General features: G+C 48.8%; 8 protein-coding genes and 2 non-coding genes across 14 annotated transcripts; 7 read left to right on the forward strand and 3 right to left on the reverse strand.

Moving 5' to 3' along the window:
* Positions 1-474: 474 nt before the first annotated feature.
* Positions 475-19228, reverse strand: LOC144157946 (uncharacterized). The gene is made up of 5 exons (XM_077688656.1): positions 19120-19228; positions 15478-15493; positions 12567-12696; positions 2775-3186; positions 475-733 (listed from the first exon to the last, which is right to left on the reverse strand). The coding sequence occupies exons 1-5, from the start codon at positions 19171-19173 to the stop codon at positions 476-478; spliced, it is 870 nt and encodes a 289-aa protein (XP_077544782.1). The 5' UTR covers positions 19174-19228; the 3' UTR covers position 475.
* A 5185-nt stretch (positions 19229-24413) lies between these two features.
* Positions 24414-51137, forward strand: LOC144159250 (copine-8-like). Of its 4 annotated transcripts, XM_077690625.1 has the most exons (16): positions 24414-24521; positions 24615-24787; positions 28274-28370; positions 28575-28678; positions 28752-28791; positions 32067-32143; positions 32477-32511; positions 32583-32611; positions 33065-33315; positions 33396-33471; positions 34210-34263; positions 34328-34389; positions 37193-37549; positions 41251-41411; positions 44760-44813; positions 50425-51135. In XM_077690625.1, the coding sequence occupies exons 2-16, from the start codon at positions 24708-24710 to the stop codon at positions 50631-50633; spliced, it is 1686 nt and encodes a 561-aa protein (XP_077546751.1). In that variant the 5' UTR covers positions 24414-24521; positions 24615-24707; the 3' UTR covers positions 50634-51135. The 4 variants fall into 4 exon arrangements, with proteins under 4 accessions (XP_077546751.1, XP_077546753.1, XP_077546750.1 ...); XM_077690624.1 differs by having other exon boundaries at positions 24462-24787; XM_077690627.1 differs by lacking the exon at positions 37193-37549 and having other exon boundaries at positions 24459-24787; positions 50425-51137.
* Positions 51138-63631: 12494 nt separating this feature from the next.
* Trnaw-cca (transfer RNA tryptophan (anticodon CCA)) lies at positions 63632-63703 on the forward strand. Its single transcript has one exon. It is a non-coding gene; the product is annotated as a tRNA-Trp (tRNA).
* A 16154-nt stretch (positions 63704-79857) lies between these two features.
* On the forward strand, positions 79858-121229 carry LOC144159251 (copine-8-like). Its single transcript, XM_077690628.1, has 14 exons — positions 79858-80344; positions 89590-89686; positions 102616-102719; positions 102790-102829; positions 104487-104563; positions 105803-105834; positions 105906-105934; positions 108554-108786; positions 108856-108931; positions 109948-110001; positions 110068-110129; positions 112754-113110; positions 115323-115483; positions 120811-121229. Exons 1-14 carry the CDS (start codon positions 80274-80276, stop codon positions 121089-121091), a joined length of 1674 nt encoding a protein of 557 aa, XP_077546754.1. The 5' UTR covers positions 79858-80273; the 3' UTR covers positions 121092-121229.
* Positions 83191-83263, forward strand: Trnas-gcu (transfer RNA serine (anticodon GCU)). Its single transcript has one exon. It is a non-coding gene; the product is annotated as a tRNA-Ser (tRNA).
* Positions 121230-139617: 18388 nt separating the features above from the next.
* On the forward strand, positions 139618-156931 carry LOC144159254 (copine-8-like). Its single transcript, XM_077690631.1, has 14 exons — positions 139618-139697; positions 141958-142045; positions 142170-142273; positions 143145-143184; positions 146027-146103; positions 146268-146299; positions 146372-146400; positions 149915-150165; positions 150275-150350; positions 150865-150918; positions 150989-151050; positions 153167-153523; positions 156162-156322; positions 156658-156931. The coding sequence occupies exons 1-14, from the start codon at positions 139618-139620 to the stop codon at positions 156879-156881; spliced, it is 1635 nt and encodes a 544-aa protein (XP_077546757.1). The 3' UTR covers positions 156882-156931.
* Positions 156932-161942: 5011 nt separating this feature from the next.
* Positions 161943-184763, forward strand: LOC144159255 (copine-8-like). Of its 2 annotated transcripts, none has more exons than XM_077690632.1 (14): positions 161943-162204; positions 165505-165592; positions 165666-165769; positions 165848-165887; positions 165955-166031; positions 167815-167846; positions 167923-167951; positions 168500-168750; positions 168822-168909; positions 172023-172076; positions 172142-172203; positions 174848-175204; positions 180958-181118; positions 183225-184763. In XM_077690632.1, the coding sequence occupies exons 1-14, from the start codon at positions 162125-162127 to the stop codon at positions 183461-183463; spliced, it is 1662 nt and encodes a 553-aa protein (XP_077546758.1). In that variant the 5' UTR covers positions 161943-162124; the 3' UTR covers positions 183464-184763. The 2 variants fall into 2 exon arrangements, with proteins under 2 accessions (XP_077546758.1, XP_077546759.1); XM_077690633.1 differs by having other exon boundaries at positions 168834-168909.
* LOC144159257 (FMR1-interacting protein NUFIP1-like) lies at positions 184408-186092 on the reverse strand. The gene has a single exon (XM_077690635.1). The coding sequence runs from the start codon at positions 185920-185922 to the stop codon at positions 184789-184791; it is 1134 nt and encodes a 377-aa protein (XP_077546761.1). The 5' UTR covers positions 185923-186092; the 3' UTR covers positions 184408-184788.
* A 273-nt stretch (positions 186093-186365) lies between these two features.
* Positions 186366-199514, forward strand: LOC144159256 (adiponectin receptor protein-like). The gene is made up of 2 exons (XM_077690634.1): positions 186366-187835; positions 199344-199514. Exons 1-2 carry the CDS (start codon positions 186807-186809, stop codon positions 199458-199460), a joined length of 1146 nt encoding a protein of 381 aa, XP_077546760.1. The 5' UTR covers positions 186366-186806; the 3' UTR covers positions 199461-199514.
* Positions 199515-218421: 18907 nt separating this feature from the next.
* LOC144157947 (uncharacterized) lies at positions 218422-221530 on the reverse strand. The gene is made up of 2 exons (XM_077688657.1): positions 220926-221530; positions 218422-218693 (listed from the first exon to the last, which is right to left on the reverse strand). The coding sequence occupies exon 1, from the start codon at positions 221463-221465 to the stop codon at positions 221001-221003; it is 465 nt and encodes a 154-aa protein (XP_077544783.1). The 5' UTR covers positions 221466-221530; the 3' UTR covers positions 218422-218693; positions 220926-221000.
* Positions 221531-260702: the final 39172 nt, after the last annotated feature.

Consider the following 260702-nt stretch of genomic DNA (forward strand, 5'->3'; position numbering starts at 1 on the left):
CAACGGCATCAGGGAGAACACTAAGGCTCCGCTTTGACAAGCCATTCTTGAAGCACCATGTTTTACACAGAACAGCAAACAGGTTGCTTTCTCCTGTGATAGCTGTCTTGCGTTTAGTGAGCCACGCCTTCAAAGAAAGCTTAAAATTGACCTGAGATTAGCAAATAAAACTGATTTTTGTGCGTAAACGCCGGTGAGGTCTATGGAGCTCAGCCGTTGTTGAGGTGAGCTTGACCACGGCCAGTCTAGACAGGCTCGCTCGCTCGCTTGCTCGCTGCGCTCGCTCGAGCGAGCATTCCAGACTGGCCGTGGCTTGGCCAAGTGTGACGCAATGTTATGGGTAGGGCTGAGATTAAGAAAATCCCGCGAATTGATTTGATTTGACGTGAGGTATGAGCAAGCGAGGTCATTTGTTCACCTCTGGTGACATTTCACGAAATGTAGCAACACCTGTTTAGGCACTGAATACCATTTATTAATTTTCGCTGTACAGAGTTTTCACTATCTTCAATGGCTCGTTTTTTGTGGTGATTTGGCTGGCAAAGCCGCCTTCAACCTGGGTAATCCCTCGGACGTTCAGTGTGCACGTGTTGTTCGTCGTCTTCCGTAACTCGTTGTGTTTCGGATCGGCCAATTCGCAGACAGGCCTGAAGCGCTTGACCCACTGGCCATTCCTCCTGGACCATATCATAAGATTTCCTTCCAAGTAGAGCGTTGCATTCCATGAAATTAGCTACAGAGAAAAAAAAAACAAAAAAGTAGTAAACGAGAGTGGCAGAAGTTAGGTTTGCTGTGCGAACCAACCAACGTGAATGATACACATGAAACAAGTGCTGTTCACTTTTTTGAGCTACAAGTTGCATGTATCTGCGTGCAGTAATTTAAATCTGTAAAGATTAAGAACATTTTCGTGGGTGGACTTCGCTTGATGAAAATTATTTTAGCGTTTTGAAACACAATCCTCTATTTTGCAAGTTCACCAGTTGCTGGATTCACCTCTGGGTGCATGTTTCCTCTCCATTTATTGCATTCTAAAATGTTAAATCGGAGAACTTAAATTTTTTGCATGCGAACTTGTTTTTTCCCTTTTAGGATTTCAGTGTACACCGCACCACATCTTAGGAAGAATTTATTTGCGGGGTTTTTGTGCATTTACATTGTAAGAAATCTTAATATTGTTTATTAATATTTGTGTTATTATAATAATATCATATTACTATGATATAATAATATAATATATTACAATAATTGCTACTTTTTAATATCTATAATAATTTGTTTTTGATTTGGTGCAGTACTCCAGACGCCTTCAGTATGAATTTAGCTGTAGTTTTCACATTTCGCTTAGGTGACTTTTTGTCCCCTGTCTCTTCACTGGTTTAGCAGAGGAAACGATGGATTGGTTCATTGATAATGAGATTTTAAGGTGACTACTTATTGAGTGGTGCAAAAAAATCTCTGTGCAGCAAGCATTTCATTTGGAATCACATCCTTTTGGCATCGTGTCGATTGATTTGGCCTTGTTTCTTTGTATACTCGTTATTTGACTTAACAAGACTCTGGTGCGATTTAGTCGGTTCATGATCTAGAAAATTCCACAGCGCGAACTGACAGGACGAAAGACGAGAGACACAGCGCCCGTCTACGTCGTTTGTGTCTCTCGTCTTTCGTCCTGTCAGTTCGCGCTGTTGAAGTTTCGTTATTTGAATCTGCATCACTCAAGCTATCATCGGTAGCTAACTAGCCCATGCAATGACACTGAAGAGTGAATTATTCGGAACGTTACCTTGCAACGAAGAGCAGCATTGTTTGAATTATTGTTTTTCTGGATATTTTAGCGTACCAGCGCGTTTACAAGTCTATAGCCTTAGCCAGCTCCAAAACCACGCTGTTATTGGTGAGATAATGCAATGATTGAAAGATGTACAAAAATATTAAATATGTGATGCAGCAAAACAAGCAGGCAGGCTCAATTCGACAGGATCAATAATTTTAACATTTTCTCTGAACTTTGCTCCTAAATCAGACATTGAAAATTTGTTTTCTGTGAAGTTGATCTATGATATACTGCAAGGTGCATACGTCGAGACCCCATAGAGTTGGCTTCGCTACTATACAGAAATTCACTGCTGGAAAACATTTTTAGAGCAATATAAAAAGTCTGATATCAATTTTATGATCGCCCGAGGGACATTTATTGACTACGCCCATAAGACCCCATGTATACATATAAAGCGCTATACACCTACCGCACACAAAGTCAGCTTTACTACTAAAGACGAATGCATTGCTAAAAATACATTTTTGCAGGGCAGCATAAGGAGTCTGATATGAAAGTATGGAATAGCACTTTCGTAGTGGGACACACCCAACATTGCAGATTAACAGACGGATTTCCTTGTTATGTCCACACGGATATAAATGCTTAACAGTTAATTTTTAAGATTGAAGTTGAGGGGGTACCACACGATTGCGCTGGTAATTTAAGCATTGGGTGGAGTTATTCTCGACAAACTAATGGTGGATTGTACTAGAACGTAAATGTTTACTTGATTAATTGTTTGAGACAGCTTTGGTCAATCCCACTTCGTGGTACAGTGGGCCCTCTTATATACGTCGTTTTCCCGTGTGCATCGGGGACTGGGGCATATTCAAACATATCTGCTTTATGTGTGCGAATGAATGCATCATAAATGTAACAACCCGCTATAATAGAACTGACGCGTCGTAAATGCATAGCCTACGAAAAAACAAATTACTTCTATGGTCAGTACCATTCTTTCTTCGGCGATCACCCAGGTGACGTGTGTGGACGTTAGTGGTGGGACGATGACAACCTGGTTCAAATTAAACGTATCCGTTTTTTTAACTGTTTCGGTCACTCGCTCGTTGGTGTCTACCGTATAGCTGGTCCCCAAGGCTGCCTTCACGGCGACGCCGGGACCAGAGTCGCCCAGCTTTGGTAGCTGCACTGACACATCCAGTCGGCCGGTTGCACGGATACCTCGGAGAACCTGACTGGTCACTGTGGTGGTCCGCTGCGTTTTGCGAATCAGTTTAACTTCCAGCGAATTATTCTTCTGGCCGTTGTGGTACCACTGGTCCAGCGCTGTAACTGACGTCGTCTCGACGGACACACTCATTTCTCTGGTAGGAACTTTTTTCCAGCGGACCTTCACACCGGGGCTGTGGAAACGACAATAAATACAAGTTGGAAAATAATGTTTCGCTACAATCTAAGCTTTAAGTTCTTCAGGCATAATCCTTAAAAGGACAGCCAACCACTTTTTGTGGAGTGTATGTTGCCTAGCTCATACGAAAGCCAGAATTTGATATAGTGGGCTAACCACGAGGAATTTATAGCTAAATTGGTGGAAATAGTTTTGTCACTACGTTTTCTTAAATCTGGAAGGTGGCGCCATGCAGCGTCTAAATGTTACACTACAGTATAAAGAAATGCGAAAGACTGCATTGTAATATTGTTTTAGCCACTGGACAAGTTTTTAAGTACGTCTTTTCATCTCGCGTAGATTTAGAAGCATGCTGCGGCACGGCTCACTGCCCTGGTTGCCACCAGTCCCTTTGGCAGCTATGTAAGGCTGGTAGATGTAAAAATTACGCTATCAAACGTTCTAGGGCACTATCAGGAGAATCGTTTCGGTTCAAGGTGTTTTAAGTAATGGTTTTTCATGTCGGATAGAGAGCGTATACTCCACAAAAATCGGCTGCCTGTACCTTTAAAAAGCACTCAGCTGTTTCCGATTTAAAGTTCTTTCATTCAGAAAACAGGGCCGGATATTACCGAATACTGCAAAAATTAGGTAATTACTGAGTAATTGTGTCGAATATGGAAAGCGTTCACAACCCGACGCTCTTTGTATAACACCTTGCCTGAAATTTTTTCGCAACTAAATAAGAACAAGTCAGGCAAATTTTAGTTTCGACAGTCAGGAGTTGAGTGGATCAGTTTTGCCGCCTTTCAGCATTTCTCTCAGATGTCTTAACACGACTAACCGAAAATTTCTATAAATGCGCCGTGGGTTATTTTCTGCGAATGCTGTGCCGGTTCTTCCTACCTGCGTCCACGGCATTAATGAGTGTCTTTTTTTTACTTCGTATTTTTGCCGCACGGCATATGAGAGGACGTTTAAAGAGAGAAGACAGTAGAAAGGCAAGAGAAAGAGAAGAAAGTAGAGTCTCGCTTCCTTTTCTGAAGCATTTTCCCAACCACGGATATTCGCAACGCCAGTATAATTGAGTGGGCGGTGCATTTAGAAGGTGTTTCAGCAGGCTGACGCCGACCCTCCTCCCGCTAGGGGACATGGCTTGCAAGTTGCAACGCAATCGGGGTTGTCCTCCTCTCCCCACAAACAGCACTGAGAAAGAAGCAGTCATGGGCTCGTTACCAGTAAAAGGTACCAGTGTAACACTTACAGCGTTTCCAAGAGTAACTTGTTACGGTTACAGCTACTGCGAAAAAGTAACGTCCTTACCTTTTCGTTACTGTATAAAATGAATAAATCACAAACCCAAACGACGGAGTTAATTTAATGGAGCCGTACGACGGCATGCGGTTTGTCAAAACTGCACACAGTAAAACTCCAGAAGAAGGGAACCTTAAAGGGGGAACACTCAAGCCCAACACAAACAATCGTCCTAATCGACCGGATTTAGGGGAAATCCCCAAGGTGGAGTAAGTTTCTATGAAGGAAAGTTTGACATCCCCATCAATGCAGTCGTACGGCTACAAAGGAAAGCTGTACAGCTTCCTCAGAAACTTTGCAGTTGAAGAAAAATTCGTCTTAATCCAGGTTTACATCCCCCTCAGTGCAGCCGTAGGGCTGCACTGAGGTGGATGTCAAACTTTCCTTCGTAGAAACAATCGTCCTGTACGCCCGTGTTTTGTTGCACAAACTTTTTTAGTGCAGAACACTTTAGGGGCCCGTCTTGTCGCTGCAGCTCGTCCACGGTCACGTTCATTATCTATAGCGACTGCAGCCACGCGGCATCACGCACCCAAACAGAGGCTCCGAAAAGATACACGCTTGTCCCTCAACTCAGCCCTCCAGCCGAAAGGCAAGATGATACTGGAACAAGAGGTTTATACACGCAGAACCATTCGAAACTCTTGGAACTGCTGGCACTTGTCATACATGTCCCCATTATTTAGCGCAAAGAGAACTGCAGGTACAATTGAGGCAACATATATGTAACGAACAGGCAGTCCCCGCATCCATGTAGTTAGGAATGCTCATTGGGTTGGTTTTTATGATAGTAAGCGAAAAAAGTGACCGCCGAAGAAAAAAAGGCGCCTTCAAGATGTCGCACAAATGCTCCAGTACCCGCGAGATGAAAGCAAGCACAAAAAGAACAGAACTCCTGCTCGTGCTCTTCCGGGCAGAACAAAAACAAAAGATGAAGAAAAGTACGCGAGCTATCCCTGGAGAAGGCACGCGAGCACTCCGACGGCGGGAAATTTGAATTGCCCTGATCAAACCTCTTTTCGATTCATCAAGAGAACAGTGAGACAGAGAGTGGAAGAGCGCTAGGGGTAGTAGCAAAAGAGCGAGGAACAGACCGTATGTCGAATCACTGCTCTGAACTTCCGACAGTTGTCACGTTGAGTGTACTGCTTTAATTTTTTTCTTAAGGCACCCTTGGTGTCATTATGGGTTCCTTGTTCTCCGTGGGCCGCTGTGCTGTGGCCTTCCTTACAAGGGTAGGCCAGCTTCCTCCTCGGCGGAGGTCTAATTGCCAGTTACATTTTTACTGCGAAGCAGTATACCTCTATCATCCAACAAGTTTGCGTGGCGATGTCAGCAGAAAACTATCATCATTAAGAAGGCAGGCACATACCTACCCATGGGGACTGGTTTTTCTTCTTCTTCTTCTTCTTCTTCTTGCTTTTCTTCTGGTGCCTTTACTTTCCCTGGTCTACCCAAGGTAGCCTGGAATGAACTGAAGGAGGTGCTATACGGGTCTCCCTTTTTATATATGACAGCGTGGTGATGTCACTACGGGATTTCTATGCTGCTGGGTACTTTTGAACTCGGAGTAGCTTCCGCAACCGCAATCTTTACCGGTATGCCCAGTCCACCTGGGTAGGTATGGGCCTGCCAGCGATGATAGTTTTCTGCTGACATCGCCACAAAAATTTGCTTGGATGGTAAGGTATACATACTGCTTCGCAGTAAAAAGTTTTGCTAACTCACGAACAATCGGAAGCGCGCGTATAGTTTGTTGTCAGTCTCCTTTATGGCACTGAAGAATTGCGGGTATTGCTACCTATGCGGTTACTTTTAAAACATGTGATGCCGACGGCGTGACAGCGGAGCGGTGTGGCAGAGAAATCCCCAGCGAACGCGATCTAGGTGGTGTTGACGCATCCCTGCTTATGACAGCGCGCCGTGCCAGTCACCGGAGAAGCGCGAGCTCGCACGGGACAGGTTTCTCTTCTCTGTCATTGGCCATTCGGAACTTTATAAGCGACTCTCCGCGCCAGGTGCAAACGTCTAGTCGGAGATACTCTCAACGCTTGCAGCTATTGTGCTAAATGGCTATAGGGCTTAGTACTTCGCCATGATGATTTTTACACCATAAACAACTTATTAGGATCAAATTTGGGCAAATAATAATTTGAGTGGAGGCGGCCTTTAGGAACTTGTGGGTACGAGCTATAGTTGGTATTCGATGATAAGGCTTTGGAGTGCCAAAATATAAAGGACGTGAAGGACACGATACATGCGCATGTCTATGTCATTTACGTCTTTGTCTTAATATTTTGGAGCTTGAGAGTCTTATTTTAGTGTACTGAAAAACTGACCTGAAAAAGCTGAAGAACATTATACCAGCCACTGCAGCATTCGCCGCCTTCGCAAAGGAAACACGTCTGGTTATGCGAAAAGTTGGACAAAGGAAAGGATGTCTGGAGCAAAATCTATCTTTTGGTTTTGTCTTTTTTCGCTGACTGCAGGCAGCCACGAAGAGCGGAAATTATTCGTGCATGAACTCTTCGCGCAATAATTTAAACCCACATGATGGGCTTTCCTTTTGGTTCCCGTGGAAGCACACTTGCCAAAACGTAAAAAAAAAGTATTGGCGAGTTTATTGGAAGGCGGTAAAGTAATTCAGAGGGATCTTTAACGTGCGCCTAAAAGGGCCTGACTGCCCTTATACAGTCACAGCGAGGGGTAGAAGAACGTGGCTAAGCCGAGAGTTTAGCATTTTTTTTGCTCGACCTTGCACTCCGCAAGGATAGTTATCCGCTGTGCATACCTTTCCCCATCATACGACTACGAAAAGAGGTGCATAGATACGGCTGTGATTGATCTGGAGGGGGAAAGTGCAGAAAGATAAAAGCCCCGAATGACAGTGACCGCATATCATCAGCGGACGGCCGAACCACTGCGGCGTGAACCGGTAACCGCTATTTTTTTCTTTGGGTTCAGTGTGCGCAAAAAAGAACGGTTCGGGTTGAGGCTCAGTTCTGTCCAAAAAAAAAAAAACAGTTTGGTTCTGATTTTTAGTTCGGGTTCGGTCCCGGTTCGACACTGTTTTAAAAGCGAAGCTGAGATAAGCACGCACCCACGTGAACGCGCGCAAAAATTGTCTCTGCTACGAAATTCAAGTTCACGCACAAATCAACATTATCTTAAAAATAAATCGAAATTTGCATAAGAGTGAAATACTTCGAAGCCCACATCTGCTTTGGTTTTTGTCATCAATGACGAGGCCGCTGCCATTTGTGAAACTCTTCTGACCTCTGACGTTATGACACGAATTCGAATTGTTCTTTGGTTTCTTGCATCCTCTGGGATGCACGGCCGGAGGTTCGTGCGTTTTAAAACTATATTTTCATTTCCCATCTTCATATGGAACAATAGATGAATGTACTGACGTCAATTTAGCTGCCATTTTTGTGAAGCACAAGCACGGCAAAACGCTGCGCGGACAAATGCTCTCATTTTGGTGATTGCTGAGGAAGCTGGAAAGGGGTGTGGTGACGTCGGATGCAGGATGCAGGCCCTGTGTTTCTTAATCCTTGCTACGTACCGCATCGAGATAAATACTATCACGCGAGTTTAGCCGGTCTCTTTACATGCACTGCCTTACTTTGATTTCATCCCCTAATCATAAGGCAAATGAAACTTTGGGCCTAAGCATTTTCGCTCACAGTTTTAGGACCTGTAATGGCTATTGGTAATGCACCGTAGAGACTACGTTTCCACCTTTTTAAATAACAATAGGGAATTTTAGCTGACCGTTTTTCACGGTCCGCTCCGCTCCGATAGCAAGCGGGAGCGCCATTGCGCATGCCTGGCCCGCTTGGCCGCGAACGGCATTGGCTCCGGTTGCGCTGATCGTGCCGCCGATACCGGAGCGGACCGTCGAAAACGCGTGTTAGCTAAAACTCTCTAATAACTTATTAGCTTATTACCAACAAGGCTTTATGAAACGTTTTTCTGCGACCGCGCAACTTACTTTCATTGTTCACGACTTCTTTGCAAAGCAGGTCAAATTGACGATATATTTTTCAGGATTTCCAGAAAGTTGTCGACTTATTTTGTTATGTTCATTTGATTGATTATGAGGTTTGAAGCACCGACGTCACGCGATCGATAAAGTAGTGGAGGGCTCCAGATTAATTTTAACCCCCTGGGGATTTTTAACGTGCGCCGAAACCTCGAACACACGGGTGTTTTCACTTTTAGCCTCCATCAGAAAAGTGGCCGCCGCGGCCGGAAATCGAACCCGCGCCCCTGGGCTCAGCAGCACCACTTCCTATATTCATTTAAAACGCAAGTTATAATTTATGGGCCTTTCTGCATTTAGTGTATTTCTTCCTATTTATTGAACACATTAAGGTTGTGTTGATGGGCATTCCTCAAGCCGGCTTCCAGCTCTTTCAGGTGTTCGAGGCAGCGTGTTAGGCACTTCATTATTCTAATTGATTTAAAACATTCTTTTTACATGTTTAGAGATACTATAAAAATTATTTGTTCTGCTGATGACTGTAGCATATCCACTCAAGTAACATGTCCTGAAGATCAACTACTACTAAATGCTCAGGCGTGGTGTGAGAAATAGGGAATAAAGCTAAATGCAGAAAAATCTGTTTTCGTCAGAACAAGAAAGATGTGCCAGGTTTTATACTTGTCAACCTAGTTATCACGAGAGAAAACAAAGACTGCGCAGAGTGTTTCGTGAAAGTTTGCCTTTGCTTGAGATTCTGGGGCCTGCCGTCTATCTATATTTCTGGATGATTGGATTCATCCTTTCGCTTGCGCTGGAGAGGTCAACGGGAGAGGCCTTCGTCCTGCAGTGGACCTAAATAGGTTGTTGTTGTTGTTGATGATGATGATGATGGCGAGCACATAACGACAACCCAGGTGGCGCGCCATCGATGGTGAGACTGAGGAACCAAGCGGCGGCAAAGCAGCCGGAAAAGCAGCGGTTTCGTGTGCGTGCATCGTGTGTTTCTCTAATCTTCGTTCCTGTAAACTCAGTCAGCGCAGTTTTTCTGTATAAACCTTTTTATTCGTTAATCTTTCATGAGATCAGGACGTCTGCTGGGCTTTGTTGCGCATGCGTAGGTACATCTTGCTGTCGGATGCGCCAATTATAGGTCCGCAAGCACAGCCCACTATTAATGGCAACTCCTAGGACTAAAAAGTTAGAAAGGTCCATAGAACCGTCATTATCCCCTCGTATAGTCTTGCGGTTCGCTTTCCCTGAAGCTCACGTTGAGACGGCCCACCCGCCGCTGCGTATTAAGGCGCTCGCGGAGTAGCCATTTCACCCTAGCTACAGAGAACCGAATCGGCGAAGCTCTCAGAAAGCGAAGTGATAAGAAAGGCGCAGCTGGTGCGCTGGCGGCTGAAGGTCATTGCGACGCGATGAATGACCTTCATAGATATAGCGTAGTACAGCTTTCGCTCCAAAAAACTATCCGTTCCATACACCCTTTCATCACAACCTTTAGTTGAAGTTTAAGAATATAAGCACCTCGCCATCACTCGAACAAATTACTTGAGCTGGGACAAACACGTATTCAACCCATGTGTACCTCCTTTTCGCAAAAAAGACATTTTAGGCATAAAAGGTTACATCAAATGTTTAACTATTTATTGCCCCTTCATTGCTAAACCAAGACTAAAATAGGTCTGAACTACCTGGGATCTACATACTTAATTTACTATTGACACTATTGTAATGGTTCGGATCACCTCCATCCGATTTTGTTTTCCAAATATTGTCCCACTAACTCAGGGACGGAAACAATGGAGGGGCACGGCATTAAGACGCTCCAAGTGCGCTGTCAATTTCAGAGACTAAAGTTTTAACAGCGAAGCTTGTCAACTGTTAAAAATACCAATAAAATGCCCAGTGCTCGTGCACGTGTTCCTCGAGCGCACGTTCGTCAAGCCAGGCGCATACATACTTCGGGAAATTGCCAACAGAAAAAAAAAAAAACTCCAATGTTCGCCGTGTCGTGGCAACACTTGATCAGAACGAGAAAGACGCGTCATAGCGTACGCCCCTCATTCGTTCATCCTTGTGTCATCGTGCGCATGCGCTCTGTACAGTAGAAGAGCCGCGACTTGAATGTCGAAGCTGCTGAAGCTGATCATTGACTCCACGTGGCCCGGCCGCGGACAGTTCGCATGGCCGAGGAAGAGGCCGCGGTTCGAGAGGCTCGGCGTGCAAAGCTTCCACTAGAGACGACAAGTCGCGCTTCTGCGTAGGAAAACGTCGACCAAAACGATGAACTCACACTGGCCTTGCTTAACACAAGCTCATTGAAATGCCGTGCCGCCGACGTCAACCACGGCACCGCAACGATACTAAAACTCAACTTTGTGTCCGTCAATGATCACCTTCAATAGCTTTTCCATTCAAGTCTTGCGCGTGAGTGCGAGCTTCTCTGATTTTTTTTTTATTATGCACAAGAATAACAAACCATTATTGCGACTTGGTGAATACCTTCACCTACAAATTGCCCGACTAACGCGGCATAGATACCATAAATGTGTAATCCCGGCTCGAACTAACATATATTCGTTATTTTCCTGCACAATTGGTGACTGGAAAAAAACTAACGGAATCGGCTGCTACTAATTTTCACTCCCTCGTACAATTGCATATTCGGAATTTCTTTTGGACGCACATTTCTTACATATTTGTATGCGTATTCACTTTATGTCCATCTTTTTTACTGCTTGCATTGTGTACAGAAAATTACGTCTCTGACACCCCCACCGCTTGTCCCTTCAAAGGGCATGCAATAGATAAATAAATAAATAAATAAATAAATAAATAAATAAATAAATAAATAAATAAATAAATAAATAAATAAATAAATAAATAAATAAATAAAGTTGCAGCATTATTCGATATCCATGCTGACTCTCACGCACATGACAAGGTAGAAACAAGAAACCGAAGTGACGCGCTTACCCTTTAAGTGGTGTAGTAGCACATATGTTAGATAACAGCAGATATGTTAGACGAAGTGATTTAGAAAGCACGTATTTGCTCGATGTACTCAAGAAATAATACGACTCCTTATCTTAACAGTTCGACTGTATGAGTATGTGTATGTGTATGAGTATGTGAGTATGTGTAAAGTTTGTGGCTCAACAAAAAGAAGTAACAATTGATTGATTGATTGATTGTAGGGTTTAACGCGCCGACGCAACGCAGGCGATGAGGCGCGCCGTAGTGGAGGGCTCCGGATTAATTTTGACCCCCTGGGGATCTTTAACGTGCGCCGAAATCTCGCACACACGGGCGTTTTTGCTTTTCGCCTCCATCAGAAAAGCGGCCGCCGCGGCCGGGAATCGAACCCGCGACCTCGTGCTCAGCAGCGCAACGCCTTAGCCACTGAGCCACCGCGGCGGGTAAAAAAAAAAAAAAAAAAAAAAAATGAAAAGAAGTAACAAGGCGCTGCATCATTTTTTTTAGGTTTTATGTTGCAGTACTTTTTTCGTAGATGTTTGTTTCAATCACACTAAATGGCTTGGATCACGTTCAAGACACTATTTGTGAAATCTTTTAAAGGAGCCATGAAGACAAAATACAAGTTGGGTTTATTAGAAAGGCTGCTTAGTCCCGATAACAATGATACCAATATCATCGCAATCTTCGAACAAACAACGGAGATATTAAAGAAAACGTGTGAAGCAGTCGCGACCCCCTAGCCAATTTCCCGCAACTTTTCTTGTGCGATTGGCGGCCGCCTAACTGACCTGTCGCGACGACACATGACTGGACGTCTGTAATGGGGCCTCTCGTTCCATTTGAACGCATCACTTGAATGCTAACGTGTAGTTAACGCACTGAAAATTATGTTTTATTGTTGACCCGTATGACGTCATGCTTGCTCATAACACGTCACTGTGGCGCAAAATTTGAAATTTTTAAATACTTCTTGCTTTTTTTTGTTAAAAAAACATTTTTTCTGGCTGTAATGGAGCTGAGTGAGATACTGAATCCTAGTTCTTTCAAATTAAACGAAGTTGTATTTTCTCTTCATGGCTCCTTTAAAGGTTGGCTACTACACTTACATTTCATCAGGCCACGCATCATTAGGGTCATTATCGAAATAGACGCTTACGAGTTCTTCTTTCAAATCGCGGTACCTCTCACGCAACGTATGAATAATGCTCCCATGGAAATTGACGTCCTGGGCGATGGCTGAAAAAAGAACGAGTGCACCAACTTGTCATAGTGTTACTTATGTCTAAAAATCTTTCTAGAGGGAGATTTTCTCATGCTACTCCATTTAAATTGTTGCTGCTTTCGATATTTTGTTTCATTGTCGTCTTTTTAGCAAATGCTGTTAATTTACAAAGGAACTGTTGCCTGAGCAGCGATAAAATGAAATAATTGGCCATGTGCAAATATTCGAGTTTCGAATCAAATAACGACTGTGCCAAGAATAATTTTCAAATCTCGAACATTCAATTTTAAGAGCAATTCTAAAATTCGAATAGTAGAAGTCCATTTTCGAGAATTCGCAGCAGTTTTTAGTACTTTTTCCACAGTCTTGATGCATTGTGTCCTACTAGATCTAAGTTCAGCGAGTTTGCGTTACCTGCGTTAATAAGCAAACTGACCTCTGAACCGGATTAAAAGACAACAAACAAGCACTCAGCGTGAATTACGTTTTAGTGAAAAACCATACACTTCAATAACATTCTAAGAATAAAGTGACGGGAACTGCGATAACCTCAGAATAAAACGTCAACTGTCCTTAAGAAAGTACCAAAAGTATGTTAACAATGCGAAAAAAATTCTTGCAGCCTCGCCTGTCGTATGACTGTCGGCTGGGTGTAAGTAGGTACGCATGTGTATTGCGGCATCTTTTAAGGTGTTTGGCAGTGGTAGGTGGGGCCAGTTGACATTCGCAAGACATAGTTTTTCTTTCAGAAACATACGATGGGAAATTTGACACCCATATTTCGTTTATTCATGTATGAGGACATAACCCATTTGAACCCGTTCAAATAGAAAAGCTTTTGTTTTCCTATTTGAAAGGGTTCAGATGGGTTATGATAGGTTATAGGATGGGCTAGATGGGCTATATCAATGGGTTCAGATGGGTTATGGAACGGGTTCAGAAAAGGGGGAAAGTAACTGTCGTGTGTTTTTGTAGAAGTGTATATATGAATTGCAGGGTTTAATATAAACTGAACCACTTAACCTTTGGTAACTTTGGAATGATGATGATGATAAATATTTTTATCAGGAAGGGGAGGACCGGAGGTCACTGGAGGGGGCAGAGGGAGAATAGGGAGGGAGGTAGACGCCCACTAGATCACGCTCGCCAGGCCACTGGCAACGCCAAACTGGGCCAAGGTCACCAGGTGTTGAGGATGTTCGAGAATTTCCCCATGTAATGCTTCTATATCTGAATTTTGAAAAACAGTATGTTTCAGTGTATGAATATCAAAATCGGAGCAGTGGAAGACAAGATGGCCCATGTTTGCTTCACACACAGTGTGACAAAAGCTACATGTGCAGGGGGCAGCGGTGCCCATGCCCTTCTTCCGGTTAGCAAGTGTCTGCCAATTATGGATGATATGAGGTGCACTGGCCGAGTGAGCACATCGTCGCTGTATTTGAGCTTTTCATTCCAAAGTACTTAGCCGATCGCAAGATATATTTACCAAGAAAGTACTCACTTAAAATTTGGCATTTTTTATTTCTTTGAATTTGTAGTGAGATATTTTGCTATTAAATATATAAGTCATTGCTAGAATTTTGTTGTTTCTACTCGAAATTAGTTATTTAAACTCAATTTGAATGAATATTTTACTATTGCGCACTCCCGGGAATATTGTGTCCTCATGAGTGCTAATAGAAGTTGTTCCCCATTGAGCACAAACATTTTAATAAAGAGGTTTGATTCAGGAAACTGAAACGTTTTCAAGAGATTAATTTTTAGCATCATTTTGATGCTGTTTACTCAACAATTGCAACAAAGTTGGCAATGTCGCGAAACTTATGAATTTCATTTTTCTTGCGCAAACACTGCGTTCTGGTGCTCGTTATACTTCCCTCGTAGTCCCAATTCTTGATGCTGTGTTCACTGCTTTATCATTATCAGCACAAGTACCGTAATTACCCGTTTCTAACGCGCCCCCGATTCAACGCGCACCCGATTTTCCAGGCAAAAAACAAAAAAAAACTTGCACCTCCGTTTGTAATGCGCAAGGAACTTTGTAAGCAAGAAAAACGAATGCGAGAGAAACGGGTGATTTATTCCCCGAAGTAATCTCACTCGTCTCACTCCTCGTAGCTCTCCGAGAGCTCCTTGTCGCCTTCCGCTGACCGCAACATCTCGTCATTGGTGCCGTCAAGCGCGTTCGCGATACCACACTTCTGAACGAACGTTCAACCATGTTCGATGGGATCGTGGCCCACGCCTCGCATGCCCATCCCGCGAGCTTCTCCAGAGGCATACGCTTCAGCCAACCGCTCGTTGTGAACGCGTGGGAGCCGCTCGTAAGCCGCGGAAGCGGCGCACCTTCGTTTCCGCTGCTGCCATTGCTGTTATCAAGCACGCAAGTGGAATAATTTGAGGATTTGTGTGAACGCCGAAAGAAAAGCCTAGGCGCCTATCCGAAAAATTGTTGCTAAAAGCTTTGGCGCCATCTTGAGATGGCGATGGCGATGGGTGGAACAAAATTTCAGCTGTTTCGGCAGTTTCGGTTTCGTATCCGATTCTAACGCGCATGCGATTTTTCGGCCTATTTTTGTGACAAAAAGGTGCGCGTTAGAATCGGGTAATTACGGTACATTAGATTCTTTAAGTATTTTTTGCTGAATAGCACATAATTTTACAGATGTAACTTCCTTGCTGATGGCTCTAGATCTTGAGTGTTGAAAAGTGTGTCGCTTAATAATTAATTGCTTGAAGTCGAATAAAAGTTATCAAGCCAGCTTATTTCCGTAATGAAATTGCTTGCTTACCCCAGTTCAGACGTACCTGTAAAAATAGAAATGTGAAGCGGGCAGAAACATTAGACGAATTAGTTCAATCTAAATTAATTTGATTTATATACAAAGTTTGATTATATTTAAAGATCGGGCAAGAGTGTGAAACTATGTAGTTAAACTTCAATTGATTCAATTTTCCACCTATTTCGGCACAATTTTAATGATCTCGCCGAGGGCCTAACTAGCGAGGATGTAGTGCAATGTCAATCCTAAATTTAAGTGCTACAAATAACCGGAGGAATCGCCTTCCCTTTTCACCAATTTACCCAAAAGGTAATACTGAAAACTACAGACCAATGTATGTAATAGCTTTATGGTAGAGCTACAGCGCACGAGACAAGATACAAAAGAAATGAACTCAGGACGAATGGTGAAGCGATTCGAAATTATCGGAACCCGTACAAACTTTCCCAAATAGCCACTTTACTGAAATTTATTCCTTCTACAATGGGCCCGTTCTCGTGTTCGAACAGCTTTCTTCAAAATCCGGCCGTTTTGGCTCCTCTGATCTCTCTTTGTGTATGTAAGGCAAGAATCGCTTCAGCGCTTCTTCCGTGTTCCTTGCTTTTGTATGTTGTCTTTTGCAGTGTAGCTATACCATGAACCCGTACCAACTTGCCCAACTAGTTACTTTACTGTATGTAATGTCATTACTAGGCTGATCAACTTTGCATGAGTAGCTCATCTTGAGACAACAATAGTAACAGATTTATTTTGAAGCAAGCCGAAATAAAACGCAGGTGCTTAATTTACCACTATGAAACTACCCGACGGCCCAAACAGTTACTTTTTAGATGGCATTGGCAATTTTGCGAAAGGCAAGAAAACATTCTAACGAAAGCGAAGACTGAATCCTTTTACAGCAGTCGTGCCTCTGTGGGTGGTCATAGTTTACACCATTAGCTGTGTTTGAAGTATTCAACAATTCCTGTTCATTGAATACACCTGATTATAGCGAAGTTTAAACAAACGTAGCTGTCCCAGATAATCGTAACCTTGTGATTGCGGGCTAGAACGAATTTTAACAGTGGAAATGTTGTGACCGCCAGTACGTTCGGCGTTGCAGGAAAAGATACCAAGCGGCGATACCGGCGACCACCGAGCGTCCCCGGCCCGAGCAGTAGCTTTAGACAAAAAAGAAAAACTACACCGCTGTCGTCGAGCGCTGCCGCGCATCCAATGCTTGGCATAAGGAACACGACGATATCGATGCATATGACGATGACTACTACTAGAACGTGGAAGGCAACGATGGTACGTGTAAATAAGCAATTTCAAACTTGTACAAATTCGTGGTGATGTGTCCTTCAGTGATCCCGTGTACAGAAATCCTGCGGCTACGCTATTGTTTAAGCCTTGCGCAACTTAGTGTAAGCTTCGCAAGCTTTAGTGTCCTCACGGATGCCATTGTACACCAATACGCCCTGCAGAAAAGCCAACTTTCTCTGGCGATGATGATGAATGGTCGTGGGCGAAGTGAAAGAAAAAAAAAAACGCTTCCGGCGGCCGTAATCGAACCTGAAGCCGGCGTCTATCCAAATGCTTCATTTCGACATGGCCGAAGCAAACACCAAGGAGCAGGTACCGATTCGCGCCGTACACTTCAAACCCAAACGTTAGGCCTACGGAAGGCTCCACCGGAGTGTTGCTGTGGGTAGGAAGGTTGCGTACCCCCATAGTAGCACATACTCGCAGTGTAGGATTGGTCAACCAAATAATCCTTCACGAGAAAGCTTCGTGTTCCACCATCGTCGTCGTTAGACGGAGAGGTGCATTATTTATTTGTTATTCTGATAATTTTCAGAAAAAGGTGTTTTTCCGCGTATTCTTGCGGCTACTGTTAGGTGGATAATTTTAGTGCGAAAGCACAAATCGCTCACCTTTTCCGGTTTAGCGGAAAAAAATCGCTAAGGAGATTTTGTGAAACATCTTTCATGAACCTTTTATAAAGCCCATCGGTATTTTCTCCGTTCATAACTGTACTGGGTTGCTTGGCGCGTCGTAATGCTCAACTAAGCTTAACATAGGACGTTGGGCCTATCGTCGTGCTTTAAGGGTTAACGTCGTCACCCGGTACCGGTGGAAAAAGTACTCTTTGTACTTATTGTATCCATTGTACGCCAAACTGCAAGTACCGGTTAACGCTGTAACACAGTTTCTTAGTAAGTACGCGCTGTAAAACCCCAAAGCTAAACGTTAGGCCTAACAGGCGCGTACCCGACAGTTGCTGCTGCTGGTCTAGCTAACTGATACAAACCCACAGGAAAGCACGTATCCCCAGTAATGAATTAGCCAGTGCTTCATAAGGTTGGTACATGCTGGGGCAAGCAACCAGTAAAGCGATATATCAAAAATAACTTTGAACGCAAGCGCTATGATGATCGACCCCATGGAATCTGCGCCGTACTTTGAACTCTATGTGCGTACTTGAAGCCTACCAAAGTGGTAGAAATCCACGGAGTATCACATATAGTCTGTGGGGCATTGCACGACGCTTTATAAGCAAGAATGTATGCTTCTTTCGCACAATATTACGTGGCATACTCAGACAAACCGTTGGCAATATTGTTTTTTTTTTCTTTTCAGGTACCCAGGCCAACAACACTTTACAGCATTAGGTGAGCCAGTACTATCACTCTTAGTTACAGCGGGGCTGTTCTTGCTGGCCGTGATGTGTGCGGCGTTATCAGAAAACCCCGGGTCAGAATTACTCCCGCCATTTACCGCGCAAGTGAGCACGCGCTTCACCAGGAGCGCCCAGCGTCGTTCAGGCTTGCGCGTAGCGCTCGCAAAAAATACAAAAAAAGAACAGTTCACGCGCGACCGCGCCTCAAGGGGGAGCACAAGACAGGAAGCGCAACAGATGCCCAGTTCGCGAAGGTTCTAGCGCGTGCTGACGCGCTCCACTTTGGAAGAAATGTGAACGCCTTCGGACAAAACGATCCGGGCCCGCCAGTCATGAAGAACTTTCAGCGCCAAGTTCGGAAATCTGTGTGACCCGCGCCGCCACAGCTGGCGCAACACCTGCTCCGCGGGACCTCGACACGACTCCGGGAAAGGCGCGCGTGCGCCGTGCACCTCCGCGCCGTAGATGGGGCGCTTGCGAAAAGTTCGCAGGCCTGAGGAAGAAGCCGCGTACCGAGAAGCGCGACGTGAATCTATTCGACAATGTCAACGTCGACGGCGCTCCGACCCACCTCGATTAGCCGTGGATAATGCTGCGAAGAGGCGACAACGAGCCGAAGACTCCAAGTAGGGCCAGCGAGAGAGAGCCATGAATCGGGATAGAATACGACAACTGCGCGAAGATCTCCAAGAATTCGATTTGATGAGCTCGAACTGGTGGAAATGGCGAGGTTGAGATCGCTAAACACTTGCCTAGTCCATGTGATCGGCATGGGGAAGACGACGATGTAGATGGATATGAGGATGACGACGGAACATGTAAATAAACCATTTCAAACCTACTGCAATGCGTGAGGCTGTGTCCTTCAGCGCTTACTTAGAAAAAAACAATTGTACATTTTCGCTATGGTTCAAGCCTTGCCTGACTTCATGCAAGCTTCCCCAATTTTTTTTTGGCAGAACAAGTAACGGAATACAACGTATACCTACCAAAAGTGATGCGAGAGATAAGAAGGCAACTTTATCCGTGCAAGGCTCGAGCATTGCTGTCGAACAGTCTGACTGCGTAGGATGAAAGTTCTTGCCCTTAGGGCAAGGAAACCCAATTGAAGGCATTTTAGTTCAGAGAAAAATAAATAAAGACAGACGTTCAAGATGTATTGTGTTCTTACAGCATCAGATCAAAGCAGATATATTTAAGGAAAGCATCTGCGGGTGTTGCTACAATAGATCTGACGTGGACACTTGCGCTGCATTGTTTCTTTTTCCCTGTGAGTAAAGAACAAAGAGCAGACGTCGAGCTGTCAGAGTAGTGACAGATAAAACAATGACAGAATAGTTGCCATCTCCGTCATTTTGTTATTTAGCACTAGTGCCACCGGAGGTTAACGCTGCTGGGGCGAACGTTTTTTGCGGCAAGAAAATACGTACAGGGGTAAAGCGCACCTGCCGGCTGCCTCCTATCCATAGGGCACGCGATGATAAGACGCACAGGGCATTTTGGTAGGAACTGTTATGAATTGACTTTGTAGCACCAACATTTTTAGCTGCTCAAGTTTTGTTAAGCGAAAGTCTCGCTAAACGGATGATTTGGTGCATGGGCACTTCTCTGCAAACCTTGCAGTTGCATTTTTCTATTAGCGGTCGCGGTTCCCTGTTAAGGCTTAAAACAAAAGTGCGTAAAGTTCATCATCATCCTCATTGTCATCATCGTCGCCAGTATGTCCAGTTGCAAGCTATAGCAGCTTGGAGGAAAGGGCAACAGTTTCAGGTTTGTTGATGATTATTTGATTATTTCCAACCGCAATTGAAATTGCAGGAAAATTTCTCAGCTAATGAAGGCTTGAACTTGAACCACACAGTAACACCGCTCTATTAAAATCGCTTACGAACTACCGGTGCACAACGTTTGTCAGTGATAGCGATTCTGTATTGTGAAGTTCGCGGTGAGAAAAGGTTCCTCCCCTTACGATCGGCTCTTTTTTTTAACAACAAAAATATGGGCACTTTGAAAGCTTATGAATAGCATAACCGCGCCATGCTCGGAGGCGGAAGTGCAAAGGATGCCGCCTGTTACGTTCTTTTGCACATCTTGTTTTGGATTCCGCTTTACTTTTGACACGGCTGTTAAGTTAGATATAAAAAATTACAGGAAAATTCAAGCCCGCTTTACATTATAAATATGTTCGAAAACTAGCATGTCCGCGTTTAATTTATGAGTAGTCCGCATTATCATCATCAGAATCAGCATCATACCCCTTCAAGGCCTATCATCATCAGCGCTTGCGAGCCACTTTGATCATTAGCCACCGCGCTGGTCTCGTGAGAGGCCCGGCCACGCACACAGAATCAATCAGGCTTCCGTTGCGGCAAGCAGTCTGGTGCCGTCCGTCCCCTGGTGTGCAATCTGCAAGTCTATCTGTCATAAGAATGACCTGTGGAATATTTTAATTCTTCAAGGTCTCAATACTGGCAACGATCCATTTTTGTTGAGGCAATAAGAACTGGTATCAGCTAAAGCAAGTCTATACTTGTGCTCCCTTTGCAAGTCGGTTCCGTAAGCGTTGTATTGATTGAGTTCCTTACGCATGCTAGCGTTCTTGGTTACGTGTGGTGCAATATTCAGTGGGCGTGCGCAATACATATGATTTTATCTGTACTGGCAAATTCGATGTGCAATTAACCTCGAAAGCTTTTAGCAATTGTCATGTCGTTCCATGCCGACATATACTTGAGGGAAATCTGTCGCTGCAATCACGTGCCGTCATGGACGCCGCATAAGTAGCTGCAAGCGTTTCTCGCCCCTCATGCTGTCTTACTTTGTCTGACTTGCCACATGGCTTCTTTTCGCTGAGGACAGGAAAGTCAACACAAAATGGTAACATTTTTTGAGGCGACCCGAAGTTTGAGCTCCCGGGATTTCGCTGACGACGCTGCTGGCTCGAACCAGGGGGCTGTGGAGATGCTGGTTACCTACGGGGACATCACTCGACACTATCGCATGGAGCGCCAGAAATATCCCACGCTCAACAGACGTCAATCTGTAGCCTGGCGTCAGCTGCAGGCTAATGCCTTCCCCAATCCTGCAGTAATGAGCCACATTTATCCCGACATTTACAAGGATCAGCAGGAGTGGTGCACCCAGCGAGCCACACATCCTGTGAGACCATGTGGACGTTTACGTAACTTAACACTCCATATTACCTCATTTTTTACCTCTTCCTTTTTACCTCCTCTCTTTCGCCCTGCTTCCTTTAGAGCCTTTATTCCCTTCACCTTATCCCCGCAGGGTAGCATGTAGGCGAATACATGTCAGCAGACCTCTCTGCTTTATTCTAATACAGAGCTCTCTCTCTCTCTCTCTCTCTCTCTCTCTCTCTCTCTCTCTCTCTCTCTCTCTCTCTCTCTCTCTCTCTCTCTCTCTCTCTCTCTCTATCTCTCCCCCCCCCTCTCTCTCTCTCTCTCTCTCTCTCTCTCTCTCACGATTTAGGCTTGGTGTTCAGCCACTAACTCTACGAGAACACTTACGCATTACCACTGCGCAGCAGTGGGAGAACGTTTTGCTTAGCTTCGACCCAGGTCACGGTGGTCCAACTGGTCGAACATGCCGCTCGTGCCCAAGGGCTGCAGGCCGCCATCTTAAGGGGAGGAATCCAGGAAGACTCCCACTTCCCCTTCTTCATTTCACTCGGTTTTGGGGAAAATAAAGTTGTCATCACCATCATCATAGTAATCTTGTGTGAAAGTTAAAAAAAAAATCCTGACAAATAAATCTGCTGAAGAAACAATAGCATGAACGAGCTGCACTTTTGTGTTGATAAAACACCTTAAATAATCTTTTAACTATGATAAGGCGGTTTTTGGCAGCCACATACACTCCTGAGCTTGTTCATGCGCCACGTCAAGTGACCTTCACACAACACTCCGCGCTGCATGACGCCACGCTTGCTGAAGCCCAGCTAGCCAGACACTAACGCCGTGTTTCCCTCTTGCAATTGTCTCTTGGGCAAGGCTTTGTTTGTGCTACTCTATTTCACGACGCGAGCAGTATCAATATTGTTATCGTAAGCTTCCGGTGACGTCTGCGCGTGTGAATTCGCAGCAAAATACTGCAGCACGAAATGAGGTGGTTGATCGGATTGTCCTCTCAATCGACGAGGAGTAGGTCCCGTAGCGGTCTGGGTGCCCCCATTTGCAACTCCAATTTCGTGGGCAAAACGACCGATGTGGTTGCAGATGCCCATTCGCGACGTCATATTGTTTCTCACTACATACAATCATGCAACTCGCCGTTGCTGCCAGGCTGAGAGATTTTTAAAGGTAGGATTTTTATGACCCGCTTAGGCCGTAAATCGTACCACTAAAATGCACTGCAGGAAAGCCAACTTTACGCAATGTTTTTGCACAAAGGGCACAGGATTATGATGATGACGATGATCATAAAACGCGAACCCCCTCAAGAAAAAAAAAAGACTTTCCGTGGTCGGATTCGAACCTGGGTCCCTCGCGTTAAGAAGCCAACGTCTATCCGATTGCAGCATTGCGACTTTTTTCTTCTTTATTTCCAGACAAACACCGCTGTTACAAACATAATACACAAAAACAAAGCAAACCCGTTACACTAAGACATAAAATCACTGTTCCACTCTAGGATACAGTGCTGACTGCTAAAATATTTTTCATTTTTGTTAACTTCTCCACTCGTGACAACCAGTCTGGAACACATTGGCGTGCCTTTTGCACTTCAAGAAAAGAGAATATGGCCATTACGACACAGTCGAAGCAGCCTGGCTTTTGGACTTCGGCTTTGATTCAGATTGCATGGGGGAAAGCTTCGCGTTTTAACTGTCCTTATCTTAAAAAAAAGAGGCTTCGATACTTCGCGTGAACGTCTTATCGCGGTTTATTGTCGAGGTTGAGTACATTGTCTCTAGCGATAATGACTATCTTCCCTCGATGAAACAGCGAATCATTTGAAGTGGGTTCACGGACCGCATCAACCGCACCGTCGAAATCGTCGGTTGATGATAGCAGACGTCCGGGCAGCTGAAAGGTCATACGGTATTTTGATCCTCATGAAATGCTTGTCCAGTGAGCCTGAGGATGTGGAAGAGGCAGACAATCACGCCCGTGCAGCCCCCGCCCACTGAGGTGAAAACTGGGGGAGGGTTGGCGAGAGGACCGAGCCCGCAGCGAAACTTCCTAATCGGATGAGGTGGATGAACAAGGACAGATCGGATGAGGTGGATGAACAAGGACGTTAAAGATCCCCTGCAGGTGGTTAAAATTAATCCGGAGCCCTCCACTACGGCGCGGCTCATCGCCTGCGTTGCATCGGCGCGCGTCAATCAATCAATCAATCAATCAATCAATCAATCAATCAATCAATCAATCAATCAATCAATCAATCAATCAATCAATCAATCAATCACATTTGAGGTTAAAATTGCCATGTCAGCCTTCAGATACGAAGTGACAAGGGAAGGGGGGTTCAGACGTCGTGCCGGGGCCGCATAATACTTCCCCGCGTGCGGCCCACGGGCCGCACGTTGCCATTTTTGGTATACATGGTACGTAGAAATACAGAAGAAAAAAAAAACGCCGTCAAACAGCTATGAAACGCGTGAACAGGAGCTTAGCTATGGGCGCGAGTCAGAACGGCCATTTTTCGGTCCTGAGTAGTCCCTCAAGGTGGGCACACAATACCTACGCGTCCGACAATTCCTCATTCACAGCGACACTCCAAAATAAGAGCACTATTAGCCCATAAAGCCGCTCCGGCGATCGCCGATGCACCCCGGCCCATTGAAGGCCACAGCAACTAACGCATCCGCCTCCATGCTTCCTTCGTGTTTTATATTTGCTACTAGTTTTTTGTGGAGTGTGAAGCGTAGCCACAGCGCGAAGGGCGCAGATTGCGGCACCTTTGCGAGCAGCCAAAAGAAACGACGAGCGACCGCCACGCTGCCATCCTGCTTGCAAGATAATACGCCCCGTACAAACGAAGGCAAGGGCGACAAAAGTGACAAAAGCGCGGACGGTGCCCGGCGGTGAGTCACGGCGTCTATTGAGCAAGTGCAAAAGCGCTGCAGTACACTTGGCGCCATCAAGCGGCCGTTTATTGCACAACTAACAATATTTACGGTGAAAATTTTGAATGGACAGGAAACAATGTGCGAATAGCTGAGCATGGACACTTCTTGTATGTTCATTCTTATCTGCACAGATAAGGAAGAACATCTGGAGCACAGATAAGAGCTGACACTGTCGCGAACCGTGAAAAAAGAATAAAGGCAGCACAAAAAGCGGCGGGAATAACTGAAGTGGGCGAGGGACAGAAAGAAAACACTTGTGCACAGGCGTTTCCGGCTTTCACGCGTCCATGTAATACGGTATTGCATCGCTCCTCTCCAGAACTGTTGCGGGGTTTTTGCTTTCCCGTCCATACACTGTTTTCGATATCTTTTTCTCCGTTGTCTAAAAAGGATATGTGAAGCACGCCCAGTTGCGGACTGCCCTCGGTGCGGGCTTTTGCCGGACGCGAGCGAACAGCCGGCAGTTCGAGGGAGCGGCTGGAAATGGATAAACGGACGTCGTCGTGCCATTCGACGCGTGTCATCGCTCCTGCCACGCAGGTGGAAATCAGCGTGTCCTGTAGGTGAGTTAGCCGTGCTTTGTGTCGAGGCTGTTTTGCGCCAGTTGCTCCTAGCGCATGCGACGTGCTTGAGTGACGGTCGCAGACCGCGAACGCACCGGCATGCGAGTTTCTGCAAATGTTCCGATTATGAAATATCTCTCCACCTCACCCATCTATCGATTTTTTTGCACTGCTGTTCTGCACTGCGATTTTGCTGTTCTGCACTGCGATTTTTCTGCACTGCGATTTTTTTGTCCTTGCTGTCGCGTTGGAGGCAGGGGGCCGGCTCGCCTGAGTGATTTTTGGATGGGAGTCAGTTTGCCTGGAGGGGGGTGCGGAGTGTAGTGAACGTGCGTGACTATCACTCTTACGAGACCTTAGAACTTCACTGAAAAACATTACATAGGCTGTATCAGGCAGAGATTCCATTCTTTTGTGGCTATAAGACAGGCACCTTATTACCTGGCGCCACCTACTGCATAGTTCACTTTGAACGCGTACTCCCGCTATTCTCTTGAGCATCTGTTAAAACAATTAAGCTTGCCATTCCGTATCTGTGGCATCGATGTATAGAGTTCTGAGTTTTGACCCCACCAGCCTTGATACGAAACCAGCGTGTTTAACAGGGTTTTTTCAAGTTTTCATTGAAAAAAAAAACATAATTATAGGCTTAGTTCTTGTTAATAAGGGTGATTTCTTAACGTTTAGATCGGATTAGGTGTGGGGAGCAGCCCATGATTACTTTTAATTAACGTTCCGCATCGTGGCGGAAGTGCCGTGTACATTTATTGATCCTATTTACTTATTTATTTATTCAGGTATCTCTAGAGACTCTCAGTAACAGGGTGTTGCATAGGGAGGACCACGGTCGCTGGAAAACAATAAACGAAAAAGAATATCTGCTAACAAATTATAAATCACAAATGTAGGAAACACAAGCAATAGCAACAGTGCGACACATAAATACAAGGAAAATGAATTACACAATCAAAAGCAGCAAATATATATATATATATATATATATATATATATACAGTCAAACTCGGCTATAACGGAAGTTCACATCCGATATATCGAACTCTGCGCGCCTAGAATGGCCGCCGAAATGCATGGTCTCGGAGCGGCAATTGAGATGTGGATTGGCCGCGACCACGGAGCAAGAGTTGCGACTTAGACATTGCGCCTCGCACGGAGCGACATGACGCCCGACACTTTCCGTAACTGTTTCCGACGCGCGGGACTCACGACGGAACCCGCGCAGTCAGCGAGTCCGGACCAAGACAGCAGCATCGGTGAACTGTGTGAAGAGCTCCCCCACATTCCCGATGATGTCGCGAATGAAAGCCGTCCGACGCTTATAATGAAGCGCTTTCGGCAGTCAATGTGGTCCGCCAATGCTTCCTAGATTTCGGAGGACGCGGACCTGAACTGGTGCAAATAATGTTTCGTGTAGAGAATGCTATGCTAGTTGAAGCCGCCAAAACAAAAGTTAAAACAAAAATCACCGCTTTTTTTCTTTGCAAAGTAGGCAGTTCAGTCAGAAAGTAGCTTTAATACTTGCAATAAATGGATTATTTTGGGTATGGTAACGGCTACTTTACTGTGTTCGTTTTTGCATGCGGGGATGCTGGAGTTGAGGAGGGGGAGAGGGGCTCCCGTGGATTGCGAACTTGTAACGATGAGTTCGTTATAGGCGGGTTCGGCTATATCGAACTATTGTATATATCGAACTAATCGCGGTGCATATTGCAATTCGCTATAAACGGGTTTGACTGTATATATATAATATATGAGTTGGCAGTCAAGAAAACCTCGGAAAGCAAAGGGGAGAATGTGGTAGGTCATTTAAACAGATGAAGCATTTGGAAAGAAAGAAAGTGGAGAAATAATGCCCGCCAGACCGGTATTCTGGAGGTCGTGGGTTCGGATCCCACCTGGCGGGCATTTTTTCTCCACTTTCTTTCTTTCCAAAATCTTCATCTGTTTCAATGACCTACCACATCCTCCCCTTTGCTTTCCGAGGTTTTCTTGACTGCCAACTCTTATTTCTGTATTATTTCAACGAACCCCTCATTTTCTTATTCTGATTCGCTATATATATATATATATACACAAATACACTAACGACGTGCGATACGCTTTACACTGTAAAAATATTCGCGTCGTAGAAATGTAACAGTGGGTAAGTAAAAAGATGTTACCACGTAAGCGGTCATTATGATACAATTTATGCAAAAGTGTTAGTCGAGCATGTTGGCGGCGCAGTGATAATGAAATCAACTCTGCACGATTTTTCATTACTGTGACGCTTGAGTACGGTGGATAGCCAAAACAAAGAATAACGCGAAAAGCACAGTTTTGCTGGGATTCAATATCGCTTCCAACATGTAATGGGAACGGAATTTCGCTTCGATGGAGGGGTGAGGGGGCAGATATTTGTCCTTAATATGCTTATTGAGTGTAAGATTTCAAAATTGAAAGGAAACGTCACTTTAATGAAGCTTACACATAACATATAACATTCCCTTGCACCCTTCAATATGTCTTGCAGACCATCCCTTGATATTTTACAAAATGTTTTTAGCTACCTTGCAGATGACGTTTAATTTAAAACACATATCATACTGTCCATTACCTCACCTGTGTTCATGACGTGTTGTATAACAACGCCGGAACCTCAAGCTTTACCCCTTAGGTGCCTGTACTCATTATATTTTAATATGGCCCTACATACCGATTGTCTTTGTAGATTTTGTACTACTGTCTTTATTACAAATCCTTCTCATCTCATTCACCATTGTCACAGCGCCCTGTGCCTTTGTCGGCCTTGCGCCGTGAAGCCTGAAATCATGATCATCATCGTCGCTATCGGGGACTCAGCTGCAGTGGTATACGTGAAACGCGTCGCGCGGATCTTAAGGTGTGCACCGAAAAGTATACAATATATAGGCAAATGACTTGCCCAATTATACACCACTTCCATTTATTCGCGCTTTACAGAGCTCGCCGCTGCAACGGTCTAGTTAGTGTCGCATAATGGCGGCGATGGTAGCAGTCATAGTTGATTTCACCCACCCGGCCGAACCGCTTCCGCTCACTGACTAGCCAGAGTAACTGGTAATTATTAATAATCACTCTGGCTAGTCAGTGAGCGGAAGCGGTTTGGCCGGTTGGGTAAAAATCAAGACAGACTGCTCCCATCCAGTACAGCAATCATCCTTGGTGTCGTTTCGTGTGTGTGTGTGTGTGTGTGTGTGTGTGTGTGTGTGTGTGTGTGTGTGTGTGTGTGTGTGTGTGTGTGTGTGTGTGTGTGTGTGTGTGTGTGTGTGTGTGTGTGCGTGCGTGCGTGCGTGCGTGTATGTGTGTGTGTGTGTGTGTCTGTGCGTGTGTGCGTGTGCGGGCGTGAGTGTAGGTCCCTCGAAAAGACTGAGCAGACAGTACACATGTTTCTCTCACTTAGTGACAGTATCATTTTTGAACTGTAACCGCTTAACTGTTCTTCAACAGGCGCCTCAAAAATGCGGATCTCTTCTCCAAATCCGACCCCATGTGCGTTCTGTACACCCTCGACTTCGACACAAGCGACAGCAACGGATGGCAGGAGGTACGAAATGCATGAGCATAGGTTCTGAACAAACTTCTTTCTCTTTTATATACGATAGGTTCTATAGGCCGCGGCCGGATATGGCCCGGCCGACACTGCAGCTATCACCAGCTAGTGGAATGAAATGAAAGCGTGAAGAGTTTCGACAGAAATGCGCTCGCGCTCCTCCTGATCGCATGTGTTGCCAATTGACTCTCATTTCAGGTTGCGCGCACGGAGACGATTTGTGACTGCCTCAACCCGGACTTTGTGACCAAGTTCTCGTTGGAATACCGCTTCGAAGAGTGCAGGGAGCTGATGTTCAAAGTGTAAATACCCACCCTTTCGCAGATCTGCTCGGCAATTCGATGACTGAATATTTTCTGTCTCCTTCCTGTACAGGTACGACGTTGACAGTGAGAGCCCTGACCTTCGTGAGCACGTGAGTGCATTGAACGCTTCCAGATGGCAGTACAGTCATGGACAATGTAAATGCGAACAAGAAAATATGAACCGGAACACGCTGAATTAAAAAAAAAGATACTGTTTGTTGCGGTCCAATAACGGCACGCTATTGGTATATTTGTGAAGCCACATTTGCCAACTTTGTTTTTGCAACTAAGCCACGCGTCATTTGGACTTGCGTGGAAATAAATCGCGCTATCTGTGTGTTCTGAATCACATTTTTGTTTCCGCGTTTCCTTTGTCCATGACTGTACATTGTGCCCTACCAGTGGCACTTCATCCTATCTTGTTCAGCCGGGCCAACGAAGAAAAGAGAACCTGGGAGAGACCCCTATAGTATTTCAAACGCATTACAAAATTGTGGTGGACGTGACGTCAATTTAAGCAGGTTTATGAACAGTGTTAATTGTCAGATTTTTTATTGCCAAGGTGGCCAAATCTGGCTAAAAGACACGAACATTTTTTACGGAACTTGGTCAATGGGTGCATAGTTTCATACTAATATATCCTAGAGGCAAATCTGTCGCTGCAGTTACGTGTTATCGTGGGAGCCTCCATAGCACCTAGCAACGTCCCTCTCCTACTTATCTTGGCTAGTCACATGACGTGTTTGCACTCTTAAAGCCAAAATATACAAAAAAGGGTAACATTCTGGCTGGTTCGTCTCTCACGAAGCTTTCAGAAAATCCTGACAAATACGTCTTTCGAAGCTCGACTGTTATTCAAACAACTTTAAAGGGGCCCTGAAAGGCGTTTTGAACACACTAAATTGACTAGCGCAATCGTTAGATTGGGTCGTCAACATCATCTGTGCCAAGTATTACTCTTTTACGCGCAGCGGAAAGCTCACACTTTTGTTGCAAAGTTGGTCGCTTTTTTCTCACCCTTTCCTTCGTGCTTTTGGACGCCGCCATCTTCACATGTCTGCATCATCGATTCCCAGATGTTCGTCATGAGCTAGACATCCTGCTATTGGGCGGCTTTTTCACGCACTTCCGGCAAAGAGATGAGTCGTCTGCTCAGCGTCGGCTCGCCGGCTGATCTGCCAGCGGAGTGCCGGAGTGCTTGGACATTTTACGACAAACGAAACAAGTGTAAACAAACGCTTAACCGTTTGTATTAAATGCAACAGGGCCATAACACGACATGAATATTTTCTTACTTGAGTACGTTCCATAAAGAAAGCATTGAAGCCCCGTGGCACTTCTCTCTTGCAATCGCAGAGAACGCCCTGAGCCGAATGCCCGGGTTTGACGCATACATTTTATTCAACTTCCAAACAATCCAGAGATGCGTTTCGAACGAACACAACGTCACAACATGCGTTGCAAGTCCGAACGCGATTGACAGACGATGGGTTGCCTCCTCCTGCCCCTCGTAAATTCGGCACTCGCCTCGCGCGCGGTTTGCGGGGACGAACAGCAAGTCACTTAACTCCGGCGCACAAGCCGAGATGGCTTTTAGCCACGCGCACTGCACATACCCCATGCGAAGTTGAGTCGTACGCCGCTTGAGAAAGATAATCCAGACCATGGGAAGCACTATCCACCCGCAGAACAGAAGCACAACGCATTTCATCGCGAAACAAAGGCGTCCAGAACACACGCACCATCGCCTCCTGTAATGCCAAACGCATCTCGCACTTCCAAATGGGAGTGAGTAGTATGCCTGCAGTGCCCATATGCCGCGAGGTGGGGCCCCAAGCTGAACCGGGATCACGCAACCGTAACTGACTTCTAGAGCGGTTTGTGCCTTGTTGCCAGGACAACCGATGTTTGATATTGTCAAAGAAATGGTGCTCGCTCCAGCGAGAGGAAGCTCAGAGCCGTGGCGGAGCATGTTTTGCCAACGTTGCCGCTCTCCACCACGCGTCGCCCCAAGCTGAACTGGCGTTTTGTGCACGGGTTCTGTATCGGTTCAAAATGTCTTTTTCACATGCCGCCGGCAGGAATTACCACCGCCACAAAATAAGACCCGGCACCAGCGGGGCCACATCTGATACGGCGCTTTTTGGATAAACAGTGCGCTGTGCATCCAAGGGAGCGAGCGCAGGATCCTCCCCGTGCGGCTGCGAGTTCGCCGCCGATAAAAAGTCGCGTGCCGCCGGTAGCAAAGTTCTGCAACAACGTACACCGCGAAAGGGCAAGGCCAGGCCACCGCACACATGGGGCCAGATTTTTCGTTCGCTTTTCCAGCTTTGAGCGGAGTGCGGAATTCATGGTGTCAACAAAGCTTGCCCGTAGCCACCCGTAGCAGACGGCTGTGTGAGCAGCGCAATAGCGGAAGTACGTCACCGCCGAGGAGCGCAGCATCATGGGAGGGAAGGCTCTCTCGCCGACAACAGCGGAGAGTAAGTTGAAAGGAGGAGGAAACGCGGCGCGACGATAATGCGCGGTTTTTGATTTACGATTTCTCAGCTAATACTCATCGCTTCAACAAAATTCTTGCGGCAGGAGATTGCTAATACATTGCTTTATTTGGTTACATGTACATCCACACATCGGCGGAAGGTATTTCAGGACCCCTTTAAATAAACCTTTGCAATAATACTGTTGTGTTTTTGCAGCCGTAGGTAACTTCCCTGCCTGTTCATCAGCCATGCTGTGGACAAGTGGAACATTCATACCCGGTAAATGACGGCACGCTCGCTGTAGCGCAGCTCGCCCAGACACTATGGCCCTGCAGATTTTCTAGTATAGATTAGGATGAAGCTACGTACGGGTGTAGATTTCATATCATTTGCATGTTCCCGCTGCCTCCCCCGCTGCGACCGCACGGTAACGCCGTTCCTCCACAGCACAAGAGGTTTGTTGACGTCACTACTGCGAAGACGTTGTCGCCCAAGGTGCGCCTTTTATTGCTCAGGCGTCCTCTTCAGTCTTTACCTTGAGAAACACGCCGTGCATTTTAACCAGATGGTCACTTGCGGCGAACAGCTGCAACCGCTACGAGGAACGCACCATTCCGGACGACATCTGGTGGCGGGAAAGGAGGGAGCACGTGGCACCGTCGCAAAAGGGGTCACGTGACTTATAAACTGTTTTGAAGGTAGCGCGCACTGCTTTGGTGGCGCTCCTGTGAGCAGTTGAATAAGGGTTACACTCTCGCGCCTACTGGGAGGCACAGATGCGAAAACGGGCGCGTAAAGTTTTAGTCACACCATCGCAATCACAAATTTGGACTGCTTAACATCTGCGCTGTGGAAGATGATCCAATACTGCCAAAAAACATGGCCAAAATTTTGTGCTGCAGGATTTCCTTGGACAAGCGACCTGCACGCTGGGAGAGCTTGTTGCCAACCTGGGCAAACAGACCAAGTATCAACTCTGGTAAGTGTCGTCAAATCTGACACTTCAATTTTTTCTGGCTGTGGACTCGACTTGAAGCCGGCACCTTTATTTATGTGTCGGCTGATTTATGCGCCGGCGATTTGTTCCACATCGATCCTCGTATTAGTGAGTGTCTGAGGGAGAAAGTGTGTGTCAAGGCTTAACGATGATAAATTAATGATGATGAATTAACCTCTTTCATCTTTGCACACCAACTGACGTACCGAGTTACATCTCTCTTTTTCCTGCCATGCTCTAGAGAGCAGCAATACATTGCGTCCCGCCAGCGTCGCGGTCATTGGTGGTTATTGCTACTATTTTTTCTCTCAACAGGGGACTAGCCGGGGAGAAGCTTGGAGCAATACTGCGTGAGTCTACTTCGAAGCAGTTGTGCGCCGTTGTCATTCTCCGCTATACAGTTCCCGCTTTTTGCTTTCAGTGACTGTTGACGAGGTGGTTGACTCTATGGTAAGGCCTGACAGTGTTGCTGATGTTTAACGCCTCAAACAAAAGCAGTTATCAACACCGGACAAGGCAAACATTCTTAGGCTTTTGCAAGTTACCTTGGTGAGTTCTAGTTGAAGCTGCACCACGGCAATCTCAAATGTTGCACACTCTAAGCTCGGGCTTCGGGACCACCGGGAAGGATCGTCCACAAGCAAGACACTACCTTCTTCCCAATCGCTTTTCTTTCCAAAGGTTGCGTAAATTTTTATTTTCGGCGTGTCCAAAACATAGCACGTGGAAAACATTATTTTAAAAGCGATCTGCGACCTCGGATGCCTCTGATTATATTTCGAGTTAAGCCTAGTTTTAAGTGGTCCGTAATTGCAGGTGTATTCGTAATGGTTGGCTGGTAATTATAAGAAAAAAAACCTGCCACAAGATGTCCAACTAATCAACTGACTTGTTCATTTGCAGAAAGTTATAGACATGCAGTGGAAGGGCAGTAATCTGGACAAGAAGGATATGTTCGGAAAATCGGATCCCTTCCTAACCTTCTACCGCGCCACTGAAGACTACAGCTTCACAGTGGTGTTTCGGTCGGAAGTGATCAAAAATACGCTGAACCCAACATGGCAGCCATTCACAATCCGCTTGGACCAGCTTAGTGGTGGAGACGACGACCGAACCATCAAGGTAGAGTGCTACGACTGGGATTGGGATGGAAGGTGAGTGTCCGTGTGTATTCGATATCACGAGACTGAGGCTCCTTGTCGCACTTCGCGTTCCAAACAAGCGTCTGTTCCAGCCACGACCTGATTGGAGAGTTCTACACTGATGTCCGCACCCTTTCTAAAGGACCAGGCTTGGAAAACAAATACGAGGTAAGGGATCGTTATAAACTGCTCTTTTACTGGTCGTGTTGGCTAGGCGGTGAAAGCGTTGCAGCCCTAAGCTGAGAAGAGGATCGGGATGTCAGGACGGGAGGCAGCCAATGGGTGCCACGTAGCACACTCCTTTCCGTTGCGTTTTTTTCTGAAGCACACCCTGTGGAATGCGTTGATATCGGCGGAAATCCCGCGGGTTTCTGCCACAGTCTTGTTGCTTAACGAAGAAAGCAATTCCACATTTTAAACTTGTTTACGTACGGAAGAAGTAATGAAACTATGATGATAGCACTGCCTCAAAATAACACCGTGTGGTTCTTGCAAACCCTGCCAGCTTTTCCTTTGAGGCGAAATACCCACGTGCGAAGGAAACATTTGCATCCACTTGAAATGCAGCCGAAGGGTTAATAAGGACTAGGACGAATTTTTCATCAACTGCGAAGTTTCAAAAAAAAAAAAAAAACTGCACAGCTTTTCTTTGTAGCCGCACGGCCGCAGGTGGATGTCAAATTTTACTTTGAAGAAATTCACTCCACCTTGGAGATTTCCCCAAAATTTGGTCGAAAAAGCCACCTATGGTGAAGCCTCAACCACCGTGGCAAGAGTGCATTGTGTTGTTCAGTACACGCGCATTTACTCGTAAACGATTTTACCATGTCCCGTTGGTGAGAAGGTGGTATCCCACGTACTGGGACTAGCCGTATACCTGGCCTCACGCGAAGCCGTTCTCTGCAGCTCATCAACCCGAAGAAGAAGGCCGAAAAGAAGAACTACACGAACTCTGGGGTGGTGAGTATTTGGCGGCCGTGCACCAAGAGTCAAAGCACTGCTGATGGCTTCCGTGTCTCCGCAGGTAGAACTGGTGTCCTTTGCCATCCGCGAAGAGTTCACGTTTCTCGACTACATCAGTGGCGGGTGAGGAGTTTTGGAGTGGGCTTCATATTGTGACGAACGAAGCGAATGCAGCACCCCAAAAGCAACACTCACAAAAAAAAGTAGCCGCAGGTGGGCTTCACAGAAACTCTCCAGAACGACCATTACGCGTGACGAAATGGGATAATTTGCCGAATGACGAGGCTAAGCATGCAATCAGAGTAAAAAATATAATCTAAATATAATCTGCTGCATGGGGTAACAACGCAAGGCGTACATGTGCGCTGTTATTTCATTATTTCAGCGCAGATTATATTTTCCGCTGTAATCGCATGCTTAGCCACATAATTCGCCAAATTAGCCCATTTAGTCACGCCTAATGGTCGTTCTGGAGAGTTTCTGTGAAGCCCACCTGTGGCGATTTTTTTTAGTTTTGCTTCTGGACTGCTGCATTAAGACCTGAATAGAAATTATTTTTATTCAAAAAGAAATCACGAATTTGCGATATTCAAAAAGCAAAACTAACCGTTGTAAAATATACTGAAATACTGAAAATTCAATACAAGTAACCAATGCTCTAATGGAGGAGGAGGGCTGAATGTTTATTTCACGAGCCCTGGAGTTGCTGTTAGGGCACCCGCCCGCTGGGGGGCTTCCGTAGTCCGGGATGACCTGGCCTTGGCTGGTAGTCTCGGCCCTCTTCACCAATATGCGCTGGGTCCCAAGGTCCGGACTTCTAAGGCAGGCCACCCACTGCTCGTAAGAGGGAGAAGGGTTGGGGGCTAGGCCTTGGGTTTGTCCGCACTCCCATATTTGATGGTACAAAGTGCCGTGTAAGGGACAGCAATTACAGGTGTCCGGGTATAGGGGGCAGTAGATGACACGGAGAAATGGGCGGTGAGGATAGGAGTTCGTATACGTCGGAGGCTGCTGGCTTCTTGTCTGGATAATTCGGGATGTGGGGCCAGGAATATTCTGCTTCGACGGTAGTGGGCCAGAATGTTTCCATATTTTACCAGAGGTTCTGTCTTGGGAGCCGGAGGCGATGTTTGTCCCTCGTAGACAATGACCCGGTGCACATGCGCGCGGGCAGAGGCATGGGCCGCGTCATTACCTGCGACGGATGTGTGTCCGGGCACCCAGATGGTTTCTATCTCGGGCAGCTGACCCTTGGTTTCGAAGATGTGGGGGGCTGTTTTGGAGATGCGTCCCCGTAGACAACTGCGGCATGCTGCTTGCGAATCCGTAAGCACCGTGATGGCGCCCTTACTAGTCGCTGCGGCTAGGGCAAGCCACTTCCTCTGCGGTTTCCGTGTGTGTGTGGCATGGACGGCGAGGCAGGTCATGTCTTGACTTGTTGAACTGGGGTCGCATTCCGCGTGTGGTGGCCGCTGAAGATAAAGGGACGCGTCAGTGTGTGTACCTTGTAGTCGTGGTTTGGCCGTACTTTATGTTCATAACCCTGGCTCGTGCTATGCGGCGAGCTTGATTGTAAATTGGGTTCATGTGTCGTGGAAGGGGTGTTACCCTCGGATGTTCTTCCTAACAAGTAGGGGAATCCTTACCTTGTGGTCTTGTGTGGGCGGCGCTGCATAATTCAATCTTCTGAAGGTGACTCGTCCTGTGGGCGTTAGCTCAATGACGGCTCTGTTGATCTCATCATCATCACCAGCCTATCTACGCCCACTGCAGGGCAAAGGCCTCTCCCATTATTCTCCAATTACCCTGGTCATGTGCCAACTTGTTGTACTTGTTCTTTAATTTAAAGGAGAACGTCCTGAGCGCTGTTGAGCAGCCCAAGCCTTGGGGAACAGAAGAGCCTGGTCTCCAGGACGCGTCTGGCCGCGAGCGCAAGGATTCCTGTACTAAAGAGTCCTCCCACCGGCGAGCGGCCATAACAGCTTCCGCTGTGCACAATAAAAGTTTTAATCGTCATCACCATCTGTTTTTTACCGAGCTAGGTTATTTGTTTGTTTACTTCAGGAAAGAAGTAGAGAACGTATCCATTTAAAGCACCAGCCCAGTTTTAAAATATGCTCACTTTAGTCACCGAGCCTGCTTTCAACGCTTCCAAGACCATGCTTTAGCAGTTCACTGGAGCTTGCAAGACGACAAGCATTGAAGGAACGCTAATGCTATTTTCTTCTGACTGGTTGAGCTAACGGTTTTGAGGTGTTAACAATGTACTTCTGCAAATGAAGCACTAGTGATTGGAGCCAAAGAACAATGCAGATCTCGTTTGCTACAACACCTCTCAATAAGATAATTAAGAGAGGAGAGAGGGAGACTTTTTATTAAAGAGGAAAACGCAGAGAGGTTTGCCGGCATGCATTAACCGGCATGCTCTCTGCGGGTAAAGGAGGAGAGGGGAAAAGGCTGTAGGTGTAGTTAAAAAGAAGAGTAGCAAAGAAAAAAGAAAAATGAAATAAAAATGAAATACAGTCCTGCTGCAGGGGATTAGATTAACAGTTTCTCACAATGAAGGGAACGTTACAATGTCGTACGATACACCAATTTCATGGAGGAGCTCAAATAACGCTAGAGCTTTGCGCTGTGTAGAGACAGAGAAGGCCATGGCCAAAGTATCAGCCTCAATGTTAACTGTCCAGGGTGGAGGCACTCAATTTTATGCTGCAAACAGCACCTTGATTGTGCATAAGGAAAGCGCTCCAGTAATATATGTTCTAGAGTTTCAGTTAAGCCACAATTTCGGGGATATATCACGCATGCACTTTACCAGCAGCTTCTTCCGATGATAACCAAGTACTTCAAAAGGAATACCCGCTTTGTTGTTCTCATAGAAAATTGATGCAAGAATCTTATTTCGTGGTATGGGTGAGGGCAGCATGCAGATGCACTTCACCGTTGCCGTGGACTTCAGCTCCTCCAACGGAGAGCCCAAGGACCCGACATCGCTGCACTTCCTGGACCCTGAGCGGCCCAACGCCTACATGACGGCCATACAAGCGGTGGGCGAAGTGATTCAGGACTACGACTCGGACAAGAGGTTCCCGGCGCTCGGCTTTGGGGCGCGGCTTCCGCCCGACGGCCGGGTGTCGCACGAGTTCTTCCTCAACGGCAGCGAAACGGACCCTGACTGCGTTGGCGTCGAGGGTGTCCTGGAGTCCTCCCGGAAGACTTTGCAGCGTGTTCAGCTTAGTGAATCTTCCAACCTTTCACCGGTTATACGTCACGTGGCAAAGTGAGCTGGCTTTCCTAACCCCTGAATTATTGCAAGCAAATCATTAGTAAGCGTCTACAGATATTGGTGCTTGGGGACACGTAGTGTCTGGCAAGATTTCGTGGGCCAAGCCGGTAACGCGCAGGCTGCTAAAAATTCGATGTACAAGCTTACGTCCCAAGCGAGGCTGAAACTTTTTATGCAGTAAAGTTAGTGAAACACGTTGCTTTCTTACTGATGCATTAAAATAGTTTTGTCACATTTAAAGGTAATGCCGATTCTTTGAATCCTTTGTGGTCAAGAAGGCTTAGGATTGGTCCACAAGATATTGACAAAGGGTGCACCTGTGGCAAGGCAGAAAGAACGCAAAGATAAAGTTTATTTGCCCATTTATCACATGGGAAGGGTTGAGAAAAAAGCTTGACGCGCCCTCGGGTACATGGCAGCAGTGGGCAATTAAACAGAATCACGTAGTTCCAGGCAGATGGAGCGACCTTGGTGCACACATATACAAAAAAGAAAGTTCGCATGACAACGTCTACAAGTTAGAGCATGACAAACAAGTTCATCAACTGCATAGTACAAGCATCCGGAAAAAGCAGAAAAACAAAATATACACAAGATGCAAGCTGACTTGACAGGCGCAGATAGGTCACCTCTGCACAAGTGGTCAAGATAAGGTTGTAATGGGGGCTTTTAACTACCCCGAATAATTTCTATCGACGTCCGAAGTAGGAAATAACGCAGTATACAGAGCTTGCAAGCATACTCTGTACTATACCTCAATCAATTGTCGTACCAGTCACTTAAAGCTACAGCACTGTAATCATGATGTGTTGCAGACTGCGTGCATGGCGGGAAAGGGCTGGGGGTTTACTACTGCCGATTGATTACGGTCGACAAGCACTGATGATGACGATTTGCTAAGGTGGTATATTAATCGTAGATTAAAAGTAGTACAATAGGCATAGGCCACCCTGCATTTACCACTTCTTATGCACCCATTGATTGTTGATGTCTTGCTATCGATTGGTGACAGAATATGGGTGGTGATAATAAACAGGACATTAATGGCGAATTTCAGGAAAAGTTTATGTATTAGTTGTTGCTTAATTTTTACTGCACTTTACTAGCGATGATTGCCATCAGCATGTCCTGTGCGCTCGCGCTGTTCTCACGCTATCGCTTCCGTGGGCTTAGATGTTATGAAGTGCGTTCGAATAAAAAATTGGCCGCGTATCTGCTTCTTTCGTTGCAAATCTCGTCAAAAGACGATAGTCTTTATCGACTTTTGCCTAGTAAATGCCTCCCTTCGCTTTCCCGCTCACCTCTAATGTTGTTCCTCGTGCGTCGCGCTAGTCCCAAGGTAAAGACGCCAAAGGTTTGCTTAAGTCATTTGAAATTTCCCGCGTTCCACTGCTCCAAAGCGGGTGTCTCGATGCCAACGCTGCCGTACGGCGAAGACGCGCGTGAATCGCGGCGCCCTACTTCAACGTTTATAGAACCGCGTTTCCCTACTCCACATGCGTTTCAAGCAGAACGTGGAACCTATCTAGTGGAACCATTCGTAACTGTTGCCGGTTAATTCCTTAAAATGCCGCAAGAAGCTATAGTGGCGCGGGCGACAGCAGGCGACGGCACAGTGAATTTTTTTCTGGAGTTGATGCAGTATTTAATTTCGCCAAAGTCAAGCGTGTATGATTTTTTATAAAGGAACTCTGCAAACATCACTCCTGTATTAATTTCTCTTACATTTGCGTAACGTCTTGTTCTTCTTCAACAATGTTGACAGGTATGAACATTGCACCGGGCTTAGACGGCTAGATTTAGCTGTGGCTATATAAGACTATTGCGCCGGCATTGTTTTAGTTTGGCCGGGTGGCTGAATCGAGTCACAGACAGACAGACGGACAGACATACAGACAGACCAAGATTTCTGGGTTTGAGTAGCCCAGGAAAGACTATCGTCTTTAAAATCAGCGCTAACTCGATGATTGATTGATTGATCGTGGGGTTTAACGCGCCGACGCAACGCAGGCGATGAGGCGCGCCGTAGTGGAGGGCTCCGGATTAATTTTGACCACCTGGGGATCTTTATCGTGCGCCGAAATCTCGTCCACACGGGCGTTTTTGCTTTTCGCCTAGCGCTAACTCGAGCAGAGCACAGGCATGGTATGCATGACAAGCGTGACGAAAAGGCAAGCGACCGGCTACTTCCTTTTGCGTCGGCAGCTGATAGGCGGCAGATCTGGCAAAGCGGTACATGTCACACTATTTAACTGCAAAAAATTAATTATGAGTTTACATTAGTATTCTAAGCACTTAATAAGTTCTACCGCCCTTGTTTTACTCACTGGAGAAAGAGTTAGGCTTAAAGGTTTAGGGAACGTCGCTCCAAGCCAGGCGTACTTGGGAACAACTTTCAGCCTTCAGTCAAGCGTTCGGCGACGTGGTGGCATGTTAGGCTGCCACAGAGACAGCAAAGCCAACGTCGCTTCAAGCGGTCCATAAGTGATGCGCAGGCTTTCGCCACCCTCTTCTGATCACGCCGTGCCTTAGCGGCCGCACGGCATGGTGCGCGCAAGAGAAAATACTTTATTTTGCCCGAAAGATTTTGACCGTCAATGATCAGCGAATCGGGTTCGCTGATGGCGGCTTCTCCTTTGGTTCCGGGTTTAGTGCTGCGAAGCCACTGCTAATGCCGACAGGTGTATCAGTGGCAACGGTAGGGAACGAGCGCTTTGACAGCGTCTACCCCGACCCCGCACGCACGACCGATTGCTTTATTTTCTCTTCACTTATATATTCCTCACCCTCTTTACCCTACTCCAGGCGCGTTGATGCAGGCGGTACTCTCACGAACCCCGCCCTAATTGTCTCAGCAACCAAACGCTTGTACAGCGAGAGAGGCAACTTGAAGTTTCGTTTTCCAAGGAAAGCTTCCGCTTTTAAGAGGTCCTGCAAGACTTTTCCCAACGCTTCCCCAAATCTTAAAGGCTTTCAGAGTGTAGTCAACAAACACATCCAGCACATAGAATAGGGGATCACGAAGTACCTCAGACAACAACAAAAAAAATGCTCTATGCCCATCAGATCCGCCGCGGTGGCTCAGTGGCTGTGGCGTTGTGCTGCTGAGCACGTGGATGCGGGTTCCATTCCCTGCTGCGTCGGCTTTTCTTATGGAGGGGAAAAGCAAAAACGCCCGTGTGCTAAAGATTTCGGCGCACGTTAATGATCCCCAGGTGGTCAAAATTAATCCGGAGCCCTCCACTACAGCGCGCCGACAAATCAATCAATCAATCAATCAATCAATCAATCAATCAATCAATCAATCAATCAATCAATCAATCAATCAATCAATCAATCAATCAATCAATCAATCAATCAATCAATCAATCAATCAATGGCCATCACGTACCTTACAAACTTGCTTAAAAGATTGTTCTCTATTTCCCGGTAACGGCGTTCTCCTAGCGCTCCAATTATATCATTAATGCAATACGGCGCCTATAGGCCGGCTTTCTTTCAATTGCAAAAAAATCGCCGCGAAGGCTAAGTAGAAACGGAAGGTAGATTTGACGTGGCGAGCAGATTACGCTATGCCGCTTTGTGCTGACAATAACTAAAGTTTCACAGCGCTTCCAGACCCGAAGGGAAGAGTGTAAGCGTTTATCAGAAGTGTTTAACAGTCACTTTAATATCTTTTCGCATTTGCGTCTCAGGTTGGCAAGCTCGCACGCTGATGGCAAGAGCTACTTTGTACTGCTCATCATCACGGACGGTGGGATCAGTGACATGAAACAGACCCGAAAGGCCATCGTCGATGCCTGCGCTTTGCCCATGTCCATCGTTATCGTGGGTGTCGGCAACTGCGACTTTTCAGGTGAGCGCCGTGGTGCTGTCTGTCCTTTACAAGAACCCGCTTCCAAACATTATCAGGGCTGTTAATGAATTAAACTTAATGACTCATTGGGTTTCGAAAGGCCTACGACACAGGAAGTTTTAGGCATATTTCTCGATTTACACAAGGAGGAGGAAAACCTCATTCATTGCAGTATATGAATGGCGATTGTTTGCTTATTGGTGATGGCAACTTTGCCCAGAAGTACAAAAGCTCCGAAAAAAGAGTACTGCTTAGGCCAAGTAGTGACCCCGGATCTCAACTATGAGGCGGAGATAATTAGAAGGATATAAGTGGGGTGGAGTACATTCGGCAGGCATTCTCAAATAGTGAACGGCAGCCTACCATTGTCCCTAAAGAGGAAAGTGTATAACAGCTGCATCTTATCGGCACACACCAACGGGGCAGAAACTTGGAGGCTCACTGAAAGGGTTGAACTTAAATTGAGGACGACTCAGCGAGCAATGGAGCGGAAGATGATAGGTGTAACATTAAGGGACAAGAAGAGAGCGGATGGGTCAGGGAACAAACGCGTGTTAAGGACATATTAGTAGAAATTGAGAAGAAGAAATGGACGTGGGCAGGGCATGTAATGCGAAGGCAAGATAACCGTTGGTCATTAAGGGTAACAGAGTGGATCTCTATAGAAGGAAAGCGTGGCAGGGGGCGGCAGAAAGTTGGATGGGCACATGAGATCAAGAAGTTTTCGGGGATAAAGTGGTCGCAGTTCGCACAGGACTGGGATAATTGGAGATCAATGGGAGAGGCGTTTGCCCTGCAGTGGGCGTAGACAGGCTGATGATGATGATGATGACAAAGGCTAGCAGGCGAGCTATAGAAGTTTCGTGCGCATCAATGCTAGCTTATCCCCAAGCAAGGTCACGAGACCTCCTTCAGCGCCACCCTCCAAGTATAGTTACCACTTATCAGGTTCTGTTCGTTTTGTGCGTTCGAATAGTGGCAGATATGCAGAGGGTGGGGGCGATCTCAAGCGCCTTCGAAACTCGTGCCACCGAGGTATAGGTGCGTGTTATCACTACCCGACTGTCCAGGCTCTAGGGTATACCAACCCTTCCTCCATTTTCATCTGCCATGAGAAATTACCCTGACTCCACCCCCGACCATAAAACCGCACCCGGTCTACTTTTCTCGTTCGTATTCATCGCACTGAATTTCTGCGGAAATAATACGCCGCTGCGACAGTAATTGTTCTAGGTAAATGCTTCGGATGGCTTGACCGTGCTGTGTTGAGCTGAGCTCAGTGTTGAGCTCAAACTCAGTGTTCGTGCACTTGCATACTTAGTCTTGGGGTGTACATTCCTATCCTGTAGGTGTCATGACCAGGCCAGGAGGCCTCATAAGGTCTGGGGTTCATTTCTGCCTTCTTGGCCAACATCACATGCCATAGTAAGCATTAGAAGTTGTTTATTCGTTCTCTCGAATTCCCAGTTAGATCTCTGGTAGCATGCACTTGTTGCGCCACCGAGAAGGCGCAGGTTATAATCCTGTAAGGCTGATTTTTGTTTGGTAATTGTGATGAACTGTGCACGTCGGCCAAACGTGCTTAGTTTCATTGGCACTGTTGCATCTTCAGCCGTAGGCATTAGGGGCGGGAAAGCGTCGCCATCGACAGAAAAACCCGGTAAATTCCTCTTAGAAATCATAGAATGTGATGGCAGGTATTGGTTTTATTCCCACGTAGACCACTCCAATGTGGTCGTCACTTTGGGTACCAAAGGATCGCGCGTTTCTGCTCGCTCTTGGAGAGGAATCACAATTCTGACCTGAGTGATAATGAGAGAGAGAGAGAGAGAGAGAGAGAGAGAGAGAGAGAGAGAGAGAGAGAGAGAGAGAGAGAGAGAGAGAGAGAGAGAGAGAGAGAGAGAGAGAGAGAGAGAGAGAGAGAGAGAGAGAGAGAGAGAGAGAGAGAGAGAGATCCCACTTTATTCTGCAGCTCAAGTCCGAGCCGCTGAGTTATCAGTCCTCGGAGCAAGGGGATGTCCCACGGTCCTACGACTGTGGCGGGCTTGGCGGAGGAGCACAAAGAGTTTCAATGTGGGCAGCCAAGAGGGACCACAGGGCTACCCGCAGGTTTTCGGGGGGAGCGGCCCAGCTAGTCCACAAGTAGGGAATATCAGGGGGGAAGGGGGTGGTCGAAAGAAATGTGGGAGACGAGGTTGCCTGTACACAGCGCCAATATGTATGTTCATTGTCCAAATAGCCACCGCATACCTGACAGTGCGGACGGCCTGGTGACTTCTGCATTTAGTGGAGGAAAAGATCACAGGGGAGGGACAATGTCTGCGCCTGTGTAATATATGTAGCGTGTCTTCGTGACATGAATTTAGATGGGGGGGGAAGTACCATTCTTGCTGTGCGGAGGTTGCCGAGATGTTCCCGGCGCCTTGAGCCCTCCGGCTACGGCTGAGGGCTACCGGGGAAATGAGCGTCGTAGGCCAGAGCGTGAGCTCTTTCATTACCCTCTATGCCTTGGTGGCCAGGGATCCATTCGAGGAAAATGTGTAGGTGGGGATGAGCGTGCATGTATGTTGTCAGGCCAGTGTGGGCAGAAGATGGAATGTCATTCGAGGCGAAGCTTCGCAGTGCTCCCTGACTGTCCGTGCGGACTGTAATGTGGGCGCTCCGATGCTGGTGAAGTATAATGGCTTCTGCGATGGCTTGAGTCCCTGCAGTTGTGGGCGAGGGGACGTTGACGTGATGCCGTACGTGAGCTGTGCAGGGGCCAACCGATGCCGTAGTCGTTGAATTGTCCACAAAACGGGCGTCCGTGTAGTAGGTGTCATGGATTGGTTCGGGCAGGTGTTGAGCGCGAGAAGCTCTACGTTCTTGATCTGTGGCTCGACTCATGTGTTTTGGCGTCGGTAGCACAGTGATTCTTGGTATGCTCTTCCAGGGTGGTGGCGGGGGAGTGATGGGTGGGAGATGGTCGGTGGGGTACCCGAGGGCGCGAAGAATTTCCCGCCCTTGCATTGAAGTTGTTAGTCGATGGGGCTGAGCTTCATGATAAACTGGGGCTTTTTCTTCAAGAGTGTTGTGGAGGGCAGCGTCATTAATGCCGTGGGGGAGTAGAGAGGCACTCCCATTTCTATGCGGATGCATTTTCTGATGGCTGTTTCTATTTTTTGGCTTGTGTCTTGATAAGGCGCTGAAATGGGTATGCATATACGGCGCGTGAGAACACGAGGGCTTCGACTACTTTGCGTAATTCGTGTTCTTGGAGGCCTTGATGGTGTCGCGTCACGCGGCGGAGCATTTGGTGAATTTGGTTAATTTCAGCAATGATGGATTTGACCCACTCTGTACTTTTAGTGTCTTGGTGGAGGACGAAGCCCAGGACCTTGATGTGGCTACGGCGAGGGATGGGTAAGTTGTTTACTGTCAGAGTGATCAGGTTGCGATATTGGTCATTTTTCTTGGTTCTGTTTTTTAATACAACTACATATTCTGGTTTATCGTTTGAGCAGGTGAGTCCGACGTCGTGGGCATGCCCGCTGATAGTATCGAGGCCCTGTTGTAACGTGTACTCCTATTGGCCAGGGCTACCCTTTGTACACCAGAATGTGACGTCGGCAGCGTATATGGCGCGTTGAAGATTCAGGATAGCGTTCAGTTTGGCGGGGAGATTCTTCATCACCAGACTGAAGAGCGTTGGTGATAATACGGATCCTTGTGGTGTGCCTCTGTGAAGTGGGTAAGCCCGAGATGGTTTCCCATCGGGTCCCAAGATGCAGATGGTTCGGTCTGTTGGAAAATATTTAACTTAATTCAAAATACGGATACCCGGTCTAGTTTCTTTGAGGCTGAGAAGTATAGCGTCATGCAGCACATTGTCAAAAGCTTTTTTTATATCTACTCCTACGATGGTGCGTAATTGAGCTGCACTGGGCTGTGCGTATACGTCCTCATGAATGCTCTTGGCAATGTCCTGTGTGCTCACATGCTTTCGAAATCCCACCATTGTGGCTGACAGGTGGCCGTTGTTTTCGAGGTGCCATTCCAGTCTAGCGAGCACCATCTTCTCCATAAGTTTTTCAACACACGATGTAATCGAGATAGGGCGGAGGTTGGCGGGTGTGTTGGGTGGTTTTCCTGATTTGGGAATGAGGGTGACATGATCCTTTTTTCCAATCGGGAGGTAGGTTTTCTGATCTCCAAGCCCTATTGATATGGTCGAGGAGTTCTGCAAGTTTCTCGTCAGGCAGGTTGCGGATCATTCCATATGTAATTTTATCGGGTCCCGGGGCCATGTTGCGAGTGAGTTGATGCAGTGCCATGTTTAGTTATCCGGGTAAAAAGTCCGAGTTGATTCCTTCATCCTCTTCTTCTGGGGCTGATTCTGTGTAAATGATGTCGATGCGCGTGGTACTACAAGGGGGCTAGAGTGTGTTACGGATCTGTTCTGTGATATCATGTGGTGTGCTTCCCATCGCTAAGTGAAGCCGTTGGACTGTGTATTTTGGTTTTTGTTGTCCCAGTAGTGTGCGAAACAGTTGCCAGACCCTTGCCATATGAAGCTTGCCGTTGAGCCCTTCGCATACTTGAAGCCAATTCTGTGTGGCTAACTTGTCGGCATACTCTTGGGAGTCGTGATTGAGGCTATAAAGGCGTTCTTTGAGCACGCCGTTATGCTTGCAACGTTTCCAGCGTTTGACAATAGCACGGCGCTTTCTCCAGAGGGTAAGGAGGTGCTGGTCAATGTACGGATTGGATTCGGTGCGGGCTGTTCTTTTTGTGTGTTTACGTACCACTGTCAAGATGACGTAGCTCCATTCAGCAAGGGGAATGCCGCTTGTGTCAACTTCTTGCAGGTGTTTACGGTCATTCGGCCAATTCGTTATACTTGTTGCGGGCATGTTTTATCGGTTTCGTTTTGATGACCGAGTGAGACGGACACTTATTTGGATAATGTTGTGGTCGCTCCCGAGTATTTCTTCGGTGTTGTCCCATGGGACAACACCGAAGCGGAGGATTAGCGGACCTCGAATCCACGTAAGATCGGGATTTGTGTCCGCCTCGTGATTAGAGCCGAGCCTCGTGGGAGATGTGGTGTCATTCATAACAGTGAATTGATGGAGGCTGGTAAATTCGTCCCATGCCCTGTGGGGATCCTGACGCCCAAGCCATTGCGTGATCACTGGGTTTGTGGCGTTGCGTGGCGCTTTTCCCCTCTCTCACCGAAATGCCGGCTCGTCTCGGCAGCACTGTGCACAGCCGAGTCGTCTTAAACTCCTGCCTGAGGTGAAGGCTGCCGTTGCGGCTATAAAACACTGTCACGCAGCGGGCGCTTCGCCCTGGTAGTCGAGCTAACCTCACCTCATTGGTCCGTTTGAACGATTCCGGAACCCCGCTCTCGCCGGGACGCGAACGCGCGCCCTGCGCGGGGGTCCGTTCGGGGAGACGCTTCCAGGACGCCGAAGGCGTTGGCCGAAGGTATGTGACGCTTTCTTTACCAGCCGGCTGCAACTCTGTTGCGCCGGCGAAAGCCCACCAGCCCTTCCGGCTGCGGCCCGTGCCTAAGGCTGCTCCTGTTGCCCCTACGCTTGCATATAGTAAGGCCGTACCTACCACTCGACGATCACGCCGTGCGGTACGCGCCTGTGAGCGAATGGGCCCCGTCTCCCTCGCTGCTGCGAGCCGATCTGGCCAGCACGGCGATGCGCGCGCGCACAACGTGCGCGCACCCCGGAATTTGCCCTGACCGAAGAGCCCACTGGCTTTGCGCCGACGACGCGCACACTTGCGCGTGGCGCCCCATCGCCCCTTTCACCTAACGGGAAGTACGTACCTGTACTGTAAATTATATAATTGGGTCTGTAAAATATGTGACTAGAACGTTACTATAAAATAAACGCCTTCCCTCCGTACCCTGGGCATATTCCTTTGTCGCTCCCTTCTCCACCTGCCCAACAAAGGCGGTGTTAAGTTGGCGCGACGGCGTTCAGTATCGTTAGCGTGCTCAAATAGCTCGAATCCGCGGTGGTTCCTCGCAGTGTGCATGAGTGCATGCCTTGTGCAATGCTAGGGTTATGCATATTGTGAGGTGGAGAGACCACAGCCCTAAAAGAAACGTTCGAGTGTAGCCCCAGGTGGGGTGGGGAGAGCTGAAATCTCCAAGCAATAGGAGCGTGTCTGAGCTACGAGTTGCATTACACATCGTATGGAAGGTGGGCAGCGTGGCGATTGTTTGTTTGGGTGGCCAATAGCAGATTACAATAGTGATGCTATGACCGTCAATTATCGTAGTAGTAGCTACGTGCCCTTTTTTTAGAGGTATTAAGATGCGTCGTATCCAGCTGGATGGCGAGGAGCGTCTTGTCTACGTGGTAGGCGGCGTAGATAGCGGTTGCGCCCCTTTCCTATTTCGGGATAATGCTTGGCTGAGCATAGCGCTCATATTCCGCGAGGGAAAGGGAAAAGTCTCCGTTAGGTTCTTGTACAGTAATAATATCCGGTTTGTTGTTGGTGATGAGCATGTGTTGAAGTAAGCAATTGCGTTTTCGGCGGAGACCTCTACAGTTCCATTGCCATATTGTGAGTGATGGAGGAGTTGGAGTTGAGTGGGTGCGCATCCTAGACATGTTCTGCGTTCGTTGGCTCTAGGGTGGCAGGGGTATGGCGCTTGCGGGGAAGGAGCTCCTCTTCTACGACTTGGAGGCGCGCTGTTAACTCTTGTAGCATGTTCTCGAGAGGGGTGAGAGCCTGTTGAATAAGGGAGGCCAGTATTTGCTGTAACAGCCCTGGGAGTGCCTGTTGAATGATCTCGTGCACCTGCTGTGCTATTGCTGAGGGGGATGGTGGTTGCAAATTTTGTATTGCGTTTGTGTATATTGGGTTTAACGTGGGTGGCTTGAGAATTGGGGGTTTAATAATTAGGGGAAAAGGGGGGGGGGGTTGTTAGCTGGGCCGCTCACCTGTGGCGGATCTTGCTTGTCTTGTAGCGGATCGTGATAGGGCTGGGAGGGCGACGTCGCTTGGACAATGGAGCGAGCTGTTGGGAGGCCTCGATGTGAACCTTGTTCTGCCCGTGCCTCTTCGTTTGTGGATGAAGCTTGCTCAATGTGCCCGGATGGCGGTGAAGGCTACGGCTGCGGTGTTTTGAATGATCCCGGCTCTTTCTCCGCTCGTGTTACCGGTATAGAAGGCCAAAGCGGTTGCTGGTAGGGAGGGGTACGTGGCCACGCGCGTGCGTCGTCACGTAGCGGTGGAGGTCCTTGGCGACGTCGCTGTGTGGCATGGGTACGGTAGCGGAGAGCTTTCGTAGCGTCGATGCGTGCTTGACACTTTGTGGATGAGGACTGGTGCTCTCCATTGCAGTTTACGCAGTGAGCCTCGCATTCATGGGGGTCGTTGCGGGGTCTACGTTTGGGGGAAACTCCTTGCCGCATTTCGCACATCGTACGTACTCATTTTTGTTTGGGCAAACATCGGCGCGATGTCCTATTGCGTGGCAGTGGTGGCACTGTTTGCTCTGTGGTTGTTGCGGGAAGATGCGGTAAATGACGGAGAAAAATGTAGCATGTCGGCGCAAGTTACGGCCTTCAACTGTGATTAATATGGTATTTGTCTTCCCTAGTATCCGGGCTGCTAATATCTTGCGACCGGGAATGTGAAGCGCTGCACGCAGGGTTTCGTGTGGGACGTCCGTGAAGATACCATGAATTACCCCACGAGCATTGGAGGGGTCATTTGCTACGTAAGATCGAACTCCGTGGCACTTTACGTTGATGAGAACTTCTTGCATTGAAATGATCTTTTGTACAGCAGTGGAGCGGTATGTGTCGATGGCAACAAGGTTCTGTGAAGCTCGAAGCTTGATGAAGGCATCGTTCCTTTCTAGTTTAGTCAGACCAGCAGTTTGAAGTATGGCGTGGCATAGATGAGCGAAGTTGAGTGGAGATAGATTGGTGTTGTCCAGGAATTTCAGAACCACGGTGGTGAACCTAGCTTGGCGAGGAGCCGTAGTTGGGAACTGCCAAGGACGGGGGTTGGTGCCAGCCTCCATGTCATGCAAGTCGACGTTCTGGTTCGTAGAATTCATAGGGATGGTAGAGTCGATGGAGGCGGAGAGCGGGCGGCAACAGCCGCTCCGCTGGTGCTATGGCTGGAAGTTAGGCTTAGGCCGGAGCTTTCCCTGAGGGGGGCTGCAGTTGTCGGTTTGTCGAAAAATACGGACCGCTGGGCCGGGATTTCCAAATCCCGATGTGCAGCGCTCGATCACTTGCCTCTGTGACGAGTTCGGCAGGGCTCTGTTGTGAAGAAACGGGGCGTTCAGCACTTTGAAGCGGGAGCCCGATGAAAGTGCGATCGCTGGCATCGAGATCGTCTTCTTCGATTGATGATGAGGTTTAACGCGTTGACGCTACACAGTCTATGAGGCGCGCTGTAGTGGGAGGCTCCGGATTAATTCTGACCACCTGGGGATCCTTAGTGTGCGCCGGTATCTCGAACACACGGGCGTCTTCGCTTTCCGCCTGCATCAGGAAAGCGGCCGCGGCGGCCGGGAGTCAAACTCGCGTCCTTTGGCTCAGAAACACAACGCCTTAGCCACTGAGCCACCACGGCGGGCGGAGATAACAATTCTGCCCCTTATTCCCACGTGCGACAGATCAACCAATGCCCCTCATAAAGGGAGAGACCATTACATGCTCCCTCAATGGGGCCAACGGAATTTTATTTTACTGTTCTGTCTATATACTGATCCAAAACTGCAGTACTCGTGTCCTCTTAACGAAAAGAGCGAGTTACGACGGCAATTATGGTGCCGATGACGATGCATTGGGGAGTGAGAGCGTCCAGAGAGGTTTTTGTTTACAGCCAGGCACATTCGCCGTAGGATAAACCTATTCGCTGAGGCAATGTGTTTTCACACGTGAGTTTTATGCGTCCTGTTCCTATAGCCACGTAAAGCGTTTTTACTCAAGCGTGTGGCTTAATGAGCTCTTGCACCATTTGCACGTGTGCGGTCTTATTGCAGACATGAAAGTTCTGGACGGCGACGAGAGGCGTTTGAGCTCCGGAAGTCGCCAGGCCAAGCGGGACATTGTGCAGTTTGTTCCTTTCAACGAGTTCATCCCCGGGGGCAACTGCAAGAGCACCCGTGCTCGGCTTGCCAAGGAGGTGCTCGCCGAGATCCCGGGTCAGGTTACCAGCTACATGGCCAAGAACGGCATCAAACCCGGTTAAGTCGTTCGTTTGCTTTTTTGACATCCCCCAAAGACTACTGCGTCCGTGATGTTGTGTGTTCATTCTGATGTTTACTTCTGTAACACCTCACTTGTAATTTTTTCGGTTGTCTGAAATAAACATTCACTTCACAACACAACTTCTGTCGGGGCGTAGGCGAGCCAACTACGCTGACCAACTTGAAATCGGCCGGTGATTTCAACGACCCAAGTTTCTTGCAAGAAACAGTTGTTGACCTATTCTCTTTAAAAATTGTTAACCGCCGACGGCCCACCTCGATTTTTTACGAAGGCGCAACAAAATCCTTTGCATTTCGTGTCGGCTTTATCAACGTTTCTGGATATTTCAAGTCGATGCTGATATGAAGTTGTGCATCTAGATGGCTCCACTATAGGGCCCCATAATCCTCCTCATCATCATCATCGGGATGTTTGGTGGGAAGCGATGAGTAAGCATGTCGAATAAAGAGTCGGGTTCACGGCCGACGACTATGCACCGTGCACAGTCGCCAAACCCAATAAAGTTTATTCTCTCTCTCTCTCTCTCTCTCTCGGTGTTCACTGTTGCCTTCACTGCGCCTGTGGAATCAACAGGGCACAGCGGATACAAGCCTTCCACAACTGCACAACTACGAGCCTTTTTGGGATCATACTATGCTTTGCAGCAAACGCTAGGTCAGAGAACCGTGCCGACAGAACTAACATGTCAAATGAGGTGCAAATGGAAAGTAGAAATAAAATGCAAACCGCGCTAAAAAGAATGAAGAGAGGGAAAGCTGCGGTGAGAAAACGGAATAAGGACGGCGCTTCTAAAGCAGGTATCGGAACTTCCGGTCCGCAGGTCAGATCCGGCCCGACGCCCCTTATATGGCCCCCTAAGGGATCCTTACAGGCATCCACCAACAATGCATTCAAAGAACATAGTGCAGCATATTATTACAAGTGAGCATCCTGTGTAGAAAGGGTCAGCATTGCGTGTGCACTGCAGGTGCTCAGGGAGGTATGCTTCCCAAGACGTCAATGAAGCCCCTAATAGTTTTCGCAAAGATTAAAAAAGGTTTATTTTGGAGGAATTAGGATCGGACAACTATCAGCGACCCCCGTACAGGCAAAGGTGCGGCCAAAGTTTGCATTGGGTGCTATAGAAAGTTATTATTCTTATGTAATTATTTTCGAGGCCCGGGGGGGGGGGGGGGGGGGGGAGTCAAGCACTCGAGTCCTGCTGCGATCTCCTTCGCATTCGCGATCTCCTCTGAGCGCGGTAGCAGAAAAAGGAGGTGGGGAGAGAGATGCTGTAAATTTAGGTCATCAATATAAATCTTCCACACAACCGGTCTAATTCTAAGCGAATCATATCCGCAGTCACGTGGGCAACTCACTCACTCACTCACTCACTCACTCACTCACTCACTCACTCACTCACTCACTCACTCACTCACTCACTCACTCACTCACTCACTCACTCACTCACTCACTCACTCACTCACTCACTCACTCACTCACTCACTCACTCACTCACATCCCATCCCATTCTAATTACATTCCTTTCCAACGTCTCTGTTTTCCTCCACACAAAGGCCTCGGCGACCGGAGTGCTACCTGGCGGGTTCATGGAGCTTTGCTCAACTGAATACAACTTTTATAGCGTTCGCTCTGCTCGCACGACACCTGTTGGGACCTTTGGTTTCAGTTGTGTATAGAACAGCTCCAGCCGACATCTCTTACAGTTTTTCTATCGTAAAAACAAATCCAACGTGTATTCTACTCTCAGTTTATGTACAGTCGGTAAAACGCGTCTATAACAGCGATTTGTACTTCAACTAGATTTATCTCGAAAGCAGTGACGGAAACCCCTCAGAGAAGTGTTGGCGACTGAAGTGGTTGGTGTAGACTTCCGTGGGAGGCACTAATTTTCTGTAAATTATTTCGAGCATACACCGCAGAAGGCGGGAAGTTCAAAAGGCCGTGTTATAGACAAGCATTTTATTCACCGTACTTATGTCTTTGCTCAAACAGGCAGGAGGTTGCTTTAGCGCAGAAAATGAAGGCGTGTATAAGAGCTTAGGGAGCAGCTTTAGTGGTTCGGAATAGCCTTCCCTATGCATCATTTACCCCAAGTTGCCGGGAAAGGAGGAAAATACTAGCAAACCGGTTCTCTCTGCAATCCGCGCGCCTTCCGCTTCCGGTGAACCAGCGTTGCCTACGTGGAACGGGCTGTTAATACAGCACGCCGTAGTGTGTTCAGCTGCGTAGTTGTGCAGTGGTTTTCACCGTCTGCACAGTCTCTGCGGAACTTTCAACTGTTTTATCCTATGCTGCGATGGCCTTCAAGGTACAAACTTCGGTCAGCACTGTGCGGTCGTGGGTTGTAGGAACAACCAGAGAAAGCGAAAAAGTCACCGACCGCATATGAGTACGACTTAGTGGCGAAAATACATGCGGTTGCCACAAGTTTTTTGTTGCGCCGCTTATCCATGGACACCGAGTCGAGACATGGAACTACAAAAACTTCGTACCGACAACCTCTCATGTCAGATTGATGCATTTGGATGGCAGCGGACGGAGCAAAATCCCATTTTAAGTGCGAATGCACTTCTTAAGCGAGCCTGAATCGTCCGCCGCCGTCGTCCGCATAGCAACAGCTGCGGGTGCGCGCGCTCCTCGTCTTCCTCCTCGTCTTCCCTAGCAACGGGGGGAGATGGGCGCGCGCTACTCTCCTCCTCCTCTCTCCGCTCAGTGACTGCGGGTGTTGGGCGCCTCCTCTCCACTTCGGGCGGGAGAGCTCTCGCTCGCGTAGCGGGCGCTCCGCATTCCGACGCGTGAGGGCGCTCGTGTAGCCCTCGCCGTAACGGCGGGCGCTACTCTCCTCCTCCTCTCTCCGCTCAGTGACTGCGGGTGTTGGGCGCCTCCTCTCCACTCCAAGATCACGATATCCACCGTAATCGCGCAATCAACAACCGTGCATTCGCACTTACACACTCTCCCCCTCGGGGAAGTGCGAGGGAATTTTTTTTCACACACAAAGCTATCACGGGGGCGACAAAACGAGACCTACTTAAAAGTTAGAACTGACTTAGCCTTAATAATATAACATTATATTCACTTCTGTTTCCTTGTGAATAATTAAAAAAAAAACATACATTTTCTGGTCATCACAGCCCTCTTTGAAAGCCAATCAGGTAAGACTTTCGGCAAATTGCCGATAATTTGCCATGTTTGCCGGCAATTTACCGGAAGTATTTTCTGATTGGCTTTCAATTTTGGTCACGTGCTTCTGGTTTACAAAGCGGTTGTGTGTGCTGTCGTCATTTTGACGTCTTATGGCGTTTACGGGCACCAGTTCTAATGTTTGCCTTATTTCACTTTACTGAAAGCGCATAATTCGTGGCCGGCAATGAAAAACCAGTGTAAAAGCACGAGACATGACAACGTAGGCCTTTCTTTGCTATTCAACAACAATAATGCCTGTAATACACGCCCTCTCTGTGATTGGCTGAGGAGGCATGACGTAATTTAAACAGTTGGCGGGAAGATTACGTCATGCATTGGCAACTTCAGCCTGCGTAAAAGTGACGTAATGCTGCGTAACAGCTTGAAAATGGCGGCTGTTTTTGTCGCAAAATAGGGCTAAAAATTGTCCCGGCTTTCGGCGCCGCGAAATGTCCGCCAATTTGCAGCAGGTGCAGTTTCGCATGCACGCTGTTCAAAACATGTTTCCTACCGAAACAAATTATAGTTTCAACTGCTTCCAAATGGAGCATACAAATAACGTGCCGTGTCTTGCTTTTATGTTTGGCAATAAAATAAATTTTTTTTTGTTTGGCGTAACCGCAACTTAAGAGGGCAGTGCAAGCCTCCACATGACAAAGAGAACCCAATGCATGGCATTTTTCCACACTCGTCCTAGTAAGCTGTTGGGTTACATGATCGAACTCAAGAGAAAAATAACAAATAAAAGTGACTCTTAATTTGGTTCATTAAAGCGCTCATTGAAGTCGAGATTGACGAATGAGTGAATCGGCGACATTGGTGCGCTCCGCGGTTATCAGGCGTAGCGCTTCGCTGCTCTTATATGTCATAGAAGCGATGGTCGCGGCCGTCTTTTTCTGTGATCACGCCATAAACTTGTAACATAGCAGCAGACGATGGCGTGGCGGCGGTGGTGGCAGAGACGGTGATAACGCAACAAAGCTTGCATTGAAGCAGAGAGCCCAGCTATGTTACGAAAACCGATTGAAAGAAATAAATAGCTACGGTAGAAAAAAAATTGTGTAATGTTCTTTAGCTCGACATCCGCCTTTCGCTCGCCTTTGGATCAACGTTACTCGATCGCCTTGTGGTGTTGGCGCCAAATTTGACCTCCAGAAATGTGTTTTTCTTGTCAGCCTTAGCTACCGCCCTAATTTTTATAGTACATGCCAAGTGTTTGTATACCTTTCTTGCACAATATTTGATACCTTGGTTGTGATCTGTATGATATCGCGAGTGAATCGTCAAATTACACTGCATGTCGTCATAGCTGTAGGTGGAGCCCGTCACTGGTTGCTTACGTCGTGCTTACGCAAAAAAACATGGAGAATTGCCGGCAAATTGTGCAGTCGAGAATAGGGCCCCGAAAGGCGGATGTCGAGCTAAAGAACATTACACATTTTTTTTACCGTATCTATTTATTTCTTTCAATCACTTTTAGTAACATAGTTGGGCTCTCTGCTTCAATGAAAGCTTTGTTGCGTTATCACCTTTCCATGCCGCCACGCTATCGTCTGCTGCTATGTCACAAGTTTATGGCCTTATCACAGAAAAAGACGGCGGCGACCATCGCTTGTGTGACACATAAGAGCAGAAAAGCGCTATGCCTGATAACCGCGGAGCGCACCTGATGTCGCCGATTCACTCATTCGTCAAGCTTGACTTGAATCTACGCTGCAATGAACAAACGAGGCATTTTTCTTTGCTATTTTTCTCTTGAGTTCGATCACGTGACCCAGCAGCTTACTAGGAGGTGCGTGGACAAATACCATGCATTGGGTTCTCTTTGTCATGGGGAGACTTGTACCGCCCTATTATGTTGCGGTTACGCCAAACAAATAATTTTTATCTTATTGCCAAACATAAAAGCAAACTACGACACATGATTTGTATGCTCCCTGATCGCTGACTTGGAAACAGTCGAAACTACTAATTCTTTCGGTAGAAAACACGCTTCAAACCGCGCGTCATGCGAAACTGCGCCGGCTGCAAATTTACGGACATTTTGCGGCGTCGAAGTCCGGGGCAATTTTTTGCCCTATTTTGCTTGTATTTTGCGACAAAAACAGCCGCCATTTTCAAAATGTTACGTGGCATTACGTCACTTTGACGGAGGCTGAAGTTGCCAATGCATGACGTAATCGTTCCCGCCAACTGTTTAAATTACGTCATGCCTTCTCAGCCAATCACAGGGAGGGTGTGTATTACAAGCAGTATTGTTGTTGAATAGCAAAGACAGGCTTACGTTGTCATGTCCGGTGCATTTAGTCTAGTTTTTCATTGTCGGCCACGAATTATGCGCTTTGAGTAAAGTGAAATAAGGCAAACTTTAGAACTGGTGCCCGTAAACGTCATGAAACGCGGAATGACGACAGCACACACAACCGCTTTGTCAACCGGAAGCACGTGACCAAAATTGAGAGGCAATCAGAAAAGACTTTCGGCAAACTCCCAGATTTGCCGGCAATTTGTGCAGTCGAGAATAGGGCCCCTGGTAATGTAATGAACCAATATTAAATCACTCACTGTATATAACATTGTGTCCCGACGCCTGCATAATTGCTGCGTTGACGGCGCTCCAACGCACAGGTAAAGAGCCGTCGGACGGCCCCCTAGATACTGCGTTTTTTTTAATGGACCGCAAGCACACAAAGAATATCTTGGCGTTCTCTCGCGCAAACCGGATAAGCGCTCGGATGTGTAACTTGTAACGCCCTGCATTTTCAGAAAAATGCAGGTTTCGCGGAAGTTCTACCTCTAATCGTTATAATATCGTAAATGGAGATCATTGGTCAAACGAAATTTTGAGAAAATAAAAATTAAGAAATATATAAAGAAATGACGGGAAATGGCGAACCGTATAACGCCCTGCATTTCCACAATCATGCAGATTTCACGGAAATTCCACTTGTAATCGTTTTCATAGCGTATATGAAGATAATTGGTCGAACATAATTTTGAAAAACTAAAAAAAACAAAAATATATAAAAAAACGGAAAACGGCAAGCCGTGTAACACCCTTCATTTACAAAAAATGCAGATTTGGCGCAAGTAGCATCTGTGATCGTTATAATACGGTAAATGGAGATAATTGGACGGACAGGACTTAAAAAAACCAAGAAAATTGGCTCTAAAAGACTCACACTCAAGAGAAGCGGCGTAAGAATGCTGCACATTAGTAGAAAATTCGCTGAATTTCTGCAATATTTTTAAGTGGCCTCATTTATTCGCGCTTCCTTTATTAACGAGTCATGTTATTGTGCGCGGGAGCGCAGAGCCGCGGTTCAGCATTTTCAAGGCCGTTCACCAAAACCATAGCACTTGGGCATGAACGCACCCTTGTGCATCTGAAGTTTAGGCCTTTTCAAACAATGCCACCAATAAATGGGTTGCAATGACTGCAATTGCACCAACACATTTGTAATTTTTGCACTTCTGGAACATCTTCATGACCTCAGTTTTAATGCAACGAGGTTTTACCTTATAATCTCAGTGTTTTGCCACCTGATTTATCAGGCCTCAATGCTCGTACCACGAAATAAAAAAAAATTGGGCCCATCTCCCCGCGAGGGGGACTCGAGTAAATGCGTCGCATAGGGGGTGGGTGTATTGCGTTAACGTTTAGTGTTTGGGGAGTTGGTGGTAGTGAAAGCGTTGTATCAGCAGCTTCTTGACGTAGTTTGAATGAGTCAGGGATATAAGGCGCGTTCGTAGCCTCCCATTCTATGTCGGCTTTGTGGCGCAGTGGGTAGAGCACAATGTACATTGCGTTCCGCCCGCAGGGTCGAGGGATCGAAACCAGGCGCCGGATAGTATTTTTTTATATAGTGTAGGGGGAGGGGTATATAAGGCGCGTTCGTAGCCTCCCATTCTGTGTCGGCTTTGTGGCGCAGTGGGTAGAGCACCATGTACATTGCGTTCCGCAAGCAGGTTCGAGGGATCGAAACCAGGTGCCGGATAGTATTTTTTTTTTATATAGTGTAGGGGGAGGGGTGCGGACTACGACTACGGACGTCAACGCGTGTGACATCGTGAGTTACTGAAATGCTCCGCATTAAAAAAAAACTCCCTATATTCATAATGCCATGTTGCAAGCAAAGCTGTAAAGCAAGTGTCTGCATGCCTTAAACCTATCCGGATCTTGAAGTGATATTCTACTCATACAAGCTTGGGACACGAACAGAGAACTGAGTTTGGTATGTAAATGTTAAGTATTTTGTCATTCTCGAATTCATGAGCATGCACAAGTATGAGATGAAAATTACATAAATGACACCGTGTCGAAGCAACGATGTTTTCTTTTTATTTGATATCCAAAATACAAATATGAACATGAAAGAATTATACTGAAATAACAAATACAAATATTAGCAGATTGCCCTTACTGAACACACAAATGAAAATATTTTTGTGTGTGTGTGTGGAAGAGCAAATAAGGACCTTTCAAGGTAAAATTCTTGTTTGAGTGGGGAGCGCTTAAACTTTGACTAGTAAACAAGGACCATAAAGACTACAAAACAGGACGAAGCGAAGTCTTTCTCGTCCTTTTTTACTAGTCAAAGTTTAAGCGCTCCCCACTCAAGCTATGCAGCACCAACAAGCCTACAGCCCTGTTAACGTTAAAAGTCTTGTTTTCATTTATGGAATTTTTCAGCAGCTTGCTGCTTACAAAACAGGGAGGAAACTCGTCTTTTTTGTAGGCTACTGGCTGTATAACGCCCAGCGTTTGGCCTGAAGCTGACGGGTATCTCATGTCCTTAATGTAATATAATACCAAACAAAAAAAAGTACTTTCCCAGGGCTTCAATTATGGTCCAGGTGCACCAGTTCCGATGATGTAGATGGCCTTTGTTGAATCGCCCCAATCAATCTTTGGCCCGGGAGCTGCTGCGTCTGGAATTTCGTCGCACTGGAATGGAAACAGCGTTGTAAACATTTCAAAAACGTCGAGTAACGGGTAGCAATCTGTTGCGTTGGCACTGCGTGAAGAAAAAACACGGCAGGTGAAAAAGTGACCAGGTACAAAATGGTGGCGTTATTTATCGGCGGTATAACAGTATGGCCTGATGGGGCGCTGCAGAAATATCACCAACGGCTTAGCAGATATGTGAAAATATCATAAATCAGGCAAGTGCATCGCTGTAGTTTAGGCAATTACTTCTTTCTTACTGCCAGTAGATTCAAACGCTCTCCAAAAGGACGCTTTTTTCATATACATAGGAAGGCCGAGCGCTTTTTTCAGTGCAAAGGCGTGCGAGTAAACGTTGCCATAATTTTATTTGACGCTGACACGTCAAATGAACGTCGTAAATAAACTCTTTTCGCTGTTACATGCGGAGGGTAATGGGCCCTAGTTTCTTTTTATGAAACAATTTCCACCAATAGTATGGTGCAAAACATTCTATGAAAGATCGAGCAAGATTGCTAGCAATGTCTTTTGCTAAAGCATAGGTAAACTGCGCGCACCGAGCAACAACAGGCAGCACATCTGTAACAACATTAGAAGCCACCGCTTCAAGCGACCTCCACGCCGGCGACGCGCCGTGTTTGCGCTGCCAGTGCTATCGTGTTTCTGCAAACCGCGAGTTGACACTTCAGACGCACGACAGCCGTGCCGAACGCAACAAGATGGAGGCTGGTGTTACTCATGAATGTTGCTTCATGTGAAAACTTTACCACTTAAACGCACCGTAATGACGTTTACAAATCGAAACAGAATCCAGACTATTCAACGTGCCAGAAAAGTCGCTAGCCGAAACGACAACGCTAAAACCTAGTTACAAAAAAACATTACCTAACTTTTTGGTACGCCTACCGAAAATGACAAGCAGAGGTCATGGAATATTGAAAAATACAAAATTCAAACTGGGTTTTTTGTGCCTTGACCCGGACAATGAAACGCGTGTAAAAATGCAATTTCTTTATCGCACCACGGTACTCATTACGGCAACGGAAGTATATTTCACATGTGCAAGCGTTTTCATTTTTCGCCTGGATCCCAAAACGGCTGCCGTACTGGGAAACCGAATCCTCTGTATAACTGTATAAACACGTCATATTTACCGTACGACCCCGGGTATCGGAGAACGGTTTTGGTGCCGGCTTCTTACGACGACGAAAAAGGCATAATTTCGTGGCCCTTACTAGTTGTCTGTAAACACTAATTCTTACAATGTGCGCCCCCCCCCCCCCCCCCCCCAAAAAAAAAAAAAAAAAAAAAAAGAAATCCAGGGACTTACCTCTCCGTTCGTGTTCAACGTGGCTATGCCCGCCATAGACACACCAGCCAGCTTGAGATGGCGCCGCTGCTTGGCTTGCGTTCCCGGTGCCCCTAATAAAGCCATCGCATTCGCAGTTCTTTCCACTGTTACACCGACCTCGAAGCACACATTTGATGTCAGCGGAAGCGAACGTGGCCAAGAATGTGTGGACGCTCGGAACTGAGTATGAACTTCACAGAGCAAGAGTCAAAGCGCGGTACCCCAACTTCCTCCGCGTTGAAATTCCGCCATACTGCGCACGTGCGCGATAAAAAAATCACCGGACCACAACTCGTTGCGCGCGAACTTTTTTCCACTCGTACTGCGCATGTGCGCGCAAGATTTTTTAAAAGTGTTTTTCGGCTTTCACCCCGTCGTCGGGCGCGCATCGTCGGCCACCGCAAAGGAAGGTCGCGGGCCATTGTGTGAGGAGGAATACGCGCATGCGCCGCAAGCCCCCCATATTTCTCGGAGCTTCAGAGAGAGAGAGAGAGAGAGAGAGAGAGAGAGAGAGAGAGAGAGAGAGAGAGAGAGAGAGAGAGAGAGAGAGAGAGAGAGAGAGAGAGAGAGAGAGATAACTTTCGGATTGCACCCTTTTTTTTATTTATTTCATGGCGTCAGGTTGTCTGCTAGTTTAGAGCCGTGACACGGGCCGCTGGCGCAGCATATAAGCGTGTTGTAACCACCTTAGGTTTTGTCACGAAAAAGAAGTCTGTCAGAGCCTCTTATATGACGGTATTGAGACTTCCCACCGCATATAAATAGGACACAATCCGGGACGCGACTAAAAGTGTAGCAGGAGCAAGGTTTCGTACCTACCAACGCCTAGCAAGAGTGCAGGAAGGGATCATCACTAATTTTTGAAGATTATGCCCATTTAAAACATAATTGGAATACCCGTTTTTGTGAATCTCGTCAATGCGAGGTCACATTAACTACCTTCAGATGTCGAGTCCCCCAACTCAACTTTTATATGCACCGGGCTGGTCTAGCCTCCTCCTCCCGATGTGCTGTCTGCGGTGATCAGCAGACTTTAGTGCACTTCTTATTGCATTGCCGCGGTTTTTCAATGATGAGGCAACGTCATCTTGCCACGCCATTGCGACGAATTGGTCTGCCTATTTCGATGCCCGTACTACTATCTTTTGGGGCCACATCACTGGGATATTGTCACCAAGGGGTGGCTGCAGCCATTCATGCATACGTTTCCGAGACCAGGCGCCTGCCCTGTTAGCTTTGGTTCTTTCACGTACTTTTTCCGGTCCAAAAATCTCAGTTGTTCTATCCCAAACTCTACTTACAACTTTCAACCAATTACATTTTCTCTCTTTCTGCGTATACATCGCTAGGTTTGTCATTTTCCGGTATTTTAAGCGGGCGCATTAGCCCTTCTCACGCACGATTCAAGGCCAATCCCCCACGTGGGTATGTGCGAAGTCACCAGGAAGAACAACAATAACAACAATATTGCGGGGCGGACTCTTGTAGTCGCCGCTCCCACTTGAGGCCGGGCTTACACACCTTCAATAAACGTACGAGGCCACAGCTCACTGACTCCACGACTCCTTCGGACAAAGCTGAACAAACGTGATCTCTCCAAGCAAACCTCTCACGCCCTACTACCTTACTTGAGCAGGTTAAGCTCATATTCATAGGGTTGCCACCTGGTCGCTTTTTGACCGGCCCGACCGGTTTTTTAGTCAGCGGGCCGGTTGCCGGTCCGTACCTAAAACCGGCCGTCATTGGACGGTTTTTTGGCCATCGTGGCACGATTATGATCGTTTTGGCGTTTTGTAAGCGTCAATTCAGCGACTACGACAATAAATATGTGCCGAGAAGCTGCGCGAAGACACGTGAGCAAAGAAAATACGTCACGTGTTTCCAGAAAATCACGTTTAGGTTTCCTTTTTAGACACTCTTAAGCACTTTCTGCGCAAATTTTATGTTGATTTCTCACTAGGAAAACGCTGCAATAACCGGCATTGCATGGCAAAAAACACGTGGCTTCTGTTTTCCAACACAAATAAAACCTTCTATATACCCCCCATTCTAAACTCGTGAAGAGTTCTATCATAACAATGTGTTTTAAAAATGCCCTTAACAAACTTGTCTTGTTTTCACTCGATACAAGAAAGCTTTCGTAAACAGGTTGATCGGCTTCTAATAGCGGGGTACCCAAAGCAGCTGTTAGCATCGGTAGCAGAATCAATAATGCAGAGATTAAAAAGAGAGGGACGTGAAAGTGAAGCAGATGTAGGAGGCAACAAACGTGATAAACTTACTGTTATTCCTTACATACACCGGATCGCGCACAATTTAAAAAAGGTAGGAAAAAGAGCTAACGTAAAAGTTGTGTTTTCTGCTCCCAACAAACTTTCCTCCGTGTGTTCGAGAGTAAACAAAACCAAAAGAACAATGCAGTCTTGCTCCACAAAGCACGTAAACCTGTTTGTTGAATGTGTTAAAGGCGTCGTTTATTCTGTTCCGCTGTCTTGTGGGAAAACGTACGTAGGCCAAACTGGACGATGCCTCAACGAAAGATTAAAAGAACATAACTATAACGTACAGTCGGTAAAACGCTTGTCTATAACAGCGATTTCAACTTCAACCAGCTACTACCGAAAATTGCCGAAACATGCTCGTTCCAAACATGTCGGAGGCAAAAGCGAAGGGCTAAGACTTCAGAATTCCGCAGTTGTTTTATTCAAATCCCGCTCCGTCAGGGCAGGATAGGGCTGAGAGTACGAAAGCTGTGTTATAGACAAGCCTTTTACCGGCTGTACATACGGTGGCCACTTAGGTGTCCACTGTCGGGATTGCTGCGGCTGCGCCCCAATTTTTCAAAAAACGCAGGTCATTTCAAGACACAAAGATAAAATAACAAGAGAAATAATTGAAGCCGCAGAAATATTGCGCAGAAAAGATAAATGTGTTAGCGTTCCCTCCTTGCCCCTACCGCAGAAGGAGATTAATTATCTGTCCCTCAGTAGTACAGCAAGTGTTTGTGGCACACGGCGATGGTGAAGCGTGACGAGCGGTGTGGTATCTCCAGCTATCGTGAAATTTTCTGCTGTTCTTGTGTTTTTTTACTATTGGCATATATATACGAAAAGCCAAGGAATAGAAGTCAGTTGTAAGTCAGCGCTCGTGTATGTCACCTTCTTCTTGTGTTTTGTCTGAGTTTGGCTGTTACCCTTTTGTAACCATGCACCAACTCGCCCAAGCCTTAACCCTTGCCCCCCTCCCATCCCCCCTTTGGACGGCCGGTTTTCTAATGGGGGAAAGGTGGGAACCTAGCGATTAAATGCGTTAACACGGCCCAGCATGCATTTTTTGTAACTTTTGTGCAGATGGAGGGCGTTACATGGTTGTTGCTGTGGGGTATTTGGCAAAGAAGGGTTACGCGATAAAAGTGGTCGGTGGAAACTGGCGCGCTACACCGGCTCGAGCCTACCCGAGAGCAGCGACCGAACGGCCGTCTCCGGCCGTGGACTCGGTGGCGCAACGGTAGCGCGTCTGACTCCAGATCAGAAGGTTGCGTGTTCGAATCACGTCCGGGTCAAGGATTTTTTTTCTTTTTGCCAGCCTTCTTGTTAGTGTTATTATTTGTGGGGTTTCTTTCTTCATGACGGAGAGGATTACTAGCGGTGAACATATGATTCTCGCATGAAAACTAGTGCAGTTTTCACGATAGAAATAAAATTGCGCTTAAAAGGACAGGACGAACAGAAAGAAGGCGCTCTTCCTTCACGCACACACGAACACGCACGTCCGTTTCAATCTGCCCAAACGGCTGACATGGTTCATAGATGTTTCCATTGTTCTGCGCAAAGAGAACTTTTATTCGGAAGGAGACAGAAATACGTAACGGAAAGTTCACCAGCGTTCCTTGAATTAAGATATACGTTGGATTATGTTTTACGATAGCGAATGGAAAAAGAGGAGACTGGCTGCGAACGGCTTCGAAGACAGGCGAAATAAAAGCAAACACAAAAATGAAAGACGTCGGCTAGAGCTGTTCTAGCTCTTAACAACAAAAGATGGAGACATGCGAGCAGTGCCAACTTTATTACAAAATTAATGGCATATGGGAGTAAATAATGGGGGGTGGGGGTAATTGGGTGCACAGACGTGAAGGAAGAAAAAGGCGCGCAAAACAAAGGAGAATGATGATAGTGAAGGGCATGTTCGGGACTTCCACTTAAATTATATGCATTCATTGCATTTGTTTTCTGAGCCGTGGACATATGGACGATCTATTGGTGACGCCGAAGCCGGTTTGGGACCTACAGAGTTAAAGGAGCCATGAGGACAAAATACAAGTTAGGTTCATTACTAGGAATGCGTAGTCCCGATAACAATGATACCAATATCATCGCAATCTTCAAACAAATAACGGAGATATTGAAGAAAACCTGTGAAGCAGTCGCGACCCCCTAGCCAATTTCCCGCAACTTTTCCATGACGTCACGGAACCTTGTTTGTGCGATTGGCGGCCTTTCTTCGGGACCGCACCTTCACCCTTCGCTTGGCCGGGAAGGCTACAGGACACTTCACATCGCACCGTGGTGTTCCACACGGCTCTGTGTTAGCGCCGGTATTGTTCAATATCGCCTTGCTTCCCCTAGCTTGACGGTTGGCGGAGATACCTGACGCGAATTACATCATGTATGCTGACGACATTACCTGACGCGAATTACATCATGTATGCTGACGACATTACTGTGTGGTCCGTGCATCCTGACATCTCTGTCCAAGAAAACGCGCTACAAACGGCGTTAAACATTACTGATTCCTGGTGCGCCCAAGTAGGACTTGCACTATCGTAAGAAAAAATGTGATACATGTCAGTGACTAACAAACATGGGCGACGCCGACTTGAGAAACGGCCTGTCCGGTTGTTTATTCGTCAACAACCTCTACAGGAGGTCTCAACTATTCGTTTGCTGGGCCTTGATGTTGCTTCGTCTGGGTCCGCGGCTCCATGGGGGAAGAGTGCGAAGGATCGTGCAACACGAACAATACACTTGATACGTCGAATGGCGACGAAGGCTGGCGGGTCACGCACCGGCGTTGCTCGCCTCCTTGTGCGGTCAGTGTTGCAACCCAGACTCGTGTACCAGGCTCAATTCCACCATCTCACGATGAGTGACTGGGATCGCCTCGAAGCCATCAACCGGGATGCCATGGGGGCCATTACTGGACTACCCCGAATGACCCCGATACCAACTCTGCAGGGGGAGGCCCAACTCAATACGATTGATGAGCTGGTGCACCAACGCCGCTCTGCCCGGGCCTGTAAAACCTCGATGACCGGTGCCGCCGCTGCGCTAGCCCGGTACATGGGGTACGTTGTACCAAGTACCACTGTGAAAGGTTTAAACATTCCTACGTGGCAGCGAGTACAGTTAACAGACAACAAACCAATCGGTCGCCTCCGTCACCCGGTACCTAGCCAGGCCACGGCCCAAGTCTCTCGCCTACATAGCCCAGACGCCGAAACGGCAATTGCATATGTAGACGCCAGCGTCAAAAACGGCATGGTGCACACTGCACTCATCTGCCCCCAGCTACCAGAGGTGGACCACTGTTGCTCTTATGAGGCTAACCCGACTCCACCAGCGTATCTTGCTGAACTAACAGCGATACACGATGGGATGGCCGCAATACTGCCTATTGTCCAGGCAGGGCCATAATGTCGTCTAATAATACGCACAGACTCTACGCAAGCCATCCACGACATCCGCCGCATAACACAAGCTACAGCATTCGCAGATGCCATTTACCACTTAGAACGAAGCACTCTACTGCAGATCCGCATAGAATGGGTACCCCGTTCAGCTGTACCCGGCACTAGGGAGGCAGACACGGCTAGTCGCCCGCATACCCTGATGCGACTACTACCACTTTTACTCTAAGATCCAAGTGGGAAGCTGGCACAACAGAAGGAAATTCTCCGGCGCACCACGCGAGCCCTCATACCCCCGTGTGGTTCAAACCTCCCTGGTGACTTAACTCGCCGAGAGGAGGTTGCGCTGCGGAGAATACGCGTTGGGATGGTCCTTCCGCCGTCTGTGACTGCCTCTTGGCCATCGCAGTACCGCGGCCCATACGACTCTACCTGTCCATTCTGCGACTCCGCCGTACAGAATGTGAATGTGCAGCATCTGCTGTGGACCTGCCCCGGGCTGCACCAGATCCGATTACGGCACCTTCGTGCAACCGGCCTCCACCCTGGCCGCCCTCCAGACCTGCAGCGCTGGGTTCATGGACCATTTCATCGGCACCTTCTGTAGCTTATACCAGAAGCAAACTTGTTTGTGTACCTGTGAATCGTCCACCGTTATGCCGCAGGGCAAGCTTTCGTATATAAAAAAGTAAAGCGACGACCAATACGAGGAGAGATGCCCCGCAGGGCGCTATAATGACGACCGCCCTAAGTCTCACTCCGTCGGGTATTCGCTACAAGGCTGGAATCACCATTCTTGTCATTACAGTGCTGCAGCCTAGTTCTCAAGTTCAAAGGGCAAATGAATATCACCGGAAGTCACATCAACTCTTCAAGTCTTGGAACTTGTGCCGCCACTTGTACATCTCCCCTCACTGCCTGGCGACTCCTCTCAATACAGGACACGTATAAGACCCCAATCGGGACACCCCTGCACATGTGGTAGGATGTGTGTTCTAGTACCAGAGCGAAGTGATTGTGTCCCTCGTCCGCACTTTTGTTACCCTGATAAGGCACCTAATACCGTGTCGTACTGCGGGCGTTCCTGTGACATGCCGGCTTGCTGCCCGAGTCACAGCAAGGAGGGGCGCACATTTCGCTTCATCACCTGGCAGCGGCAAGAACCCTGCCAATGGTGCGCGGCCCCGAATTGCCAGTTGCTCCTCTTCAGGGAGGTACAAGCTACATAACGCGGCAATTCTAACCGCGCAGGCAAAATTCCAGTTTGAGGGGAGCTGGATACTTTGGTTCGGCAAACAAGTTTCTCAGAGAAATTGTTAGTGTGCGTAAACATTTGCACTTGAGGAAACGTTTTTGATTTCAGGGAACGTAACACAAGCCCCGGCTGCTGGTTTTCATTCATTTTCATTTATTTTACCCTCAGGGTACGGATACATTATAGAGGGGAGGGGTTAAAACAATAACAAATTGATGACAGATGCACTGTTCGTAATTAAACAGCAACAATAGAACAGTCTCGTAAAGGGCTAAAGAAAATACAATCCAGGCGCCCAGTGGGGACTTTATTCGGCAATATTTCAAGCATATGTAAAATAAATATGGTCTTAATCAGTAACATAACCATCATGCAAAGCACTCTAAGGTATAAAATTGGGACACTAAGTGGGAATTTATTCCGAGTTATTTAAAGCATCCTTAAATTGATCAGGGTTTTTAATAATTGTTAATGATCTCGGTAGATTGTTCCAATCCTTGCACGTTTTCGGAAATAATGATGCGGAATGTGTGACCGTATTCGAATGAGGTACATCGACTTTATGTGAGTGATCTCGGCGAGCTAACACGTAAGGCGCAGGACGAATCCGTGAATTGTGCAACGAGTGAGTGTTTTCGGCGAGTCGAGAGGTTCGGGAGGCCTACAGTTTTTTTCATTTGTGTGACACTGGCTGTTCTGTGATAATTAGATAGAATAAAACGGGCTGCGCGATTTTGTACTATCTCGACTAAATGCGTTAATGTCATGTGAGCCGGATCCCAAATAGAAGAAGCATACTCTAATTTAGGGCGAACATAGGTAGTGTATAAAAGTAACTTTAACGACAAAGGTGCGAGAGGAAAAAATTCTACGGAGGTAGCCTAGAGTTTGGTTAGCCTTGGATGTTATGTTCTCTGTATGTAGGGTCCAGGAAAGGTTGTTAGTAATAATAATGCCAAGATACTTGTAAGAGAGTGTGGTCTGTAAATGGGAATCGTTAAGAGTGTAAGCGGGTAGTGTCCGATGATTACGGGAAATTCGCATTGACCTGCATTTTGAGATGTTTAACTGCATCTGCCATGTTTGACACCAAGCGGACAGATTATCCAAGTCAGTTTGAAGCTGCATAACGTCAGTGTCGTTCGTTATTTTCCGATAAATTACGCAGTCGTCTGCAAATAAACATATTTCAGATGTTATGTTAGTTGGTAAATCATTTATATATATTAGGAATAAGAGATGTCCTAAAACTGACCCTTGCGGAAAACCAGAACTAACGTGAGATGTAGGAGAGTTTGAGTCATTAGTGGAGACAAATTGAACACGTGCGGTTAAAAAAACGTGTATCCAGTCCAGTATTAACGGATCTATGTTAAGAACACTCATTTTATGTAAAAGTAAGGAATGGTTAATACTGTCAAACGCTGTAGCAAAATCAAGGAATATGCAATCAGTTACAAAGCCAGTATCTAGGTTATTGTGCAGATTGCTAGTAATTAGAAAAGGTTGAGTTTCACGGGAGAAACGTTTTCTGAACCCGTGCTGAGCTGGAGGGAAAAAAACTATATTATCTAGCTCGCGACGTTACTTTTTTGTTGGGGCTCAGAACTTAACACAGCCATTCGAAATTTTCGAAAAAGCATTCTTAATGTCTATTTAGCAGTGCCGGCACGACTTGCCCATCAACCGCTTGGTATAGTATTCCTCCTAATCAGTTTTTAATGTACATTTCTTCACCAGGATCGCCATGAAATCAGCGGTATTTATTTTGATTCCTGAAGGCGCGAATGAGCACTTAAGGCGCGAAGTGAAATCACGTTTCGTTTATACGGCACTCGTAAAGCCGCTAAATTGCGCCTACTTTGGCCTTTTTTGTCTTCAGTACAACAACCAACTTAAGAAGCCGTATGTGGAGAAGCCGTCATTTTTCCTCTGCTTAGATGCTAGGCATACACAGCTTTGCTGTAAAAATGAGTTTGATGGGCGGGGGGAGTGGGCGCCTTGGCAGGAGTTCGCACAGGGCGCCCAGTGAAATAACCTATGGCGGCGCTGGTCTCGATGCACTGTTGAGTAGAGTTTTACCAGCAGGCGGTACACATGATTGGTTCTCGCCTGTATAAAAGCGGCCGCCGTGGCCAGTAATCGAGCGTAAGAGCTCGTGCTCACCAGAATGGCAATGTTCCAAAACAGAGTAATCATGGACATATAAATTCGATGCTAGCATTTAAAGGACCCTGCAACACTTTCGATAAGCGCTTTCAGTGCGAAAGCTATAGTTACGGCCAGCACGGAGCGGCACTGCGTGATTTGCTGGTCGCACCAGATACGCCTTCCATTTCTGCTTTGTTTTTGTGGCTTTTTTTAAAGTTGCTATCGAAAAGCTTTCATTGCTGCAACTGAAGGAAAACCGGCCAATAGCCGCTACATGGCCTTAGTGACGTAATTCGGGCCGTCGGAGAACGTCAACACCGGGAAAGATAGAAAAAATCTTTCGGGCGAGTTTACAAGTTATTTGATGGGCATAGAGGAGTAATTTTTGGCCGAGGTACTTTGCGATCTAAGTACTGGGTGTGTTGGGTGACTACGTTCTGCAAGCACTTAAGATTTCAAAAAAAAGTTGAAAAAAAGTAGCAGGGAATTCCTATAAGCTGGGGAGATCAAACGGATCCACAGGCACCACCATAATCGCACGTTCATTTTTATTGGAGTAATTTTTGTGGGCGGCCGCAAATCTGCCGAAGTAGTCCCAGTGACGTCACAGGTGCAGTGCGATAAATGGGCTGATGGTTGGCCACTCTTTGACATCCTTTCCTTTCTAAGGGGCTTAATTGTCTCAAGTCTGCGTTAAAATGCATGATCGTTTCTGTGACGTCGCAATTTCTTTTAATTACCCAAATTCTTATTTTGTCGGCCTAACTTCTTAAGAGATCAGCATGATGAACCATTACTTGGCTATATATTGAGTTAATGGTTAGCAGGGTGCGTGGTTTCATTCGTCTGAATGCACGCATCAGCTGTCGTCGCATATGCGCTACAACTCTTTCGAAAAATGAGTTTGCCCTGCATTTCTTACAGCGAAGCTTCAGTGTTTCCGCTGATGGCGTCTGGAACGCGAAAAGGCCTAATTGAAAGAAAAAATTCGGGGAAGCCTGCACTCACGCGCAACACTTGAATGGCGAAGTTGCTGTACAGGTCAGCACTGCGGTACCCATACTTAACTTTCAGTATCATTGTTTAGTCGCGTGGTTGCGCTTCTAGTAATAGTCGTCACATGCATCGCAGAGGTGGTCTTCTTCGCGGCGAGTGGTGGATGCAACGTCATCCTCAGATTTGTAGACTTCCATCAGCTCTTCGTCTTCGACTCGACACAGTGGTGGCAATATCTGCAAGTCGTCTGTGCACACCCGTAGTCAATTATCCATAATGGGTTCTAGACAATGCGGCAGCCGCTGTGACCTGTCCCAAACATGTGGTCTTCGTCTTTAGCGTTAGCGGTGGGGTTTTCTTTACATGCACGGTAGCGCTTGACGACAGCGCTAAAGTTCTAATTTTCTTCTTTTTCTTTTTTTTGCTAGAGCCAATCCGTGAGCCAGGCACTAGGCGGTCGGCGCGAGGCACGCGCTCACGAGTGGTCGCTGTTTTTTCGCTCCTGGGGGTTTTTGCCATTTTTTCTTCTAATGCCAGTGCGCGTGCCGGGGACTCTCGGCTGTCGCCACGAGGCACGCGCTCGAGAGCGCTTGGCAATTTCTTGGTATTTTTTTTCCTGAAACCGTGAACTTAAGGCTTGTAAAACAGCTCGGCTGTCAAGAAACGCTCCCGGCGGCCGGAATCGTGCCTGGGTACCTCGTTTTATGAAACCGGCGTCTGTCCGATTGTTTCATTTCGACATGGCCGAAACGGTTTGGAGAGAGAGAGAGAGAAACAACTTTCACTGAGCCCATTTCAGGTGACGCTCGCAGGCGTCAGACGGGGTGGAACCCTAGTCACGAGTCCCATATGAGTCCAATAGCTCCTGGCCCCTGGACGCGAGCTCTTGCTGCGTCGACAGGTCGGGGCTGGACATCAAGATCTCCCATCGCTCAGGTAGGGGGGGAAGGGGAAGGGGGAGGGAAGGTAGGGGATTCTTGAGCTGAGTACACTCCGCCGGTATGTGCGGCAGGGTGCCTTCAGTCTTTTTGCAGAACGGGCAGATGGGGTCGTGTTCTGCCGGGAACATCTTGTTCAATAAAGCTGGGTGCGCCAGTGACCCCGCTTGTGCGCGGCGCACTATTGTTTGTTGCTTGCGGTCGAGTTGCTGGTGCGGCACGGGAAGCCTGCACCTGGCGCTCCTGTACAACCCGGTAATCTCGCGGTAGCTCGTAACTGGGTGCGGGAACTCCGACTCATCGTCGGCCCGGTGTGCTAGTTCGCGAGCGTAGTGGTCGGCGAGGGCGTTGCCTTCCACTGTCGAGTGTGCCGGAACCCACACGAGCTCTACGTCTTGTCCCGGTGGGCTGCGCTTTGCGAGAATAGCTAGGGCCGCGTGGGAGACGATCCCCTTGCGGTAGTTGCTGTAAGCCGTCTTCGAACCTGTGGCTATCGTATGGACGTCTCCGTGCGTGAGGGCTTGGAAAGCTGACGACAACCAAAGAATCCATCACGAGAAAGTGCAGGATTTTTTTCGCTACCTTTTTACTCTCTCTCTCTTTCTCTCTCGCTCTCCCTCTCTCTCTCTCTGCTATTTCTAGGAATCTGACGTGCGTCGTGCTTCGCCATTCAAGTGTTGCGCGTGAGTGCAGGCTTCCCCGAATTTTTTTCTTTCAATTAGGCCTTTTCGCGTTACAGACATGGTTAAATATAAAGGAAACTGCCATGTTATTCGCGGAAATGATAAGGTGAGAACACCCTCAGTTCGTAGCGTTACTCAGAATGTCCGAGCTCGTTTTTTTTTTTTTTTCGTTGAAACAGATAGTCGCACCAAGCGTGTTAACTAGACTTTGTGCCTGTGCGATAAAAAAGAATTATGAAAGGATAAGGCATGGGTGCAGTTCTCCTTTGTTTTTCGTGACCTTATTTTCTATTAGATGGAAGTCTCACCACACTTACCAGAAAAAAAAAAAAGTTTTTCCTGGTATACATATCAAGAGATCGAGAAAGCGACGCCCTCTGCGTGCGTGAGAAAATGTCTCGTCATACTTTTTATTGCCCACAGTCTTATCGTAAAGGTGTTTCCGTTGGGGTCAAATATCTAAAGGTAAATTTTAAAGGACAAAAAAAAAACAATGTTCGGATTAGCGACTGGGAAGGGCTCTTCGAGTACAGATAAGACATTAATACCCCGGCTACACTGGAGTCCGAATGCCATTCAAACTAAATGTCATTTGACTTAAATGGGATGCTTCAATTGCCATTCAGAATCTACCGTGCTTCACTACAATTTCGATGGCATTTGAAAGCTGTAACAATCGCTCGCCCTGCTGCATGCCGCTGCTGCTGGCGAGGTCTGTTTTTACACAATGATGCAACAATCAAATTTAGCGGCAGTCTTTGACATTAAAATGATATCAAATGATCAATAACGTAAGCTTTGACACGGTTTTTGCTCAGTTCTGAATCGCAGTCGAGGTTTTGTGTGCTGTCTTGCCACAATGGTTTGTCGCTTGCTCGCACTGGTGCTGAGAGTACGGAATTATTGCATCTTGATATCACGGTTTAAGTGGGCGAGAAGTAAGCATAGTCCCACAATTAAGAATAACTTGTTTGTTTTAAGTATTCCAGTAATGTATTTGTTTACGCTGACTTTTGACGCTCTGAGCGAGAGTGCTATAAATAGAACTCCAGAGCCCCAAATGTCGCTGTGGGTGCTCATTTGGCTCGAATCTCATTTGAACAGAATGGCATTTCAAAACCAAGTGGAGCAGCACAACCTCGCATTTGAGTCAAATGACATTTGGTTCAAGTGAGATTCGGACGCTAGTGTAGCAGGGGTATAATACCATCAAAACCTCCAAGAAAAAAATAAGCAAAAAGCAGCTGGAGGAACTGGCGGTGGTCGACGCAAAATGAGGACACTTGTCCCCAGAGAATACTAGGTAGTATGTATACGTGCCCATGAACCACATGGCGCTCTTCCCTGAACACAGGACTGGGCAGAGATGCTTCAAAATGTATTCTGGAATACAGATATCGCGATACATGCGCTGGGCGCCTAAAATACAGATACTAAGATACATGTAAATTAGACGTAACGGGATATTTCTGAGATACTTGCACAATTTGCACAAAAAAGTATTCTGGAATACAGATGCAAGATGCAAGATACAGATACAGATACTGAAATACTTTTTTTTATTTCGGCGACGTCAGGTTCTAAAAGACATTTACAATACTAACACAGATACAAACTATGTATACATACATGACAGGGTATAACTGACGTGCAGGTTGTGAACAGTTGTGAACAAATCAAAGAAAAGAACAGCAAGTAAAAGGAAATGCAAAAACAAAAGAAAATGAAATAACGAAAAGACTAATAATACACAATCATCATAAGTTTACACAATCATGCGGCGGAGGTCTTTAAAATAAATTGATAATACATCTTCGTTTTTGTGTTTAACTAGGTGATTTACCATAATAAGTCGAGATTTCAGCGGTTGGTTCGTTAGTTAGTTACACTTAAACAAAAGCAGCTTCTCAAACAAGCTGTCTTCCAGACAACGTCGATTGGGTCTGAGCACGAGGCTCGCAAACGAGAAAAGTCTCTCAACCGGTGCAGAAGAACACAAGTTTGTGTTGTAATGAACGAACACAGACTTAATGGCTGGGAAGTCCTGCAGCATAGCGAAATCCTTCCTGGGGTCGTCAAGGTACCGAAAAACTTCCGCTCGAACATACGTCTGCTCTGACGGTCCTGTTGTCGGGAAGTCTTCATCTTCGAAGGCGTAGAAGCCGTGGTTCATCTCAGCTGATGACGTATCGTCGTAAGAGTTCTTATGGTCTGGTCCATGAGCTTCTGCTACTCGCAAGAGCAAGCTTTTGAAGTATGAAGCTCTCGGAACTTCGTTTTGGGCCCACCGCATTTCGAAGTATGGGTGTGAGCACGATGCAATCATTGCCTCTTCATTTTCCGTCCTTAAAAAGCCAGAGAACCGCTTCTGCAAGCCCGAGAGGCAACTGTCTAGTATCACTGATCCGTGTCGTACCTTTCCTTTCTGCGCAAGCAGCTTTTTTTCTACTGTGACGATGGTTGGCAGATGCTCTCCGTAGTATCCGCTGCGGCTTTTCTGCAATACATCAATTGCTGCAAAAAATAGAATACAAAATATTTTGTCAATTTGTAAGCTATTTCCTACGCTTGGTGAGCGCAAACAAATGTCCCTAGAAATATACGAGCAAAAGTACTTCGCCTGCGGCAATCGGGTAGAGTACACCCCGATACTCGTCCAGGAAGTCAAACTCTGTGTCTCTGAATTGTGGGAGGTCGAGCTTTTTCGAGAGTGTCTTCAGTTTCTCTTTATCGGTGAGCAGGACATCCAGGGCATGGTAGAGAGAACTCCAACGCGTGACGCATGGTGTCGGCAGCTGCCTTCCAAGAACTGATGCCACCACCTCTGCAGACTTTGGCCGATTCGATGAGCCCCAATACAGAGCGCATTTCGCCATTGCGGTGTCGTGGTGACGACTGCACACGGGGCTGATGGCGAGTGCCTTCTTGACATCTGCGGTTGCCACAAGGCTCAATGTATGGCACGCGCACCTCAGGTGATGAGGAAGCGATGGCCCGGGACTTAAGTTCACGGTGGAAGGCGACGTCCTCTTCGGAATCTGAACAATAAAAAAATAGGAAAATACATCCGAAATATCTGCGAAGAAAATAGCTTAGGGACAAGATACTATTCTTTCGATGACACGCAAGCATACCGTCAGTTGCGGCGCCAATTCCGAATTCTTCGAAAGCTTTCACAATATTGCTCCCGGTGTCGGTCACGGTGCCTACAGTTTTGCTCGTTTCAAGGTTGAAGTCTGCATAGACATCTAACAGCAAGTCGGCTACACGGTCGCATGAATGCGTTCCAATGAAGCGTTTGCACGCCAGAGCTGCAGATCTCCGTTCAAGTGTGTCGAAGTCAATCTGCAAGTGGTAGATGAAAATTGAACACAAACATCAAATTCTGCGATCAGGCATACGGTCAATTAACCGCTTACAACTTGACCGTCATACATTTTGTGTACTGTCGCAATACGCAAAAACGCCCGTGCGCCATTTCTTGCACCAAATAGCCTATAGAAGTTAGTATTTGACTTTACCCAGTGTTCTGTCACACCCATGAAGCTCTTCGTGGAAGTGGACCACACATCCGCCTTAGTGCACACGCTAGTCACTTGTAGCAATTTACGCTTAATGTCGCCTAGTTTTTGTTGAAATGCATCGTCTATTCTTCTTCCGAGCGTCCTACGAGACATCAGCGTGACTTAGGGGCATGTTCGTGAAAATAGGGAACATACGCCGTTAATCGCATCCATAAGAATAAAACGAAACCAGTTTGGGCAGCAAAAAAAATTGCCACTACCTTTCACAAACTGCTGAAACGCGTCCTCCTCAATAAATTGCAGCGGCAGCATGGATTTCACTATCAAGTTCTGCAGGAGGTCATCAAACTTCTTTTGTTCTACGTTGTTTTTAGTTGCACTGAAAAAATTGTCCAGCCTTGGGTGTTGCTGTAACAGGTTTGAACACTCGCTGTCGTTTGTTTTATTATGACTGGAAGTGTGCTTCCGGGGCCTCTTCAAATACTGTTCATCATCGGTTGCTCCGCCCGGATGTTTCCTCTGGTAAATAAATGAAAAACCCGAAAGTACTTTTCCGCAAAGCTTGCATTCTGCTTTGAGAATTGAACCAGTTGGCTCGTTTTCAAAGGGTTAAAAGAACGTGCCATCCAGGATAGACCGTGCTTCACGGCCTTCAGCGGCCGCCATCGTTCGCCACCGTCGAAAGCAACCGTCAAGACGCCAGTAATCCTCGTTTTCCACAGCCGGCCCTTAAATACACTATGTCGCCCGAGCCGCCCCAGTGCGTAAACACCAAATTAATGGCGTATTCGGTTGGTCGCTCCGCTCCTCTGGCTCGGAGTCGCCGGATGCCAAGGCGGCTAGCAATCAGAGCGCCAGAGGCAGCGTACCAACCGAATGCATCGGCGATCTCGGAGCAGCTAAGGTAGCGCCATCTTTAGATCTCGCCGCCTTTCGCCCTCGCCCGCGCTCCTCTCTTACTTCGTTTTTTGCCATTTTCTTTTTCGCCGGCGAACGCCGCGCGCCATTGGCCAAGGGAAAAGTCACGTGGTTTTGTTTTTTTTGCTCCGCCGCCGGGTCGCCTCGCCGATGCCTCGCCGGCTGGGACATTGCGCAACGCCGCCGCTGCGACGCCATTGCTGGCTTCCGAGCCACCGTCGCCACCGTGCTTCAGTACCGGAATTAGCTGCTCGCTTCGAAAAAATGTCGCACCGGTGTCGTTTTAGGTTGCTTCTCGGTGTCGATGTGTTGTGCCTTAGGCAGCGCGAATATCGTCAGGCAGGGCACAAGACTTCGTTATTCCGTCCGGGAAACGCGACGCAGAAAGGAGAAAAGTTTGGTTGCATAGATTTGAACGGGCATACTTCAGGCCGACGCTACCATCACTCTTTTGCGAGGTAAGTTTCTGAATGCTTGTTCTTGCTCTGTTACATTCTGCGCGAGCTTGAGCGGTCACTTACGAAGAAATGCGTATTCCCTTCGCGACCGTCGTCCACGCTTTGTTCTGAGTAGGCATTGCGCGCAGCGCCGAGTTCGTCCCGTCGTAAGCTTTGGTTTGGATAAGAGGCCGTGTATTTGCCATGTGCGCGCTTAACTTCCAGCATCAATATCAGCGGCGTAGCATGTTCAGTCAGTTGTCGTAAGGGTTTCGTGACGCGAGAATTGTTCACCTGAATTCATGCTTGTTTTGGCCGACGGCAGCTTGCGTCTGACCATGTATCGTGTGCGTTCCGAGTGCGTGTACGCTCTTTTTGGCGTGAAGTCATGTTTTGTGTGTTAGCTACCCGGGTGGTATTATAATCCGTTGTTATGACATCGGAGTGATTTGCTGCGTAATATGGGCTTGGTCGGTGCGGCGCAAATTGAGGCTGTTGCGAGAAAAAAAAAATTGCGGCTAGGTAAAACAATTTAAGGTCAGCTAATATAGTGACCGCGCCGTTGACGTACGTTTGTTGCGCAATTTCTGTTATCGCTTTATTAAATTCGCGCACGTTTGAATGAGCACTTCAAATGCATATTCGCACCGTAACGGCTGTACGCCCTTTCTTCCGTGTATGCACAGAGGAACGTTAATTACGACTTACGTTTGCATTACACGTGATGCCGTACATTTGCAGTGTGCGCGCTTACTTCATCTTAGTAGTCAATGGCGCAGCGTATCCAGTCATTGCGATTTGAACCAAAACACACTGGGCGACTATATTATTTTTAGCAGACGTATTTTTGTCCAGCAAAGCGCTTGCTAAACGGGTTTAGTGTAGCGAGTTGAGCGGACGCGGCACTGAGCAGATGCGCGAACACGAATTTGACCATGCTACGGTAGAACAGTCACTAACTCCCTTCTGCAATGCATTATTGCCTATATTTGCGGAGTGTTTGTGGCGCATCTCAAACTCGGTGGCGACATTTCTTTTCCCTTCTCAATAGGAATATTTCACGGATCAATTTGAGCAACGGATATTGGAGAAGCTTGGCGTTAAAAAAACTAAACCCAAATGCCACTCCCAACATTTTTTCTCACGGGAAGCCACGTCAGCAGCACAAGCCACCTGCACGACGTCATTACGGACGTTTGTTCCAATAAAATATCTATTTGCTGGCACCAATTCATTTTTGTGATTTATTGTTTTCTCTTGATAATCATCGTGACATTGGTCCTCTTTCGAATTTTTTTCGGGTGTATCCCTGTGTTAGTGCAATGTACAAATCTGCCAGAATATATCCCAGCACAAAACAATTCTGTCCAGGCGCCTCCATTAATAACGGCTGTAAACGACCGCGCCCGGTGAAAAAACGTATTGCATGATTAATTAACTGCAGTAACTAGTTACATAATTTGTACCTAGGGGGACTGTAATTTCAGTTTACCCGATCGATTGATCGCAGTCTTCTCTGGCGCGTATTCCCAGAATTACAAGTCTGCGTTTTTCACTAGGTTCGCACATGAACGTAGGGCCGCGAGTGTAGTTTAGTGTATCCGGCTGCGAAGTCGGGGAAGCAGGGGCTTTTCACGTCGCTGTACGTGCACACACGCACAACAGCATGTGTATGTTTTTAGTCTACTCACAGCAGCCTATAACGACATGAAGGTGAAGGAAACATTTCTACAAAAACGGCAAAGCACTCTAAACTGCGCGTAATTAAGGTAGGCTGTAGGTCGTTAGTAAAAGCGGGCGCAGAGTGAACGCCGCTGAGGATACACAATTATCGCAAGAAAGGCGAGTGCAAGGACGCCAGCGCAGCGCTCGAACTACGGCATTTGCGAATGAAGCGCACTGTATACTGCCGCGAACCGTGCGCAAGACCTCTGTGCAGTGATTGCACGACCACAGTCACGCGAATGCAAGAACGGAACTACCGTAACAGAGCAGTTGGAAATGTCCACGCTCGATCCTTTCGCATTCACGAGCTATCCTGAGGTGTTACAGAATGCCGCACACGTAAACAAAAACCGCGCTGTGCGTATGCGCCAGCGGCATCCGCCTCGCAAATATCCCCTTGTAGACAAAAATATAAAACAAAACACTATCACTCAGTGCCTGTTGGTAAAACGGGGCTCTAGAAATCCTATAAATGCTACCAAAGAGCGATTTCGGCGCGAAAACAAGAGCAAACTGCAGCGAGCGCCCTGAAGCGTAGCAAGGGCGTCTGCTCTCAAGTGGCCAACAAATATGGCGGCCCCGCCGCGGAGTTAAAGGGACGGCGGCGCCGCGGGTGAGGGGAGAGAAAAAAGTGGAGGGCAGCGGAGAAGGAGGGAGCAGTTGGCGCTACCTTAGTGTGGAGCAGCGCGCCTGTAGCGCCGCCGTGCAGCCAGCGCGGGAAGCCGCCGGGCAAACCCACGGCCGGGCTGGAGGAGCGGCAGGTGCGCATGCGCGCTCGCCGCTCCTCCAGTCCGGCCGTGGCAAACCGCTGCATTTTCTGTCACGTGACCCGTCCTCCCGGCCAGATCGCGCCAAGCTCTCACTTCGAAGTCAGAGCGGTCGGGAGCGCTCCGAGTCGGAGGCTGACGCTCCGAAATAACCAACCGAAGGCAGTTCGAGCGCTCGAATTCTACCAACCGAAGGCGCGGCCGCTTTTCAGAGCACTCCAGAGCGCTCGTAAACGCCCAACCGAATACGCCATAAGTGTCGACGAAATCTCTTGTACATCTAACACGCCCTTTTCTGCAAGTTCACGCCCATTCCGCAGTTCAACGGAACGAAGCATGCGCTTTCTTTAGAGGGATCGGGCGCGGGGCGACGTGTGGCTATCGCTATCGCGCGAAACGCCGCACTCACTGTCACCAAAATGAGCGGCGACGAAGCTCTTTGTAAGTACACCCTCCCAATTTTTAATATAAAGGGAGCGTCGACCATTTGGTTAATCAGAGCTACAACCAACACATGTGCCTTGGGGTGGAAATTATCTACCCGGCTGCCTAATCGCCGCCGCGTCCGGAATAGGCTAACACTGCCGCCCACAGAAGGAAGTCAGGTGGTGTGGCGCCAACCTAAAAACAAAGCCGACTTCTTATGAGACAAGAAAATGAATGTAACGAGATACTTTTCGGCGCCGGAGTATCGCGATATATTCGATACACCGTAAAAGTATTTCACTACCGAGATACGAATACATTTTTCAAATGTATTTCGATACTGAAATACAGATACTCAAAAGTATCTCTGAGATACTATCGCGATATCCTAGTATCGTGATACTGCCCAGCCCTGCCTGAACATAATGCGGCTTTGTTTGATCGCCCTTCCCACCCTTCTGTCCTCGACCTCTTCTTTTCTTATCTCCTAAACGATAACTTAGACGCGAGGACATACGCATTCGAGCAAGCACGATCCATATAAAGATGACCCTCGCTGGAGTCTTGAAGCCATACGTGGATGAACTGCCGTTACAATTGGCGGTTCTAGGCACGGCCTCGAAATGGAGAACTGGACGCATTCCGCACGGGTCCCCGCTGCTGCCATACCGGTGGAAATCAGCGTGTCTTGTAGGTAAGTTATCCGTGATTTATATATACAGTAAAATTTCGCTAATTCCACACTGGTGGGGTCGCGAAAAATTGTCGAATTAACAGATTGTGGAAAGATCGAATGGACAACAAAAATGTGATTTTTAATGCGTAGCATTCGTTGCGGAGTACCCCCCCAGCAAGGACAGTGTAACGCTCTGCATTTCCTCAAAAATGCAGATATCGCAGAAGTTCCACTATAACGGAGATAACTGGTCGTACAAAATTTTGAAAAACTAAAAACTAAAAACTATACATATAAAAATTACGGCCAATGGCGAAACGTGTAACGCCCTGCATTTCCAAAATACTGCAGATTTCGTGAAAGTTACACCTGTAATCGTTATAACAGTGTAGATGGAGATAATTGGTCGGACGGGATTTAGAAAAACCAAAAAATTTGGCTGGAAAAAAACTCACACACAAGAGAGGCGGTACAAGAATGCTACACATTAGTAGATAATTCTCTGAATTTCTACAGAATTTTTCCCCAGCATGACGCACCTTTATTTGCCAAAGAAATTTGTAATCTTCGTCCGACCCGCCGCGGTGGCTCAGTGGCTAAGGCGTTGCGCTACTGAGCACGAGGTCGCGGGTTCGTTTCCCGGCCGCGGCGGTCGCTTTTCTGATGGAGGCGAAAAGCAAAAATGCCCGTGTGTACGAGATTTCGGCGCACGTTAAAGATCCCCAGGTGGTCAAAATTAATCCGGAGCCCTCCACTACGGCGCGCCTCATCGCCTGCGTTGCGTCGGCGCGTTAAACCCTACAATCAATCAAATCAATCTTCGTCCGTCTTTTTTTTTTTTTTTTTTTTGTGGGTGGGGGGGGGGGGGGGTGGCGAGTCTGAGCGGCGAATAGCTGGCGGATGATCCCTAGTACAGGTACCATGCGGAATTTGCTCACAAAAGTCCTGCAGCACGAAAAAGGTGTCTGCGGCTTCTCTAACCTGCATCTTCACTGGTTGGGGCAGTTGGTCACAATCGTCATCTTCCGATGAATCATCCTTGTCGCGGCCTGTCACGTCCTGAATTATTTCTTCCTCGACCAGCTACCCGGCAATGGCGACACTATCATCGATGCATATGTATTCGGTGACTCGCACGACACGAGGCAAGACTTCATCGAACCTCTGTGGTTGCGGTTGCATCAGCTGTTTCGATTGGCAGTTCCCCTGCGCAACAGTTCGGTTGCACAAAGCCGCTATTCCGGAAGCAATTTGCGATTACAGAAGCAGCTGTTTTGGCCCATTTCGCCTCTGCGCATCCACTGGGCGAGCTCGCAGGCTGCGACGTGAGGTCGAATTAACGGATTCGCGCTAAAATTTTGCCAAATTAACGAGAGTTTCGCTCCATAGACTCCTGCATGTAGTTGTAGGGGCCACGCGCGCGGGTCGAATTAACCGATTTTGTGAACTAACGGGGGTCGAATTAATGAGCTTTGACTGTATTTAGAGCGAGCAACTGGCTTCGAGATCTAATAGAAAGGCGTGGGTTCGGTCCCCACTCTGGGTGCGTGTTTTTCTTTCTTTCTCACGTAATATTAAAAAAATAATGTAACGTCACTAACGGTAAAAAAATAGTCTATTCATTCCCCTATGCCTTCTTTGGCGTTGTAGACTGCCGGCATTTCTTTCTGTATTTCCCAACGAGCCCCTCATTTCCAAACATACATACATACATATATATATATATATATATATATATATATATATATATATATATATATATATATATATATATATATATATATATATATATATATATATATATATGTGTGTGTGTGTGTGTGTGTGTGTGTGTGTGTGTGTGTGTATACAGTAAACTCTTGTTAACTCGAACTCGCATATCTAGAAATCTAGGTCCAGTCGAAACTTTTTTTCGCCGTGCATTAACCTCCCATAGGTGCTATGTATTTGCGCCCTCTTATCTCGAAACGCTTTTCGGAGGGGACAGCGGATATCTCGAAATCTTGACCGGGAGGGCAGAAGGCAAAGTCCACTTCTCGCGCTGATGAGCTGTGCAATGAAGTGCGCAAGGCAACTGGCTGCGTGAGCGATACTGAAGGCGGCGATATCGCATTTGAGGAGTATGCGCTCTACGAGGCGGACGTGCCCGTTACCGGAATGCTGTCGGACGCCGATATCGTTGAGATGGCCGTGAACGACGCAGATGACAATGCAGACGAGGAAGAGCCTCGAGAAGTGCCTGCGACGACAGAAACACGTTCGAATGCAACAAGGTCGAATGCAGCGGTGGCGACCAACGGCTCATGCGATGTGTTGAGCGACTGGAGAACGCCTTTCTCGGACCGAACTAGAACGTGGACCGAACTAAAACTTTTTTGATCCTCGGTAATAAATTTTTTCCCCTGCGAATTCTTGTGTCTTTACTACGGTAGCTCACTCGTGCAGTGGAGCATTTCCTGGCAGCACTGGCTTTTATTTTACAGTGACCTGGCCAAACATTTTTGGCGTTTCGCTTAACTCGAAATACCGCTTATCTCGAAATGTTTCCCAGATTTGATGCCTTTGAGTTAACGAGGGATTACTGTATATATATATATATATATATATATATATATATATATATATATATATATGACAGAAATAAAGGGTTTGCAGTCAAGAAAACCTCCGAAAGCAAAGGGGAGGTTGTGGTGGGTCATAGAAACAGATGAAGATTTTGAGTCAGAAAGAAAGTGGTGAAAAAATGCCCGCCGGGTGGGATCCGAACCCACGACCTCCAGAATGCCTCCAGAATACCACCCCCAAGTGCAAGAAACAAAAAATACCTTAGCATAAATAGCCGAGGAGGTGGTGGGGAAACAGCCCCGCCGGTAGCGTAGTGGTTATCGCACCAGACCGCTATTCTGGAGGTCGTGGGTTCGGATCCCACCCGGCGGGCATTTTTTCACCACTTTCTTTCTGACTCAAAAAATTCTTCATGTGTTTCTATGACCCACCACAACCTCCCCTTTAGGTTTTCTTGACTGCCAACCCTTTATTTCTGTTTTATTTCACCGAGCCCCTCATTTCCCATTTCTGATTCGCTATATATATATATATATATATATATATATATATATATATATATATATATATATATATATATATATATTGAGAGGACAAGGTTCACCGGAGAGGCCGATGTTCCGGGCGACCGTTTTGCGCTCATCCAATTTCTTTCTGGCGGCTTCCGTACGCGTAGACAACGTGCCGAAGAATAGACGCAGCTCGGAAGTAAATCGCTGCCAGTCAGTGAAGTCGCGCTCGTGGTTGTAGAACCACGTCCTCGCTACTTTTCTGAGGGAAAGGGAGACGTTACGGAGCTTGAAGGCATCGTCCCACCGATTGAAGGAGCTGATTCGGTTGTATTCATCCAGCCAATCCTCGACGTCATCGCCGGGAAGCCCAGTGAAGAAGGGAGGGTCCCGCTCGCGGCTGGTTACGAAGCACGGTGGAACGGCAGAACCCGCCGCGCTGGCTAGTTCAGATGTCATCGGCATGGCCTCTTGTGGTAAGCGACGACCTGAACGGAGCTCCAGGGGTAAGTCGGGGGGTCGAGGTACGAAGGATCAGACCGCTTTACCTCCACCACTTGTGAGGCACAGGCCAGGAGTCGTCGGGCACCGGTTTATTAAACTAATCCCGCAGAGAGCGACAGGCTAGCGAGCTCAGGTCGAGCGCAGAGATTCCCGAACATGCCGATGATGATAACGTGAACGACGATGTGCGCGGCGAGCGAGGCTGGTGGCACATAGAATCTGGCACATAGCCACTGAGGGGAATGTCCACATACGGCTGCTAATGTCTGCCTTAGTCATAGCTTACAACATTTCCCTCGGGGCTGAAGCGGCCGACTCGGGCGCTTAAGGCGGATTCCGGGAGTTGAAAGGCTTCAGCCGGGAATCGTGTACAACTTCAGTGCCGCGACAACGGCGGTCGGTGACAGTAGAGGTGGGTGTAACGCGGTAATTGACCGGTGAAGTCTGTTCCTGGATAGTGTAAGGGCCTACGAGGCGGGGAAGGAACTTCTCGCACAGTCCTGGGGTCCGGAGCGGAGTGGAAAGTAAGACCTGATCGCCGGCTCGAAACGAGATAACGCGGTGCGAAGCGTCGTAGTTTGACTTGCGGTCTTCCTGTGAGGCTGTCGTCCTGAGACGAGCGAGATGGCGGCTGTAAGACAGCCGAGAAATAAAGTCATCGATACTGTTGGATGCAGAGGCCACAGGCGCCGTCAAGAAAGAATTATCGAGAACAGTTGAAGGTGGGCGCCCATGAACAAGGAAAAATGGCGAAAATCCCGTGGTTCGTTGAACCGCTGTATTATAGGCGTAGGTGACGAAGGGGAGAATGACGTCCCAGTTTTTATGGTCGGGCTGAATGTAACAGGAAATCATATCCGAGAGCGTGCGATGAAAACGTTCAGTCAAACCATTAGTTTGAGGGTGGTAGCTGGACGTGGTTCTATGTACAGTTTTGGTGGCGCGAAGAACTTCTGCAAGCACGGCCGAAAGAAATACCCGGCCTCGGTCACTAAGAAGCACTTTGGGTGGTCCATGTCGCAGAAATATCGTCTTCAAAAAGAATTCAACCACCTCTAAAGCGCAGCCCGTGCGAATAGGAGCTGTTTCCGCGTATCGTGTCAAGTGGTCCACTGCGGTAATGACCCACCGATGTCCAGCCGAAGTGACGGGAAGAGGACCGTAGAGATCGATGCCAACGACTTCGAAAGGAGAGGAGGGGCACGGCAGTGGTTGCAGTGTGCCTGCAGGTCCCGAAGTTGGACGTTTGCGGCGCTGACACAATGCGCACGATGCAACGTGTTTGGCAACAGAGGTCGATAGGCCGGGCCAGAAGAAGCGGCTCTTGATACGGTCATACGTTTTGTGGAAGGCAAGGTGGCCCGCGGTAGCGTCGTCGTGAAATGTCTCTAAAATTTTGCGTTGGAGGGCACGGGGAATGACGGGCACCCATCTGTAGCCTGTTGGGTGGTAGTTGTACCGGTGAAGGGTTCCATTACTGAGTCGAAATTGGCGGAGCTGGCGGCGTGAACGACTATTGCGTGGTTGAGCGGAACCGTCTAACAGGTCAATGAGGTTGCGACAGTAAGTGTCGGACCTTTGCTGAGAGGCCAATTCAGAAAGTGGTTCCGTGCAAGTGTCCACAGCGGCGATCCGTAAGGCTGTCGTTGATTCAGAAAGCGCTTGAATGTCATCTTGAGCGGGGGATAACGGGCAGCGTGACAGAGCGTCTGCATCCCCGTGCTTTTTGCCAGTCTTGTAGACGACGGTAAAGCTGTACTCTTGTAAGCGGAGTACCCAACGGCCTAGCCGCCCGGTCAAGTTCTTTAGGGAAGATATCCAACAAAGGGCGTGATGGTCCGTGACCACAGTAAAGTGACGCCCGTACAGATATGGACGAAACTTTTGAACTGCCCAAACTACAGCGAGGCACTCCTGCTCTGTTATTGTGTAATTTTTCTCAGCAGGTGTCAATGTCCGGCTGGCGTAGGCAATTACCTGCTCAACAGAAGATGTCCTGCGCTGTAACAGAACAGCCCCAATGCCGAGTCCGCTGGCGTCGGTGTGTAGTATAGTGGGCGCTGTTTCATCAAAATGGCCGAGTACGGGATCAGAGGTTAGGGCACACTTCAGTTTCTGAAAGGCAGCTTCGCAGTCGTCGGACCATAGAAACGGTGTGTCAGAAGACAGCAGTTTATGTAGAGGGGAAGCGATTGAAGCGAAGTTTCGAATGAAGCGGCGGAAGTAGGAGGCCAATCCTAAGAAGCTGCGAAGTTCTTTTTGACGGTTTGGGCGAGAAAAATTTAGTACGGCATTGATTTTGTCAGGGTCGGGCCGGATTCCCTCTTTGCTCACCAGGTGACCTAATACCTTGATTGACTTGCTTGCAAAGTGGCATTTCTTTGTGTTAAGGGTCAGGCCGGCGTTTGAAAGGCAAGTTAACACTTCGTTAAGCCGACGGAGATGTTCGGAAAAAGTAGAAGAAAATACGACTATGTCGTCAAGGTAACATAGGCACGTCTTCCACTTTAAGCCGCGTAAAACCGTATCGATCATGCGTTCAAATGTGGCCGGAGCGTTACACAACCCGAACGGCATTACGTTAAATTCGTAAAGACCGTCAGGCGTGCTGAAAGCTGTTTTTTCTTTGTCTTGCTCGTGCATGGGAATTTGCCAGTATCCCGATCTCAAATCCAGACTGGAGAAGTATTCGGCTCCTTGCAAGGTGTCCAAAGCATCATCAATTCTAGGCATCGGATAGACATCTTTCCGAGTTATGTTGTTAAGCGCCCGGTAATCCACACAAAATCGTACAGATCCGTCCTTCTTCTGGACTAGAACAACGGGCGATGACCAGGAGCTGGTTGAATGGCGAACTATGTTTTTCTTCAGCATGTCGTCGACATGTTCCTGAATGATTTGACGCTCCTTCAGTGAGACGCGATACGGGCGACGTCGAATAATACACGAGCCATCTGTGTCAATTCGGTGGGGCTGCGGAGGTCTGCCGTAAGATGGTAGAAGAAGAATCAAATAAAATTTCGTGTTTCCCCAGAAGGGCCAACAGCATTTCCTGTTGCTCTGGGTCAAGATCCGAACTTATTGTTGCACTAATGGGAAAGGATGAAGGCTTAGTGCTCACCGAATGATCGTCCGACGTGACAGATCCCAATGAGACGACATTCACTGCATCGTCGCGCGGAGCACAAGCAACGGTGGTCCCTCGGGGCAAGAAAACCGCTTCGGCTGTAGTATTCGCTGCGGCCAGAAGAGCAGTTCCCGCAGAAAAACGGACGAGGCAGGGGGATATGACTACGCCATGAAGGGGGAGTTTTCCTGTCGGAGCAATGAGTACATCACCGTCGAGAATTTTGTCCGAATTAACCGAGAGTATAGTTTCTTGAGCCGGGGGAAGAGTTAAGTCGCAGGATGCCACCAATCGCAAGTCTGCAGTATCCGAAACACTGGCCAAGTCTGTATCATTCATACGAATCATCGGTTCACCACAAGAAATCACAGCAGACGCCGATTTAAGAAAATGCCAGCCTAATATCATTTGGTGAACGCATAAAGCCAGTACTGCGAACTGAATGTGGTGTCGAATGCCGTCGATAAAAACACGAGCTGTACACAGTCCAGATGGTTGAATAGCAGCGGAGTTCGCACCTCGTAAAGCCGGGCCAGAATATGGAGTTTTTACTTTTCGCAGTAGAGAACATAAACTTTCGTGAATTATCGAAATGCTCGCACCAGTGTCCACAAGAGCTTCAACACTAATTCCTTCAACTAAAACTGATAACGTGTTCGATGGTCGATGAGGAGGACTTCCAGAATTCCGAAGTGACGCAGTTTCGCCCCCAGAAACTGCCGCCTTTAGTTTTCCGTGTTCTGGGAGGCAGGACGAAGCGGCGAGGTAGAGCGGCGGCGGAAGGGCGTTGGGGAAGATCGTCTCGGCGGGCGGGAGCTGCGGTGCTGGTCCTGGTAGTCTGCGGGTGACGGCGAACGTTGTGCGTACGGGAACCTTTGAGAATAGTAGTCGTAAGACGGTTGACTCCTGCTTTGTGGAACGGGGGAGTACGCGAGCCTTTCATCTTGATGGCGTCTTCGGCAGAAATGAGAGATATGCCCCCGGATGCCACAATAGAAACAGGTTGGGCGAGACGGACGCCAAGCAGGGTAGCCATACGCGAACTGAGGAGGACCTGGCAGAAACTGAACGGGACCAGCAGGTGGCACTGGGTGAGGATGCACATGGTCAGACCGGGTGAGCATCGCCGGTCGAGAGACAGGGGTAGACACAGGTGCCAAAGGCGAACATACCGAGTCGGAAAGAGGTGTCGAAATCGGGGCATTGGAAGCATAAGGCAGCGAAGCCAATGCGGCTTGAGTTGAGCCGGGATGAATATCTGTTGCTGATGGGGAGGCCGGCATAAGGTAGGCCAACTCTTGTTTGATCACCTCGCGCAGATCCGGAGGAGATGTCTCGCGTCGTGATTCTGAAAAACCGAGCGGTGTCTGCACTCCCAGTTCCTCGCGGATAATTGATCTTATCATGGAGCGCAAGTCCGCTTCGTCGATGGAAGCGCGGGAGTCCAACTGTGTTGGCTGCACACGGAGGGACTGCAGGTCGTCGAGGCGCTGACACATCGTTATGACTTGGTTAACGCTACTGGGGTTCTGTGCGACCAGCGCGTTAAATGCGAAGGGAGAAATTCCTTTCAGGACATGGCGCACTCGGCTGTCCTCCGTCATATCTTTGTTGGCACGGTGGCATAATGCGAGAACGTCCTCAATGTAGGATGTGTACGACTCACCAGGTCTTTGTATGCGCTCATCCAATTTCTTTCTGGCGGCTTCCGTACGCGTAGACAACGTGCCGAAGAATAGACGCAGCTCGGAAGTAAATCGCTGCCAGTCAGTGAAGTCGCGCTCGTGGTTGTAGAACCACGTCCTCGCTACTTTTCTGAGGGAAAGGGAGACGTTACGGAGCTTGAAGGCATCGTCCCACCGATTGAAGGAGCTGATTCGGTTGTATTCATCCAGCCAATCCTCGACGTCATCGCCGGGAAGCCCAGTGAAGAAGGGAGGGTCCCGCTCGCGGCTGGTTACGAAGCACGGTGGAACGGCAGAACCCGCCGCGCTGGCTAGTTCAGATGTCATCGGCATGGCCTCTTGTGGTAAGCGACGACCTGAACGGAGCTCCAGGGGTAAGTCGGGGGGTCGAGGTACGAAGGATCAGACCGCTTTACCTCCACCACTTGTGAGGCACAGGCCAGGAGTCGTCGGGCACCGGTTTATTAAACTAATCCCGCAGAGAGCGACAGGCTAGCGAGCTCAGGTCGAGCGCAGAGATTCCCGAACATGCCGATGATGATAACGTGAACGACGATGTGCGCGGCGAGCGAGGCTGGTGGCACATAGTATCTGAGGGGAATGTCCACATACGGCTGCTAATGTCTGCCTTAGTCATAGCTTACATATATATATATATATATATATATATATATATATATATATATATATATATATATATATATATATATATATATATATATATATATATATATATATATAAATATATATATATATATATATATATATATATATATATATATATATATATATATATATATATATATATATATATATATAAATATCGGTGTGTGCATGCCCTTTTAAAATGACCTAATAGCCGTTCTTTCACAGGCAACTAAAAAATGCGGACGTCTTCTCCAAATCCGACCCCATGTGCGTCCTGTTCGAGAGTGATTGCAACACCAGCGACAGCGACGAGTGGAAAGAGGTATGCAAGACATGAGGCTACATTCTGGAGAAACTTATGTTATTTTTCGATAACACTTTAAAGCGTCTAAATAGTTAGACGAAAGACGCTAAGGACACAGGCATGCACTAAAACGATACACATTTAGGCAACAACACTAACACAATGAAAACTAAGCAAAGTAGATTCGCAGTGTACAAGGGCGCACTCGTTCCTCATGCCCTGTTATGCGCGCACCCACAAGGGCCAGCTCTTTCGCGGTCGAAGATGGAAGTCACGGTGACTCAATCCTCATCCTCGCAACGTATTTGAGCTGGCTTCACAATCTCTTGTGTGCACTGATCGTTGATATGGAACGCAACCGTGCATTCTTGAAACATAGGCCAGCACTTGCGGTCGTGGCAATGACTGGCCGAGTTCCCACATGTGTCCTTCCCTTGACTGGCATGTTCACGAAGGCCTTGATTAATGCAGCAACCCTTCTGAGCAAAGCACTATGGCACGACAGGGGCAGCTTATATTCGATTCCCTCAGTGCAGTCCACGTACTGATTTTGGCGACTAACACCGCACTTTTTCTGTTCCCTCGTAATTGGGCAGGAATGAGTGCATAGCCTGGACAATTTTTTGGTTTTGCTTGCAAGTGGCGAAGAGGTTTTTCCCCTGAATGTGGCGTGGACGTTAGCGATATTCAAACAGCGTCTTATGGCCTTGGAGGTTACACTCTAACCCCCGTATTCTGAATCGCTCCTCCACTCCATGTGTTTCCTCCACTCAGTCGAGTGGAGGATAGGGCAACACCTGCACTCGAGGTCTCAACGTATTTTATAAACGTGGTAAGGTCGATCCTCCGAGCATTTCGAGCCACCCTCGAGATGGCAGTTTCTGAGGGGGAGCGAAAGGCATCTGGAGGCGAGGTTACTGCAAATTTCTATTCTAGATGGCACTATTCCATTCTAGAAGGTAATTTAGGTGGCACTACGGTAAACCCGGTAGAAATGTTTACGTTCGACAGCACGCGAGCGCGAGGTAGCAGACGAGCACGAAGCGAAGGGCACTTGGAGGGGGTGGAGCCTCGCAGCGCAGGCGACGCGAAGAAAAAGGAAAAAAGAAAGCTGCGCTTTGGAGCAGACGATACGCTCGCTCGCTTCGCGACAGCGATCGTCTGCTTCACACGCACTGTAACCAGATTACGGTAGCCGTGTTATAGGTTAGTGTGTCACAACTTGCGGTACATGACAGCGACAACCTTGTCATTGCGAGGATAAAGGCAAGTCCGCACAGATATCTCGGAGCTCACCCGCTGTCGCAGAAAACATTACGACGCTTCTAATTACGAGTTCCAACCAACGCCTGACGACGCGGCTCGTCGGCGGCGAAACGTTGGCGAAGGCACCCATCACAACGTGAAATGTCCCGGCGCCGTAACATCGCAACGTAACCAGCAGCCACAACGCAGCGAGAAGTGGGTGGCCGCGGTTGCTGGCGTTTGGGTTGAAGGGTAGCCACCTCGGCAGCTCCAGCAGTGATCAATTAGGTAAACCGGCACCGCGACACGAATTCGCCCTTGCTGAAGTGCTCAAGCGTATTCAGCCCGTTCGTTATGCGCTGACATGGCAAATTCACGGTGCGGAAATGCTCTAAGCCTTCATTAAATGCCTCGTCAATGCGGCATACATGCTCCGCGAACTCCGGGAAAGAGGCGAGCGAGCACAGCCGGTTTGAACCGAGAGGGGCGTAGGCGGCCATCTTGAAAATAGTACTGGAGGTCTGTTTCAAGGTAGCACACACGACACCTTGGAGTGGCTCCTCCCAATCGCCGAGCGGCTCCTCCGTTGTTGGAGTAGACACTCGAGTGGAGGAGGGACTCAGAATACGGGGGTACGGGTCGTATTCTGAGTCTCTCCTCCGCTCCCATTGCTCCCTCCTCTCGGCTGAAGGGAAGGATTCCCCAATGCTTACGGAAATCGATTTCAAGGACCTCCTCCACTGGAGGTTCGGGTGGAGGAAGGATTCAGAATACCAGGGTAAGTCAAGTCCCTCAGCAGTGGAGTTTCCAGACCTGAGCCCTGAGCCTTGCGTAGCCTGGAAGTCGCTACTACCGTTCAGGTCCATTCACACAAAACCGTTGAAAAGAGCCATTGCCAGCAGCTGTCTTAACAGTGCATAAAAGAAAAATGTCAGCACCTCATGGACACCAGTTTGTAATTGCAAGTGTATCTCCCTACGTCGGTGGATTACCCCGCAAACGGGATCGTGGGGGAGGTCGGCGTAATTTGCATAAAGCAAAGAAAGGCCCACATCGGACAGGACGACGTAGATAATCAGGCGACCCACCAACGTAAGAAGGTAGCGGTAGTCACCAATTTGCACGGCATTTTACACAGTCTTAAAAAGATTGGTGGAAGGGTCGGTGTTAAAGTGGTCATGTATGCACCCGAAAAACTGGGCAAGCTATGCGCTGATACTTGTCTGCAAGAGGAAAGAACAAGAGCGTTAATTAGGAAAACCAGTAAGTGGAATGCACTGAGGCAATCGACTATAAGCTGCCCCTGTCGTGCCATAGGGCTCACAGTGGGATAATGGGACGGTGCTGTAATCAACGACTTCGTGAACATGCCAATCGAGGGGAGAAGGACACAGATGGTAACTTCGACAGTCGTTGCCATGATTGCAAGTGTTTGCCTCTGCTTGAAGGATGCACGGTTGCGTTCCGTGACCCCGGTTAGCGCACACCGGAGATTGTGGATGCAGCTCAAATGCATCGCGAGGGCGAAGATTGCGTCAGCATGACATCCTTATCTTACAGTTTTTAGACAAAACGCTAGCATCGGTCACTTTCTGCAATGCTCCCTACATGATTATTGGCGACATAAATATCGATATGAAGTCCGTTGGCCCGTACAGCCAAGAATTTCAGACAGTTCTATCAGCTTATGGGTTTACAAATCATATAACTTTGCCTACTAGGCTCTCCAATCTAAGTGCCACTCTCCTTGATATTTGTGCAACAAATATAAGCTCGGATAGCGTTACAAGCGGAATAATTTCGTATGAGTTAAGTGACCACCTTCCGGTGTTCTGTGTTCTTCCATCAGCACCTAATCAAAGTAAAGTCCGAACTCGGACCCGCCTTGGACGCAAAAAGAATGCCGAGGCCCAGGAACACTTTTATAGATTAGTAGAAGCGCATGACTGGAGCTGCATTTATAACCAATCCGATCCTGATGATGCATATGATAAGTTTCTCGGGTTCTTGCGTACAAGCTACACTGCAGCTTTCCCTTTGCAGAGGCTCTCCCACCGGACCATTAAAAATTGCCGAAAGCCATGGATAACCACTAGTCTTCACGAGAGAATTAAATCTAAAAACAAGTTATTTCATGACTTTGTACGTTCACGAGAACCTGCAGCATTTCTGAAGTACAAAAAATACAGAAATACGCTCACGTCGGACCTGAAAAAGGCCAAGAAAGATTATTACCAAAAGACATTTGAAAGGATCTACGATAACCAACGCAAAATCTGGAAGGTAGTGAATGCTCTGACTGGCAAAAGTACAAGTAGTGAATGTATCCAAGAATTAACAGTAAACGATGAAGCTCTTGCAGGAAAGAGATTAGCCGATGCTTTCAACGCCCACTTTATAAATGCGGGCACGTACGAAAGAACTAGCATTAGCGCAGACAACGCGTTAACAGAGGGCCCCCGTGTGCCTGAGTCCATCTTTGTGCGACCAACAGACGCAGTTGAGGTTGCAAATTTAATCTGCAAGCTTAAAACCAATGTAGCATCTGGCATAGATGAAATAGGGCCCGCAGAGTTAAAACTGATATCACCATTAATATGCGAAGTTTTATCCTTCATTATTAACCTCACCTTGACCACAGGCATTTTTCCCAGACATTTAAAACTGGCCAAAGTCACTGCTATATTCAAAGGTGGTGACCGTAACAACCTGTCGAACTATCGTCCTATATCGGTGCTTCCAACTCTATCTAAAATATTCGAAGGCGTAATCCATGAGCGACTCACTTCTTTTTTTGACAAGCACCAAATAATAGCAACCAACCAATACGGCTTCCAAAAGCATAGGTCAACTGAGCAAGCTCTGGCATATATCAAGGAAAAGATAATCGTAAATATGGAAAACAGAAAATACACACTCGGTCTTTTCTTAGATATTCAAAAGGCATTTGATTCAATACATTTTGATTTGCTGTTAAAAAAATTATCTAGCTGTGGAATTCGTGGGATCGCATTACAAATTCTGGAAAACTACTTGCATGATCGATATCAAATAGTCGGCATCAATGACATATTATCTGCCGAAATGAAATTGAAACAAGGTGTCCCACAAGGATCCTTACTTGGCCCGTTATTATTTCTTGTGTACATAAATGATATTGTTAAAATACCAGGTTCTTCTGATATTATTATGTATGCAGATGACACGAATATTTTTTTCTCATCAAACAGCTTAACATTCCTGGAATCTATTGTAAACGAATATCTGGTGCATCTTTCAAACTGGTTACAACAAAACAAGCTGCGATTAAATGCCACAAAGACAACCTATATAATTTTCCGCCCAATCAATAAGCCCTTAAACGAAGATATCAATCTCAAATACGAAGGTCATCTTATTGCACGGGTACATGAGCAAAAGTTCCTTGGTGTTTGGTTCCAAGAACAGTTAAACTGGTCAGTACACGTAAATAATTTAGTTGCTGCTCTGGCACGAACAGTTGGATGCCTTTATAAAATATCTGACTTAGTACCGCTATGGCTAAAAAGAAACATGTATTATTCTCTATTCTATTCAAAACTAACGTACGGAATCTTGGTGTGGGGAACAACCTCACGAAATAATTACAATAAGCTTGTTGTCCTGCAAAAAAAGATATTACGGTGTTTCGAAAATTTTCAAGGGAAATTCCAAGACCTGCCAACTTCACCTTTGTTTTCAAAACACTCAATACTTAGAGCTGACCAGCTGTATTACTTTAGACTCCTGCAGATGGTACACAAAAACAAGTTATATGTAGATGGTGACGCAGAAAACCGTCATTACTGTGTACGGCGTCCAATAAGACGTACACCTAAAACTAGGACTAATTACGGCAAACAATCGGCCACTTATCAAGTACCACATGTCTTGAACATCCTAGCGGATAATTTAAATTTTAGCACCAGTGCAACCGTATTTAAGACTGAAACCAAGGTGATGTTTATAGAGAAGAAAGTGAGATATGACAATCACTAGGCGTGTCTCACTCTAAAGAATTTAAACTGTACTGTGTGAAGACGTGATTTTTTCATAGACATGAGGAACACTCAGTAAGGAAACATTTCGTGTTGTATTGTATCTGCTGGCAACAGGTACTGAAGAAAAAAGTTCAATGTATATTGTAGAACTTGTGATTCTCATTATAGTAAATGTACGATTTTTTGTATTTTTCACGATTTACTTATTTTTTTTCTCTGTATTGCTGGATCTTATTGCTAAGCACGCATATTTGATTTGAACATGTCCTCTACTGTGAACTCCTCTGTTGTGGACTCCAGAGGGTCAGGAGCCCTCGTCAGGCACTCAATGCCTTTAGCTCCTGCCCCTTCAGCAGGGATTGTAACAACGTCTGCTGAAAAATAAAGTCTTCTTCTTGTCTGCGAAATAGTTGGCCTGCCTGGGTGCGTCCATGACATAGGGGATGAGGAAGAAGAGTGCGCCTGTACGCTGCGAATCTACTTTGCTCAGTTTTTTTTTTCTTTGCTAGTGCTGTTGCCTATATGTGTGTTGTTTTAGCGCATGCGTCTGACCGTTACGTCCTTCATCTAAATAATTTGGCGCTTGCAAGCGTTATCTCGGAATACCAACTAGCTCGTACCCACACTTCATTGAGTCATTTTACAGCAAAGCCGTATACCTCTACCCAAAAAAAAGTTTCATCGCCGTGGGCAAAAACGACCTCCATGGGCCAAAACACCAAATCGCCAAGGCCTAAGACACCGAGCGCATGCGTTAGGCTAACCAGACATACAGCATAGCGCTCAGAATTCGTTTAAGGAAGTCACAAAACAAGCATCGAAACCACATTATGGATGATAAGGCGTCCGTGAACAATGGGTCTTTCCCACCATCTGTTCTTAGCAAAGATTATGTTTGCATATTATCTTTGCATGCTAGGCAGGACTAGTGTCGCTAAATTGAGCAGTTCCTGCCCAAGACACCGAGTGCATGCGTCAGGCCCAGCATTTGCCGCCAGAAAAGCCGAGCGTGGTGTCAGTAGATAAGACATTAGAATACCGCCACTGAAGCACGCAAGTCAGCAACGGCGGTCATTTTGACGTTCATCAGTGTTGCGAGATCGCCGAATTTACGGCCTCGCCGCTAACTTCGACCGGGTCGTTTGTAATGACGCTACCGAAGATGCAGCAGAACGGCACCTTTGGACACACTTCTGCTGCCGAAATGCTGTTACACGCTTTATCTTTGATTCGCGTTCGGAACGACGTCACTCGCACGCTAAGCCTACCCGCTAAGCCTACCCGAGTTGCTAAGCCTACCTACGAGTTGCTAAGCCTACCTACCGAGTTGCTAAGCCTACCCGAGTTGCTAAGCTAAGCCTACCCGAGTTGAGCGACTAAAACGGATAAACAAAATGGCGGCGCCATGGATGAGCCGTCGCTGTGTGAACAAATGTCACGTGATGAGAAGTGACCAATGAAAACGACACGGAACAATGGGAGAAAAGAGAGAGAGAGAGAGACAACTTTATTGGCTAGCCTGCAGAACGAGAGGATCGCCTCCTAGAGAGGCACCCTATCGTGACGCGGCCTGGACGTCCTCGTGGTGTGCGCCGCAGGCGTCGACTGGCTCGGCTGACGGGCAGTGAGGGGGTGGATCCCTCGGCCTCGCCGCCTCCCCGAGTCTCTGCCGTGCGAGAGCTGCCTCGAGCTGCTGGACGGCCTGGAGTTGGGTCGTGTATTCGGACGAAATCATGGCACTCGTGAAACTGTCCGGCAGCCGCGTCGGGGCGGCCGCCTCGTCTGGGTTGCGTTCACAATCCCACAATATGTGGGCCAGAGTCGCGTTTGCTCTCGCGCACACACAGCACTGCACGCTGTCGTAGGCACCCGGACACACGTATTGCGCCAACACGGGTGTGATCACAGAGTTTGTCTGTAGCTGTCTGTAGAGCACGGCCTCGGCCCTTGTGAGCCGAGGATGAGGTGGTGGCATAGTTCGTCGGCTGAGCCGGTACCATTGGAGGACCTCGGTATAGGTCGTGAGGGGTTCGTGGTTGATGGCCGGCTGCCTAGCCGAACGAGAGGCGAGAGGGGTCGCCGCGCGGTTGGTGAGTTCGCGCGCGGCGGCATCTGCCGTCTCGTTGCGATTGGCGTGGCCGTTGCTGGAGCCGAGCGAGTCCATGTGCGCCGGGAACCATCGAAGGGACGTGGCGGACACTGATGGGGTCGTGGTGTTGCTTCGCACTTTCACTGCACTTTCACACACACTGTTTCGCGCATAACTGAGTATCGCGGAGCGCGAATCACTTAGCACTGTGGTGCACTGAGGGTCCGTCAGGGCCAGGGCAATGGCCGTCTCCTCGGCATGACGCGCGACCGGGACGCGGAGACTGCAGGCGCTATAGATGTCACCGGTGGTAGCCCTGACTGCCACCGCTGCGTACGTGCCGGGTCGGTCGGGGTACTCGGCGACGTCAACGTAAAGGGCACCGGTGTCGCGGGCGTAGAGCTCCGTGAGGGCCTTGGCTCGGGCGACTCGTCGGTCGCGGTTGTACTCGGGATGCATGTTCTTTGGTATGGGATTAACCCGCAGTCTGCGCGTGACGGCGTCTGGCAGCGGGCGTGTACTAGAGGTTGAGACTGCTCTGGATGCGTAGCCTAGCCGGTCGAGTATGGAGCGACCGGTGCGCGTGGTTGAGAGCCGCTCGAGCTGGGCCGTGCGGTGGGCCTCGGCGATCTCGTCGAGGGTGTTGTGGATGCCCAGCTCGAGGAGCCGCGCCGTGCTTGTGCTGTCGAGGAGCCCGAGGGCCGCCTTGTACGTCTTCCGTATCGCGGCGTCGATTTTGGCTCGTTCTGGCGTTTTCCAGTGGTGATATGCTGCCACGTATGCAACGTGGCTGATGGCGAATGACTGTATCAGTCGGAGGAGGCTGGCCTCCTTCATGCCGTGGTGCCGTGTGGTCACTCGCCTGATGAGGCGGGTGGCTGTCGTGAGCTTGGTGGTGAGGCGGTTGACTGTAGTGCCGTTGCAGCGATTGCTCTCAAGTATCATGCCGAGAACTCGGAGGGACTGCACTCGCGGGATGACGGTGCCGTCTCTCGTGCGCACGGTGATTGCTGCGGTGGTTATGCGGTGGCGAGGTGTGCCCGGTGGGGGTATCACTAGTAGCTCTGACTTTTGGGGGGAGCAGACGAGGCCGGAGCCTTCGAGGTGTTGTTCGATAGTGTCTACCGCGTGCTGTAGGGTCGTTTCGATGTGGCCGTCGCAGCCTCCGGGAACCCACAGTGTGATGTCGTCCGCGTATATGGTATGGCGAACCTGGGGTATCTCCGCTAGCCGGTTGGCCACGCCGATCATTACGATATTGAAAAGCAGCGGGGAGATTACCGAGCCCTGGGGCGTTCCGGTGCTGCCTAGCGATTTCTGCGGTAGTTCGAGGTCACCCACGTGTATCGTGGCGGTGCGTTCCGAGAGGAAGTCGTGGATGTATGCGAATGATCGCCTGCCCATGTTCAGTCGCGATACTTGCGCCAGGATGGCAGAGTGCCGTACCTTGTCAAATGCGCTCTGCAGATCGAGACCGAGCACCGCCCTGTTGTCGCGGGTGGGGGTGGTCACGTCGAGTATTTCGTGTTGCAACAGGATCATGGTGTCTTGGGTACTCAGGCGCTCTCGGAAGCCTAGTATGGTGTTAGGGTATAGCTCCTCAGTTTCGAGGTAGCGTTGCCATCGTTTCAAGAGGACGTGTTCGAGAACCTTGCCGACGCATGACGTGAGAGATATCGGTCGGAGGTTCTCTATGCTAGGTGGTTTGCCCGGTTTGGGGATGAGCACCGTCTTTGCTGTTTTCCATTGCTTGGGCAGCCGGCCCGCTCGCCAGCACACGTTGAAGTATTGAGTGAGGGCCGTGATGGCGCCGTCGTTGAGATTTCGTAGGGCTTTGTTGGTGATGCGGTCTGGGCCTGCTGCAGATTTACAGTTAAGGGTTTGCAGCACTGCTCGGACCTCCCATTCTTCGATGTCGCGGTCTAACAGCAGATTGTCTGCTCCCTTGTAGTCGTCATGCTGTTCCTTGGGGGTGCTGGGAAGGTAGCGGGCGTTGATTCTCCGGCCCGTTTCGTCTTCGCCTAGCGTTCGTATCGCCGCGTGCAGTGTCTGCGCCAGATTGTGGCGTTGGAAACCCTTTGTCTTGGTTTCATCGAGTAGGTGGCGAAGTAAGTTCCAAGTTCTGCCCTTATGCATTTGGCCGTCTGCCTCGTTGCATACGGCGTGCCACTGCTGTGCGCAGAGTTGGCGGCTGTAGCACTCTATGGCTCGGTTGAGTTCTGCCACCTTTTTGCGCAGGCGGCGATTGGTGCGCCGCGTCTTCCAGCGCTGTAGGATGGATTGCCGAGCCTCGAGCATGTGTGCGAGGCGATTGTCAACCTGCGTGACGGTCTCGTCCGTGTCAATTTCGGTTGTTGTATTGGTGACCGTACGAACGATGTTGTCCGTCCATTCGTCTATATCCGTGATCACCGATGCCGATTGTGCCAGGGTCCGTCGGAATAGTTCCCAGTTGGTGAGTCTATGCCGGCGTTGGGGCTCGGTGGCGGTAGGTTTGGATATGGGCAGGAGTACCTCAATAATGTAGTGATCACTGCCCAGATTTTGCCCCGTGTTACGCCAACGCACCCCGCGCTGTTCTTTGGACGTGCGGACGAAGGTTAGGTCCGGGGTGGTGTCCCGCGTAACGGACGTGCCTATGCGGGTGGGGGTCGTTGGATCGGTGAGCAAATGGAAACCTGCATCGGTAGCGTCGTCAATGAGGTCTCGCCCCTTTACCGTTGTTTTGAGGTAGCCCCAGTCTTCGTGGGGGGCATTGAAGTCACCGCACAGCAGGATCGTGTCCTCGGGCGCTAGGCGGAGGGCCTTGTGCAGGAGGGCACGAAACTTTTGCTGGCGGTGCGCCGGGTTGCTGTAGATGTTGACGAGAAGAATGCTCTCTTTGCTTTTCCTTCCGACGATCACTTCGGTGGTGCAGTGCTCTATGGTGCTGCGGCCAACGATGTCATGTGTCGTGAACGTAATACCTTTCCGAACAAAGGTACATACTCCTCGGCCGGCTCCTTTGCCGCAGTCTCGCGCACTCGGAGGGCTGGCATGTGCTCGATAGCCGGGGAGAGTCGGAGTGTTTTCGCTGTGTGTCTCTTGTATCAGTATGATGTCCGGAGCTCGGACGGAGCACTGTACGTGTTGTTGAAGGACCGCTTTCTTGTTGTGGTAGCCGTTGGCGTTCCAGTGCCACACTAATAGGTCGGAGGTTACTGTGGGGGTCCTGGCCATGTTGCTTGCAGGGGAGGCATGTTGTGAGGACCGTTCTCTGGGGCGAAGTGATGGTGGAGGAAGGCTTGTATTTGTGACAGGGTCTCTTGGATTGTTCGTACGTTGTGCTCGAGAGCGGCGAGGCGTCTGTTGCTGTGATCCTCGATCCTGTCCAGACGGTCTGTGATGCGACGAAGGCGGAGGCTTTCGGTTGCTCGGCGTTTGGGTTGAGGTTCAGGTGTAGGTTCCGGGGACCGGGGGTTTTGAGGGCTATTGTCGTCGTTCTCTGGGTCGACATTCTCTGTAGATAACGGGATGGTGGGCGTCGGCGGTTGTGGCGGTGGAGGCTGCCGTTCAGCCAGAAGCTGCGTGAGTTTCTCATTGATGGCGGCGAGCTGCTGTCGTAGCTGAGCATTTTCAGCGCGGAGCGCTGACATTTCTGCGTGGACGGCCGGTGGTAGCATCGGTGCTGGCTGGGGAGCGGGCTTTGGTGCAGCCTTGGGCGCGGGCACGGACGCAGGTGTTCTGACGACGTCTGTCCATGCCACGCGCTCCCGTGAGCGTGACGCTTGACCTTGGCGCCTGCTGCTGCTAGCGCTGCGGCGTCTGCTGGCGGAGCGCTGCCGGCTGCCGCTTCTGCCGCGCTGTCTCGAGCGGCTGCGTCCCCGTTCGCCACGTGGCTGGCGTAATGACGGGAAGCTCGCTGCGTCCATACGTGGCAGTTTGCGTTCCTGCTTCTGTGATGTGACTTTGTGTTCCCACTGTCGTCGCTTGACTACGTACGGCGTCTTGTAGCGATTCGAGCACCCCGGGGAGCCGGTCGGGTGGGGTCCTCCACAGAGCTTGCAATGAGGTGTACACTCAGTTTCGTGGTCTGCCCCGGGATTTGCTTTACCACACGCAAAGCACACCCGGACGTTTGGTTGCGGGCACACATCGGTTCGGTGGCCCACTTTGCCGCATTGTCGGCATATTTCGTAGTGTTGCCTGTAGAGGCTGCATTTGGTGAGGACCGAACCGTATTTAACAGTGTTGGGGACTTTTTGTCCCGCAAAGAGGACGATAACGGTGGTTGAATTCCCAATTCGGTGGGCCTCTATTGCGAGCGGGTTACAGGGGTTCACAATATTAGCAGTAAGGTCTGCGGGCGTATCCTCCACAGAGATATTTCTGATGACGCCCTTTACTGTGCCGTCCGGGGCTGCTCGGTATACGTGCACTTCGTGCGCTTGGCCGCCGATACGCAGCATGCGAATCTGAGAGTACCTTCCGGCGCGTTGCTCGCTCGGGGTGCTTACAACAATAATGTTCTGTGCCACGTTCGTGCAAACAGTGTCCTCCATTGCCTCAGCCTTTGGTATCCCCGTGGCCACCATGATGGCCGACATTAATACAGGAGCCTCTATACGGCCGGTGTGGAGGCCGCCACGTGGTCGCATAACAATCTTGATCTCATCCCGCGGTAGCGTTGACGGCATGCGGGCTGCCTTTGTTAGCGTCGCGGTAACACGCTTAGCGAAGCTGGCTCGGGTCGTGGTTCTAGTCGTATCAGTAGTGGACTCACCGGTGGCTGGCCGGGTCGCCCGCTGTTGCACGTGTTTCCCTGGTGTCGTCCACCCGGCGGTGTCGGTCGGCGAGAGCTCGTCGCCGTGCACTGCGACGATCGTTCGGCCGGTGTCGCGGTCGAGTTGCAGCTGTGGTGCCGTAGTCGCATCGTTGCTGGGTATCGCACTTGTATCCATTGCAGTTGCCATGGCTTCCGAACGCGCCGTGAGTAGACCGGGCGTTAGGCCTAGCGGCCGGGGCCGGCGCGGCCGGGGTCGTACTCGAGCTAGGCCTAGGTTAGGCTTAGCTCGGCAGCCACGTCGAGCGCAGAAGAAATCGTTCGTAAAATCGAAAATACACGTACCACTTGGTCGAGAGTGGTATCACTCGAGTCCGTGGGTGATACCGTATGCACTGGTAACAAGAAAACTGTGGTATCGTTGATTAACGCTGCGCTAATTGGTATAATACCGGGAGCCGACGTGAGGTGCGTCCGCACTCGCCGGCGACCGCAGCGCCCTCCGAGAAAAGAGTGCCCATACTCTGTACCATGACACTAGCCGAGCGCAAGCGACAAGCCCGTTGAGACGACAAGGAACATTTCATACCTTCCTCTATCCCCATTTGTAGTGGTTTAAAACAGCTTTGCTGGACATCCACTTCCGCAGGGCGGCATGGTGACCAATTTTTTATTCCACCAGCTTGCAGTGGCCGCGGCCAGAGCTATGGCTACACATACACTTCTGCTCTCACCAATGGCAGCTAATGGAAAGAAATGAAAGAATGAGAGAATTTCAACATGAACGTGCTCGTATTGATCGCGTGTGTTTGCCCATTGACTCTCATTACAGGTTGCGCGCACGGAGACGATTCAAGACTGCCTGAACCCGGACTTCGTGACCAAGTTCTCGGTGGAATACCGCTTTGAGGAGCGCAAGCAGCTCATGTTCAAATTGTAAATGCCTACGCTTTCCCTCCTCTCGGCAATTCAGTGATCGAAAGATTTCCCTCTCTTTGCTGTGCAGGTACGATGTTGACAGCAAGAGCCCCGACCTTCGTAAGCACGTGAGTGAACCGAAGGCTACTACGCGGCGTCATAGTCATGACCAGAGCAGCGACAAACTTGGCGCTTTCATAGTGTCTAGTATCGGTTTGTACCGTGCGGCATCCCCGCCAGCTACACTTCATCCTTTCTTTACCGCTTCGACTCCACATTTCGTACAGAACTAGCTCTCTAAACAGCAGGGAGTCACATCACAGCTGCTAATTAGGATGGAATGAGTTGTATACCTTTGGCATACCATCCACACCACCCCCGACAGACAAAATTCCTCCTCTATTTAACCAACGGCAACATTCGTGTGTGTTTAACTGATCCTGAGTGTTTAACTGTGCGTGTTTAATTTAGGGCGACTCAACGAGCAATGGAACGGCACATGATAGGTGTAACGTTAAGGGACAAGAAGAGAATGTCGCATTTTGTGTCTCCGGTAAGGTAAGACCTTAAATACTTAAATTTTGCTATGTCGGGTAGGTCCGGGTGGCTATGAATGGTCGCCTTAAAATGGTCCCAAAAGCCCTGCCATTCGCGTGGCTCGCCAGAAAAGTGGGGGACTTGCAGCGTCGGCAGGACAACCCGCGATGTCAATCGACGAGAGCCGACGTGCGACGGCGGGTTCGGATGGGCTGCAGGGCGAACGCCTTCGAGCACCATGCTCTCTGTGGTTGAACTGGTTGCGGTTCCCCTGCAGTTCCTCCGCCGGGAGCTCTCATTCCGGGCGCCCGAAGCTCATTCAAGGCCGAGCGCAGCCGACTGATCGCATGGCATATGTTTTCTTGGTAATCTATCACGTCGGCAATATCCTGGTCGAACTCATCGCCTTCGAGTGCTTTCCCGATCTTGTCATCAAGTTCTTTAAGTGAGCGTTCATTACTTGCCAGCTGGTCTATGGCCTCTTGAAGGTCATGCGGAGACGGCGAGGGGCTTTCGTAGAGCTCGGTGGCTGCCTTGAGCAGCCTCGTGACGGCTCCACGGAGAGCGCCTCGCTGAAGGTGGAGCTTGTCCATCGGTCAGGACACGATGCCGGTCTTCTCCCGGGTTTCGGCACCAGAAATATTAACTCGAGAAGACCCGACGCCGCGCTACCGTTCGGAACACATTCCACTTTTATTTCTTCCGATTAAGCACGAGCGCGAGCCCAACCCCGCGCACTTCTTTCTCATCTTCTTCCAAGCGACCATGCACGCGCCCTTTCCCGCGATCGAGAATCAACAACATGAACGAGCTGCTGGCCGCTTTGAAGGCGAGACTGGCTTTGGGCCCGATTACAGTACGCACGCGAATTTGAAAGTTACAAGGAAAAAACAGGTGCCCGTAAAAATCGTGCAAATACGGTATATTCGGCCACATCAATTGGTCGGGCGTCTGAGGTATGCCGGCTAGCGAGGGTCAGTTCTATTGTGGTTCACGCCAGTCGTGGCTTCCGTGAATGCGTGGGTTGCGGCCATGAAGAAAAGGAGTTTTCGGCGGAATGGCACGCTTATGTGCACGGATTCAATATAAGGGATCCTCACGAAACCGTCTGGACGAACCGTCTGGAGTTTGGCGCTGAGCACCGAGGTGCGTCGAATTTTCGGTCACACTATCGTGATCCCTACACTAGAACGATTAAAAGCTGAGGTCAAAGAGCATGGCCAAATATATCTGCTTTGTGCGCTGCAGGCATTCCTTGGACAAGCGACCTGCACGCTGGGAGAGCTTGCTGCCAGTCCGGGTAAGCAGACCAAGTATCAACTGACGTAAGTGCCTTTCATGTTCTTGTGGCGTTGAGCTAGGCGGAAATCTGGTTGCTTGATTTATGTGTACGCACATTATGTTTACCACAACACTCATTGGCACACACCTACAAAGCACATAGATGTACATCTGGTGGATCTGTTTATGCACAGTTTGAGGAGCTAAACACAGTCTTATATAGGACGAATGTATGTTTGGATCGGGTGGAACACGGGCTTGTGTATTCCTGATAATATTGCGGTCTGGCGATGATTCGGCGTTCACTTAACTTGCACAGTTCAATTGTCAGAGAGAAGGGTCGAAAATTGGTGGTGACTCTTGGGCCCTTTTCGGCTTCGGTATGGCATTGGTGAGGATAAGCTTGACACATCAGCAACTATAACATGTACGCAAGGTATGCTAATAAACACCATCGGCTAATTGAGCGTGGTGTATATAGGTTTCCCGATAGGCTTAGACGTGGCAGAATGCAGAAAACGTGAATGACAGCCGGTGTTGATGCAGATGTGGGGAACAATGATGAAGATGTAGTGAACAAGAGCAGTGTCTTTAGGTGGCAAAGGTGTACCTTCGTATCTGCGCTTTATTTCTTAATTTTAAAATCATTGTACTAAGCTAACGCACCCGGTACTGTATACCCGCTAATTTTGTAATGACGTGTGCAGCAGCTACTGCGACGTTTCCACAAGATGAAGAAGGAGGTATAGTGATTGGGAGGAGAGCTGTTTGACACAAACAGATTAGCGTTACCGGGGGAGTCTAGAACGAATAACCGTAAAATAATAACTACTTGGATTAAAGGAGAGTATTTAAATTTTTTTAAGGAGAGGATGGACGTGCATGATTTGTTTCCTTATCCGAGAAAGAGATGCTGCGAAAATAGAGATGCCCTTTGTGAGAGAAAACAGTTGTGTGACAGTTCGATTTTCACATTATGCAATAGTGGACTCAAGAAGACTGCGTGATTGTGTGTGGATAGGGGAGAGGGGGAAGGCCAAGAGTTAGTCCTTTTATAAGAATATTTAACCGTCATTTTTCCCACAGAGAAAGAGGAAGAGGTAAACTTTATTTGTGCCCAAAATGGGGTAAGGAATGAAATGGTTGGGAGCCTTCAAAATAGTCTGCCCAGCTAAATCTCCTTTTTTCCTAGTTCCTTTCATGTTACAGAGAAAAGCAACATACTGAGTCAAGCCACCGTTACAATAATTGCTAATCATTGCTGTTATTTTTTCTTTCAACAGTGGACTGAAGAAAAACTCCGGAACAATACTTTGTAAGTCTTCTTTGAAGCAGTTAGGTGCCTTTGGAATTGTTCTCTAAACAGTTCTTTCCCTCGGCTTTCAGTGACCGTTGAAGAGGTGGTCAACTCAATGGTAAGGCCTGGCTATGTCATGGTTGCCAGCACTATTTTTGGGAGTGACACACAGCTCGTAGATCTAAAAATTTCGATTTAAAAAGTTCTAGGGCGTTATCAGCAAAACCGTTTCTCGTTAAGGTGCTTTGAGTGATGCCCTTTGATTTGGGATAGAAAATATATAATCGACAAAAATCGGTTGTCTGTCCCTTTAAATTTTGCAAACTCAGAGCTCGTGCTGGGTGATCTACAAAGAACGTGCACCCACAAGACACTCACTGCTTCACAATCGCTATGCTTACCAAAGTTTGTGCAATTTTTATATTCAGCATGCCGAAAACATAGCGCGTTCACTAAATACTCTATACGCTCCCAGCTTCGCGATCGCTGCGCCGCCTGCCGCCGGTTCTCTGCGGCCTTTGCGGGATTGGCACTGCGTGGCTGACAGGGGGCTCATGCAATGTTTCGGTTCTCTTTCGCTTCTTTTTGCCTTTTTTCGCCCAAAAAAACTTGCTATGGCCACGTTTCTTAGCAAATAGTACGTTTATGGCAGTACAAAAAACAGCTGCGTCTTGGTCGAGTGCTTGAACGCCATCAAGAGTTATCCGGGGACGCGGTTCTGCGGGCTACTTCGCCGCCCTTACGGGTGTCGGTGACGGCAGCAGCATATCACCAGTGTCACCTCCGAATACGTCAGGCACAAATGAATTCTATTATCGCCTCGCTTAGACGTGATACTGGCACAGTGAGAGGTTGATTTTGTTTTGCGGCGTGGACAACAAATGCGGCTTGGTCTTGAATATATACGTCGTATAAAAATATGTTTCGTGGATGTGATTATCAAAAACCTGACAATATCTTGTACCCTTTATGGGAATATTAGCTACACAAAAATGTTAAGTATATTCCAAGGCTCTGCGTCATTACGTATGTGCACACTCACGCCGTATAGCAAGAACCAAGTAAAGTTAGTGAAAACACGGAAAAATAAATGGTCTGCAAGTCGGGTACAAACAGAATAGCTTGTACGGGAATGCAAAACCCATTTAAGCTTCGGAAATGCGAAAGAAGTTCGCCTAAACGTAAGCCAGGTAGGAATAACCAGATCAATTATATGCGAAATGCACTGTTATATCGGAGAACATGGAGGAGAGTACGCTTAACTATCGTAGGGTGCGAATGCTAAGCGAAATCAAGGAACGAACGTTTTACTAACCACACACAGAATCTGCGAGTTCAATTAATTTTTTTTTTGTTTTTCCGCTTAAACGGACAGTTGATCACTCGGCGGTCGCGTTTTTGGAAGCATAATGTAGGCAGCTCACAAGCGTTCAAAGGTGTCGTTGGGAAAGTGTGGTGTCTGATAACGCCCTGTGATTGCAGTTCGAGCTAGATTCTGCACACTATACTCGGTGACAACTTAAGAACGGCACCGGAAGTTGCCGCTGTGCTTTATCACCATAGCCGGATGTTTCTCCGTGTGGCGCAAGTAGGGCGTTACTGGGAATATTTTGAACATGGCGTGAGCCGTTCCCGTGATTTTTTGGACTTAATATGCTTATAAACGACTTCAGTGACGACAAACAAACTGCGTGAGACAAGGCAGACGATATCACGCATTCATAGCAAACCCCTTTCAAAACGCGCGCGCACTGACGTCACGGGTCCGGCGCTTTGGCGGAGTGATGCACTACATGAGGTGGTGCTGTTCTTGAGTTGTAACGTTGTAACCGAGTATACCTGTATGTTTTGAAAAAGCGTTGAGTCGCGGACCCGGATTACAGTATAAGCCTGTTTCCGTGCTGCTCGTGGATGATATATGCAGCAGATAATGGATGTTTGCCGGCGCTCATCTCACGACATACGATGTTTTGTCGTGTGCAGATCCCTGAGTATAATTTCCCATTGTCCACCGTATTTATTTCATAGATCGTGAAATTTATGCCAGACTGGCTTGCCAGGGGTAGTGATCAATATCTGGGGTATGACATGGGCAAGCGTAACTGGCACGCTGTCAGGTATCAGCGCTCCGCTAGGTTATGCAAGCGCACAAAACCGATTTACACAGTAGTGTATAGCCGTAGCATGAACATCTGAGGAAACGCTGCTGGCGTTTACACTGTTAGTAAATCTTATGACAGTGGAATTACAACCAGCTCCGTGCATATGCCGGTTTTGCGACGCCGGCCTCTGACACACACGTTGGCACTTGTACAAACGGAATTAAGCCTACTGAGATCGCGTTAGAAATATTTTAAATGCTCCATATTTGCGAACAGAGTGACTGCTCCACATAAATGTGTTTCCAGCGCATACAAACTGTAAATCTCAATCGTGAACGTGCCGCAAAAGCAGCGGCGACAGTAGATAGCGGCCAGATTTCCCGCAGGTGCTTTCGAAACGGGCCGCTAGGGGGATTTTAGTGGCGCCCCCAGAGGCAGCACTCGAGGCGTATAGCAGCGATGGGCCACCTCTAATTCTTACGATTGTCTTTAGAGCTCTGCGTAGTTGTCAGAGGCGCAAAACTGCACGCAAATGTGTCTGTCATGGTTGGTTATCAATTATAAAGAACAACTGCAATAATATGTGCAACTAACCACCACGCGAGAGTCAGAATTGCTCGATTGTTAATTTGCAGAAAGTGGTCGACATGCAGTGGAAAGCCACTAATCTAGACAAGTCGCATCCATTCCTAAGCTTCTACCGCGCCAGTAAAGAAAATAGCTTCTCAGCGGTGTATCGTTCGGAAGCGGTCAAGAAGTCCTCTAACCCAACCTGGCGGCCCTTTACAATCCACATGGACCAACTCAGTGGTGGTGACGATGGCAGAACCATCAAAGTAGAGTGCTACGACTGGAATTCGAGTGGAAGGTGAGTGTCCACATTACGAGACTGAGCCCCTTAGTAGCACTTAACGTTACAAGCAAGCGTCTATTCCAGCCACAAACTGATTGGAGGGTTTTGCACCAATGTCCGCGCCCTTTCCAAAGGACCAGGCTCGGCAAACCAGTACGAGGTAAGGGAAAGTTGTTAACTGCTTTCTGCAGTGGCTAAGGCGTTGCGCTGCTGAGCACGAGGTAACGGGTTCGATTCCCGGCCGTGGCGGCTGCTTTTCTGATGGAGGCGAAAAGCAAAAACGCCCGTGTGTACGAGATTTCGGCGCACGTTAAAGATCCCCAGGTGGTCAAAATTAAACCGGAGCCCTCCACTACGGCGCGCCTCATCGCCTGCGTTGCGTCGGCGCGTTAAACCCTACAATAAATCAATTAACTGCTTTCTGGAGCATCATTCTGCCTTGTAGTGGCCGCTGTAGGAGGTCGCCGCCGCGAAAGCAAAGTTTCTGTGTCCGTGCGTGTACACCATCGCACCGAAAATGAAAAATTTCCTTCTGTAGAGGCAGGTTCGTGACTGAAGTGTCAAAACCTATCTTGGATGTCCTGTTGTCCATCCCAGTGCGCTAGGCACAAATGTCAAGCCGAGTGATTGCTGAACCATTGTTTGCGGCTGCTAGAGGGCGCGCTTACATGCTTACATGTCCGTGTCCCTGCTACCACGGTCCGTGTAAAGGGCGAGACTCCCGCATGCCCGAGCAAGCTGGTTTCCTACGCGGCGCGGCATACTATCCAGCAGGTTTGATGCCACCCGGAGCGGCCGATAGATCTTTCGACAATAGAAGTGGTTTTCGGGGCATGCGTTAGCATTTCATTGGTCCATGACTGTACGCGTCCACTCTTAAAAAAGACTACAAGCAACGAAGATGCGGAATGGCTATGATGCTGGAATCAACACGAATAACACCGTGCGATTCTCGCAAAGTCCGCCACTTGGAATGACAAAAGCTGTGCAGCTGAAGCAGTAAAGACACCCATGGGCCAAACAACGCGTCTGCCACAGTCACAACAGCCCATTGTACTGTCCACTATACACATACCCAATCACTCGTTCTTGGATTCAACTTGCGCGACCCGTGAGTAGGGGCATACTAGATACACCGATTGGTCAGACTCCTCTTACACGAAGTCTTTTGTGTAGCTCATCAACCCGGAGATGAAAATCAAGAAGAAGAACTACGCAAACTCTGGAGTGGTGAGTACTACTGGCGTCCCTCCACGACGTGTCAAAGCGCTGCTGATGGCTTACGTGTCTCCGCAGGTGGAACTGGTGTCCTTTGCCGTCCGCGAAGAGGTCAGCTTTTTTGACTACATCAGGAGCGGGTGAGCATTCTTTGGAGTTCGTTCCAAATCGCGACGAACAAGGCCGTTGAGATCAAGGCGTGAGAGTACGACCCATCCCGTCGGGGTAGCGTGACAGGGGAGCTTGTCCTCGTTCTAAATATGAGTAGCCAAAGGTCAAACTTAAACTGTTTTATGCCGGGAGATTATAGAAAAAAATGGCGATAAAGTAGCACACTGGCGTGCGAAAACACGAAAACTCCAACGGGCAGAGTAACGTCCTCCCGCCTAACCTAAACAGCGTACTGCTGGCTCTCCCAAAGACGAGTGCTCTTATAGTCGACTACAACGGCCAGACCAGGAGGTTAACAAGTTTTAAAACGAAGAGATAGTCAAGCACCAACAAGCAAAAACACTTCACCGAGACAGTGATACGATGAATCAGACACCGCGTGCGCTGAATCAACGCCACCTCCTAGGTGGTGTTCGCTGAACGGTCCTTTGAGGCCACCTGCGCGGCCAGGCAAGTGCGGACCTGCCCTGTTCTTTTGGTATGCTGACTTTGCCGCAGAAAAATGGGCCTCCACGGGAAAGTCCGCCGGCGAGTCGCGTCAGCACTCGCCACAGTTGGTGCGCGTATTAAGGCATATGCGGCAGCTACGAAGCAAGTTTATAGGGAAGTTCATGCTGGTTGTCGTGATTAGCCGCTATTTACTGCTTGCTGGGGCAAACAATGAAAGAAGGTGTGCTTTTGAGCGTATAATTCTCGCCACGCGTTACGCGGAGCCGGTAGATTTTCATCCGGTATGCTTACAAAAGCGCAACAAGGCACGGACGAAAGAGTGAGGTACGCATAAACACGGAGCCCTGTTTGTGTATATAACTTAGTCTTTCGTCCGTGTCTTTTTGTGCCTTTGCTAACATAATTTTAAACCAACTCACCCAGATTTCTGTTTTGGTTCAACTGGTACATGTAAATAAATTTATTACTACATGGATGCTCGTTGTTAAATAACCTCTGCCCTGCTTCCCTCCTTCCCGTCTCTGCCCGTCAAGCTCTGCCCTGCTTCCCGTCATAGGCACTGCAAATTGGCTCCTTGCAGTATGATGCAAGAAATATGAAAGGAGAATTTCTTTACATAAAAAGTAATTTCAAGTGTTTAACAAATTCAAAAGGCAAAATTAAAAGCTATAAAAGACATCGAAATACTTAAAGGCCAACTGCACTCAAAATTTCGACTTCTTGAAAACCCTATTTCCGTATAGTCTGCTTAAAAAGAAAGCAACATGCAAAATACAACAGCTGAAATACGCACGTGGACGCCGCAAGCGGCCAGCAAAAATCGGCGATTTTGAAACCGAAACCGAGGAGAGCGCGGCCATTGCAGTGACGTTGCAGCCGTCCAGCGAGCGGCCGGACGGTCACCAGTTCGGGAGAATGTCTGCGCGCAAGCTCTACGCGCGCACGGGGCAGCAGAGCTCGACCGGTTCTCCCGCTGCGTGGCTGGCCAGAGGAAAAAGCCACCGTCGGCTGGAACGTCACAGGCGCGTCATGGCTGTTTACGCGATCCGCCGGCAGGTGCACAGTGGTCTGCGGCGGAGCCTTTTTAAACGCTTCTGACTGATTAACGAGGCGTTTCACGGGGCTACCACTTGTGTCTCAGCTTATTTGGGGGTACTTACTACGCATTAAAAACAAATTTGGCCGAGGTGAAATTTGAGTGCAGTTGGCCTTTAACATGCAACCGTAGTAACTGATGCCGTAAACGTATAATGTCAAGCATGGCTCTGCTATTAAACCAATCTGATTGTCTGCATTTGATTGGAAGAAAAATGTACAGCACGTACCCCTCTAAAACATCAGCCAAACTTTATCCATTATACACACTTGGAAACACTGAACCTGTTATTCAAACCTTGTAGGTTCTGTTAACCCTACACTGCAGATTTTAAATGAAAAGGAGTGTTTGGGGAAAGGTTGGTGCTGGATTCGGCGACTCATGGCAGAAGAGCTTTTAATTGTTGTACGATGTACTTCAGAGAATGAAGAAATGGAAAAATGGTAGTCAGTGCAAATGAAGACAGTAGCTTGCTACTGCCTCACCTCGCTATGATCTGGCTGCGGAAAACCATTTCGTATGCGCTTTACCAGAATAATCTTCTGGCGATAAAGAAATACTTCGCAAAAAATATCTATTTCTGATCCTCATGAATAACTGGCGCGCAAATCTTTTTTCCCATTCACTAAGAGTGTTCAACTTAAATTGAGGACGACTCAGCGAGCAATGGAACGAAAGATGATAGGTGTAACATTAAGGGGCAAGAAGAGAGCGGGGTGGATCAAGGAACAAACCCGTGTTAAGGACATATTAGTAAAAATTAAGAAGAAGAAATTGGTGTGGGCGGGGCATGTAATGCGAAGCCAAGATAACCGCTGGTCATTAAGGGTAACAGAGTGGATCCCTAGAGAAGGAAGCGTTGCAGGGGGCGGCAGAAAGTTAGATGGGCAGATGAGATCAAGACGTTTGCGGGAATACATTTGCCGCAGTTTGCACAGGACCCGCATGATTGGAGATCTATGGGAGAGGCCTTGGCCCTGCAGTGGGCGTAGATAGACTGGTGGGGATGATGATAATGAAATATTATTTCATGTCTTGGGAGGGCAGCTTGAAGATGCACTTCACCGTTGCGGTGGACTTCACCTCCTCGAACGGAGACCCCCAGAAGCCTACGTCCTTGCACTTCATGGACACCGTGCGGCCGAATGCATACATGCTGGCCATCCAGGCCGTGGGAGAGGTGATTCAGGACTACGACTCGGACAAGAGGTTCCCGGCGCTCGGCTTCGGCGCACGGCTTCTGGCGGAGCAGTGCGTGTCGCACGAGTTCTTTCTCAACGGCAGTGATACGGACCCGCACTGCGTTGGCGTCGAGGGTGTCCTGCAGGCGTACCGGAATACCTTCAAGCGTGTTCAGCTTAGCGGACCTACCAAGTTCGCACCAGTTATCCGTCACGTGGCAAAGTGAGCTCGTTTTCGTTATGCATGAATGATAACAAGCAAGTGTTTAGTTAGCATGTGTATTTATCGATGCGTGCCTGTAGCCCAGCTGTGGCAAAAAAAAAATGACGAGGAGCGAATATGTTTACACAACAGTCATGGTGACGTAATGAGGGCTCTTTATTACCCCGATTCATTTGTAAGGATGCCCAGAATATTGATTACCGCTGTTTACAATGATTACGGGCTCTCTGCGTGCTATACTTCTGTCCGTTATCGCACCCGAGCTTAGTAAAAAAGTCGCTGACATGCTATTCTAATGGGATTCTGGTTCAGGGCAGTACGAAAGCGTGGGATGTTCACTGTTTTTTCGTTATTGTTGATGACAAGTGCTGTTGATAATCACTTCCTTAGATAATATGGGTACCCAAGTGGTACATACGACTGTACGAGGCATACGCAGCTTTGCACATGTGGTTTCTTAAGCACCGAGCGATCGTTGATGCTTTGCTGTCGGTTTATATTAAGAAACGGCGGAGGAAGATCAGCAGCACACCTGCAATGCATGTCAGAGGATAAATTCATGAATTATTTGTAGCAGATTTTTCGCTGCAGTTCACAACTAACGGTTTTTATTGACAAGTCTCTGCTACTTGACCTACTTCATTTTATACTTTGCACAGCCGTGGAAGCCATTTCAGACAACTCTCGTTATGCACGTCTTATTGCTGCGTAAGTACAGTTGAACCAAATTCAGGCGTTTTCACCGGACCGGGAAAACAGAACGTAACAACCACGAAAACGCAGCAGTGAGGAAACCTTCCAAAATCAACGAAAACAGTGTAGCTTTGTATTTAAACCATGTATTTCTGCAACTTTCGAAGCTTAAAAAACTCGAGAATCTTGCGATCGCTGAAAAACACCGCGCGTGGCAGTGCAAGGTCCCTAGCGATGTCGACTCTCTTCCGCGTTGGCTGATTGTCTACTGCGCTTAGTACGCCAAGCTTTTCCTGAAGGGAAAGCGCCCCCCGTTTTCGCGACGCCATCAAGGCATGACGAAGTTCGCCGTTGCAAGTTCACTGGTGTTCTCAAAGCTTGAAGCTCACGATGACGGCGAGAGCGCGTGCTATTCTTGCAGTGGTGCTTTTATGGCCAACACGCACTTTCGGCATTCCGAAATGAAACTTCCGTTCTAAGCGCAGTGACGATGGTGATAGCATAGAGTAACATATGGTCATCTAGTGGTGACGAATCGCACCCGCGTGCGGCTTCATGCAGCCAGTTCCGTAGCCAAGCCCGGCCAATTCTCATCCAACGTCAAAGTGACGGTCCACACATTTGCCCGCGCGGGCTGGTTCGGAGTGTCAGGTTGCGATGAATGGTCCGGGAACGTACTCGGACCCACGACGTAACAGTGAGGATTTTAATGCATTGGACTCTATGTGAGCTGCGCCGGGACTAGACAAAAACAACGTAGCATCCGGGAAAACGCACCACTGAGGAACTAAGAGCGGGGTTCTACGGTAGCTCCCAACTAATGATAGCGATAGAACGAGCAGTGCACTGGGTCGGGACGAATAATCTTGAAAGCATGAGGCAGACAAGCGTGCTGGTCGTTTCTGTGGTAACACCTGCCCTACGCAGCAGATCTGCTAACACAGTACCACCCTAACGTTCAACCCAAAATTAGTCACGGGCCGCCTGCGGCATCGATCTTTCATTTACTGCACGCACTACTCACTAAACACTACGTATAGAAGGGTTACACTATTCAATATTAGGTTACAGAACATCGCGTTGGCGGGGGTGCACGCGAAAGAAGGGCGTTTGGAGCGCTGCCTAATGCTCTGATTCCACTCTCTACTTCTTCCTTCTACTATTCAGCGCCTGTCCAGTGTGTTCTTTCCCGTTGTACCGTTATTTTTTGTGCTGTGAATATGAATCTGTACCAACTAGCCCGGTTTTCTACGCTACTTTAGTTCTTACTTCTACCTCTCACGCCAGGCATTTGAAAGCGCATCGATGCAGGCTGATGCGCATGCGTGTGCATATGAGTTTGAATATCACGCCGAATTGTTGTTGTAGACAACTACATACAGAGAGAGAGAGAGAGAGAGAGAGAGTGAGGAGGGAGTAGGTAAGGAAGAGGTAACGAGGGAATAAAATTTGAACTTTTGAGCCGAAGCTTTCCTAGAAAAGCTACCGATGTTCATATGTTCCCGCATCTGCGCCTCAGGTTCGCAAGCATGTATTCCGACGGCAATAGGTATTACGTGCTGCTCATCCTCACGGACGGCGTGATCGACGACATGGAAAACACACTGGAGGCCATCGTGGACGCCTCCTCCCTGCCGATGTCTATCATCATTGTGGGCGTCGGCAACGCCGACTTTTCAGGTGAGCGCCTGTCGCCATGTAGCAGAACTTCTTACTTGCGTGACACTCTATACACGGCGGCCGTTGTAAGGGCGTTTTAAAACCTCACAGCTCATCTCGGCTGTTTGTGAAATAAACTAAATGGCTTGCAAAATACCTCTCCCGGTACACGACGCGGGAATTCTCGTGCCTACTTTTGCTGGTGTATGCGAGCAGGGTAATGTTACCACCCATTCACGGTGCGTGACGACTGTTTGCTTATTCGGGGTGGTAACTTGGTCCGCCGACGTACCAAAGCAAGCAAGTGCACTTAGCAGTGCTGTTTCACAGGATGTGACATCCATGTACACCCGCCCAATTTTTTACCAATATCACGGGAGCGTCGACCGTTCGGTCTATCAGCGCCGCGGGATGGAGTGATACCACAAACTCGGCGAGAGTAGCCGCATGCGCACTAAGCAAAGGCCGCTGCTGCCGTCATCTGCTAGGCTGTTCCAAGAGTAGAGGGCCACCCCCGATTTTTGTTATTCGCTTATCACACTGCCTGTCATACTCGAAATTTTTCTTCAAGACCAGGCACGTTGCGCCAACTGAAAACAGTTATCAGCGTTGCCGAACGCAAGGTTCGTTCAGCGCAAGGATCGTTCGGCAACGCTGATTACCGTTTTCTGTTGGTGCCACGAAATTGGCACTGAAGAAAGATTTCGAGTATGGCTAGGCAGAGGGATAAGCGAATAACAAAAATCGGGGGCGGTCCTCTGCTCTTGGAACAGCCTAGCAGACGACGACAGCAGCGGCCTTTGCTTAGTGCGCATGCGGCTATACTCTCGCCGAGTTTGCCGTATCACTCCATCACACGGCGCTGATCGACCGAACGGTCGACGCTCGCGTGATATTGGTAAAAAATTGGGCGGGTGTACATTGATCCCCAACAGGACTACCAGACCTTCTTTAACGCCGTTCCGCTAATGAGTGAATTTGGTTTGTGTGTTCTTAGCAGTTGCGCATACAAATGGTGCGGGCTATCTGAAGCGCCTTCGGAATTAGCGCTGCCTAGACTGCACGGATGCCATCGGACCATCACCCCGTCCGTCGCCATTCTCATCCTCACCCATCCGTCGCCATTCGTCGCCATCGGACCTTCACCCCATCCTTACCCCATCCGCCGGGAGCACCCCGGTCCGCTGCTGGTTCTGTAGCTGTACCTGCACTGCACCTACCTTACCTCGTTTTTCAATGTATTGAAACGCATCGGACGCAGGAGTAAAACGCCGCTTCGACGCTTGTCCTTGGTGAAAATTTCTCGGGGCTGAATCAAGCAAAGACCGGAAAGCGCAAGAACCGCGTTGGTAAAGCGTGGTGTTCCTGTCGATGCTCACCTTTATGGAGTATGCTATCCTGACGGTCTGATTGCGTCAGTTCTCATGGCAATTTAGGGCTTCTTAACCGTACAGTTTCATACTAATATACACTACAGGGAAGTGTGGCGCTGCAATCGCGGGCCGCCGTGGGCGTCGTCGTTGCAGCTATCGACGTTCCCCGCCTACTTGGCTTGGCTAGCCACAAGGCTCCTTTTTTTGTCTCGAAGCCAAAATCAACAAAACAGGGTAACATCTTTTACTTGTTCATCTTGCATTAAACTTCTAAGTAATCCCTGACAAATAAATTCTTTTGGAACTTCAATTTTATAATAACAAAAGAAATTTGATTAATCTTCTACTCTAGTATTGTTGCTTTTTTGCAGTCAGAGGCAACTTTTAAGCCTGTTCATGAGCCATGCCAAGGACAAGCGGAACGTTCCTGCCTGTACATGACGGAACGCTCGCTGAAGCGCGGCTCGCTTAGACAGAGGCGCCAGATCTCTCTCTAGCATATACTAGTATAAAACTATGTTCTTGACCATGCCTTCAGGAGAAGTTATTTCTCCGCACTCTTTCATTGACCGCGAGCCCTGTAAATCGCACTTGTTTCGCGACCGAGACGGCGCAGGTTAGAATCCCGTGGATCGATTTCTGAATTGTTCACATCGCTATAGACAGCGTACGTCCGCCTAACGTGCTTGCCCATTTCAACCTTCGGAGCGCGCAAAGATAGCCAGAGACATAAATGTCTGGGCATTTCTTTTTCTTTCAATAATTGGTAACGATGTGACGGCCAATGACTGGCATATTTGTAGTACGCAAGCCACATCAGAAAGGTTCCTTTTTTTATAATCAGAGGATGACATTATTTTGTTCCCGGGATAACGACTGCATGCACTCATCCTCATGTATCACATACCAATCACTGTCTCTCACGACGCAGAAATAATGAGTTCGTTCCATGAAAGGACATTTCATTTTACTGTTATGTCTACTCACCCACAACTGTCTCCCGCCTTCACCAACGTTAAGTGAGGAGCGGGTAAGGATGATGATGACGACAATGATGCACTGTGGAGTGAACGTGTCCAGACGGGCTTTTTCCTCACAACCAGAACAACATCTCGCTCGTCGTAAATAAACCCATCCGCTGGGGAAGTTTGCTTTGACACAAAGTGAAATAGCGGTATCTGCGTTCTTTTTAACCACTGATGAGAATGCGGGATGAATGTTTATCGAACAGGTTTTAGATTAAGAGCAGCTAAGTGGCTTCCTTAGTCCATTGGATTGGATTGGATTGGATTGGATAAACTTTATTTAAGCTCCTTAGTCCAGGTAGCGCGTGCTTTCGCTGCTCGGGTGGCCCGTTGGATCAGGTTTCGCTGGCCCTGATGCAAGTCCTCGGTGGTCAGTGGGCATTTCTAGGCTGTACAGTGCTCACGGATTGAAACGCGACACTGCGAGCGCGTGGCCGCCGGTACATGCAGCGCCGCCCGTGCACGCCCGTGGAAGCGAGGTGTTGCATTGTGGTATACCGCGGAGTTGAGAGCGTGTTGACCATAGGCGTGCGCAGAGTTCTCAATTAGGGGGGGCAAAGTCTTAGCGCTGCGCCCCCCCCCCCCCCCCCCCCTTACATCAGCTCCCGACCTCTTCCCACTGAAGGCCTAGCGGTCCGAACGCAGTGCAAAGAGGGATGTTTGTAAAAATTTTATTTCAATCCGATGGAATTGCAACACACAAAATATTTCTGAGCAGAAATTTTTACTTTCATGTGTTACATCGGCAAGGTATGGGGCAAATTTGGCGCCCCCCTTCAGATGATTAGGGGGGGCGGCCGCCCCCCCTGCCCCCCCTGTGTGCACGCCTATGGTGTTGACCGTAGGCTTACTGCTTCCGGTTGCCAATGAGCGAGACTGTGGTTCCCCGCAGCGACAGCGGGGCGCTGCGAGTCTGGAGCGCTGGAACGCGTTTGTGAGCCGACGGCAGTAGCCCGGGTGTGCGCGCAGCCGATTTCGCGACATCGTGTGCGCGCGCTCTTGTTACGCGTGCATTTCCAATGCGGCACAGTAATATTCATGTAATGCAACGTCACACTTATCTGAATAAAAGAAACTTCTGTACGAAGGAACAGCAAACTTTATTCCAGGATGAAAAGTAAAAAAAAAAAATTGGCCGCGTATCTGCTCCTTTTGTTGCAAATGACGTCAAAAGACGATAGTCTTTATCGGCTTTTGCGAAGTAAATGCCTCCCTTCGCTTTACCGCTCACCTCTCATGCTGTTCCTCTTGCGTCGCGCTCCTCACAAGGTAAAGACGCCAAATGTTTGCTTAAATCATTTTAAATTTCCCGCGTTCCACTGCTCCAAACCGGGTGTCTCGATGCGAACGCTGCCGTACGGCGAAGACGCGCGTTAATCGAGGCACCCTACTTCAACGTTTATAGAACCGCGTTTCCCTACTCCACGTGCGTTGCAAGCAGAACGTGGAAACTATCTAGTGGAACCTTGCGTAACTGTTGCCGGTTGATTTCTTAAAACGGCGCCAGAAGCTATAGTGGCGCGGGCGACAGCAGGCGACAGCGGAGTGAATTCTTTTTCTGTAGTTGATGACGTATTTAATTTCGCAAAAGTCAAGCATGTTTGAATTTTTATAAAGGAACACTGCAAACATCACTTCTGTATTGATTTGTTGTCTCATATTTGCGTAATATCTTGTTCTTCTTCAACAATGTTGACAAGCATGAACATTACACCGGACCAAGACGGTTAGATTTAGCTGTGACTATATAAAACTATTGCGCAGGCGTTGTTTTGCTTTGGCCTGGTGGCTGTATCGAGTCACAGACAGACAGACGGACAGACATACAGACATACAGACAGACCAATAATAAAAAATTCCCCGCATTTCCCCGAGGGGAAGAATGTGAAAGTGCGAATGCACGAGTTGAATTTGCGCGGTTCGGTAATGTTCGCGAGAGAGAGATCACACACACACACACACACAACTACAAAGAAAGAACGTTGCATTTATTCACAGACACCTATTTGTGTTGTCGTTGTACTTGATTGCTAGAGCGGATCTCAGCTTTGAAATTTCGTGTCAGTACTCCTTTAAGCAGGTGCATTAGCCCTTCTCACGCCCGATTCTTGGCCAATCCCCCACGTGGGTATGTGCCATGTCAGCGGCCAGGCAGCGCGCGCCCATCTCCCCCCGTTGCCAAGGAAGACGAGGAGATTCCTGGCCAATCCCCCACGTGGGTATGTGCTATGTCAGCGGCCAGGCTGCGCGCGCCCATCTCCACGTGCGCGGACATCGCCGGTGGACGCAGGTTCAGGGTCGCTTAAGAAGTGCATTGCACTTAAAATTTCCGGGTTTAAGTAGCCCAAGAACGACTATCGTCTTTAAAAGGAAAGACGCCTTTGCAGGCACGTTCGCGTGTAGTGCAGTGCATTAGTCCTTCGTCGGCTCTCCTCTTTTTTAGTTTATATCATGGAATAAAGTTGGCTGTTCCTTCGTGCAGACGCTCATATTATTCAGATAAGCGTGACCGTGCTTACACGCACATCATTTGTGTCGCATCCGAATGGCACGCGTAAGAAGAGCGCCCGAGCAGACGATGTCGCGAAATTGGCTGCGCGGACCGCCGGCCGGCTACCACCGGCGCACAAACGCGCTCCAGGCTCGCAGCGCACCGTTGTCGCTGAGTGGAACCACAGCCCCGCTTATTGGCAACCGGAAGCAGCAAGCCTACGGTTAAAGCGCTCTCACCCTCGTGGTATGCCACAATGCAACACCTAGCTTGCACGGGCGTCCACGGGCGGCGCTGCATGTACCGCAGGCCACGCGCTGTACTCATGTACGCGCTGTACACATGTACAATCCGTGAGCACTGTACGTAAGGGAATGGAGAAAGTGCGGCAGTTTGGCCAGTTGTAAGTAAAACTGCATAACGAGTCTGTATGTTTACGCGTACCTGATATATTTGCAGCAATGGAGGTTCTGGACGGTGACGCGACGCGATTGAGCTCCGGAAGTCGGCTGGCCGAACGAGACATTGTGCAGTTTGTTGCTTTCAACAAGTTCGTCCAAGGGAGCAACTGTCAGATCAACCGGGCATTGATCGCCAAGGAGGTGCTGGCCGAAATCCCGGGGCAGGTCATCAGCTACATGACCAAGAATGGCATCAAGCCCGGCCAAGCCGGTACAAGACGTCTCCCGTCGGGACCTACGCGTGCCAATTACGCGAACCAGATTAGCATCGACCGGTGATCCGAACGGCCCAAGTTTCTTTCATGAAGCACCTGTTGACCTGTCTTTTCAGATCGTTAGCTGCCTACAGCCCACCCAATTTTGTTGCCACAGGAGGCCTATTATAGCTGACACACCTCCTGGATTTTGTTTAAGCTAAATAAACGTTTCTCACAAGAACAACGCAATGGTCCATCTTTTTGCGACCGTACTGGGCTTGGTAGAGAGAGAGAGAGAGAGAGAGAGAGAGAGAGAGAGAGAGAGAGAGAGAGAGAGAGAGAGAGAGAGAGAGCAATTTTAATCACTGTTGGAGTGAGCATATTTGTGGTCGGGGTCTTCAGTCCAAGACTCCCCTGGTACGGCCGGCTGTCTTCGCCCTTTCAGCCAGCAAAAGCTGCGTTTCAGGAGAAGAGCTGGCCAGCGTACTCTCCCACTGCTCGCGTGAGGGGTTGGGGTTGGGGGGAAGATCTGGGTTCAGTTGACATTCCCAGACAATATGGTACAGCGTGCCTGGTGCTTGGCAGTGAGTACATAGGGGATCGTAAAGAGTGGGGTGGATGGCGTGTAGTCGTGTTGGGTGGGGGTAGGTATTAGTCTGCAGTTGTCTCAGGATGACTTCCTGTTCTTTCGTGGCCTGATCAGTGACTGGGGGATAGAGTTGTCTCGCTAGTCGATAATGTTGGGGGGGGGGGGAACAACATCTTTATTTGCCGGCTAAAAGGTCACGGTGGCTCTCCCTCACTAGGAGGGGGGTGCCGGCCGTGACTGCTGGCGTGTGATCGCCGCCAGCGCAAACTGCGCGGCGGCTTTCTGTGCGGCCTTGTCTGTCTCGCGCACCGCACGCGCGAGATGGGGCGGTAGTATGTTTGTTTCCTCTTCCGCGTCGTTGCACTCCCACATCATGTGGGTCATGGTCGCCCTCGCGGCCCCGCACACCGCGCACTGGTCCGTAATGAATCGTTCGGGCGTGACATGCACGGCCCACACCGGGGTCCACGTCGCTCCCACTTGGAGTTGTCGGAGGAGCGCCGCCTCCTGCCGGGTGAGGTCCGGGTGCGGCGCAGGGTAGCGTTTACGTTGCTCCCTGTGCCATTCCAGGACCCCTCCATACGTTGTAATCGGTGCGGGCTCCTGTTCTTCCAACCCCGCGTCTTCTGCGTTGTCGTTGTCGTTGTCTCTGGCGGCGTTGTTTTCCTTGGCCGCACGAGGTGACGCGGCGCGCGGGCCGACGGGGCGTCCGGTTAGCGCCCTCGCCGCCCTGTCCGCGTCCTCGTTGCGGTTGCGAACGGGTCCCACGCTGCCCATGTGGGCCGGGAACCATCGTAAGGTTATCGGCGTCCGTGAGTCCAGGGCTCCGCACACCCTCACTGCGTTCGCACACACTTGGTTCCTTGCGAAATTGGCGATAGCCTCCCTCGAGTCACTTAGCACCGTCGTGCATCCTCTGGCGGTTGCCGCCAGCGCTATGGCCGTTTCCTCCGCCTCCGTGGCCGTCTCCACACGCACGCTGCACGCCGCGACGACTCTGCCGGTGGTTGCTTGCACGACCGCCGCCGTGTAGGCACGTCGGTGGTTGTCGGGGTATCGGGCCACGTCGACGTACAATGCGCCGGCGTCGTCGTCGTACGTCTCTGCCAGGGTGCGAGCCCTGGCCAGGCGACGCTCATGGTTCTCTGTTGGATCCATGTGCCGTGGGATCGGTGCGACGCGGATGCTGTCGCGGGCCTCGCGCGCCAGCGGCAGCCGTCTCTTGCTCTCCCGCAGCCTCGTTTCGTGTCCTACCGCGACAAGAATGGCCCTGCCCGTGCGCGTGGTTTCCAGTCTGGCTATCTGCGCCGTTGCTTCCGCCTCTATAATCTCGCTCAGCGTATTGTGCAAGCCTAAGTCAAGCATGTTCTGTGTGTTTGTGTGGGTGTATAAGCCCAGCGCAGCTTTGTATGCCCGGCGTATGAGAGCGTCGAGCTTATTGCGTTCGGCCGTGGTCCAGTTGTGAAAGGCAGCCACGTACGCCAAGTGGCTTATGACGAACGACTGGACCAGCCTGAGCGTGCTGCGTTCCTTCATGCCGGCGTGCCTGTTGGCAATCTTCTTGACGAGGCCGACTGCTCGGCTTGCTTTGATTTGCAGTTGCTTGACGGTGTGAGCGTTGCGTCGGTGTTCGTGGATGTGTAGTCCGAGGACTCTGATGGTCTCTACCTCGGGTATGGCCGATCCGTCGCCCGTGCGCACTTGGATGTTTCCCGCCTTCCCGTTCCTGGGGCTTCGCGGGGCCTTCAGGATTAGTAGCTCCGACTTGGCGGGGGAGCATTGCAGCCCCGTTCCCTCGAGCTGGTCTTCGACCGCTTTCACCGCGCATTGGAGCTAGTCTTCAATCTCTCCGTCGCTGCCGCCCGGCACCCAGATGGTGATGTCGTCGGCGTAGATTGTGTGGTGGACGTTGGGAGCGGTGCCGAGGCGTTCCGCAACCCCGATAATCACCAGGTTGAATAGCGTCGGAGAGATCACCGCTCCTTGCGGCGTGCCCACGCTGCCCAACGTTTTCGTTGGTAGTTCTAAGTCTCCGGCCACGATGGTCGTTGTGCGTGCCGTGAGGAAGTCTCTGATGTAGGCAAACGTCCTCCTTCCCATGTTGAGGCGGGACACCTGCCGTAGTATGGCGTCGTGGCGAACGTTGTCGAAGGCGCCTTTTAGGTCCAGGCCCAGGACGGCGGCGTTGTCTACGGATCTCTTATTATCAATAATATCGTGCTTCAGAAGCAGCATGGCGTCTTGCGTGCTGAGGCCCGCACGGAAGCCGAGCATCGTGTTGGGATAGTGCTCGCCGTCCTCGAGATACCTTTGCCATCGGTTAAGTAGTACATGCTCCAGCACCTTGCCCACGCACCACGTGAGCGAGATGGGACGCAGGTTCTCGATGTCTGGCGGCTTGCCCGGCTTGGGTATTAGCACCGTGCGAGCCTCCTTCCACTTGGGGGGTAGGGTGCCGCTCCGCCAGCAAGCGTTGTAGAACGTCGTGAGCGCGGTGCTGGCCTCGTCGCTCAGGTTTCGTAGTTCCTTGTTGGACACGCCGTCCGGGCCGGCCGCCGACTTGCCGTTGAGCTTTTGCAGGACCGCACGCACCTCCCACTCTTCGATGTCGGCGTCGAGCGCCTCGTTGGGCTCGCCCTCGTAGTCCGGTAGCGGAGTCGGCGGCGTGGCTGGCAGGTACTTAGCGTCCAGTCTGCGCCGCACCTCGTCGTCCTCTAGCTCCCTGCGAGCCTTGAGGAGGGTGCGCGCCAGGACGTGCTGCTGCTCCCCTTTGGTCTTACTCTCGTCGAGGAGGTGGCGCAGCAGCTTCCAAGTCCTACTCTTGTGTAACTGTCCGTCGGCCTCTTGGCATACGGCGTGCCAACGTTGGCGGTTGAGCGCTGCGCAGTGCTTTTCGATTTCCTTGTTAAGGAGCGCCACGCGCTTGCGAAGCGTTCGGTTGCGTTTCTGAGTTCGCCATCGGCGTTTCAACGAGTCGCGCGCCTCGATGAGGTGCGCGAGCCGGCTGTCTACCTCGTTGACTTCCTCCTCGGCTTCGAGCTCGGTGGTGGCCCTCTTTGATTCCCGGCGGATCGCCTCCGTCCACCTCTCTATGTCGTCTATGACGTTGGGTACGTTCGCAAGGTTGGTCCGGAATGCGTTCCAGTCTGTGTGCTTGTGTGTGCGTTTGGGGCTCGCCCTGCCTTTTAACGGAACGGTTAGCTCGAGAAGACAGTGATCGCTGCCGAGCGTCTCGGTGGTGTTTCTCCACTTCGCCTTCGCGTTGTTACTGAAGGCGAGGTCCGGGTTAGTGTCCCGGTGCACCGACGTCGGGGCGTGTCTGGTCGGGATCGAAACGTCGTTGACGAGGTGGTAGCCGGCCGCTTGCGTTTCCGTCAGCAGACTCTTTCCTTTTGCCGTGTCGTGGCCGTAGCCCCATTCCGTGTGCGGCGCGTTAAAGTCGCCGCAGAGCAGCGTCGTGTGGTCTTCGGCGAGCCGCTTGAGCTTCCCCACGATTGTTCCGTATCGTTGTTGCGCGTACCGGGGTTTCGCGTATGCGTTGGTGACGTAGACGTGCTCCTTCTTGCTGCCGCGGCCGACCACCAGCTCCACGGTTAGGTGCTCGACGTTCGCGGTGTGCGCGAGCGTATGCTCCAGGCTCGTTATGCCTTTCTTGACGAACGTGCAGACCCCGCCGCTCACTCGGGCTCCGCGTTCCGGGCCCTTGGGGTGTGCTAGGGCGTAGGTGCGGTACCCCGGCAGTGTCGGGGCGTGTTCGCTGTGAGTCTCTTGCAGCAGGATCACGTCCGGTCGGCGTTCCGCTTGCGTTACGTATTGCGCGAGCGTCGCCTTCCTCCCTCGCAGGCCGTTGATGTTCCACTGCCATACGAGGAGGTCGTGTTGTTTTGGTTGCGTCGTCGTCGTCGTCATTACGGGGACGGTCTGGGTGACGGTGTTGTTGAGCGCGATCGCGACGTGAGCTTCTTGCACAGGGCCGCTAACATGTTCTCTATCTTGTCGGACCGGGCTTTGAAGCTCGACAGCATCTCCGCCTGGGCTGCTTCCACGGCCGATAGCCGGGTGTTGAGCGTCTCAAACTGTCTATTCGTGGCGTCTTGGTAGCTTTGGAGCTCTTCCCTTGTTACGTACTGTTGCCGCGCGTCGTCTCGCGCCTTCGACTTGAGCGCGCGCCTCCTCTTGACGGGCTCGTTCTCGGCTTCCATGTCGTCGTGCATTGCCTCGACGTTTGCGCCTTCGGTTGCGGAAGGGTCGTCGTCTTGTGCGTCCTCGACCGGTTCGAGTGGTATCCTCACGGGCGAGCGGGCGGCCGTCGGTAGCGTCGCCCTCCCCGGAGAGGATGTCGGGGTGCTCGCCTCCGGCGACAATGACGGTTGCCATTTCTCGAACACTTTCTCGAGCTTGCGGCACAGCTCCGCGATGGTATCCTCTTGGCGTTCCATTTGGGCCCTTAGTATTGCGTTTTCGCGCCTTAAACTTTGTAGCTCTCTTTCGAGCGCGGAATCGCGTCCGAGGCCGTTGTTGCCATCGCGGGTCGGCTTGCCCATTGTTACCGCTCCTGATGTCATCGCCGCCCACGTCACTTCGGTTGGCGGGTGCAGTTGCACTCTCCTATTGTCCAGTGTTCCGCTCGCTCGCGTTGACGCGGTCATTGGCGTAGCTGCTGACGTAGTTGCCTTAAGGTTGCCGCCCCTCTGGCCCCGCAATGTCGCGAAGGGGGCGTTCCCGCTTTGCAGCTGTGGAAAGTTCTCCGCCGTTTTGCGCGGGGGCGCTGCTTCTTTCTGTCGTTGCGCGCGCTCCCCGCGACGCTGCGCCACCACGTGGGGTAGCTTGAAACGGTTCGTGCAGCCCGTGGCGCCCGTTGCGTGAGCCCCACCGCAGAGTTTGCAACGGGGTCTGCACGTGGCCTCGTGGTTCGGCTCTGGCTCGCGCTTCCCACACGCCAGGCATACCCTGGTCTTCGGGTTGGGGCATACGTCCGCGCGGTGTCCTAGCTTGCCGCAGCAACGGCAGAACTCGTGGTGTTGGCGATATAGGCTACATTTGACTATCATAGCACCGTACTTGACGGAGTTGGGCACCTTGCTGCCATCGAAGGCCACTATCACTGTGGAGGTGTTACCTATCCTGTGCGCCTCGAGCGCTAGTGGGTTGGCCGCGTTGACTATGTTGGCTTGTAAGTCCTGATACGATTCGGACGTATCTATCCCTCTGATAATGCCCTTTACGGTGCCGTCAGGGGCCGATACGTACGCGAACGTTTCGTATTCGGCGTTGCCTATCTGGAGTTGCTTTATCTGTACGTACCTCTTAGCTCTGTCGTCGCTGGGTGTACTGACTATAATGACGTTCTGTGCGGCGTTTGTGCAAATGGTGTCCTGACTCGACTCTTGCATGGTAGTCCCCGCGGCCTTAAAGATGGCCAACATAAGGCGCTTGGCCTCCGTGCGAGCTACGTTGAGTCCGCCTCTCGGGCGGAGGATAATTTTGGTTTCGCCGCGCGGTAGCTGCACGGGTAGGCGCGCTGCCTTGCTCAGTCGCGTGGTAACTTTCCTAGCGAAGTTAGAACTACTCTGATGCTGCTTTGAGGCTGCGGGAGAGGCAGAAGCCGGCTCACCCACTTTCGGTGCTGTGCGTCGGCGTAGTCTCCTTCCCGCGACGATCCAGCCCTCGTCTCCGTCGTCGTCATCGCCCTCCTCGGTGTGGCGCGGTGGCAAACTTTCGTTGGGGGCCGACATTTCGGCGTCGTAGATTTCCTCGTCGTCGAGGGCTGGCGCCGGTGATCGAGGGACGGTCACATTCTGGGTCGGTGGCGGCAAAGCCCTGGTCAACGGGGGCAGCGTGGTGATGACTGGGGTTGTAGACGCAGGAGGTTGAAGCGACGCCGGCTGCAAGTCCAGCACAGGGGGCCGCAGTAGCGCCGGCGGCGCCGACATGATAGCTGCGAGTCCTAAGTCAGCAGTGGCGGTGATGGGGCTAAACAGCCCCGCGGATCAACGAAACTGGGGAAATCGATGATAGCTGCGAGTCCTAAGTCAGCAGTGGCGGTGATGGGGCTAAACAGCCCCGCGGATCAACGAAACTGGGGAAATCGGGTATTAAAATGAAGCGGGGCGCTTAGCAAGCAGCGGGGTATCACTAAAAGAAGGTGGGTGGTAGCGAACACGGTTTAAAAGCCGTTGAAGAAGGAGCCGATACGTAACCATACAGGCAGGCTCTTCTTCGTCCTCGATAATGTTGGGTGATGTCAGCGTATGTGAGGAGCAGGTGCCAGGTTCGCTCCGACTATTCTTGCGGTGCCCGGTAGGCGAGTTCTCGGGCCAGGACGTGTGCCGTCTGGTTGCCGCGAAGAGCAGAGTGGGCCGGGGTCCAAATGATTGTGACCTGCTTCTGCGGTGGCCGTTGAAGGAGAACCCGAAGCGCTTGTCTTGAAGCCCTACCTGCTTGGTATGCTCGGCAGGCGGCTTGGCTGTCCATAATAATTAATTTGGCCTTTGTCTGAGAGAGGGCAAGGGCGATAGCCGTCTCTTCGGCCTGCTCTTTGTTCGACGACCGAAGCGTCAGACTGGAAAGGAGGTCGGTTGTGGAGGTAATGGCCGCCGATCTTACCCCGTACCTCGCGTATTCCTCCGCGTCTGTATATACGACGTTGTCTTGTCCTCCGTACTGTTTTTCTAGCGCAGTTGCTCTTGCTAGGCGTCTTCCCTCATGATGTTGAGGGGACATGTTCCGGGGTATTGGACGGACAAGAATTCTGTTCCTTAGTTCAGGCGGGATGTCCACTGCGTTTTCCGTGATGTGCGGCGCCGTGTAACCAAGCGTAGCTAGCGTTTCCCTACCCGTTGGGCTTGCTCCGAGTCTTACTTTCTGGGCCGTTAGGTGGGCCTATATGAGTTCTTCGATGGTGTTGTGCAGTCCCAAAGCCGTGAGTCATACCGTAGAGGTGCTTGGAGAAAGTGCCAGGGCTTGTTTATATGCCTTTCTAAGAAGGACGTCTAGCTTTTCGCGCTCCGATGTCCCCAAAACCGCATAAGGAGCCACGCAAATGATTCTGGAGACGACGAAGGCCAGCAGAAGACGGAACATGTCGTTTTCTTTTAGTCCATGGCTCCTGTTCGCTACCCTACGCAGCATCCAAACAATTTGAGCCGTGGTTTCTTGGAGCCTGTTGAGAAGCAGGGTGTTTTTGCAGTTTTCCTGGTACGTCAACCCTAATATCTTGATTGAGGGTTTCGGTTTGATGAGTACGCCGTCGAGCCAAATCTTGATGTTGTCAGAAATGTCCCGGCGGCATTTTTGTACTATTATAAGTTCCGACTTCTGCGGGGCACAAGTTAAACCACATCGGCTGGCGTAGGTGCGGTCGACGTCCGCTGCCGTTTGTAGGTTGTCTTGCATAACGCCGGGAGAGCCTTTGGCAATCCAGATCGTTATATCGTCCGCATACAGGACATGCTTAATGTTGGGGATTTTCTCTAATTGTCGGGGAATAGCCTATTATGGCTATGTTGAAAAGTAGAGGCGATAACACTGCCCCTTGTGGTGTACCACGACTGCCACACTTTATGGGGGACGACTGGATGTCGCCAATCTTAATGATCGCATTCCTATCAGACAGAAAATTCTTGATGAAGGAGTACGTCTTTTCCCCGCAACCCAGGTTGCCAAGATTTGTGAGGATTGCTTCGTGCGTTACATTGTCGAACGCACCATTCAAGTCTAAAGCCAGGATCGCTTTGGGTGTGGTGAGACTGGCTGCCTCAAATATATGTCCTTCTTCAGCTGCAGTAGTACGTCCTGAGCTGAGAGGTGCGGGCGGAACCCGAACATCGAGTGAGGCATTTGGTCCGTCATTTCAAGAAACCTTTGTACACGGTTAAGAACGACGTGTTCCATAAGCTTTCCGATGCACGAAGTGAGGGAGATGGGGCGAAGATTATCCATGCAAGGTGTTTTGCCTGGCTTTGGAAGGGGACGAATCTCTGCTTCTTTCCAGGCCGGTGGCACCACCCTGTTCTCCCAACACTCATTCATGTAGGTAGTCAAATCCTCCACGGAGCCGTCATGCAGGTTTGTTAGGGCCTTATTCGACACGCGGTCCATGCCAGGGGACCTGTTCTGGCGTATCTTAAGCAAAGCCGCCCTCACTTCAGCTGATGTTATTGGGCTATCGAGATCTGCATCCCCCGTACTCTGGAAACTGCACCCTGGGTGTAGGCGGAAAATATCTTGCCTGTAGCTCCCGTAAGAGGTCTTCTTGCGTGCCAGGAAATTGGTGAATGATGGCTTTCATCGTCTTACTTGTTTCACTCTGACTTTTAGAACGGTCGATTAGATAGCGGAGGATGTTCCACGTCTTGGATGTACTTAGTCTTCCTTGAAGAGCATCGCACATCTGAAGCCAGTTCTGCCTACAGAGCTCGGCCGCGAACGCTGACGCCTCTTTGTTGAGCAAAGCTATTCGTTTTCGGAGTCTCTTGTTGTGCCTTTGCACCTTCCACATACGAAGAAGGCTGCGCCTTGCCTCCCATAAATGAAGCAGGTGTGGGTCGACCGCTGTAATGTCATCGGAGAGGCTGAGTTTCTTTGTGTAGTGCGTGATTTCTTCCACGAGTGTATTCACCCAGTGACTGATGTCTTCTATCTTTTCTTCTGTTTTACCTCTTCTATGGGAGCGTAGTGCTTGCCAATCAGTAAGTTTTGCTACCCCGATGACCGTACGGAACTGAGGCCCTGGGATTTTCGTCTGTAGTATCATATGATCACTCCCGAGGTTGTCCTCCGTATTGCTCCAGGTGGCATTTGGGGCGTGTGCAACGAGCGTAAGGTCAGGGCTAGTATCCTGGGATGTGCTCGTGCCTATACGAGTTGGGGCACTTGGCTCCGTGAGGAGAGTGAGCTTTTCCTCATCTATTATTTTCAAAAGTTCTTTGCCCCGTTTGGTGACGTACGTGTATCCCCATTCAGAGTGAGCAGCGTTAAGGTCACCCACAACGATGAATGGGTTGGAACCCGCCAGGAACTTTGCTTGTCGGATCATGTCTGCCAATCCCGGCGCTTTGTTTTTGGGGCGGCAATAAATGTTAAGGATGAACGGACTGCTCGTACATTTGAGCTTCTGCGAAATCAGCTCTGTAAGGACGCAATCATGGGGGTTACTAGAGAGCTGGTGGTGGATGGCAGTAATGTTTTTTCTTAATTAAAGTGCACACGTCTCTGCCTTCTTGCGTTGTCTGTGTAATATAGCCCGGGAGCTTGGCAACCACCATTGATTCTTGAATCGCTGTTACGTCGGGGTGTTCTTGTTGATGAGCAATATGCTGTTGAAGGTCACCTTATTTTTTAATCTCCTGCAATTCCACTGCCAAACGACAGTGGGACAGCACCCATTATATTTTGCAGTAGTGGTCATCATGGTTGACGAGGAGGTCAGTAGTCGTGTCATTTAATACCGGGCGATGATATGGCTTCTCTCTGCGCGCAAGACGGCCAGGGAGGATTGTAGTCCATGGGTTTAGAGACTCTCCACTCTATGTTGAGTATTCTGAACCTGAGCCGAAAGCTGATTAAGTTGGGAGGCGATGGCTTGGAGTTGCTGTAGTATCGGGGCTGTAACATCACCAAGGCTGGCATTTAATGTTTCTCTGGTGACATACTGGGGGTTTGTCTCCGTGGTGTGTTCTTCTTGGTTCTCTATTTTGCGTTTCTTTTCGATTATTGGCTGTTGGTCTGGTTGGGGAATGCTTGGAGGTGGGGGTGTTTTTTCTTCAGAAGTTACCTCTCTGACTGCAGAAATGGATTGTGTAAGAGTGTTAATAATCTTAGTCTGTTCTGCCATGAACTTCTTGAGTTTTGTCCTTAGTGTTTGAATTTCTGCCTAGAGCTTGTTACACTCGATACACTGCTGAGAAGGCGATGGGGGGCGAGCAGCGGGAGAGATAACTGAAGCCCAGCTCACCTGGTTGTGCTCCTCTCCTTTCGCTTGCTGCTTGGCCGGTGGCTTGGATTTGGAGCGGGATCGGGACTCTGACGGAGATCGAGACCTCAACTGGGAGCTGCAGCTGGATGAGTTGTTGAAATGAACCGTTGATCGGCGGGAATGGGACCTCGACCGGCCTTCACTTGGAGTTCTGCCGCGGGAGGGCGTCCGCTTCCTCAATGACGTCTTCATCACGGGTCCGGAACGATGCTTCGAGATGCTCCTTCTCTGACTGGCATTGCGCCTTGTTGATGAGCGAGATTGGCGGAAGCGCGAACCACCGCCACGGAGTTCAGGGGAGGGAGAGCGGGCCTGTCGGGAGGACTGCTGCTTATGCAGCTGAGGCTTTCTACGATTGACAGGCGGCCGGTAGCGTTTGGCGCAAGACTTGTCCGCCGTCGGGTGGGTGCCCCCGCACAAGATGCACTGGGGGTGGCAGTCATGCGGGTCCGTTGTTAAAGAGAGCCCACATTTTCCGCACCTCGGCGTTTTAGGGGGTTGTGGGCAAACATCTTCCCTGTGACCAGTCTCGTTGCATTTGCGGCAATAAGGAACCGTTCTTTTGTAGAGGTAGCAGCGAACCGGGATACCACTGTAGTTGACATAATAGGGAACGCGTTTGCCGCAGTATGTGATAACCATCGTTTCCGTGTTCCCAAGCCTTCTACATGTTAGAACTTCATAACTTGGATCCTCGATACGTTTAAGGACTGTGTCGGGGGTTGTGTCAAGGTCAATGTTATGAATGACCCCTTTGCAGGAATTGTCTGGAGATGGCGCGTATGACGCAACCTCGTAGGAGTTCCCATCAATTGTTAAATTCCCTGATCTCGCTTAGCTTCATGGCTATAGTTTCACAAGGGGTACTCGCGACAAGGACGTTTTGGTCTCCGTCTACGCACATCTTGATGTTGACTGCTCCAACTGGCAGCTTTACTTCAGTGGCTATAGCCATTAGCAATTTTTCTGGGCTCACCCTGGCAAGGCGGAGACCATTTCTTGGTCGAAATGCCAGCTTCAGATCTTCAGCAGGGAGTGGAGGCTGTCGGGCCCTACGCGCTGCGGGCCGGCTTTTGCAAAGGGCGGGCTTCTCCGACGTTTCGGCCAACTGCTGTTGAGCGGTAAGGAGTCGCTGGTCTCGGCGGCGCTTCGCGCGACGGGCGACGAGAATCCAGGGCGCAGTAGCTGTTGCATCTTCCTCCGAAGGTGGGGTGGCGTCTTGGTTGTCGCGGGTTTCCATCTCTTCATCCTCTGAGCCGGCGTGTGATGACAGGTGGGCTTCTTCAGGGACGGCGCACGATGACGCACTCGCCATCTGGTACGACGTGACTGTTCAGGTCCGGGATAAGCCACACCGCTAGCGCGTCAGGCTTAGCGAGGCGACCGCCGCTTCGGTAGTTCGAATGGCCGCAAGGTGCAAAACAATGCACTTACGGCATCGGGTTGGGTATCGGCGGGCCCCTGAGGACTTAAGGAACACGATAGCAGCGTTGGTTCAGAACAATGAGGTTAATTTCCGCCAGAGTTTGACCCTTAAACCACAGCCGATGCAAAGCACCTTCGATCAGCTCGTCGTCCGGGCTTGGTAGAAAACGCAAGGCCAAGTAACAGTGCCGACAGAGGCTAATTGGCACATTAGGGTCAACCACACACGAAGAGAAAAAAGTGCTGGAAGAGGTGAAGTTAGGTAATTCTGCAGGAGATGACGCAGTAACTACGGATCTATTAAAGGCTGGTGGAGGCGATGTGAAGCTTGTAAAAATTCGCAGAATGCCGCAGGCCTTCAAAGGTGCCAGAATTTAAATAAATGTCTACTGAAATATAATAAACCAAAAAGTTAATATGAAAGCTCATAACTACCGAAGACCCATCAGCCCACTCTCCACTGTACACAAACGGTAATACAAAGGTAACTGCTGACCACATAAGCGGCACCCTAGATTACGGCAAGGACAAAGGGCGGCAATTCCGAATGGGTACTCAACAAGGAATCATCAACCGGGTGATCGATAAATCTCCGCAATACTGCGGCAAGGTAACGGCGGGCTCCCGATGGCGACCCGCGCCGAGGAAGAGTCTCTGGTTAGTTTCTGCCATCTCCGTCCTGTCAACCCACCAAATGTCATCATATTCTCCTATCGCAACATCTACGTTGAAAGAGGAGCCAAGATGTGCGCCGTGTTTCAACAATTTACACTGGGTTGACATCACGTACTCCCAGCCTGATGACAGACACCGTTAAAAGAAAACTCAATAGCGTCATCCGCGCAAATAATAAGGTGAGTGCATCATTAGGCTATCAGTTAGGCTATCATTTCTTCCGTCTATTAACACAGATTGGTGCACCGAGCGCGTGAAACTGAATTCTGCCCCATTGCACTAACAGAGAAAACAACCACAGTAGAAAAAAGTTTGGGTGCATTCCTCCTCTGTTTTTAGCTGCCACATATTATATCAGTGAACAATTCCTATTACTCTTAACAGAATCATAATCTCCGTAGGTGAGGAACAAATACCTTACGAAGGACCACGCCCTTCAAATTAACGTTGAGCGATCGTTTTCAATGAGTCATCGTTTGCTCTATTGACAAAGCTATTCTTCATTTGTGTTTGCATATCTCGGTACATTTGAAGGAACGAAAGAAGAAATAATTCGCCGAATAGATCAGAAAAAGCTTCTGATTTCGACCTCTTCTCACACGCACTCCGAAAGGAAATTAAGAAATCAACGCTATCAAGATTCAGCAAAAAAAAAAAAAAAATGAAACGTCGAGGTTGCCACAAGTGCATGGCGGGAACTAAGAGGAGACTTTGGCTCAAACATTTCTAGGCGTGTAAAATGGCAAGTGTTCAAGTTTTTGCCTCATAAGTCATCACTAGCCACGCATATTTCTTGCATAACTTTTTTCTTATTGACACAGGTAGCCTACAGTTCATTACTTCAGAGTGCTTGCCGAAAGCAACTCAGCCCATTGTAATTCTAGGCCTGATATCATTCTCGGGGTTTGGGATTGTCCCTGACAACTTGTCCAGCGTAGTTACATTTAACCACTTCTTCTAGTGCTTCATTACGTGGGCTGAAAAGAGCGTCTTCTGCATGTCTACTTCGCATGACCTTCGCCCTGTTCGTATGATGAACATCTGAACTTGAATGAGCACCCAAACATCTCTTGGCGCAGAGTTCTGCAATCCACACTCTCGGATAGGCACCTCCAGTCGTAAAGCCCGACTACAAGGGTTCGACCCCAATTTTTAAATCAGCGCCATTTGGGATTAGGTTGCAAACGGCTAGCTGCTGGACAGTTTACAGGAGAGAGTTATACACACAGACGAAGAGATGCAGAGCAAATGGCATTGCTTGGGCCCTTACATTGGTATCGTCATCCTCTCTATGTGAACTTCCGTTTCTCTGGGTGCCGGGACATGCAGAAATCTCAATAATTTGTCGGACGGTCACTCACCTCCCCACAAGGCACTTCTTTGACCCCACGCACTTTTCTCCGTTTTGACGCTTCAGCGGAGAGCACAGGGCCCTCAAAAACATGATGGGTGGCTGCGGCAAATCTAACTTAGACCCCCCAACACCCCCGTTCGCACAGAGCTTTGGGGGAGAGCGTCGGCCAGCTCCGGCTTCGAAGATCAACCCGACCCGAGCTCAAGGCATCCTGAATGACGACACCTCTCTGGAGCATTTTCTCTGTTTCTATTGAAGTCCATGCTCTCTCTCTATCTCTATCTCTCTCTCTCTCTCTCTCTCTCTCTCTCTCTCTCTGAAGGATTTTTTATCGTAAGGTCTGATGAAGCAAGTTTTCCCGCCTTTAGAGAGAGAGAGAGAGAGAGAGAGAGAGAGAGAGAGAGAGATTAACTTTACTGACGTGATAGCGTGTGAATGTGATAGCTGTCGAGTTCTTTGTATTTTAACTCTCATGTGCCCGGGTGCGTCCACAAGGTGCCCTGTCGGAACTTTTAAATGCGGAGCATTTCTTAGGCTCGCGATGTCACTCGTCGATGTTGTCGGCGCCGTCCACACGCTCACTGCGCATGCGCGTCGCGTCGAGGCGCAGGTCCGCGTCTCTCCCCCGTACCCTTCTCGCTCTCAACAACAGGTGCGGCGGTGCGGGAGGAGCGCGTGTACCCCGTGCGCTCCGTCGCTCTCAACAACAGCTGCGGCGGAGCGGGGGGAGCGCGTCTGTGCGCGCATGCGTCGTAGCTACCCGTGCGCTGCGTCGCGCTCAACAGTAACGGCGGCAGGGCGTGTACACGTGATAACGGCGTGGTGGGTGCGTGGAAAGCTCGCGCGCTTGTGTACGGAAGTGTGCGCATGCGCGTCTCTCCCCCGTACTCCTCTCCCTCGAACGCGGGCGGTGTGTATATAAGCGGCGGAGCGCGCGTTCGGAATTCAGTCAAGGGCGTCTTTGCTTGGCTTTCGCTTGACTTGACGCTTTGCTTGACGGCACCAAGCAATAAAGACAGACTTTAACTTTACAATCCTTGCCTTCGCTTCTCCTTCATTCAATAAATAATAATAATAAAGACGAAATAACGATTAAGCATTCCCAAACCATACCCAATTACGCAACATTCACGCGATACCCCCACCACTCTGCGACGCATTTACTCGAGTTCCCCCCGTGGGAAGATGCGGGCGGGTTTTTTTTTTATTGTATGCGCATGTGTAGTTTTGTTTTTCTGTGACCCAATTATTTAAGGAGATAAACAGTTCTCTACTGTGTAAAAGTATATGCTCATAATTACACGGAAGTGATATTTAGTGTCTGTAGAGCTATACCTGTATTACATAATTGATAACTGTAATTGATATTTCCCGTTTCTGTCCATTACTTTTCTTATGGACCCTGCACTAGCCTCTGGCTATGGGTGCAATCAGTGTGTGTAAACTTCATGTGACAAATGATAATAAACGTTCAATCAATCATTCAATCAATAAATCAATCAAAATGTCGAGTCAAGACTCCATCAAACACTGCTGCTTCAACGGCGTTTTCAACCAGGCAAGCGCGGGAGTCGAGACCGTTGCTGGGCAATTCTTACTCCCACCGGATGGGTTCGGGATCTGTTCGGGATCATGTGGATGGGTTCTAATTTCAACTTAAGTTCTATTCGCAGTTTTCTTTTTCGAATCATAACAATATTAGGGTTTGCAGAACACTACCCCACCATGAGGTACAGGGTGCCCGGGGCATTGCGGAAATTACACGAAGAGAACTGCGTAAGATAAAGCACGTGGAAAGTTGATCGCTGACTAAAATTATTTGTTTGCAAGAGCAGAATATAGGGTTGGGCTCTTGCTTAAGTAGTTGTGTGTGGGGAATAGGAGCTCCTTTAGAATTTAAAACGCTGTGGGATTTCTTGATAGTTAGTCAAAGGATGCGCCGTCTCTACCCAAGTCTTCGGGCACCTGGTGGGATAGATTTTGGGAGATTTTGTGGGCGGCCGCGCTGCTCTAGATGCTCGAGGGAGCTGGCGTCCTAACAATCTTCACCTTCCTTTTTCCTGTACAGTTCATAACTATGGCGCGTCATTGCCAATTTTGACCTCCTCCAATGCGTGGCCGGATCCACTCACGTAGATACAGAGTTCGAGCACCTCCGACGGTGAGCACTGGGCGAGGGCGTTGGGCTGCTCGTGTTCGGCCGTTCAAGAAGCCATGTCGGGATGCATAACCGGGACCTTCCTCTCTCGGCCACCAACCTTCCCCTAAATTAGCCAGCCCTTGGGGCAATAAAAGCTCTCTCTCTCTCTCTCTCTCTCTCTCTCTCTCTCTCTCTCTCTCTCTCTCTCTCTCTCTCTCTCTCTCTCTCTCTCTCTCTCTCTCTCTCTCTCTCTCTCTCTCTCTCTCCGGTACACAAAAGGTGCCTAATAAGTCACTCGTCAGTTTTCGAGGTCTTTCTCGCCAGTTTTTATTGCCGCGCCCAAGTTTAAAACACCAATTACACCTTTGTGGGCTGACCCGTTCGTAACCGCCTTTCGCAATGAAGTGAACACAGTGCAGCTTATTTTCCTCACCTGCCGACGGCTGTCTTCCTTACGATACCCAAAAGACCAGTTAAGCAAATACCCCGCTCCTTATTCGTGCATCAGATTTTCTCATACGGGGCGAAATCACTGCGTTTCTGCCAACGGGATCTTTGCCACGCCGTCCACTTATTTCATTTTGAATCTGGCCGTCTTGTGTGCTAGCTACAATGTAGTCCTGCCGGGCTTTCAATCGTCTCAAAAAGGCTGTGTCTAGAGTGCCGTCCGACGGTACCATAAGCCCTCCACTAAAGCGACGTCCACAGCCGTTTTGATGAAAAAATGCCGCGTCTGGCTCTACCTGGCTCTCCATTTACGGAACGTTACTTAAACTAACCGAACACAACCTAGCGAAGAGAAAGTATCATTTAAAACACCAAAAACTAACAAGACACATTAAAATTGTAATTAAAACTAAAAATGTAAAAAAACAGTATGGAAAGAGCAGGGCTCGAACCTCCACCGTTCGTAAAAAGAAGCTAAGACAGAACCTCTACACCATAGCGGGCGGCGCTTTTATAGGCACGTTTCAGGACATGCAATATTAAAAACTCTGGTGTCGCCGGACGGCCCTCTAGCCAGGGCTGTAGCGTTGAGCTGGAGGGCCCTCGGAGGACACTTCAGACACTGCGTTTCAAAAATGCGCGCGTTTTTACTCAATGCCTTCGTTCTCATTGTTGTTGTTCCTTAGGGTACGAGGCATACCAATCACGGGATCGGCCAAGCATGAGTGGTTGTAAAAGAAAAGAAATGGTTCTTGTCTAATTACGGGGCATTGTACAAATATCATTTTAGGCGGCTGGATAGAATTTTGGAGCCATAAACAATGGAAATGAACTGAAAAATTCAAAGCGAGAGTGAATAATGCACATCATGGTGTGAATCGATTAGTATTCCCAATAAAACGCTCAGGAAAGCGGAACAAAGATCCCAGCGTTCTCACTGCCCCACCTTGCTAGCCTTCATTTTTTGTTCTTTTACTTTCTTCCCTACCACGCCTTCGTTCCTTCTTTCTTCCTTTTTTACATGAAAGTGTTTTATTCCCGGATGCACGAAGATTTCACTGACGTCATATCCGTCACGGAAGTGACGCCAGTACAACGAAGCAAGCGGCCTGTAAAGGGTGCACCCCTGCACTCAGGGTCATCTTACGGGGAAGCAACCTTTAGTACTAAAGAGTACGTTATACCTAGGGTTGTTCGTTTTAGGTTTTATATTTTAACACGAAAGTGTTTTAGGCCGCGATACCCCAAGATTTCACTGACGTCATATCCGTCACGGAAATTACGCCAGTACACCTTTGCCGAAGCGACCCGCCAGCAGGACGTCGCTCGCCAAGCATACCCACTAGACAGCCTCCGACCCGCAAATCATGCTCAGCTGCAGATTTCGCTGCACATTTCCCTGTCGTGTTTTACTGGTTGCTATGACAGAGGAATAAACTTTTTTTTCCTTTCTTTCCCAAACCGTCTTTCTACCTGCTCCTTTCGCGTCCCAGTTTGACGTAGTTTACATATCTTCGTTTTCTTTTTGCTCCATAATTTAATTTTCCGCAACGCCTATTTGTAACACCTTCCTTCTTTTCTTAACTACCGTGATTGCTTCTCTCGTATAGCGGCCTCTTCCTGGCCAGTCCCCGCGAGTCGTTTGGCATGTGGTGGTGTGGGATATACGCCATACAATTGGAAGAACTGGTTTAGAGATTCTCGATACGCCAGCTGAGAGCCTTCTGTATTTTTATCACACGCGGGCCATATAGGCTATCCTATTTCGCAATAATGTTTCTCCAATTCAATTTTTTATTCACAGAAATTGGAATGCCTGATTCAGAAGGTGCTAGGGGGCGCAAGTGTCTAGTTTGTTTGTCAGATATGGCTTAGGTCAGCCGGGGTTTCAAGCTTTGAGACAAGCTCCGTTCCAGCAAGTGCTCGGTTATATCAGGACAAGCATTATAGAGCTCGGTCAACGTCCCCGTACGCAACTGCGCGCTTAGGAGGGCCGCGGGCTATGCAGTCCCCAATGCAGAACTTCATTCCGGCGGGAGCCGGCGCTCCCCCCACGAAGGTGGAAATCAGCGTGTCTTGTCGGTAAGTACGGCTACGTTTGAAGTGGTCTTTGCCTCTCACGTTACCGCCGTCATGGGCCGCCGTCATGGCTAAGGCGTTGTGCTGCTGAATCCAAGAACGCGGGTTCGATCCCGCGCGCTGTGGCTGCTTTTCTGATGGATCCGAACAGGAAGAACGCCGGCGTATTGCGATTTCGGCGTATGTGGCGACCCTCAGGTCACCACAATTAATCGGGAGCCCTCCACTTCATCAAGCCTCATAGCTTAGGTGTAGTTGCGGCGCACAATCAATCAATCAATCAATCAATCAATCAATCAATCGATCGATCGATCGATCGATCGATCGATTAATTAATTAATTAATTAATAATTAATTAATAATTAATCTACCGGCGTCATCAAAAATTTCCGAGGGGGATTGTCTAATTTCATGTGAGAAATGATGCTTACGCGCGCAAGCATTCGAAGGAACAAACGAGATGTTCTGCCGATAATCGTTTTTACGGGAGTGGTGAGACTCCACGGAAGCTTATTGCATCTGATGTTGAATGACGTACACACATGGACATATGCGACGGGCATAGAGCCTGCCGAATCTTCTATGTCGAATTTTCATTAATAGCGGTCGCTATGACGGTACCGAAGGACCATACAGTCGTTTGGCTACCGTAACATACGCGAGGAAACCACCGCTGATAGACCCCTGGGATCCGTGAGGTTCCGTGTAGGGGCATTCACGTCACACCGACTCTGGGGAAACAAGCAAAAAAAAAAAAAAAAAACACGGCAAAGGGAATACCCCTGTGGTATTAGTATTACACGACTACACTGTCCTGTTAGTCCTACGGAGGTGAAGGCGCACATGCGCAATTGAATCTTCGTGCGAGTAGTTGAGTAAGTGCTTCCAGCATTGTAAAATAAAACAAAAAGAAGATGCACTTAAGGGGGACTCTCCTGACCACATTCCTATGAAACTAAATACTTCATGACCCACGGGGTTAAAAGGCATTGTGTACCGATACGAAACTTTTTACGAATACACTAAAATGTTCCCAACGGCCTAGTTTGCGTATTGTAAAAATATTTGACTTATCATTAAGCATTAAGCAAGAAACACATTTTGGTTTATCTAGCTTTCATTAGATGGCGCTAGCTGTACTGCAAGCGGGAGTTTTATTTATTTATTTCAGTACAGAAATGACATATTTCGAAAATAAGTAAACTCGACCGTTTGGAGCACTTTCATGTATCTGCAAAGCTTTTCCTACCGTTGCACAGTGATTTTTAAGCGAGTGCGTCATGAAGTATTAAGTCCCATAAACATTTTAACAAGTGAGTCCCCCTTAAAGGGACCCTGCAACACTTTCGATAAGCGCTTTCACTCTTTCCGTCGCGTCTGGAACCACTGCGAAAGCTATATTTACCGCCAGCACGGAGCGGCACTGCGTTATTTGCTCGTCGCACCAGATACGCCTTCCATTTCTGCTTTGTTTTTGTGGCTTTATTTTAAAGTTGCTACCGAAGAGAGTTCATTGCTGCAACTGAAGGAAACCCGGCCAAGAGCCGCTACATGGCCTCAGTGACGTAATTCGAGCCGTCGAAGAACGTCAAGACCGGGAAATAGAGCAAAATCTTTTGAGCGAGTTTCCAAATTATCTGATGGGCGTAGAGCAGTAATATTTGGCTAAGGTACAGCCACCCAAATTTTTAATAATATAGCGGGAGCGACGACCCATCGGACTCTCAGCGCCTTATCACGGTGCACGCGCATGGGACTGTCTGTTGTGGGAGCGTCGTCCGCTCCGCTGTTCTTCTCAGGGCAACACGCCCCCTGTTTTTCTTATCTTGCAAGGCCGTTTCCCTATCGCCACAGGTAGCTAAGCAGCGTGGGGCACAAAGTCATTCTGATGCAGTGGCAGGGGGTGTGCCACTCTCAAGGAAACAGCGTAGCAGACGACACTCGTACAGCAGATGACCCTATGCGCGTGCGCGTACTCTCGCCTATTTCGCTGCTGAACACCGTGATAAGGCGCCGACATGCCGACCGGTCGTCGCTCCCGCTATATTATTAAAAATTTGGGAGGCTGTACTTTGCAATCCCCTAATCTAAGTACTGGGTGTGTTGGGTGACTATGTCCTGCAAACATTTAAGATTTCAGGAAAACTTAAAAAAATAGTTGCAGGGTCCCTTTAAGTTCTCTGCTAAGGAAGCCAGCAAATTATCTGACAGCTTCACAGCACTAACTTTCAAAACTATTGAGGCTCCAATTTCTGATCCCCAGGGAACTCGCGAAGAAAGACATTCTCTCCAAATCTGACCCCATGTGCGTGATGTTCATGCGACCATGGGACAGCGAAGCCTGGCAGGAGGTGAGTCTACCCCACGTCCTGCTCTCTGCCTCACTTTTGGATTGGATTGGATTTATGCTCGCTATTTTCAAAATGGGTGGAGCAAACTGCGCCCCCAAATGTCCCATCCCTTCTCTCTTTCCAGGTGGCGCGCACGGAAACGATACAAAACTGTCACGACCCGGACTTCGTGACCAAACTCCAGGTGGACTACTACTTCGAAGAACGCCAACAGCTTATGTTCAAAGTGTAAGGGCTCCTCTCTTTACCATACAATATGATGCACGCTTGACTCCAAGCTATCATTTGTACCTCTATGTATGTAATCGGGGTGCGACCAAGGATTCGGCGGAGAGTTCAACTAAGGAAATTGTGGCCAAAGAATCGATTCGACAGGCTAACGATTGAAGTGGGTGGAAATCTACGGGCGAGGCCCTCGTCCTGTAGTGTATGTAAACAGCCTATGATGACGATGATGATATGCATATAGATTGCCACCATCGTCATTGGCCGTTTCTCACTAATAGGAGGATGATCACTAGTGAGCACTCCTAATGGAAACCAACGCTGAGTCATTCCTTCCTGTAGTGTCGCGATGGCGACGGCCCCGAATGGTCCAACAGAGAGACGTGCGCTCATTGAAGGGGGAGATCTAAATAGAGTTTATTCAATACGGCGTCGCCTTTTATACCCTGGTGGTAGACCACCGAAGCGTTGAGATCCGAAAAACCCCAAGACTTCGTAAAGAGAAAACAAGTCGCATGGTATGAAGAAAACAATGTTGTTCATGTGTAAACAGTAGATTGGAATGGCAATTCATTCTGCCTCCTGGAAAGTTTGATCATAATCCCGTCTCCTCATAGTCGCAGCGATATGTCGCCCAGTGGAATCAGGTTCGAATACATGGTCCTCCTATGGCAAGAGAAACATTGGCACATCCGCTTAATGAGGCGAGAATTGAAGGTGGGTGTCTGTGCGTTTGAACGCGTAAAACTACTCCCATCACTTGTCATCGCATTCTAGACCTCACTGATTTCTTCGAAAGAGGAATTAATGCCTAGTTCTCTTGCTGCTGTGTTCACCGCCGGCGTGTATAACCTCCCTCCTCCCTTTTGTGCAGTTTCGACGTCGACAGCGAAAAACCGGAACTTTACCATCATGTGAGTTGCTTGTGCACCAACGCGTCACTGTAGTTTTACTTGTGCATTCCTCTGGAAATAAGTGAAGCGCACTCTGATTTTGCGTGAAACGACGTGTTTTAAAGCGAAGCTTTTTACGTCTCACTCATGGCGTCTGTAGTCCGCCTAAAAAACCCACTTCAGAATTATTGTGGGTGAAGTGAAAGAAAAAAACGATCCCTGTGGTCGGAATCGAACCTTTATGGAACCTAGGTTTATTCGATGCGCCATTCCGACGTGGTCGAAGCATTCTACGTCTCATTGAAAGCGTCTGTAGTCCACCTCAAAACGCACTGCAGTAAAGCCAACTTCCACCTGTAAAGCGTACTCTGCCTCAAATGTACTCTTTCACAGGTTAAGCCCGCTTTAGATTTTCCATTTTTAAAGCGAAGCTTTCAACAGAGGAATCTCTCACAAGAAAGCTTCGCGTTCAACCATCGCCATCGTTAGACGAGGGGGTGCGTCATTTTTACGTTTCAGTCAGACGCGTACAGCTAACGCTTTCCCTTTCAGTGGTAATGTAGGCAAGGGTAGGTCGACGGAGCCCGTGCATTTGTGTTACTGCACCAAGTAGTCCTGGCATCCACTTGGTTTTGGTTTCGCTCCCCCTTGATAGGTGACCGGTAAAAAGCGCAAAGGCTCATGGGTACATTGTCTGCTCCCGCAGAATATCGCCACTTCCTGTTCGAGGGCTCTCCTGGCCTCCCGTACGCCGGCGGCTTTCACGCACGCGTGTGCTTGTTTATCTGTTTCCACTGAAGAAAAAATGCTCATGCATCGCGCATTAAATGTATAACAACGATGAATTCTTCTAGGGACTTCTCTGAAAGGTAAGTCTGTGAAAAATAAACACGCACACACGCGTGTAAAAGGCGCCGGCGTACGGGAGGCCAGGCGAGATCTCGAACCGGAAGTTGCGGGAGCAGACGACTTACCTATGAGCCTTTGCGCTTTTTACCGTTTACCTATTGGCGGCAAGAGCGGGACTCGGAGGTGGTTCGGCCTTTTATGCATAGCCGTAATCGAGGTACTGCTCACCGTTTACGCGTCTCATGCGCAAAGTTGGTTTTAAATGCGGTACTCTTTCTTGGGCTACCTAAGCGCGAAATTTTAAGGGCGAAGCCCCATAGGCGATCGGGCTGTTGGCGTCTCCTGTCGTCGTCGTCGTCGTCGCAGTCGTTGTCGTAATCGTATTTTTATGTAGTCGCGCTACTGAAACACCAGGAAGCTCGTTTACGCCTCGCGCTAGAAAGTAACGCGTACTAAAAAAAAACACCGGGACACTCGTTTACACCTTGTGCTAGAGAGCTTCCTGCTTCAAAGACAAGAGACTTTTACAGCAAAGCTGTATACCTCTATCCCCCAATGGTTCCCCCCCAAGACATCTACCCCCCAAAACATCTGGCCGCTAGAGAAACGCTATACCTTTCGCGCACAGCTTGCGCACTGCTTGCCACTGCTCCGTTTTCTAAATTGGTGAATACCAATTCGGTTCTGTTTTAAGAGGTATTGCAAAGGTGAAAGGAGCAGCTGCTTCTGATGAATAGCGATTATAAAAGTTCCCTCAGCTTTATCGCAATTCTCAAATGTACTAAACTAACTAGTTTAAATCGGCATAAATGGGAATCACTAGACTCACATGCCGATTGTTTCGGTATCTGCACTTGTGTCGCGCGGTAGTGTAGCCCCGACCTAGCACATCAGCATGGATCGGTTTCGCTGTCTCACCATTCGAAAGACGCTCCTCTCTTTTCTTTCGGCCAACGCACGGCCGGGCTACAGCGTCTGCCACTCCAGCCCGGCCGTGGCCGACGCTGCTGCGTTCGGGACGCCGCTCCCGCGAATTCCAAGTAATGGCTGGCAGAATCCCTGGTTTCACTCTTTGTGAAGTCTCGTGTGTGAATTCAAGTGAAGTCTCATGAGCAAATGTTGAGGTGTCGTTTAAAGCTTTGCTTTACAACCACCTTCACAGCGTGGATTGTAGTCAATTTTTTCGCTTGTCGCTGTTTCAACACTACCTGTTTGCTGTATCCATTGAGTTACATATTTCGCGTCGCTCGTCGCTGTCGCTTCATGTGTTTACCCTTTTATTGTGGAAATTTAGGCATGGGTGCACCTAAGCGATTACATTTAGGCCCGTATAGCCAGATTAATGGTGCTGTTCAGCTACGCTCAGTCTAAAATCACAACAGGAATACCGCAAAAACCTAATAATAATTCCTGTCGTACGACAAAATACTTTGTTGCAACAACAGAAGTCCTGTTGTCACGACAAAGCAACCTGTTGTTACGACACACATTTCTGTCGTAACTACAAAGTCAATTTTATCAACGGCAAACATTTCTGTAGAACAGAACTGCTATTCACGCTATTATTCACAATGGCCAATAACATTCAAACCGCGTACACCTGCTGACGGAACATCAGGATGACGACAAGACAGGAATTCGGCACTACGGAACATCAAAATCAGTACAGCAATACGACACCCGACAGAACATCAGAATCATGACACGACAAGAATACGACAAGACGGCAGTAGGGCGCGCGAAAATACGCCAGACTACAGAAATTGTTCTTGGCGTCATTTTGGACTGGGCGCCTTCTTCGTACGGCACAAACTCTTCGTAAACTGGTACAAAAAAAAGAAATGTGGTCATGTTTGTAAAAAAATATTTTATATTCATTAGATATTTTAATGCGAACGACTTAGATAACTATGTTTCATGGAACGCGTTGTGAGGTACAGAAAGTCGTCGTGAGGTGTTTGCTCCTTGTGTCGTATGCCGCACCCGGCAATAATGTGTCTTGTGATCTGTGCAGGATTTCCTGGGAAGTGCGAACTGCACACTGGGCGAACTGGTAGCCTACCAGGGAAAACAGGCCAAGTACCAACTCTCGTGAGCACACACACGCACCTTATCTGGTTTGCGAGTTTGTCGCTAGGTGGTAACGATGCTACTGGGAACTTGAGGCGTCCGCTGCCAGAAATCTGCCATAATCAACGCTGCTTGAGCTGTTTGGTTCATTCGTGGCTTTGTCTGCCATTTTCCTTCTTTTCCAGGGGACTGCCGAGAAACTCTGGCTTCATCTTACGTGAGTGTTCTCCGTGATAAGAGTTCAACGTTGCTGGCTGCTGTACTTATAGTTACCGCATCTTGCTTGCAGTGACCGTTGAGGAGGTGCTTGACTGTAAGGTAAGATCTCCCCCGACCTTTTCTTATTGCTTACTTTTCAAGCCGCGCCACGGGTTCCATGACTTAGACAATAGTGTAAAAAGCGGCCTATACAGAGACGCTTTTGTGACAATGCTTACATAGAGAGGTTGAAACAAGGAAAATGGAAGTCGGCATTTATGCGAACTCCTTACGCTTACTCCCTGGATGTCAAAGGTAGTGCGTCTGCAATGCTTTGCTATGCTATGCTTTGCTATGATAAGTACCAACATTTGTTTGAGTCGGTGATCTTGTACCTGCTTTTGCTTATTTATTTAACGATACGAAAGTTTGTATAGAGCTGCCGGGATAGGCCAACTTTGCACCCTCCCTCCCCCCTCAGATACAGCAGATAGTCTCCGGCGACAAACCGAGCGTAGACCCAAGATTTTGAAAAACAAAACATCATAAAAAATTACCCCGTATTTGTTGCTTTCGTTGCAAATGTCGATGAAAGACGATAGTCGCGGCTGCCACCCCTGCCAAGTAAATGCCTCCCTTCTCTTTCCCGCTCACCTCTCATACTGTTTCTCTCCCGTGTCGCTCCCCCAAAGATGAACACGCTAGAGGTTTGCCCAAGTCAATTTAAATTTACCGCGTTCCACTGCTCCAAGTCGGGAGCCTTGATGCCAGCGCTGCCGTACGGCGGAGACGCGCGGGAATCGAGTCACCCTACTACAACGTTCATAGAACCCCGCTGCCTTACTCCTCGTGAGTTTCAAGCGATACGCGGAACCTATCTTGTGGAACCTTTCGTTACCATTGCCGTTTTATTTCATAAAATTCTGTCAGGAGCTATAGTGGCGCGCAAGACAGCAGGCGACGCGGTTTTCTGTAGTTGATTTATTTAATTTGCTATCGCAAAAACCAAGTATCCATGAATTTTTTTAATAAAGGAACACTGCAACTATTACTTATGTGTTGATTTTCTGCTTTAAGTTAACGTAATGTCTTATTCTTGTTCAACAATGTTGACAAGTATGAGCATTAACACCGTACTTAGACGTTTAAGTTTGGCTGTGGGTATATAAGACTATTACAGTTTCCCTTGCACTTTGGCCGGGTGGCTGAATCTAGTCACAGACAGACAGACAGACAGACAGACAGACAGACAGACAGACCAAAATCCGCATTTAAGTAGCCCAAAAAAGTATTTCGTCTTTAAAAGAAAAGAAAAGGTCCTACGGCCTCCACATTTTTGTATGAGACGGCTTATATTATCCCTCGGAAAATGTCTTTCAAGCAAGGCGTTTGGAGGTAAAGCCGATTTTAAATAATCAGTGCAAGCTTGGTCTTTGTAAGCTGGCTTTCCCGCAATGTGTGCTGTAAAGTGAAGCGTATAGGCAACTACAGAGGGTGTATAATTAAAGCGAAACTTACCCACCGCCGCCGCCTTTTCACCATGTCGTGTATTCCTCGACACGCGTGGTCTCTCTCTCTCTCTCTCTCTCTCTCTCTCTCTCTCTCTCTCTCTCTCTCTCTCTCTCTCTCTCTCTCTCTCTCTCTCTCTCTCTCTCTCTCTCTCTCTCTACTTCTTCCGTCATTGCGCAATGTCGCGCGCTCTTCACGGGCCACCCGTGCGATGCACCATACAGGTCGCTATGATTGCCGCAGCCGGGCTATAATAAAACGTAATTGTCTTCCCCCCACCAGTAGCGTGTCCTTAGTTCGTGATGTAGAGATCGCGCCACTGTCCCTATAATTCAACATAGCAAATTCCTAATATACTTAAACCCCAATAGTAAATAAACCCCACCAAACCGCGAGTCTAATTCGGCTTACCTGATCAAAGGGTGGAAGGGCTCTGATTTTTCTGGTCAGGCTTTTCTGGTTAGCTTTTTGGGGGCCCTTCTGGCCAGGCCAATAGTCAGTCGACGTTGCACCGTCAGCTGCACATCGACACTTACACGTTAAGTTAATTAGTTTTCCGTGTCCTAATGAGTTGTCTAGGCTGCTGGGGTTTGCAGATGCTTTGCAGTTTCAGCCGCGAACTTTCGAACATCTCATCGAGTAGTGCGTGTGCTGAAGTGTTTGGTAAACTGGAGTTTCTACCGCTTTCCAAGTCCAAAAGGACGAAAGTACATGAGCGCATTTGCATAAACGCAAACAACTACTGTCTGACACCCTATTTTTTTCCTTATGAATCCGCGCAGCATATTTCAGAAACAACTTAAAGCACTCGCTACGTTGATGGGCTCGTCTATTGCTTCAGCAACATCCTGTGGTCCTGCTGCGAAGCACAGAAACGCTGAAAATAACCACAAGGGCTCAGCATGGCATACGCTGGTTTCTATTGACGTCAGAAAGTCACGAAAAACTGCTCAAACGCAACATTGCGTCCTCGCTGTGGTTGCCCTGGCTAGGTATTTATGGGAAACGAGGTTCGTTAATCCTTACGTGGAGCCAGAAGTCGATCACTGGTGTTAACACGACCAGGCCAGTCGCCTGCCTAGAGACTGCGGTGGTATCTTGCTCATTGTTGCGAAGGGAACGAAGGAGAAGGGAAGATATGGACACTTTTTTTATATGCGTTAACTTTGTTAATACTGATCGCATCAACAAAATTTATTGCGGGGGTAAATTATGCACGACTGTGCAGTCTGGGACTCTGTGTGTCCGTAGTATGGGTGGAAGAGGCTTTGGGACCCTTGTAGTTCGCGGACTTGTCCTTTCCGAGTTCTCACAAGGCACATCTTTCCTGGACAATTTCCATAACCTCAGCCTACACTGCACAATTCAATACTTACGCCCTTTTCGTCTATAACTAACACCCTTACACCCTATAAAAACACCCTTTGATAAGGGGTAATTAACGTTAAAACACCCCTTAAATGGGTGCTTTCTTGCGTTTTTGCTAGTGTGTAAGGGTGTTACAAACGACAAAACACCTTAAATGGTGTTTACTTTGTTTTTTTTGTTAGGGTGTAAGGGTGTTAGTTATTGAGAGTATTTGCATCCTTAAAAAGTAAATAATTATACAGTGTACCTTATTTTCGTGCGTATAACCCGCCCTTGCATATAATCCCCCCCCCCCCCCCTCAGCCCGCCGGAAAAGAAAAATAATCCTCGCGCATTGCCCGCACATTTCATACAGGAAACGCTGCACCAAAGCTACTACTCAAGCAACACATCACATACTCTGTAGACAGAAAAAGCGTATATTTAGCAAGTAGAATGCACATACTTCAGGGCGAAAGTCACAATTCACTAGTAAAATTCAGTTGTTAAAGTGCGCTCGTCCTTGTTTTTTCTTCTTTGTCCTTGTATGTTCTGCGGAATCGCTGCCATGGAAGGCTTAGTCAGTGTTACTGCGTAGGAGCTTCACGGCACAACGCGCATTGCCATGAAGCTGCACTAAAGGAAAAACCCACGTGTTATCCACACCCCTACTCTGCCACTAAAATTTTCGCATTTTTGGTGCGGGTTCTGCGCGCGAAAATACGGTAACTTCGAAGCACTGGAAGCAGACTCCGACCGGCCATGTTCCTCCTCGCAGAAGGTACTCGAGATGCAGTGGCAGGGGCGGAAGCTGGACAGGAAGGACTGGTGCAGCAAGTCGGACCCTTTCCTCGCCTTCTACCGCCTGAACAAGGACAACAGCTACTCCGCAGTGCACCGCACTGAGGTGATCAAGTGGACTCTGAATCCGACGTGGCGACCGTTTACAATACACATACGCCAGCTGAGCGGAGGAGACGAGGAGCGCACCATCAAGGTGGCCTGCTACGACTGGGACTCGGACGGAGGGTGAGTACAACCAACCGCACTGCGCATGAGCCAGGCGTAGAGGGGCCGAGTACTCCCTCTCGCCGTTTCGTTGCTCTTTTATACGTTTGCAATGCGGCGTGACTCGCAGCCACGACCTCATCGGTGAATTCTACACCAACGTCCGGACCCTGTCCCAAGGTCCCGGCCCGGCCAACGAGTACCAGGTGAGCGCCTACGCTATTGTTTGATATAACCTTTCGGAAGAGGCTTCGCTGTTCTGCTTATGAAACTTTGCGCTAAGTTGACATTTATGAAGACGAAGGATGTCGAGACAGAAGGTGCACACATACGAAAGCAAGTAAAAATGTACTAACTAGCCCAAAAAGTACGTTCTTATTCGCTGTTCAAGCTTGCCCCCATCGAATGCCAAGATGCCACGTTATTTTTTTAGTGGTGTGCTTGTACCAACTTTGGTAGTGGGGATCGAATACCAATTGAAAAGAACTGACTATGAATCTAATTAAATATTTTCAAAATAGAACGTGCTTGATTTGTTTTCATTTTTTTACGTTATACAGCCCACCTACAAAATGTCAAGAGACACATACTCGTGGTGTCTTTCGTTGTTTTGTGGTTTACTGGGCGGTATGACATTTCGTCTTTCGAAGAAAACAATGCTGGTTAGTTTAACGGTGTTCACTATTGATACCTATAGTTTGATATATTGCGCATTTCCAGCTCATAAACCCGGAGAAGCAAGCTAAGAAGAGGAGGTACAAAAACTCGGGTGTGGTGAGTTCTTTATGCGGCCTCCATGACTCGTCGACGCATCTGCTGGCAGCGCGTGCGTGCGTGCATGCAGGTAAAACTGATGTCGATAATCGTCCATGAGGTGTTCACGTTTCTCGACTTCATCCGTGCAGGGTGAGTGATCTTGGTGGTGCGTTTTGTACCGCAGATGATGAGATCCCCAGGTGGTCAAAATTACTCCGGAGCCCTCCACTACGGCGCATCTCATCGCCTATGAAGCTTCGGCTGCGCAGGAGATGAGCCGCCTGTCTACAATCCGACCAATCCAATCCAATCCAATCAAACCTCAACCCAATCAATGGAATAGCGGCGGGCGGAGCTACGAAAGAGCTAAACAAGGAATTGCATAAAGTTGAGTAGTAGATAACGTTCCCTGCTGCAAGATGCAGCAGGGGACGTTGTCGACCCCTGTGAGATCGGAATTGCCGACAACGTTTCGTCACATGCCAGTGGTGGCGTGCGTGGTGCAGGCGGGACTGCAAATCAACCGTCTCTGTTATCGGTCGTTGCTGGTGGTCGTTGGGTTTAACTGCTGTCATTACAACGCACTGTCATATTCTGACAACCGCTCTTGACGAACTGAAAACAGATCTTAGAACCGATTTCAGTTGTTGTCTGTCGGTGAGGAATGGCCTAGGAGTCCAGATGATGTTGTCTTTCCGACGCAGCTGATGTGGCCTGAGTAACTTTAAAGTAGAAGGAGCCACTCTCCCCGCTAAAAAACTTCTGCAGGCAGCTTGAGAATCCGTGGTAATGATTGGTTGCTTCGTATATATGAGAGATAAGGCGATAGCGAACTCTTAAGCAACCCAGGTTGACGCATATAGTACCCAAGTACAAAATGCTTGGGTATTATATTTTCAGAAACACTAAACTGGGATGGGTAAATTGACAGCTCACGCACAAAAGTGAATAGGATAAATGGCGTGATATGGCGACACCGATACACCCTGCCTAGACTGGTTAAATTATTAATTGACAATGCATTTATTCTTCCAGTTATTAGCTACTGCCATGCACTCTGGGTACCAACAACTAAGCAAAATAAATTGAAAGTTCTTGTAGCGTAAAAACGAGCAATAACGCTTATTTTTAATTTTGAGTAGAATGCGTGTACCGTGAAATACTTAGGTGAACCTAACATCCTTTCAATGTACAAAGCTGCTGTAGTTGCCAATGACAGTACCATGCTGTCTATGTTTCAGCCTGTTTTGTAGACCTTACAGAGACTTTTAAACACACTGGAAGATAATGTCAAATAAATGTTAACGAAGCTGATTTACATTTTGAGCATTTGTTTTAATAGAATTTTCATGTAATTTTTCTTACCAGTTTGTCGGTTTACCAGTTTTTTTGCATCAGTTTTCTTTTTCTAAGGCTTCCTTTTTATGATAATGTACAATGTTGATATTCAATTGTGTAAAAATGTTGAATAAATCTAATCGTTCAATATCTGCGCGCTACAGCACTGCTTTTGTCTTATGTAGGGCGTAAGGGATGGTCAAACTGCAAAGGGCAGCTTTTTCCCTTCAGTCCCCTCCCGTATTGTATTGTGTACTGTACAAAGTGTTTATAATTTATTCAGGCGGGGTTGTTTTGAACACCTGATATATCTTATGTCGACTACCTACCTGCTCGTGGTTGTTATAGACCAATTTTCTTACCGTACAATCTTCCTCTGCGATTCCGTGCGTGGTTCGCAGTTTACAGAACATGTTCCAGGAAATTTCACAAGTTTTCTTCCTCTGCACTAATTACGCCGTAATCCGGTAGACCACGCAAGTTGGAATTTCTGCATTGCTCGCTTGATTTGCTAGACAGTGGCGTATTTTGATTCATGTTGCATGCGGTGTGGGTTGGGCTTAGATGCGCTTGGTAGGAGGGTGTGAGAGGGCCCTTAGAGACACCCAATGGGTCGTTTGGGCTTAGTTGCGCTTGCTAGGAGGGTGTAAGACAGCCCTTGGAGACACCCAAATTGACGCTGTGGAAGCCACGGAAGCAGACGAAAGCGTAATGTTATTCGAGCGCAAAGTAACCGGGGACATTACAGGTTAACCGGACAGGCTAAAATGCAACCTGGGCGCGAAATTTGAATTCAAACAGCCGGTACTGGCCTTCAAACAGCCGGTGCTGGCCTATGTCTTGGTTTCCTTTGACGATAAATATGGGCAGTGAAAGAAGGAAGGAAACCTAAATTTGGACTAAGTCGATGGGTCAATGGGGCGGACAGCCTACAGATGCACTTCACAGTGGCCGTGGACTTCACGGCCTCCAACGGTGACCCGCGCGACCCGGCCTCCCTGCACTTCATGGACCCCATGCGGCCCAACGCGTACGCCATGGCCATTCGGGCGGTGGGCGAGGTTATCCAGGACTACGACACGGACAAGATGTTCCCGGCGCTCGGCTTCGGGGCGCGGCTTCCTCCAGACGGCCGGGTGTCGCACGAGTTCTTCCTCAACGGGAGTCCGACGAACCCGTACTGCGCTGGCATCCAGGGGGTACTGGAAGCCTACCAGAGGGCTCTCCAGTGCGTCGAGCTGTTTGGGCCGACCAACTTTTCTCCGGTCATCCACCACGTGGTGAGGTTAGTCTTGCTGTACACGTCGTGGGGGGGAAGCTGAAGTGGTTTCAAGCACTTGAAGGGATCATGGAATATTTCAGATCAGTTCAGTTCATTTTCCCGAAGTATTAGGTGTTTTTGATGTACGGACGTCATCGCAGCCTTATTTCCTTCGACTTGGTGGTTCGTGTAACTGGCTCGGAGAAACGTCGCTATGTGACACGGCGGGAAGGGGGGTGGGCTATACGTATACATTAAAACACTTGCCCAAAACGACGAGTGCAAGTAAACTTCTCTCCGCAGTCCATTTGCGCATAAGCACATTGACCCGGCATAAACTCTTAATATCCATCTTTGTAACAAATATGAGTGTGGCTCATATAGCTTGTATTCACTGGCGAGGCACATATGCGGGTACCCATGTGTGTGGCGGGCACCGTTGCTTTCCGCGGGACGGCGTTACTTGTCCGTTCTAAGCACACGGTCTGTGTTGGGCGTTCCAAACTCTACCTCACCAAACGCAAAGTAATGCCTCGACTCCAGTGTGAGGTCGGGTAATAACACCTATGTCGACACCACAGTTGAGAATCGGGTTGAAACGGAGCAGACGACGCACGCCGGTGTTTTTGTTGTTGTTGTTGTTGTTGTTTTTTATCGAGCGTGCGGGCGCGATAGCACAAACCGCGCCATGTCCGTGGTGCTTCGACCATATCCGTGGCCGTTTCCATTGTTGCTAAGCGAAGAAATTGACAGCTAAACTTTTCAGTGAATACCACCTATAAAAATGCCGCCACTTCTGCGTGCATCCTTGCAATTATTTTTGCCTTTAAGTCTGCGCGAACGTTATAGGAATCACTGCATCACGTTCACAGATATTGCAGGTTCATTTCCTTTTTTGTTCCCCGATTAATTCATAGAGGAAAGTCTTCGTTCCGTGCTTTACCGCATTTAGATGTAGTGGATTACACAAGAGTAAATGCAGTATTGATGGCCGCGACATATATGGGCTAGGGGAAGTAGTCCTGAAAGCTCGCTGCTGGGCTCCTGGCAGCTTCGTGGATGTTTTGAGGGCTTTTGGTTTTTAATTCGTGATGGCAGCAGAAGCAAGCTTCAACGATTGTCAGTTTTGTTCACAAGAGGGTTACGGTGATTCCCATTTTTCCAGCCGTTTAAAAAAACACTGCATACAATATGCAAAAAAAGTTACTATTAACGAGCATCTCTACAAATAAGAGAAGGGACAGCAGCATAGCATTACTCTTGACCCAGCAAAGGGTTCTTACGTACGAGCAATATTAAATTTTGTTCACGAAGGATTTTTCTTTTTTATTTTTGTTATTATTCTAATTTGTTTTTGTTTATATTATTTTGCAATGGAGATGCAATAATGCATACTTCGGGTTTCAATAATTTTCATACCTCGAGGTCATCGCTGTTCGCAACTAAGGAAACTGGTAAGCAAACTTGAAATCTCAAAATTGAATTTGTTTCGCAGGAGTCATGGGATTATGGCAGCCTCTTGTAGGCGCAACAAATCAGAAATATTTTATAATTGCAGAAATCAAACAACACAAGAGGAACGCGTGCCGCGCCGTGATGTTCAAAAATCGTTCGTGCGTTGCGGCAAAGCCAACTTTTGCGTTTATTACTGCGCGTTTATTATTGCGCGTAACAAAACAGCCAAGGTAACCAAAAAAGAGGCAAGGCAGATTGAAACGAATAAATGGAGGGAAAAAATGGAAGCTAAAACGTCGTTAGAGATGTACAGGGCTGAGAAGATGAACATCAGAAAGGAAAATTTCTACGATAATTCCCAGGGCAGTGCTTTGCTTTTTGAGGCTAGAGCAGGTTGCCTGCGAACTAAGAATTTTGTGGGGAAGTATTCACAAAATTATGGGGTATGCGTGGTCTGCGGAAAAGAAACAGAAACTATGCGGCACATCGTGTTAGAATGTGAGGGTATCCATCCAAATCTACATGAAGGGAATATTGGGCTTTCAGAAGCCCTAGGATTTAAGGGTATCACAGAGGAAGTTAACTTCAAGGCTGTCGAGGGGACGAAAAGAAGATTAGAATGCTGGTGGACGAAAAGCAGAGAGGGGAATATTGCCTAGGACATTTACCACCTGCAACAGGAAAAAAAAAGTATTTTGTGCCTAATAAGCTTTTTGTGCCTGCCCTAAGCAGCGCTAGTATTGAACCAAAAGTGTAAAACATAGGTATATTAGTCCTTTTTGGTCAGATGACATGTCATCACCCCGATACAAAGGGGAAACCAATAGAAATCATCAGAAATCATCATCATCAACGTCGTTCTTGAATGTTTAAAAAAATATTGTTCTTCGAGCAGTGAAGATGCGCTGTGAATCGAATTAAATAGGAAACGTTACAAGTTTAGAGTATTGGCACATTATATTGATACAGAGGTTGCCCGTTCGAATACACTGGAATTCTGGGATGCTGGTGTAACTCTACCCCGTACCAACCAACTGCTAAGTGTACTAACTGGCTTCTCTAGTAACCTTGATAATCTGTTACCAGGTGTGACAAAATGCAGATGAATGTTGGAGTGTCACGTGCGGTACCATTTGGTAATGTTTGTGGTGTTCGAAAAACCATGCTCATTCATGAGTTGAGAAACTCTTTTATCCCTGTGCACCAGGTTTGCGAGCTCGTACCGTGATGGCAAGAACTATTTCGTGCTGCTAATCATCACGGATGGCGTCATTTCCGACATGCAAGAGACCTTAGAGACCATTGTGGAAGCATCCACCCTTCCCATGTCCATCATCATCGTGGGTGTGGGAAACGCCGACTTCACAAGTGAGCCTCGCTGTCCTCGTGTAGCAGGGGCTCGAATGTGATCGGTTAAGACGGTTCATTTTAAAAGTAAATAACTGAGATATGTTTAAAGTTCACGGACAGTTTATTTACCGACTTGGCGCAGGAATTTTTTTCGAGGCCAGCTTCTCCAGAATTTCTCTCACCTTGTTTCTACAAAACTTTGCCACGTTCATTGTTTTTGATAATTGGTGTCTACAAGTTAATTCCGAAGCGTGAATGCGAGAATTCTGGTGCTTTGGAGAGTGGCGTGCCCAAGGGTGCAGTGCTCGGCACAACACTGTTTCATTCACATGTATACCAAAATACACTTGCAGATATGAACGTTCTGGATGGCGACGTGATGCGGGTCAGTTCAAGCGGCCGCCAGGCTGAGCGCGACATCGTGCAGTTCGTTCCTTTCAACAAGTTCATCCAGGACAGCAACTGGCAACTGAACCAGGCACGACTCGCAAAGGAGGTGCTAGCCGAGATTCCCGGCCAAGTGACCGGCTACATGTCCAAGAATGGCATCAAGCCTGGGCTGAACCCGTTTGCTTGAGGTTTGCGTTAAGCGGCAATATGCGTGACAAACTCGTCGCTCTGGCCACTAGTGAAAGGGAGTTTGCCACACCACGCCTTCCAGAGCATTGGCTTTTGTTCATGCCGTGATTGTGCTCTGTACTGTGTCCCGCATGTCGATGCTTTCAGTTCGCAATGCTTAGTGAACCAAGGAGGGACGCATTGTTGTCAAGTGCGTTACAAAAACATTTTCGTAATATTTTCACCTAATGAGGGCTCTTGTATCTCAGTTTCATTGCCGGCGAATGTTTGATGATCCGTATACCTCCGTGATTAAAATTAAGTGCACGCGTTATGGGGCGAAGTGGTCGGGAGCCCCGCTCAAAATACAAGAATTTATCGTTTGCGCTGCTTTTTTGGTTCTAATTTGGTATTGTATTTCCCTCTCTACGTTTTTCCGTCTCTAGTGGCCAGTGACTCAATCGCGCAAAATATTTTTCCATCTCCGGATGGGAGCAGTAGTGATCGTTCGCGTCTTTCTAAGCTAAGAGGAGGTCACCCACCTGTATTTCATTTATTTTTGTCGGCTGAATAAAATTACTCCCCTTCCTCCTGTGACCATGTTCTGTCCTTGTAACACGAATTTTCAAAGCACCAAGAACTGTAGCGGCTAGCGCTTGGCTGATAGGCTAGTGCATTCTATCTCCCGACAGCGGCAGGAGCAACAGTTACCGCTTTTCTGATATGAGAATATCACTAAAGTTGCATGACTTAAAGGTGTATGTGATGCGTGGGCAAGATTAGACGTCGTCATCGGGACCCACAAAACCACGTAACTCTAATCACCATCAGCAAACGAGTACTGAAATATACCGTTTTCCATTATGTCGCATTGAACGTGGCTGATGCTGTGAGTTCTATTTTACGATACAGCAAATGAGACTACGAAGCGATACATAGCGCTTAATAAAACGCAAGAACAGGATTGGACAGATAGGCAACGCCTAGGCAAGCCCAGAGCCGCGTGGAAAGCGGAGTGCTGCGGTGGCTGCGGCCGCCATTGGATGTGCGGCGGCACCAATACGTCATCAAGCACGGGTTGCTTTGGCCTCGCCCTGCAGAGCAACAGTCACCAGAGAGCCAGACTGCACTGCGCGGCTCTAGAGCTTACAGCAATATTTTTTCGTGACAGATTCATAGAGGATGACAGATTCATAGAGAGGAGAGACAGATGATAGAGGTGACATGTTTACAGAACACGGGAGAGAGGGGCATATTTACAAGTTAACCCACACTCCCACACCCACACAAAGTCTGGAGCAAGGACAAAAAAAAAGAACTCGTAAAAGTTCACACAGTCACTGTGCCAGAGAGTCAAGTGCCAGGCGGAGCCCTGAGGCATCCAGGTAGCCGCCCAGTGCCTCGTGGACGCTGTCCCTCTCCCTGGTGTTGCCCGGCGGCCATAGTAGCTCGTCTAGCGGCCGAGCCATTCCTCCCAGGGCGGCCAGCAGTTCCGGCCTCCCTGCCGCATACTCGGGGCACTCGAAGAGCAGGTGCGGCAGGGACTGGACAGGTGCGCGGCAGTGCCGGCAGGCAGGGCTGTCGGCCAGCCCCAGGCGGTGCTTTCGTTCCGCCGTCCACACCGCCCCCACGCGGAGGCGCAGGATTGCCGAACGCTGCTGTCGGGGCAGCCGTGCGGCCCGCACAGGTGGTGGGGCCTCTCCAGCAGCCAGCCGTGGGTCCGGGTGCTGTGCCCGCACGTGCCGCTGTATAAGCAGGCGGGAGTCGTCCGCCGCTGCCTGGGCATCCGTGGCCGCGGGCGTCAGCTCGTGGGCCTCGGCGGCCAGCTCGTCCGCCCGCTCGTTGCCCTCGAGCCCGATGTGGCCGGGCACCCACTGCAGCCACAGCCGGGCACCCCTGCCTGCCAGCCGCTCCGCCTTCTCGCGCACTCCTCGAACCAGAGGGGAGTGCGGGTCGCCCTCCCGGATGCGCAGCAGAGCCACCCGGGAGTCGCACAGCAGGGCGCAGCGCTCGGGTGCGGGCTCCAGCTCCAGCAGCAGGTCCAGGCCCAGCTGGACCCCACAAGCTCTGCCGTGGCCGAGGATGCGGCGTAGTGCAGCCGGGCCTGCCGGGTGGCCTCCCCCAGCACGGCGGCCGCTGTAGCGGAGCCCTGCCGCTGCCGCACAGAGCCATCCGTGTACGCCAGGGTGTGGCCCTCCAGGTCTTTCCAGACGACGGCCCGGGCCAGCTGCAGCAACCCGCAGTGGGGCGTTCGCCGCTTGCTGCGCAAGCCCGGAATCTCCAGGTGCAGCTCGGCCGCCAGGTCCGGAGGGTGGCTGGAGGGCCCCAAGTCTGTGGTGCCCACCACCTGCTCGTACCGGGCCAGCATGCGCCCCATGCGCGAGTGCCGGTGGGTGCGCAGCCGCTGCAGCAGGGGGCCGCCCCCCTCGGCTCGGCGCAGCCGGTCAATGTGGCCCAGGGCCCTCTGCTCGGCCGTCATCTCCAGCGTCCACACCCCTGCCTCAGCCAGCGTCCTGTCGCACTGCGAGTTTCGGGGCAGGCCCAGGCAGGCGCGGACGCCCTTTCGATGGTCGCCCTCCAGCTGCCGCCAGTTGGGTCTCCGCAGGGTGACCAGCGGCAGCGCGTACATCAGTAGCCCCTCGGCCGAGGCGCTGTACAGCCGCAGGGCTGTCTGCTGGGAGCAGCCTTTGTCCCGGGCGACCATCTTCCGCACGGCCGAGGTGGCCAGCTGTGCCCTGGCACGTAGCTCCTTGGCGGCCTGGCGGAAGTCCACCCTGTGGTCCAGGGTGAGCCCCAGGTAGCTCACCCTGGTCTTCCACTCGAGCTCCTCGCCGTCTATGCGAAGTTTCGTCGTCCGTCCGCGGGCGGCTGCGCTCGGGTGCACAAGCATGGCCTCTGTCTTTGCAGCCGACAGCTGCAGGCCGACACCTTCAAGCTTGCACCGCACCGCATCCATAGCCGCCTACTGCCCTGCCGTCTCCTTTCGGTCCAAGCACCCACAGGGCAATGTCGTCGGCGTACACCGACATGTGTACCCTGTGCCCCCCCCCCCCTCTGGGCAGGCAGCCTGGCAGGGCTGCCATCACCAGGTTGAAGAGGAAGGGGCTGATGACGGAGCCCTGTGGGGTGCCGATATCCACTGGCCGAGGTGCCGACAATTAGGAACGCCTCGACGAAGCCCCGCAGCTTCCCCGCAGACAACCTTTAATAGAAAAGGATGACCACTGGTCACGATGGGGGAAAGGAATGGGGAGGGAGGGTAAGAGAAAATAAACAAATAAATGCTGGTCGTTCTCAGTAGACTCAATAACTGGGCCAGTTCTTAGAACCTGCAATTCATGGGCCAGTTCATGGTGATCGCAATAGGGTTAGAGCACATACACCAGTTCGTTCGGGGGAGGACCCGCTCAAACAAGGAGGTTGGTGAGGCGAAATGTTAAACGGGGCCAAACCGAATGATAGTGTGCTGATGAAGCCAAGCTACCGCTGGACGCGTAACAATACCGTACAAACGATTCGGGTCTACTTCTAACATGTTAACGTGGGAACTCTAAAAAATAACACGAGCCAATTTAATCGCAAAACTCCAAAACATCAGCGCAAAACTGCTCGGACCACTCACCACTGAGCGGCGTTCAACTGGACATTGATGCTTTGCATTCACAAAATATACTTAGGTGCCCTCGATTTTTATTTCCTCAACAGCCGCAACCACTGGAAGGACGTGTGAAACGTATTTTTAAATAGATATATTTAATTTAGGGGTAGCGAACTTGCCCTTCCGAGGAGCGCCGAAATCGAGATTTGAAGGGTTCGGGCACGGAGCAAGAAAAATACTTCTTTCTCCGTGGGTGCGGGCATCAAGGAAGTAAACATGACTTTTGGAGATCCTCATGGATTGGTGTCAGACATGTTAGCTGAATAATAATGGTAGGCCTATGGGATATATATAACACGCAAGAAAAAAAAAAATCTGCAGAAATTCAAAGAATTGTACACTATTTTCACGCCGCTTGTCTACATTGTGAGTTCTTTATAGCCAGAGTAAGCTATAAGTAGCCAAATATGTTGGGTTTCTTTATTGATTTTCATTATTATTTTGTTTATTTTCTCAACCATCACAGCAATTAATCGCATATTTAATTATGTATTTTTTTCTCCTATACACGGCGTAGTGCAGGCGCCTGTTTGGCTCGTTTTTCGATTTTATATTGGTGGCGGGCCATAAATTGGCGCATACCCATTCAGGGGGATTGGCCAAGAAGGGTTTTTTTAATTACAGAGGTATTTTAGTTGAGTTTTTTTTTGTAGGAGATGTATAATGGATATATTTTTGATTCTGTCAGTTTCTTTCGTCAGTTACCCACTTTTGTGCAAATTCAGGGCGTTGCACGGTCCCCGCATGTGGGGGTACTCGGCAAAGAATGCCAAGAATGCTACGCCTTAAAGGGCCCGCGGGGCGCATAGGAACGTGAAGAAACAAACCATTGCTCACAGATATTTTAAAATGAAAAATACACATAACACTGCAGGCAATTCACGCAAGTCGGATTTTAATCGTTAATGTTTAATTGTTCATACTTTCGTGTTCGCTCAGCTGCAAATAAGCTTTCTCAATATACGAAAGCTTTCCTACACTGTGACGACCGTTTTACGGGAAGTCTCCAAGGCGGAGCAAGTTTCTCTTGCATTTCAGGTGGATGTGAAATTCTCCCATCGCTGTCCTGTACAGCAACGTCGTATTGGCGAAGAACTTCCGCGCGTCATTATTGCCACGCGATTGGCGCTCCTGGCATCGCTGAAAAAGAAAAAAAAGAAAAAAAAAAAAAGAGAGAGCAGCCGAGTCATCAAACGGGTTCTGAGTCGATTTCAATTTTGTGAGAGACGTTGCCGCTCAAAACGAAATCTTGTTTTATTTTCTCGTCAAAGCGGCGAGCAGGGAAACTGGGCCGCGAAGCGAGGTGTCCGCTAGCACTTGATAATTTTCAGGGTGTAATTTTCGGGGGGGGATCGTATAACGTGATGAGGCCTTGCGGTGGGGGGATGAGGATGGATCGGGCGGGCGAGCGCTACCGGATCAGCTCCCGCCAGGCGGCGCGGGGCTACGCGGGCCTTGGCGAGCGCTGTTTGCGCAGGGGGGATTTGCCGCGATGGGGTTGCGTTTATGTTGACGTGAGGCCGCGAGGCCGTCGACCATGGTGACTTAGAAGCATCGTCAGCAAAGGGGCTCGTCGCCAGCCGGTTCAAGGGAGAGACCGCCGAATGGCGAAGGCAGCGCTGCCCTTCGCCCCGGCTGTGGCCTGCGCGCCGGTCACCAAGGTGGAGATAAGTGTCTCCTGCAGGTGGGTGCGGCCACGGAGTCCCGCTAAGCACGCAGGCCATTTGCCGCTGCTCTGCCCCCTTCTCGCGTCCCGTTGGTTGCATGGTGTGCGACGTGAGCATGTCCAACAAGTCCGCGGCTCGATTCATCTAGAAGCAGTGCGCGCCCCGGGTCGATTTGCGTGCCGCCATCGCCGTCATTGATCCGAGCTCCACAGATGATTGCTCTCTCGTAGGGGGGCAGGGCGCAGGCGCGTCTTGCGCGTCCCCCGTTTGGCGTGACACTTCGTCTCCCTGGCAATAAAAACGCCGCAGATATTGGCGGCTCCGCCGGGAACGTGACGATTGAATGCCCGCTTCGGCTCGCCTAGTGTGCGTTCCTGCGAATGGTGCAAATATTTGGTGCAATATCCCTGTAGATGGAATTCGAAACTGCCCCTGCCTGCATGTCTGACGCCCGCGGTATCAGAAACTAGGTCTGTGTTTCCTGTTTGGCGATCGGAATCCGAGCTTGCAGGAAAAGGTGCGCCGCTTGATGAACCCGTAAGCCGGGGAAAATGATATGCGTTCATTAGAATACGCGTGGCTGCGTGCGCACCTGATACAGCGAGCAGCTACGTACCTTCGTTGTCTGCGAGCGTGCGCTATTTTGATCTGTTTCTAAATAGACTTCCCATACTACCAGCTGTTCTGCTGCATACAAGGGAGTTGCCAGATATGAAACATGCAGCAAAACTAAAACAGGTTAAACATACTGCAAGGCAGCTGTTCATTGTGTACAAGAAGAATAAACTTGGATGTGGTGAGTGATGTCATACTTTCCGTCCCAACGTTACTTGATTGGAAATTAGGTGATGTTGGGAGGAAATTCGCATCATCACTCACTGTAGGTAAAGACGTAGAAAAAGAGAAACGTCGGGCTTACATAAAGGTAAACATTGTTTATCAGTGTGAAAAACAAGTGGGTAACAAGCTGACTCGGAGCAATAGTGTACCACAAGGTTTAAAAGCTCCGTTTCAAAACGTCGCTATGGTGATTTTTTATCACAGGATGTGTGACATACATGGCTCTAAGTGAAAATTTGTCCGTACCTATGCGTCACGACCCATCGTTATCTTTATTGCCAGCCATTACAAGGTGGGCAGTAATGAATTTGCTCTCTTTGAGAGACAACTCTGCTCACACACCCACTGACAGCTGAAATCCTTTGACAAGCATACTAGTAACACTTCCAGCATCAGAACATGTCAGCTTCACATCTGTTGTTCTGTATAATTCTCTTTAAAAGGTTGGCAGATTTGCCCCATAAGGGAAAAAACATGGTGTTGTGGGCAGCTTCGGTACGGAAAATTCATGCCCCGTCATTCGATTAAACGATAAGTTAGTGGCAGGGATGGGAACCGAACATGGGGACAGACTTTAGCCTGAACTATTCTTTGTTTTGACTGAAAGATCACACGGTTCATACCTCTCTCAGCTTTAATTTGAAGGCCTATAAAGCCTTGTTTGCTGAGAAATAATTACAGCTGGTGTTTATGTTTCCCACCTCCCTTCCGTACTGCAGCGACATTAAAGGGGCTGTGAAGACAAAATACAAGTTTAATTCATTAGAGAGACTGTTTTGTCCCGATAACAATGATACCAATTTTATTGCAAACTTCAAACAAATAGTGGAGATATTAAAGAAAGCATGCGAAGCAGTGGCGATGCCCCGGCCACTTCCCGGCCGTTTCTTTATGATGTCACAATCTTGTTTGCATGATTAGTGGCCACCAACAAGAAACGGGATTGGGCAACTGTAGCGGTGCCTCTTGTTCCGTTTGATCATGTCACTTGAACGCTGATTTCCAGTTGGCACACTATAACTGCATTTTTAATGCTGGCCCATATTAAATCACTCCTGCCAATAGTGCGTTGCTGTAGCGCTGAATTCGAAAGTTTTTCAACATTTGCATTTTTTGGCAAAACAATTGGACATCTTTTGTGGCTGAAATGGCGCTGGCTAAGTCACCCAAGGCCAGTTCTTTCAAATTGAACTTGTGTTTTCTCTTCATGATGTCATGTTTTGTCTTCAGCACGTCACGTAGTGCCCAGCGGGAGTCAAGGCTCGGCTATTGATGATGATGATGATGATTTGTGTTTATTGGCGCAAGTCTAGCTAGGGCAGAGAGCGCCAAAGACATAGTTATTTAGTGACACAGTTGTAAGTGTAAATACCAAATTATTTCATTAAAAACAAAACACAAGTGAAGCAAAATAAAATACTAATGAAGATGGCTGGTGTATAGGGCCATTTGGTGATCACACATGATATGAGATGAGTTCAAAAAATCTCTGTCAAAAATTTAAAAGTACGTTTAACAGAAAACATGGGGTCGTCTCCCAGTAGGTATGCTGGATGCAGCGGAAAGTTACCTCTGTAGTTCTGGAAAGTGTTTATATCGTGTTGTATCAAAAAGGCTCGGCTATTGTTGTCATCTTTGTGAGTGCCTGTTCTCATTGGTTTTCACTTTTGTAGATTGCAAAGCGATCGAAAAGGTTTTTTTTATGCCGAACAAAATTGGTCATCAAACCATGTCTTCCTGTTCTGCCCTTGGTAGAGCTTTCCTGGTAGTACTGCTATCTGGGAGCAAATGTAAAATACAGGCGCAGTTGACTAATGAAGTTGACTCCGGTTTGTTTCAAGTGGATTGCACTAATAATATCTGATTATTATAATCACTGCTGCACATGTGGTGCACTAGGATTCAGTTGGTACGGTAGGCTTTTGTATCGTTTGACTGCACTTCCTTGCAAGGTTAAACATTTCAACAAAATCAAAACTGAAGCAACACCTACTGCCTGCACTAAGGCCTCACATTTTATAATGTTTGCTAGTTGAAGTTTGCGTCTTTTAAGAAGCACAGAATCATCGAAAGTTCCCGTATACATTTGATGTTTACATGTCCCGGCGCCTCCCTGTTTGTTCTGGAAAAACATGTAGTTTAACTCGTTTATTCCCACTTAACTATCCAAGATTCACGATGTCAAATTGTAGGGCGGGAAATTGTGTGGTGCGGTGACACCTGTTTTCACAGTTTTGGCATTTTCTTCATTAATAAGCAATTGGCGCTGCTGCAAGTGGTATGTTTATATTCGTGATACTCTATTCTACTGGTAGACTGGCTTGCTGGCTTACAAAATGTTGGGAAACTGGTGAATAACCTCAGGGAGTCTAAGTTAACCCAGAGCACTCTCTTATGGCATGCATTGCAGTCCTAGATATTGTGACAGTTCTTTTTTTTTGCGATAGTAGCAAGCTCACGTTTTGTTTTTCTCGCAGGCAACTCAAAGACATGGACTTCTTCTCCAAGTCCGATCCCATGTGTGTTTTGTTTATGCGGGAATCTGACAGTGACAGATGGAGGGAGGTAAGTGATGGAAACAGTCTGCAGCGGATTAACAGCACTCAACTGCTCCCCCCCCGTTTCTCTCCCTTCACAGGTTGGCCGCACAGAAACGATAGACAACTGCCTCAATCCTGATTTTGTGACCAAGTTTATAGTAGACTACTATTTTGAGGAACGGCAACAACTTATGTTTAAAGTGTAAGAACCAAACATTGTGCTTGCTAAAGTGATTGCACTGGAACACGTGCGCTAGACTCATGCTCTCGTTCCATGCAGGTACGACATTGACAGTCCCAGTGTAGACCTTCAAAATCATGTGAGTGCTACTCGCGTGCGGATGACGCACGTGATAGTGTGGTGACGTTGGTTATCGTGCATTGCAGGACTTTCTTGGCCAGGCGAGCTGCACGCTGGGAGAGTTGGTTGCCTACCAGGGCACGCAGATGAAGTTTCAGCTTTCGTGAGTGCCTCCTTTTTACACCTGCTGGTTTTTCCTTACAGTTGAAGCCACTTGTACCAATTACTTAATAAGGAACTCCCTGGAGTGTATTGTCAAAAGTCATTGTCAAAAAAGTCAAAAAAAGTCATTGCCTGGAGTCATTGTCAAAAGTTTCTAGGCCATGCCAAAGGTGCATAGCCGACAAGGAATTCAAAGTACAACTTTACACTTCAACGGAGACTGAAATGTTTTGCGCCAAAGCTGGCAAAGGCCTTACCTTTCTGTCTTGCTGTCATATGATCATATAATAATTCAGACGCACTTGAATGGTTGATTGATCGATTGATTGATAATGAGCTTCAATGTGCCGACCCTTCATGGGCAATGAGGTGTGCCTTAGTGGAGGGCTCCGGATTAATTTTGACCACCTGGTGATCTTTAATGTGCACCGAAATCTCAAGCACACAGGCGTTTTTGCTTTTCCCCTCCATGAGTGCACTGGTAAGCTTTCGCTTTCGCTTTGGTTTATTTGTAATGCGAAAACTTGTTACGTGGCCTAGAAAATTTTGACAGAGACTGTACCTGATTTTTCAGTTGCTGCCTTAGTTTTACAGATCCCAGACTGAATTTCATGGCAGCCTATTGCTGTCTGGGTGTGCTTGAAAGTCGTGGGTGCTACTTTGTAGTTGACAAGCTCGTCGCTAACTAACGCTTTAGTATCGGTGAACACATCATATGCGCGGCTCTTGTTCAGTTGTAGCTTATGATAAGGGTGCAAGTGGGCATAAGGTTTTGTTAAAGCAGACACATTTTCTCGTAAAAAGTTACTAGGTATGAAGTGGCCCAGTCTCTGGATGGATAATGTTTGCTTTTTTTAGAGAGAGAACATTAAAGTGCGACTTCATTAAGCCAAAAACACTGCCACAAAACGCAAGTACAACCTAACCTGTTCTAACATAGCTGGTAATGGTGTCCTCAGGGCTCATAATGAGACTGCTAGTGAACCATAAACTACGGGCTGAGAGGTTACGTTCTGACAAAGTTTAGCATAATGTTTTTAAAGACGATAGTCTTTCTTAAGCTACTTGAACGGGAAAATTTTGGTCTGTCTGTCTGTCTGTCACTCGATTCAGCCACCCGGCCAAAGTGAACCAAATGGTGCCCAATAGTCTCATATACTCACAGCCACATATGAACGTCTAAGTCCAGTGGCAATGTTCATACTGGTCAACATTGTTGAACAAGAACAAAACATTACACAAATATGAGGCAGAAAATCAATACACAAGGGATAATTGCAGTGTTCCTTCATGGATCCTTGATTTTTGCGATAGCAAATGAAATACTATGTCCACTGCAGAAAAAAAATTCACTCCGTCACCTGCTGTTGCCCATGCCACTATAACTTCTGGTGGCATTTTAAGAAATCAAACGACAACAGTTACGAAAGGTTCCACTAGATAGGTTCCACGTTCCGCTTGGAAAGCACGTGAAATAAGGAAATGTGGTTCTACAAATGTTGAAGTAGGGTGCCTCAATTCACGTGCGTCTCCACCGTAAGGCAGCGCTGGCATAAAAACACCCGGCCTGGAGCATTAGAACGCAGTAAATTTAAATTGAATGGAGAAAACCTCTAGCGTGTCCATCTTGGGAGGAACGAGACGGGAGAAGAACAGATGAGTGGTGAGTGGGAAACGGAGGGGAGGCATTTATTTACTAGGGGCGCCAGTCGACTATCATCTTTCGTCAACATTTGCAACGAAAGGAGCAGATAAACACCCAATTTTCTTTTCTTTTGTTCCAGGGGACTCCCGGGCAATTGTGGCACCATCTTGTGTGAGTTTCATGAACCAGTTTTGGGCGGAAGCGCTGCGCTTGCTCGCCACTACAAAACTTGTGTCTCATTTTTCAGTGACTGTTGAGGAGGTGCTCGACTGCAAGGTGAGGCCCAAAGCAGCTGCAACATATCATCATCAGCCGCAGCATGAGCAGCTGATTGTTCACTACTGTCCTCAATGATTTCCCAGTGCTGTTATCCCATAGAGCTTTATCTACATATCTTTGCCCCCTGAACCTACTACTGAACCCTGCCTCTTCACTTTGTGTTCTACTGTCCCTGGTATTCTGTTCTTTGGTATCTATTTCTCTTACTTTGGCAGCCCACGTGCCGCTGGACATTGTGCAACTTTGCCTCCTTCTTTCAACACGAATGTACTTCACACAGCTCTGCTGTGTAATGAGGGCACCTTTTGCAAGAGGGAAATGCACAAGCTGTTCGTTCGCCCTATTGACTGGAGACCTAACCATCATATGCGGTTGACCAGAACGCTATGGTTATGATGGCAACCGTGCAGTCTAACGAGTTAGTTGGGAAATGATGAGATGACGACAGAGCATGCTCTGTTGTCGGAGAATGCTGTGAGCGTCCAAAACATGCTCCTGGAGCTTCCTGGTTGATGTGGTTCCATCGACTCCCCTGGTTGTTGCAGCGGGTCATCGACATGCAGTGGTACGGCCAGAAGCTGGACAAGAAGGACTGGTTTGGCAAGTCGGACCCGTTCCTGGAGTTCTACCGGGTGAGCGAGGACAACAGCTACACGGCCGTCTTCCGCACGGAGGTGGTCAAGAAGTCGCTCAACCCGACGTGGCGGCCCTTCGCCATCCAGATGCGGCAGCTGAGTGGCGGTGACGAGGACCGCACCATCCGCGTCGTCTGCTACGACTGGGACTTTGACGGCGGGTGAGTAGGCCTCGTCCCCTAGCTAGTCCCGGGCTGAGAGCCTCCCTCCTCCACGCTGCGTTGCATACCAGCGTGTCTCGCAGCCACGATCATATCGGCGAGTTCTACACCAACGTCCGAACCCTCGCCCAGGGACCGGGGCCCGCCAACGAGTACGAGGTGAGCCCCGCTGCCTTCTCTCTCTCTCTCTCTCTCTCTCTCTCTCTCTCTCTCTCTCTCTATATATATATATATATATATATATATATATATATATATATATATATATATATATATCTGTATCCCTCTCTATCCCTCCCACTCTCATCTCTATCTGTTTCCCTCTCTCCCTCTCTCTCTCTAAGGCTCCCACTCTCATCTCTCTATCTGTATCTCTCTCTATTCTATCCCTCCCCCTCTCATCACTCTATCTGTTTCTCTCTCTCCCTCTCCCTCTCTCACACACACATACACTGCTGGCTTTACGTTTTCTGTAACAAAGTATGCACATTGTAGGAAGTGTTTGTACCTGATAATACAGCTCATTTCTAGAGGCTAGCTTTACGATAATGAAAAGCAGTACCGTAAAGTTCTGAGGGAATGCCCTCCCCCGAAACATCGTCCACCCCCCTCCCCTCTCCACAATTTGGTTGGCGGTGCAGCCACTTTTTTGTAGTTTTTCGCAGCTGACCCAAAAGTTCGCTCATCCCATATTTTTCACTTGATATCGCTGTACTTTGGGTGGGCGTTCTTCCGGAACTTTAGGGCAGTGTTATTTCGATGTTTTTAGGCAGGTATGGGAACGACAGAAGGGAGGACTACGCCGAGCCCACTTGTACTAAACGTGATTGTCACGCTGCATTTGTTCAATATATCCGCAGTTCATGAAGCACAAGAGGGAGCTGTGAAACGATGCAGGTAGCTTTAGCTACAGCCTGTTACCACTTGCGAAAGTGGAACTCCTGGTGCGAACAATGTTGCACGTGCGGGAACATGGCTGATAATTTAGGTGAAAATTGTGCTATGAATATTCGTCTCCACAGCTTGTGAACGCGGTCATTAAATATTAGCTGGAATGACAGCCAAAACCTTCTTGCCAGGCAGGTAGGCCTAGCCGCTCTGAGTGCCTTGAAACCGCTATCACTGTCGCACCCGTCCCTGATGACACTAGTAGTGATGACACTAGTAGTGAGGCCTGCCCGATGTACTCGGACTAGTGGGACACCCAAAACGTATGCTTATTTTAACCCGAGAGAGAAATCGCCGATGGGACAAAATAGTGAAATCTGAAAACAGCATGTGTCTCTTGAAAACTTGAAAGACGGCGCAGCGATGTCCAAAAAGCACATCTGGTGACACTGTATCATAGGAACATGTTGGACACGATGTACTTCGTCGTTATGCCACGAACGTCGCATTGCCTGCAGAAGCTTTTTTAAAATTTAATTCTCTCTTTTTCATGGCCAAAGTGGAAAAGGTAGTGCTAACAAACACGAACAGAAATGCTGAAACCACTCTCCTGTCGCTTAGTCCACCCAAGGGCAGTCAGAGGCCAGTGGCAGGTGACTCAGCCATTGCAAACTTTTTGCACGGCTCCATATCTCGCTTCCCCCTTTCTCCTCATCGTCGCTCGCTCCCTGCATCATCCAGGTTCAACCTGAAACCTGCGACGAGAACGTTCCTTCTTGTTTACTTTTAAAGACGACAGTCTTTCTTGGGCTACTTACTAAATGCAAGACTTTTGGTCTGTCTGCATGTCTGTCTGTGACTCGATTCAGCCACCCAGCCAAAGTGAAAGGGAAGCTGCGCAATAGTCTTATATACCCACAGCCAAATCAAACATCTAAGTCCGGTGTCGGTGTTCATGCTTGTCAACATTGTTTAACATCAACACAACATTATGCAAATATAAGGCAGAAAACCTGTACATAAGTGATATTTGCAGTGTTCCTTTATAGAAAAATTCGTGGATGCTTAGATTTTGCGATAGCAAATGAAATACTGCACCAATTGCAGAAAATCATCGCCTGCTGTGGCCAGTGCTACTATACCTCCTGGCGGCATTTAAGAAATCAAACGGCAACGACAACTAAAGGTTTCACTAGATAGAATCGACGTTTCGCTTAGAACGCTCGTGGAGAAGGGCAACGTGGTTCTGTAAATGTTGTAGAAGGGTGCCTCGATTCATGCGCGTCTCCACCGTACGGGAGCGCTGGCATCAAGGCACCCGGCCTGGAGCAGTGGAACGTGGTAAATTTAAATGGCCTTGAGCAAACCTCTAGCATGTTATCTTGGGAGGAACGAGACGGGAGAGGAACAGCATGAGAGGTGAGCGGGAAAGCGGAGGGAGGCATTTACTTGGCAGGGGCGCCTGTCGACTATCGTCTTTTGTCAACATTTGCAACAAAAGGAGCAGATACGCGACTGTTTTTTCTTTCAACCTTGTTTTGTTTGTTGGCTGCCAGTACAGCTGGGAAGGGAAAGTGAGAAGACAATGTGATCCCGGGCGGTACCCCTGACACTTCACAAGCACTGAAAGCCAGTCAAAGTGGCAACCCCCAAATGTCCTCGTGCATTTGCGCCACTCATGCCGCACTCTCTCACACGTTTGTTCTCTCTGAAACAAAACGCTGTTGGCTTAGTGCATACTGGCACGGTTATGCCACGCTTGTTCATCGTAACTGAGCATTCGTTACAGCTTTTGCTGTTACAATTGGGCTTTACTGCACACGAAAACATGGTTTAGAACGTATGTTACAACCACGGGGGGGAATCAAAGGCTAGTGTGAATCGCGGGGCTCATGCTCTCGCGTTCCTTCTACAAGTGGGCTGTAGTGTGCTTGCTTGTTTTGCAGCTTAGATTCAAAAGTCTAAACTTATCTTCATTCTCTGCTTAATTAAGCTGTTCTGCCGTTGTGTTTGCTGTGTTCTTCTCTTGCGTCACACACGGTTTAAAAAACCCCTGGAGTGGCTGTAAAAAAAATGCTTTTTTTTTTGACACTGGGAAAGAGCAAGAAGATGGCACAGGGTCTCATTTTGTTAAAATGTCGGAGTTAGAATGCAACGCATAAGGTGTGCACACCGAACGGCAGGATGTGCATCGTATTAGCTACAGCACGTGCACAGTAGTACGTGCTTAAAAGAACGCTGTGCTGTTACATTGTAAGCACGCAACAACCTACCTGCCCTCAACCTATCACACAGTAAATGGGAATGAACTTGCAATCTGTCATGGAGGCAGAGTCGCAACTACTGGCTCATTGGGCATGCTCACCTGATGTCTTCTCTTGTAGCTCATCAACAAGAAGAAGCAGGCGAAAAAGAAGAAGTACAAAAACTCAGGCGTGGTAAGTTGAGCACGCCGGGCCGGTGCGGCGTCACGTCTTCTAATGCCTGTCGCTCGTGCCTGCAGGTGAAGCTAATGTCCTTTGGAATTCGAGAGGAGGCCACTTTCCTTGACTACATCCGGGGCGGGTGAGTGAGTTCTCGAATGAGACTGCCAAGGCATTTCAGGGGCTTCCGAAGCCCCATGTGCGCCGTCAAACTCCCCTGCCACGTGCTTTTCTCTCTGTCAAGCTTCGTGTCTTGACGAAAAGTTTATTTCGCTTCGAGGCATGTTAAACACATGCATCCTACTTCTGGATTTTCCTCGTGGCTGTCAAAGGCTAACTGCACTCAAAATTTAGACCTCTTGAATTTCTGTATAGTCTGCTGAAAAAGAAAGCAAGATTCAAAATACAACAGCTGAAATATGCGCGTGGACGCCGCAAGCGGTCAGTGAAAATCGGCGATTTTTAAACCGAAATCCAGGAGAGCGCGGCCATTAAAGTGACGTTGCAGCCATCCAGCGAGAGGCCGGATGGTCAGCAGCTTGGGAGCAAGCCTGCACGCAAGCTCTACATGCGCACGGGGCAGCAAATGGTGAAGCGTTCGCAGCAGAGCTCGACCGTTTCTCCAGCTGCGTGGCTGGCCAGAGGAAGAAGCCCCCATCGGCTGGATTGTTATAGGCGCGTCTTGGCTGTTTTTTGCGATTTGCCGGCAGGCGCAGCGTGGTCTGCAGTGGAGCTTTTTTAAATGCTTCTGACTGACTAACAAAGCGTTTCACGGGGCCACCACTTATGTCCCAGCTGATTCGGTGGTACTTACTACACATTAAAAATAAATTTTGGTCAAGGTAAATTTGAGTGCAGTTGGCCTTTAAGCTTGCTTTTCTGCAAGACACCTAAGCATTGCGTAGAAGTCGAATGTTCAAAACATGCCATTGAAGTGTAGGAGCAACAGTAAGTTCAGAAGCAGACAGATTGGATAAGCCATCATGATTCAGTATCTCTTACTGCACCCCCCACCCCCCCACGGGGAGGGGGGCGGCGCATTCATGATACAGTGGTTAAAGGTACTCGTTTTTTTAATTGCTTGTATTAATTTCTGTCAGGTTCGAAAATACTACCAGAAATATTTAAAAAATATTGGCTCATTGGGTTTGGGTTGAAAGTGCAAAGTTTAATATTGTGTGCAATGTTATGTACTATGGAGAGTTTTACAGGCAGGTAACCATGAATTTATAGGAAGACATTCCTGTCTCAATGTTGTATATTGCTGCACTTAGAGCCCTTATAGTTATTGCAATGTCTAACTTTTTGCAACTGCAGGTTTCCTGATGTGTTGGGTGCCAGTCTCTACAAGCAGACAAGATTTTTTGCCGCATTTGTATCGATGTTCTGCTAATGGCGTTGCTCTTTAGCTGCGAAATAGTGTCTCTTGGCTAGATTCTAGCGCTGTAGTAGCTATGTGCACTGGCATCACTGGCCTTCAAGTAACTTGTCCAGTGTGACAAACAATCGGGGAGAGATCATTATGTGTGCTTGAAGCTTGTGTGGATTTAGTGAGCAATAGAAGTTGCGAAATGCTGGCGTTTATCGGAAAAGTGGAAATCAGTGCCATCAATTGCTGTTTCGTAATTTTTTAAAATTCACTTTTAACCGCATTGCTTCTTTGATCAAATAGCAGGGGCCCGCAAGGTTTCGAGGATGTTACGGCAGGTCTAACTGGATACTGGTGCCACCGGGCTCTAATATTGTAGGTTAAAGGCTTTTTGTTGCAGCACAATTGTGGAAATTTGTTTTAGGAACACTGACAGGGCACTACAATGCTTGCTGCTTACAATACCTTTGTGGGGGTGGTGCTAAACGTTGTTATAAGTACTGTCACACGCTGACCAGGGGGTGGAGCTTTGTGTAGACGTGTAACCTAACTAATCGTGTGTCCTGTGTGTTTATTTGTCAGGACTTTGTTGCGACGCTAGACACACGCTGTGAGTACACCGATTAAGGCTGGTCACGTACGCATGTTCCCACTGTGGTTGCAGCTCAGAACAGTGTGTAGAGTAGTGCACACGGCGGGCACGTGACCCCCGTCTAGAGCGTGCAGACTGTGGACAGCAGCGTGTGTGGACAACGTTTGGTGACTGCTTCGATCCTGCTAGACGTAGCTGTCGTTGAACTGGTACGCTCGCTCACTCTGTCCGTCTAGGACATGAGGGTGTTCGTTACCCTGAGCAAGGGCAGTGTGCATTGTGGCATGTCATGTTCTGTGGTGGGTGTGTCCACCTTAGTTTCTCAGTCTCTGTGGCCAAACTAAGCCGAAGAAAGGTGTAGTTGGCCAGGTGTGCAGCCCGGTCTTGTCACTATGGCCGCTGCTCCCTTGCCAAGGGACCAATTCGGTCTAACCTAGCTGCCACCAGCCACAATTCAGCACGGTGCATGCCACTTGTTTTCGAACCTGGAATACATTTAATTGCTCGCGGCATTACAATGTTAAAATGTGTGTCTCTTCAGGTCATTCATTTGCATCCTACTTTTTAAAGCAAGGTCTAACGATGGAGCTGAGGTGTCGTTGAGCAAAGACTAGATAGGTTGTTGGCCTGTTGAGCCATACATTAACGTCATCGTACATTAACGTCTGCAGCCGTACATCATCACACAGCCAGTGTCATATGAAAGAAAAAAAAGAAAAACATACGTGATCACAGCATAATGTCTGTAGGGTGAGAGAGAAACGGGAAGATGGAGGTGACATTAACGTCTGTCCATCTGTCCGCCCCCACGTCGTGGGTCGCCAGCCTGCAGATGCACTTCACAGTGGCGGTGGACTTCACGGCGTCCAACGGGGACCCGCGGGACCCCGGGTCGCTGCACTTCCTGGACGCGTCGCAGCCCAACGCGTACATGATGGCCATCCGGGCCGTGGGGGAGGTGATCCAGGACTACGACTACGACAAGATGTTCCCCGCGCTGGGCTTCGGGGCGCGGCTGCCGCCCGACGGCGTGGTGTCGCACGAGTTCTTCCTCAACGGGCACCCGACGGACCCGTACTGCGCGGGCATCGACGGCGTCCTCGAGGCCTACCGGAGGACGCTCCGGTCCGTGCAGCTGTACGGGCCCACGAACTTTGCACCGGTCATCAACCACGTGGCAAAGTGAGTGGGCGGGGGCCGGGACTGCATGCATTGGAGGGGCCACGGCTTGTTCCACCGTGGCACTCCCTCTCCTCTCAGTGAAAGGTCCTGGAGGCATTGTTTGACTACCTTGAGGATATTGGCATCGCTACGACATTATAGGGCATCCTTTGTGCCTGTAGTTCCACTTATATTCAATGCCCCTAAACAGGGTGCTATAACTTTTTTGTTTTTCCTTTCTTCCACTACAGTGTAGACCATTTATAACGCAACCGTTTACCGTATTTACATGATTGTACAGTGTAGACCATTTATAGCGTAACCGCTTATAGTGCGGGACTGGATATAACGCGGGTTTTTGTGACCACCGGTTTGCCTCCCATAGAACTCAATGCATAAGCATACCGCTTAAGATGCGGTTGGCCGAACCACAATACCGTTTATAGTGCGGTTTTTCGGCGGGTCTGCTGATTGACCGGCGCAGCTGGGGCATCGTTTTAGGGTAGCAAAAGAAAAAAAGAAATGATGAAATCGGCCATCTGACGCAGCGCGCACCCCTTGCTCTCCTCTAACTTCGACACAGAAGAAAAAAATAGGCACCCTTTAGTTCGCGCGTACGTGATAACCGCAGCTGTCCTTGCTTGATGCACCTCGGAAGATAGCGACCGACTCCCCGTCCACGCGTGGCAAGTTGTTTCTATTAATCGTGAACCGCATGGCCCATTTTCGCACACGAATTGTGCACATCGGCGTTGCGCACATCGGCGTTGCGCGTGCGTTTTTTTTCATGCTCGCGTCTACGATTCCGCGCTGGCGGTGGCTTCTTCGCGTGGCAGTGGGAGGAGCCTGACGACTTGCACCAATGGAAAGACGCGCACCTAATGGCGGGAGATTCGAAGCGCTCCGAGCCGGCTAGCCGCGCCAGAGGTGTTTAGGCCAAAGTCCTTCGATCAGATGAAGGGACTTTAGTTTAGGCTTACCACCGCGGTATTTTTTGATGGGCGCTTTCACAAGCAGCGTGGATGGCAGTTTATATTCCACTTTGCGGTCACATTATCAGCTCTTTTCTTGCATGAGCATCTTCGCTTGCGCCTCGTGCGGCATTTCAGCGAGCGGTTAGAAGTTGTCGCTGGAGCTGCCTGCACCGCTTTACGGCCAGTGCCGACGCCATGTTGCCGCCTCTTACTACGCCGCACACATTACGCCAGTTGTATCCGCGCCGGCGTCGCCGCGCCTGCGGCATGCGCTGCACGTTTTCGCGAGAAATCGCTCCATGCGGTTCACACATTAGAACATTGTGCAGATAAGCCACCGCTCTATCCGAACAAGCGAGCCGCGCGAAGGTTTCCACCAGCAGTACGTTGCGCTGATAAGCAGCCGCCTTCGGCATCGTGAACACAAGGTGGGGTAAAAAAAAAAAAAATCCCGCTGGCCTTTCTTATCATGTCTTGCGGCATCTTCGTAGGCGCAAAAAACGCAGCCGTGGTCTTTCAAAACACAAACACAACGGAAGTTAAAGCCGCACTCGCCGTTTGTAAGACCGCGCTTTTGCATTGTGAGACCCTGCAGCAGCGGCTGATGTTAAAAATAATATGAAATAAAGACCCTGCCTTCGTTTTTAGGTGCTGTGCATTTGGGTGATAAAAAATTTAGGATGACTTCAGAGGTAGGTGGCGATTTGGTTGAATTCGTGCACGTTTTGGTTATATTGCGGTACCGCTTATAGTGCGGATTTTTGCGGATCCCGCGACATACGTTATAAGCGGTCTACACTGTATGTCGACTCTCTTTTTTAAATTTGACAATCCAATGTTGGGGCGTCGACTTAAAATTGAAATCGAACTGTGTACCGCTACTAACGACAAGAGAAACGAGAAATCAGGGGTGCTATGAGGTGGGGACAGCTTTGTACCCTTGTTTCCATGGTTATGGTCGAAGCGTAGCGTGTTAATTTACCATTGCATACATTCTGGCGTCAATGTCAGACCGAAACTCGAGTATGCCTGTTCAATTTGGCACTCCTGGCAAACATATCTTACTAAATATCTAGAAAGAATGCAGAACTGCGCCGCCCGTTTTATTTGCTCCCAGTGCTCTAACGATATCAGCGTCACCGCATTAAAAGAATCAATGCACTTACCGTCACTTGAATCACATCGATCAGTTTGTCGCCTCTACCTCATCCATGCTTTTTTCTATCACCCACAATCACGGCACGTCCTGTTACAACCTTCACACAGAACTTCATCCCGCATAAACCACAGCCACCCTATAGACTAATCAACGGCTGCACCTCAGCCATGAACAACTCTTTTTGTCCCAATGGAATAACACTATGGAACAACCTGCCTGATAATATATAGTCACGTGCGGCAACCGCCAAGCCTTCCGAAATAAACTGAACAGTCACATGTCGCAATCTGAGTGAATGCAGCAAACCTATGCCCTTGTAGATTACTTTGTTGGAGCCCTGTTTTTTAAATGCGGAGCATTTCTTAGGCTCGCCTGGTCCTCCGTCGTTGATGGCGGCGCCGTCCACACGCTCACTGCGCATGCGCAACTCTCCTCCTTACACCCACAGCTCCGCGATACTACGCTATAAAAAAAAGAAATAGTTAGCGGCGCCCGGTTTCGATCCCACGACTCTCTGGCCGCAACAGGAGGTACGCGGTGCTCTTCCCACTACGCTACAAATCCGGGACAGGAGCAAGTGCTACGAACGCGCCTTATGTCCTTGACTCATTTAAACTACGTCAAGAAGCTACTGATACAACGAAGGCACGCGAACCTGAACATCAACGGAAACGACGAACTGAAAACTTTAGAGGGGGATGCTGAATTTCCCGTGGGAAAGCTGTGGCGGGAAGCGCCACGCGCCTTGCAGCTCAACCAGCCCCGTCCGCAGCGCCTCTGATGCTGATTGTGGCAGGATGCCCCTAAAGATTGGCCAACCAAAGAATCCATCACGAGATAGGTTCGCGTTCAACCACCGTCGTCATCTTCCCGTAGGGGAACCGCCGAAGAAGAAGAAGAACGAGAAGACAAAGCTGCGAAGAGGAGGGCGTGTACATTGCTCTCAGCCGGTGCACCAATGTCACCAACCTTTACCTCACCAAAGCTGACGGAGACTACCGATTCTACCACAGACACAACATCGACAAGAACATGATGGACGAGTTTCGGCGCCTCGAGAACTACCGCCTACTGACCGTAACACAACAGCACTTGCGTGCCTTTGCCACCGGTGTGGACCCGGACGCGGAATTCCCTCTGGCGCTACTAAACACCAGATCACTCAACATAACGGCAACACAATGGAACCACACGGAGCCGCCACGATGCTTCGCATCCTCATCAGGGTTCCCCACGGGAAGATGGTGTAATTTTTTGCCTTCATTTTTACTGCAACACTTTTTGTACATTCTCTTTTTTTCCTTTTTTCTGCTGTTTGTGTTCATCGTTGAGCTGTAAATCATACCTTGTACCTTATGTAATGCCCCCCCTTATGTAATGGCTTCGGGACTTTAAGGTGGAAATAAATGAAATGAAATGAAATAAAGGTGATGCCGGCTTTGAGAGCTGGTGTTACCGATCTGTGCCCTTTGTCCACCGTACTCAGAGCGACTACCCTCTCAGCATTGTGTTCGGAAGTATGCTGAACAGTGTGATGTGATTGTGGCTACGTTAGCGCCATGCATTGAATCAAGGCATTTGCTAATACTTACTTTGTTTATTAGAGACGAATGAAACACTTTTTTGAATGCGAGGAACGTACTCGCGAATAAAGGAAATCGCGAGTGGCCGCTTCCGGCAGCCACCATGTTTGTTTTGGTATTTCACGGCAGTGGCCGCTGCCGGTTGCTTCTGATGGTTGTCATCTCGCAGTGAATGTGTTCTCATAATTGTGAATGAAGTTTTTCAATCAACCACAATGCATGATTATCCCGCGTGCTTACACAAAAGCTTTTCTTTTTTCACATCTACTGCGTGCACCACGACCGCACAGCTCTTGTGGGAGCTTCGATCATTGATGGAAGAGCCGCAGTATGGGGGGTATTGGTAGTTGACGGAAGAGCTTCTCTTTGTGATACAATTTGTTAGGCGGCACCCGCATTTTTTTTGTTTTTTGTTTGAAAGATGCAATTTTAAGGGGGTCAACCTACATTCCAGTCGACTTAAATACATGTAAATACAGTATAGTGTGGGGCCGTATGTAATGCAGGTTTTGTGACCACCAGTTTGCTTCCCATAAAACTCAGTGCGTAAGCATACCACTTAAAACGCAGCTGCCCGAAGTGCAGTACAGCAAATAAAAAGGCGCAAATAAAAAAATACCATTTACAGTGCGATGTTTGGGCAGGTCCGCTGATCGACAGGCACAGCTGGGGCATTGCTTCAGGGTCTTGAGGGAAAAAAAAGGACTGAATCAGCCATCTGATATAATGCACGTTCCCTTCTCTCCTCTAAACAAGACACACAAGAAAGAAACAGGCACCCTTTCAACCAGACCGCAGACAACGCGATGAAAGCTGCGCACTCTCTCCCGGAGGGAAGGGCAGCTGGCGGCGTTCTCTTCGGCTGCCTTCGATATATCACAGGCCTGGGAGTTTTCTCCTTTTTCTCCGCAACAAGGAGGGGTCTATTTCTGGTCTACAGCCACAAAAAAGCAGGCATGGCTGCCTGCTCACAAGTGGGTGCTCAGGCTGGCAGGGCATTTTCGAAGCAATAAACGTTTGTTGTTGAGTGGTCTCGTTGAAAGGGGAGTATTGAGTTCATCGCTCAAACTCCGCGCGCACTCAAAACACAAAAGAAGCGCCAAAACTGTGCATACAGGTTCAGGCATAGAAGAGGTTGGTACGCATCGATGACGACGGCGGATCGTCACAGGAAATGAGAGGAATAAGCCTCAAAGTTGACCAGCCAGGACAGCCATAGCCGCAATGATGTCATTTAGGCCTTGTTAGGGGTGCATAATGAGGAAAACTGAAGCGAGCGCGATTGGTTTTTCCACGTTTTTCAGAGCGATTTGCGCTCTCACCGCTTCCCGTGCACATGTAATATTTGGCTCGTGTATTCCTGGAAGTGTAATCTAAATGTCGTGCAGGTTTGCTTGCACTGCTCAAAGAGTGTTGCAGGGTCCCTTTAAGCATTGCCTGGGCTGCCGCTAAAGCCACGAAGCTATAGTCATTGGGTACAAGCTTATAGTGCTCACGGCATGGCTTTTGTGACGGGTGATAGCTAATGCACAGATTGCGCTGACGGCTTTGCCTGTGCTCGATCGCTGTGTAGAAAGGGTGCTTGTTGTGCGGGTGTTTTTATGTGCTTCGTTCACAAATGCAGCCTGTGATCAGAAAGGTGCAATGTGTTGTTGGGGCGCATGAGGTTGCATCTGCAAGCAGAAAGCGTAGAAAAGCTTGCACAGTTGTTGCGCTTTCTACCTAATAATTGGGTGCAGGGGAAGCAGTTAAAGCAGTTTATGCACTTTTTATCGTCAGCCGCCGTAAACATAGTACTGAGGGCATTATTTCACACCCTGTGCTTATTGCATTGTGGCAGTGGCGACGGTCCAGGCCACGATTTTCTATCATTCGTGCTGAGTTTGTGGCCCACTGTTCAACAGAATATCATTCTGCTGTACCATTGTTCACTCAGACAAATGTTTGCCTGAATCCAAATGCGCTCCATGTTCTCGGGTTAAAAAGAGCAAAGAAAGAAATTGTATTTTGCGAACCCCCTAGAGAGCGCCACTTCTGCCTCTGTCCTGTGTGGCCCAGGTTTGCGAGGACGTACCGTGACGGCACGAGTTACTTTGTGCTGCTCATCATCACGGACGGTGTGATCAGCGACATGCCGCAGACGCAGGAGGCCGTCGTACAGGCCTCCACCTTGCCCATGTCCATCATCATCGTCGGCGTGGGAAACGCCGACTTCTCAGGTGAGTGCTTGCTGCGGCTGCTTGGCCGTCTTCGCCAGGCATCTCGGAGGCTGTCTCACTGAGAGAGAGCAAGTTCTCTAGAAGCGTGCCGTTGAAGTAGGGGAAATAAGGAAAGTGAAATTGCAGTTTACAATTTGCTTATCACAGAAATGGGTCAGGGGGTCACAGGTGCTGTTCCCAGCAATGGCAGTTTCTTTTCTTCTTGGAACTAAGCTTGTCTATAGCCCTACACTATGGCTCTCCTTGTATGTAGTCCAGTTGCTTCCTGGATGCATTACAGCTGTGTTCAAATTCAAACTCAAATTTATTTTTTCTCTCAACATAATACAATGTCGATGGTCTCCCTGGCAAGAAAGCTGTTGCTACAGCTTGACGGGGCCAGGGAGCCAAATTGGCAGCTCTATGACGACTGTACAATGCGGTTAAAACGAGGGATACAGCATGACAGTAGCTTTGAGAAGGCCGATAAACATCACGAAAAAATAAAAACAATAAAATACTTGTATAGCGAGCTTCAACGCATTGGTTCGGCGTCACTATAATTTCACTATAATTGCACGTGGCATTGGAAAAGCAGTGACGGGGACCAGCCAATAGGGAGAGCGTGCTCGGGGAGTGGCAACCAATCAGGGCGCTGGGTTCGCTGTCAGCGATGGTCTTCTGCAATAACTGCGCCCACAGCTTCTGCCAATACCGAATTGATAGAGGCTGTCGCCCAGAATGACAAAGCTCACGTTAGAGTAGTTTTATAGCAAACTGCCTGTTGGCTTCTGTAGAAGGCAACCAATGTGGAATCTGCAAATGAAAAAGAGCCGGCCAAAGTGATACAAGGGCGCTACAAGCGAAGGTGGAGAGCTGCCTCATTTGTGATTGTGCTGGCTTTACCTTTGGAAGTGTAAGCATGCTACACAAGGAGGGAATTCTAGCGGGAGAGAGGTAGCCTGAGTGGATAGTGATGGGGGGAGAGTAATAAAATAAAAGCCAGCCATAATCAAACTAGCTCATCTCAGATTGCTTTGGATTGTGTTGGCCTTGGCATTCACTGCTGTGGCCATGCTGCACGAGGAAGGTATGCGAGTGGGAGAAAGTACAGGGTGTTATGGCGATAATTGGAACACTAAAAGGTTTTCCTGAGTGAACCGCTGCTCGGTTTGCGCTCAAACTTTACACGAAGGTCGCAGTTTGTGGTCTGTTTTGTTTGACAACGGAAATGAAGACGGTAGTTACCTGTTTATTCTGAAAGTAAATAGAACCGATTTTCGCTTATGGGAAAATGGCGGCCGATTTGAACATGCGAGCCAGCACAAGTTGATCTTGGAATGACGGCGCCACCTGGGGTGGCGCCGTCAACTGGTGTAGCAGACGATCAGAAAATCTCTTTCGTGCCTAGTTTTTTAACAATCTTTCAACAATCACAAATAGTTGCATAGCAGCTGATACCAAACATAAAATGCTTGCACGGTTCATTATTGCCAATAAATGATGGGTTTGTTTCCTCACCTGCTTTCACATTTTCTGATCGTCTGCTACGCCATTTGGTTCCTTCCTGCCATGGAAGGAGCGTGAATCCCCATCGTCCGTTTAGCTCTGCATACCCCAGGTGGCGCCATCGTTCCGAGATCAGCTTGCACTGGCTGGCACATCCAAATTGGCTGCCGTTCTCCCATATGCAAAAATCGTTTTTATTTATTTTCAGAATAAACAGCTAACTACCGTCGTTGTTTTCATTGTCAAACAAACAAGAAAACTGCGGCCTTCGTGTAAAGTTTGAGCGCAAACCGAGCAGCGGTTCACTCAGGAAAAAAATTTAAAGTGGTCCAATTATCGTTGGAACACCCTGTATGCCAGATCGAATAAGTAGGGGTGGGCAGCCAACAGAAAAGTCTGAAATCGATCAACCTGGTGCATCTTGGATCGCTTTGGCTTATCTTAGATAGTGTTGGCTTTGTCATTCACAGCTGTAAGCATGCTTGCAAAAGGAAGGTTTGTAATTGGAAAAAAGTGCTCCAGTGAGACTAAAAAAGGGTGGGGCCATAAACAAAATCTGATAAGTGATAAATCTAGCTCATTTCGGATTGCCTTGGCTCATCTCGGATTGTGCTGCAGCCATGGAGGTGCTGGACGGGGACGTGGTGCGAGTGAGCTCGCGAGGCCGTGCGGCCGACCGGGACATCGTGCAGTTCGTGCCCTTCCGCAACTTCCTTCAGGGCGGGCCGTGGCAGAGCAACCAGATGCGGCTCGCCAAGGAAGTGCTGGCCGAAATCCCCGACCAGGTCACCAGCTACATGCTCAAGAACCACATCAAGCCCGGGCCGGGCCCCTCCGCGCAAGGCGCCCCCTCCTGAGAGGGCGCCCGGTGCGCGTGTGCCAAACTCTTCTCGCCGTGCGTAGACAAGTAGCCAGCAGTCTTTCACGTAGCGCTGGTCCACTCAACACTAGAGCAGAAACAAGAGAGGCCCCCTCTCCCCCACTACACCCCCCACTACACACTAGACTGCGCTCAGGCCACAGGACGGGCCACCATCCGGATTTGTTGCACGGACCGCGTCGGCTTGCGTCTGGCTGGGGGCAGCAAGAATCCCTCCCGGCACACTTCGCTCCAGGTTCCTTTGAGCGGCATTCCGAAATTGGGGAGAGGGCGTTCTGTAGCAGTAAACAAACCTGTATTCGTCTAAGCTGGGCCTTATCATCGATACTTCGGATTTTGAAATTCATGCTGCGAAACTGAGGCGAGAGTCGACAATTACGCTTTCTAGATGGGAGGTTTGTTCGAGTGAACCTGGAACGGAGTGTGTGACCGCGGCTAGGGCTTCCATTGCTGAAAACAGAAGCAGCGTAGGTGACGTGTAATACTGGCACACCTAGGCTTGCCTCCAGCCATACGCAGGCCGAGACGGCGAGTTATAGTTATGTCGGATATGCATAGTGGGTCAACCAAAGGGGGTGCAAGGGCATGCCATCTCTTGTGAGAGAAGCGTCTGCTGAAAGTTGTTTATTCAGAGAATGCGCGTAGTGGTGCAACGTAAGAAGGAAATAGGGTGTTGTGTAAAGCTCAAATGTGATGGCAAGGCCCCTTTCCGAAACCGTAGAGAGGTAGCACCGGCGTAGTCTCCCAATAACGAAATTGCTTGGCCCATTAAGTGTATCCTGTGTAACTGACAGTCAGGGCCGCCGCCTCCGCTCGGGGGGCGGTAGGCACCGTAATTCTGGTTCATTTCCCATATGCAAAGGCTAGAGCACTCTGTCCCTCCCCCGTCTGGCAAAGCCAATCACGTGTGATATTTTTGTGTCGGCTGCATGCAGTGGGGCACGCACGAACAACGAACAAATTTCCCACACAATAACAATAGCTGCCCGCTCTTCTTGCTCAGAGGCCCGGTGTGTGCTGAATCCGCCACTCCTTTGCCAAAAGAGAAAAAAGAATAAGATACGCCATGCTCTGTCTCTCTCTCAATTTGACCTGCCTTACCGCCTGGCGGGTCTGTGTTGTTGTTGACATTGTGTTCCTCCATGCTGTTTTAACGTATGGGGCTTTATACTGACTATGTTGGAAGCTTTGCTGTTATTTTTCTATTGTGCGGCAAAACCACCAAGGGCACTGAACACAAATAAAACCCACAAGTGTTTTCTTGTTTGCCAAAACAAGGTGTCCGTGTCCGTCACTCGCACGCTAGCCGCGCTCGTCACTCTTGGGTCCGGACTCGCCGAAGAAGTCGTTCTCCACAACGTGGTGTGCACACTGGAGAATCACATTGCGCTCATGGCGTACTTCAGACGCCAGCAGCTTCTGCAGAAGCGTCAGTCTGCGTAGAGGCGGACGGTAGGTAGGTTTCTGTCGCGGAGGTGCTTTATCCGTAGTCCGAGTCGGTGGCGGTGGCTGCGTTGAGTTGACGGGCGTCGTCTCAATTGGCGTGGCGGGAGTTGCGACCTCGTTGGGAGACGCCTGGTCCGTCACCACTGCGCTCGGAACAGCTTGCGGAATCTCCACCGGCGTCTCGTCGTCACTATCACTGTTGTAGCAGGCCATTAGGGATGCCAAAGCGGAGCTCACGGCCGGCGGCGACGGCGGTGCAGGCGCTGACGCCTTCTGTTCAACATCCGACTCCGAGTCGGTTATCTGGTCAGGTTCGTTCGGCGAAGGCTTAACAGGGGAAGCTTCGCGCGGTGAAGCCTCTATCGCGGGAGGAGGTGGTGGTGGTAGTGGTGGTGGAGGCGGCTGTTGTTGCGGTGCCCGGTTCGATGCAGACGCGTTGCGACGTCCATGACGCCGCTTCTTAAAGCGACGGCGTTTAGAATCTTCCTTGAGGACTTCACGGCGCATTTGCTGTTCGGCCTCGGCCGCTTTCTTGGCCTCGATGTTCCGGAGAGTTGGGTAGCGCAGACGCCGCTGTCGCCGCCACTCCTCGACGTCTTCGATGGTCACGGCGACGTTCGCGCAGCGCCGGATCAGCGGGTTGTCGTGCTGGAGCTTTTCGTGAAGCGAAACAAGAGTTGGACTCGCGGCGAAGTCGCAGCCGTCGCGCGGACACGGAACGTGCTCGGAGTAGTGGTTGGCCAGTTCGGCGTGGTCGGCGAAACCTTGCTCGCACGAATCGCAGTAGAAATCGCACGCATCTGGGAACGGACGCTTAGGCCCTCGCTGCCCTGGGCGGTGCTGGCCTCGACCACCTCTACCAGCGCGGCCGCGGTCGGTGGATGCGTTGAACCTGGCGCCGTTGACACATGGACTAGGTGACAATGTGTCTTCTTTGGCAAGAGTTGCTCGAAATGGATTGTCCAGCACGCACTTTTCAACAGCAGCCATTACAATATATTAATAACGGTTCACTTACTTCCGTGAGAGTACGGGCGAAGAGGTCTCTCCGAAATCAGCACTGAAAGCATCACAGAGCACGTGTGCGGGAACTGGCATGGCGACTTCGATCAACTTTGCGCAGCAGCTCTGCCGCAGAATGGTGCGATTGTAGCGTAACCTAACGGCAGTTTATAAAACTTTCAAGCTCAGCAAGACGCGTTTCACAAATGCCTGTTTAAATTGAAACTTGAGGGCGCTTTGAGCGCAAGATTTTTAAAATGCACTCAATGTACATTATTTTAATAAGTGTTGTAGTTAAAAATGCAACGTTAAACAAATTGATTTTTAAAAGTTAGATGCAAGTTGAAATTGACATGCAATATTTGCTCGTGTATTACAAAACAAGCTCCCCTAGTGCATTTTGCCGTAAGGCTGCGCCACTGCTTCATTCTGTTTATTACTTTTTTTGTGTGCAGGACTGCGTTGACTGCGTGATCACGAGAGTGCCTGGGTCAATCGGTGAAACATTCGCGCTCGAGAAATTCCTCGTCCACCTTAGCACTGCACTGCACGTCCTTGTGGCTCCCAAATTTGTGAGTTTATTGTTTTCCCCCCTGGTGTAGTAGACGTCAAGATTAGAAAAGTGCTGTTCGCACGTCCCATTTTCATTGCTGTTCCGAAGATTAGGTTTGCGCAACAGTGCTGCTCCCCCTCCATACATTCGGCGCACCAAAGGTCGCAGGTGACAGGAGTGACCGTGCTATCAGGACACGTCACAATCCCTTACAAATCACATGGCGAAGGGGCCCCGGTGATTGGAAGCGGCCGGTGACCTTGGCGGCGTTGCCTCCCCGATCAGTCGCTACCGTCACTGCTACTGCAGAGCGTCAACAATGATGGAGGTGCGCGAACGTCGTGGTGCGGGCGCCTCGGCCGCGCTTGCTGGCGGCGGCGGGGTCGTGGTGGTCCGGCGGGGTACCAGGGCCGCCGCGGCCGAGCTCGAGGGCTTCCTGGACGACCCGTGCCTGGACGAGGACGTGTCCTCGCTGGCGCCGCCGGGCACGCCCGATGAGGAGCCCGTCGAGGATGAGGAACTGTCGCTGCCGGCGCGCGCCGCCGAGCAGGCCGAGCACCTGGTGCGCAAGGTGCTGGAAGAGGCCGAGCAGGCCGAGCAGCTTGTGCGCAAGGTGTGGGAGGAGGCGTGGAAGGTGTGCCACTTCAGCTCGCTGCCGCAGTGGCTGCAGGACAACGACTTCCTGCACCGGGGACACCGGCCCCCGCTGCCGTCCTTCTCGGCCTGCTTCCGCTCCATCTTCCGCATCCACACCGAGACGGGCAACATCTGGACGCACCTGCTGGGCTGCCTAGCATTCGTGGGCATGGCCGTGTACTTCCTGACGCGGCCGCCCGTCGAGATCCAGTGGCAGGAGAAGGTGGTCTTCGCCAGCTTCTTCCTAGGAGCCATCATGTGCATGGGCATGTCCTTCACGTTCCACACGGTCAGCTGCCACTCGGAGAAGGTGGGCAAGCTGTTCAGCAAGCTGGACTACTGCGGAATCGCGCTGCTCATCATCGGCTCCTTCGTGCCATGGCTCTACTACGGCTTCTACTGCGACACGCAGCCCAAGCTCATCTACCTCACCGTCGTCATCGTGCTCGGCATCGCCGCCGTGGTGGTCTCGCTGTGGGACAAGTTCGGCGAGCCGCGGTTCCGGCCGCTGCGTGCGGGCGTCTTCACGGGCTTCGGCCTCAGCGGCGTGGTGCCCGCGCTGCACTACCTCTTCACCGAGGGCTTCCTCAGCGCCGTGTACGAGGCCTCCTTCGGCTGGCTCTGCCTCATGGGCTCCCTGTACATCCTCGGCGCGCTCTTCTACGCCCTGCGCGTGCCCGAGCGCTGGTTCCCCGGGAAGTGCGACATCCTGGTGAGCAGGCGCCGCTGAGACATCTTCTCCTAAGCGTGCGAAAACGAGCTCGTTGAGTCGTACGTTATGGCGTTTTTTGAGTCTGCCTCAGATCAAGATGTCCTGTAGGTTGTTGACTACGCAATCAGGAGTGGAGGCTGCTAACAGTTATTGGAAATGATAATATCGACATCTTTGTTGCTGAGTATAAGTTCGTTCTCCATTTGGTTTTTTCAGTTCTTATAGAGAACTAGGTTTGAGAATATTTCTGCATGAAACGCATGCGCTGTGGCTAGTGCTGCCGTTGAGGCGTGTGGGTATGTGTCTTTCCTGCCTTGTGGGGCTTCTGCACAACCCTGTCAACAACAACGCTCATTTGCCAAACTGTGCCTGCTTTGCAGGCCCATTCACATGGAACCATGTCACTACAGTTCGCATTGTTGCGAAGTCAGCGAGCGCCTCGTTTCACCTGATATTCTTGACAGCACCGGAGAGGAGTCGGCTCGCATAGTGAGGCAGCAAGAAATTGGGTGTCCTCAAAGTCTGATTTGCAAACCAGCGCCATTTCCTCGGAATAACTGCAGTACCTTTGCTATTATACCTGTCTTGCTGTCCGGCAGTTGAAAGCAACATTCCTGTGTTCCGAAGCTGGCATTTGTAATAGGAAGGTGAAAAGGGCCACGGGCATTGTCACTATCCCAGAATAATGCAAAGTTTCTCCTCTTAACCAAGAAATGTGATGCCTTTAATCATCATCATCAACAGCCAAATTTCGCTTATATATTCAGGCATTGAGAATGGGCTCGGCAAACTCACGATAGAAGCAATCTTTGGGCGAGGACTTTGTCCCACAATGGACACCAAAACAGTTAATTCAGAATCTATTGATGGATCCTTACGATTGCATGGGAATCTTGTCCCATCCCCTTTGTGAACTTGAGGCTCGTAATGATGCACATACCTTGCTTTGTCTTCAGAAATCCACAATGCAGCGTTTCTCGCACGTCCCCCATAAGAAGACAGGCCAATCGGGATTAGCACTCTGTCTCAGTGGTCACAGTTGCTCACTGCCCGTCACTCTTTTTGTTGTCCTCCGGTATCGGCATTTTGTCGCATTCATTTCCATTCTTTCACCTTTTGCTGTTCAGCACTGGCTGCACAGTTCATACTGCAGCGTTTAATAAGCTGTGGCAGGAGTCGCTGGGGACAACGTGCAACTGGCGCGTCCGTGGGGGCAGGTCACAAGCCACACTTCGACTTGACGTCTCCCTAACAGTGTTGCCAACGTTGTGAGGGCAGGCTTCTCCACACTCTCGTTTCCTGCTCTTCTGCCGTCTGCTCCGTTGGCGGACCAACAAAGATTTTGCCGACGTGCCCCGTCTGTTGTCTACGAAATAATAAGTATAGCTCCTGTATGCGGGGAAAACAATGAGTGATCAGTTTGTAGTCATGTGGGGCTTTGAGTTAGCTTATGCCATCAGAAGAAGTCGTGGGCTGAGTTGAAATACCTGTGCCATGAAAAGGGGGTTGAGGGAGGCATGAGGACTCCGTAGACATTGTTTGGACACCTTGAGGCATTTAAGAACTACTGGCACGGGGCGGCACGATGTCGTGAAGGGTAGACAGGTCGCTCTTGTTTTTTGTTTCTTTAGAATAGAACAGAACTTTATTTCACATTGTTTGCATGATGCAGGGGGCCTGCGGAAAAAGCTGCAAAGAAGTCAGCTTGACAGGGCCGCAGGCCCCCTTCATTGGCATGATACGTAAAATTGAACAGAGTAATAAAACAGCATTTTTTTGCAATGAAAACATGAAAATGATTAACGTGGAAAAGTGGGCGTGTTGGTACATAATCTAGTCAAAAACAGCGCGAAAAAGGCAAGGACAGAAAAAGATGCAAGAAAGATCAGCGCAGTCCCTATCGTGCATCTTTCTCTGTCCTTGTCTTCTTTTTGCGCTGTTTTTGCTTAGAAAACATGAGAGATAACTGTACACGCAGTGTTAGGCACGCTGCCAAAAAAGGATGACCACGAGATTTCTTTTATTACATATCTGCAGCTGATAGCATGCGAACACAAAATTGTCCCGTCGTCCTTCTTTACTGTCGTTGTCTAAGTCGTGCTCAATTTTTTTTTTCAGTCATAATGCACCAACTTGCTTAACAGATGTGTTTAATGAAGTAGCACATTTAAGTTGAAGTTTATTCATCAAAAGTAAACGGTTACAAAGAAAATTTACAGACAAGGGTCCCGAAGTCAGTCAGCGACAGCACTGGGACCCTCGATGGTGAAGTACACGAAAAAGGTTACAGAAGCAGCAGTGGAAGTAAAAACAAGTACAACAAAACATTAGTGAAGGAAACAAATAAGCAAGAACATGGTTTCCATATAGAGTTTACTAAAATATTAAGCTATGTACATAAAAAAGGCATTCAAAAAGCAAATTATCATTATACACAATTAAATACTAACGGTTTACAAAAGAACACTAAAAACTACTGCACAAGCAAATCAACAATCAATTCAACAAATTGTTTACTGTGTGTGATTTATTGATTGCCAGGTTTCGTTGGGCAATGCGCGGATGCTGTTTCGCTTGTGTTAGAGGTTGTCATTACAGTGCCAGTTTCATGCACAAACATACGCAACTCCTGGGCAGCTCGTCGTTGAAGTGTGGGTCAGTGTTGTGTTTTAGGTCCAGTTATAAACCTCTTATAATTATCATACTGGCCTTGGGCTGGTGAATACAGTGTTTCGTCCGTGTATCATGAAACACGCCAATTCCTCTACATTGTGCATGACATTGTGCAAAAGGTCTATTCTGCACTGGCTGAGTGTGGAACACGAAAACAAGATGGGGGCGGTGTAATACATAACTGAACGGATTAATCCTTGGATCGATCTGTTTGACCATTGGTAGCAGGCTAATTGCATAAACAAAGTGCAAAGGCCGAAAGGGCACAGATTCTGCTTTTCAGAGTCTGACTACTCTGCAAAATTGAGTGGGAAAGAAGACAGGGACACAAAAGCACAACGTATGGAATACCAACGAGGCCGATCCATTACGTTGATTGCTCTTGTTTTTTAGCTCGAACAAGAAAGAAATAGGGGGCGGGGAATGTGTAGTGCGTTTGCCATTTTCATCTCTGCCCAGCCTTGTCCCTTTGTATTTTTTTTTTTTCCGTGTGCAGCAGTTTTCATTACGCTCACAATTTGCGACCGATCCAAGCGGTCGACTGTTAAGAATAAAATATGCTTTAAGCTTGGCCCACCTTTGGGGACAAAGTAATGAGGCTGAGATCGTGAACTGGAGGGCTTCCACCACGGTCACCCAGCCCGGCGGTTGCCAAGACTGCGTCGTGCACCCAAGCTGCCTGCCCTAAAACGTTATGCAATGATCTTCCACCCTAAATAATTAACTATATACCTGCGGGAACGGCTGAACACCGTTAATGGTGCCTTCGCTAAGCTGGCTCGTGGGGAGGACTCATGTTTGTGTACGACTCTTGGTTGTTGCCAAGGGGAGAAGGGATGCCGTGTAGCAATATTTTTTTTTCCCTTTTTTTTTCTCGATGTAAGAGCCCTGTGTAATCTTGTAGTATCCGCCGCTTGGTATCAGTTGTGTCGTGCACGGGCGCGGCCAAACTGAGCGCTTTCTATACCCCTGTCACACGGCTAATCTAATGGCATTCAAAGTGAATGACATTTGGCCGGCTTGGCTGCGCGGGTCTACCGGCGATTCGGCGAAACAGATGACATTCGATAGTGATATAGCGGTGACGATTAGCAAGCTCGCAAAAATTGCAAAATTATAGTTCAAGTGCATCTGGAATGTTTTCATACAGAAGTTTTTTAACACAAGACAAGTAAGTTTTTGTTTTACATTAAAAAGAAGGAAATCACCATTTTAGGTGACAGTAGTATGCGTCATAAGACCAGACAAGTCCGCAGGAAGTCCGTATCAGGGCAGCGCGCGCATCGGGAACGAGCTGTTCTTTTTGTAAGTGCTTATTTGATTTTCTTTTCGCGAAGAACAGTATGAAGGGGAAAATTTTACTGGCAGTTTTCAGAAACAGTATTCCTTGATTTCGTACTGAAATTTTCTGTCTAGAAACGCGCCACTGCTGTCGAGGCTACTCATTTTGCCGCTGAATGCGCGCCCCAACCTCATTTAGCCGCTAAATGCCATTCGCCTCGAATGTCGTTCGGTATTCTCGTGCAGCCCAGAATTCATGACATTTAGAGCGAATGACATTTGCTCTAAATTCCATTAGATATGCCGTGTGACAGGGTTGCCGACCGCCTGTCATCATGCACCGCTGTTCCCGCGAGCCGCACTTGCTGTATCACCTTCTGGCATTTCGTGCGCACTTCACCGAAAAAAGCGCCGTGTGCGTGAATGAATGCGGCTACTGCAGAAAACAGGATAATGCGACCACGCAGTGCGAGAGTCTGTTGCAAAGCATGATCAAAAGATCTCCGGACGCACCGGGTAAAACCATGCCGGAGTGAAGGCTAGCGCACACGACGTTTGCGCAAACCGTGAATGGGGTATCCCCCCCCTAGGTTATCCCTCCGTGACGTCGTTTCCAAAACCGGTCCGCGGCCGCCTTGGGGACGTTTAAAAAAGGGCGTTCGCTTTGTAAAATGCGTTGCGGTCAGCGGAGTAGTAGCGACGGAGTTATCGCATCGGTGGATAAGGCGCATTCTAAAGCTCTTCTGTCACGCGACTGTAAAAAGGCGTGTTGGAAAACGGACGGACCGGCAGACATGAAACAGCGTCGAGCGCATTGCATAAAGTTAATCTTGAATGAATTGGTTCTTTGTTTGAGGCCAGTTTTTTAGAATTCTACGAGCTGGCTAGTTTGGCTACGAAAGCGCTGTGGTGTGTTGATCGCCTCCGTTAGATACCAGGAGTTTAAGGCGCCGAAGTGAGCTTTTATTCTTGTTGTTTAGATTATTCTCTGCTTTTAAACGTCCCGCCATATCGTTATCGAAGGTGATGATGAATGTTCTTTGGACACAAGAACTCTTCGTGACATGAGCAAATAATAAAACGGTCGCAAGGGATAGTCCTCGACTAGGCGCAATCATCGTGCTGGGCCATTAGATAGTGTAGGTAACAAAAATGCTTGGAAAAGGACCATGGCTATTCCAGGGCACTGCAAGGAATGCGAGAGAGTCGTAATTCGACGGCCAGCGGATGGCCCTGGCCGTAAACCAAAGGAGGGGGGTCGTTAGGGTGTTGTGACCCCCTCTTTCCCCCGAAATATTTTCTAGCTCCAACATTTTATAACTTTCTATTTTATGTCACCGATGTGCGCGATTCATATGCGAGGATAAGCCAATACGAATTTTCAGCATTGCCGCCGTGGTGCCCGCAACCCCCCCCCCCCCCCCCCCCCTTCCCGAAAAAAAACTGGGTACGGCCCTGGCCACGGCTTCAGTCCCTTCAAGGGACTTTAGCCACGGCAACAGCTATATAGCAGCGGCGCCGGTATCCCATGGTTAGCCAGCGCAGACGACGGGAGCGAATAAAGGTAGAGGGCATGCAAAATGCGAGTGGGAACTTGAAAACACGTTTGCTCGGAAAAGGACGAAGGAAAAGGCAGGCACTACTGTCGCTGCACTTCAACTAAAATTTTACCAAGAACACGTGAACTGACAACAGCCTTTGTGAAAATTCGATTACGCCGGTGCAGATGCATACACAACCAACCCCCCACGCGGCAAGCTATACGTCGGCTCCTGCGAACTCAATATGTGCACGTACAAAAAGAGTTTCCTGCGATGGAAATACTGTTTTCACTTCGTGTTTCGCGTTTTCCAGGCAACATTTCCGTTGAAGTGTGTTGAATGTACTGTGTGCTCCTCCTCCCTTCGACCTTTTTCCGCAGCCGTAAACATGTTTTCAAGTCAACACCAACTAGTCCACCGTTGGGCCCTGGTGGCGCGTCCGGCTTCATGAAGCATGACGTCGTGCCTCCCTTCGCTATTCTGTCCTCCGTGCCGTAGGGCAGTTTATTTATTTCTTCCTTTCATATCTCCATTTTTATCCATTATAGTACTGTTATTTATCTTCTGTCTTTTTCCTTTTTCGAGCGGCCCCTTCCAAAGAGGGGCATTGCGTGCGGGCGTTGGCGTAAGTGACGAGGAAATGCAAACAAGAAAAAAGCGCGAACAGTCGAAAGGAACAACATAAAAAGGCTTAGCGATCGACAGAGGTAGCGGCTGAAATCTACTGCAATGAGAAAAAGGTAAACACTTGAATACAATTTTTTTTTGCTGGCAAATAAAAAATCGCAAAAAAAAAAACCCAAAGTAAAGGCGGTGGTGTCGTAAGTGGCGGGTACGGCTTTAAACGAGAGCCAATACGATTACGATCCGCCAGTCGACAAAAAACTCATCGCGCGAGGAAAATGAGAGACAACGTATTGAACGACAGACGACTGTATTTTGCGTAGCAGGCCTGACTCTATTTTGGATATAAGGGTATGTGCTCAAGGGTGGTGGAAAGAAGATTATTTGTCTTAATCTGGCATTATGCCGCGCGGGCGGTTTTATCGAAGCTCTTGGTGCAGTCGTCCGTAGACTTAGTTGGGGCATCATATTTGACTTTAGCGTGGAATATCTCGAAAGCTTCCAACGAAAACTGATCGAACGAATGTGGAGGACTTATATAAACCCGTGCCACACGTGCACGAAAAATGACATTAAGTGCTTAAGGCCTTACAAAACCGAACGGCATTTGGGCGGTACGTGCTACAAGCCGAACCGCGAAGGCAATAAATGTGCACGGCATGACGGTGACAATGCCCAAAAAGAGAAATGCACTCATATTGTAGACGTTTTCAACGCAGAGAGAAACGTCTTATAAGGGTTAAATGTTTTTTGTGAAAGAACACGTTATGCGAAGTAGTGCTTTCTCAAGAAAGGGTGTGAGCCGTTTCTAAAAGTGTCTTCAGCAGCTTCCATCGCCTGCCACGGGTAGCCAAGTCCAAAAAATTCAAAAGGACGAGTAGCATGACGTTCTGCCTTTTGCCGCTGTTTTAAGTGAACTTCGTCTATACTTCGGAACTTCGCCACCAAGGGTGTACCAAATATCTTATTTCGAAGTTCAGCTACGTTTCCGCGTCAGTACTGTGGGGCTGAGAGTTTCGTTGGTTTCATTTGGGGCCCATCGTGTTCTAGAGTAGCAGATTTAAGGAGTTCGTGAAGGCGATCGAGTTGTGCGGAACTTCTTAAAGGAGCCATGAAGACAAAATATAAGTTTGGTTTATTAGAAAGACTGCTTAGTCCCGATAACAATGATACCAATATCATCGCAATCGTCGAACAAATAACGGAGATAGCATTAAAGAAAACGTGTGAAGCAGTCGCGACCCCCTAGCCAATTTCCCGCAACTTTTCTATGACGTCACGGAACCTTGTTTGTGCGATTGGCGGCCGCCTCACTGACCTGTCGCGACGACACATGACTGGACGTCTGTAATGGGGCCTCCAGTTTCATTTGGCCGCATCACTTGAATGCTAACGTGCAGTTAACGCACTGAAAATTGTTTTATTGTTGGCCCATATGACGTCATTCTTGCTCATAACACGTCACTGTGACGCCATATTTGAAAGTTCTTAAATACTTTTTGATTTTTTTTTCTTTAAAAAAATCTTTTGTGGCTATAATCGAGCTGAGTGAGATACTGAATCCTAGTTCTTTCAAATTAAACTAAGTTGTATTTTCTCTCCGTGGCTCCTTTAAACCAAAAATGACACTAGAGCGAATGGCATTAGATTTTTGCGTGTTGCAGCGAATTAATGGCATTAAAACTTACGGAATTAAGCACTTAATGTCATTTTTCGTGTACGTGTGGCGCGGCTATCAGGGTACCCCTGAAACTTGAAAGAAATGCAGCAGTTGGGACTAAACTGCCTTGCAGCAAAGCCGGAGGAAACGATAAGTGGGCGAAGTGTTGCTGCTCCAGTTAAGAGTGTGGACGACTGTAGGACGCTTGCTATGCCTGATAAAAGTCGCTCATCTGCCGTATGCGTCCTCCGTTACGTGAGCAGTCCGATGCTCCATTCTCGCGTAAAAATAGAAAAAAAAGTCAGTTTCAAAGCATTGTAATGAATCTGATGAACTTGGACTGTTGCGGATATTCGTGATATTGTTGGGGCTGTCTCCTTGAATTGTAGATTTTTGTTCTTGTTGTTTTAAAGCGCCAATGCACGAATGGTATTGCGAATGAATGTTGGTGGTTCATAAGATCCTGCTGCATTATGCGGTCGCAATAATCACTCTCCACATGCGCAAAAATGACCTCGGTTAGATCGCAACTTTTCTAAAGTTCCATTGACACGTCTGTTTTCCTTCTTAATCAGTAATACGAATTCTCGGGCGTATGGGAAAATATGCGCTCTTTCGCATTGAAGTTTCGATGTTAACGCAGGCGCTTCGTTTTTGGGTTGCCGCCCGTGGGTGTCCAACTGCGAAGGTTTTAAAGGAGTACTGACACGAAATTTTTATGGTACGTTTTTTTCGCTGCTATGCGTGCCTACCAGCCCACTAATCATAGAATGACAGATTAGACGGTCGAGCGCAGCGTAAACATTCATTTACGGCGTCGTTTATTCGTGCCAGTTTCGGTTTCGACAAAAAAACGCCGAGCGGCCGCCATGACAGCATGTATCACATGGCGTCACCATTCTTGCCATATCGCTGCCTCTCTGGAAGCGCGCGCGAACGAGCGCACGCGCGCGCCCAGACCGGCCGAGGTCTTCGCCGTCCCCACAGGCCCGGGCAGCATGACGTCAGTCCCAAAACCATGACGTGTACACACGCCCGAGCAGCGCGCGCCAACCACAGCCAGCGCGTCGGCTTCGTCACGGGAGCCCCGACGTCGGCAGTTTGGGGCACGTAGCAGATGATGTCACGTCGGCCCGCTCTGGGCTTTCTCGTGCGGGCGAAGATTAAAATGGATTTTAAATATGTTTCGCTGAACGGTTGCTGTTGAAACTTGCTGGGAGATATCTCCTGATAAAAAGGAAGCGTTTTACATAGTTATCACAGCTTTGAAATTTCGTGTCAGTACTCCTTTAAGTTTGCTTTGAGCGAAGAAAACCAGTAGCACTATTACAAGGGTGCGTAGCTAATTACCGTTTGAAACGTTTTTAAGCTGCTGCGTTATTTATTAGACTTCATCGTGGGGCAAAGCGAAAACGCTTTCGTTGAGCGTGGCGAGACAATTGGAGAAGATCCCGCAGACAATTAAAGCCAGCATGTTGGCATCTATCCTTCATTTTTGCGCGCAGCGTTTTTTTTTTGTTCGAAGCTAAGCCATCCCGGTGGTTCTCATTTTATTGTTTTTTGTGAAATCAGACAGTACATTCTTGAGTTTTTGGACGCGGGTATCACCAGTACAGTCTTCGAGCGTTTCCCGTGCGATTGCTTTGCTTTCAGGATCCCCGCCACGCCGAGGGCGAAACGAATCCACCGAGCCGCTTGTTTGTCTGGGCTGTCTTTCAAAGGCAGATGATATGAAACGAAAAACTGGCTGCATCTGTTTTCGAGTTCTTTCGGAGGTCGTCTTCTATTGTACCTGTGCGTCCTTTTACGTTTATTTCGAACAGACGCTCGTACTGTATACTATTAGGGCAAGTAAATTGGAAGGCAAGGCACAGCCGCCTCCGAAAATACTGGGATGAACATCGCTGGTACTTTGGATTCTTTGCTTGTTTTCCCACGTGCATTGACTTCTGCAACCGACGTTTGCTTGAAACCCCGAATATAGTTTTTGAAATGCCGGAGGCACTATGTTATCAGTGTTTTTTTTTTTTTTTTGCCTTGTTCTCTAACTTATTTATGTGAAAACAGGATGATTGCTTACTCGTCTGCGTTCCGCTTTTCCACTTCGAAGAAAAGCTGCTCGTTCTGGTATTATTTTTCAAACAAAAATGGGCTATCCTTTATGCTTTAGGCACCGATCCTGCGTACTAAGGCTTTGAGAACTTTCGATGTGGTGATAAAGTCCAATTTTTCGTTTGCTCGTCTAACGGGCCGCACGGTGGGCAGAAACCATGTGGAGGAAGATGTTCGAATTGAGCACGAGCAGGAATTGGTAAACGGCGCTGACTGGCATCACAAAGCATCAAGAAATTACGCAAAATACTGCGTGTAAGGCTTAAACGCTAAAGCTATATATATACATGCGGGGGATCAAATGTCTTCAGAAAAATGACCCGCAGACTCGCAGTGAAAGGCGTTTCAGTGCTCTTACGCAGTGAAGCAGGGAGCATACAAGATTCTCGTAAAAATAACGTTTATTGGAGCGAACGTGTGCGTGGCAATAAAGTAGAACAAAACACAAACGTGGAAGAAGCAGTCTGCAAAATGACGTGCACGGACGAACGTCGGCGGGTCGAATGCCGCGCCATGTTCTGTCCGCACATTCATCGCGAGTTCTCTCCTTTCCAGAAACGTCGAATTAGACGAGAACATTGTCGACCAAACAGTATAACAGTATTTGCGCAACTACGAGCAGGTGCGCGTGCATTGAGAGAGAGTCAGTGCAGCAGCTGACCTCTTAACGAGGGAACGTGGGAAAATCAGCGACAACTTTAACCCTTTGCGACACGCATTAGATTGTAGCCGTCAGAAAAATTTGTAACTTCCTGTACATGCTTTTGGTACCCCAAATTTCACTTAAAAACCATAACCAACTGGATTTCATAAGTAGGTAATAAATTAAGTCGTGTCCTTAAATAACGCCATCGTGAACGTGACCGTCGTTTCCTAACCATTGCTACAATAGAAAACGTATACACGTTATTGTGATCTGTAGCCCTTATATATTAGTGTAACAGCTTCAGTTTTGCTTTAGTAAACGCTTTGACTGGAGAGAAAAGAAAACGTAAAACCAAGAACACCTACTCGACGCGCGCGAGAACGCCGGGGCGTCCATCTCTGCTCTCTTGTTTTGGTAAAGCATTCGACGCAGCATTGGCGAAATGGCAGCACCTTTCCATAGAGCGGGAAATGCGATTGCTGACTGAGCGGTTCAAGGGGGTATGACGGCGGTTGTAACTCACAAAAATGCTCTTCAAAGTCGCGTGCAGAATTGTACACGCCGTGTCGCAAAGGGGAGTTGAAAGTTAACGTGCAGCGCTGTATCACAGAACCCGCAGTAAGCCCCCCATCTTTCGTGCAAGCCTCCAGCCTTCTCTCTACCATGCAAGCCACAGCATCGTTGTAGTTTGAGTAAACTTGCGTATTGTCTTACAACGCAAAAGTAATCGATTAATTACATTTCTGTAATTGCTCAGTTACTTTTCTGGGGCTGTAATTGACCTCTAATCATTTACGTTTCAAGGGAAGTAATCGTAATCGGTTACTTATTTTCTGTAACGTGTACAAGTTTGGGCGCGACCAGCATTCCGCGCCTGTTTCGCGATACTTGTGCGGAGAACTGTTTTTGTGCGGGCTTCGCCATTCTCCGCGAGCTGAACCGCGTTTGCGTTCTTCTCCTTCCCCTCGCAGTTCCACAGCCACCAGATCTTCCACATCCTGGTGATAGCGGCGGCCTTCGTCCACTACCACGGCATCACCGAGATGGCCATGAAGAGGCTCACCATGGGGGAATGCCAGGAGCAGTGATCGCTCACTCGCCCCCTGCCTGCGCGGCGCGCGAAATAAATAGGCTTTTTTGCACACACACCTCATCACTCGCCTGCCCCCGGGCAGGACCGTCGGGGAAGGAGGGCATTGGGCTTGTTGGCAGCACACTGCAAATTGATTTGCACCTTTTGTGTCTACAACTAAAACCATTAAACTTTATCAAAAAACTAGGAAACACACCCTTTACAAGGGCGTAATTACCGAGAAAATAGTCTTTAAAAGGGTGTATTTTTGTGCGTTTGCTACGGTGTGACGGTGCTGTAAGCGACAAAACACCCTCCTCCGTTTTAGGGCACAGCCCCTTGGCAGCCGTCTCTGGGCTGAGCCGGTTGTCGACGTAACCGAGTGAACGATGGCAACACCGACGAGTGAAAGAAAAAGCGAACGATGAAAGAAAGCGAAGGAGGAGAGAGTGGCGAAATTGGGAGGGGAGGGCGGTTCGCCGTGGCGGCGCGAGCCTGCGCTCTCCGAAAGTGTCCGGTAAGGGAGGGGAAGGGGCAGTATGCTGTGTCTGCACGAGGCACTCGACCGCGCGACGCTCGGGTAAAACGTGAGGGGGTGTGCGTGTGCAAAACGCGCGCGGGGTGATCACGGAAGCCATGCTTCCGGAGACGCACTTAGCGCCGCCGACGTGGAGGCTCATCATCGCTGCCGTCGAGAGAACCCACGGGTGAGTGCTGCCTCAGCGCAGTGCTGCTGCCCCCAAAAATATGGCATTAGCAAGCATCGTAATCGCCAGCCAATTTTTTTCTGCTGAGGTGTAAGGGTGCTGGATATATGCAGGGAATTATACCCTTAAGGGTGCAGATTTCCTTTAACAGTGCGCTGTGAAGAGCAACTGAGTGCAGCAATTACTCCGTGGCCAAGCTTAGACTGGGCGCGCCAGACGGTAATCCATCACTAATCGCAGTACGAAAGAACGGAGACATATGCGCGGGAACAAGGACAGCTCGGGACGACGCGCTCAGAAAGGTTGGTGTGCGGTGCGATAAACCAGAGGAAGATAGATACTGCAGGTCGCTGATGGACTTTCTGCACGCAAATGGACTGCACGCATACATGTAGACTCGAAAACCTATCGAAGTTCGTGGCCATCTTTGCGTTCTGCACCCACTCTCTGTTGCTTCCATACTTACGAAGTGAAAAAAAAAAAAAAAAAACAGAAGGGAGATAGTGAATTCGAAAGGTGAAGCTGATGCCCACGTGACAAATAGGCCGGATGCAGAAACTGTCGCCATACCATAACGTAGCAGACAAATTGACGTAATGGCGAAAGGTCACAATGCAGCAGTACTATGATGTAGCAGTTGCGCCGAATTTTCGTTTAATCGGATAGAATAACTGCTTTATAAAAAAGCGTTATTTCCGGACTTCGTAAATTTAACGTAGGCACGCGATAATCGCTTTCGTGCAAAGAAATCGCGCGATTCGTGCGTTGTGGTTTACGTTTTTGTGCACGCGTTTCAGTACGTCCGTTCACGACTGTACAAAGCTCCCGCCTTTTTTTTTTTTAAAGTTTTTTGAAGTAGTACGTACCATTCGCGGTCAGTCAACTCTGCGTTGTGTAATTTGCAAAAGTTCGATAGCTTCGGCGAAGGTGGCTTGCGTGACAGCCTCAGGCTAGCCGCCGCGAGTGGGCCTAATCGATTACTCCAGAGTTGGTGTCCTTGGGAGCACCGTTACCCGCTACCCTTTCCCTTCCCCCAGAAAAAAAAAAGCCATCTTACCAACGTGAAACCGGGGCAGGGGCGATCGAGGCATGCAGTGTATAACGGTATTCAAAGCTTAAGTCTCTCTTGCCACACGGCGCGCGCTGATATACGCTACATGCCAATTAAGAAGACGGAGGAGAGGTGAAATTCGAAACGGAGAACTGCACATTTCAAAGTTAACGTGAGTACGAAGCGAAATAAAAGCAAGCAAGCGCGAACGAAAAACCAGTGTTCCGGTGTGTTCATTTAGTACGCGTTTTTGCCCACGCAGGTGAAACCTGCTAGCGAGAGGCGTTGGAAAACGTGTTTTAGTACCGTGGATATACATGAGACGACGACGGCAGAAGACGCCGACAAGCCGAGCCCTTTAGGTGCTTCGCTCTTTAAAAAAAAACGATGTTCTGTAGTCGCTTCACGATCACTGCCTCCGTTAATGTTCTGATAGCATCGTTTAACTGTTTTTTTCTCATAGTAAGGAAGGTTAAATTTAGACGTGTAGATAGATGGCTGTGGTACGAACAGAACCATCAATCCATGCGCCATGACGACGCGCACTGGGAACCTTCGCTCTCTCTCTCTCTCTCTCTCTCTCTCTCTCTCTCTCTCTCTCTCTCTCTCTCTCTCTCTCTCTCTCTCTCTCTCTCTCTCTCTCTCTCTCTCTCTCTCTCTCTCGAACTTCAGCGTCAGACGTACCAAAAAACGATCCCATTAACAATACACCGCTTTCACCTCTACCTCGTACAAGGCAACGAAAAAGAAACCTGCGGGCTGATTGATTGCAGTATGTCGAACGTATACGCCGTTGTGGGGGGCACGTCGGGACCTTTTCATGCGGGCCACTGTGGCCTGATTACTTTCGGGCCCCGGCAGCGTGAAAACGTAAGCGAGCGGCGTGTGCAGGTTTAGAGAGCAGAGTTCCTGTGTCGCACGCCGTCTGTGGTGTTGGAGACGAAAGAAACTCGAATTAACGAAGGTTTGAACCTTGTACCCGCAGTAATAAGCCCCGGTTGTGTATGGTTGTAACGTTTCACGGAGCTGAGAGAGAGAGAGAACAATCTTTAACCCTTTAACTGGCAAAATAAGAAAAAACAGCGGAAAAATTTTTTTTCTGGTTTATTTCTTCTTTAGAGCAACTACAGAACCAACAAAACAAGTTTCATGATGTTCCATAAAAAACTAAAAAAGATAGCGGAGGTCAACAATTTTGTTGATCTGCCAGTTAACGGTAAAAAGGCGTGGCTTAAAAAGCCTTTTTTGTTTATCGACCTTTCTTATGCATTTATTCTGGTGATTTTTTTTAAATCAGTTTTCACAAAATGGTAGCGGGCTCGAAAAGTCAGAAAGCAGTTGTTTCCGCTCTTCACACCGCATTTAGCGCACTTGAATCCAAAGACGCCCTTGCGGCACATTGGCGAAGATACCTCTTGCCTGCTTTCCTTGGTGTGACGGAGAACCAAAGGCACGTTCTAGAGCTGCAACTGGCCAGTGGCTGGCCTTGTCGTAACGGGTATCATCAGAAGCCATTGCGTGTTTCCTCTTGGGGACAGAAATCATCAGGGCTTTCATGCGAGGTCTTCCAACTGCGCGTGGTATGACAACTTGGTTCGCTGATTTCAGTGATTTGCAAACCGAGAGGCGAAAATCTTTGAGAGGCATAGTTTTTTCGTTTGGGGCAAAGCAGTCCCCCTTGCAGAGAAGCCGAGCGTTTCCTATGCTAACGTCCAAAGAATACGCAAAAAGCGGAAAGTGCCACCTTTGTCGCAATCATCATCATCGTCCTAAACGGGCACGAGGACGCGATTGCGGCCATTTGCTTTCTTTTATGGAGGGCAGGAGCTACTACCGACAATGATCATTTCGAGAGCCCTAGACTGGTTCTCTTAGAGCGATCAGGGCATCTGGTCACGCCATCAGCGTGGTTTGGTGGCGCTTCTGAGGTATTCGCGTGCACAGTTTTACCACTTGAGTCATCATCACTGGAGTCAATTTCAGAGCCACTTGGATGATGCAGAACAAGAGCAACACCCCTTTCCGTTCCCCGCTTTCCATAGAAGATGTCTGTGCATTTCTGCAAAGAAACAAATCGCTGAGTTACACGAAAATCCACTGGCGCCGTTCCACTCTCAAACGTACCATATTCGCGGCCCAAAACTTTGATTGTGAAAAACAGCAAAGTAGTTATGGCTCTGAGTGCCCACGCAATAGCTTATCAGGCTTTATCTGCGATAAGAATATTACAGCCGCCAATAATTAGAATGATAAAAGCGCCCGAACTGAGGCATGCAGCAGCCAAACCCTTCATACGGCACGTGCGGCGTACCTCAACCCTTGCCTGGCAGCTCAACAATTTTGTGGACCGCGGTAGCGGGCTGCTGTCTTAGCGTCTCGGCTAAACAACACCACGATATTCATATAGCGGGTTCCTCGTACCTTGTTCTACGTGTTTAAAAAAATCTCGATTTGCTTACCTTGTAGGAGCTCTGGGAACCCGAGGCAGAATTCCGCCGTGGTGGTGAGCGTCAGCAAACCGCAAACCGCTAAATTATTGTCAACAAGGCATATTAGTATGAAACTCTATGTTTACCAACTGGAATGAAGAACATGTGTCCTGTTGCCGCTAAACTTAGCGAAATAAGCGTACGTTAGGCGCGCGTTTTGAACAGGGGTGGTTTTTTCTTGGGTCTACAATATTTTTGATCTGTGGGTTAAAGGGTTAATGAAAACTGGCGATGTCAGCCTAAGATGCCTGGCTTGCTACGCCAGATGAATGCGATGACGATGATGATTATAATGATGAAGAGGGATACATATGATTTTACTAATTACAAAGTCTGATCAAGACTTGTGTCTTTTAGGTATGCCAATAATGCTTTCGTTGCACGAGCGACACGTTTGGAAGAGTTCCAAGGACATAATACGTCCCTCAGTTCTAGTTTTGCGGACAGTGGCAGCTGCTGGCACCACGCTGATAAGTTAGTTTGAAGTTTGTTTATTTAAAAAAAAAAAATTCTAACAAGAATGCGTACAAAAGTTAGGCAATGTACAGGTGCTCCAACAAGTAAATGGAGCACGGCTTCGTGAAATTATAATAATTTTTATTTTTTGCGGCTGCCAGCATAAATAGAGTTCGTGCGGTCCGACTTTATTCTAGAATGACTGTCTCGAAAAGTCACTTAGACGTTGCTGGCGAGGCACATGGCGGAGAAATACTCGAAAAATATCGAACCCGTGCTCCGTTTACTTTTGGGGCCACCTGTACAGTCAAGGACCAATGAAATGGGAACACAAAAATGTGGACCAGAACGCACAACTAGCGCGATTTCCTTCCATTCAAGCCAATTTGTCGCCTGGCTTTATTACAGCAACAAGGTTTGGAAAAGTGTCTTTCAAGGAGCCATGAAGACAAAATACAAATTGGGTTTATTAGAAAAACTGTTTAGTCCCGATAACAATGATACCGATATCATCAAAATCTTCGAACAAACAACGGAGATATTAAAGAAAACGTGTGAAGCAGTCGCGAACCCCTAGCCAATTTCCCCGCAACTTTTCTATGACGTCACGGAACCTTGTTTGTGCGATTGGCGGCCGCCTAACTGACCTGTCGCGACGACACATGACTGGACGTCTGTAGTGGGGCCTCTAGTTCCATTTGACCGGATCACTTGAATGCTAACGTGCAGTTAACGCACTGAAAATTGTTTTATTGTTGGCCCGTATGACGTCATTCTTGCTCATAACACGTCACTGTGGCGCAAAATTTGTAAGCTTTTAAATACCTCTTGTTTTTTTTTTTTTTTTGTTAAAAAACATCTTTTGGGGCTGTAATGGAGCTGAGTGAGATACTGAATCCTAGTTCTTTCAAATTGCACGAAGTTGCATTTTCTCTTCATGGCTCCTTTCAAAACATACCACTACAGCGCGCCGTTATTTCATTTCCACAATCCAAATTCTTTGGTTTTGCGTGTTATAGTTAATATTTTCATGTTCGCGTTTCATTTGTCAAGGCCGTACGAAAATAAATGAAGCGACACGTTAAAACAAAGCACTGAATTGGCCGATAACAAAGGACGGTGGTTTTTAATCTGCTCGGAAGCAATTACAGTAATGAAGCTTCGCGCGTGACCAATTATAATAGCGCCAGGTGCACAGTTCGATGCGATAAGCGTGAACCCGGATCTTATGTGCTCGAAAGCTGCAACAGGATTTTTTCCGATGGGGATGTATTTCTGCTTGCTTACTGCCATATCTGTTCTTCCTAGCGATTGGGAATGAGCGAATGCGGTATCAGTTGGTAATGCAATAGATAATAACAAAAATGATCTCCAAATGAGAATTTGTCAGGAGCAGCAATCGGGGAAGCAATAAAACCGCACTATGATAAACGCCGCTGATAACTTTAGAGGCTGGTGAGGTGTATGTGTAGAATTAAGTGCCGCGTTTTTTATTTATTTTTATTTATATACATACCCTCAGCGCCCTGAGGCAATACATAGTGGGGGCATTAGCTTACAACAGAGAAAAAGAAACACCTCATGACAGCAACGGTCCGAGAAATATGTCATTCGAACACTGAGAACAACATTAAAAAAAAAAAAAGAAAAGCAAAAGCGTAGGAGACAAGCGCCGAAACAGCAAAAATACACGCACAGAAAACCGCAATACATCATTAGGCATCACAAGAATTCATTTCCAAGGAAGGCTAAAATTATGGTCCGTAGAAATATTTCCAGGGATCATACCAGAAGGGCAGTTTGACCCGCCACGGTGGCTCAGTGGCTAAGGCGTTGCGCTGCTGAGCGCGAGGTCGCGGGTTCGATTTCCGGCCGCGGCGGCTGCTTTTCTGATGGAGGCGAAAATCAAAGACGCCCGTGTGTATACGAGATTTCGGCGCGCGTTAAAGATCCCCAGGTGGTCAAAATTAATCCGGAGCCCTCCACTACGGCGCGCCTCATCGCCTGCGTCGCGTCGGTGCGTTAAACCCTTCAATCAATCAATCAATCAATCAATCAATCAATCAATCAATCAATCAATCAATCAATCAATCAATCAATCAATCAATCAATCAATCAATCAATCAGTCAATCAACCAAAGGGCAGTTTAAAATGAGGATATCTCAGTTAAGTTGGACACGCGTGATGGCAACGAATTCCATTCGGCGATACTGAGCAAGAGCGGGGAATTTCGATAAAAGTTTGTTCTAACGAATACCGGGTTGACTTTATGCGCATGATCAAGGCGAGATGAAACATGGGGGCGGGGCGAACGTGAGTGCGGGCAAACGAGTGGGTGCTATGACACAAGGAGTGCAAGTGTGTTAGTCTAGAAAATTTCCTGCGCATGACAAGAAGCGGATGTTCAAGGTTTTCTTTTTTTTTTAGTGAAGGCCACATTTTTCTGTCGACAGTATGACGGTAAAATGTTCGTCGGTTCCATCTAATCAAACTAATCGCGCCGCCTTATCAAAACGCGCGAAGCGTTGAATGGTATACGGGACGGCAGTGTCAGCAATCAAAATTCCAGGGGACGTCTGTGCTTGTGTGGCTTAAAATGTGGACACGAAGGCGTGGAAAGCGTGTCTGTTCGCCGCACGCGTGAACACGTTGATCTGGGGCGGTATGGTTCACATACAATCACAAAGCAAGCGGTAGTGCACCGGCCAAATGGCGAATTGACCCTGATAATTCGCGTTCCCAGAAGGAAGCTGCGGAATGAAGTTTTATAGCGTAAGCTACACTGGCCGAGGTTGAGCAGTTTCGCGTGGGCCGTGAAGGGCTGTTCTGCGCATGCGCGAGGAGCATTGGATTGGTTTGGATAGGATAGGATTGGATTGGCTTGGATTGGATTAAATTGGATTATGTTGGATTGGTAATCTATTCCAATTGAAGTACGGGTGTGTAGATAATTGAGTCTGCACATTCGCCGGTCTGTGCATTGCAGAGGAGTGACGTCATAACCGCGGCAAACGCACTGGCGCTGGCGCGTGCATAGCTGTGCGCCTCCGTTGCGCAATAGCCAAGTCTGACGCTGCGCCGGAGCCGCTTGATAGACCTTTCGTGTGGCTCCTGGAGAGCCGTGCTGCGGGTGGAGCCATGCGCGAGGAGCAGTGACTGGACTGGACTGAACTGGACTGGATTGGATTGGTTTGCAAATCGTTTTAGCAACTGTAAGCATGATAATCAACGAATCTTAGACAAACAGGAAACCTAAGAATAATCAGCTGAACCTTAGCTCACGCTACGTATATCCTGGCATAGCCGAGCTAAGCTACTGCTATTTTTGTTAGTGGTTGGAGAAAGTCCGGCATCTTTTATATCCCTCAATAGTAAGCGTTACACGGTAGTTTCCGCACTTCAGTGGTTTACTCCGGACGTTCTACAGGCGGCTGAGGGCGAACCAGGGTTGACACGAGTTGGGGGGCCTTCAACGACCGATCTTCCTGCCAATGATGCTTCCTGCTAATGTGACCCACAAGCGACCGAAGAGCCGCGGGTCGATTGCTCTGGTACGGATATGTGATACATTGTTAGCACTGAAAGGCAGGACACAGGATACGAATACACGGTATGAACGCCAGACATCAGCCGATTTCTACTGCACGTGCGTTAGGGTACAATAACGGCGCATGCACCAAGAAAAGAAAAAAAAATCAATTCTTCACTCGTGCGCGTTAATCTGTTCGTCAAGAAATACACTTGCTTGCTCGACAACGCCACGGACGGGGTACAACGCACTCGTTGTCTTCTTCACCGATAAGGAACGCTTCCAAGACTTCTCTTTGGCGTTAGTTGTATGACCTGCGCATTGTCGAGCAAAAAAGAAGCGTGTTTCTTGAAGAACAAATCACTGCGCACGCATAAGAACAAAATGGGTTTCAATTTCTTTGGCTGCGCCGTTGCTGTACCCTGTAATGCGTGTCTATGTTAAAAATCGGTTAATGTCTAGCCTTCGTACCGTGTATTCCTATGCCGTGCCCCGCCTTTCGGCGCTTACAGCATATATTCAGTGCCATGTACCCGACTATCCCAACCTTCCGCCCTCAATCGGGCACGGAATAACGAGCAGCTGTGCATCGCGTAACCCGGAAATGGCTGCAGCCGTTGAGCACAGCATGCGAGATTCAATGGACACGCGCCCCTCGGTAGCAGTCGACCAAGAACGAATGGTGCCGGTTTTCCCAGGCATTCTTCCAGCGCGTTTTGTCTTTCGGCCGCTCGCCAACGATGTTATCGGAGAAACGGACAAACTGGGGCTGTAGGCCGCTCCGCGCGTCCCCTGACGCACCTGCAAGGCTTCGCCGCCTTCGGTGAACTACGTCTCTCGATCTGTTGAGGGCGCAGCTTTGATGTGGGAGCGAACGCAGTTGGGAATTCCCCGGCCAGGAAAGTCTTCACTAAGGGTTTGTGTTTTCATAGACGGAAAACCAACCCGTGGCGGTGGTTGATGGCCGTGAAGTTCCTAGAACGGAGTCATCATCATCGTCATCGCCTGCAGCCTATCTACGCCCACTGCAGGGCAAACGCCTTTCCCAATAAATCCACAATTATCCCGGTCCTGTGATAACTGCGACCAATTTATCCCCGCAGACTTGTTGATCTTATCTGCCCATCTAACTTTCTGCCGCCCTCTGCTACTCTTGCCTTCTCTAGGGATCCACTCTGTTACCCTTAATGACCATTACATGCCCTGCCCACGTCCATTTCTTCTTCTTAATTTCTGCTTAGATGTCCTTAACACGCGTTTGTTCCCTGATGCACTCCGCTCTCCTCGTCGCTTAATGTTACACCTATCATCTTCCGTTCCATTGCTCGCTGAGGCGTCCTCAATTTAAGTTGAACCCTCTTAGTTTCCAAGTTTCTGCCACGTAGGTGAGTACCGGTGAGATGCAGCTGTCATACACTTTCTTCTGAATAACTGAATGAAACTTTATTGACGATTCGGGGGGCCTGGTAGCCTCGTTGGGGAAGGGGAAAAGGGAAAGGGAGCGGGATGGCCATGAGAGTCGTCCGGCCATGTCTGCCTCACGCATGAACTCCCACAAGGAAAGGATCGTGCTCGCTGCGTCCAAGTGAGGGGGTGGGGTTGTCCATTCCTCCAATGAGGTAACGCCGGCACCCTTGCGTCTTTATTCTCAGCGGTGAAAGGCCAGGACAATCTCTCAGTAGGTGCTTTAACGTTGGAGAAGCCCTGGTATTGCACGGGCAGCACGTCGAAGTAGCCGCGTGGTTCCCCTACTTGTTTTGGTCGGTGTTGTCCGCCAGCGGTGTGGTGTCAGCGCCACGAGTCCTTGTGGATGCGGCGTGTGCTCGCCACTTTGCCAGAACATCTTCAGTAAGGGCAGCGCCTGCCCTAGCCTTGTAGATTAGCACTTCCGCACCGCGCGGAAGCCCTTTGGGAAGTGGGTGCGGATTCGGCGGCACCGTCGACCTCAGTTCCCGTTTAGCTTGCACTTTTATCCGCTCGCGTTCCTCGTCCGGGTCAATGAGCAGCGGAGCCTGAGGTATTACGTCAGGGGGGGGGGGGGGGGGGGTGAGCGGAAACGTACCAGCTCACTCGCCGCGTCATGGGCGGCGCCGTTACTGATGCTGTGCCCGTATGCCCCGGGACCCAGACCACTGGCACCGTCAAACCGTAGAGCTCGTGGAGAGTTGCACAGGCGACTTTCACGTTGTGCGCCAAAGTTCCGGCTCTTGGTGTCCTCGTCAGATCTTTTAGTACCTCCAAAGAGTTGGTAAAAATGGTGATGGTTGTTCCTTCACCGAAGGTCTTTCGTGAAGTTCTTCCGTCAAGGTTTTCCTTTAAGGACTTGAAGGCCATCCTTCAAGGGCTGGTCCTTGCACATTCCGTTAATTTCTTTAGTGCATAGTACGACCGCGCAAAGGGATTTTGTGTGTATGTGGTGGGAGGGGGGGGATGATTGGAAGAAATGTGTCTAGTGAAAAGTTGCATATTTTCACCTACAGGTTCTTTATGGCGCGCAACTTCATCAATAGGGACAACCGTCCCACCCCCACTTATCCGCACGCACGCACGCACAATGGAAGCGGCATTATTATTAGCTGCACACTACTGGAGACAAGGACGTAAGTGTCAGCGCAGAAACTATCTTAGCCTAAATTGAGCCTCATTCCGACAGCTCCGACTTCCACGCAGGAAGCTCCTCGAGATATCTTCACGACACAGTCCCAGTAACGCGATACGTTTCGATGAATCAGTGGCCAAGCAAAAGTCCAACGGTGCACATAATTAACCTTCAGTGTCACGCTGTGGGTGAGCTATGAACTCTCAGAGAGATGACTATATCGCCTGATTGTCTGTGTGCTTTCTGTATGCGTCTGTGTGTTTGAGTATTCATATGTAAGTGAGAGTTTTCATATATTTTCATCACACCTTCACCCCCATTTGGTGTAGCAAGTAGGGCGCCCAGCCTGGCTGACCTCACTTGCCCATTAAAGATGTCTCTCTCTCTCTCTCTCTCTCTCTCTCTCTCTCTTTGCCGCTTACTTCATGCGGACGTATACGAGCATGGGCGTGGTCTTGCCGAGATGAAACTTTCCTTTCTGTAGGAGTGCTCTTTAAGAATGGCCAGTAACTTGCACCGTAGCGTAACGGCGTTCTGTTACGCCGTTTTTACATGCATGAAGTTGTGGAATTTATCAAAATTCATCGTAGAATGAAGGTTCGCTATGGCAATGCTTATGTGCCACAGGAGCGATCCACGAATGGAGTCAGCAGATCGCAAACAACGTGACATCTGTACCGGACGCTTCTCAATGGGGACGAAATGTACAGTCGTCAACACTGTTAATAACAACAAAGAACGAGGTGCCAGCGAATGCACATAGCGGCAGCTTACGATAGCGCTCGGGATGCTATGCCAGACTGTGCGCATGCGCTGTAGCATCCGAGTGCAGTAGGGCAGCATCGTGAGTGCCGATAACCAGGCGCCAAAGATGCGGCTGTAGCTATCGCGAGGTTCCACTCTGTGCGTAGGTAGGCACCTCGTGTTTTGTTGTTGTTAACAGTTTTGACGACTGTACACCACGCGGCGCATCAGTGGTTGGTTGCACACATCCCCAACCTTCTCGCTCAAAATTCCGACCTCTCAGGAACATAAAAAAACACTGCAGGAAAGTGATATTTGGTATAAAGCAAGAAGTCAACGTGGAGATGAAAAATCTAAAATAACTTCGTAGGATTCGGAATATTTTTTGTGTAATTTGTTGTCAAATCTTACTCCCCTGCATTTGCGTGGGATAGTTTCCATGGCTCTGAACCTCAGTCGCGCAACGTGCTAGACTTGAACCAATACACAAAGCATGTGTTCACCCCCAAAATTATCCGTGAGAAAAAAAATTACATTTCGCTAAATAGCTACAGAGTAATCGCTGTCCAAAGGACTGCAATGAGCGGGAAAGCTGCGCACGCTCCCTTTTCTACGGGAACTCAGGCGATATTGTGTGTGCCCAACAAACAAACAAACATTTATCTCGGGTTTTCATTTCCCGCAGTGTCATATAGGCCTCCTGCGCTGCCCAGGGGGCGCTGCGAAAGCGGCTTCCGGGCAGCACTTCCGGGTAGTAGAAAGCTGCGCGGGTCCCATAGGATACCGTGTTGACAGAAGCAAATGAGCTCGATGCTCCCGATTATTTTGCGACATGGTCACCAGCCCATCCCCGACGAGTCCGATATCTTCTGGCGATCAACTTGGCATTAGGGGAAAAAGCTTTGCAGCGCTAAACACGTTTACAGCGCCGGTGAAAGTGCCGGGACCGTGACGGCGTCTGCTACTCGCAGGTTCACCGATCGATGGTCGTACGAAGTGAAAGTTTGAGTAAAATTTCTAGTTTTAAACTAATACTCTAGGTGACAAAGACTTCTCAAAAACAGCCCATCAAAAAAGAAGAGTGACGCAATCGGCGATGATCGCGCTTTAAAAAGCCAGCGAGTCCGGCGGACCGCAGGCTCGCTTGCTGCGGTGCGCCGCTCTTTTGAGTACCTGCACACTATGCGTGCGCTTTCATTAAACAGTGCTCGAGCGTTTGCGTCGCCGTTACAAATACATGGTGCAGCGTTAGCTTGCCGTTTTGTTGCGTGTCTCAGTGACAAAATGCCGCGACCGTCAGAAGCGTGAAATCTGTTGTGCGATTCCGAAATTAGTGGTCGTAAAACAAAGTGGTCGGGCGAACTAAGAGGCCGCTCGCCTTCCTTGTTTGCTCTCACAATACTTAATTACGCTCTTGCAGCATACATTCTCAGTTCGCACTTAATAGCCTAGAATGAGGGTCAGCAACGGCCGTGTTCCATGCAGCCGACACGGCGGAGGGCTGGACGGCAAATCGGAAGGGGGGGGGGGGGGGGGGGGGGAGGAGGAGGAGGAGGAGGAGGGGGGCTTGAATGCACATAGAAAAAATTCAGCGAATTTCTAATCATATTTGACAATAATCTGGCGAAGTGTGAAGATGGGGGGGGGGGGGGGGGGGGCAATTCAACTGGAGGATTCCAATTCTCTGTTCTTGTCTCGCTGTCTAACTCCATTTGAAGTCAGAACTGGCGTGTCGGCGTTCAGATTCGACGACCCCTGCACTAGAAAACCAACACAGTCAGTGATGATCGTGTATAAATATTCGGGGCCTCGCGCCGTGTATGCGGCTGTGTTATGTTATGCTGTGTTATGTGATATTATAGAAGTACACATCTTTGCAGACAGCGGGCAAAGGTGCGTGTTTTGCATCCTTTAATAGCGCTTAATTTGTTTATTTAATTGGCGGTATTGCCCCACCTACTCGCTAGTATACATGTACCCTGCCGTTCGTAAATCGTGCGGCGTAAAACGTTACGCAAGTATCATTTAGTTTGCGAAAATACGAAACAAAATTTCCACTCGTTTCAAAGGCGGTGCCAGGCCAGCAGTGTCAGCTTAGTCGGCTGCGCAGTTCTTGCGTTCGCTTGCATGCTCCCGATGGAGCAACCTTTTGCAGTTTCCTCAGGATGTAAGATGAGCAGCGCTCCGTGTTTATGCTACTCGTGAACTTTCCTTTGTCGACCGCACGCAAGAAGAAAAAACTGTAACTGTCGTCAAACAGTTAAACCACCCGACCTGGCGATACTGCCCCACGCCGCGACCACCGCGACAGCTCGCTCAAAAGAAAGCCGACAAATCAGCTTCTTTTAGCCGATATTATTTGGTTTAGCCTCTGCAGCTACTTTAAGGGCTATTTCATACAGTATGCAGTCATTTAAACACGCCACAAAGAGCCACAACCAACTTTCACTGTGGCTTGTAATTGAAAACACAAGGAGGGCGGCGAGGGTCGTCTGCTTTTGTACTACCCAGAGGCGTCGGCCGCTAGGGGCGCTGCATGTCGCCAAAACTCCAGCGCAGGAGGCCTATACTTTGCATCTGCATCCCATCTACTCGGCCAGCTCATGTAACTATCTTTATTAAAAACGGGCTCATGAACTGAAACTCTTCCCGTTCCACCGAGGTATAACGGGTAAATTAAATACATTGAAAATGGATGTTTGGATTTAAAATAAGAAAACTGTAAAAAGGTAATTAAACAAGATAATTACGCAGAAAATGACTCGCATGGGTGATCATTCTGATAACCCGAGCAGTACCTGTGATTTTAATATCAAGCCATTGTTCGAACTTGGCGGATATTTCTCCTCGCCATTTTCCCTTATGATAAAAAAACGTGTTACGGGGAATTGTTTTAACTTCCTTGCCTTTCACTATTTTATTTGACTCGGAAGCAATGACGTACGCCATAAGTTCTTCCGGTATAAGCTTAGACAAGATCGCTTGAGTGGCAAGCGTCATCTGTAGCATTGATTTTCGTTGTCGTACGCACCCCCTGGAATAAAGTGAAAAAAAAACGCGCCATGATATAGTCTGTGAAAAACAACCCGAAAGTAGCCGTAAAAATGTCGCGAGTGCAAACATATTTGTACCAGAATTCATATTTGATGTCGAGGCGTGGGACGTTCGCCCGGATCGATCAGATCGAAGTGCTTGTTAAAAAAATACATCTCTATTTTCTGGAAAGTCGTCCGTGCTATGGCGCGACCCAATATAGACATGACTCGATCCTCCGTCGTAGGAGGAGGGCGCTCGTATTATTACTCCAGGAAGCAATCACACGCTCGACAAATCGACCGGGGCCAAGGGTTAAACACTCAAGCTATCATCCGTGGCGTGTTCGCGTGACTGCGTGGAGGTGGAACGCGATCTTTGGTTTGTGCATCTTTCGAGTTTGTAGTGCTCCGATCTAAAGATAGTGCTCACGAAGAACGCTCGTGCCAATCTTCTCGTACTGCCGTCTTGCAGTATAAGATGAGAGCTTCTCCGGAACGCTTTTGTTTGCGTCTCACCTAACAGCAGCATGAAAATGCTGCCCGGAAAAGTGAAAAAAAAAAAAAAAAAAAGCTAAAGGCGGAAGTAAAAAATAAGCTCGAAAGTGTCTGGATCGTCTAGCGACGGAACGCTTGATAATTCGGACCGCTGCTCGAGGGCCTGATATCCTTATATGAATTAAGTGGTCTCGAGGCGCTATCGCTGTACGAACGTCGACCCCGCCTCCGGCGGTTACGGCCCAGCAAGGCCGTAATATCCGCGGCGACTGTGAGATAACTCTCTTACGACGTCCGTTTACTCCCTTTCCTGGCATCCTGAGCAAAATTTTGAACGTACTTGCTTACACTTACTACGGAATGAGTTTTTTTAATCCTCGCCACTACTTTCTAGTTCTGGAATACAATAATCTCGCGTCAGCGGGGAACGTGGTGTATTGCTTTCTCTTCTCTCTGAGGCGCGCAATATTTCGCCGCCATTAAATGAGTTTCGTCGCTTGATGGCGCGGTCGTATTTTTCTCTCGTGCTAATATACCTGTCGTATCGGGGGTGATTTTTCTTGAACGTTCTGCCGAGCCTCTAAGGCGCTATTAGGCAACATACTTATTGAATGTCGAAGCAGTCGCAGGGCAAAGAAACCACCCGCGTTCATACTCGTTGTATAATCCCTGCATCTGATGTGTAATCGCCTCGCTGCAAGTGAATGCGGTTGCGCGTTATAATACTTCGAGACGGGTAAACAGGTCAGGTATATTTTTTCGATTATGCTTACGTTGGGGATATTCCCCGAGACCATTACAGGCCGCTCAGTCGCAAATTCGTAGGGGAAGACGTTTATGGGCCCTAAACTCGACATCGGCGTGTCGCTCCTGAGCGTTTAGTGCCGTGTTCTAAAAATATAGCCGCCAGGAGGAGCTGTGCCGCGTATAATAAGCTGCACAAGCATAAGTGCCGCATGGCATATGTGATATGTTTACTCATAGCATATTCTCTTGTCTATGGTTGTTCTGAGATGAGGTGTCCTTTCCCCAAATTTGTATGCGCTTATTAAGAAAGAAGGGGCTTTTTGAAAAGTTCAAAGGTGAAAAGATAAGAGGGAAGCAAGGGAAGAAGCTGCAGTTACCAAGGGCGAAATATGTGTTTATATATGGGCGGGGATCGTGTATTGTACGTGTATTCGAATTTGATAATTGTATCTAATTTCGAACATCTCAGTAGGATGTCTATAACGAGGATTCGACAACCTTTTAGTTTTCGAATTGGCGCCTGAGCGAGCATTCAAGGCGACATTAAACGCCGGGTACATGATACCTCCTAATTAACAGGCTAAGCCCAATGGCACATTCCCCAGTAGACACAACATCTAACAACTCTAACGAAGTTTCATTTTTGTTTCAAGGCAAGAGTTTGGCCAGTTGATTAAAGAAACTCGCCACGATAACAAGCACAAAGGATCGTGAGCCCAGAAACGAAACATATTGTAAGTGTGGCCGTTAGCCCGCCCTGTCTACGTGGCTCTTAGTGTTCACGTTCCTTTGCGCTTAATTGTTGTAATGCCGAAGTGATTTTATTTCTTGATCGCTTCGTTTCTGGCATTACTATGTTGCGATATTGGTGAATTCCAGCTGGGATACTCATGTGTGTTGTGGTCAGGTGCCGGCTCGAAAACAAGGCCTCCTATCCGGTCGTGCTGTTGTAACTAACCAGGTTTGAAGACCTCTTTTGAAGCAGCTCTACGAACTCAGCCAATGAGAAGCGTGCATGGGAAGCACGACATGTGTTCCTACTCTATCATGCCCTGCTACTTTCAATTTGCAAGCTTTAGGAGGGAGCTCTGGCGAGCACCGAACAGGACGACCAGTTTCGTCTGGCCCAAAGCGTCGTCGATGCTGTCCGCGTTCAAGGCATTTCGAAGTGAGGACGGCCTCGTTAACGCTTCAAGCCAAGTTCATATCTCGTCAATTAAATTAGCGTTTATTCTCTCTCTTCCGCAGGTACTTAAAGGAGCCATGAAGACAAAATACAAGTTGGATTTATTAGAAAGAGTGCTTAGTCCCGATAACAATGATACCAATATCATCGTAATCTTCGAACAAATAACGGAGATATTAAAGAAAACGTGTGAAGCAGTCGCGACCCCCCAGCCGATTTCCCGCAACTTTTCTATGACGTCACGGAACGTTGGTTGTGCGATTGGCGGCCGCCTAACTGACGTATCGCGACGACACATGACTGGACGTCTGTAATGGGGCCTCTAGTTCCATTAGACCGCATCACTTGAATGCTAACGTGCAGTTAACGCACTGAAAATTATGTTTTATTGTTGGCCCGTATGACGCCATTATTGCTCATAACACGTCACTGTGGCGAAAATTTGACAGTTTTTAAATACTTCTTGCTTTTTTTTCGTTAAACACATCTTTTGTGGCTGTAATGGAGCTGAATGAGATACTGAATCCTAGTTCTTTCAAATTAAACGAAGTTGTATTTTCTCTTCATGGCTCCTTTAAGTACTTCACGTGAATCATTGTCATCATAATCATCACCATCACCATCGTGGCTCGTAAGGAGTGGGGTTTGCCTCTCCCCAAGATTAGGCAGGGGCCTGTGACGCTCCATCAGATGCCATCCTATTATGTCGTTATGTCGTTCTTACCAATTCCTTCGAAAAGCCCTTAACTCTGAATTTTGCAGCAATGACAATAGTTTGTTGAGGAGGTTATTTCACAGGGGGGCTGGTGGTGGTAGTGGCTTTTTCTCGCTGTGTGTCTATCGCAGCTATCACTACGCATTCGCTGCCGAACACAGATCCGCAAAGAGAAATGCTTTGGCCTGTTTTCAAGTGTCAAGAACTGAACCAAGGCTTTTTCTGCTTCAGAGGCAGGAGTGATTACCACGGAGAAAACAAGTGCACGCTGATAACAAGCTGTAATTACAGGTTCCTGCATTTATATTTCGTACCCTGTTTTAATGTCTAAGCTGCAGAAGTGGAATTCCTCATGGCCTGTAGATTTCGGCGCATCTGGAAACAGGAACGCCAGAAATACACGCAATCGTTGATCCAGGCTTATCCATGCCCGCGCACACTTGGAACATATTCAGATGGGGGATTGGCAAATGTTGGTCAAGCCATATATATGAAATTGTAGTAGTAGTAGTAGTAGTAGTAGCAGTAGTAAGTAGTATAGTAAGACATCCTATTGATCCGTTTGAAGTTGGAGTGCTTCCCTATTCCAATAATTATGAGCAGAAGGCCTACGCTCTGGAGGCCAGGAGATGTCATTTGCCCCAGTATAATCATACACGGCAGCTCAAGGTTTCTCCTAATCATTTTAATTAAAAAAAAAAACATGCAGCACTCTAGGGCGTAATGCGTGAAACGTTGTCCTTGGACGATGGTTCGCATATCTGTATGCCAGTAGCTATCGCGGAAGGCTAGCACCTGTAAGTGGTAGTCCGTGATTTTGTTTTCATTTCCAAACAAGCTGCCTTGTACAATGCGCAACACCCTCGTCTATAACACTGAGTTCAACTTCAACTAGTCACCTCTCAAAACTGCGGACTCAAACTTTTTCACAAAAAACGTTGAGGTCGAAATATATGGTTACGACTTCATAATGGCACAATGGTTTTCTTCAAATGCTTTTCGGCCGAGGCCAGATAAACTCATAAGTACGAAACCTGTGTTATAGACAAGTGTGTTGCCCTATGTACGAGGGACAGCACTATTGGTGCGTATACGGCCCGTTCCCCGCGCACATTACAGACGGGAGGCGTACATTGGCAGAAGCCCTGTCCATCGTACTCTGCTTTCGAAGGGCGGGTTCCTGTGACCCCACGTATGCATGACGACACAGCCGGACAGCGTAATAGCAGCCAACCTATATTTACATTTATTTACACACGCAGGCAGCGGGGCGGAGGCGGGCCCCGAACATGGCGTTTCCGCATAGTATTGGGGCGGCTCGCGGCGGCAGCCGCCGGATGACAGTTTGCATGGCGAGGAGGGTCCGCGGCACGGTCGGGCCTTGTCTTGGGCAGGGTCCACGCTGCCGTGGGCTGTGCAAGCTTCTTCTCTACGTAGTGCAGGGGCTGACCGGAACCGCGGGGTGCTGTCCTCCGTGGTGGTGGTACCCTGGGAGCTGCAAGAAGAAGCAGTGGTATGTCCTGGAAGGCGGTACTCTGATACACTCCTCGTCTTAGCACGGGCACGTTCATCCTAGCTCAGATCAAGAGAAAGAAACAGAGTTGAATTAGAATTAGGGAAAGCTAGGGGAATAACTGATAACTCGAAAGAGGGATTGGATGAGAAAACTTGGTGGCAAAGACTGGATTCGGACAGTGCAGGCTAAAAGGAAGGTGGTGCGAAGCCCGTGGGAGAGGCGTTCAGCCGGCGGAGGACTTAAAATATGTTGACGACGACGACGATGATAATGATGATGATGATTATGATGGCTGATCGAGCTGTATAGCTGGCCGTCCTTCCCGGCTTGCAAGGAGCTGCTGTTTGCTCTGAGACGTTGTCACCGGCGGTTATTAGCACGGTTGGAAGTCGAGGGCTGCGTCTGGGACCTCGCCCGCATCATGACTCCTGGACCATTGGTCCTAGGAGTGTTGCTTCCGTTCCTTTAAGCAGAGTTCACACAATGGTTCGCACATACAGTGCTTTAACACGAGCTGTATTCCAGTTAAAGTTGGATGTAAGCGAATCGCTACATTAAATTTGCCTAAGCCTCTCCAGGGTTGCGGGTTATGTTCTACAACTGAATGCCCTACAAACCAAAATACTTTATCTCCGGTACACGTTACAAAATAAAAATCTTGCAATGGTGGTGTTATTTCGGTTGGTACATCGTACGGCAAAAGAAATAGCAAGACCAAAAGGAATGAGAGACAGTACAACGTTCCTGGTGACATGCAGCAACACGTAACGGTGCCATTCAGCAAAAGGACGCGGATGAATGTATGGTGCTGTACTGAAATTTCCTAAATCCGCCAGAAAGTAATGCAGTTTGGGCCAAAATTGTAAAGAAATCACTAACAGCTGGCAATGAATGCAAGTATTTTTTACGGCTGGTTACTACAAGCTCTGGCAAGACAGCTGCATGCGGTGAATACATCGATCTTCACCGGAGTACTAAGGAAGGAGGCAGCGGAAATGTAATGAACGACGCAGCTCGTTAGCTAACTATTTTGAAGCGTTTGTGTAGTGCCCTTTCTTGTATGGTTTTCTATTAAAATATGCTTTTACTTTTGTGATGGACTGAAAATTTTGTGGTGGACTGAAGCCCGCTTTTCTAGAGGAGCCACCGAGTATAACGTGGCGGCTAAACGTGATGAGAAGATGGTAAGTGCGATCCAAATATAGCAGGGTTTGGAAGCCCGTTCAGAGCCTTCAGTAGTCACAGATGTCTTATTGAAGTCATAATTAGAGTTAAATTAGGACTAAAATGTCCTGGTTAGGGTAGCGGCATCGAGCCCGGCACATTGATTTTTTTTTTCTCGTTCAATTAATTTCTTTTCTCTCGTGCGGCCGAACCTTATTTACTCCATCCCAAGTGAATCTCTAAATATTAATTTACGCCTTGTTAAATTTCTACCAAATCATTTTTGCCTTTCACCGTTTCGGATGACGGAAAACGCATCATCCACAAAAATGCTGTCCTTAAAATAAACATCGACATAACCACAGCGCGTTTTACCTACAGGCCGAATGGCCTGTCACATCTCTCTCTCTCTCTCTCTCTCTCTCTCTCTCTCTCTCTCTCTCTCTCTCTCTCTCTCTCTCTCTCTCTCTCTCTCTCTCTCTCTCTCTCTCGCGCGCGCGCGCGCGCGTTTCGACGCGTTCCGTCTGACCTACGATGCACAGGTTTTTCTGCGACAACTACAGTCGGAATGGTTGAAGAACTGTCTGCCAGCTCTTTAAAAAAAAAACGTGTTAATTGCTACGCGCGTTTTTGTCATAGCTGCCTAAACGCTGGCCTGCATGAGGTATTTGCAGAAGCAGAAAGTGTACAACGCCTTTTTTTTTTTTAAAGAAAGCGTGTCGTTGTCGTGTCCTGCCATCAATCGGCTCACCGCATTTGACGCCTTAACTTATTACTGCATGTCAAGCACATTCATCCCTTCCTTTCATTCTCTTTCAGTTCTACGTCTTTTTCTTACGTCCTCATCTCCACGCGGCTCGTTCAGCCTCGGCTCGTGGACTTACTCCAACGTGGTGTCCATGTGATCGGCAACTGCCACCCTTCCTGGCCCTCAGTGCGCCCTCGTTACCCCTGCCCTTTAGTGACAACCCACTGCGAATGGCCGCCTTGTCTACAAAAGGCCAGCCCAAGCTTCGCTAGCGGTGTCAGCGGACGTGTCATACTTACCTGGATGCAGGCGCTAGGAAGGCACGGCAGCGGCGGCGGCGGCAGTGGTGCCTCTGGAGCGGACGCCATGCTCGCTCAGACCACGGCACAGCAGGCTGGTAACAGGCTCCAGGGTGGCGCCCCCGACGTTCTCGGCTGCCTACGCGTCGGGGAGGACGTCTCCGCGGCGGTGTCGACCGCCGCTGTCGTCGTGTCTGCCGCGTGAGGCGACTCGTCGGGCGCGGGCGGCGGTCCGATGGCAGCGGCCAACGCCGCGGCCACCATCCGCGCTGCCAGGCGGGCCTCGGCCCTCAGCTGTCTCCGGGCGCCGGCCAGGGCATCGCGCACCACTCGGCCCGCTAGCGACTCCCACAGCCGCTCGTCAGGCATCGCGGGCCCGGGCCGGCCCACCACCACCCGGCAGCAGCAGCAGCCGTGCCTGCGATCGATTCGCGCTGCCCACGGGCCGCTGCGGCGGCGCTGCCGTCGCTGCCTCACTTCCTTCCCTGGAGGAGGTGCCGGAAGAGCTTTCTTTAGTTTCGCAACACGTTTCCGAGGCATCCTCAAAGATTCATGAAACCTTTATGGCGGGCGCCAAAAACAGCTCGCGCGGTTTGCTCGTTCCCTTTTCCCGCTGCGGTTCCTCCGACTCCTGCAGTGTGCACATCCTGGATACGCGCTTCGATCGACCGCTTTATGTTGCTGCGAGAAGACCGTAAACTTTCGCGAGTGGGTCGGGTTCTACCCTGACCTAGATGCTGTTTAAGGAACTTTACCCAATCAGGCTCCCTCTGCGGTGTCGGAAACCCGCATTGGCGCCCAAAGGGTCTGCGGCGTTGTCTTTTGGGAGGACGAAGCTGGCGTAATTCAGGGTGGCGCGTCTGGTGCCGTGATGCTTCGCATGGGATTGCGGGCCTTTTTGCGGGATGTTTTTAGCCAAGAACTACAGGAAAGGAAATGCCGTAATCTAATGGCCGCATTCGGCCCGTCCATGAAGGACCTATTTAGAGTCGAAGGTCGCAGACGGCCGTCACGCGTGAGCTGCTGCGCTGAACGTGCGCTGCAACTTTCGAGTGCCAGCCTGTACGCCTGTTGGCAGTCCACAGTGCGGCCGCTTTGTCGCCCGCGCCCCAGTGCACCTGACCGCCCTCGTTTACGGTCGGTTTCGCAGCTATTCTGCAGACGTCTTCCAGGGAGGCACTGCGTGACGCGGGTTTTGAGAGCAGCGATTCGTGCAGTGCACATAGAGTAAATCTTATTTTGTCGCAAGAAAAGCTAGTAGGCTTCTGTAATTTTGAAAGTGGTGTGGCTACTTAGTGTTAGAAGCTTCTGTTAGAACATTCTGTGGGTGGGCCAGCAGTGTTGGAGAGAATTAACCTGGAAATTAAGGACATGCCGACAGGAGACTTGCCTGAGTAGCTGACGTGAGATACCAAGCAGCGAAGCTTAGGTGTACAGCTTATTTTCTGTGAGCACATATTTTCACGGTGATATGGAAGTCGTGGGTTCGTATCCCCTAACGTGAAGGACGTAACGCTTTCGTCTTTCTTCCGACATTTTTTGCACCACTCACCTTCATTTCAGACACAAAAATAAAATGATAAACTAGCCCCATACACGTTTCACTTGACGTTTTAGATGCCTGGTCTGCTTTATTTAGTAACCGATTGAGCCCGTATACATTCTCAATTGGTTTTTGTTTCATGCATAGTGATGGCCCCAGTTTCGTCCTCCCGGAGAGGTCACCCTGAACTGCGATAAGCCTAGACAGACACGTAAAGGAAGATAATGGGTGTAACTCCTGGTGATAAGAAGAGCACATGATAGACTAAGCAGCGAACTGTCATCACAGGCAAAGCCTGTGATGGCAAATGCTATATGAATAGCCACCTGGTAACGAGACATATCGGATGAGAAGGACGGGAAAGAATATGAGAGTCATGCGGATATGAGTGGTCTCCGGAAAAGAAACAATCTATGCGGCACATAGTGTTAGAATGCGAGGGTATATATATATCTATCCAAATCTAGAGAGAAATATTCGGCTTCCAGAAGCCCTAGGATTTAAGGGTAGCACACAAGCAGTTAACTTCAAAACTGCCGAGCCGACGAAAAGAAGACTAGAATGCTGGTGGACGAAAAGCAGAAAGGGGAATATTGCATAGGACAGCCACCACCTGTAACAGAAAAAAATAAGTATTTTGTGCCTAAATATTCTCGCCGAAAGCGGCTCGCTGAGAAGACTCCGCAGGGCTACCTGCATGGTGTCCCCACCCTACCCCATTCCGCAGAAATCTTTGTTAATAAGACAATCGCTAATGCGGCCCTCACACCCTCCACACTGCGGAAATGGTTGCATTTGGACTCTTCAGCCTCTCCGTACTGTCCCCATTGCAGCAGAATGTTTTCTCAGACCTCAAGCACCTCACTTGGCACTGTGCAGCTTTCGCATCTTCTTGCGATTCTTTGCTCAGTGCTCTGCCCCCCAACTCGTCCCTGATGATCCCCCGTACGAAGACCCAAATTTTTTGCATGCTCTAGGTGTGTTTTCCATTAAGAGTGGCCTGGCAAGGGTAGTGTGAGATGGGGTCTACAATCCCCCTCCCAAAGAAATCACTGATCATCTATCCCCAACAAGTCATCTCTAACGGTTGAGTGATCCCCTCCCCCTCCTCCCTTCTTCCCCTTCCCCAACTACGGCCATGTGGCCTCCCCAATCTTAATAAATGTCATTCATTCATTCATTTTGTGCCTAATAAGTTTTTTGTGCCTGCCCTAAGAGCAGCTTTAGAATTAAACGAAGAGTGTAAAACATAGGTATATTAGTTTCTTTTTAGGTTTTTTGGTAACATGACGCGTCATCACCCCGCTACAAAGGGGATACCACCATAAATAATCAATCATCATCATCATCATCATATGCCGAGGATGCAGGAATTTCCACAGTTGACGCTGCGATGCTGTTCGCCGAAACTGGAGAGGTGATCATGTAGCAGAAGAAAAATGGGTCAGGTCTAACGCTTGTATAAACCTATAGTTATCACGAGCGAAACGGGAAACATACGCACACGGCCCAGCCGGCGAGCCATACATGGTGATACTGAGCGACCAAGCGCCGTCTAAGCACATGTCCGTTAAACCCTCTCCTAGTCACGTGGTACCGCAGCGGAGAGGGACGGACCGAGTTCAGCTGTGGCGCCTCTCCGCAGTGCATCCCGTGGTGTGACGTCACAGATGTCACACTCGCACTCCGGCGGTTCAAGGTCATTGCGACTCGATGAATTACCATGCGAGACATGGCGCAGTAGGGCTTTCGCTCTAACACGTTGTTGGGGCAAGTTTTTACTCAGTTATAGAACACATAATAAGGCGAAAGTTGCACGAACACTTGCCCTCTAAGTCATCGTCCAACTTTGGCGCTGTTATGTGTTGTGTAAGTTATCGTGTGCGATGAAGGGAAAAGGGTGTCACCTATATTTGACGAGAGTGTGAAGTTGGGCTTGTTGGTGATGCATTCCTGTAGCCTAAGCGCGAGGCAGACACAGGACGAGACAAGAGATGGGACGAGGACGAGCGCTCGTTCTCGTCCTCGCTCGTCCTCGTCTCGTCCTGTGTCTGCCTCGCGCTTAGGCTACTAGGACGTCACCTATAGTTCATACCACAAGCTACGTGCAGCACTGTGGAGACTATATTGCCGTCAACAGTCCGCCCACTGAGGGCGCCTAACTCTCCGCGAAGAAAGCGACAAAAATTGGGCGCATCTCCCCGCGAGGGGGACTCGAGTAAATGCGTCGCATAGGGGGTGGGTGTATTGCGTTAACGTTTAGTGTTTGGGGAGTTGGTGATAGTGAATTCGTTGTATCAGCAGCTTCTTGACGTAGTTTGGATGAGTCAAGGATATAAGGCGCGTTCGTAGCCTCCCATTCTGTGTCGGCTTTGTGGCGCAATGGGTAGAGCCCCATGTACATTGCGTTCCACCCGCAGGGTCGAGGGATCGAAACCAGGCGCCGGATAGTATTTTTTTTATATAGTGTAGGGGGAGGGGTGCGGACTACGACTACGGACGTCAACGCGAGTGACATCGTGAGTTACTGAAATGCTCTGCATTTAAAAGGCGCCGGGGCCTTGCGGTTCCATCTGCCGAGAGCGGCGAAGGAAATTACCTTTCAAGGCCCCCCTTTACGGTGTGTTAGGCGCCCTCAGTGGGCGGACTGTTGACAACAATACAGTCGCCACAGTGCTGCACCTAGCTTGTGGAATGAACTATAGGCAGCTCTGAGTAACCGCAAACGGAGAAAGGCGCCGTCGTTTAGTCAAAAAAAGAAAAGAGTGCCCTATCGCTCTGTGAAGAAGGATAACCAGCGAAGCTGGGCCTGTTCAAAGAGTGCACGAAACAAAACACGTTAGTGTTTAATTTTGCGATTGAGCACACTTCCTAGTTAATTACCTGCGGGGAACTTGTAAGGACTAGACTTTTATTCTAGCAGACAAACATGATGCCGTCCCTTTCGCACCTGTAGAAGCTCGCTTGCTGACACCAGACGTGAATTTCACAATATTTACAACTTAGCTCAGATCTACGTAATTATGAAAGCGGAATGAAAATCGGCGTGAGTTTAGAATTGTTTCAGTGGCTCATTCGTATACAAAATGAAGAGTTACATCCGTTATCTGTAACCACTCTCCCTTCGCTGACGGCTGTGTATGAATAGCAGACTGGAATTCTGCCACGTTTGTAACATCGCTGTGACTCCACTCCACGCAATGACAGGGTCGTCTTAGCGGACGATTTCAGTAGGAATTTTCGCCAAGATACCCACATTAGGCTGAGAGCTATACAGTACATTTTAATAGCTTTGGAGACGAAAATTCTTATTCTACGGGGCTCGGTCGAAGAACGCAGGTTTGATCGGAACCTAGCGATATATAGCTTGGTTGTAAAAACAGGTGGGTCTTGATCGTCAATGTCTTTAGAGACGCGACGCAGTTGGTACTAACGTGTCTATTCGGGCGTGTTGTTTGGGCGCAATCGACAGCGGAGCTGAGGCACGGTCACAAACAAAGCTTGCCACACACGAGCGCTCGTGCTTGTCAAACCTTCCTTTTGTCCTTGTCTCAACTGCGCTGTCGTCTCGATTGAGCAGTCGGTAGCGTTGGAGGCACCCGTCTAAGGCGTTGCTGGAAATTGAAATCCCCGCGAAAGCTCGTGTATAGTAGCGTCAGGTTTGAGTGAAGCGCGCGGTCGAAAACGCTTCGATGTCGTTTACCGCGAAGACAACACACTGGATCCATGGAACGAAATGGAAAGACGATTGTACCATCGCAAAGGCATGGAATAAGAAGCTGGAGGTGACCGTACCAAAATAGTGTCCGCACGACACTTTCAGGACCACAGCGGGCAATTGTCGCTAAAATGCTTGGGCGCGCTTAGGCTCAGTCATATTATGAAGTGTTTTTTATTCACCATTGGAACGACCACCACAATTTCTTTACATTAGAAAATTGGGTATGGAAACGGGAAAATTGTGTTGAAAACTGTAGAGGTCGGCCAAGGGTGGAAAATCGGATAAAACAGCAAAAAACAAAAAAGCTTTACCATACCTTGCTAAAGAAAATTGAGAAAAGAGTGACGGCTTTCTGGCACCAAAAGTGCGTCAAAAGTGCGTCAAAACTTTCGATAAAATTTCGTCCAACCCTCGCTGAAAGTGCGTCCACTCAGTCGTCAAATCTTGAAAGACCCAAATCGCAAACGAAGAAATAGCCCATGCCACGATTTCACGCGAACTCAGTAAAGGTACCTAAGAACGATCTAAATGTATACAGATATGGGGTTTATGAGGTAAAGGTGCCCCATTGTGCTCCTTTCTCACGATAAATACGTGTATTGTCTTATCTAGAGCCGTCCCTTTCTCGCGATTTTTGAGTAACCATTTTGACACAATGGAAGCTCGGTTTCACGCATGCGCTGTGTGTCCAGAGATGATCTTAGAGCTTTTCGGTCGACCAACCTGTCTATGGGGAAATGCGCTAGTTTTTTGACAGGGCGCCATCGGCGCCACTAAAAAAGCTTTCGCTTTCAAAAATAAAGAGGTAGAAATATTGACCTGGATTTAAGATAAGGTAAGATTTATTTAACTAACCAATTTACAGCAGTATAGTCACGGGAAAGCCTAAGCCTTCAGTAGGCTTGTGTGGTCACGCCCTGCAGCAGTGGTGGTTTCACAGACGGCAATTGCATACAACGTGCGGTTGTGACACGTAAGAAAAGAAACAAAACAATACCAGAGGAATGTCTACAGAAAATGCAAATACAAAAACACAGCAAAACAACAAACAAATAACAAAAGTGCAACAAAAATAAAACATTGCGCAACACTTGAGCTCAGCCGTCCTCAAAAAGAAAGGGTGGCCACTCTTAGCTTACCTTGCGAAGTTATCGAAAACAGATCATCTTAAAAGCTCATTAAAACATGCTGGGAACATACCTTGAAAGTATGGCTCTCCCGTACGGCGTTTGAATTGTTGGTATCACATAACGAGGCACATGTCGTAGAGAGAGAGAGAGAGAGAAAGGACTTTATTGGATCTCCTGCAGTCGGGGACGGGTCAGGCCTCGCAGGCATAGAGTTAATACTACTGCTCGCAGGGCTTCACCATCCCGTAGTCTTCGCCGCTCACTGCGGCGTCGGGCCGACCCCGAGGCCTGCGTCTGGTCGGCGCGGGCTACTTGGAGTGCCGCCGCTGTCTCCCCTAGCCCTCGCTCCCGCAGGAGGAGGCCGAGAGGAGTGCGGGTTCTCCTTTCGCCGTTGCTTGCCCAGTGCAGCCTCGAGCCGCTGGATAGCCCTTAGCTGGTGTTCGCGCTCCGAAGAGCCGATCGAGTCCGTAACGTCCGGAGGGAGGGTCGGCCTCCCGTCACTCGCGTCGTGTCTTTCACAACCCCACATTAGGTGGGTCAGGTCCGCGGTCACTCGCGCACAAACACTGCACACACAGTCTTCATACAGGTCCGGGCACACGTGGCGCGCGAGCGCCGGCGTCAGCACCGTCCGAGTCTGTAGTTGCCGCAGAAGCACGGCCTCCCTCCTCGCGAGCCCCGGATGGGGCGGAGGGTAGGCCCGCCTCTCTTCCCTGTACCAGCGCAGCGTCGCGCCGTACGTGGTCAGGGGTTCCGCGTCGTAGTCTTCTTCTTCCCTCGATTCCTCGTCGACGTCGGCGTCCGTCGCTGGCGCGGCTCGGCACGTGGCGAGATCACGGGCCGCGGCGTCGGCTACCTCGTTGACGTTTCGGTGGCCGTTGCGGAGCTCCCGGCCCATGTGAGCCGGAAACCACCGGATGGTCGTGCTGGTGTTCCTGCGCGCTCCCTCTCCGATGCCGGAAAGGACGCGCATCGTCGTCTTGCACACCGTGCCCCTGGCGAAGTTGGCTATCGCGGACTTGGAGTCGCTGAACACCGTCTTCGTCCCCGGGTGGAGCAGGGCCAGCGCGATCGCCGCCTCCTCCGCCTGTCTGGCGGACTTGGCGCGCACGCTGCCGGCGCTCAGCAGTTCTCCCGTGGCGGCTCGCACCGCCACCACCGCGTAGGCGTCGTCTCGGTCCCGATGTTTGGAGGCGTCCACGAACACCGCATCGCCTCTCTCGTTGTACTCCTTGGCGAGCGCGCACGCCCGCGCCATTCTCCGTTCCGAGTTCCGTCCCGGCGCGACGTTCTTCGGGAGCGGGGGCACCACCACGCTGTTGGCTATGTCGTCTCGTAGCGGGATCAGCTCGTCCTCCTCCTCGAAGGGGCAGCCCAGTCCTACGCGTTGCAGCAGTCTCCGGCCCGTCCGGGTCGACCCCAGGCGTTCCAGCTGCGCCACTCTCTGCGCCTCGCTGATCTCCGCGAGCGTGTTGTGCACTCCCAGAGACGCGAGGGCCGCGTTGCTCGTGCCGTTGAGTAGGCCCAGGGCCGCCTACTCCGTGCCGTTCTCTCGCGGTCTCGGGAAGGTAGCGCTCGTTGAGACGCTTGTGAACCTCCCGCTCCCCGAGCTCCTTCGTCGCCGCGTACATGATCTGCGCGAGCCGGTGTCGTTGGTACTCTTTACTCTGGCTTTCGTCCATCAGGTGGCGGAGGAGTTTCCACGTGCCGCCCCGGTGGAGCTGGCCGTCGGCCTCGCTGCACAGCTCGAACCACTGCTGCGCGCATAGCTGGCGACTGTACTTTTCGATTTCTCGGCCGAGCGTTGCGATTCTCTTGCGAAGGGCACGGTTGTGCCGCTGCCGCTTCCATCGTTGTTGTAGCGAGCGTCGTGCCTCCAGCATGTGCGCGAGCCGGGGGTCCATGCGCGCGGTCTCCTCGGACGTTTCCGTGACGGTCGTCGCCTTCTCCGCGGCCGCGACTATGCTTCTCGACCACTCTTCGATGTCTTTGATCTCGCCCAAATCCTCGGTACGAAACTCGTGCCAGTTTGTGAGTCGGTGCTTGATGCTCCCGTCTCCGGTGTCGTCACCGCCTCTGCCGTTGGGTCGGAGCGGGACGACGACTTCGATTATGTAATGATCGCTCCCCAGGTTCACTCCCGTGTTTCTCCAGCTCGCCGTCCGGTCGTCGGGCAAGTGCAGGAACGCCAGGTCCGGGGTAGTGTCTCTGACTGTGGACGTGCCGATGCGCGTGGGGTGCGATGGGTCCGTGAGGAGAACGTAGTCCGCTTCCGCGGCGTCCTCCAGCAGGTCCCGGCCCTTGACCGTAGTATCGGCGTGGCCGAGCTCTTTGTGTCGTGCGTTGAAGTCCCCGCACGCGACGACGACGGCGCCGTCGCATGCGGAGACCGCTCCGCGTGCTTTGTGCAGTAGTGGGTAAATATTTTTTGTTACAAACCTTGTAATCATTCCCCCCCCCCCCTCAAATATTTTAAAATAACACATTGTTTAAGTATGTTATCAAAACTAAGCAATCCTGCTGATTGATAGACAATGATTGATTTATCTCGAGCAACCTTATAGAGAACATGTTCTGCAATATTTTTTTTCAGAATTCGATTAACCCTGTCGTTTCATGTTGAAGAACAATTGAAAAAAAAAACAGCTCATGCCATAATGGAGAATACTGTAACCTAGAGCTTGGGCTAATAACCTCCGAATTGGGAAGGGCAGAAATTCCTTCGCACTGTACAGTAAACGTCAACGCTTCGCGATTTCTTAAGATAAATCCCATGTGTGTGTTCCAGGACAGCTTACCGTCAATGAACGCACGGAGATATTTTACGGAAGGTACGCGCGTTACATGGCGGCAATAGCAAATTGTGAATTTGGACGCGTGCAGATAAACATAATCATTATTCGGTACTACTTTATGGGCGTTTCGAAAACATATAAGCTTGCTTTATTGAGGGTTAACTGTAATTAAGAGGTCGCGGGTTCGATTCCCGGCCGCGGCGGCCGCTTTTCTGATGGAGGCGAAAAGCAAAAACGCCCGTGTGTACGAGATTTCGGCGCACGATAAAGATCCCCAGGTGGTCAAAATTAATCCGGAGCCCTCCACTACGGCGCGCCTCATCGCTTGCGTTGCGTCGGCACGTTAAACCCCACAATCAATCAATCAATTAACTGTAATTAAGTTTGCTTCGAACCAACCGCTCAGATTAACAGCATCTTTCGGAAGTAATTGGTGCTGCGAGACACAAGCAAAGTATCGTCGGCGGACTGAAAATATTTTAGAGGATGCGGTCACGTCAACAGTATCATTTAGATTAAGTTTAAACAAAAGTGGCCATAAATTGGAGCCCTGGGGGACTCCGTTCCGCAAATAAAGCTCTGCACTCTGCTCACGCCCAAGACATACAATTTGAGAACGTGTAAACACGCAGCCACATAGGAGAAATAAAATTTGTCTCAGAAAACCACAACTAAATTACTTCTTACACAAAATTATGATTCACAGTAATGAAGACCTTTCCTACATCAAAGGAGAGTCCGAAGGCTACTTCATTTTTTTTTTCAAATTTATCGTGCGCAGGTAGCAGTGCTTGTGCACCCGAGCCCGAAACTAAACCGTACTGATACTTATTTAATAAATCGTGCTTCAGTAATAACGAATTCATGACAGCATGTAGATGTTTTTTTAACGTTTGTGATACGCAGGAAATGACAGGAACAGGAGGGTAGTTGGAAGTGCTACTTTTAGTTCCTCCTTTATAGAGTGGAACGGCAGTGGCCCGTTCTCAATCAGGTGGTAGCACACCAGAGTCAATGATGCCATTCACCACAAATAACGGTACACGTTTCAACGCTTCAAGGTTCCTAGAGATGTCGCCAATGTCAATGTTATCTAATCCTGCAACTTTGTTATGTTTGAGTCCCCAGACAATGGAAAGTAGGTTTGGCTCTGTTATGGAAAGAAAGCGAAAAATGATTGACAAGGTATTCCGCAGAAAGGTGTATTATCAGGCACAGCTGAAGAGTCAACGCAGCCAAGGACGAAGATAAACCCCCAGAGTTAGATATTATCGTATCTATAATAGATCTCCTTTGATTGCGCCTATAGCTCATTAATGACAGACCAAGTTTTAGCAGTAGTATGACGGGAATCTCGGAATTGTTTAGCTTAGAACTTCCTGCTTGACACTCGCATGAGCGTGTTAACTCTGTCTATCTGTGCGAAATTCAGAGTGAACATTGGTGTTCTGGACCTGGCAGCACCCCGACCAAACTGCATTCTTTTCTTTAATAGCTGCCAAAATTTTAAATTTTGAGCCATTGACATCGCGCTTTCGGTTTTCAACGTACAGAGTTCTTTGATATTCTTCTTTCAACTTCTATCGTAACAAAGTTGTCGCAGGCAGTTTCAGATTTGTTATTCATAATAAAAGCGTTCCAATCGGAGGTGACCTTCCTGTCATATGGATGGTGATGCGCAGTTTGATAAGCCAAAATATAACATTGCTACACAAAACAAGATGTAACTGGATATATATTTAAAGGACACAACAGAACAAAATATAAATGTTCGGAGGGTTCGCAGGTTCTCGTCTGCAGCGCCGAGTCTGCGGGAAAAGTAAACAGAGTTCAGCATCAACATTTAGATTGCCTGGGAAAACGTTTCCGACGATTACGTGAACGCTATCGCTTTCCGAAATGGCAACCCTTCCCTGTTCCCAATTTCCTGAAGGTATAAAGAAACGTTAGACGCGGCCGCTACAGCCATCATCCCCGTCTTAACGGTAACTACCGCACTAATATAAGCCTCGTGTGTTGCTCGAATGAGAGGCAATCGGATCAATAATGCCCGTGCCGTTCGGGCGTCTTATGCGCCACGCAAAACGTAAACACGTTCTGTTGTTGACACCGCAGCTTAGTGGCGGCTGTTGCTGCGAGCGTCGCGAACGATTTGCGCGAATGTTCTTCTCGGCACATCGCGTGCGTGTACCAGGAAGTCTCCATTCTTCACCCGTACCCGTCGCGCTGCTACAACAGGTGACGGGAGTCGTTTCGCGTCGCGCAACTGCTTTCCATTGTGTGTAAATCGTTCCCCCGAGTACGGTGAGCACATGCACCGACTGTCGCGAAAGCACTCGTAGAGGTGACGTGCGACGTTATGGGAAACGTCGCGAGCTCGCGTGTCTGCCATTAAGAGGACAAATGGCCACATCCCTGCGCGAGCTCGAGCTTACTGCACTCGCGCATTGTGTTATGGGCGGGAAGTGTCGGCAGAAATAAATGCCTCGACCTTAAAACTTCGTGTTCTGCAATTCAGATCTGGTGGCTGTCGTATGTGCCTGGCTAGTCTTGGCTTTTAAAGACCTTTGTGGGCCCAACAGCGCATACAAAAAAGGAGTTGAAGCACATCAGCTTCGTTCAGTCTAAGCTCACGCCTAAGTGATAGTTGTTTCAGAGATTTTCAAATTTCGCCAGTTCATTCAGTCGTTTAGTAACAATCGATGGTTTGGCTTAACATGCCAGTACAAAATTTGACTGATATTATTTTTGAAGACAACTTGAATGCCTGCAGGTCGTCGCTTCGCTAGCCACAGAGGACCATTATTTTTCCAGATTTGCAGTAGACACACGCACACGCGCGCGCGCGCACACACAGACACACACACGCACGCACATACACAAAGTAGAGAAGGAGACACGAGAAAAACATAAACCAATGAATTTTACTGATGTTTCGACTGGATAACCAGTCTTAATCGGAGTAATAAATTATATGTATATATATATATATATATATATGTATATAAATGGTTTGGAAATGAGGGGCTCGTTAGGAAAATACAGTAAGAAATGCCGGCAGTCTACAACGCCAAAGAAGGCATAGGAGAATGGTTAGACTATTTTTGCCGTTAGTGACGTTACATTATTTTGGGTTCGGTCCCCACTCTGGGCGCGTGTTTTTCTTTCTTTCTTTCTCACGTAAGTAATAAAAAAATAATGTAACGTCACTAACGGTAAAAAATAGTCTAACCATTCTCCTATGCCTTCTTTGGCGTTGTAGACTGCTCGGCATTTCTTTCGGTATATATATATATATATATATATATATATATATATATATATATATATATATATATATATATATATATATATATATATATATATATATACATATATATATATATATATATATATATATATATATATATATATATATATATATATATATATATATATATATATATATATATATATATATATATATATACAGTGAAATCTCGATATAACGAACTTCAGGGGACGGCGGAAAATTGCTCGTTATTCTGAAAGGTCGTTGTATCGAAAATCGCAAAATTTCAGACAACAAATAACATTTCAATGCCTAAAACGACCTACCTGTAGAGCTGTGCATCCTTGAAGTCATTTTTCAGAAATAAATGCACAAGTGATCATAAAACAATGTACGTTTATTTAAAGTAGTTGGCAATTTTCTTCTGGTGCGTGCAGCACAAGCGTCCTAGCACGAAGTACTCTAACTCTTCCATATTCCTGTGGACTGACTCCTTGGCCGCGCGGTTTTTCCGGAAATGTGCCATTTTAGTACGCTGCCCAGCACATCCGCAGTCGTCACGTGCTGGTCACAGTCTTAGTGCTGCCGTGGCACCCTCAGAGGCATTGTCGTTCATGCCGTCCTCACTGCCTTCTTCATCCTGAACGCTCATGCTCTGAAGATTGTCGTCTGTGGTCAGCTCCGCTGATGTCCGTGAAGATCCAGCAAGTAACCCGAGCAGCGGCGGAACGTAGAAAAACTCAAGGTGGGGCGCTAATAGCGCGGCCGCGGCTTTCTGGACTGAAGAGGCCACCCATGCTTCATTTTTTAAGTGCGAATGCACTTTATAAGCGACCCCAAACCATCCACCGCCGGCGGCGGCGGCGGCGGCGTCCGCAGTGCTCCTCTATATTTAAAAAAGAAACAGCATCCGGCGCCAGGTTTCGATCCGAGGACTTTGCGGCCGCAACGCAACGCTCTACCGACCAAGCCACGGACGCGACGGTGATATCAGTGTTAGTGACGCGCCTTATATCTTTAACGCATTCAAACTACGTCGTCAGCGGCGTGCGTTGGCGACTCAGCGGCGTTATAGCGGCTTGATAACTGCGTGGTGTACACGTGATACTACAAACCCGATGGAAGAGATGGAAGAGAAGGCGGCGAGGCGGTGGGCTGCGGGGGCCGAGCGCAAGCGCCGCAAGCGGGCCGACAACCGTGCATTCGCACTTTCACATTCTCCCCCTCGGGGAAATGCGGGGGAATTTTTCCCCTTCTCCTCACCTTATTTTTTCTCTCTCTCTCGCATTCGCTCGGGCATTCTGCGGAGCAAGTTACAAGACGTCCTCTTCTGCGCAGCGCTTCGCCGTGTCGTCTGTTAGCGCACGGCTCCGGTTGCCGCGATTGTTTAACGGAAATCTAAGAATCTCTGGCATTGAAAATATGAGATTGTTGTACTGAGGCGTTGTTAACATGGCACGGAACTAAATAAAACGATCGTTATTTTTAAACGTTCGCTATTCTGAAGTACGTAGTAGTGAAATAATTTTACATTAAAACTATAAGTAGTCAGCGTGGGATTTCTTAAATGTTCGTTAATGTGGTGTTCGTTGTACCGAGATTTGACTGTATATATATATATATATATATATATATATATATATATATATATATATATATATATATATATATATATATATATATATATATATATATATATTGTTACATGGCGACAGGTGACAAGATAAAGATGAGACAAAGATTGGACGATGTATAAGCGGCCATGACAGCTCAAGCTGAGCCCGTACCACCCGCATGCTTCATCGTCGTCGGCGTGGATCTCCTGGAGCTATATGCGAATGTCCTTTTTCTGATTCCCGTTACAATATATATCGGGTGATCAAATGAAGTAGACAGGTTTTTTTTTAAATTAGGTGCTTAGATCTTCGTGAGGACCACCTCTACAGTGAGGTTATGCTCCCAGGGGGACACATAATTAGGTGGTAAGTATTGATTTCGGTTGCTTAATTAACTAAGATTGAGTAATTAACTTTTTTACTAGCTGCAGTAAGCAGGCATGTTTGTATTGAAAAGTTAGACGCAATCGTGTTACTACGCAGTTTCATTTGGCAGAATTCTTCTAGCACATCCGTACTCCGAGATATCGTACTGCGAAGTTTAATTGGCGTTCGCGTGATTACGCGAACGCCAATTACACGGCCCACGCCAATAACAGCCCACATTACACGGCGGGCTGTTTTGCCAACATTATCTCTAAAAGAACCCGAAAAAGCGATCGGGGCCAACACCCCGAGTAATTCGTTCGCTAGCTCTTTGAAATCTGCACCGCAGTATGCTGACAGTGGTCAAAGACAGTGACTGCTCACGCTGTATATTGCTTCATCTGTGCATAACAATTTGTTCAAATATTTTGCTGCTCTTTCCATTCTGTATACGCAGTGAGCTCGGGAAACTGCCGCCCTTTTTTAGCGTAAATTGTACGTCGCGACACGCATTAGGCGGTCTTGAAATGTATACAAGCATTAGGTATAACGTAGAGATTGACATTTTAGCGCGAAAAATTGGCTGGCGATTACGACGGGCTCTAATGCGATATTTCGATTCTGTGTTTCGATAGCGGTTCCGAGTACTGCAGATGGCGATAACGCAAGCCAAGACTGAAAGGGTGCCAGTTATCACTTTTGCCTATGCCTCCGCCCCGCTGTCAAACTAAACACCGAACACAGCAGGTACGTCACAAAAGGGAGTGACAATTGTGAGGGAGGGTGCTGGGTACACCACGACGGATCATCAGCACACCCAGGTTCTTAGCCGGAGCCGACGAGTCGCTGGTCTACCACCATCGCTGCCGGAGATGCTCAACGAACCAGCTCAGCGCGTGGCTCCACTGACCACCTTGCAACCTCCACGAGAGCCCCGCGACTTCTCTGGCGGATACGGTGAGGATGTCTACGATTGGCTACGGCACTACGAACGAGTAAGCCGATACAACCGATGGGACGTGACCATGCAGCTCGTCAATGTTCCGTTTTCCCTGACTCACACAGTGTTGGTTTGGTTCGAAAATAATGAAGCAATCATCGCCATATGGGACCGTTTTGTAACGTAAATCAGGCAGCGTTTTGGTGACTGCGCAGCAAAAAAGAAAAACGCCGAACAGACCTTACTACAAAAAGCTCAACTACCGGAGGAAACATGCACGGCATACATTGAAGGCGTGCTGCAGCTCTGCCGGATCCCGTTATTTCGGCCGCCGTCGCCAAACACCGAGATTAGAACAACGGCCCGTGTTCTCGCGCACTACCTACCCTCGCGATTTTCGGGGCTACGGACATCCGCCTCCTAGACAGGACGCATTCCAGCAATCTCGTCGCAACAACTATCCGGCCTCTGACAGGAGTGTCACACCCCCGACTCAGCGCGTACGGCGGTCCCTCTCTCCACGACGTCGCTCGCCCCCGCCGGGAAACTAGCCAGCGCGGCCGATGGGGGTGAGGTCGCGGGACAGTCTTCTTCGGAAATACCTCTGCCTGTCTTAATGTTAAAGAACAAAGTGGACGTCATAATTGATGGAATTCCCGTAAGCGATTCAGTGGACACTGGGTCTACGGTTTCGGTTATGAGTTTGAGATTTAAACAGAGTTTACGCCGAAAGGTGATGTTTCACAACCGGTTACATTTCGTGGAGTTGGAGGCGAAGTGTTGCGTCCGCTTGGGACCTGTTTAGCAGGTGTGCATCTCGGTGAAAACGTGTTCAAGACAGAATTCACTGTACTTCCCCGTTCCACACACGATGTCATATTGGGTATTGACTTCCTCAAAGAGTGTGGCGGTATACTGTTGATTACGCGAATGGAGAAATTCACCTGCCAGATGATGTTCCTTCACCCCTGATGGACGATTGGACTGATATCGCCGCTCTTTCTGTATTGAAAGACTACGCTGTACCAGCGCTTTTGGCAAGATTTATTGTTACTTCGCCCACGATCCGTTCAGGCCCGTTCGAAGCCTTGGTGGAGCCAGTACATGAACGCTGTGCCAAAAAGAACCTACTGGTTCCGCGCTGTGTCGTCTCAGTTGCTGATGGCCGTGCCAGATTGTGGGTGGTGAACTGCTCGAACAGAACCACCGTGCTTCGACCCAGGGCATGAAAATTGCTTCGTACCACGAATATGCCCAAACCGGAATTTATGCACTGACCGATGCCCCAGTTCATTCTCTCGATCCTTCTCCTCGGGAAGCAAATTTCATTGGAATAATGGATAAATCTCTCCGCTCTGACAAAGGCCGGTCCCTGTTGAGGATTCTTTCCCGACACTCTGCTGTATTTGATTTTTCCCAGACCCGCTCCACGCTGTCGTTTCCAAATTCCCGGGCGCATCACGTCATAAACACCGGATGGGCAACGCCAATTCGGCAGAAACCTTATCGAGTATCACCATCTGAGCGCAAAGTTATTAACGATTAAGTCGGCGAAATGTTGAAGCAAGGCGTGATTCAGGAGTCCTCGAGTCCTTGGGGAGCCCCCGTTATTCTGGTGAAGAAGAAAGATGGCTCCTGGCGGTTTTGTGTTGACTACCGCCGCCTCAGTGCTGTCAGAAAAAAGGATGTATATCCTTTATCACGGGTTGACGACGCTGTTGACTGCCTCCACTCAGCTTCTTACTTTTCTTCCGTCGACTTAAGATCCGGATACTGGCAGATTCCTATGCATCCAAGCGACAAAGAAAAGACCGCTTTCGTCACGACAGATGGGCTATACGAATTTAATGTTATGCCCTTTGGCTTGTGTAATGCGCCTGCCACCTTCGTACGGTTCATGGACACAGTTTTGCGTGGTCTGAAGTGGAACATATGCATGTGCTATCTGGACGATGTCGTCATTTTCGGTCGCACTTTCGACGAGCATAATGCCCGACTAGCTGTTGTGCTTGACTGCATACAGAACGAAGGCCACGAATTGAACTAAAAATGTCGCTTCGGTGAGCGCCAAGCCCTTGTTTTAGGCCTTTTGGTTGACAAGGATGGCGTGCGACCAGACCCGCACAAGACTGAGGCTGTCGCGTCCTTCAAAGAAGCACAGTCTGTAAAGGATTTAAGAAGTTTTCTTGGCATCTGCTCGTATTTTCGACGCTTCGTGCCCAGATTTACTGACATTGCGTCTTCCCTAACGCGCCTGCTTCAAAAAGACGTCCCTTTCATCTGGACTCCAGAATGTGATGAAGCTTTCCGCCAGTTGAAGTTTGTGCTTACATCGGGGCCAATCCTGCGCCGTTTCGACCGCCTGGTCCCTATTGAAGTTCACGCGGACGCTAGCGGAGTGTGCATTGGTATCGTGCTAGTTCGTCATGACGGCCGTGAACACGTTATTGCTTATGCCAGTCGTTCGCTGAGCAAAGCCGAGCGTAATTACCTGGTCACGGAGAAAGAGTGCCTGGCAGTCATATTCGCGGCGCAACGCTTTCGTTATTACCTGTACGGCCACAGCTTTACCGTAGCTACGGACCATCACTCACTGTGTTGGATTGTGAACCTCCGCGACCCTTCAGGTCGTCTTGCACGGTGGGCTTTGCGTCTTCAGGAATTCAACTTTACGGTCACCTACAAGAGCGGCCGCAAACATTCTGACGCAGACTGTCTTTCCCGCCTCTCAATGGAAACAACAGACGGCGATTCTGATAACCTTTACGACTATCTTGCAGCTGTGACCACGGAGTTTCCCGACCTCAGTACATTCAAGAAAGCACAACTGCAAGATCCGCACCTAGCATCACTGTTCGATTCAGCACGTCACAGCCCAACGCGCAGCTCCTTCTGTGTGCATGGCGGGTTACTCTACAAAAAGAATTACTCCTCAACCGGTTCCCGATTGCTTCTTGTGGTTCCCCAAAGCTTACTTACTTCGGTTCTCCACGCTATGCATGACGATGCCACTGCGGGCCACATGTGACTTGCTCGGACGCTTCACCGCACGCGCCAGCGCTTTTACGGGCCCCAAATGCGTCAGGGGACAGAACGATACGTTGCGAGTTGCCCCGAATGTCAACAGCACAAGACTACTGCGTCAAGGCCACTTGGCCACTTGCATCCGGTAAACCCACCGCACTCTCCATTGGAGAAAGTTGGTATCGACCTGTTCGATCCATTCCCACGGTCAACACACGGTAACCGTTGGATAATTGTCTGCGTGGACTACCTTTCCCGTTACACAGAGACAGCTACGCTCCCCTCAGCTACTGCCACCGAGGTCTCAAGCTTTCTTTTGCACCGTATTCTGCTCCGACACGGCCCGCCTCGCGTCATCATCAGTGCCCGTGGGCGCCAATTCACCGCTGATGTTGTCGAAGAACTGCTCCGGCATTCTTTCTTGCAGCTTCGGCACTCAACCCCTTATCATCCGCAAACGAAAGGCCTCACTGAGCGCACCAATCGGACACTTACCAACGTGATAGCTATGTACAAGCTATGTACATTGATTCCAAACACAAAAACTGGGACGCCATCTTGCCCTTCATTACGTACGCATACAATACCGCCCGTCACGAGACCACAAGATACAGCCCTTTTTACCTCCTTTATGCGCGTCCGCCGTCGAGCACTTTGGTCACGATTTTTCCGCTTTCTGTGAATGATGACCGCAGCGTAGCCAAGACTCTCTGCCTCGCTGAAGAAGCCCGCCGAATCGCTCGGTTACGTACACTGGCCTCGCAAGACCGATTTGAAGTTGCGCTACGACAGCTGCCACCGAGACATGTCGTTCAGAAGACGAGATTCTGTATGGCTTTAGACCCTCTCCGCCAACGCGGTTTGTGTGAGACGCTGCTGGCACACTACACAGGGCCATTTGTGGTTCTCAGTCGTATAAGCGATGTGAACTACGTCATCTCGCGGCTCCTTAGAAATGGCAGACGAAGCAGCAAGTCTCAAACAGTTGACGTCGCTCCACTCAAACCCTACTACTCACGCGGCATGCCTTGAGTGGTCCGGAGGGCAACGTCTCCACCGGGGGAAATGTTACGCTGTCTACTCACGGTCCGCAAGGTCACGTGGCCCTAGGAATTGACCAAAGAATTTAAGGGAAGATGCTGGCAAGGTATAAGAAGACTAGGTTGCTAGCGTTCGCGGCTGCAGTCGGAGATACTGAGCTACCTTTTGTTTACTTTGCAATAAACCGTCGTTATCCGCACGTGACAATATATATATGTATATATATATATATATATATATATATATATATATATATATATATATATATATATATATATATATATATAAAGAAAGTGGACGAAAAATGCCGGCCAGGTGGGATCCGAACCCACGACCTCCAGAATACCGGTCTGGTGCGATAACCACTACGCTACCGGCGGGGCGAGTTTCCCCTCCACTTTCTCGGGTATTTATGTTAAGGTATTTTGTTTACTATGCTTGGGGGTGGTAGCCAGCGCCACTCGGACTACTCGGGGTGAAGGGGACCTTCTTTTTAACCCCCGGGCCGTGACTCGAGTGTCTACGACATGTCAAGAGTGGTCGACCAGCGTTGAACCCTCTTAAGCTTCCTATGGCACCAAGACTGCCAGAACAGAGGCCCTCGCTAAGCATGTAGCGAATCAGAATAGGAAATGAGGGGCAGTGAAAACAGTAAGTTTATGCACCAGCAGGTACGCCAGAGTTTTGAGAGCAGTAAAAAGAGAAAGGCTGTGGCCGAGCTGGTCCGGCGGAAATGTTGCGTGACAGTGAAAACAATAAGGCTATAGCTCTGGAGATCCGGCGGAATGTTTGGGGTCAGTGAAAGCAATAAGACAAAAGTCCAGCAGGTCCAACAGAATTTTGGGTGGAAGTGAAAACAGTAATTTTTGGCGGAAGTGAAAATAGTAATTTTGGGCGGAAGTGAAAACAGTAGCAGTATTACTCAGGTGGTCTGCCAGAATTTTGGGGAGCAGTGGAAATAGTAAGCATATATGCCACCAGTTTCGGCGGGAAGTTCGAGGGCAATGTCAATGGTAAGGGTATGGCCCTGGATGTCCGGCAGAAATTTTAGAGCAGTTAAAACAGTCAAGCTACAGCACAGCTGTTCCGTCGGATTCTTTGAGGGGCAATAGTCGAGGTTCACAAGAAGTTTGGAGGGCAGTGAAGACATTAAGGCTTTTGCTTAGCAGGTACGCCAGGGTTTTCGAAGGAAGTGGTTTGGGGAAATTTTTGGGCGCAGTGAAAACAGTAAGGCTATAGGCCAGCAAGTCCGCTAGGATTATTTTGGGCAGTGCAGACAGTAAGGCTACAGACCCGTATAGGTCCAGCGGAAATTAAGGCGGCAGTGGAAACAGTAAGGCTATATCCGAGATGTTCCCGCGGAAATTTTTAGGGACCTCAGAAACAGTTAGGCTATAGCCGAGCATGTCCGCCCGAATTCTTTGGGGTAGTAAATACAGTAAGGCTATAGCACAGAACGTCGGCCAAAATTTTTGGTGCCCGCAAAACAATAAGGCTTTAGCCCAATACGTCGGGCGGAAATTGTTGGGGTATTGGAAAGGGTAAGGAAACAGACAGCAGGTCCGCCAGAATTTTTGGTTCCAGTGAAAACATTGAGGCTACACCCCAGCAGGTCTGGTGAAACTTGGAGATCAGAGAAACCACTAAGGCCAGCAGGTGCGCGAGACATTTGGGGGCAACGAAAAGAGTAACGCTATATCTCAGCAGGCCTGGCGGAAACTTTGGTACAGTAATAACAGTAAGGCAATAGAAAAGCAAGTCCAGCAGAATTTTGGGGGGCATTAAAATAGTATGTCAAAGAAAAGCAGGCCGGTCGAAAATGTTGTAAAGCAGTGAAAACATTATTGCTATAGCCCAGCAGATGCGGGAGAGTTTTGGGGGGCAGTCAAAACAGGAAGCGTATATCCCCGCAAATCCAGTGGAAATTTTTTGGGGCAGTTAAAACATTACCACTACAGCAGAGCGCTCCGCCAGATTTTTTCCTAATAGTCAAAACATTAAGGCTATCGTGAAGCAGGTCTGTCGGAATTTTGGGGCGCAGTGAAAACAGAAAGGCTATTGCGAAGCAGGTCCGCCAGAACTTTTTGGGGCAGTGAAAACAGTGACGCTATCGCACAGCAGATCCGGCAGAATTTTTGATGCAGTGAAAACAGCGAGGCCATAGCCCGGCTGGTGTGGGGGAATTTTTATGGCCAGTTAAAACAGCAAGGCCCAGCAGGTCCTACAGTAATTTGGGGGGCAGTGAAAACGGTAAGGCTATAGCCCATCAGGTCCGCCAGAATTTTTTTTTGAGGGACTGGCAGTGAAACAGTAGGGCAATGAGGCAGCTGGTCTGGCGGAAATTTTGGGTCAGTGAAATAAGTACAGGTGGAGCCCAGCAGTGGCGACAGAATATTTGGCGCAGTTTAAGCAGTACTACTATAAGCCGAGGTGGTCCGGCGGAATAATTGTGGGCAGTGAAAACATAAAGGCCTGCCAGAATTTTGGGGGCAGTGAAGATGATAGTAAGCCTATGTAACAGCAGGTTTGGCGGAAATTTTTGTGGAGTGAAAACAGTAAGGCTATGGACCTGAAGGTCCGGCTGAAAATTTGACGGGCAGTGAAAACAGTAAGGGCCCAGCAAGTTTGGCGGAAATTTTCGATGTAGTGAACACAGTAAATCTATAGCGCAGGAGATCCGCTTATATTTAGCGGCAGTGAAAACGGTAAGGCTATAGCGCAGCAGGTTCACCAGAATGTTTAAGAGCAGTGATTACGGTAATGTCGTCCAAAGGTCCGCGCCAGAATTTTGGCGTTCAGTGAAAACAGTAAGGCTATATGGGGGGTTTCGTAGCTTAAGGAGCTACGACGTCGTAATCGTCGTTCGTCTCATGTAGTCACGGTTCTAAAACACCGGGAACCTCCATTACGCTTCCCGCTGGAACGTAAGGCACGCTAAGAAAACACCGGAACACTCGTTTACGCCTCGCGCTAGAGAGCTTCGTGCTTCAAGGACAAGAGACTTTTACAGCAAAGCTGTATACCTCTACACCCCAACGGTTTCATCTCCGTTGGCAAAAACGCCAAGGCGCCAAGAATACACTTATACACTTATACTTCGCCCCTCCCAAGGTTTCATGTTAGTGGAGATGGCCCGGGATTTGGTCCAGGCACTGTGTGAAAACTTTTGGGACAGTGAAAACAAACGCTGAGGGTAGTGAAAACACCCAGCAGTTGCACCTCAATTGTGGGAGGCACTAAAACACCAAGGCTATATCCTAGCAGGTCCAGCGGAATTTTGGGGGCTGTGAAAACAGCAGGGCTATAGCCCAGCAGGTCCGCCATTATTTGGGGGAGAAGTGAAAGCAGTGAAGCCGTAGCCAAGCAGGGTCGCCAGAATTTTCGGAGGCAGTGAAAACATTAGGGCTATAGCCCAGCAGGTCCGCTAGGATTTTTGGGGGCAGTGAGAAAAGTAAGGCGGCAGTGAAAATTGTGTCTGCCCAATAGGGCCGCCAAAATATTTCGGGCAGTGAAAACGGTAACGCTATATAGACCAGCATGTACGGTGGAAATTTTGGGGCACTGAAAACTGTAAGGCTTTAGCACAGCAGGTACGCCAGAATGTTTGGGGGCAGTGGCAACGGTAAGGCTTAGGAGCTTCGGCAGAAATTTGCGGCACGTACCCACACAAGAGGAGCTTGGCCACAGGCCGGCTAGTGAAAAATTACTTCGTAACTTGCGCGAGCTGCACAAGATCCCTGACATGACCTCCCCTCCTTCGCCTTAGGCAGAGGGATTGTTATGAAGAAGGGTCAGGTGCAGATGGATCCTGCGTGTGGTAGGGCTGGAGGTGGCTGACATAAACAAACTCAGGTGTCGATGCCGTGGACGATGTCGGTGGCATCGATGGTAAAAGTTTGTACGTGACGGGGGTAACACCACGCTTACGCGAAAAGGACAAATGAAGCGGGACATGAGAGTTTCACAGATACCAATGCGTCGATGAGAGTCCACAGTGGAACCGGGGAGCCCAGATCAAAGTGCGCAGAGCGGTGGCGTTCATCATAACGAGATTTTTGAGATGCCCGCGAAGACGAGCGACGAGGCTATGCCCCCTTCGAAAAAGACAACCACTCCAAGTACGCCCATCGTCAGCGTATGTATTCGCCACCTCCAGGCCGTTCGTCACCCTCTCCTGACGCCACGGACCTGCCCCGCGATTCTCGCCTCGCTCGAAGTCATTCCCCATCGCCATTCCGCCATGCCTTGCCATCGCTTCGAGCCGTGGTTAATGCTCCCAACCACAGCAGAAGAACTAGATGCTACAGTTTCTGGAGGAAAAACTGCATTATTTGGACGACCACAATTTCTCAAGAACTTCCGGCTTCCATGCTATCGGGTTTAACAGCGGAGCTGTTGTTACTGGCCGTAATTAATTTCGCCGTTGCAGGAAAAAATACCAAGAAAATGACGAGCGCCCGTGAGCGCGTGCCTCGCGGTGACCTCCGACCGTCCTCGGCAAGGACAGTGGCTTTAGAAAAAAAAAACTGGCAAAAAACGTGAGGAACGAGAAAATGGCGGGGGCTCCTGAGCGCTTGCCTTACGCGCCGATCGCCGAGTCTCCGGCCCAGGCAGTGGCTTTAGTAAAAAATAAATTCCAGCGCTAATGCTAAAGATGAAAAGACAACCCCCACTTGGGAGAGGTCACCGCAGCCACCGCATTCTCTGGAAGCCATTATGGATAATTGGAGACATGAGCACGAGTGCGCCAATCCTTCCCGAGGCGACTTGCGGATCCTGCCACCGCTGCCTCGAGTCGACGACGAAGACCTGGTGGAGGTCTACAATGCTGATGATGACTTTGCATCCACCGCTCGCCGCGAAGAAGACGACGACCTCTTCGATGCATATGACGACGATTACTAGCACGGCAACTACGCAAGTAAACAATGATACTGAAACTTAACTATGTGTCCGGCAACCGTTACCTGCAGCTTCACCATTCAAGCTCTGCGCGTGAGTGCAAGCTTCTGTGATTTTTTTTCAATAAAAAGCATTCTAGTGGAAGCATTAGTTGACCCCGGAGCTAGTATTTCTGCGATTCATGCCAATCTGGGTTCGCGTGTAAACAAATCACGACTCCTTATTCCGGTTCATGTTTACGCGGCGTCAATTGCAATGGCATCAATATGTGTGCGCATTCGCGGCGTCCTTCAAGGATGATAATTCCTGCAAGCGAAATCATCATTATCGCCGCGAGCGTACTCCTGATCCCACCGCCATTATCATCTGTGCATACCCATTATCATCATTGGGCGCTCTCTTTTCAGAACGTTCTCACTGAGCAGGCTAATGAGCGCCGTATCGGAGACCTCGTCCCTCGCTCCCTCAGTATATCTAGAAACAAAGGGTACGGATAAAGAGCCCGTAAAAACAGTATGAGTGAAGCCACACGCCCTGCGCGTGGCCAGTGAAAGCTTCCTGGCAAGCTGCGTACTGATACGCTATCTCATCTCGTTCACAGCCAAAAAACTCCCACCTCCCCTCGCGGGAACCCCTGTGTAGATGCGACGCATAGGCGGAGCGGCGAAAGGACCGCGTTTTATAGCGCGCATAACGTTGAGGGGACTGCTAAGCCGGTCCCAGTCGATGACGACGTTGGCGTACTTGTAAAGCGGCGTGGACTCTAGGTGTTTGAGCCAAGCGTGGATGTTGGTTCGCCGGAGAACGGCACACCGGTTATTTGCGCAGCGCGCCCGAAGGAGAGGAAACCGCGGAAGAGAGAGTACTGCACATGCGCCGGCCCCAGCGCGTCTGCCGCGGCTATGATGCAACGTGCCGCGGCTATGACGCAACACAATCCAACACAATCCACTTTAATCCAATCCAATCCAAATCCAATCCAATCCAATCGAATCCAATCCAATGCCCCTCGCGAGAGAGTGTTCGCTATCGGAGAGGAGCGGCGGAGAGCGCAGCTGGCGCGGCGAGGAGAATGGGGGAGGGGTGGACAACGCCGCCGCCGACGACGACGACGCCGGAGGGACAAGGCGAGTGAATCAGATGCTCTGCATCTAAAAAATCGAGTCGGTGGTTCTCGCGGCGCTCAGTTGTTTTATCTGGGTGCCGGTAACGCGTCGAGAGCTGAGGCGGCCGTTAAATAGATAAGCGCACTCTGCATCCTTGAACTCGCAGTATGTTTGTGGGGAGTAAACAAAGCAGCGCCTGCCACCACCACTTCACCTAGTTCCTGGCTTCGCTCGGAGGTGTGCGGCTTGCACGTGACGCACAGTCGAACCATCTATCACGTGATTTCCGGCGTGCTTCAATCGTGAACCATACCACTCGATATCCGCACCCACTTTGAAGTGTCCACAGAAGCCCGATGGATGGGACGAGTGCGTTCCAACTTCTTTGTCAAGGAATGTGCGCTGAAGAGGGGCCGCTTGAGAGGCTGCATGCACAGCCGATCCAGAGTGGTTTTTAGGATAAAAGGGGGGAAGAGTTATTGGCGCGGAGGAAACAAGTAGGAAGTGCTGAAGACATAAACATTTATTTTAAAAAGATATGTTTATGATAGTTCTGTGGTTTACAAATCGACAATTAACGACATCAACCACCAGTCGCGGTAATACTGCTGCTGCATTAAGGGGACGCTAAAGGTTTAACCATCGGTTGTTTTAACTGGAAAATTGCATCTTTCAAAGCTGTTTCCACTTTGGTTCGGCCGGAAGCAATGATGTGTTTGTGAATGATTAAAACCAAAATTTATCTGTCTCGCTTATATTTCATTTTTATTGACGCGAAAGATCACGTCACGTGTTGGGGTGAGGGAAGTGTCACGCCGACGTAGTTGTGTGAAAGTCGTTGCTGTCACATATAGGAGAAGGGGTAAAAAACGCCTACGCGATTCCCCAGCATGGCCGGCGACGGCCGGACATGTCGTGTAGCTGATTGCGCCAGTAACTATGAGTTTTGACGTTGGTTATCGTATATAGATGAGCAACGACAGTAAAACGTAGCGACCCGCATTATTCTTCTGACCACAGTTTTTCGAGGATACTAAACTTTACCTGACCCGAAATCGAAACCGAAACAACTATTACCACCCCTTGCTGTGAGATTCTGCCTAAGAGTAGGTCTCTTTTATTTGCCTGCTCGGAACAGTACTGAGCGTCCCCAAGCAGCTCCGTATTTTATTTGCCCGTGTAATTCCTATGGTGGGAGTAGTTCTGAGCTGTCGAGAAAGTTCTGGAAGTTGCTCTGGGCAGGCAAATAAAAGAGACCAAGTGTTTAAAAGTGGAAGAAGGGCCCTTTAAAAAAAACACCACATGCTCAGCAGAAGTTCCCCCGTAAATTGACATTTGCTTATTCCTGATTTATTCTTTGTTTTATGATTTGATTGCTAGAATGATTGAATATCCGTTTAATTAGAGAAGTTTTATTACCGTCCCAGCGCCGCCTAATAAAGTTTAATTTGTCCATCTATTGAGAAAACCGAATGAGAAAAAGCAAATACGACAGTGAGAAAAAGCCAATGTGTCAATGAAAAAGGCGACCGAGCTCGACGGTAGAGAGTCACCCGCCGTCTGGGGACACCTTTCTCGTCAGGAAAACCCACGTCTTTGGTTACTGTCCGGCACCGTGGTTTCCAGGTCTCGCTGGTGGAAAAAAAATCAGAATTGGTCAGCCAGGCCGCCTACTGCTTATACTTTGGGTTTTGCTTAGGGGTGCGGTGTGGGGTTTGGGAGTACTCGCAAAGGGTCTGGGAGTGCTCCGAAGAGATTCTTCTTCTGCCCTTATTCGAAAATCAATCAATCAATAAATAATATAGCTAGAAAGCTATATCAATGCCAATTCACCGTGAAAGGTATGTGGCTTTACAAATCACAGTGCGGAAAGAGGAAAGGGGGGGGGGGTTGTCCTTACGTATAAACCCCGAAGCTTCAGAAAAAAACAAGAGAGAGAGAGAGAGAGAGAGAGAGAGAGAGAGAGAGAGAGAGAGAGAGAAGCAATTTTATTTAAAGGAAAAAACGGAAAGGTGGGCCTGATATCAGCTACTCTGTGTGTGGAACGGGAATGGAGAGCGTGGATAGAACATTGTAGGGATAAAAGGGGAATGGGAGAAATGAACATATGGCCATATACGGAACACGAATGCCAATACTTATACAGTTCATATTAACAGTTCATCTGGTGGACCGTTGGAGGGGAGCCCTGCCAACTCACACAGGACAAGTGTCGCAATTATTTTTGCTAATTCGCCTGTCCTCTATACCACACCCCCACCCCCGGCAACGCCTTTCCCGTCAGCGCTTTCCCTTGCCTCTTGCTGACGTCATACGGTCAGCTTAGGGAAACTGCAAGGGTGGCCAAACAAAGCTCTTCGGTTGAAAAATGGCGCAATTAAGTGATGGCTGTTCGGAGCTCCCAGGAGGCCGATTTAGGACCGCAATCTATGCGAAACGCTCATCAGCGACGTGGGGAATAAGGCCGGGTTCAGGCTGTGGTCGAAACTGTCGTAATATCCTTAAATAACGACGTCATTTGACGTCCCAGCCAACCGAACTGCGTGGAACGCTGTTTTTCTACGTCCATGGCGCACGATATACGTCGGTAGTCTTAACATAGCATACGACTTGTAAACGTTCGTTTCAGCTAAAACTGCAACTGCGGCGTTCCACGGCAGAAGGTGTCCCAGTCCAACGCCTGTCAGTGTTTCGAGAGCCCAAATTTATGAACTCCGGCCACCTGTGTGCTTTCCGGATACCATGAAGCAGACGGCGCGAATTTTGCAAGCGAACGGTGCGACAAGTTCGCTTCGCACAAACGGGTGCGTAGTAAGTGAATAAAGGGATGAATAAATTTATTTCATAGGAATGACGCCGTGGCCGAAGAGGGAAAGGGCTGGTGAAAAAAAGGACAGGGAAAACATGGCTCACCACTGTGTGAAAGGGTTACCACCGCTATTGGCGGTGAGATGTTTGAGTGGCGCCCCCTGGCTCTGACGTCGGCTTAGGGACTCGCGCCGCTGTCGTCTGCTACACTCCGCTTGTGAGGGGCAGCAGTGCCTGTGCTAGAAATGGCCCGCTTTGATGCTTTCGTGCATTAAAAAGCATTTTCTAGTGAATAAGTTACTTTTTCCAGCATCTGTCACATCTGAATGACGTCAAGTTGTATGCCCCACAAGTTTGCAACAGATGAGGAGAGAGATAACAACTTTCTTCTGAGCATCGGTCAGAAGATCGCGTGTAACTCGTCCTTTTGAGCTTATTCGCGATGTTCAGGGCTCAGAGCTCCTGGATAAGTATTCAAAATGCGTAGGCTTCCCTACAGTATTTTTTAGATGTTCTTAAGAAGACTCAACAGTCTAATGCTACGTATCAAGCAGCGGTCCCCTACACGCCCAGTGCACAGCAGGAAATAAAGCGGCTGCCTCCCATTTCTTTCGTTGCTGTTGACTTGTATTTGATGAATGTTTTTGACCAACGCATTAATTTTTCTGCACCGTCATAAACGTTTTATTAGTAGGTTTGGGGATGTTTGGGAGGCTCACAAAGTTCGCGTGGATATTTTCTTCGGGCTGTAAGGCATACAGTACCGTCTTCACAAATTGGCTTTCGTTATGGCTGCGTGCGAGAAGACGCATATCCGCAGCGTGTGTTGTTTATTCACAAGCAAACACAATGAGAAGGGTTGAGCTACGCCGCCGCGATCGCGCCCTCAGACAGCGTTGTCCAGAGTACTCGAAGGCGGGTTTTGCGCTCCGAATATCTATCGCAACCATCGTTATCATAACAAATTGAGTCTCAACCCGAACAGTTATGATATGATTACGGTGTTGAAGGCTTCCCATACTCGCTAACAAACACAATAAATAGTATACATGCCGGTTTCCAGTATAACAATTCGAAACCGAGGAATATTTCCCAGCAGCTCTTCAGTATTTCCCAACTCTTCCAGGCGTAAAGAACAAATCCTGGTCTATTCGGGATGGCGTTACTCTTGCTCTCTTGTCCTGGACTGAGGACCCGGCCCACTAATCAGCTCGATTTTGCTGTTAAATAGAGTTTTCTCCTCCTCCTCCTATAACGCATATCTGAATATTGGGGAGATATGGCTGTGGGAAATGTACCAAAATATCGCTCCAGGTCTGAACAAAACATAGTGTTACTGTATTTTACCGTAGACGTCACTGTTTTTTTTTTTCAATAAACCTCCATACTGGTTAGAAGCATGCATGGTATATAAAACCAGCACGCGCCAGTACACACAGTGGGTGACTTGGGACTCAACCTACAGTTTTTGCGGCGCATAGTGCACGTCGCCATACTTTAATGCCATGACAACGTAAAGTTATGTGATACAATACTTTAGAGCGTTAGGCAATGTTGCGAAAACTGTTTTACCTTACATATGATTACCGGGGATCGTAATGTTTTCTGCCCCGAAGGCCTTGAATTTGGTTTGGTCTTGCATTTTCGCTGCTGTCGGTTACTAGCAGCTGGCTGTTCCTTTTGTTCGAATGTCTGCTTAATACAGAAGCTGCCGCCTAGCTCCGACTCTTCGCGCTTCGCACAGGACCGGCTTCGCAAGGAATGGGGCGACACCGGCAATGTTTCTTCCGTAGTGGCATCCTAAACTATACTTTAACTCACGCCTCGAGCTAGTGTAAGTGATTTTAAGTCTATTATTATGATAAAAAGTTACGCACACGCAAAATATGCTGCGAACAAGCATCAGACATCAACCGAGTGCAAAGAAACAGCAGGGAGAGCGAGCCCGAGTGAAGCAGACGACAAATGCGAGAATCCCTAAGCCGACGTCACGGAGGCGCGCTTCGCAGCGCCGCCCGTGGTCGCGCTCCCCGCCAATAGAAAGTGCGAGGAGTGAGCCGGTAGCCTTGAGAGAAATATGAAAGAAAGAAGGAAATGCTACTGTGCGCGCTGGTTCATGAGTTGGAACTGGTTGGTTCAAGAGAGTAAAACTAATAAAACGTGAGAAGGTCCGCCCCACAAACTGCAGGGCTTGCTACTCCAGGTCGGGGTGAATCCAGAAAGATGAGAGAGAGAGAGAGAGAGAGAGAGAGAGAGAGAGAGAGAGAGAGAGAGAGAGAGAGAGAGAGAGAGAGAGAGAGAGAGAGAGAGAGAAAGAGGAAAGAAAAGAGGGAGAAGCAAGGGTAAAATATCGCAATATATATCGGAATACAGTTGGCCATACACACGATGGTACGTCAATTTTTAAAAATCGTTACAAAACATCATGTAACTGTCCTTGATGGGGAGATGTACACATATTTAAAATGTATATTTTCAGAGCGTTCACAGGACCTATTACAGCCCGAGTTTCGCAAGGAAAGCAGGCCGAGTTTCTTTCCCCAGCTCTCCCTCGCCATGCTAGCGCCAGGGTCCGAAGAAGTGGGAAAGTTCTAGTGCACTTCCACATCGGAGACGTTGACTGGTGTTCCAGGCGGCGACAAGCCATGAATGCATCGTTCTCCAGTGCGCGAAATGCATTTATTGCATTTATTAGTGATGCATTTATTGTGAACAAGGCTTCCGTGCTGGAAGCCGAGACGTCAGTACGTTTTGTTTGGACTGGTCGGCGTCTCTATTGCATTCCTAATAAAAAGGAATAGTTAGGCGGCGCCCGGTTTCGATCCCACGACTCTCTGGCCGCAACGGGAGGTCCGTGGCGCTCTTCCCACTGCGCTACAAACCGAGACGGGAGCATGTGCTACGAACGCGCCTTATGTCCTTCCCTCATTCAAACTATGTCAAGAAGCTACTGATACAACGAAGTCACGCGAATCTGAGCGTCAACGGAAACGACTAACTGAAAACTAATGGGAATTTCAGTCGACCCCATGGCTGCTTCGCATACTACTCAGGGTTCCCCTCCGGGAAAATGGTGTAATTTTTTTGGGGGGGAAGGGATGGTAAAGCTTCTTGTTTGAAGAACAGTGTGTACATTTAATAGGGAGACCGCAAAGCGGACGGAGACCTAGGCTGCACCGCTGCTCATTATGCTCGCCTGCGAGAGGGAAGCCTACGCGCGAAATCGGCCGCCGCCAACGTGGCTTCCTGTCAATTCTGTTCCGCCATCGCCGCGCGCTCGCGCACGTGACGCCAACGATAACATCACGTGCCGCTCTACTTCTGTTGGGACAGCGCCATCCAGAATAAGTGACAGTGATAGTTATCGGGGATTGAGCTCTTGAACTACACTGTGGTGGTTTGGGATGATAAGCCGTGATGAACGACAGAAATGTTACCTTCCGGAAGACCAAACATAGTGTGAGCAGCCAATCGAATGGCGTGGATAACAGTGGCTTGGAGGTGTGCTGCCTTCTTATCGAGGGGGCACAAATGTTTGGGGTCAGTGCTCGTTATCGGGGAAGTCCACGAATAGCCGATACCTTATCCGGGTTGATTGTTGGCTGTTTGCTTCAGTGCCATTTGGACGGTTGATAAGCCGCTCGCTGCGAAAGAGGAAGTTCTAGCATTGAGACATGTATCGAGCATATCTCTGGGGGTGGGTTGGGCTAAGTTTGATAATTGGGAGAAGACGCAAGCAAAAGGACGGTAAGATAGCGCGTGCACGGGATACGGCGCGGTGGCGATTAGGTGGTGGGCAGTTATTCTTCTACACCTCTTTAATTATCAGTGTCGTTTGTCAGCGCGATCAACTCCGGGCGATGAACCTGCTTGAGGTTTATTCTTTACCGTAGTCGGTGTTGAGTGTGTCGCGACGAGTCTTGGTTGCACAACCACCGCCCTGCAATCTCATCTTTGCCACTTTGTTAACTGCACGAACGCTGGCCTCTATACAAAGAGTAAATGAGCTAATAACGCTTCATTTGCGATCAGCAGCTGGTGGCGGCAATCTCCGGCCACGTCCCTTTGGTGTGGCCGCGCATGGACATGCATAAATTGTGTTATCCATCCATCCATCCATCCATCCATCCATTCATCCATCGATACTATGATCCGGTCGTGCGTCTGTCCGTCTGTGTGTGTCTTTATACGCGTCAATCAATCAATCAATCAATCAATCAATCAATCAATCAATCAATCAATCAATCAATCAATCAATCAATCAATCAATCAATAAAATATTAATTATTAATCAATTACTGAAAATTAAAAAAATACTTAATCACCAAATCAATCATTCAATGAGCGCATGGATTAGTGACAACATTAATAAACGTATGATGATTTTACCTCCATGACTACATTAATTCGTCTGTCCCCGTCCCACATCTTTTGTGAAGTCTTGGCGTAGTACCTGTACTGTTATGAGCAATATGAAAGAGAACACAGGAACCCGTAAAAAAACACCCTCAGACCCAGCTATCAGTGATACGCAGCGGCCGTCGCCGGAAGCAAAGTGGACAGGGGGACGCTGTTCTAGCCACTGTTCCCATTCCTGCCGTGCGTCTTATCAGCTGTCGGAGGATACCATCCTATCGGCGAAATTACGTAAGTTGCTGCTTTGTAGAAATGCCAGCGTGGTGGGAGTGCCAACGGTTAGTGGAAGAGCGCCGCCCTCATTTCCCCCTTTGATTTTCACAGCGCCATCCGCGTATCGCTGCGAGTCTGGTTCGAGGCTGTTCGCCACGCGTTCCTGTGTTCCCTTTCATATTGCTCACAATTGTACGTACTATCCTATGTGTCTATAATTTTGCCAAAGCTGCTGAACTCACCTTTAGCTATACCGGTGACGTTCTGTAAAAATAGAAAAAAAAAAAAACGAATGTATTTTCCCATAGACCAGTTGGTCGACCGAAAAGCTCTGATAAGATCTCTGGACAAACGGCGCATGCGGGAAACCGGGCTGCCATTGTGTCAAAACGGTTACCGGAAAATCAACGCGAAAATCGCAAAAATGCGATGGTTCTAGACAAGACAGTACACGCATGGATCACGAAGAATAAGCGCAGTAGCAAACCTCTATTTCATAAACCACTTATCGGCACACATTTATATCGTTCGTAAATGCGCTTACAGTGCGCGAAAAATCGCCGCAAGGGTCCTTTCTTCGCTTGCGATTTGGGACTTTGAAAGTTTGGAGATCCATTGGACGCACTTTCAGTGAAGGTCGGACGTGCACTTTCCGCTTTCGCGCTTCTCTCAAATTTCTGTAAGGAAGGGTGGTAAAGATTAGAGAGCATTTACCTTTAACAGGGCACACCGTGTTTTTAAACGCAACATGACCACAACTTCCCAAAGGATTGTATGTATATAAGTACGTGTTGTTAGATGAGGAGGACTTAGCCTTGCACAACTGCCGCCAATTGCTCCGCTTAAATCACCGAATTGTCGAAGGCGCTTTTTGCGAAGTTAACTATGCAGTTTAAACCTGGATACAACGAACCTTTATTTAGGGAAATTCTGGATTTAACGAAGTTTTTCAATTCCTCATTGCCAGCCCCATTGAACCCATGTGTTTGCAACCCCTGTGTAACGAAGGCGTTGCGACGCTTAACCTTGACGTAACGAATACGCTACGATGATGAATCATTGTTTTTTGCACTTTTACTTAAAAATCAGCTGGAGAAATGCACTAATTTAGCGATCTTCGCGCGCACCTTAAAGTACCGCGCGTTTCCATGCGTGGTGCCGATTAGGTGCTAAACCTGCCTGACGGCGTGTAGTCGCGCGTCTCCACTGCTATCTGTGGTGTTCGTCGGTGGTGATTCCCGCTACCAGAAAACGAAAAGTTTTGTAGCGTAAGCTACACTGGCCGACGTTGAGCAGTTTTTGCGTGGGCCCCGAAGCGCCCGAAGGGCCGTGCTGCGCAAGTGCGAGGAGCATTGGATTGGATTGGAGTACGGGTGTGCAGAGAATTGGGTCTACACATTCGCCGGTCCGCGCATTCCAGAGGAGTGACGTCATAGCCGCGGCAGACGCACTGGCGCCGGCGCGTGCCCAGCTGTGCGCCTCCGTTGCACAGAAGCCAAGTCTGACGCTGCGCCGGAGCCGCTTGATAGCCGTTTCGGGTGGCTCCTGGAGAGCCGTGCTGCGCATGCGCAAGAAGCAGTGACTGGACTGAATTGGATTGGATTGGATTGGACTACTGGACTGGACCGGACTGGACTAAATTGGATTGGATTGGACTACTGGACTGGACTGGACTGGATTGAATTCGATTGGGTTGGACTGGACTGGACTGGATTGGATTGGAATGGATTGGATTGCTGAACCTTAGCTCACGGTACGTACATCCTGGCGTAGCCGAGCTAAGCCACGGCTAATTTTTGGCTTTCGAAGACAAGCTCGCAATTTTAAATGCCGTCTCCGCCGGCGAGAAAGAAGGACGTCACCTCCCGGTATACAGTATCCCTGCTAGCACCCTCTCACCAATTTTGAGTGCGGAAAAGAGCATCAAGTTCGTGAACAGGCGCCCTGTCAGGATAAGTTCGGTCCTTCACCGAGAAGTCTCAAAGGGCAAAATTAAAGTTAAGTTACGTTGGTGAATACGGGGGTGAGTGACCTCGCTTCTTTGGAGCGCTGTGTAGTAGTGCCTAAGCTCGTGCGAAAGCAGGAGGCGCCAATCACGCAGTTTTTAACTGTGAAATACATCCTTGGAGGCTGAGTTCGCCTTCATCGATGTCTAGCATTTTGTTTTCGTTTCTGATTCTTTTCCGCGAGCTGCACGTAACGAAAATCTGCATGTAACGAAAAATTGAGAACTTTTATCAACTTCATTATATCCAGGTTTAACTTCAATCGCTTTTAAAGAGTAGGTTTCCGTTGTCCGACTGATGGCTCATGCCGCGTAAAAAACGCACGGCAGAAAAGTCGACTTTCTATGACAATGACGATGATCGTGGGTGAAGTAGAAGAACAAGAAACATTTTCCGTGGTAGGTATCCAATCTGCGTCCCTCCCGTTCGAAAGTTTGGAATTAGACAGGGGTGCATGTACGTGCAAAACTTGAATGAAATTATGCACCCCTCCATCTAACCACGACAATGGTTGAAAGTGTGTGTCTGCGTGTGTGTGTGTGTGTGTGTGTGTGTGTGTGTGTGTGTGTGTGTGTGTGTGTGTGTGTGTGTGTGTGTGTGAGAGAGAGAGAGAGAGAGAGAGAGAGAGAGAAAGAGAGAGAGAGAGAAAGAGAAAGAGAGAATATTTTTAATGATGCTGGTGAGGTAAGCCTGGCGAAGGTGCCTAGCTTGTTACACCAGATGTATGAAAAAGAAACTGAAATCGATGAAGTGATGATTATGATGACTATGATGACGACGCTCATTAATAGAATCCCGTTCAGAGAGTCTGATCCAGTCCTGTGCTTCGCAGGAAATATAATAGAGCTCTTGTCACTCGAGATGCTCGTTTAGAGTTAGACCAAGGACTTAACACGTCACTTAGAGTTAGTCCCCTAGAAAACGAGAGTCTCAAGGACACTAAAAGGGACGCCTTAGCTGCTCTGTACCGCATACGTCCAAATAATGCGTGGTTCAAGTCCTCGGGTACGCCACAAAGGGTGCAGATGGGGGAAGCGACTTGCTTCATCTTGAAGCGAAAGTAACTTGTGAAAGCGCGGTAAACCACCTTTCTTAGTGTGAAATGAAATGGCGAAGGGTCAAAATCAAAGCTTAGGGAGACAAAGTCCAAACTAAGACGACAGCCAAGGAATCCCACACGAGAGGGCGTCGCGTTCAGCCTTCGTCGTCGTTAAACGGAGGGGTGAATGGTTTTTTTCTAATACGGTGAAGCTAATAAATAAAAACACCGGTGATCATGGTCGCAGTTAGAGTCGTTGGTTGTCAGATTTATTACTGCGTTTGCTTAACCTGCAAAGGTCCGAGGCCGAATAAACAGAACGTGCCAGATTCATCGAGCGAAAAGAGAGAAGAAGAAGAAGTACACCGCCTGGCTGACCGCGTTTGTTCCAGTTTGCTATGACTGAGAACAGCCCTCCAGCGAGCAGTCACTCCGCGGTGCTCACGTCAGAACTCCCCGTGAGTGCAGCGTTTCTCCACGACTCCGATCGCGAAGCTGTCAGCTCCGAACTCACATTTTCGCTTTGGTGGGCCGTAATAGAGTTCAGGATCTATCAGCCGCTAATGGACCCTTCTCGCTTTGCTGGCAGGTGAAAACGAAGATGGAAATCGACACAATAGCAACGAAGTCCACGAATAGCAGGCGAAGTTAGATTATCCTACTTCGATGTCTCTAATGCATAACCTCCGAGGGATAGTTACGGGTGGAGTTGCTGCGTTGCGAGCACGAGGTCGCGGGTTCGATTACAGGCCGCGGCGGCCGCTTTTCTGATGGAGGTGAAAAGCAAAAACGCCCGTGTGTACGAGATTTCGGCGCACGTTAAAGATCCCCCGGTGGTCAAAATGAATCCGGAGCCCTCCACTACGGCGCGACTCATCGCCTTCGTTGCGTCGGCGCGTTAAGCCCTAGAATCAATCAATCGAGTTGCTACGTTGCGTTCTGTATTAACTCAGGCTAAGTCATCGTGCTGCTAAGCTCACCGATTCTATTTGCGTCCGCGGTGAAGTTTCGAAAGCGAAAACTTTCTTTGTGGAAACGATGGCGTCCTGTCGAAAAAAAAATTAATGCATTTCCCCATAGACCGGTTGGTCGACCGAAAAGCTCTGATAACATCTCTAAGCACACGGCGCGTGCGTGAAACCGACCTTCAATTTTGTTAAAATGGTTGCTTGAAAATCGTGAAAAAGCAACGGTTCTAGATGAGGCAACACACGCATCGATCACGAAGCAGGAGTACAATAGTACACCTTTATCTCGTACACCACGTATCGGTATACATTTAGATTGTTACACATTTAAGCTCGCATTTAGATGCGTTTAGTTAGTGGGTGACAAATCGTCGCATGAGTTCGTTCTTCGTTTGCGATTTGGGGCTATGATGGTTTGACGATCGATTGAACGCACCTTCAGCGAAGGTCGTTGGACGCACTTTACGCAAGTGTGACGCAGTTCTGGTGTAAGAAAGCTTTCGCGCTTATCTCCACTTTCTTTAGAAAGGGAGGAACAGCGGAGCTGGGGGTCGACCTAGCTTCTTCCGTTTTTGCTGTTCTGCTATGCTTTGCTAAGCTTTGCTAGATTTTGAGAGGTTCTTGCTAGGCTGGGCTATGTTAGAGGGGTGAGGCCGAATTTGCCGGACTTTACAAGACCGTTTCGGTCGGTTCCCCACGCTAACAACGGATCCCAGGGGGAAGAAGCTAGGTCGACCCGGAGCCACGCTGTTTCTCCAGCACTGAACCACTAGTGCAACCTGCGCCAGTTTCTTTTGCTTTTAGTAGCCCAAGAAAGACTATTGTTGTGTCGTGGGCGACGGCGAGCGGCCTCGGCGGCGACGGGAGCGAAGGCTCAGCGCGCCGGGCCCACGCACAAGCCCAAGAAGAAAGAGTGCGGCCTGCTCGCACCAAGACCAGAGCCCAAAAAGAACGTTTATTGTTCGACAAGACGACACCTAGACGCATACGCACGTGACCCGTCACGTGCGACCACAGCAACGACATCTAGTTACAATTAACACAACCAAGCGCCCACAGTGAGCGGGCGCTCCACTAGAGGGCGCCACTACACCACATCATCTTCCCGTGCAAAAGAAGTTCGCACACTCTGCGAAATACGCCACTACACCACATCATCTTCCCGTGCAAAAGAAGTTCGCACACTCTGCGAAATACATACAGCATCTTAAATGCACACTGCACATCATTCTCCCGCGCTTTGAAGAATGTCTGCATCTTCCTTTCACTTGACTCACACAACAGGCTATCAGTCGCTCACGACAGTTCTATAAGTCCCAAAAAAAAAACCCGTCCAAAAAACATTTTCGCTCACGACAGTTCTCTAAAGTCCCAAAAAAAAACCCGTCCAAACACTTTCAATGATGATATACGATTCAACACAGACATGACACGTTCAACATGACGCAAAGCATGAACCGTACGTATACCCCTTACTGCACATATTCGCGAAGCCACTGAGGCTGCTTAGTCTTACGGCGCGGACGCGTAGACGTTGAACTTGCATTATTTGACGATCCAGAAACCCCCTCATTTTCCCTTGTGTTGTCTACATGGCTATTTGGATCTGTTTGTTCACTATTTTCTTCCTGACATTCTAATGGTTCCCGAGGGACAATGGATTCAGACCTTGCACTGGTAGAGACCTCCGACAGATCAGGGTCTGTCTGAACACTGGGGCTTGTCCCTTCTGACAACTGTAGACTAGGGGACTGACTGTCACAAATGTCCAAGTTAGACAAAGAGTACAAAAACTCTTTATGCCTCGACGAGAGTTCAACATTGTCAAAGGAATACGGTGCTGAGCCAACCTCGATTCCCTTCGGAACGACTGTGAGTTTTGAAGCGTTCCAGATCTTTCCATCACTGAGCTTAAAGGTGAAAGGTGCAAACTGAGCTTGCACTGTCAACGGTTTACTATACTTCAGAAATCCTTGCTTACGGAATTTTACCTTCACGACATCTCCCACCTTTATGCGGTTCTGCTGCGCACCTTTCCTTCGGTCAAAGTACTGTTTAGCTTTATGCTGCTTCGTGAAGACTTGATTCCGAACATGAGGCAGGAAATTGTCCGATTCTGCTGCCTTTTTACGTATCCTGAAGTTGCTAATATCCACTTTGGAACGAGGCTGACGTCCATGCAGCAAAAAAGCTGGAGAAAGACCTGTCACTGAATGTGGTGTGACCCGATACGACCCAAGAAATTGTGTAATGCTCTTCGAAGCATCCTTGCCTTCAAGTCTGGCTACCTGTAAATGTTCTTTGAGAACTCTGTTAAACCGTTCAATCTGGCCGTTAGCCTGAGGGTAATAATTCGACGAGAACACGTGGCGGATACCTTTTTCCTTTAGATACTCTTGCATTTGTTTGGAGACAAACTGGGGTCCATTATCCGTCACTAAAACCTCAGGGAGCCCTTCCCGACTGAAAGAAGAGTCCAACAACTTAATGACATCCTCAGTTGAAATGGAATTTGTGCCCAGAACCTCAGGCCACTTAGAGTAGTAATCGACTAGTGTAACAAGAAATCGGGGGTACGACACATCTAACGGACCGACGATGTCCATTCCCAACTTTTGCCAAGGCCCTTCAGGCCATTCCACTGGCTGTAACGGAGCTACATGAGGCTTAGCAGACTTGTCTGCCAGCTGACAAACGTGACAATGCTTTACATGTTCTTCAACATTGCGATCCATTTGAGGCCACCAGTAACGTTCCCGGAGAAGTTGCTTCGTTCGTACTATTCCTTGATGATTTTCATGTGCCAACTCGAGAAACGTAGGTACCAGTACACCAGGAATGACTACACGGTCATCACGCATGAGTAATCCGT

This window comes from Haemaphysalis longicornis, unplaced genomic scaffold, assembly GCF_048455015.1.
Source record: "Haemaphysalis longicornis isolate Haplotype H1 unplaced genomic scaffold, Haemaphysalis longicornis Haplotype H1 scaffold_10, whole genome shotgun sequence".
NCBI classification, from domain to species: Eukaryota; Metazoa; Arthropoda; class Arachnida; order Ixodida; family Ixodidae; genus Haemaphysalis; species Haemaphysalis longicornis.

What these genes read in the sequence shown, in the direction of transcription:
- LOC144159250 (XM_077690625.1), top strand. Translation starts at nt 24,708, where the DNA reads ATGGATAAACGGACGTCGTCGTGCCATTCGACGCGTGTCATCGCTCCT. An exon ending in CTCGACTACATCAGTGGCGG is followed by an intron (nt 34,390 to 37,192) that starts GTGAGGAGTTTT and finishes GGGTGAGGGCAG; the next exon opens with CATGCAGATGCACTTCACCG. An exon ending in CGGCAACTGCGACTTTTCAG is followed by an intron (nt 41,412 to 44,759) that starts GTGAGCGCCGTG and finishes CTGTACTTTTAG; the next exon opens with TGTCTTGGTGGAGGACGAAG.
- LOC144159257 (XM_077690635.1), bottom strand. Translation starts at nt 185,922, where the DNA reads ATGGCTGCTGTTGAAAAGTGCGTGCTGGACAATCCATTTCGAGCAACT.
- LOC144159254 (XM_077690631.1), top strand. Translation starts at nt 139,618, where the DNA reads ATGCAGTCCCCAATGCAGAACTTCATTCCGGCGGGAGCCGGCGCTCCC. An exon ending in AACCGGAACTTTACCATCAT is followed by an intron (nt 143,185 to 146,026) that starts GTGAGTTGCTTG and finishes TGATCTGTGCAG; the next exon opens with GATTTCCTGGGAAGTGCGAA. An exon ending in GGGAAACGCCGACTTCACAA is followed by an intron (nt 156,323 to 156,657) that starts GTGAGCCTCGCT and finishes ATACACTTGCAG; the next exon opens with ATATGAACGTTCTGGATGGC.
- LOC144157946 (XM_077688656.1), bottom strand. Translation starts at nt 19,173, where the DNA reads ATGCTCGAGCCTTGCACGGATAAAGTTGCCTTCTTATCTCTCGCATCA. An exon ending in GATGCGTGGCCTGATGAAAT is followed by an intron (nt 3,187 to 12,566) that starts GTAAGTGTAGTA and finishes TCGTTTCCACAG; the next exon opens with CCCCGGTGTGAAGGTCCGCT. An exon ending in TGATCGCCGAAGAAAGAATG is followed by an intron (nt 734 to 2,774) that starts GTACTGACCATA and finishes TTTTCTCTGTAG; the next exon opens with CTAATTTCATGGAATGCAAC.
- LOC144159251 (XM_077690628.1), top strand. Translation starts at nt 80,274, where the DNA reads ATGGAGAACTGGACGCATTCCGCACGGGTCCCCGCTGCTGCCATACCG. An exon ending in GACTGGAATTCGAGTGGAAG is followed by an intron (nt 108,787 to 108,855) that starts GTGAGTGTCCAC and finishes CGTCTATTCCAG; the next exon opens with CCACAAACTGATTGGAGGGT. An exon ending in CGGCAACGCCGACTTTTCAG is followed by an intron (nt 115,484 to 120,810) that starts GTGAGCGCCTGT and finishes ATATATTTGCAG; the next exon opens with CAATGGAGGTTCTGGACGGT.
- LOC144157947 (XM_077688657.1), bottom strand. Translation starts at nt 221,465, where the DNA reads ATGCCTCGGAAACGTGTTGCGAAACTAAAGAAAGCTCTTCCGGCACCT.
- LOC144159256 (XM_077690634.1), top strand. Translation starts at nt 186,807, where the DNA reads ATGATGGAGGTGCGCGAACGTCGTGGTGCGGGCGCCTCGGCCGCGCTT. An exon ending in CCGGGAAGTGCGACATCCTG is followed by an intron (nt 187,836 to 199,343) that starts GTGAGCAGGCGC and finishes TTCCCCTCGCAG; the next exon opens with TTCCACAGCCACCAGATCTT.
- LOC144159255 (XM_077690632.1), top strand. Translation starts at nt 162,125, where the DNA reads ATGGCGAAGGCAGCGCTGCCCTTCGCCCCGGCTGTGGCCTGCGCGCCG. An exon ending in CAGATGAAGTTTCAGCTTTC is followed by an intron (nt 166,032 to 167,814) that starts GTGAGTGCCTCC and finishes CTTTTGTTCCAG; the next exon opens with GGGACTCCCGGGCAATTGTG. An exon ending in GGGAAACGCCGACTTCTCAG is followed by an intron (nt 181,119 to 183,224) that starts GTGAGTGCTTGC and finishes ATTGTGCTGCAG; the next exon opens with CCATGGAGGTGCTGGACGGG.